Genomic DNA, 288,358 nt, shown 5'->3' with positions numbered 1-288,358 from the left:
GTACAAACAATGACATTGAGAAAAGCTCAGTGAGGATCAAGTATGAGTGGGAGTGGAGATTGAGAATCTTTGTTTACTAAGATCTTAGTGATCCTCTGAACTTTGCCTATGTCTATAACTAAACTGAATTTTCACTTGTCTTCATAGTGTGTATGTGTGTGTGTGTGTGTGTGTGTGTGTGTGTGTGTGTGTAGAAAGGGAGAGAAAGAATACTCTGAGGTGATAGAGACTATATAGCAGATAATGCATGCACAAAATAAGCCAACCAATAGTATTTTGGGATGTTTTGCTTCTGAAGAGATATGAAGAAAGACATTACTTATGTTTGATTATATAGGTTGCCTGGATGCTAAAAATGTTACTTGAACACTGAAAAATACAGAGGAAAATCAAGTAAAGCAAGTACATCTTCTCTACAAAATGTACTTTGTTTTATAATCTAGGATTGGTAAGTTTCTTTACTTGCAAAAACTTTGACCAAGCACAGATTATTCAGTTCAGTATTAAGCTAGGGCTCACAAAACATCATTGATAAAGATGTGGCTAAGACCTATATGCAGATAGAGTACTCAGTAATTTTGTGATTGAGGGGAGAGAGGAACATTCTGCAAATTAACGACTTAGAAAGTCTGTTTAGGTAATGTTGTAAAAGAAAATTCACTTTTTTATATTTAGGTTTAAATGTAGAAATAATCTAAGTGACTTCCTGATGTCAAACTGGACAAAATATGTGGAATAAAAACAAAACTAAAAAACAACAAATTTTAATTTACTAATGGACACTAATGGCTTTGAATAAGGCTAGCCTTTTCATTGATAATAAATGATTAACATCAACCAGCAAAATTGTGATTAATGTATTTGATCATTATTCTTTTCTGCTCTAGACATTAGGTCATCATTGGTCTGGCTGTGACACATACTCTTCATGCCTTTGTCATTGGTCTCTGTCTTTTGAGGATGATGCCATTGAGGAAGATTATCGTATATGTGTGCACTTGTAGCTGCAAAGTCAGGTAGGTCTTCAGCTGTTTTTTTCCATATTATTGAGTGACCACCTTTCAATTTTGGGTAAAAATTTCTGCTTTGGAGTTTGTTGCAGTTCCTACTTGGTCCAATTCAACTGTCCTAAACCTCTTAATTTTATATTACAGAGGTTTAGTTATTATTGTACCTTACACCACTTTTCAGCTATGGAATGATACTGACATATAGGTCTTAGAATATTGTCTTCTCTCAGTCTGCTGCCCACACCACAGTGCTTCGGTCTAGTGAGAATTGCAATTATGGTGCATGAACTGCTGTACATCATGTAACTCACAAGTTCCCTCCTTACACTGACTGCAAACAACTCAAAGTCCATTTCCCACTAGTGTTTAAATTTTTTTTTTAACGTTTATTTATTTTTGGGACAGAGAGAGACAGAGCATGAACGGGGGAGGGGCAGAGAGAGAGGGAGACACAGAATCAGAAACAGGCTCCAGGCTCTGAGCCATCAGCCCAGAGCCCGACGCGGGGCTCGAACTCACGGACCGCGAGATCGTGACCTGGCTGAAGTCGGACGCTTAACCGACTGCGCCACCCAGGCGCCCCTCCCACTAGTGTTTAATACTTCATGGTAGTCCTTTCTGAAATGAAGTGGGAGTAGTAACTAAACAATTTGGTAATATTGGTGGTAAGAGTAAGCCATGAGCTTTGTGTCCTTCATGTTTTGTGGTCTTTGTGTCCTTCAGATTTTCTGACCGTTGCTGAGCTCTTAAATATCTTCTATCCTAATAAACAAATGAGGAAAATGTGGCTTCTTACAGCTGTTGTAATTTATCTAGTTTGGAAACATTCTATTGTAAGTTTGCAGTTTGACCATAGGCCAATGATTGTGTACCTACTCAGGTGCTAGGCTACTTGGGAAAGTCACGAGATGGTTGATATCTCTTATTTGTAGTTATAGGTTCAGTGATGTATTTTCATTTATTTATTTATTTATTTATTTTAAAAATTTTTTTAAACATTTATTTATTTTTGAGACAGAGAGAGACAGAGCATGAACGGGGGAGGGGCAGAGAGAGAGGGAGACACAGAATCAGAAGCAGGCTCCAGGCTCCGAGCCATCAGCCCAGAGCCTGATGCAGGGCTCAAACTCACGGACCGCGTGATCGTGACCTGAGCCGAAGATGGACGCTCAACTGACTGAGCCACCCAGGCGCCCCTCAGTGATGTATTTTCTGTTGTTTCCTCTTCACCATTCTGATCCTTCTTGCATCATTGTCTTTTACCTTGGAAGTAGCATGTGTTTATTTCCCTGCAAAAACTCTATGTCCTGACATTCCTGGTGGGTTTGCTCTCACTAACTCAGCCAGGAAAAGATTTGTGGATAAAGGGAGTGCCAAAGGGTTAAGTTCTCTTATTGAACTATAATTCTTGCCACAGAAATGCATCAGATTTGAGAGCACATCCTGTGTCTGACTCTCTTGCCCATAGATGGTAGTGGCCATTGTTTGCTCAAAAGAGACTTTCTGAGCAATTGTACAGGTAATTCTAGAGGTGCCTAAATGCTGGTCACTTTTTGGTATGTGCATTGAGTCTCATGTATGGTGGAGACCAGGATTATCAAAGATTGACCCATGACACTATGAAAAATGTCACCAAAAGCTCATTATATTTTATTGGGAAATAGGAAATCCAGTGATCCCAAGACCTTTTCTTTTCTTTTCTTTTCTTTTCTTTTCTTTTCTTTTCTTTTCTTTTCTTTTCTTTTCAATATGAAATTTACTGTCAAATTGGTTTCCATACAACACCCAGTGCTCATCCCAAAAGGTGCCCTCCTCAATACCCATCACCCACCCTCCCCTCCCTCCCCCACCCCCCATCAACCCTCAGTTTGTTCTCAGTTTTTAAGAGTCTCTTATGCTTTGGTCCCTCCCTCTCTAACCTCTTTTTTTTTTCCTTCCCCTCCCCCATGGACTTCTGTTAAGTTTCTCAGGATCCACATGAGAGTGAAACCATATGGTATCTGTCTTTCTCTGTATGACTTATTTCACTTAGCATCACACTCTCCAGTTCCATCCACGTTGCTACAAAAGGCCATATTTCATTTTTTCTCATTGCCACGTAGTATTCCATTGTGTATATAAACCACAATTTCTTGATCCATTCATCAGTTGATGGACATTTAGGCTCTTTCCATAATTTGGCTATTGTTGAGAGTGCTGCTATAAACATTGGGGTACAAGTGCCCTGTGTATCAGTACTCCTGTATCCCTTGGGTAAATTCCTAGCAGTGCTATTGCTGGGTCATAGGGTAGGTCTATTTTTAATTTTCTGAGGAACCTCCACACTGTTTTCCAGAGTGGCCGCACCAGTTTGCATTCCCACCAACAGTGCAAGAGGGTTCCCATTTCTCCACATCCTCGCCAGCATCTATGGTCTCCTGATTTGCTCATTTTGGCCACTCTGACTGGCGTGAGGTGATATCTGAGTGTGGTTTTGATTTGTATTTCCCTGATGAGGAACGACGTTGACCATCTTTTCATGTGCCTGTTGGCCATCTGGATGTCTTCTTTAGAGAAGTGTCTATTCATGTTTTCTGCCCATTTCTTCACTGGATTATTTGTTTTTTGGGTGTGGAGTTTGGTGAGCTCTTTATAGATTTTGGATACTAGCCCTTTATCCGATATGTCATGTGCAAATATCTTTTTCCATTCTGTTCGTTGCCTTTTAGTTTTGTTGATTATTTCCTTTGCTGTGCAGAAGTTTTTTTTATCTTCATGAGGTCCCAATAGTTTATTTTTGCTTTTAATTCCCTTGCCTTTGGGGTTGTGTCAAGTAAGAAATTGCTGTGGCTGAGGTCAAAGAGGTTGTGGCCTGCTTTCTCCTCTAGACTTTTGATGGTTTCTTGTCTCACATTCAGGTCCTTTATCCATTTTGAGTTTATTTTTGTGTATTGTGTAAGAAAATGGTCTAGTTTAATTCTTCTCCATGTTGCCGTCCAATTCTCCCAGTACCATTTGTTAAAGAGACTGTCTTTTTTCCATTGGATACTCTTTCCTGCTTTGCAAGAAATTAGTTAGCCATACATTTGTGGGTTCAATTCTGGGTTCTCTCTTCTATTTTATCAGTCTATGTGCCTGTTTTTGTGCCAATACCATGCTGTGTTGATGATTATAGCTTTGTAGTAGAAGCTAAAGTCTGGGATTGTGATGCCTCCTGCTTTGGTTTTCTTCTTCAAAATTACTTTGGCCATTCAGGGCCTTTTGTGGTTCCATACAAATTTTAGGATTGCTTGTTCTAGCTTTGAGAAGAATGCTGTTGCAATTTTGATTGGGATTGCATTGAATGTGTAGATAGCTTTGGGTAGTATTGACATTTTAACAATATTTATTCTTCCAATCCATGAGCACAGAATGTTTTTCTGTTTCTTTACATCTTCTTCAATTTCCTTCATAAGCTTTCTATAGTTTCAGCATACAGATCTTGTACATCTTTGGTTAGATTTATTCCTAGGTATTTTATGCTTCTTGGTGCAATTGTGAATGGGATCAGTTTCTTTATTTGTCTTTCTGTTACTTCATTGTTAGTGTATAAGAATGCAACCGATTTCTGTACATTGATTTTGTATCCTGCAAATTTGCTGAATTCATGTATCAGTTCTAGCAGACTTTTGGTGGAGTCTATCAGATTTTCCATGTATAATACAATGTCGTCTGCAAAAAGTGAAAGCTTAACTTCATCTTTGTCAATTTTGATGCCTTTGATTTCTTGTTGTTGTCTGATTGCTGATGCTAGAACATCCAACACTATGTCAAACAACAGCAGTGAGAGTGGACATCCCTGTCGTGTTCCTGATCTCAGGGAGAAATCTCTCAGTTTTTCCCCATTGAGGATGATATTAGCTGTGGGATTTTGATAAATGGCTTTGATGATGTATAAGTATGTTCCTTCTATCCTACTTTCTTGAGGGTTTTTATTAAGAGAGGATGCTGAATTTTTTCAGATGCTTTTTCTGTATCGATTGACAGGATCATATGGTTCTTTTCTTTTATTAATGTGATGTATCACATTGATTGATTTGCGAATGTTGAACCAGCCCTGCAGCCCAGGAATGAATCCCACTTGATCATGGTGTATAATTCTATTTATATGCTGTTGAATTTGATTTGCTAGTATCTTATTGAGAATTTTTGCATCCATATTCATCAGGGGAATTGGCCTGTAGTTCTCTTTTTTTTACTGGGTCTCTGTCTGGTTTAGGAGTGAAAGTAATGCTGGCTTCATAGAATGAGTCTGGAAGTTTTCCTTCCCTTTCTATTATTTTTTGGAATAGCTTGAGAAGGATAGGTATTATCTCTGCTTTAAATGTCTGGTAGAATTCCCCAGGGAAGCCATCTGGTCCTGGACTCTTATTTGTTGCGAGACTTTTGATAACTGATTCAATTTCTTCACTGGTTATGGGTCTGTTCAAGTTTTCTATTTCTTCCTGTTTGAGTTTTGGAAGTGTCTGGATGGTTAGGAATTTGTCCATTTATTCCAGGTTGTACAGTTTGTTGGCATATAATTTTTCATAGTATTCCCTGATAATTGTTTGTATTTCTGAGGGATTGGTTATAATAATCCCATTGTCATTCATGATTTTATCTATTTGGGTCCTCTCCCTTTTCTTTTTGAGAAGCCTGGCTAGTGGTTTATCAATTTTGTTTATTTTTTCAAAAAACCAACTCTTGGTTTCATTGATCTGCTCTACAGTTTTTTTTTTGTTTTTAGATTCTATATTGTTTATTTCTGCTCTGATCTTTATTATTTCTCTTCTGCTGCGTTTGGGGTGTCTTTGCTGTTCTGCTTCTATTTCCTTTAGGTGTGCTGTTAGATTTTGTATTTGGGATTTTTTTCTTGTTTCTTGAGACAGGCCTGGATTGCAATGTATTTTCCTCTCAGGACTGCCTTCGCTGCATCCCAAAGCATTTGTATTGTTATATTTTCATTTTCGTTTGTTTCCATATATTTTTTAATTTCTTCTCTAATTGCCTGGTTGACCCACTCATTCTTTAGTAGGGTGTTCTTTAACCTCCATGCTTTTGGAGGTTTTCCAGACATTTTCCTGTGGTTGATTTCAAGCTTCATGGCATTGTAGTCTGAAAGTAGTCATGGTATGATCTCATTTCTTTTATACTTTTGTAGTGCTGTTTTGTGACCCAGTATGTGATCTATCTTGGAGAATGTTCCATGTGCACTTGAGAAGAAAGTGTATTCTGCTGCTTTGGGATGCAGAGTTCTAAATATATCTGTCAAGTCCATCTGATCCAATGTATCATTCAGGGCCCTTGTTTCTTTATTGATCCTGTGTCTAGATGATCTATCCATTGTTGTAAGTGGGGTATTAAAGTCCCCTGCAGTTACCGCATTCTTTTCAATAAGGTTGCTTATGTTTGTGAGTAATTGTTTTATATATTTGGGGGCTCCCGTATTCGGCACATAGACATTTATAATTGTTAGTTCTTCTTGATGGATAGACCCTGTGATTATTATATAATGCCTTTCTTCGTCTCTTATTACAGCCTTTAATTTAAAGTCTAGTTTGTCTGATATAAGTATGGTTACTCCAGCTTTCTTTTGAGTTCCAGTTGCATGATAGATAGTTCTCTATCCCCTCACTTTCAATCTGAAGGTGTCCTCAGGTCTAAAATGAGTCTCTTGTAGACAGCAAATAGATGGGTCTTGTTTTTTTATCCATTCTGATACCCTATGTCTTTTGGTTGGTGCATTTAGTCCATTTACGTCCAGTGTTATTATAGAAAGTTATGGGTTTAGAGTCATTGTGATGTCTGTAGGTTTCATGCTTGTACTGGTGTCTCTGTGTAGTGATGTCTCTGGTTTTTGTCTCACAGGATTCCCCTTAGGATCTCTTGTAGGGCTGGTTTAGTGGTGACGAATTCCTTCAGTTTTTGTTTGTTCGGGAAGATCTTTATCTTTCCTTCTATTCTGAATGACAGACTTGCTGGATAAAGGATTCTCGGCTGCATATTCTTTCTGTTCATCATATTGAAGATTTCCTGCCATTCCTTTCTGGCCTGACCAATTTCAGTAGATAGATCCGTCACTAGTCTTATCAGTTTCCCTTTATATGTTAGAGTGTGTTTATACCTAGCTGCTTTCAGAATTTTCTCTTTATCATTGTATGTTACCAGTTTCACTATGATATGTCGTGCAGGAGATCGATTCAAGTTATGTCTGAAGGGAGTTCTCTGTGCCTCTTGGGTTTCAATGCCTTTTTCCTTCCCCAGATAAAGGAAGTTCTCAGCTAAGATTTCTTCAAGTACATCTTCAGCCCCTTTCTCTCTCTTTTCCTCCTCTGGAATCCCTATTATACGGATATTATTGCGTTTCATCACATCACTTAGTTCTCTAATTCTCCCCTCATAATCATGGATTTTTTTATCTCTCTTTTTCTCAGATTCCTCTTTTTCCCATAATTTTATCTTCTAATTTACCTGTTCTCTCCTCTGCCTCTTCAATCCGAGCTGTGGTCGCCTCCATTTTATTTTGCACCTCATGGCATTTTTTAGCTCCTCCTGACTGTTTCTTAGTCCCTTCACCTCTGTAGCAATAGATTCTCTGCTGTCCTCTATACTTTTTTCAAGCCCAGTGATTAATTTTATGACTATTATTTTAAATTCATGTTTCGTTAAATTGCTTAAATCATTTTTGATCAATTCGTTAGCTGTCGCTACTTCCTGGAGTTTCTTTTGAGGAGAATTCTTCCGTTTCGTCATTTTGGATAGTCCCTGGAGTGGTGTGGAACTGCAGGGCTCTTCCCCTGTGCTGTCTGGAGTAACTTGTGTTGGTGGCCGGGGCCACAGTCAGACCTGATGTCTGCCCCCAGCCCACTGCTGGGGCCACAGTCAGACTGGTATGTACCTTATCTTCCCCTCTCCCAGGGGCAGGACTCACTGTGGAGTGGTGTGGCCCCTGTCTGGGCTACTTGCACACTGCCAGGCTTGTGGTGCTGCTTCTTGGGATCTGGTGTATTAGCCAGGGTGGATCTGCAAGGTGTATAGGGGAGGGAGGGGCAGGCTCAGCTCGCTTTGCTTTCAGTGTTCTGCTGCAGGAGGGGCCCTGTGGCACCAGGAGAGAGGCAGACCCATCGGAGGGATGGATCCACAGAAGCACAGCATTGGGTGTTTGCGCAGTGCAAGCAAGTTCAGTGACTGGAACTGGTTCCCTTTGGGATTTTGGCTTGGGGATGGGCGAGGGAGATGGTGCTGACCAGTGTCTTTGTTCCCCGCCGAGCTGAGCTCTGTCTTCTGGCACTCAACAAGTCTTCCTCCCGTTGTTCTCTTGCCCTCCCACTCTCTGAGCAGGGCTGTTGACTTTTAACATTCCAGATGTTTAGTCTGGCTGGCTGTCAGAACTCACTCCATCTGACCCCTCCGCTTTTGCACATCAAACTTGGCAGCTCTGCCTTGCTGGGCAGGCTGCCCCTCCACTGCCCCAGCTCCCTCCCGCCAGTCCGTGTAGCATGCACCGCTTCTCCGCCCTCCCTACCCTCTTCCGTGGGCCTCTTGTCTATGCTTGGCTCCAGAGAGTCTGTTCTGCTAGTCTTCTGGCAGTTTTCTGGGTTAGTTAGGCAGATGTAGGTGGAATCTATGTGATCAGCAGGACGCGGTGAGCCCAGAATCCTCCTATACCACCATCTTCCTCCTATCAATTTGCAAAATCAAGACAACTTGTTTTCAACTACAGGAGACCAAATGCACATGCTGCTCCAAGGGAACATGAAAGTTTCTGAAAATACTGTTTGTTTGCTTTAATCTGTTTAATTAAAGTTTTTGCAAGAACTGCTTGGAATAGCCTTCTTGATCTGGTATTTCCAGGAAGAGTTTAAAGAAAGTTTAATTTCTTCATGTGTTAGTAATTTCTCCCTACCTCTTCTATTATTGTGTCTTCATTCTTCTCCAGACTTACTTGGTTCTGACCTACTTTCATCTCACTTAACAAGGCAGACCTCTCCCTTCCTCATTCCTGCATTGAATCAAAACTGTTATTACTTTAGCTTAAATACCATATAAAAAAGATGTCTCTATTTGGTATTTCTAATGTTTGTTGCTAACTTCTAGCTGAAGATCTGGCAGGTTAATCTGACTCAGTTTGTCCCATCTGAACTCCATTTCCCCCTCCTCAGGGAATGAATAACATCTATGGATTTATGTCAATCCAATCCAGAGGCCTCTATTTTGGTCTCTTCCTTTTCCTCAACTCCCATTTCTGGTTCATCACCAATTTATGTTGATTTTACATGTTTTGACAACATATTAACCCTCTAGTTCAGCATGTGAGTTCTTGCCCTTGTTACCCCTTGTCTAAATTACCAAAATGGCCCCTTAGTTTAGTTTTCTGCCTATAGTCCTTTTTTTTCAATTCATCCTTCAGACTATTTTCTGGATCAAAATGTCAAATTTGTGTCACAAGTCAAATTTGATCATGTATATCCTTTGTTTAAACTTAGCGGCTCACTTTAGTGCTCCCTGAATCTGAGGATAAGTTTCAGCCCCTTACCATGCTACATAGGATTCTTCACAATCCAGCTCTTGACTGCTCTGGGGCATCATAGTCTACCCTCCCCACCAGGCATGTTTTGCTCTAACCTGCTGCTTCCCTTGTGTTTCCCTTAAAGCATTGCATTTTCTGTGGGCCTTTGCACACATTGTTCTCTCTACTTGAAAGGACTTTTTTTCTACTTGTTCTTATCGTAACTCTAGACTCAAATATCACCTTTTGTAGGAAATATTTCCTTTCTGCTTTCACTTTTACACTAAATGTGCAGACTGTCTTTCTTTTGTGTTTTTACTTTATATTTTACAGCCCACTGTTTTGTAACCATATATATTCTTGACGTAGAACTGTGAACTCAGTGAGGATAAGAACTATGTGTTGGTTTCTCTCTCTTCTTGGATACTGGTTTATTGCCTCAATTCCTATTTTGTTCTCAATATGTGCTTATTAAGAGAGTAAATTAAAGAACAAATGAATTGCAAATTCTCTTTTGAATGAATTTTATTAATTTGAAAAAAAGTGTCGGTTTCACTATCTATACACAGCCAGTTTATAGAATAACTTTCTCCCAGAATGTTGTAGAAAGATTCAGAGTTTATATTCTCTCTCTGTCCTACAATAGACTTTAAAGGAAACAGGGTTGTCTTAGAGAAGAATCAGTGTTCTAACTCTGGGTTCAGGTGTTGTTGTCTGTTTGTAGTTTGGACTCACACCTGTGTGTTACTGCCCCATCAACCAGTCACATTTCCTAACTCCACACCACAGGATAATGGCATAGCCATGCAAATAGGAACCAAGTACATCTTAAATGCATCCTCTTCCACTGGTACTTTTTTGGTGTTTGATCATAGACATTTGTCAGAATATGAGAAGACACAGCTGGATTTTCCCAAGTGCCTGGGCATAAGAGCAGCTGGTCCAGACACAGCTGGGAAAGGTGGTTGTTCAATCAGTAATATTCCCATTATTTTCCTAAGAGGTCACCTGCTGTACCAACCCAGGTCATCACCCTTTAAAATATATTTCCCCCAGAAGTAGATTCTTCATCAACACCTTGGCTGTGACTATAGTTGGTTATTTTTTTTCCAGAATCTTAGCCCCTTTGAGCTGGTGAGACATGGAGTAATGCTGAGAGAAAGTGAGAAAATAAGGATAACTTTAATGTTGATGGTTTAAGCAAATGGTTGGTATGATTGAGGGATGTATTTAGGGGAAGAATCAATAGTTCCATTTTGGATTAAGTGAGAGCTAAGTATATGCAAGGGGAAATGTGGATTAGGTAGCTAAATATATTGATTTGCAACTAAAAGGAAAAGCCAAATGAAGGATATACAGTTATTATAAGATTAGATGTTATTATTTATGGGGACTAAGTAGATAGAAAATAAAAGGATCCACATAAGATAGAGGAAGCAGAACCAACAAGGAGAACTGAAAAGTAGCCAGTGAGGCAGGAAGAAACTATTATAATTAAGTCAGTCTCTGTACTGATCCTAAAGACATTACCTGGAAATTCCATTAAAGATGATATTATTGTATATTATTGAATATTTTGTGTTAATTCTTATAAAGTTAATTGATAATTTTTCCCTGAAATCTAGAACTGTTAATGAAAGATCATGTTGTAATTAAATATTTTTGGCCAGCTCAATAAATATCTAACCTACAAAAGTGTTAGTAATCCTACAGAAACCCAGGTATGCAAACTCTAGACCCTCAAAGATCAAATAGAATCAGTTTAATGATCTAGCAATTTATCAATTTCATTTAGTTGATAAAAATAAAACACATATCTCAATTATTATTGTCAGAAAAAAATCAGTCAAGATATGATGTTTATGTAAAATAGAAGTAAATGCTAAGTGTAATCACTTGGCCTAGAATGATTGATCATTTCTTTTTCTGAGATGAGCAACTATGAAAGATACATCTTCTGATCTTCTGGTTCAATCATTTATTATTCAGTGTTTCTATCTGCTCATCATGTGCCAGCTGGGGATTCAGTAATAAACAAGATGGGTAGGGCCCCTCCCCCCCTTCCTCCAACTTATATCAAGTTAGGGGTGGCGGTGGATGATATTGAGGCTATAAATAAGTTAATAGTCATAAAAGTTTATTTAATAAAACAAGTTAAGAAATAAATGAATACATTAATTTCAGATTGTGAAAAATACTATGAATAAACCAAAAAAAGTGATATGAAGGAGTGCTGTGGTTACGACTCTAGATTGGGTGTACCAGAAAGGCCTGGCTGAGGAGGTAACGGAATATCTGTGGTTTGTCTGTTGGCTGATCCCAATCTTCCTTTCATCTCTAGGCCCTACCAAAGGGCTGAGAGTTAGCAACGCATGGTTGGCGTTAGCCTCAGAGATGCAGTAGGCTCAACCTAACATTCATTAAGTGTCAATTTAAGAATCTGAAACTGAAATGCTTCTGCTTTAGGCTGTATTAATATATTCTTATCTCAAAAATGGTTATATCAAAGTAATCCGATTAAAGAAGCAATGTTTGCTGTACCGAATGATAACTGGGTAGAGAGGTTCTTGGGGAACTCAATGATGAAAGTCAGAGACTCACACCAAGAAAGTAGAAGAAATAAAAACAATCACAATCCCCATCAAAATGTTCCCTATGCTTCTGAAAATGTTGGAAGTGGATTATGTAGTTTGTAGTGTTTTGGTGAAAAAAAGGAAAAGGTAAAAAACAATGAGTTGTGTTCTTTGACTTTCCCAAATAAAGAAGTTCCAGATTGCAGCCAAAGTAACCTGAGCTGTAGCTAACGTGGAGATGAAAGAGTGAAGATTGACCTGGAGCACTTGCCAAAAGAGTTTTCTTTTTTTCTTTTCTTTTTTTTAATTTTTTTTAACATTTTATTTCTTTTTGAGACAGAGAGAGACAGTGCATGAATGGGGGAGGGGCAGAGAGAGAGGGAGACACAGAATCAGAAACAGGCTCCAGGCTCTGAGCCATCAGCCCAGAGCCCGATGCGGGGCTCAAACTCACAGACCGCGAGATTGTGACCTGAGCTGAAGTCGGACACTTAACCGACTGAGCCACCCAGGCGCCCCTCAAAAGAGTTTTCTTGGCAAACGGCAAGCTTTGGTGTTTCAGTAGGGTCTCAAAATGTTGCATTGTGCTTCACAGAATAAACTGCAGCCCTAGGTCTCAGGAAATAATCTAGGAAAAGGAATAAAGCATAAATTGCTCTGGGTTAGGTCAATGGGCTTTATGGTTTTAACAATCTTGAATGACTATGCGTAGCCTCCACACTCAAAGCTCAATGTTTGACACCATTTTACACTGGTTTCAATAAATGAAAACCACATCATATTGTTACATTTGCATATTTTTAGATATCTTGGATGGCGATAAATAGGGACCTCTATCAACCAGGTATAGGTTAGTGCATTCGTGATAAATGACATAAATGAGACAACTACACATGGCTCTGCAATCAGTCTATTTGTTCCTGGATAGCAGGGGCTGTGCCACTTAGTTCTGTATGTAGAGAAATCTCTCATACAGTGGTGATTGTTAGTATTTAAAGTGGAAAATAGAGAGCTATTTGGACAGGAGGACTTCTGCCTATAAAAATGTGGTAGATGCAAGGAGGGATGACAACTTGAAGGGAGCTGTGTTAGTATTTAATTTGCTGTATCTTCATAACATGGCCCATTGTAGATGCTTAAAAAAAATTGAATGAATGGATTAGGGGTTTTAACTTGAGAAGCTATGATTATTGTCTTCAAATGCCTGATGGATTTGTCTGTGGGATATAAATTGGACTTGTATGTATTGCTAGGGGCTTAATCCACAACAGTGAGTGGGATTTACATATGAGATTCAGTTAAAAATAAGAAGTGCTATAATGTCACTTCTGACTTAGTCGTATCTTCCACTAAATTCAGAGCTCCTGTGAGAGATTTCTTGTCCGCTGCTGTGCTTCTAGCCCCTAGCACAGTGCCAGATAGTAGAAATTTAATACATTTGTGAGTAATGCATAAATGAATGATGAACAGAACTTTTCATGCTACAGTAGTGATCTCCCCATTATTAGAGGTGTTGCATATTGCCTAAGTACCTACATATCGTGAGCAATAGCAAAGATTCCAGAAAAGGTGGTGAACTAGATAATACAAAATGATTATTCTAATTATGGAATTAGAATTAGAATTAGAGTCAGTGCTCTCTAGAAACACAAAGCCAATAGGAGATATTATATATATATAATTTCATATATATATATGTGAGATCTCATATATATCTCATAAAGTGTGTGTGTGTGTGTGTGTGTGTGTGTGTGTGTGTGTGTATGTATAAGATTTATTCTAGGAATTGGCTCATGTGGTTATGGAAGCTGAAAAGTCTCACAATCTGCCTTTTGTAAGCTGGAGAATGAGGAAATCTGGTGGTATAATTCAATCTGAATCCAAAGGCCTGAGAGCCAGGAACTTTGGATGTCTTAGGGCAGAAGAGAGGAGAGAATTCACCCTTCCTTGGCATTTTTGTTCTATTTGGTCCCCCAATGGATTGGGTGATGCTCAGCCATGGTGAGGGAGGATCTTCTTTACTCTGTCTACTGATTCAAATGCTAACCTCTTCTGGAAATTGCCTCGCAGACACACCCAAAAGTAATGTTTTACCTGCTATCTGGGCATTCCTTAGCCCAATCAAGCTGACATTTAATAAACTGTCACAGAATCCTTAAAGGAATCTTCCTAGGATTCACTTAAATTCTTTTAAATTGGAGTATGTGTTTTGCTTATACATAATAGTCCCTCCACATAATTTTTAAAGAAATGTTCTTCCCCTAAGTGTAAAGCAGTTTATGAGGAGGAAGAAACCATATATGGTTCCTTGGTATGCAGTGAAAAAGAGAGCTGGGTGCTCCCTCCTGGGACTAGGGGGAATAAATATTATGTCTTTAAGAAATCAAGTGACTCTCCCCCTGCCCCCCACATAGTTCTTTGTCCCTGTTACTTGGATTTCAGAAGTTGCATGTGTCCCAGGCCAGCGTTAGATGGGTCTCATTCATTCCTGAGAGGGTAGCAAAATAAAAACTTTGTCCCTAAATGTTGGCTGATTGTGGAGCTTCTGCATCGAATTCAAGCCAGACCATCATCCCTAGACCTCATGCTGTCAGATGTTCCTTAAGTGTTGTCCTTAAGAGCCATCCATTGCTTTGGCGTATTTTTGTGCGTGTGTGTGTGTGTGCACACATGCTGCTTCTCGCGGGCAGAGTAACAGAGCCATGAGAGCAATCATGGTGATGATGTCTTTGCTATTTGCTCAAGCCTCCTTCTTTTAAGGCAAAATCACATTAACTGGAGTTTCTTTTTCTTGTGGAAATATTCTGCTACTGGAGTTCAGTGCTAAAGCAGTATAGTGTTGCTTGTTTCCTTAGCAAAGCTGCTTTGCTCTTAAAATAGCACCTTGCTGAGGTTTTTAAATCAGCCTGGAATCATGGGGTGCCATTTCGATGTTTGTTCATGCTGTCTTACATCTCTAAGTTGATGGGCACAAATGCGTATGTACTGTTTTTATTTATCCTTAATTTAAAAATTTCCTTGGCTATTAGGCCAAATTGGAATAACAATTTTCAGTCAACAGTGAGCACAGAATACTAAAATATCTTCAAAAAGAAAAATACATAAAGCATGGCATGGGTGAAATTTTGTATTTTGCCCTAAAGAACCTTCGTGACTAAATTTCACAAGATCTCTCAGAAGGGAAAAGAGAAAGGGTAAAGAAATAATAATAGCAGATGTATAGGTAGCACTTTATTTCATTCAACCTTTACCCTTTGAAGATTTTTCAGAATAGAATTAAATTATTATTTGCGAGGAGGGGAAACTGAGTTAACACTGTGGCCAAGTGACTTACGTAAGGTCAAACTGTAAATTAGTTTTCAGGCCTTGAGCAGTGGCTCTGGTATTTTGGCTTTTGGAAAATTTTCAGGATTCTGTGGAAGCTTTTGTAGAGGGGAAAGTTCCCCTTCTAGGTTCCTTGGATGGCCTAATAATTAAAGTGATGTAACAGATTAACAGGAGAAAAACAAATTTTAATTGTGAACATAAGGAGCTCATGGAAATATGAGGCTTTCCCAAAGTGACCAAAGCAGGCAGCTTTTATATCTTTTAAACAAAGAAACAATCATTTGTGAAGAATTAATAAAGGTGTTTGGGCTTGGGTAGCAAATAAGTGAAGAAATAACAAAGTTTGTTTATACAGCCCTCTCTGCCCTGGATTCCCTGTCTCTGGCACTAACGAGGCCTTCTACCTTCCAGATACAGGGATGGTAGCCTTCACATGGAGAATTTGTTTCCTGCTTTCAGGAGAACAGAGGAGGGTCAGAGTGTTTAATTCAAAAGAATCAATATGCAGGGTACCTGGGGGGCTTAGTAAGTCGAGCGTCCAACTCTTGATTTCGGCTCAGGTCATGATCCCAGGGTTGTGGGAACCAACCCTGCATTCAGCTCTGTGCTGAACCTGGAGCCTGCTTAAGATTCTCTCTCTCTCCCCCTCTGCCCCTCTCTTGCTGCTCATTCTCTCTCTCTGTTTCTCTGAAATAAATCGTCATCATCATCATCATCAATATGTAAAAGTGGCCTACCTAAACCTCATCACTGTGGATCTTCTCTCTGGAACATATTAGTGTGAGTGTGTGTGTGTGTGTGTGTGTGTGTGTGTGTGTGTGTGTATGGGAGACTGAGAGGAGTTACCTGCGATTAGAGAAGTTTTTCTCATTGACTTCAGATGATTTCTAGGCCCCTCATGTCCATCTGTGGACTCTGAAAAGAACTTTTCATCACTGGAGGGTCATGTCCCATTCTCCTGACAATCAGGTTAATAACACATTATTAAAAGGACTAGTCAAGGAGGGTATTAAAAATCAGGTATTGTGTATAGGTTTTGAAAGCCATTTCAAAATAAATTGTAACCACCATCCTATGAACAGTTAGCACAGTTATGTGTTTTTTTCTACAACATTTTAACATAAGTCTGGAATGAGAACTAAAACCTTCCATATGCTGACATCTTGGGGGTGGCGTTCCTGGATACAGGTTGGTGGCCAGCCTATAAAATAGATGATACCTGGATAGATTCTGTCCCTGCAAATGCATATTTATCTTGTAATTTTTCCTTTAAAATATCATTTGGGGCCATTAATGGTATTAGTGTCTAAATGATTGCCACAAAATCACAGACGTATTGGAAAGACTCTGCCTTTTACTATGTGGATCTCTACCTACTCTTTGTCAGGTCCCATCTCATCTGAGTGAAGGATAGGATGTTTTTGTTGAAGGAAAAATATAATTAAACACAAGGAGACAAGAATAAATTAAATGAAATTTATCTAATAAAATTAAGACAATTTCATATTCCTTGTTTTACTTTATCCTGTATTGTTCAGACTTTCTGCAATAGACTTGTATTACATTTAATATTGAAGATGCATATAAAAAAAGAAAGATCCATATATTAATCTGTTATTTTACTTTGCCTATCTGCAGCATCCAACTTTTGTTCTTTATGTTATTCTCCAGTTTTTATAATATTATTATATTATTCTCAAGTTTTTTTCTAATATGGGCTTTATCATCCTCAGTTAGATTGTAGATTCCTTGAGGACAAGAACTATAGAAAAATTCTTGGCATGCCACTTCATGTTTTCTCCTTGTGTTTAGTTATTATTTTAACACTGTAAAACTACTATGTATCAATTAAAAATGCAAATATCTCATGTAAATATTTTGGCTGAAAAATGTATTTGTATATTTGCACGTAAAACTTATTCTGTAACTTTGGACTATTTTCAGAGGGTGACTCTCATAATTAACATTATGGAGTCTGTCTTTGGACACTTTTGAAGATTGGATTCATATTTCCTAATGGCTTCCCTATTACACAATAAACTCTCAACACAAATATAGGAGTGCTCGCTGAATTTTTCTAGTCTTTGGTTATCTCCATTAAAAAAATTATGGCTAGTGTGATAAATCAAAATAGTACCTCATGATTGTTTTGACTAATATTTTTGAAGGTTAGGAACACTTTTCTATATACTTAATTTGCTAGCACATTTCCTCTTGTGAACTTTTTTCAAGTTTGGTGTCTATTTAGTTTGGCCTTGGGTATTGTTTATCTGCTTCTGCTAGTTTTTATATAAAAACATTTTGGCCCTTTGATGTACTTCCTAGAGTTACTTGTGTTCAATTAGATAAAATAGGACTTTAAATTTTACTTAGCAAAATATATGCAGTTTCCTCTCTTGATTTCCTACCTAGTTCATGTTGATTCTTATACTTTTCAAGGACAAGTCTGTGTTTACTCAAGGATGTTCAGATGGAAAGCACAATTTATAGTCAGGAAATAAAATAAAACATTAATTGCCTAGAATAAATGGCAAGTGTGTAGGTTATGGAAGTGATTCATATGTGTTTCACATTCCCCAGGACCAACAAAACATCCTTTTTTTCCCCGCTCTAGTGAGTTGAAGTCATGTCAGTTGAGACTTTATGGAAAATATGTATTTTCCTATATTACTTTTTAAAGGTAAGGAAATCTAGTGAGTATTGACTTTTTGTCAGGAACTGTGCTGAAGACTTATATAGACAATATCGTTTAATCATTTTAGCAGTCCTATAAGGTTAGTCTTATTTCCATTTTACAGATGAGGAAACTGAGGCATGAAATGCTTAGATAAATTATATACAAACAGACACAATTTGTAAGGAGAGCCAGGATTGAATCTCAGATATTCTGCCTTCAAATTCTAGTATTAGACACTTTGCAAAACTGCCTTCTGGATGCTCCCAGATACTATGTGCTCTAGTACTACCTATTTTCTCACATCACTCATTTAAATCATGTCTGGTCGTTGTAAGCCCTTAAGTTCCAACACCTATTGTAGCTTTGCCACCGCTGTGTTTTCAAAGAACAGGATAATGTTTGGGGTGGTGAATGGTGGCCCTGTTCACTACCAGGGGACTTACCTGATGACATTTTCCTCCATTTTTCTTTTTTTTTTTTTAGTTTATTTACTTTTAGAAAAAGAGAGAAGGAGAGAAGCAGAGGGAGAGAGAGAGAGAGAGAGAGAGAGAGAGAGAGAGAGAGAGAATGAACCCCAAACAGGCTCCACACTGTCAGTGCAGGGCCTGATGCAGGACTTGATTTCACCAACTGCAAGATCATGACCTGAGTGGAAATCAATAGTTGAACGCTTACTGACTGAGCCACCAAGGTGATCCCTCCCTTTGTTTCTAAAAAAGAAGATTGTCCTTAGCTTGGAGGAGGTGAGTTTCCTAGTTTTGCAGACTCAAAGATGAAGCACCAACAATAGTGACTTTCCCAAAGTGGTGAAAAGATGCACAAAGTAGCTATTGGAATGTTTCAGGAAATGTGAGCATATGTCAAACTGATGGAACAGGGGACTACAAATAAGAATATTATGGTCTTCTGGATCTTCTAGTTCATGCAGTTTGCATGTTACATTTACTGAGAGATCCTGATGACTGATTACTATTTGACTGAGAAAGATAAAGCCTAAGAATGTGGTCTGTAACCGATTTTTAACAGATGCTTTCTAATTTCCTCCATTGAAGCAGCATTTCCTGAATCTCGAGCACATAGTTGCCCTAGAAAATTCAATGATGAGCACTGGTGGTTGGACCACTGGAATGCCAAGCCCTTTATCCTAACCCCAGCTCCAGGGTCTTGGTTATGGTTCAGATTTAAAGTTTTTCTGAGAAACAGGGATCTATTCAGAGGGTGAGTCCAAGGTGGTCAGGTTCTTATCTTTAGTCAGTGAGTTTCTTGGAGGAGCTTACCTCTCTGGACCACATCCTCATCTGTTTTGTGTATCTGTGGTCAATAAGAATAGCATACTTCAGGGTAATTATGTATTAATTCCAAATGCATAGTACAAATGTTGATCTCTCTGCCATAATTAACTTTTCTCTAAGACCCTGGACTTGGCTAGGCATCTATCAAGCTACCTTAGACTCTGAAAATATTGTGTGTTAGTCTCAAACCAGTGGAAGCAAGTGGGGAAACTCTCCACTGACCCAATGACCAAGTTGTTATTAATCACTTAAAGCTCCCAGTACACTGTAAACTCACAGACTATTGCTACAATGAGGTGTGGGAGTGGATATTGGAATCAGGTAGATTTTATTGTATTTGACCTCTGACACTGGGGTAATAAGACTAAATAATGAACATTAATGAGTCTCAGTTCCCTCATCTGTATACAGGAAAATGGTACATAATTCACAGGACTTCAGTGAAGGTTTGAGGGAATTGTACATCTAGCACTCTTAGTACAGTTCTTGGAATATAGGAAGCCCTCAATAATGGTGGCTATTACATCATCATCATCACATCGTTGTCATCATCATCATCATCATCATCAGTCTCACCACCAACCCCCAACTTACAACCTCTGCTGACTCAATAGAAGAAGATCAGGCAGGAGATTTTGCACCAACCAAGTATTCTGTGCCAATTAACTGATGTGTTAGGTGGAAAAAGCCACTTGATAGGAAGGGATGGGGGTGGGGAAAAATTTGACAATCACAGTAAAAGACCTTTCATTACATTGGTCTCATTTTCTGTTCTCTTTGAGAGTTTTTTCATAGAATTGTACATGGTGAGGTCTGACAGTAAAATAAATGTCAATCCCTGAGGGTGCAGGATGTTGACAATTATTGATAATCACTACATAGGAGAGACCTTTCTATTCTCAGAGAGATATTACTTCTCTTACACCTGATTTTCCAGCTCCATGCATTTATTTACTAAATCAATTTGGAACTTTTATTTTAGAAGCAACAGAAAACTTGACCAAAATTATCTTGGGCAGGGGAAGAATTTCTCTGGTGTAAGTAACTGGAAAGTTCAGAACTGGCTACTTCCATGTAGGCTTCATATTCAGGCTCAGCAATGTCTTCTGGACCATTTCTTCATCTCCTGAATCTTGACTCTATGTTAGCTTTAGTTCCAGGATCCATAGCAAACAGCAGCCTGAAGCTTATATGTTCTCAAGCTCAAGGTCATTGCTAAAGCGGATGTCTCCTTTTTAGTCACTAAAACAGAAGTCGTGGATTAAACCAATTCCTAAACCAATCACAGTGGATAGTAAAATTGGGGTGATAGGTCTAGGTTACATGTACCAATAATATCAAGTTCATTCAAAGAACATGGATTAGAGTGGTGCTTCTTCAAAAGCAAATCAGGGCTAGGGGTCAGGTCTGGCCAGTTCCACTAGTGCTCGGCAGAGACTGAGGGAGAAAGAGAGAAAGAGAGGGGAGTAGAAGGAAGATTTAGGGAAAAGGAATTGGGGAGCCTTTCTGCACCACAGAGTTACTTCAGTGAACAAGTCAAAGCACACCTGGCTGAAGGTCCAAACCACCACTATGAGTAGTGAGATAAAGTAACCAGAGACACAACAGAGAGCACACAACACACTCCAAAAACACTGCCTGACATGCCAGGCCGTGGACAGTGTATGACCTCTTTTTAATATAGTATTACTCACAGGTGCAGGGTGCATAACACATAAAACACATAAAATAAAACTAGCCATTATGATGAAATGGAAGATTTCTCCTCAAAAGAAATTCCAGGAAGAAATGAAAGTCAGAGAATTCCTCAAAAAAGATATAAATAATATATCAGAACAATAATTTAGAAAAATAGTCATAAGACTAATAGCTAGGCTTGAAAAAAGCATAGAAGACGACAGAGAATATATTGCTGCAGAGACCAAAAACCTAAGAAATCATCATGACAAAGTAAGAAATGTTGTAAATGAGATGTAAAATAAACTAGATGCAATGACAGCAAGGATGGAAGAAGCAGACGGGGGAGTAAGTGAAATAGACGAAAGAATTATGGAAGATGATGAAGCTGAGAAAAAGAAAGCTGAAAATACTTTACCACAAGGGGAGAATTAGAGACCTGAGTGATTCAATGAAATGTAATGTATCGTATCATAGGAGTTCCAGAAAAAGGAAAGAGAGAGAGGAAAAAAAGGGTCAGAAGGTTTATTTGAACAAATTATAGCTGAGAACTTCTCTAACCTGGGGAAGAAAGCAGACATCCAAATCCAGGAGGCACAGAGAACTCCCTTCAGAATCAACAAGAACATGTCAAGACCATGACATATAATAGTGAAACTGGCAAAATACAAAGATAAAGAGAGACTTCTGAAAGCAGCTGGGGACAAATACACTTTAACCTACAAGGGTAGATACATAAGAATAGTAGCAGACCTGTCCACTGAAACTTGGGAGGCCAGAAGGGAGTGGCAGGATATATTCAATGTGCTGAGTAGGAAAAATATGCAGCCAAAAATCCTTTATCCAGCAAGGTTGTTATTCAGAATAGAAGGGGAGATAAGGCTTTCCCATAGAAACAAAAAGATAAAGGAATTCATGACCACTAACCCAGCCTTGCAGGAGATCTTAAGGAGGACTCTGTGCGTGGAAAGCAACAAAAACTACAAAGGATCAGAGACAACACCACAAACACGAAACCTACAGATAACACGATGACGCTAAAACCATATCTTCCAATAAATCTGAATATAAATGAGCTAACTACCTCAATCAAAAGACATAGGGTATCAGAATGGATAATAAAGAAGATCCATCTATATGCTGTCTATAAGAGATTCATTTTAGACTTAGGAAACATGCAGACTGAAGGTGAGAGAATGGAGAACCATCTATCATGCTATTGGAGATCAAAAGAAAGCTGGAGTACACATACTCATACCAGACAAACTTAGACTTTAAACTAATGACTGTAACACGAGATGAAGATGGGCATTATATCATAATTAAGGGGTCTATCCATCAAGAAGAGCTAACAATTGTAAATGTTTCTGGCCTCATCTTGGAGGCACACAAATATATAAACCAATTAATAACAAACATAAGAAAACTTATTGATAATAATACTGTAATTGTAGGTAACTTTAATACTCAGAGCAATGTACAGATCATCTAGGCAGAAAATCAATAAAGAAAAAATGGCCTTGAATGATAGGACCACATGGACTTGACAGATATATTCAGAACCTTTCATCTAAAAGCAGAAGAATACACATTCTTCTTGAGTACACTTGGAACATTCCCCAAAATACATCACATACTAGGTCACAAAACAGCCTTAAACAAATATAAAAGGATTGAGATCATACCATACATATTTTCAGATCACAACACTATGAAACTTGAAATAAACCACAAGAAAAAAATTGGAAAGCCTCCAAAAGCATGGAGGATAAAGAACACCCTACTAAAGAATGAATGAGTCAACCAGGAAATTAAAGAAGAAATTTAAAAATATATTAAAGCAAATGAAAATGAAAACATGACAGTCCAAACCCTTTGGGATTCAGCAAAGGCAGTCCTAAGAAGAAAATACATTGCAATCAAGGTCTATCTCAAGAAGCAAGAAAAATCCCAAATACAGAAACCTAATCTCACACCTAAAGGAACTACAAGCAGAGCAACAAAGAAACTCCAAAGCCAGAAGAAGAATAGAAATAATAAATATTAGAGCAGAAATAAACAATATAGAATCCAAAAAAAAACCCAGAACTGATCAATGAATCTAAGAGTTGTTTTTTTGAAAGAATAAACAAAATTGATAAATTCCTAGCCAGACTTCCCAAAGAGAAAAGAGAAAGAACCCAAATAAATAAAATCATGAATGAAAGAGGAGAGGACACAACCAACCACAGAAATACAAACAATTATTAGAGAATACTAAAAAATTATATGTCAATAAAATGGACAATCTAGAAGAAATGGACAAATTCCTGGACACCCACACACTATCAAAACTCCAACGGGAAGAAATCGAAAATATGAACAGACCCATAATCAGCAAAGAATTGAATCAGTTATCAAAAATCTCCCGATAAATAAGAGTCCTGGGTCAAATAAGAGACCCCTGGCTTCCCAGGGGAATTCTACCAGACATTAAAGCAGAATTAATACCTATTCTTCTCAAGCTGTTCCAAAAAATAGAAATGGAAAGCTCCTGGACTCATTCTACAAAGGCACAATTACCTTGATACCCAAACCAGACAAGGACCCCACTAAAAAGGAAAATTACAGGTCAGTATCCCTGATGAACATGGTTGATGCAAAAATTCTCAGCTTGTTACCAGCACATCAAATTCAATAGTATATTAAAATAATTATTCACCATAATCAAGTGATATTCATTCCTGGGCTGCAGGGCTGGTTCAATATCCACATCAATCAGTGTGATACATCATATTAATAGAAGAAAGGAGAAGTACCATATGATCTTGTCAATAGATGCAGAAAAAGCATTTAACATAATATAGCATTCTTTCTTAATAAAAACCCTCAAGAAAGTTGGGATAGAAGGAGCATACCTTAACATCATAAAAGCCATATATGAAATTCCCACAGCTAATATCATCCTCAATGGGGAAAAACTGAGAGCTTTCCCCCTGAGGTTGGGAACACAACAGGGATGTCCACTCTTACCGCTGTTGTTTAACATAACGTTGGAAGTCTTAGCCTCAGCAATCAGACAACAAAATGAAATAAAAGGCATCCAAATTGGCAAGGAAGTCAAATTTCCACTTTTCGCAGATGACACGATTCTCTATGTGGAAAACCCAAAAGACTCCACCAAAAAACTGCTAAAACAGATACATGAATTCAATACAGTCACAGGATATCAAATCAATGTACAGAAATTGGTTTCATTTCTATAGACCAATAATGAAGCAACAGAAAGAGGTATCAAGGAATCAGTCCCATTTACAATTACACCAAGAACCATAAAATACCTAGAATAAACCTAACCAAAGAGGTAAAAAATATGTATGCTAAAAACTATAGAAAACTTACGAAAGAAATTGAAGAAGACACAAAGAAATGGAAAAACATTCCATGCTCATGGATTAGAAGAACAAATATTGTTAAAATGTAGATGCTACCCAAAGAAATCTACACATTCAATGCAATCCCAATCAAAATAGCACCAGCATTCTTCTCAGAGCTAGAAGAAACAATCCTAAAATTTGTAGGGAATGAAAAAAGACCCCGAATAGCCAAAGTAATGTTGAAAAAGAAAACCAAAGCAGGAGGCATCACAATCCTGGACTACATAGCCTGTACTACAAAGTCATAAACATCAAGACAATATGGAATTGGCATAAAAACAGACACATAGACCAATGGAATAGTATAGAGAGCCCAGAACTGGACCCACAAATGTATGGCCAACTAATCTTTGACCAAAAAGGGAAGACTATCCAATGGAAAAAAGTCTCTTTAGAAAATGGTACTGGGAGAACTGGACATGCAGAAGAATGAAACTGGACCACTTTCTTACACCATACGCAAAAATAAACTCAAAATAAATGAAAGATATAAATGTGAGATAGGAAACCATCAAAATCCTAAAGGAGAAAATAGGCAACAACCTCTTTGACCTCAGCCACAGCAACTTCTTACTCAACACATCTCCGAAGGCAAGGGAAATAAAAGCAAAAATGAACTGTTGGGACCCCATCAAGATACAAAGCTTTGGCATAGCAAAGGAAACAATCAACAAAACTAAAAGGCAACCAATGAGATGGGAGAGGAAATTTGCAAATGACATACCAGATAAAGGTTTAGTATCCAAAATCTATAAAGAATTTAACAGATTCAACACCCAAAACAAATAATCCAGTGAAGAAATGGGCAGAAGACATGAATAGACACTTTTCCAAAGAAGACATCCATATGGCCAGCAGACACATGAAAAGATACTTAACATCACTCATCACCAAAGAAATACAAATCAAAACCACATTGAGATACCACCTCACACCGGTCAGAGTGGTTAAAATTAACAACTAAGGAAACAACAGATGTTGGTGAAGATGTGGAGAAAGAGACCTTTCTTGAGCTGTTGATAGGAATGTAAACTGGAGCAACTGTCCTGGAAAACTGTGGAGATTCCTCAAAAGTTAAAAATAAAATTGCCCTACAACCCAGCAATAGCACTACTAGGAATTTATCCAAAGGATACAGGAGTGCTGATTCATAGGGGCTCATATACCCCAATGTTTATAACAGCACTATCAACAATAGCCAAATTATGGAAAGAGCCCAAATGTCCATCAACTGATGAATGGATAAAGAAGGTGATATGTGTATATATACACGCATATATGTGTGTAGTGTGTGTGTATATACACACACATATGCACAATGGAGTATTACTCAGCAATTAAAAAGAGTGAAATCTTGCCATTTGCAACAATGTAGATGGAACTGTAGGCTATTATGGTAAGTGAAATAAGTTGGTCAGAGAAAGATCTCATATGTTCTCACTCCTGTGTGGAAGATGAGAAACTTAAAAGAAGACAGTGGGGGAAGGGAAGGAAAAAAATAGTTACAAACAGACAGGGAGGGAGGCAAACCATAGGAGACTCTTAAATACAAGAGAACAAACTGAGAGTTGATGGGGGGGGGGCAAAGGGGAGGGGAAAATGGGTGATGGGCTTTGAGGCAGGCACTTGTTGATGAGCATCAGGTGTTGTATATAAGCAGTGAATCACAGGAATCCACTCCTGAAGCCAAGAGCACACTGTGTACTCATGTGTTAACTAACTTGATAATAAGTCATATTTTAAAAAATCAGGGCTGTTTTTCCAGGAAGACGGTGATTATATACCACCCAGGAGAAATAAGATCACTCATGTTCTTTATTTTCTGTGGAGAAGCTTCCTTCACCATCTGTATGTATTGAGTCTAACCATGCCTTCCTTTCCCATCTAAAATGTCACTTCCTCTATGACATATATCTTAATTCAAGTTTCATTATCCTGGTGAATTAGCTCTCTGACTCAATATAATACAAATGGCACTTGTGGTTTTATTTTATTTTTTATTTTCATTTATTTTATTTTTTATTTTTTTATTTGTTAAAAATTTTTTAATGTTTTTATTTATTTTTGAGACAGAGACAGAGCACGAGCAAGGGAAGGGCAGAGAGAGAGGCAGACACAGAATCCGAAGCAGGTTCCAGGCTCTGAGCTGTCAGCACAGAGCCTGACGTGTGGCTCAAACTCACGAAGTGTGAGATCATGTCCTGAGCTGAAGTCAGACACTTAACTGACTGAGCCACCCAGGCTCCTGGCACTTGCGGTTTTTATGTGGATTTTATTATAATATGCTTTTTTCTAGACCCATTTGAACATTTGTCTTAACTAACTAAAAACTCACGAAAGGCAGAGAATCTGTCTCATCATTAGAGAATCCCTTGAAGCAACCAATACTGTGACCTACATGTGGGAGATATAATATAAACACTTTATGAATTAGATATCAACCAGAATTCTATGTTTCTAAAATAATAATTGTATTTCAGTTGGAAAACTAAAGAAAAAAAACCCCAAAACCCTGAGCTTTTATTCCATTTCTTTGGGGGAAACATGGTTCTAGATTTTAACGTGAAATATTGTGAAGCCTGGTCTCAGAAACTGGTCTCAGAAGCCCGGTCTCAACTTCTAAATTGAATTTAGAAGTCTGAGGTCATGTGATAGGTAAATGAAGAGTATCTCTTCAATTATAGAGCAGAAGCTATTCCATGTAACTGCCTTCCTAATTACCATCTTAACACAGTGATTATTTTTATGTGAACCAAATAGTTTCTTAAGTCAAGAAGCAAATGAAATGTTGGGGAGAGACATCTGCTTGAATGAAATAATATTTCTTTGTGAATGTTTGGGATCCTTTGAGTTTCTATGTGATTCATAAACATGGGGATAATTGGAAATGATATTCTGGCCAACAGGTTTGTTTACCACAGACAATACAATAACAACAACAAAACAGGTCTAATATCCCCACTTGAAATCTTATTTTTTTTTTGCATTATAAATTAATCCACAGTGGAATCAATCTTTTATAATAGAGATGAGAAGATGAGGTTGAACTATTATTTCACTTCCAGTTTTAATTTGTGATTTATTTCCTGGGAGTAAAATATAGTTCTGAATTGTGAACTTTCTATTGCTTTTGTAAATTGAATTTGATTAATATATTATAAATTGATATGCATTAAATGTGCTCTAACATAATCTCTTTATTTTGTGGTGGGAATAAAATCATTCATTAAATATTATTGAGTATGTACTATGTGCTAAGCATTGAACAGGATACAAAGACGGGAAATTTTCTTTCTATAGAACATACAGTTTTATTAGGAAAATTAAATTTACATATAATGCATGATAGAAAATACACACAAAGAGGGGTACCTGGGTGGCCCAGTTGGTTAAGCATCCAACTCTTGATCTTAGCTCAGGTCATGATCTCATGGTACGTGAGTTCGAGCCTCACATTGGGCTCTGCACTGACAATGCAGAGCCTGCTTGGGATTCTCTCTCTCCCTCTCCCTCTCCCTCTCCCTCTCCCTCTCCCTCTCCCTCTCCCTCTCCCTCTCCCTCTCCCTCTGTCATCTCCTGCTCGCTCTCTTTTATTTATTATTTTTAAATAATAAAAAAAATAAACACAAGGAAATACATGAAAAGAGAGACTTCAAGAGATGCAATGCTTATATATAGCTATAGGCTAAAAAAAGGCCTCCCTGAAGCAAAGGGTTTAGTTAGGCTTTGAAGGTAAGATTTGAGACAGGATAATAATAGCTGATATTTACTGAGTAATCAGGTACCTTTCTAAGTACCAATTTTTTTTTAAACTGCCACAGTCACTTCATGAGTTTGGTGCTATTATTATCCCTATAAAATAGATAAGCAAATAGAGGCACAGAGACAAAGTAACTTGATGAAGAACATACAGCTACTAAGTGGCAGAACCAGGGTATGAGTGCTTGCAGCCTGACTTCAGTTTTTAATCACTCTACTATGGGAAATTACAAGTATGAGTAATAATATGAGTGTAATAGCAGGGACAAGAGAATATGAGGTGGATGTGGAAAAGAACACAGGGCTGAGTCTGCCTATAACAAAGTACCCATTGGGAAATGTGTTGAGAAAGAACACTAGAAATGACAATTAGGGCAAATCACTAAAGGCTATATAAACTACGAATTTTGGGCTTTACTCAGTAAGTAATTAAAAGCTATGGACAGGGTTTGAGCCAGTCTTTGATTGGTCTCCCTGAGCAAGGCCTAAGACAAGGATTTGAGCCAAGAAGTTAATTTGGTTAAGTGATCCCAGGAAATATTCATATGCTGAAGTTAAAAAGTAAAGAAAAGGAAGCCAATGTGTTGTATTATTGTGCGTGTATATGATATATACCAGAAAGTTGTGAGTTCCACTTTAACCCAGAGAGTTCCAAACACTAATTATGCCCAGATAGAAATATAGAACAAAGAATATGTAGTGAGCACACATTAAAGAGAAGCCAGGACTGAAAATACAGGTTTGAACATAATCTGTCTGAAAGAAGTACTCCTGCTTTCTTATGAACTAACCCAAGATATTTTTCTCTCAGAAAGTGTAGAAATGTCTCAATTTGCAAGTCTTAACCTTTGCTCCTGACTGGTTTTAAATGAATAAGGTGTATATACCATAACAAAGTGGGTATAACTCATGAATGCAAGATTGGTTAAACCTCCAAAAGTCAGTTAATGTAACACGCAGTTTGATAGAATAAAAAAACAAAATCAAATTATCATTTCAATAGATGCATGAGCGACATTTGGCAAACTACAATATTCTTTCATAATAAAAAGTCAACAGCACAGCCAGTTTCCACTGTGACATGTAAAGAGGTTGCAAGTTGTCCTTGCCACCCTCATAAAAGGAAAAGTAGTTGAACAAATTGAAATATGATGACTTCTCTTAGCTCTTCCAGAGAATTAAGGTTACAGAATAGACTGCCACCCCCAAAACTGGAGAGACAGGTAGATACATAGAATAAAGGATACAGATTAGCTAGGTTGCCTGAAGCAGAAGATGCTAGAACCAGTAACTGGTAGGAAAACTTAGGTGTTAACTTTGATGCACTGCTGGAGGCTATATATGGACTACCTTGAAAGTTAAAATTCCCTGGGGACCAGTCAAAGGAGGGGGCAGGTATTCATGTGTTTTTACTTCCAGGAGCCCTACTAGGTTCTCACAGTGAGGATGGGAGAAAAAATGACCTTGAATTTGCACAGGCAAATGGGAAAGTAACCATTTTTGAGATATACCCAAGTGAAAGGAACAGATTTAAAGTAAGCCCAGAGTGTGTCCTGTATAAAAATGACCACCCAGCAAGGCAAAATACTTCACCAGAGCCTTATCTGACTTGGAAGATAAATTACATCAGGAAGAGGGCCCTCAACAGAATGTGACCAGGCTGGCACCTTGATCTTGGACTGCTCAGCCTCTAGAACTTTGAGAAATAAATTTCTAAGTTACCCAGCCTATGGTATTTTGTTCTAGTATCCCAAACAGATGAAAAATATATCAATTAAAGGTATGTGTATATATATATATATATATATATATATATATATACACACACACACACATATATATATATGTTAAGACTTGCAAATTGGGACATGTGTATATATATTTTATATATATATATATATATAATAAAAGAATAAGTATACATAAAAAGAATATATAAAAAATAATAAGATCCAAGTCTATGTTGTCTACAAGGACACCATTTTAAATATAAATAAATATAAATACACAGATAAAAAAGAAAGAGATGGGAAAAGGTATACTATGTTATTACTAATCAAAAGAAAACTGGAGCAAAGATAGACTTCAGAATAAGAAATATTATCAGGATAAAGACAATCATTATATAATGATAAAAAGGGTTGATTGCTCAATTCTTACATTGAGCACCTAAAAAAAAGCCCGTAACAACAGTTTGTCAATATACATGAGATGAAACCTGATGGAAAGACAAGAAAGAATAGACTAAGCCTCTATTGTCATTGGGGACTTCAACACCCCTTTACTGTAATTGACAGAGCAGGGAGAGAGAGAATCACCAATGATATAGTTGAATTGATTACACCCATCAATTAACTGGATCTAGTGGACATTTATAGAAATATATAGAAATTCAACATCAGAATACTTATTGTTCTCAAGCTTACATGATCATCCTCCAAGATAGATCCCATTCTGGGCCATAAAGCATATCCATTTCTTCTGGAATGTGCAGTTTCTTACCATATACTTCTTCATAGTATTCTCTTATAATCCTTTGTGTTTCTGTGGTGTCAGTTGTTACTTTTCCTCTCTCATTTTTTATTTTTTTTATTTGGGTCCTTTCTCTATTTTTCTTGATAAATCTGGCTAAAGGCTTGTCAATTTTGTTTATTTTATAAGATTTATTCTTGGGGAACCTGGGTGGCACTTATTAAGCGTCTGACTCTTGGTTTCAGCTTGGGCCATGATCTCACAGTTCATGGGTTGGAGCCCCACATCCGGCTCTGTGCTGACAGCATGGAACCTGCTTGGGATTCTATCTCTCTCTCTCTCTCTCTCTCTCTCTCTCTCTCTCTCTCTCTGCCTATCCCTCACTCACTCTCCAAATAAATAAACTTAAAAAAATAAAAAAATATATGTTTGTAAGATTCTTTCTAAGAATTGGCCCATGTGGTTATAGAGGCCAAAAAGTCCCACAGTCTGCCTTTTGCAAGTGGAGAACTAGGAAGTCTAGTGGTGTAATTCAGTCTGATCCAAAGGGCTGAGAACCAGGAACTCTGGATGTTTATGGGCAGAAGAGAAGAGAGAATTGACCCTCTCTTGGAATTTTTGTTCTATTTGGTTCCCTAATAGATTGGGTGATGCCCAGCCATTGAGAGGGAGGATCTTTTTTACTCTGTCTATTGATTCCAATGCTAATCTCTTCTGGAAATAGCCTCAAAGACACACCCAGAAATAATGCTATAACAGTTATCTAGGCATCCCTTAGCTTAATCATTTAAGAATAAATGGTACTAATTCCCTACAATCTCTTAGAGAAAATAGAAGCAGAAGGAATATTTTCTAGTTCATTCTATGAGGCTAGTATTAAACTAATACCAGAACCATGTAAAGACATCACAAAGAAGAAAGCCTATTCACAACTATCTATTGTGGACATAGATGAAAAAATCCTCAAAATATTAGCAAATTGAATACAGCACATATAAGAAAGCTCATCTGCAATGATACAAATGTTTAGAGTCTTAATGGAGGGTGGAGGTTGCATACATATGCAGATTTTCCCAAAGTAATCAAACTATACACTTAACACACACACACATGACTTTATCTAATTTATACTGTAATTTCAAAGAGTGTACAATTCAAAGAGACTTGACAATTGCATATACCCATGTATTTACAACTATGTATGTTTATTTGTTACTGGTTATTGGATACATTTTCTTACTTCTTGACATGGCTATTAATTTTGTATTACTTGATGTGCTTATTGGATTTCACCATTTATACATGTAAAAACATGTATGCAAATTATTGGGAGTCTGAATTTTCTTCTCTCTTTCTCTTTTTTTATGAAAGTTGAGTTTTGTTCCAGAATATAGTTATTTTCTTATGGATATGCTGATCCTCTCATGGCTTGATTTTAAATCTTGTTAGGACAAGTCTACAGAATTCCTTATTTCAGGGGTAGAGATGCTGTGGTCTTTTTGGTGTACTCAGTTGACCAGCCTCGAGAGTTCATCAAGGTCATTCCATGCTGGCAAAACTACTACATTTTCTACCTTATTCTTCCATCTTCTTCCATCTACATTCATCTTGTAGCTCCCTGGCTGCTTTCTCTGCCAATCTTCAAAGCTTCAATCTACACACACAGCTTAGCATATGATCAAAGATGTAATGGGACATCTTGAAATTTTGGAAGATCCTTTTTTTAGTGCAACTTTCCTCTCTTTAGTACTTTGTCCCACATATTCCAGTTACCTCAGTATCACAATTTCTGTCTCCTTATTTCAGCAAGGCTGTCATGTTCTGCCTGAATTTTTAATTCTCTGACTCATGCCAGTCTGGAAAGTACTCTGAATCAGAAAGCTTGAGGAATTGAGGGTTCTATCTCATGTGTTTCCCTCTGTCAGAGAGGACACTTCTGTGCTACATGTAGTTTAGTGTCTAAAGACAGTTGTCTCAGATATTTTGTCCAGTTTTACAGTTTTTTGTAGTGGAAGGCTAGTCTAGAGCAAGTTTCTCCATGATAAGCAGAAGCAGACATCATTATAATTATACTTAATTGCTTTTAATGGCAGATGGCTATTTCTACCTTCACTTTTGAATAATGTAATCAGGGAAATTTAATCTTAAGTTGTTACTTGCAACACTAATTTTTTCACCCTCTTTAGGGATTATCATCAGGATGATGGATTAGATTATCAATCCACCTATTATATATAATATCCTTCATTGTCTGTAACACATGAATAAGAAGAAACTTCAATATTATTGATGTGATAAAGTAAAAATGATTAACAAGGAAAGAAAGTTGATCAGATTCATGACTTGTGAATGGATTGGAAAGAGCAATAATATATTAGATTAAAAATTTATTACAAGATTAATCAATTTCTATGGATAGTTTTGACATAGGAAATTAGTATTAATTATGATGACTGTTTTTAACTACCATGGATACTGAAGAAAATAGAAAGTAGATGATGTGAAACAAAAAGATAATTTATTTTTCAGTTATAGATGAAATATTGAGTATGGAAATATGCACATCATATAGTTTATGATCCATTTTAGAGATATTAGTATAAAAATAAATACGTTATCTCATTAAGGCAGTGATGGAGAATTCTTCTGCCAACAACAAGTGCTCATGTTTACTCACGCATGACATGTATGCCTTAAACATAACCATGAGAGAGGATAATGGTTACCCAAGGAAGCATGGTCACAGAAGAGGGCAGTGTTGTCATTTTGATAGGTCTTATTAATAGTTTGTAAATTCCCTTACTAGGTAGGCATTCTTAGAAATCTGTGTGTGAGGGGCGCCTGGGTGGCTCTGTCAGTTGAGCGTCTGACTTCGGCTCAGGTCATGATCTTGCAGTTTGTGAGTTCGACCCCCGTGTGGGGCTCTGTGCTGACAATTCAGAGCATGGAGCCTGCTTTGGATTCTGTGTCTCCCCGTCTCTCAGCCCCTCCCCTGCTCATGTTCTGTCTCCCTTTGTCTCTCAATAATAAATAAATGTTAAAAAAAAAAGAAATCTGTGTGTGTCTCCTGGCAACAAATGTGTGCTTGAAACTACATTCAGGATATAAAAAATTAATAAAGAAAAGACTGTATAAAAATTAGAGCAGATACATGGCTGGACATTTCAGAGAAGCAAGTGTTATGCTACTTATTAGTTTCTCCCCATAAATAAAATGAATAATATCAAACTCAGAAGGTTTATATGAGGTTTATTTATTTATTTTAATGTTTATTTTTGAGAGAGAGAGAGGGGCAGAGAGAGAGGGAGACATAGAATCTGAAGCAGGCTCCAGGCTCCAAGCTGTCAGCACAGAGCCTGATGTGGGGTTTGAAGTTACAAACTGTGAGATCATAACCTGAGCCAAAGTCGGACACTTTACTGACCGAACCACCCAAGTGCCCCATGTGAGATTTAAATTATCCCATATAAAAATGCATCTTGTAAATTATCTTGCACATAGCCATAATTTAATAAATGTTAATTAAATGAACAATTACATACAGGTACTATTATTGTCTTCATGTTGCAGATGTGAAAATGTTGCCCATACAATAAGTAACTTGATGAAGTGCTCACAATTAGGAAGTGATAAATCTGGGATTCTAACATAGGACACCTTACTCCAAAAGTTCATCTGGGCTTAAATTAAAAATATTCAAATAGTATATAGTATGGAATCATAAATGTCAATACTATGAAGCCATCAAGTAAGGACCATTTGACTTTTTCCTTTCTTCTCCATTTATCCAGGAGCACTGAACAAATGGTAAACTATTTCATTTTCAGTAACAAGTAACTTAAGGTGCACTATATGGAAGAAGCTTTGTAAGCACTGTGCAGGAACCAAAACATAATAAAAGACTATTCTTCACAGGAAAAGACTTTGAAAGAGCTTTATCCTAGCCTAGACGGAGGGAATTCTTACCACTTAAGATACCCCCAGGCTTCCTATCTTAGCTAAAGAGGAAGAAGACATAATCAACAATGGTCAGATCTTCAAGAAAACATGTTAGGAACATGGCAAGGACTGGAAAGGAAATAGGGGGCAGGAAGGAGGTTTTTATTTCTGCAGGAACACTTGGGAAGGTAACAGCCCAGAGATAAAGGTCAAATAAGAGACTGGGATTTCATTGCAAGGTTATAAAGCACCACTCATACTCCAGATCTAACCACCACACCAGCAGGGCTCTGATGCAGAAACAATGGATAATAAAAGAGAGAGTCACAAGGCATACACTCTCTCTGGGAAGCAGCACTTAAAGAAGCCCAAGGTCAAGAGAGAGATGGCAATAAGGACACTTAGAAGCTACAACAAATATTAAAAACACCCAGTTTCTAACCAGCCTCACATACATCTTTACACTAAAGTCATACTTATTTCACTTCCTGTTAACTAATATAATGTCTGGGTTTTAAGAAGACATCATCCAGGGCATGACAAAAAGCAAAACAAGAAAAAAAAAACACTGATTAAAGAATGAAAACAACAATCAGAACCAGACTAAGCTGACACAGATGTAATTATTAGAGAGGGAATGTAAAATAACTGTGATTAATATGTTACATCTCTAATGGAAAAGTAGGCAACATAAAAGAACAGATGAGTAATGTAAGTAGAAATCTAGAATCTGTACAAAAGAATAAAAGGGAAATGCTAGAAGTCAAAATAGTATAATGAGAATGAAGAATGCCATTGATGGTGTCATCAGTAGATAGGACAGGGCTGAGGAGAGAATCAGTAATCTTGAAGTTAGGGCCATGAAAACTCTCGAGACTAGAAGAAGAAAAAAACTGAAAAAAAAAATCAGAACAGACTATCTGAAAACTTTGGACAACATCAAAAGGTGTTTTATATACATAATTAAAATGCCAGAAGAAGAAAGGAGAACTGAACACTAGTATTTGAAGCAATAGTGGCCAAGAACTTTCCAAAATTATGACATGCTTCAAGCTACAGTTCTGGAAAGCTCATAGAATAAAAAAAAATGGACACATACATATATTGTAGTCTATAGAAAACCAAAAATAAAGGGAAAAATCTGGAAAGAAGCCACTTGTAGAGAAATCACCTCACCAATGGATGTAAGAATTCCAGTGTACTGCTCATCAGAAACAATGCAAAAAAAATGAGAGCAAAGAGAAATATTTAGAGGGTTGAAAGGAGTGGAGGAAAAAGCATTTCAATATAGAATTCTATATCCAGTGAAATAAACTGAAAGATAAAGATTTTCACAAACAAACAAAAACAGAAGAGGTTTATAGCCAAAAGACATGCCCTGCAAGAAATGTCAAAAGTTCTTCAGTCAGAAAAAAGATGATATAGGTAAAAAAAATCTTGGATATACGTAAAGAAACGAAGAGCATCAAAAAAGGGATAAATTTAGGTTAAAAATGGTTTATTTTTCTTCTTGTTAATTAAAATAGTTATCCAAAAGATAGTTATGTAGTTATCTAAAATGTAACTGTCTAAAGCAGTGCTAGTAATAATGTATTGGATACTTGTATTAAGTGGTTAAGTGACATGAATGACTTGTCACTCAGAATGGGACGTAGGAAGTGGGAACACTCTGCTATAGGCTACCTACACTGGTGTGAGATGGTATAACGTTGTTTGAAGATGGACTTGGAATAGATAAAAGGTACACAATATATTAAAGGTAGTCATTACTTTTTAAAAAAGAAATGTACTTGTTAGCTAAGAACATAAAAGTGTATACTGGACTTGAATAATTTTAATAACTGGGTGTTGGTTGATAGGAGCCAGGTTTCTTATTATTGGAGTATGAAGTTACCAGTAAGCACAGGAAGTAGGCTAAAATGATACATGTGGCAATGGATCAGAATTGGAGGTACAGAATGAACTCAAATGTAGCTTAATATAGATATAGATGCATGTAGAAATATTTATATGTGCATGTACGGGGGTTAGAATCACACGTTTCCATGCTGTGTCAGCTGAGAGAACACAGAAGCAAGACACCTTAGCAACAAGTACACCTAACACCCAGATCTTAGTTTCTAATGCTCTTCTCCAAAGCAGGAACCAGAACTCCTAGTCTGGTTCTAGGACTGGGCAGGAAATATAAAGATGAGTCTGGGGCATCTTTTAGTTCTGGAAAGCAAAACAAAACCAAAACCCAAAACTAACCCTCCCCAAACCTCACAAAACCCAAAAATACTCAAAAATTTTTTTTTGATGAGAAAATGTCAAGGGACACAGGAACTAATTGAGAGTTCCCAATGGCCAAAACTGAAATAAATTTGAGCAACAAATAACTGAATTTGTATTGAATTATAACTTAAGGTACATAATAAATAAGTAAATAGGTAAATATTGTATACTATATCTGTATCTATATATCTATATATTTATCTGTATCTATATCATCTATATTTATGTAATCTATATATCATCATATATCTATATCTATATCTATATCTATATCTATATCTATATCTATCTATATCATCTATATCTATTTATATATCTATACTAAACCAGGGGGAATAAATAAAATCTCCCATGAAGAATTCTAAATAATTTATGCAGATACTCTGTCCTCAAGGAGATAAAGCGTATCTCTCCATTCCTTAAATATAGAGTAAACATACTGTAGAGAACGTGAAAATACAGTATGGAAAAGGGGGAAAAGAATATAGTAGAGAAATCTACAAACACTATCTCAGCCAGGTGATCAGTATTAACATCAAAGTATATGTCCATAGTGTGTACCTACTAAATCATTTGATGAAAATGGCAATCACTTTTATGATCTCCCCCTCCCCCAAACACATAACCATTGTACAATCAAGAAAAACATCAGATAACCTCAATAGAAAGACATGTTACATAATATCTCACTAGTATTCCTCAAAGTGTCAAGGTCATCAAAAAGGACAAGGAAAGTCTGAGAAACTATTATAGCCAATTGGAGCAGAGGGAGCCCCAACTACAGAATATAATGTGGTATCCTGGATCCCGGAAGGCAAAATAGTAGGTATCCCCAACTATTATTTTATTGTTGTCAATTTCTTCCTTGATGTCTGTTAGTAGTTGCTTTATATATTTGTGTGCTTCCATGTTGAGTGCATACATATTTATAATATAAAACCAGTACAGAGCTTAAAGTGCAAAAACAGTAAAATCAATTGGACCTATAAAAATCAGTCAAGGGATTCACAAAATAAAAGAACCTGAAGTATGATATCATATACATAAAATTTGGAGAGGGGAGTAAAAATTCAGTACTTTTAGAATGGGTTCAGTCTTATATGACTATCAACTAAAAATAGACTGCTATATGCATAAGATACTATATATGACCCTAATGGTAACCACAAATCAAAAACCTATAATAGATATAGAAAAAATAAAAAGGAACCCAAGCATATCACTAAAGAAAGCCATCAAATCACAAGGGGAGGGATTAAGAGAAGAAAGGAACAGAAAACTAAAAACACAACCCCAAAAAACAACCCCTCCTACCAAATCCAAAACCAAAAATATCTCTGTGAAACAAGTGACAAAATGACTCTAAGTACAAATATATCAGTAATTACTTTGAATGTAAATAGACTTAATGCTCCAGTCAAAAGCCATAGAGTGACTGAATGGATAGAAAATCAAGACTCATCTATATGCTGCCTACAAAGAGACTCACTTCAGACTTAAAGACACATGAAGATTGAAAGTGAAGGGATGGAAAAGCATTTACCATGCAAATGGAAGTGAAAAGAAAGCTGGAGTAGCAATGCTTATATCCAACAAAATAGACTTTAAAATAGACTGTAATGAAACAAAGAAGGACACTACATAATGATAAAGGGAAGAATCCAGGAAGAGGATATAACCATTGTCAAATCTTCATAGCAGGAGAAACCAGGTGTAGTGGAATATATGGGGACTTCCTGTACTATCTTTGCAACTTTTCTGTGACTGTAACACTAATATAAAATAAATTTTTCAAAAGGAAACCCACACAATAGAATATATTTGTGAAATACATGTCTGTGAACATCCAGATTATATAGAAACCACTTATGAATCAATCTTTTTCTGGTATGAATCAATTTTTAAGAAGCAGACAGTTTGATGGAGAAATGGACATAAAGATTTGAACTGATACTTCATGAAAGATCAATTATCAATAAATATATAAAATGGTTTTATTAGTCATTAGGGAGATATAATTATAGTGAAGTTCTATATACTCACATACTCCGCACAAAGAAGAAGATGAAAAAGGCTAAAGACTGACAATAATAAGTACTGAAGAGAATTTGAAGCAATCAGAAATCTCAGCATTGTTGGCCCAGTATATATATGTGTGTGTGTGTGTGTGTGTGTGTGTGTGTGTATCTCTATGTGTATATATGTATATGTATGTGTGTGTGTGTACTTATGCAACACATATACATATTCTGTGCATATAGTGCATAATTCAGTAAATATATACACACAATAGAAAAGACATGTACTAGAATATTTGTAGCAGCACTACCTGTAGTCACCTAAAACTTGAGGGTACTGAAATTATTATCAACAGTAAAATGGACTAAGGTATCATACATTCAAATACCAACACTGAGACTGGAGCATTTATAACTTCATGTTGCAATGTGGATGAATATTACAAACATAATGTTGAACAACATAAGTTAAAAATAAAAGTATAAATGCTGTACTACTTTATGAAGTACAAAAATAGGCCAAAAAAAAAAATCACTGGTGTTAGATGTCAAGGAAATGATTTTCCTTGAACATGTGGTAGCTGGAGGGATGTAGGAAGAGAGACATACACGTGTGTATGTGTATACATATGCCAATATATACATATTCAAAATATGTTAAATATAGATATGAAAACATTACAGAATAATTTAAAGAATACCTACAACAATCAAAAAGCAGTGCCAAAAAACAAAGCATAAAAACCACAGTAAAAAAAGAAAAAAAACCCCGAGAATTATGTAATGATTGTAAGGGGAATATCAAAGAAGAATCACTATATCAGATCTATGTTTAGGGAATGTATTATTATGAGGTGTGAAGTTACACAGTGAGTTTCCTGAGTACTGCGGCCAAAAGTGAAGTGGTGTGTGTGTGTGTGTGTGTGTGTGTGTGTGTGTGTGTATGTGTGCGTGCATATATATATGACAAGAAAACGTTAAGACCGTTTTGATATATTATATTTTAAACCCGTTTTGAACTCATGTAAATATGACACTTGAGTCTCTATGTCAGAGACATTGGAGAGCCTAATATGTAATATAAAATACTTTTCCTACATTTTTTTCTTTTTAAAGAATGCTTGGAGAATAGACAATACTTCCTTGGATACACACATGAAGACCTGTAGTTAGGAGCCTTCATGGTGGGACCTTGTATTGTGTAGCCCCTGCCCAATCTGGGACTGATAATTTGTTATTTCTTTAACACTAGCAAAGCACCACACCCTAGTTGTGACCACTAGCACCCTAGTTGTGACTTTCTAACCAGTTCTGTGCAGTGAAGAAACACTGAGAAAGGAGACACGCCAGTTGGTCCTGTATATAAATGACAACATTTTTTTCTCAAATCATGATTATATAGTTTCCCTGCTTCTTGGAAAACAAAGCTTGTTTTATACTGATTTAATTTAATTGACACAAAAAAGAGAAATACCAAAACCTGTGATATGTGTTCAGTGTTTTATTTTACAGTTTTTCTTCTGCTCCTTTCTTTCTCTTTAAAGCCCATTATTTATTCATTGTCTTCAGGCCTCTGAGCAGGTGACTGACAAGGGCAATGACTGCAAGAAAGAACATTGCTTGAGCAGGAGAAAAACTCAAGGAGTACTGGATGCTTTTGTCATGGATACAGACAGCCAGTGAGAGATTGGGATGTCACTCCAGTCAAATAGCAACAGGAAAGGAGATTTCATGTTTGTAATTGGAGAGGGGGAACTGGAGGGACTTGGAGGTGATCTTAGTTGTGAATGAGGAGCTGAGGAAGTGGAATCAGAGGAAATCTACATTTGCATTAAAACTGTTAACAAAAGCCTCCTTCCCCTCCTGGAAACAGAGCCTGACTCAGATCCCCATGGCATTTTAGGATGCCTAAACTCGGGCTGTTCCATCACAGCAGCTGGGCTTGCCATGTGCATGTAAATGCCTGACTAAATTGTTCAGAAAGCCCATCACTATTCCTAATGGGTGGGAGCACTCCTGAGGGAGGCAGAGAGCAGAGAGAGTATTGTACCTTGTGGAGTGAACATAATCCATAGTCAGAAACTGTCTCTAAGGCAAAGGGCAGGTGAATAGGAAACTTTAGGGGTGGGTGTTAAAGGGTTCAGAGGCAGTTAACAAATGTGAATGGAATTCAGCTTCTCACTTATCCAGCTTCCCTCATGAGTCCTTGGTGTCCTTCCCCAAAATACTTTTTAACTCCATTTCAGAATGACCTTGCTCAAATTATAATTTTGAGGATTATAAGCTTGTCATTGCACACCTATAGCAATTTCTCTCTCCCTACCACTGTGAATAAATTGGAGCAGGACACCCCTTGAGAATGTATAGTAACTACTCTGTAAATTCAGACTGCACCACCTCTGGAAGCAAGCACATGCCTTCTTTGCTGTGTTTGGACCCTTCCTGGTCTTTAGTCCCACCTCCTCCATGGTGACCCTGGGCCATCTCAATTCGGAAGATGGTTTCTATTATCACATGTATTTTAGCTTGCCTTGGATTGTTATCATCATACAGATATTGATATATTTTGTGTGCATATTTTTCTATGCTTATTGAATTCTATGTACAGTAAAACTTTGGTTTTCAAGCATAATTCGTTCTGGAAACATGCTTGTAATCCAAAGCACTTGTATATCAAAATGAATTTCCTGATAAGAAATAATGGAAACTCAGATGATTTGTTCCACAACCCCAAAATATTCATATAAAAATGACTACAATAGTGTAATATAATACAAAATAATAAAGAAAATATACACTATAAAGAAAAATAAATTATCCTGCACTTACCTTTGTAAACCTTTGTGGCTGGTAAGAAGGAGACAAGAGAGAGGAGGGTTATTATGTAGGACAACTGTCACTGGCCCTCATGGAATCACTGCTATCTTTTAGCTCAATGGAATCTTTTTCTTTTCATCCAACTTTAACAAGGAACTATCCAATGACCTAGAATGAAGCAAAGCATTTCTAAGCTTACTTGGGTATGGAAAAGCAAAGGACTGTCCATAAGTGCTTTGAAGTGACAGAAATACACTAGTGCCAGTGTGGGCACCTTCCAGTGTTCTGAAAAATCACTGATTTCTGCCAAATACTGCAGCCTGAGACCGAAGATCCAAGCATGGGAGGTGATCACCCACAATCCCACAGCAAGAGTGAAAGAACCATTGGCACAGTTGTGATAATGTGATATTCAGTGTCATGTTCTACTATTATTGCAAGACATTGCTCATTTATCAAGTTAAAATTTATTAGAAATGTTTGCTTGTCTTATAGAACACACGCAGAACAAGTTACTCACAATCCAAGGTTTTACTGTATTGCATTTCTATTTTATTATGTTTCTGCAAGTTTCCTAATATGTGCCAAATCAGATGTCTGCCCCTCTGTTCTCCAAGAGAAGCATCTGAGCCTCTCACATTCAAAGCCCAGCCTCGCAATGGCCACCTCTGTGACCTTTTTAAGAGCAGTTCCTTAGATCACTGTAGCATGTGGATCTCATGGATGGGACCCCTGTTGATTTGCAAAGCTTGGTGATTTGGGGCTCATTTCTCAGGTCTTAAAAATTAGATGTGTGTGAAGTGGGGTTCAAAGCCTTTGATCCTCAATGTTTCCAGGTCCAGAAAGATGAATTGGAGTTTTTGAGGGGAATAAACAGGGATGAATGTTGTATAAAGACCAATATTTGCAAAGGAAATGGAGTTGTGAAGAGATCTAGAACCAGCGAGAAGGGCTGTATGTCTAGAGCATAGGACAAAAAGTCAGAGTCATTTGCAAAGCAGGCTCAAGAGGTATATATGGCCTCTCTGTGGAGTAATATCTGTGTCAAGTCTGGGGTTAATTCTCTATAATCCTGTTTATCAGAGGAGCGATACAATCCATGTTTTATAATGGAATTTTAAAAATGAACTATAAGAGCCACTGCTTATTATGTTCCTCTTATATATCTAAGTCTATAGTAGGTGCTTTATGGATGTCATAAAGTTAAGAGACTAGAATACCTACTAAAGTAGAGAACATCGCTCTCATTCTACTGATGATGGATCTGAGGGCAAGAGAAGGTAAGTAACTCACTAATGGCCACAAAACATCTAGGATTTTTACTCTGGATCAATTCTGTAACTCCCTATGATGTTGCTGGTAAAGAGAAGGAGGGGACACACATACACAGCACAGATATTGGAAGCTGGGAGACCTATCATAAGAGAAAGAAATCATAGACTATTTTATTAGATTATTAAAGATGTTGTGAGGGCCTGAACTAAGGCAGAATCAGTGGGCTTGGTGAGAAAGATGGAATTTGAGGGATGTTTCTAAAGTTGGCGTATTCTTTCCTTTTCCTAATGCACCAACATTAAGTTATAGAGTGTCCTTTTTTTAAAAATGTTTATTTATTTTGAGAGAGCGAGAGAGAGAGAGAGAGAGAGAGAGAGAGAGAGAGAGAGAGAGAATATGAGATCAAGCAAGCAGGGGAGGGGCAGAGAAAGAGGGAAAGAGAGAATCCCAAGAAAGCTTCACTCTGTCAGTGCAGAGCCCAATATGAGGCTCAATCTCACGAACTGTGAGATCTTGATCTGAGTCGAGATCAAGAGTCAACACTCAACTGACTGAACCACTCAGGCACCCCAGTTACAGAGCATTCTTTAAGTAATCACATCAGATAACACCATTTTCCTTCTGTCTCTTATATATAATTAAGAAAAAAAAACAATAGAAAAATAAGTGCTTGCCAAATTTTCCAGCTTCCTTTCCTTCATCCCAGGAGTATCAGTCTTTCTCAAATTCTTCCTGTGTGATGAGTTCTTTCTGCTCATGCTTTTTATTGTCTGGATTTTACACACTTTCAATTTGCTAATTTATCCTATGCTCTCAGCTTAAATGTCATTTCTTCAGACAGGTCTTTTTTGGTCACACTTTCTTTTTTTTTTTTTAATTTTTTTTTCAACTTTTTTATTTATTTTTGGGACAGAGAGAGACAGAGCATGAGCAGGGGAGGGGCAGAGAGAGAGGGAGACACAGAATCGGAAACAGGCTCCAGGCTCTGAGCCATCAGCCCAGAGCCTGATGCGGGGCTCGAACTCACAGACCGTGAGATCGTGTTGGTCACACTTTCTAATGATAAAATCTGGTCACAATGAAAATAGGCCAACTTGAATAGCAGTGAAATACCTATCAGTAGGAGTATTTATGGAGGATCTATCAAATATTTATTGGAAATTATATGGGCTACAGCAAAAGAGAATCACAAAGGGCTTAAGTATATGTCTCGATATAAGAACATCCTCACCGAGGGAGTGAAGTTTTGGCTGAAGGTTGAGAAAAAGTGAGTTTTATAAAAGTAGGGGAGGGTTTGGTGGTGAGGAAAAGAGCATTCAGGGAAGACAAAGTGTGCAAAGGATCAGGTGTGCAGGAAATGTGACACACAGAAGGAACCAGAAGGTTCCAGAAGGAAGAGCAGTGTAGCTGGACCATACACAGGGCAGCAAGGGTAAGGGTGGACTGGCAGACAGGATTATTGTGCAGAAAAGGGCCTTTCTGCCTATGCTGAGAGGTCCCTTATTGCCTCAGGATTTAGAAGCGCAACTGACCTTCATCTTGAGGTGCAGCAGTCAACCTGCTTTCTCTTGAGAAAACTCCGAGTTCCGCCGTGATCTGTGGTCCCGGCCAGTTCATCAGCCAGTAGGTTACCATCCCCACCCATCTTGGTTAGAAAATTCAAACAAGTCTCTGCCAAAGTCTGAATATGAAATGTATTAAATCAGAATGTGTCTGAGGAAAAGGGCAGAGTGGTGCTGATAAATCTTCCTGCACTCCCCACCTGAAAGAACATTTCCAACCCTGTCCTGTCAAATGCTCTGTTTAGTGAATATTGTTCTTGGCTGAAGGAAAGGCCTGGGGAGTGTGTGGAAGTTGGCGCTTTTAATATAGAATTTTTCATGTTCCTTATAAAAATGTCATGGGTTGATTCAAAAATATTTTTATTGGCACCTGAATTGGTGAGTCTGCAAAAGGCTCTATACAAGTTGATTCTTTAGGACATGCCAATTTTCCTCCAGGACAGAACAAATAAAACTCTCAGATCTGCATCTGGAGAAGCTTCCTCTCAGAGCTCTTTGCAAACACATTATGAGACAACTAAAATTGCCCTGGTTTGCCAAAGAATAGCCCATTTTACTTTTTTTTTCTATCATGACTTTAAAAATATTAGTTTCAAATAGTTTATAAGTTTTACCTTGTAATCATTTTTGGTTTAGGGTAACAGAGGCCTCACACCAATCTTTATCCCCAAATAATCTACTTTTATATTTCCTGAGCTGAGGCATTAACCGGGTTCTCTTAGCAAATAACAAGAACCCAGATTAACAATTAACCCAGATTAACTCTTAACAATATAGGGGTGCCCGGGTGGCTCAGTTGGTTGAGCATCTGACTTCAGCTCAGGTCACGATCTCACAGTTTGTGAGTTCAACCCCTGCATTAGGCTCTGTGCTGACAGCTCAGATTCTGTGTCTCCCTTTCTCTCTGCCTCTTCCCTGCTCTCTCTCTCTCTCTCTCTGTCAACAATAAATAAATAAATAAATAAATAAATAAATAAATAAATAAATAAAACCAATGTGACCTTGCTTCTTTGACAAGAGGTGAAGAAAGTAGTGATCTGTCAACTTAGTCTGTAACCTTGGGAAGAAACCAATATGAAGCTACTCCAATCACATCGTTCAGACTTCCCCACAAGGTCAAAGCTTTCTCTAGCACTCCAACGGACGTTATTTTGAAGCTGAACACAGTTTTCCCTGTGGAGGAACGGGTGAGACATGCTGGGCTGTGTCAATGAGGAGAGACTCCATGGTGTCAGAGGTCAGTTTATGGTAGTCACAGACTGGTTATCTGGGGTTGAACACATGCACAAATACGTTAATCAAGTTCCTACAGATAATTAGTGCTGCCTCACTTAATTCATGCCTTTCCCAGGCAAACTCTGAAGGTCAGCACTGTGCAGTTTGCAAAAGATTTTCGAATAATCTTTTTTCCTCCTGAGGAAGAACAGATCAATTACTATTTGTTGAGCATCTTCTATGCATCTGAAACTGTGCTGATTACCATAGATTAATTATTTTATTAAATATTTCAAACAACTTTAAAACATGGGAATTATTATCACCTCTATTTTGCATGTGTGGAAATTAAGGCTTAAAGACAGTGTGGGATAAAGCTGATATAAAGCTCCATTAAGAATGCCCACAGAACCTAAGCTTTCAACACACCCATGGAGAGGTGGATGATAAATGGAGAGATAGCAGGGACTTTCCCTGAGGAGGACTAAGTCTAAACCACGGCCTCCCACTTATTCATGTGCCCAAGAGTGATCTTTTTGAGGTTCGGTTTTCTTATCTATTACAGGAAGATAATAATAATACTTTGATGACAATTAAATAAATAAACTAAATTGACTGAATGTGCCTGACACATTGCCTGGTATCAGGAAGGTGACTTTTCCTTGCTTCTGAATTTTAGCATCATCTTTTTTTTTTTTTTTTTAATTTTTTTTTTCAACGTTTATTTATTTTTGGGACAGAGAGAGACAGAGCATGAACGGGGGAGGGGCAGAGAGAGAGGGAGACACAGAATCTGAAACAGGCTCCAGGCTCCGAGCCATCAGCCCAGAGCCTGACGCGGGGCTCGAACTCCCGGACCGCGAGATCGTGACCTGGCTGAAGTCGGAGGCTTAACCGACTGCGCCACCCAGGCGCCCCTTTTAGCATCATCTTAAAAGCAGACAATGAGCCACAATTTTAGTTCACTTAAAGATATTTTGCTTCGGGGCGCCTGGGTGGCGCAGTCGGTTAAGCGTCCGACTTCAGCCAGGTCACGATCTCGCGGTCCGGGAGTTCGAGCCCCGCGTCAGGCTCTGGGCTGATGGCTCGGAGCCTGGAGCCTGTTTCAGATTCTGTGTCTCCCTCTCTCTCTGCCCCTCCCCCGTTCATGCTCTGTCTCTCTCTGTCCCAAAAATAAATAAACGTTGAAAAAAAAATTTAAAAAAAAAGATATTTTGCCTCACTAGAAAGCTTTTTTTGTAAGTGGTTCGCCATTCCTACCCTTGATGTATTTGAATAATTATATCCATGAAGACACAGAAAAAGTGAAGGCATAGCCCATTGGGCATGGGATCAGACCCATATATCTGATAATCATAGATATCAAGAAGGAATTCCCAGAAGGCTTCAATTGATAGATGATGCTTATTTCTTTAACTGTGTAATATGTGTACTGATGTTCATTGTATATGCTGATACACCCACCATATCTGAACTCTCATAATAACAAAGTTTTTTTTAATGTTTATTTACTTATTTTGAAAGAGAGAGCATGTGAGTGGGGCATGGGCAGAGGAGGGGGTGGTGAACGAGCAAGGGGAGAGGGGCAGAGGGAGAGAGAATCTCAAGCAAGCTGCATGCAGTTAGCACAGAGCCTGATGTGGGGCTCCGTGTCACAAACAGTAAGATCATGACCTGAGCCAAGATCAAGAATCAGACACTTAACTGAACCACCCAGGTGCCCCAACAAACAAAAATTTAATGCTAACAAAGAGAGCCCCCTCTATGCCTCCAGTTTTCAAACTGAACACTTAATTGGTATTTCCTGTTGTTATTTTTCTTCCAAAGAGCCTGCTCAGAGGCAGATAGTCTCTCAGCCTTAGGCTGATCTGTCTCTGGACCATTGTACTTATGAGTTAATTTAATATGGTTTCTTATTAAATCACTCTCCGGTTATTTCCTGTGTGATTCTTATGTATCCAGCCAGAATGTATGCCAGAGAACAAATACCATATCTCAGTCTTTTTTTTTTTCAACGTTTATTTATTTTTGGGACAGAGAGAGACAGAGCATGAACAGGGGAGGGGCAGAGAGAGAGGGAGACACAGAATCCGAAACAGGCTCCAGGCTCTGAGCCATCAGCCCAGAGCCCGAAGCGGGGCTCGAACTCACGGACCGTGAGATCGTGACCTGGCTGAAGTTGGACACTTAACTGACTGCGCCACCCAGGCGCCCCAATATCTCAGTCTTTTTTAAGTTACACATGATATGAAGCATACTTGAGAGCAACCAAGATGGAAAGTTCGATGAGGGCAAGGAATCTATTTGTCTTTTCTTATTGGATCTTTAACGCTTAGGATAACATCTGGTACATAGGAGGTGCTCGTGGTACATTTGCACATTAACTGACCTGATTGATTTTTATGCAGTAAGATTTTAAAAGCTTTCATAATTAAGGATAGTTTATTCTTGTCAAGGATTATCATTCCTTAAGTTTCAACATTTAACACTGATGTTAATTAAGCTTAGGAAAAAAGCAGCAGATGTAAGGAATAGCTAAAGCCTATGAAATAGTATTATTGGGATGCCTGGGTGGCTCAGTTGGTTACGCATCAGACTCTTGATTTCAGCTCAGGTCATAATCTCATGGCTCCTGGGTTTGAGCCCTGCATGGGGCTCTGCACTGGCAGTGTGGAGCCTGCTTGGGATTCTCTCTCTCCCTCTCTCTCACTCTCTTTTACTCTCTCTCTCTCCCTCTCTCTGCCCCTGCCCTACTCACATGCATGCATGCTCTCTCTCTCCCTCCCCCTCTTTCTCTCAAAATAAATAAATAAAAAATAACAGCATTATCAACTGCAATAATAACAATAAAAATTAGTTACACTAATCATGTGCCAGATACTGCACTTACTGTTTTATATATTATTTCACTCAGTCTTCGTGAACTGATATTTATTAAATGCTCATTTATGGGTGAGAAAATGAGGCACAGGGAAGTAAGTAACTTGCTTGAAGACCCAAGTCAGTTTCCAAGCTGGGTGTTGAGGCTGGTGATCCAGTGCCTGGGCCACCTTCTACCCACTGTGCATAGTTATGATTCCAGATCTCCAGATCCTATCTCAAGAGTGTGCAAATTATTATCTTTCAAAGTAAGAGATGAATAGCCTAAGAGGCTTCATGTCGAGGACTTGTTTTCTTTCCTCTAGTGCTTGCTCCAAATGGTGTAAACTGATAAATTCCGTATCTTCTTCTGGCAGCATGGTGAAATAGTAGTGTTGTATGGTGGTTAGAGCAAGGACCCTTAAAAGCTTTGCTTTCCTGTTTTATGAGTGGTAATGAGTGTATTTATATTCTAGAGCTGTATACTGCTTGGCAACACAAAGGCTAATATATGAAGGTAAACTATTATTATTTTATAATAACAATAATAATTACCATAAAAGTAGCATGAGCACTCTGTGTTCCTGTCATGAAGTGAATAGAGAGCAATGAGTGTGATTTAGAAATATATGCTGAATAATTTAGAAGGTCTTTGATCATTAGTTTCCCCTTAAATTTGTGTAATCCTTCCACAACTGTCAAATCAAAATTATGTGGTTATAATGACCACATTTTCTAAGCAAAAAACAAAAAAAAAAGGATCATATGATCTGATGAAAGATTTTGTTCTCATGTATAAACACACACACACACAGAGGCTTGGCAACACAATGATAGATTTCATTGTACTTTTACTGAACAAGACTAATTGAGAAGAATAAAACTCTCTACGACTGTCACTGCCTTGTAAATCCAAGATGCGTAACCACCACATCTACAGTGCAGAGTGTCGCTAGGGAGATGCCTCTTTCTGTATTCAAAGCTATCAAAGGCCTACTTTGTACAAGATGTATTCTTCTTTTGCCCAACAGCTTAACCATTTCTTCTAGTGAATGTTTTATTAGCCAACCATGTTGCTGCTTGATTATCTTTCTAGATTGATTGTTCCAAATTGTTCTCGTTTTCTCAGTTCTTGGAGAATTTCTTTTCTGTGGGCATATTCCCCCACCCTGTCTTTCCCACTTTATGTTACACAGCATGGTATTGAATTTTGGTTTTGTTTTATTTTTTTATCTTTCCATTCCTTTTCCTTCCATTCCTTCTCCTACTCTTTCCTTCATGAACAATTAAGTTCAACAGACATGATATTGGGCAGGATAAGGTAAGGGCCTGTGTTGGAAAGAAAGGAAAGCCACGCTGCCCGGCACAGGCATCAGGGGTAAAGCAGGGTAAGGAGGGTGTACATGCAGGGTGGGTGTGGGAGGAGCCCACACTGGCATTTGTGATATCAAATGGGTGAAAGATAAAGGGCTTCCCTGGTGGGTGTGGCCCAGCCACACTGGGTAAGGTGGTGACAGGAAGTTGTGAAAGGCTGGTTGTGTACAGGGTGATTGATGAAAAAAAATAAGGATAATGCGAGTCTTGCTTCTCACTGTCAGAAGGTAGATAAAATATATATTAGAAAAAGAAAACTGAAAGGAATCTTTTCAGTGCTGGCAGATTGGAATTTGAAATATCAGTATGACTTCATGGAAGTGTGCATGTGTGGGTGTCTCTGTCCATTGAGAGGGTCTGAGAACGGCAAGATACCAATAAAAATGAGCACTCTTTATGCCCAGAACTTGTTCTCTGAATAAATTATCCGCTAGTAGGAACCAGGGATATCTCTTTGTGCCAGAAATAAAGTAAAAAAAAAATGCTCAAAGAATGAGGGGTGCATATCAAGAAGACACAAAAGCCAGTTGGGAGGGGCTCTCTGTGCCAAAATGAACAATAATTTGAGTATCAAGGTAAGTATATAATGCTAGTAACAAATTGCAAAAAATAGGAAACCATGAATCCAACTGTGTACAAATAAATGAACAAATAATTTTGAAGAGAAAAGGGATCTTTTCATAGTTTCAAAGACCCTCTTCACAAACAAAATACTTGAAAAAAATGAGAGTTAACTTCACAATGGAGAAGCGTCCTCAATCAACATCATCATTTGTAATAATAAAGTGAACATTATCAGTAATGGGATAGATTAAAATAATTCAGATGACTAAAGAAGAAAAGGGAACGAAACATGCCTCTAGTCTAATTGTGTGGTAACAGCAGACAAACCCAGGAAGGACTTACTATAGAATAGCTGGCCTGCAGTCTTCAAAAGTATCAAAGTTATGAAGTCTAGAGGCACCTGGGTGGCTCAGTCGGTTGAGCGTCTGACTTCAGCTCAGGTCATGATCTCACGGTTCATGAGTTTGAGCCCCATGTCAGGCTCTGTGCTGATGTCTCAGAGCCTGGAGCATGCGTCAGATTCTGTCTCTCTCTCACTCTCTCTTTTTCTCAAAAATAAATAAACATTAAGAAATTTTAAAAAATAGTTATGAAGTCTAGAGAAAACTAAAGAAATATTCCAAAGCTGAAAAAGACATAACAATGAAATACAACATATGATTCTGCACAGGATCTTTGTGCTATAAAGCCATTTCACTTGGTATCTGGGTATTGTATCAGTGTTACTTTCTGGTTTTAATGGTGATCATTGTGTTGTGGTTATGTAGGAGAATGTCCTTGTTTAAAGGACTAACACAAAACTGTTGTAGGGACATCAGGTCAGCAACTCACTCTGAAGTCGTTCAGGAAGAAAAAGTTCTTTGGCAGTTCTTTTTATAGCTACAGAAAGTATTTTGAAGTGGCTAATGGTTCTTTTATAGACCATAGTCTATTAACAGGCTCCTCTTTCTTTCCCTCTGTCTGTCTGTCTTTGAAGTTGGGCAAACAGGCAAATCTCTGTTCAGCTTTGCCCCTTTTAAGTTCTATAATTTAAATAAGAATACAGTCTTTCCAAACATCAATATTTTAACCTGTAAATTGAGGGTAATAGTGGATGAAAGGGATTAGCAGAGCATCTGGCCCACATTAGTCACTCAATTAAAAGTTAGGTGTATCACTATTGTTATTGTTGTTCAAGTATTTTTGTATCAAACTAAATAGATCTATCTTATTCTTTTAAACAATTTTTAATTATTCAATTATTTTGGTTGTCTTCTACATGTGTTTTTATTGTATATGTTTATAAATTATTATTTTTTTTTTTAATTTTTTTTTCAACGTTTATTTATTTTTGGGACAGAGAGAGACAGAGCATGAGCGGGCGAGGGGCAGAGAGAGAGGGAGACACAGAATCGGAAACAGGCTCCAGGCTCTGAGCCATCAGCCCAGAGCCCGACGCTGGGCTCGAACTCACGGACCGCGAGATCGTGACCTGGCTGAAGTCGGACGCTTAACCGACTGCGCCACCCAGGCGCCCCTGTTTATAAATTATTTTTGACCTGCTTTAGATTATTTTCAAAGTTGTTGCTATTGTGTTCAGCATTACAATGGACATCTCTGGGTCCATATCTTTGTTCACTTGCTCACTTCTCTCCTTAGGGTTTAATCATAGAATAAACTGCAATCTCTGGATGAAAGACATGCTAGTCTATTTAAAAGAGGAGTTAGCAAAGTTTTTCTGTAATGATACAGATATTTTCAGCTTTTCATGCCATATAGTCTTTGTCACAACTATTCAGCTTTGTCACTGTAGCAAAAAAAGCAGTCATGAACAAATGAGTCTTATGTAGTCCTATAAGTCTTTATTTACAAAAACAGTGAGCCAAGATTGTTGTTGTTGTTACTAAAACTATGAAAGAAATGGTTCTAGTATTTTTAGTTGTGAAATACTGAAAATCGGGAGGAAATCAACTTTCAATTTACAATAACCTGACTCTGGGAATTATCCAGCATAATTTAATAATATCTAGAAATTACCCAGTGGCTGTAGACGGAAATATGTTTGCTCTTGTCTGGCAGCTGTGACTCCTGTCATCAGAGGTCCACTGTTCAGTATCATTCCTGACCACACTGACACTCAGGCAAGGAAGAGCTTAGAAAAACATTACAGTGGTGTTTCACTCTCTAATGTAACAGAGTAATCAGCTTATAATGGATTTTACGCATCATTTTAAAGTGGAATAAGAGAGCATGTGGGACATGATGTAGTGCTAGTGTGGATTTTCAAAAAGGAAGGGGCTATGCATTTAGTAGCCTTATGAAATGGCAGAGATTAAAGTCTTTAGTTTCTCCAAGGTTAAATCTTGCTACAAGTCTTTCTCTGATACTTTCTTGTATACTTCTATGAGCCATTTGGTAATTACTTGGCTCTTTCTATCTTACGATGGTTTGCATTTCCCCTAGTTGATATTTAGGTTTTCTGGGAGTCTGGGCACTTTTCTGATCTCAGGATGCTGGTTATGGAGGATGAATCTAAGCAGCAATTATCTGATACAGCCTGGACTGACAGTGCTTTTGGGCAGAAGGACGAAGATTGCTGATAAGGGGACTCCTCAGGACAGATCGCCCTGAGTTAACATTCCCCTAGCACACAATGTATTGTGGAGAGTGGAGGTTCCAAGAACTAAGGAGAGTTGCACTTCAGTGAAAAAAAAATGGAAACTGTGTTCAGAATATTCATTCTGGAGCTAGGCTGAAGATGTCAATATGATAGTGTCACAATTAATTATATAAAAGCAAAAACAATACTTATATAGGACCTGCTATTCATCAAGCACTGTTTTGAGCTCTTTATATGTATTAACTCATTTAATACCTTCAACACCCTATGAGATATATGCCTTTATAATACTCCTTTGACAGTTACACAGCCTCAGGGCAACGACTGCTCAAAGTTACTTACATAGACTGTAAAAATAAAAATGGCAGCACTGGTGTTGAAACCCAGGGGATCTGGCTACAGAATCAAATTGTTATACTGACTTACATGATGTAATATGATGTGAATTAGAAGGGCCTTAAATTCCCACAGGATCCCCAAGAGTCACATCTCCTGAAAATAGGGTTCTGGCATAGCTAATGACTAACTTTTGGAAGCACCATATGTGTCAGCTTCCAACACCATGCTATAGGGTCTACGTTTTACTGAGTTGATACTCACATGCAAGTTTGTCTCCAAAACCCAAAATCTGAACTATCCTGTGCAGTTTCAGAGATAAAATAATGGGAAGAACACTGGGTTGGAATAAAGATATCTAAACTTTAGACTCAACTTCTGTCCTATCATTGGGAGGCACTGGTAAGTCATTGCTTCTCTGGGCCTAAGTTTATTCCTATATGAATAAACATTTATCTTAATTACTCTTCTTTCTATTAAACATGATATTATATGGTCCTGTGATTTTTTTATGTCAAAATATACATGAGTAACTTTTCAAATTCTAAATTATCCCAAGATATATTTCAATCTCCAGAATTTAGTGTAAACAAAGAAAAGAAATTTGTTTATTTATTTGCTTACTTATTTTAATGTTTATTCTTGAGAGAGAGAAAGAGAGACAGAGTGTTGAGTGGGGGAGGGTCAGAGAGAGAGGGAGACACAGAATCCAAAGCAGGCTCCAGGCTCTGAGCTGTCAGCACAGAGCCCTGTGTGGGGCTTGAACTCACTAACCACGAGATCATGATCTGAGCCAAAGTTGGCTGCTTAACTGACTGAGCCACCCAGGCACCCCATAAAGAAGAGAAATGTAGGTAAACAGTACCTTCCTTCTTTGTAATACAACACTAAAATCTAAAATATATAATACCTACTTTTGAAAAATAAGCTAGTGCTCATCGTCAGTAGAAATCATGTTGATTTCCTGAGGCCTTGTTTTTAACATCCATACTCTGGCTATGTGAATGCTAGTGCTCAAAGCCTCTGGTTTTGGATGCTCCACATGTCACATACATAGTGTAAGACCACAGGGGTTCAGAACTCTCTTGTGAAAAGCTGCTATGCAAATCCAGAACTGTATTTCAAGACATCCTTCAATGCTGAACTTCCTGTCTACTTAATCAGGGCATTATCAATGATAAATGGCAAGTGAGTGGACTATCACGTTACTGTTTGCTCTGCATTTTGCAGGATCCCACTAATCACGTCCTCTGGCTTTCTCAGGGTCATCTCCAATTTCTAGTTAAGTGTGATATTGTGTCACAGAAAAGCTTTCATGGGGATATTTCTAGGTCTACCTCATTTAGAATTCTCTTTCTGTTCTTGAGTGCCCTCACTTCCCCAATACACATACCTCTGTAATATGTCTAGGACTCTTTCTACAGATTGTTGAAACCTGAAAAGTAATGTTCATTCCTTGTACCATTTAAACTGAAACAGTTTCTTGAACTTTTTCTCTCTTTTCTCATTATTATGTGTTTCAAAAACAGTTGATTGACACCCAGTTCTTCTTTGCTAAAATTCCATGATACAAAGGCTGAAAATGTCAGAATACACTTGCTTTCATAGGATTCCTTGGTTTTAGGACACAAACATATGACTTAATCCATGGGATGGGTCCTGAGGGAAAATATACAATTGGGGGTGGGGTGGGAAGGTCTCTAGAAAAGAGATACATGTGGAGATTTTCTACATCTTCCTTCAGACATGCTTAGGTGAATATACGATGCATGGAAGAGTGGCAGCCATCCTGTGATCATGAGGGCATATGCTTGGGGACTAAGGCCAACATACTAAAGATGCTAAGTAGTAAGATGGAAAAACCTGGGTCATAAATGATGTTATTATTCTTCCTAATTAACCAAATCTGGGACTCTCTGGATTTTTTAGTTGAAATGCTGAAAGCACTGATCTTAAGATACCTTTAATTAATTGTTCTATGAATTTCAGCTAAAAGCTTTTTGATACATTATGCAAATCAAAATACCTACTTGCAAATTTTTTATAATCCCTTTGTCTGATGTAACATACTTTATTTCATGATTCTGGCAGAAGTGTTATTTCAGAAGGACACTAGATGGCAATATATGCTCCATAATTTATGGTGGGGGAAGGGAATTTAAATTTAAAATTGAACTGTCAAAAGCACACAAAGTTGACTAAATGTGAAAACATTAGTTTTGATTATTCTGTAACCTGTAAGAATTATTCTTTTAATTAAGTAGAAATAAAGACAAGGCACATATTTGAGTGCTGGATCATTAGACAAGTAACTAATGCCCTACCCAGGTTTGGGGAACAAAGAATACCCTATCTTAGAACACTTTGTGTGACATGCAAACCTCACTTATCCCCTGTGATTTATGTCAGAGAGGCTACTATGTCCATGCACAATGGTGATTCAGGAATTCCATGTGTAAGATAGATATGTCTTAGTAGATATGTCTTAGTCTGGGAAGTGTTACTTTTTCTTTTGGGTCTAGAGAGAAATTATTTAAGAAATACTAACCACATGTCCAAATTTGCAGCCTAAGCTTTTGCCCAAATATCATCCTTTAAATAACTTATTTTTATTTCCTAGAGATAGTCTTAATGATTGAAGTTGTATTCATTCTTGACAGGAATTTGCATGTGAGTTTACCTCTGTGCCTTAATAGAATGCTGTTATATAAAACATATCTTCCTCCAGGTAAGTTTATGTATGGTATCAGCTGCTGCTTCAGGCATCTGATACTTATACATGGTGTATCACATGTCACACATTATTATTGTAAGATATTTTTGTATGTGTCGAGTGGATACTATCTATGTATTTATATCCTGAATTTGCTTCATAAACCCACCACCCTCTGGGCCATCTTTGGATTTCCTATAGTTGCAGTCAATCTTTTCAGACACATAGCTGTATGTCAGTAGAATGATAACTTTTTGAATCCAATCGGTGACTTATTTCAGTCAACATATATATTTATAAGAACATAGAGTAGGGAACAGAAATTAGTCGATGGATTATTTGCTATTGTGTCCTAGTGTCTGGGCTGCTATTTTTGGTGACAGCTCTTGCTTAATTTCTTTCACTGGCACATCATAGTCCAGTTGAAAAACAAACAACTTGTTTTAAAGTGTCTTTCTTCATAATTAATGAGGAATTAATTTGATTTTAGTCTTATGACAAGTAAAAACTAGAGGATCTTTATCTTGAATACTTTTAGAATAATAATGTTTTAAGTCATGGAATAAGTGTGTCTTTATATAAATATTTTAGAGGAAGATGTGCAACTGGTTTTCATTACTATTATTCTTCCCTGTGATGCAAAAATAAAACAAAGTTTTTTTTTTCCCCCAAAATAATATAGTCTCATTCTCTCACTAAAAGATGGTGGGAAATCAAAACCAGATACTAGAATTACTTGTCAGTTTAAATGTCTTACCCAGGAAGATTTTGAAAGGCAAAGTGTCAGTATAAGACATTTTATTTGAGTGTATTCCTAAAAAGATCAGTCTTCAATGAAGGCATATTTATATTTTTTATCAGTAATTGAATAATTGGACTCATTTCTTTTTTGTAATGTTTATTTATTTATTTTGAGAGAGATAGAGAGTGTGTGTGCATGCACGAGCAGGGGAAGGACAGAAAGAGAGAGAATCCCAAGCAGGTCCTGTGCTGTCAGTACAGAGCCAGAATCAGGGCTCAATCTCAGGGACTGTGAGATCATGACCTGAGCTGAAATCAAGTGTTGGAATCTCAATCAACTGAGCCACTAGGCGCCCTTGGACTCATTTCTGAGTGTGATATTACCGAAGGGTTTCTTCCATAGGAAATTGTTTCAAAACATTCAATTCAATGAATATTCAATAGAATGGATCTCTCCATACCCATATCAATGACAGAATTGAAGTCAAATAACATTTCTCACAAGGGGATAAACATAGCTAACATTTTGTAAGAGCCTACCGAATAGGTGACAGGAGCTTAGAGTGAATTATGTCTAACCATCACAACATTTTAAGATAACTGTTTTTCCCCAGTTTGCAGGGGTAAAAATGTAGTCCATAGAAGTTAAGTAACTTACTGATAATGAACTTTGTCTTTATTCTACACAGACAATTTAATAATTATGCAATTTTCTAAATACAATGCAGATACACAGACACATGAACACACAAATAGTCCAAGAAAGATTGCAGGGTTGGGCTCATTATAAGTTATTGATTTTCTAATTAGTTTTGATGAAGAAATATGATTCTCCAATCCATAGTAGACCAATAATCTATGTTTGGAGAAATAGTGTATATTCAACATTGCCTAAAACATAGCAGATGTTGAGTAAACATTTAGAAGAAGACGGAATGAATACAATGGTATTTCATTAAGCTTTTATTTGTGGCAATGTAAAACATTTATTAATACTATTTAAAGCCATGTGTCAGTATTTTGAGATAATATTAAAAATGTGGTTTATAGAGATGCTTCAATCTGATAGTATAGGCAGGAAGAAATAATCTTGAATTTTCTAATTCCAGCAGAAAATTAAAATTATTCCCAAAGACATGTTTAACTTCAGATGTGATTAGCAAATAAAACTCACCATGAAATCCTTTAAAACAAGTCATTACTCTATGTCTAAGAAAGAATGCGTGTGAAGAGACTATAATTCTTTCCAGTCCTTAAGTCTCTTTTTCAAATATTTATTTTACAAAACTACAGTAAGAAAAAAAAAACCCTATTCAATGGAGCAATGCTTATGTTCCAAAATTAGATTTTTAAAGTTTCTAAATCTCTCCAGGTAGAAAATAATTTGGAATTAAATTATCCAAGACACCATGGTTTTATTAATACTAATAAAATAAAGGAAGAGATTCCTTGAGAAATAGTCAAAATCAACTATATTCAGCAATAATTACTTAATACCTTCTATATAATAAATCAAATTAGTTGTACTTTGGAAAAATAGGAAGCAAATAATGAAGCATCTGTTTCAGACTGATTCTCAAGTCAGACACATTTCTGCCTCACTGAAAAAAAAATAGGGCAGGAAAATATTCAGCTCATTTTTGATAAAATATTAATCTAATGCCTCTTTATGAAATTGTTAATATTTGTTACAGAAAGTTAATTTTTGTGATTTCTTTATGCAGCAGTGTGGTTGAGGAATAAAATTACCTCATTTCAGAATGAAGTTATTTGTATTAGACCTTCGTTCATTCACACGAAAGGTTTATATTTCATTTTAAGACTAACTGGATTTTTATATGAAATATGTGCAAAATTATTTTCTTTTATTTATTTATTTTTCAACGTTTATTTATTTTTGGGACAGAGAGAGACAGAGCATGAACGGAGGAGGGTCAGAGAGAGAGGGAGACACAGAATCGGAAACAGGCTCCAGGCTCTGAGCCATCAGCCCAGAGCCTGACGCGGGGCTCGAACTCACGGACCGCGAGATCGTGACCTGGCTGAAGTCGGACGCTTAACCGACTGTGCCACCCAGGCGCCCCTGTGCAAAATTATTTTAAAGAGCCAACGTGGTTTCCATTTTTGTTGTACTTACCAAGATCTCTGTTTTCCTTGCTGGGTGGATCAAAAAAACACAACAACAACAACAACAACAACAACAACAACAAACTAATGTTTTATTCCTTTTGCATCATCTTTAATAACTTTCTTCAACATAAACCGTATTTAACGGATGCAAGGACTAGAGGTGAAGTCCTTACAAAGTGGCAGAGCCTTACCAGGTGGGGTGAGCCTTCATGTCTGGCAGGAGACAAGCCCCCTGCTCTCTGCTTTGGGAAACTAACACTTGTCCTCTCTGCCAGATTCTGGGTTCTTCTTGGTCCCCAGTTAGGAGAATCTCACTGAAATTCTTGATTGTACTCCTTATTCTTGATCATTTCCCCCTTTGAGTATGCCCTTTGAGTATAGTGCCCTTGAGAAGTGTGTATACATATCTTGGGATCTCCCCACATAAGGAGTTTGGATTTTTACTTCTAAGATCCTGATAGACTCTTGTAAAGAAGCCATTTGTATGCTTTATCAAATTAAACTTGTATCCAAAAGGCCTTGTAATGGGGGAGGATATCTACTCAGAAAAGCATGAAGGATTGACCATTGAAAGCTGATTCGTGAATGCCCCACATAAGATTATCCTCTTTCTTGAGGAATCTTCCTTTTCTCATCCTTGCCATAAGGTGAGGATTCTTTTCCTGACCAGCCTCTAAGGTTGGATTTTGATTTTATTGCAAGATGTGGCAGAATCCTTATACTTCTGAGTTTCTTTTAGAGATGGGACCAGTACAGCACTAATAAGCCAACCCACAAAAAAATAAAGAACAAAAAAGGGAGTTGCACTTTTATTAAAACAGAATTTAAAAAAAAATTAGGGGTGGGCACCTCATAGATCTGGGGAGGTAGCTGGATGGCCTGGGGCATCCCCATCATACATAGGCCCTGATGGAATTCCAGAAAGCCCCAGGCAGGAGGTTCAGAGTGAGTGAGGAGAGCAGCCTTGGGCTCTCTCAATTCAGTCTTGGCTCCCTGGCCTTGTCTCCCATCTCAGGGTGGTTTGTATGCAATGCTGTTGCCACAGACTTAAGCCGATTTCTTTTTAATTAAAACCAATTAACAGCTCTGTTTTGCATAAGAGAAAAATCACCTTACTGCCAGAGGTGAGTTATAATACTTAAAAAAATTTTTTTTAATGTTTCTATTTATTTTTGAAGTGGAGAGAGAGAGACAGAGCATGAGCAGGGGAGGAGCAGAGAGAGAGGGAGACACAGAAATCGAAGCAGGCTCCAGGCTCTGAGTTGTCAACACAGAGCCCGATGTAGGGCTTGAACCCACAAACTGTGAGATCATGACCTGAGTCGAAGCTGGACGCTCAACCAACTGAGCCACCCAGGTGGCCCTTTTTCAGAGAGTAAGTTATAATACTTTAAAGGTTAGGTTAGGAATCACTTTGGTTGCAAGGAACAGAAATCTTCCTTGTTCCTTATGTGGTTTAAAACATTTAAAATATTCTTTTTATTAAATAAAAAAGATTCCAGATGTCAGCAGTGCAAAATTGGCATCTTAGTGATACTGTCAAAGATCTTTCTCCGTGTCGTCTCTGTTATTCTTAGTGTCCTGGGATTTTATCGTCATGGCTGTCATCTCCTGGTTCCCAAAGGCTGTTGTGTTTCTGGTCCTCACATTTACATTCCAGAAGGAAGGAAGAGGAAGAGGAAGAGGCAGAAAGAATAAGTCTGTGTTATGTCCCATTAGCAAGAACAGTGTCCTAACTCTCCCCTCACCCAATCTACTAAGAAAGCTGGAGATGTGCATTTTTATTTCTTATACCTTTTATTTTAGAGGTAGTGGACAGAGAAGTGGGGAATAAATGGTGGATCTCTTACTCCAAGATATATACCAGAGAGAGAGAGAGAGAGAGAGAGAGAGAGAGAGAGAGAGAGATGTGTGAATACTCCTCAGCTCATTTTTGACATGTTGCTAACATAAGTCAGCAATGTGTCCTTTGATAGTTCCATAAAGCTGGGGACTTTCATCCCTTTTAAGATCTAATAAATTTCCTTGTGAAATTTTGGAGAGAACTTTCATTAAGAATCTCATATTTTCTCCAAATTGTACTCAGTTATCAAGGCCTCTGCAAACACATACTTATGAAATCACTCATGTAAAAGAATTCCAAAAAACTTACATTTTTGTTTTCTTGTTATCTTTCTATATGGTTCATTCTTATGATTTTTCATCCAAAGTCCAATTCAGTCAATTTCGTGAAAATCATCACAGTGACCTATTTCCTCTCTTGTGCTGTTTCTCTTATGGAATTTTTGCTATCTGTCTTTGTATGTCTGTCTCATGCTATGCTATCTCACGTGAGCATTTCTAAGCTCCCAGTATCCCACCCTAGGCAGCAAAACATGTATTCACTTGAGAGTGACTCAAACATCTGGATTATTTAGAGGGGAGCTCCCCATTGTTGATTAAATTTTCTTGCTGGGAAGGCTTTCTCTCATGGGGAAGATGTGGGATATTACAGTTGCCAGCTTAAACGTTAATTTTGGTGCAGTGTCAGGAATTAATCCATCCTCTGAATTAGCTGAAATGTCCTCCTCTCCATGTAAGTCTGTGGCCACCTCCTACTCTCTCATTCTCCTTCCAGTTCTCTGTTCTCTGCCTTTGTGGGTGGGCTTTATTGAGTGAATCATACTGATTGCTGTCTCTTCAATTTGAATATCAATGAATAGCAGAGGGTACTGCGAAGACAGTAGCAGTTTCTTCCACTGGTTTGGGTCCTTGGGGTTTCAGACCTCTTCTCTGTCCAAGATACAGTGGTATAAACATATTCTAGAATTTAACAAAAACCTGAGAACCAGGAGGAAAATTCTCTCCAAGTCAACTAAATGAGAATATAAAAACAACCCAGAATCTGTAAGGCCAAGGACTATCTTTTGTGTGAATTAAACAGCCAAAAGTGATGAGCAAATGCAGTTTTGGAGAAGGAAGTTTTTATTACAAAAGGTTTGAATCAGTTCTTAAGCACCAGGACAAGAGGCCACTAGTCAGAAATGTATGTGCACATTATACCCACAATGACAGAGGATCAAGTTAACTCTGTACCAGCTGTCAGCTGTTCCTGCCCTGCCCACAGACTCTTCTGTCACCCCCACTTACTGTTGCAGCCTCAGTCCTCCTCTTTCACAGCTTCCAATGTAGCTGTGAGTATCACACAGAGAGTTGGGACACAGAGACTTTTCCTTCTAGGAAGGAGCAGCCTTATTCATGCCAGCACAGGCTCATGGGGTTAAGACCATAAAGGCTGCAGGCAGTCTACTAAGGATGTCTCCAAGAATATAGAAGATGGGTTGTAAATAGCACAGAGACTGGGGCTATTGGAGGCAGCAGAAAGTGATTAGAAAGACAAAGGATTTGGCATCAGGTGGCCAAGAGGCAAGCAGCTTCAGATTCTCCCACTGCCTGCTGAGTGATTGGGCAAGTGACCTAAACACTCTCTGGGTTTTCTGATATCTTTCCAAAAATTATATGGAGGAAATAATATCTCCTGCAGGATTTCTAAGAGGATCTAATGATTTAAGAAAATGTATGCAAAGTATCTAGTAGGTAGTACATGATTACAAAATGGTAACAATTGTTATAAAATATCCAAACTTGGTACAAGAAGTTCATGATTTGGATGTATACATAAATAATGGGGTCAGCCAGACAGGTGTGAGTTTCATGTCTGTTTCCTCGCTCCACATAAAGATTTTTCCTTACTAAGTGGAGAAATCAGTTGCTTGGCAAATGCATGCTGGAGATTCATTCTTATTCCTGCTGTGAAAGGTGATAATGTGAAGACTTTCTACAAACTCCATCATTTTTGGAGTGTGTGATTAATTATTCAGTAAGTAATATTTTCATTGATGAAGTATGCATGTTATTTCCTTTATCTCATTTTTTTCTCATAAATTTAATTGTTGGGTTAATTATAATCACTTTATAATTACTGTACTTTGGCATTAATTATATCACATCACACCATTAATATTATTCAGCATAAAACTAATCAAATCATGAGCACACATAGCCCAGGGGGCTTACCTGTAATACTTTCTTTGTTCTGTTTTCTTCCTCCCTCCCTTCCTTCCTTCTTTTCTTTCTTTAACATATTTGAAAAGTCTTCTCAATTACTTAGTTGCTTTTCAGTGCCATTTTTTCAGAAGCATGCCACATCCACAAATATCTCATGGAGCTTTATTTCCTATACACAACCTTCTCCTCTCACCTACCAGCAACCTGGACACATTATTCATTTAGTCTCTTCAGCTAGAGAGGTGTTGATGTTGTTAAGATGTTCCCTGGGGCTGGATGCTTGCAACAAAATGCAATTCTTCAGGTCTGTCATTCCACATACAAATTTCACTACGTCTAAATTTTTTTTTTTTTTTCAAAACTTTGTTTTTGTATGGGTCTGGCTTCTGCCAGAGGAGCGTTATGTACGGAAATCTATCACTGTTCTTTGAGGTAGGCAACACATTAAATCATTTATGAGATAATTTCTGTCAAAACCTTCTATTTTTCAATTTGTAATTCTTTTTGAATATGTAAAAAATATTTAAACCCTAGAATGAAAAAAAACAGACCATAGAGTCAGCATGCGTCTCATTTTCCCTTTTATGTATGTGTGAGTGTGTGTGTTAAAAATTAAAATGCTTACAACAAAATACGGGAAATCTTTCTCCACTGCTTCTTACTCCCCAGTTCCTGTCTCCCCTGAGGTACTCTCTTTTCATTTAATTGTGTATTTATACATTTATCTCTAGATTTCTAACTATGTATTTATAATAATTAAAAAATACTTTACCAAATTTTTACAGTATCCTTTGATATAATAATAAAGATAGAACGTTCTTATAGAGTACCTCATCCTCACTTAGATTTCCTATTCTCCCAATGGATTTATCCCAGATACTGTTGGGTAAATATTCACTCTATACATTATTATGACTATGAATATATCGTTCATTATAGATACAGAATTGTATTTTCTTATGGAACTTTTTGTTTTCCCTTCACTAATATCTGTTATTTTGATCAGTTTTATAAATTTTAATATGCCTATATTTCATTCCATTACATCTATCAAATGCCTATTGAGCAAAATTTTTCCCCCAAACACTCAAACATATATAATATTTAATCTGTTTTCTATTCTTTAAAAAAAAAAAAAGTTTCCTTGGTGCTCTCTTTTTAGGAGCTTAAATTCACCTATTGTAATCTGGACTGGTTGATTTTTAGGTTTGTTTCACAACCAGTGTTCCTTGGATTCTCTTTCTTTCTTTTATTGATAAACTTCCTTTATTTTGGGTGGATAATAGCTCTTCAGTAGATTCCTGAGAAATGATGTCTTAGAACAAACCACCAAGTCCCTGTAGCACTGGAATGTCTGCTTTCAAGGTTGATTGAAAGCTAAGCCGTGTGATAATTCTAAGCTAAAAATAATTTTCTTTCAAATGGTATGTTGAATACAACTGTGGATTCTTTGCTAATCCTTTTATTCAGGGAGGCAGTGTAATTACTCTCTCCTTGAATCTGGACTAGACTTAGTGACTCACCTGACAAATAGAGTTGGCAAAAACTATTTTATAAATTCCGGAGCTAGGTCATTAAAAACTTTGTGGCTTCCACCTAGTCCTCTTGAAAAACTCGCTCTAGGGAAGGAGTGCCTTGAGAACACCATGGAAGGAAGAAATTCAAGCAAGTTAGCCATATGAAGAGGCTGACTGGAAAGAGATCCCAGACATTGAATGAAGAAGCCGTTTTGAAGATTTCAAATTAGTAGATGTTACCGGAGAAATAAAAGAAAACAAACAATTCATCCGACAACAAAAACCGAGGTCCTACACCTATGACCCTAGTTAACCTATCTCAGCTATTTTTAGGTATTTGAGCCCCCTGGCTAAGGCCTCAGTTATCTGGGGAAGAGAAGGACCACCACCGCTGTGCCCTGCCATAAGTGTAGTCATAATTAAATGGCTATTACTTTAAAAAAAATGTTCATGTTTATTTTTGAGAGAGAGGGAGAGAGCACGAGTGGAGGAAGGGCAGAGAGAGAGAGAGAGAGAGAGAGAGAGAGAGAGCAAGCGAGCAGAGGATCCAAAGCAGGCTCTGTGCTCACAGCAGAGGGTATAATGCAGCACTTGAACCCAGGAATGGGAGATTATAACCAGAGCGGAAGCCAGATGCTTAATGGACTGAGCCACTCAGGGGCCCCAAAAGGCTCTTTCTTCATGCCACTAAATTTTAGTTTAAATTTAGTTTAAATTTAAATTTTAGAGGTTAATTATTCAGCAGTTGATTGAAAACATATCTCTGGCTTTATGCTGTGATTGAAAAGGCTGATACCATTCTGAGTTCCTACCCCATTGGCCTCTCTGAAAGCGTTTAGGGATTTCTGATTTTTCTAAAATTCTGAAATTGTACCAAGATGCACATTGGTTTTCTCATCCTATTCATAGAGCTCAGTACTTGGTGGACTCTCAAACTGAAAACAGATGATTTTTGTCCTTCATTCTATTGATATGATGAATCACAATTTACTTTTATATATTGAATCATCCCTGCATCCAAGAGATAAATCCCCATTGGTTGTGGTGAATAATTCCCTTAATGTGCTATTGAATTTGCCTTGCTGGCATTTTGTTGAGGATTTTTGCATCTATGTTCATCAGGGATATTGACCTACAGTTATTTTTTCTTTTGGTATCTCTGTCTGGCTTTGGTATCAGAGTAATTCTGATCTCATGAAATGTATGTGGGAGTGGTCCCTACTCTTCAACTTTTTTTCAAGAGTATGAGAAAATTTGGAATTAATTTTTTGAATGACATATTGCAAAGCTATAGTAATCAAAACAGTATAGTGCTGGCATAAAAACAGACACATTGATCAATAGAACAAAATCAAGATCCTAGAAAAAATAAGCAGACACATACATGGTCAACTAATATTTCACAAAGGAGCCAAGAATAGTCAATAACCAAAGTATAGTTTTTATGGCAGTTCTGGGAAAATTGAGTATTCACATGCATAATAATGAAGTTGGAGCCCTATCTCATGCCACTCACAAAAATTAATTCAAAATGCATTAAGGACTTAAATGTAATACCTGAAACCATAAAACTTCTAGAAGAAAACATAGGAAAGTAAAATTCTTTGACATTAGTCTTGGCAGTGATTTTGTGGATATAACACCAAAAGCACAAGAAACAAAGTAAACAGACACGTTGGCTGTGGCCACACAAGTGTGGCTACATTAAACCAAGGAAACAAGAGTGAAAAGGTGACCTATGGAATGGGAGAAAACATTTGTATACGATTTACCTGATAAGGGGTGGATTTTTAAAATAATGAGAAACCCCTATAACTCAAAAACTAATACAAAACAAATTAATAGCAAATTTGTAGCAAAATAAAACAAACCAGCAACAATTTAAAAATGGGCTAAAGACTTGAATATACTTTTCTCCAAAGAAGATTTTAAAATGGCTAACAGGTAGATAAAAAGATGCTCAACATCACTAATCATCAGGGAAATGCAAATCAGAACCCCAATGAAATATCACCTCAAACATGGTAGAATGGCTTTTATCAAAAATACAAAAGTGTTGAGAAGGTTGTGGAAAAATTGGAACCATTGTACACGGTTGGTGAGAATGCAAAATGCAGCTGCTATAAAAAATAGAATGGAGGGTCCTCAAAAAATTTAAAATAAAATGACCATATAATCCAGTAATCCACTCCTGGTTATCTGTCCAAAAGAATTAAAATCTGGATCTCAAAGAGATATGACTACTCCCATGTCCATTGTAACACTACTCACAAAGACCAAGATGTGGAAGGAAGCAACCTAAATTTTCATTGACAGATGAATAGATAAAGAAAATGTGATACATACATGGAATGGAATGTTATCTAGCCTTCAAAAAGTAGGGAATCCTGCAGTATGTGACAACATAGATGAATCTGGAGAACATTATACTAAGTGAAATAAGCCAGTCACAGAAGGAAAAATTATGCATGATTCTACTTATATGAAGTATCTAACATAGTCAAATTGGTAGAAACAAAAATAGAATGGTGGTTTGCAGGGGCTACAAGGAGGGAGAATGAGGAGTTGCTAATCAATGTGCATAACATTTCAATTATGCAAATGAATTAGTTCTAGAAATCTGACATACACTATTGTGTTTATAGTTAACAATACTATATTGGACATTTAAAAATCTATTAAAAGGGTAAATCTCATGCTGTGTTTTTACCAAAATAAACAAACAAAAAGTAAATAAATAAACTGAAACCAAATTGTAACCAGATGTTGGTCATTTCAAAGAAATACTCTAATCAGTGTTGATCTCTAATTATCATTTTAAATCAGAAATCTGCATTTTTTTTTCATCCCACTATGTCCATTAGAAAAACAAAATCATTCAAACCTAACTTCCTTGCTAGCTTTTCTGCAGATATTGTTTGGTGTGGTCATAATGGTCACCAAATGGTCATCATCCTATGCTAAACTCGTTGGCATCTTTATATCTTGGCTCAGTGCTGTTCCATTTTTACCTTTGTCTGCCTGATCCAAATACTATTTAGTCAATAAGGTCCAACTCAAGCCTCATGTCCTGAGGAGGGCTTCTATCTTTAGTCTTATCTCTTTTTCTCATTTCCTAAAAGCTAGTGTTTCATATTTATCACTGTTCTTTGTGTCCAAGTAAGTGGTTCCTGATCAGTGCCACTGCTTAGAAATCCAATTCAGCCAAATATATAATTTAAATTCACTAAGAGTCACATAAAAGAAATAGGTGAAAATAATTGTATTCATGTATGTTATTTAATGAAGTATATATAAAAATATATTGGCAACCTGTGATCAATATCAAAATATTAATGAGGCATTTTACATTCTTTTTTGGTATGAAGTCTTCATAATACAATATGTATTTTGTATCTAAAGAACCTCTTATGATGTGTTCTACATAGTGCTCTTTTGAGTTATTGATAATTTGTTTTAAGTAACTGTAGTTGGATACCATTGGAGCTTGTAGTGATGAGTTTTGTTATGTTTGGATGTTTCAATCTTGGTTCTCTTGAGTTTTCTTTGCTAGGTAATTACAGCTCAAGAATTGCAAACTCTTTAGTACATAGTGGTGCGTGCATTATGTCAGATTTGTTAATTTCATCTTTAAAACTACATTATGACATTGTTGCTTAATACTTAATACTTGGCATGATGTTGAGAACATTTTGGGTATTTGAAAATACTTGGTTTCCTCTTTCTCTCCTCTCTCTCTCCCTCTCTCATTTCCCTTTCCATCTCACTGTCTCATTATTTTCACTTTGTTGCAAAAAAGCATTTCAAATTACTTAAAGAGCATAACATAAAATGATGTCAATGCTGTTGATAACTATAGTAATAATAGTATCTTATAACTTACTTTAGAACTTTAAGTTTATAAATAATGTATTGTTTATCAAGGTGCTTGCAGTTGAAGTGCTCAGTGGTGGTTATTTCTTCTCCAGGAAAAACAGTACCAATTGCTTCAAACTTTCTCTAGGAATATTTTTATAAACAGTCCAAACTAAAGGAGGTGTTTTTGTGAATTACTAGAAAATATATATAATATTATGCTCCTACATGCTTATGGTGATTGTAATACATTTAGCCCCAGTGTAAAACTCTAATTGATTTTGACATTCTCACTGAGCTGCAATGTTTGTTATTGTTCCTTCAGAACAACATGGGTGCTATCAAATATACCTAAATGTAAGGAAGACATTTATTTCTACTGGGTTTTTTGAGCCAGATAAAACTTTGTGATTCGATTTTAACTTTTAACCACATTTTAACTTAAATGTACTTCTAAGCATAACTTTAAAGTATCTTTCAACTAAGTAACTAAAATTTTTTAATTTTTAAAGTAATGCACATTATAAAAATGCATCCAAAATGCTCTTGGACAGGATCATATAATGTTCTACTTATATAATTTTAAATTCATTTAATTGCACTTTAATTTATGGGGTTTTAGAGTATTTAGGTACAAGATATTACCAATTGTCAAGGTCTCATTTTCAAGACCTTTAATAGAGAACTGTGGAAGCAAAATACATTTACAAAATGTAGAGAATTTCAGTAAGCTATATAACGAAGAGCCATGGATACCATCTGCTTAAGGCTGAAAAAGAAGCTGATGTAATCAGTTGTAAGTAATTGGGAGTGTGGGGTAGGGAAAAGGAGGGAATGCTAATCTGTGCTCTGTGCATTGGAGGGTTTCTGACAAGATAAAATATCAGCTTCCTAATATTGATATTCTTGTCAAATGATCCTCTCCAATTACTTTATTTTGAAGGATACATTGTGTGCTAGTTAAGGGGAAGAAAATTTTGTTGTTGTTATGAGAGAATAAAAGTAATCAAATACATTATTAATCATATACAGATAGAAAGATAGATTGATAGATATAGTCATAGATATAGACATAGACATATTATGTCAAGAGCAGAATTGACTGTTTTCCTCCCAAAGACCATGCAGAGTAAAGATGTGATGAACACTGCAAGAGAAACAACTATCTGATCAGATCCCTGTCTTAGGTGCCTCAGTGAGACTTATTCAGTGTTTATAATGACTAGTTGGAAAGGCAACAAGAAAATTAAATGCTGGAAAGTGCATGATAACAAATGGGAATTGACCTGGAATGACTATGGAGCCCAGGTTAGGCCTAGAAAGGAAGCAAGTAAACATAATGAGATTAATAATGACACTCAAAACTTAAGTACTTATGTGCAGATGGTAGTCTCAATATTTATGCCATTTACTTCATCTTCCCTGAAGGATAGGTAGGGCCTATTTATATTATGCTCATTTTACAAATGAGAAAACTGATGCACAGAGATGTTATATGACTTTCTTAAACTACATACCTGATATGTTGCAAAGTTAAGGTTTGAACTCAGGTGGTCTGATGGCAGACTTTAAACTTGTAACCTTCTATGCTGTTGGATTATGTGCTGGGTTATAAGTAAATTGTGACTGATTAAAGCTCTACAATACAAATTAGCCAATAATTTATATTTAATTCAAAGCTATTTCTGTATATCAAGTTCATTGACCTGCATTCTGACACAGATTTCTACTTATTACCTCTATAGTGAAGAAGAAAACAAGAGTTGAATTAACTCCTACTTGTATGAAGGTGTCAGCATAGATATCAGTTATCTAGAATAGTGTTTCTCAAATTCCCTCAGCACGAAGCTTACTGCTTGGATCCTTGGTTAGAATGCATATTTTGGAGACCTGGCTTCAGAAGTTCTGATTTAGGAAGGCTATGTTATAGCCCTACAACTGACATTCTTAATGAGAAATCCAGGGAATTCATATATAGTTTAGAAAAATTCTTTTATTGGATGTTCTTCTCAGCACCAAGATTTCTTAGGTGGTCCACATATTATCCTCAACGAACCTCACACTTAACTTATTAACACTTTCCACACTCTCTGGTCATTGCTCATTTGCTCCTCATTGTCTCCTAGACTATGAGATGTAAGGGCAAGGATTGCATTACTCTAAAGCTGTATGTCTAATACCTGCCACTTAACCTTCTCCCCAGTAGGGTCTTAATAGCTATGTATTAAAAAAGAGTAAACACTGCAGGATATGTAGAATGAATGAGTGAATGAATAATTATGAGATGGTCTTAGAGTATGCAAAGTGATAAATCATTTTCATATGACTGGGTTTAGTATGCCTAATTGTCTCACTTAGCTGCATATATGTAGACAAAAAGTAAAATGTTTATTTCAGTGACCCATTCTGCACAAAAAAACTGTCCCAACCCTTATTAGCTTATTTTTCTCTTCTCTGTCTGCTGATATTGTCCAAATTTAGCCTTCTTTTCAAATTCAATTCCTGTATTTTTATTCCCTTTTGTAGAGTTTCTCAGAAACATGCTCATGAACGAAACCATGGCACTCACTGAAAATGGATATACTTCTTTGGCAATTTCTTCAGAAGAGTCGAGTTTCCAGAATATGATATTTGCATATTGTCCCTCTTGGATAGGAGACAGAACCTTGGACTTTCACATTAATATTTTCTGCTCTAACATAGACCTTCATCAACGATGGGCCTACATCATTCATTTTAACAAGTATTTAATGATATGCTGGCATGATGTTAAATGCTAGAGAAAGTCAACTTAGTATGTGCATTTCCTTTCCATTTTTATAGCATTTTCCCACACATTATCCAATTTTATTCTTGAAATAATCATTTGAGCTAGAGAGAACACTTGGCATTATTCTATTTTTTTTTCAAAAACATTAAGCCTCAGAAGTAGAGTGATTGCCCAAGGTTAAACACCTGCCTAGTGACTCAGTTGGGACTGGAACCCATTTCATAAAATTGGAGAGAGAATACAATCCAGATTCTCTCTCAGAGAGCTCGTTCAATTAAATCAACAAACATTACTGAGCCAATCCCCAGTGGTGGATAGTGAGCTAGGAACTGGGAATTCAAAGATAAATAAGAAATTCTACTTTCCCTCAAGTAACTCATAGATTATTACAGGAAATAGACTTATAAACAAATGCATTAAAATCAACATAGTAAGTGATATTATAAAGGTATGAACTGAATGCAGATTGCAGAGGAAGAAAAAAACTTGCTCAAGGCAAGCAGAGAAAGCCTTTTCTTTTAAGTTCAGTTACGAACATGAGAAAGATAATTTAGATATGGGTGCTTGTGGCATGGAGGATGTTTAAATGCTTCCAGGAAGAAGGAATAGCATGGCAAAGGCAAAGCCTTATAAAAGACTCAGCTTGTTTATGGCAGGTGTTGGTTCCTAAACTGGACCCCTACATGGAGGGCAAGGAGAGATGGAAGAAAGAGGGACACCACTCCAGAAGCAGGTTTTATATGCAAGGAAACTTACATATGAAGCTTGTCCTGGGTGGCTGCAAGATGAGTGGATCTCCATACCTGCCTGCTAGCATCTTAAAGTTCAGCTAGAGACCTGAACTGGATTCAGTCATATATACTATCCAGATCTCAACAACACATTACTGTCTCACGGCTGCATCCTTGAAAACAGTCCCCACTGTGGGAATAGTGAGCAGAGTGTACCTTGCAAGGACAAGAGAGGAAGTGAGGAGCTTCCCTTTGGTCAGGTCCAGGTCTTAACATTAACCAGTGGTCATACCCTCTTGATAACCACCTCCAATAGCAAATGAGATGTTCAGTGCAACTGGACCAGGTTCAGACAAGACAGGATTTCAGAGAAGGTAAATATGTTGGCATTCCTTTCAACCAATATAAGTTTTCTTTATTTAATAGGATTCACTGATAATCTTTTAAGAGAATGGCTAAGAGGACACTTAGGGGATTGCTTGGTCTCTATTACTCTTCACAGTTTGTTTGAACATTCTGATCTCAGCACAACAAAATCTTGAGAAGCAGGTTTAGCCATCACGTTTTATAACTCAGCTTGACCTTTGGAAGTCTTACCAACCCAAATAGTTCCACAAAATACTCTTGTGAACCACATGTGGTACTCCTCTTTCTTATATTTGAAATATATTTTTGTGCTACTTATAGATTGGCATTCTGGGAACTTCTCAGCTGGTCTATCAAAGAATCCTCCCTGGAGAGCTAGCTGGAGAAGATGGTACAGAGAAGGTGCCTGTGGCCTTGAATGGCAGCTTGAAATGTCTGTGCTTACATTCTTTAGGCACTGGAAACAAGATAATGCAGGAGACTGTGAAGACCAGTTTTTAATTTTGAAGAAGCTGCTTCTGGAGGGGATGCCACCTTACTAGTTAGGCAGATTAGAAGAAAGAGTCACTGGAATTGGAAAGACCAGGGAGAGGCATATTGGGGGAATATAAAACACCAGGACATGCTTGGGTGCCGTCACAATATCTTAGCAAGAAACACCTGAATTTACAGACATTTTGAGCTGCAATCAACTGCATTTAATGATTAACTTACTGTAAGGAATAAGGGAGGAGCAGTGGATTGAGGCATCCTCCAAGGTTTCTAACCATAGGGAGTGTTTTGCCTATGGTATGTGATCAACACTAGAACAAAAATAAAAGAGTGAATTAAGGGAGATGTGAATCTGGTAGGGAGCATAATGCGTTCTCTTGTGGACATACTAGGTTTGAAGAGCCCCTACGATATGGATGTGAATGTATTTGTTATGTAGATTCGGCTTTAGGTTCAGCCTCTCTTATAAAATGTTGACGTTTTAAAATGAAGTCATTTCTGGAATTGCCCACTAGAGGTTACCCATATGATTCAGAGTAGGGAAGATGCTTGGATTTGACAATTTAAATATATCTGTCCACATTTGGGAAGTTGTTATGTGTACATGAAGAGGGGCAGAGAAAGGGAGACAGAGAATCCCAACACGGGGCTCAATCCCATGACCGTGAGATCATGACCTGAGCCGAAATCAAGAGTCAGATGCTTAACTGACTGAACTACCCAGGTGCCCCTGACTAGTCTTCAGGGAAGAAATTCATTTATAAGTGATCCAAAGTATAATGCATAAAACTAGCTACAAAAGTTCAAGTTAATTAACCTAAGGACACATGGCTGAGACTGAGGTGATGGCAGGCTGTCCCTGTGTGCACAGCTGCAGAAAGTTAACACTGTCTAGGCAGCAGTTGGAAAGTTATAGCCCATCAGCTAAGAATCACTTTTACATTTATGAGGAATTTGGGGAAAAAGATTATGTAAGACCATATGTGGCCACAAAATGTAAAATATTTACTATCTTGCCCTTCACAGAAAATGTTTGCTGACTCTTGATCTAGAAACATGGTCTCTTGATTTAAATGAGTGAATGGATGTATAACTGAGTTTTTTTGTTTGTTTTGGTGTTATTATTTGCTTTCTTCCCCAAGTCATTACTGATATTTGGTGTTTGGCTTTTTGCTTCAGTTTGAGCACTTTTAGTAATAGAAAATCCTGTTTTGTAAGACCTCATTTATATTTTGACATAGTCTCTGTCTCTGTCTCTGTCTCTCTGTCTCTCATGTGTGCTCATACAGCTGATCCTTGAACAACATGGGTTTGAACTGAGCAGGTACACTTCCATCCAGATTTTTTTTTAATTACTACATTGGAAAAGGTTTTGGCAATTTGCAACAATTTGAAAAACTTGCAGGCAAATGCAATACCCTAGAAATGTTGAAATAATTAAGAAAGAAATGTTGAAAAAATTAAGAAAGAGCTATGAGTACTGGGGATTATATGTAAGTAATGAATCACTGGGTTCTACTCCTGAAACCAAAACGACACTGTATGTTAACTTGAATTTAAATAAATAAATTTAAAATAAAAAAAAATAAAAATAAAAAATAAAGTAATTAGGACATGGTGCTGTAAACATTTCTAGTACATTTGAAATAAGAGTGCGTAAACCTTTTCAACTTGTCTTTCTTTGACAATGTGTCAAAACTTATGTCCTGAGACATAGTGGCTTGATTTTAGTAAAATAACATGTATTGTTGGCATGTGGTCTAAAGCACACACAATTTTGTACTGATTATGTTGCTAACCCTTTCCTCTTCAGCATGGGAAAATGCAGAGGAGAAAGATAGACTTAGAATATCGGCAAGCAGGGAGTCTATCAGAAGGGCCATGACAAAGCCAGAGGAGCCAGGCTGGGCAAGAACGAAGTATCTAGGATAATGATATATAACCCACGTGGTACAGAGTGAAGGCTGCCTGGATGTTTACAAGTGAGGACTAAAGTGCAATATTTCAGGAACATCTTAAGATGTGAAAATCACCAAGTTGGTGTTAGGCTCAAACAGGACAATGCTCACAGGAGCATTTCAAATACTGTGAGGCATGATATATATGTAACACAGAAATAGCTTCTCATCCCCCAGGGCATGAGGAATCAGAAAACCTTCATTCAAGACCTATCTGTCTTTTCTCCACTGTACAACCTTATGTAAGTCTTGTTTCTTCTGAAGAACTGTTTCTTTTCCTGCAAAATTGAATTATTCATCAGACTAATTAAAACTCATTGAAAAAACAAAAGTGTATGCCATGAATGCACAAAATATGTATCAATACTAGTCTATTTGATCATTTACTACCGTAAAATATACAGAAATCATTTATAAAAATTAATCAAAATTTATCAGAACTTATGTGCACAAATACAAACTGTACATTGTCTTTTCACGTTTGATGTCTAGTGTTAGTAATACATATAATGTCCACAGATTTTGTATCATAGAAGTCAATATTGATATAGGTACTGAGAGAGATGATTTATCTTGTAAACAAACTGTGCTATCAATAAATGTAGTAGAGTAAATATATTTCCCTTCTCTTTATGAGTTTTAAAGTAATATTTTCTTTTCTCTGGCTTACTGTATTGTAAAAATATAGTATATAATACATACATACAAAATATGCATTAATTGGCACTTCGTGTTACCAATATGGTCTCCAGTTAACAGTAGGCTATTAGTAGTTAAGTTTCTTGGGAGTTCAAAGTTACATGTGGATATTTGATTGGGCGGGAGGACAGTGCCCCTAACCCCCAAACCCCTGCACTGTTTAGGGTTCAACTGTGTAAGGTCAAATATACATGTACATGTATATTTGTTTGTTTTTGTTTTCCTTAAAGTGAGGTAAATTCACTTTTCTGAGGCTACCACACATTGGGTCTTCTAACTCCTAGTAACTGAGTAAGGCCACATGACTGACAGCTCTATGCCATTTTAGGGATGCTAAATCTACTCTCTGTAAATTCTCTACTCTAGACAAATTTATTGAAAATTTTAAAATTCACTGTATTTTATCATTGTTTTTTGCCTAGGACAGGGTTTCCAAAGCCCTTCCCCAGTTTGATTTTTTTTTTTTTTTAACTGCAGAATATTTTAGTGTTACCATGGTCCGTCCTCCCTAAAATGTGGTGACAGTCCTGAATTCAGTGCTTTTGAGGTAGCCTGACCTGTCCAGGGCATGTTTTCCTGACTGATGGCTTTGGAAGGAGAATGTGATGTGGTCAGTAAGAGACTATACTTTGGGGTGCCTGGGTGGCTCAGTCGGTTAAACGTCCGACTTTGGCTCAGGTCATGATTTCACAGTCTGTGAGTATGAGCCTTGCTCCGGGCTCTGTGCTGACAGCTCAGAGCCTGGAGCCTGCTTCAGATTCTGTGTTTCCCTCTCTCTCTGCCCCTCCCCTGCTCATGCTCTGTCTCTCTCTGTCTCAAAAATAAATAAAAACATTAAAAAAATTTTTTTAAAAAGAGACTAGACTTCAAAATTAGGGAATTGGGAAGATCTGAGTTTGATTCCTATCTGCACACTTACCAATTTTACCTATAAATTTGGAATAACGTATCTTCTCAAGGTTGGTGATGAGTATACATATGATATTTTTGAATTCTGACTAATACAGTGCTTTACACAAAGGATTTATTCAAGTAATGGCACGCGCTGGCAATGAAGATGCTGGTGAGGCTGAAGTTGGAAATGGCTAAATGTGTGTTGATTAGACCACCATCTCTTAGTAATCTTAGATCAATGAAGAACCAGGCCTTTTCTTCAAATTCCTCTCAAATTTGCACACCTATAGCATAGACTTGTATTTCATTTCTTTATTACTACCTAAAATATAGTAATTTTCTGTGTATAGCTTTTAAATTCTTTTCGTTTTTTGTTTTTTTTTTTTTTGTTTTTGTTTTTTTTTTTGATTTGATATTAGTTCACTCTCCATTATGCTCACTGTGGGGATAAGATATAAATCATCAATTTTGGCCTGAGGTTCTTCCTGAGACCATGACCTGGCAGTGTGACCACTGATGGTAAGGCTCATTTTGATGATACAAAGTGCATGATCACAGGGTATGATTATTTGGATCATCATTCCTGCAAGCTTTAGTAACTTCAGGTAACTTGCTGGTACCTAATTATATCTTTAGCTGTTCCCCATAAGACAGTCAAGAAAATATTCATATATTCTTGCTTCAGTACATAAAACAAATACCTGGAAGACCAGAAAGTAATCTCCTATTCCATAGTATATTCTGGTGTTATTTATTAGTTGTTCTAATTTTGAGATTTTGAGATATTGTTAATGCTGGGGGCGTTTTCTGGATTTGTTAAGGTGACTTTTAATTCCTCATAGGTCATAGTGAAGACCTTGAAAAAACTGGGTAAACATTCTCTAGCTTTAGGCATAAGATTCGGGTGCTAGACCTATAAATAATCTTATATGTCACTTATTTTCCTAATTTTCAACCTTGTAAGCAGCTAGTTTAAAAGAAATTTCTAGGGCAAATTTCCCAACATGTAAAGTGTACAAAAGCCAACTTTGCTGGGTAAGGATTACATTTTTATTATAGGCCCTCTATTTACTAAATGTGTGAAATTCAAAAGTTACTAAATTTCTCTGTTCTTTATATTTTTAATCAGAACTTGAGAATGATAATTCCTGCCTTCCGTACCTCAAAAATCAAAGAAGTTAGTTTACATAAAAACTATAATTTAAAAAATATTATATACCACACACATATAAAAGTTTTGCTACATCAAAAGAGAAACACTTATGGTTGTACATGATGAAGTAAAAAATGGATAGTTTAAACGATATACGTTTTAAAAATGAGAAGAAAATATTTGAGATAGTTTGTACAGAAATCATTTTCTATTCATTCCTATATTAACCAAATGAATAGTAAATACTGTTTAATTAGGTTATATTAATCGTATTATCCAAGTCATAAAAGTGAATGGGCTAACACTAGATATTGCCATACATCATGGATGACACATTTGCTGGTTGAAAAATTGGAGGTGACCATTTGGAAGGTTGGGCTCATGAGGATTTGGAAACTTCCTTATTTCCCTAACAGGAAGGTGTTTTGTGCTAGATTAGACTTTGTATAAAAGGCTACAGTTTTTTGCTCTTCTTTAGTTTCAGAGTCTAATTCTCCACTCTTTAACTATGGGGTGGCTTGTGACTCGATTTGGCCAATAGAATGAAGTGAAAGTAATTTTGCTCTGAGTTATGAGCCTAGACTTCAAGAGGCTTTGTGTGATTCTGCCTCTTCTTTAAGAACTTTCACCACTACCATCGCTTGAACAAGTCCATGCTATCCTGGAGAAATGAGAGGCCATCAAATGCAAAGAGAAGCTATTCCTGGTCAGCCGTTAGTTCAGTTGGCCCTGAGCCAACTCTGGTGCTGCCTGCAAATGTATGAGAAGACTCTGCCTAAACAGGTGAGCGCAGCTCAGACCAGCAGAACTACCCAGCTCACCTGCACACTTGTAAACTAGGAAACGCTTCAAGCCACTGAGTTTGGGGGTGTTTTGTTACATAGCAATATTAATTGTTACAATTAGTGATGTCTGCAATAGGTAGAAGATAGTACTGATTTTCCATCACTAGTATAGTTGTCTTCACTTCTTGGAACACCACCCCTCCCCCACCCTGCCACTTTCCTCTTTTCCAAGTTTACCATTATAGTTTCGTAGTGCTGGGATTCATGGCATTTCTTAGGAGAGTTGGGATCCATTATCCCTAAAATTGTAGGGTAACAATGCTCAGACTTTATGTTAGTACAGTATGTGTCTGTGTTTTCTGAGCCTCACAGGCTGGAATTCTGACCATCTGTCAGCTTGTTAATTCCCTTTCCTTTATAATGTCCTACTATTAGGGAAATCATACACGAACAGAATCCATTGGGCCCCATATAACTTGTGGACTGACAAATCTAATCTTACATCATTGAAAATGCCCCTTACTTCTCTCTGGTATATTTTGAATATGAATCCAAATGCTCTGTTGGAGAAATAGAGAAGGGTCTTAATAAATAATCACTTAAAAAAACAGGACCATGGGTGGAGCTCATTAAGAAAGTGTAGATAACTTCCTCTGCTGGTTCTTCATTTGAATATTTTCAAACCTGTCTCATCTGCTTGGCAAATAGCTGATGGTGCCACTAAGAGAAGGAACAAGAGGGACATGAGCAACGCCACAGGCTCCCATTGGGTGGATGAGGAAATGAACTCTTGAAGCCCAGAGGCAGTGTTGCATGTCCTAATGCAGTGTGGCGTTTCTGATTTCTTATATGTGGTTTCTGCCCATAGCAATGGCCCTACTCATACCAACGAAGACATAATGACAACAGCCGCTTGATCTCTAAATCTTGCCTCTATAATTACAGTGGCTTATGAAAGTTTTTGCCTCAAGTCTAGATTTGGAATTCTCAGAAAATAGTCCGTTTCGTTTCTAAAACAGGCTAAATGAGTGATTGGAGTAGATTAAAAAAAATCACTTTCTGCATGATATTTTGTAGATTAATGATTACATTGAACAATTCTGATGATAGGGAAATTATTTCCACTGTAACTTAAAGAACTAAAACTGCTGTATTTTAAATTAAAGGGGCCTAAAATTTGTCAGGCTTATCAAAAGTGCATGAGCAATAGAGAGGTACAAGTTTATAACCCATTATGGAGCATGTTAATTTCTTAACATGAATAATTTTTCTGCTTCATTACTGTTGGAGTGATCCTTGTGGAAAACAGTAATTTTGGAAAAAAAATAAATATGAGACTGAATAATAGCTTTCTAGGGAAATGCTGAGATTTCTCCACTTGATTAACTTGTTGCAAATTAATTTTATTTCATTAATATTGCCCCCTCTGTAGCCTCTGTATCCTAAACTAGGAACACAATCCACTTTGTTTAGTAATTAAATCTAGATTTGAACTAAATCCAGTGAAAATGTCAGCCAAGGCTGTAAGAATAGTGCATAAATTGTTTAATAAAGTTAGAAAAGCAGTGACAAAAAGGTAATATTAAGCTGAAAAAGAAAAGACAACTCAAATTATGCAAGTAAAACTATCATCTTGGTCACGTGGAAGATAAGAAATTTACATGCTGAATTTGTGAGACTTGGAAAGATGCTTTTCATTCAGAATGTTACAAATTCCAGTTGGCTTCATCTTGCTCCCTATGAAAAATTAGGAGAGAGAAACGAACTAAGGAAGGAAACTAGTTTTCAGGTATATTTTTTTTATTCAGAGGCTGTAAAACTGTATACAAAGGATAGGGCTTGCCTGGTTAGTAAGATAAAGGATAGGGCTTGCCTGGTTAGTAAGTAGGGCTTGCCTGGTTTCCTACCTTTAGTCTTTACAGGAAGTAAAAGATTTTTCAAATGAAATGAGGCTGGGGGCAAAGTGCAAATCAAGGGTATAGCTGTAACAGCCTTCGTTAAGTTCTTTGCAAAGTTTAAGATGATCTCCTAGTAATCCCCCTTAGACAAAGGGGCTTCTAAATTCCCTAAGAGCATTATAAGGCAGCAGCCCAGCACAACCAATGTAATGAGAGAGTCCGGTCTCCCTGTCTCTCAGCCTTCCCACATATTTCCTTTAATATATATATGGTTTTGTTTTGTTTTGTATGCCTAATCCCATTTTATATTCTGTTTCCCCCAGAACCTTATTTAAGTTAAGTAGAAAGAAATGTTCTGTGTCTCAAGAGTTGCAGTTAAAGATCTAGAGTTCTGTCTCAACAGTTCAGGTGGCTCTGGCTCTAGCATGTGACTAACTCTAAATCAATCACTGTGGTCAGGGCTATGTGCCATTCTCCTTGGTCATTCCTTAGTGACATTTTAATGCCTCATATTCAGGTGGGATTAATCCCTTCCCACCACAACAACATGTTAAGAAAATAGTGGGGAATTAATTTACCTAGGAAAATAAGGGGCTATAAACAGAAGGGGGAATAAATACACTGAAGGCAAAACATTAACTGTGTACTCCCTCCTCAAATTCCTTTCCAGCCTCTTTTCCAGACTGGCAGCTCATGAGATGTATTCTTCTCCTATCATGGTGTCAGCCCCCAAGTAACACACACAGTCCTTCCACTTGGCTTCTCACTTCACTTCCTACCTCCCTTCCTGGGCAAACACACATCTCTTTACAAACACTCCATTAGTTTTGATGTTTGTCTCGATGCTCTGGTGTGTTTGAAGGGTTTCTCTAAGGTCTGCTGACATTTTCTGATTGCTTACTATGCATGGTTTCTGTTTTCCTCCTGGGCCATCATTCTTAGAAAGGCATCCACTTCATCAATATCCTTTAACACTGTTTGGATTTGTGGGTGTGCATTCAAGCAGGAAAGGAGGCCTACTGAGGTGAACAGACTCACACTGATGTGTTTTGTCAAGTACCAGGGACATTTCTGGGTAAACACAGGAGCAGACTTAGGCAGGCAGGCTGGTCCTTTCATCAGGGGACTAATAGGACAGAACTTGCGGGTAATGGAGGAAATGCTCAGGTGACAAGGAAGGCACATGTTGCTGAATATGTGTAGGTTAGACTCTTACATTTTATCTTTCTGGCAGAACATCAAGTCTTGAATACTTTTATCTGAGGATGAGAAACTGTCGCTACCACTCCAACTTGGGTCATAGGAAATGGTGGCATTCAGTGTGTATTCCACAGCTTGCCACCTGCTCATTGAGAATACTCTCAGATCCCCTTGATTGGTCCAGGCATTTCTGGCCAGGTTCATATTTTAGGAATGGCAGGACTCTGTCTCCAAGGTGCCAACATAGATGTAAGTTTCCATGGCTGGTACACAGTCCTGAGAGTGTAGTGGTGAATTTAAATTCCTGGATAGCTCTAGGCTGTCACAGAGTCACCTTTGTAACAGTTGCCATTTGATCACAGTGTGTATTGTAGAAGAAAGCATATATGATGTGCTACAAAGAAAGATCACCTGTTTTTCTCTTCAGACTTTCACAAACTCCATCTATTATCCTTGTATGATCCTTGCTGGAATTATCAATTACACTGTTGTTGACAGAATGTTGATTTTCTAATACTATTGTTCTTTGTGCTCTTAAAAGTTGGTATTCTTTGTAGCATGAATTTGACTTTGGAAAGTAAATGTTTTAAACACATATCATGAAATATTAATGTAATCACTGATATAAGTATCCCATGAATATTTGTCACATGTCATAAGTAACCAAGAAAAACCATGTATTCTATGGACATGTGGCCAATGTGTGCAGCTGTGCTTCTCATTCTTTGGACAGGACACAGACCCACTAGAATTCTTACTGCCTACTCACATGGTCATTTTCCACCCTCTTTCTACCAACAGTGATTCCACTTATGGCCTGATGGTGCTAACTGTATTAAATTCATGTCTTAAAGCATATGTCACAGTGTTTGGGGAGTATGGTATGCTGTTGTGTAGTTTTGATGTTTTATAGCTCAAAGAATACTGGGCAAGGAGTCTTGGTCATAGATGCTGCCAACCAGACTGTGACCTTTAATTTCCATGCATACTAAATGAAGATGTTTGACTTTGCCTCCTTTAGTCCTAACATTGGTTGGTTCTGGAATTCTGTGCCTCCACAACTTCTCGTGGAAGTTGGAAGATGGATTCTAGAGGAGTTTTTATAAAGCCTTCACCATTTCAAGATATTAAAGAGCATTTTTAAAAGTTTCTAAGCCTCTCAAAAAAATTAAAAAAAATTTTTTTTTAATGTTTATTTATTTTTGAGACAGAGAGAGACAGAGCATGAATGGGGGAGGGTCAGAGAGAGAGGGAGACACAGAATCCGAAGCAGGCTCCAGGCGTCAGCACAGAGCCCGACGCGGGGCTCAAACTCACGGACCATGAGATCATGACCTGAGCCGAAGTCGGACACTTAACCGACTGAGCCACCCAGGCGCCCCTCAAAAAATTTTTTTAAAGGATAAGCCATACCATAGATAAAAAATCTAGTATCATCATCTTGAACATTATTATTGCTATCACAATTACCATAACCATCAACATCTACATCATCCCCGACATTTATTCAGTGGATTTTATGTTTCAGGCATGACGCTGAAGACATTATATGCATTTTCTCATGTGATCTTACGATAAGAGGTATTAGCATTATCTAATTTCCAGATGAGAAAAATTAAATTGAAAGAGAGTTTGCCTAAGGATGTACAAGTAGGAAATGATGGATCCCAGTTCCCAAACTCTGTTTAGTTTGCCTCCAAAGTGTATATCCTCCACCACTATTCTGGATTCACTCCCATTGGACACAATTAATGAGATAAATTACTGGATTCTTTATAAAACCATTATCAAATTAAGCAGTAGAGCAAAGATGTATTTTCCCATTTTATACACGGGTCCCCTATACCCATGCATATCCACCACATACATGAATGACCATCCTTAAATTTTACCTCTATCCAATGAAAACAGGCCCCAAATTTGTCCGTAATAAGGTTGCCAAAACCAGGGCATTCAACTTCAAAATGTTTCCCTTTAGTGCTCATTTGTTTTAATCCTCTCTTATTAAGTGCCCCGTTTTTCATTTCTATGTTAGACATATTTTCTAAATTATTCCCATGTATTTCCAGGATTGAATATTCCAGTGACCCATTACATTTTAGAAGTATTTTGCCACAGGAAAAGACAAATAAAAGATCCAAAATATACAGTCATTTCTGTGCTGATATCCTTAATTAGAAAACAAATAATGGAGCAAGGAACATTTGCTAATTTTTTTCTCCTACTAAATTTTTGACAATAGAAGCAGTTGCTTTTATTTCTTTGTTGCATGCCTTTACCAAATGGTGAGTTTGTCATTCCTCTACAGCACTACTCATTGAGAAAGAAGGCAATTCTCATTGTATCACCCAGGAATCTCAGACTCCCTTTTCACTCCAACCTGCCTTTTGAGTGGACTTGTAAGGGTTTCCACAGGCCAGAAGCAGAGGGAGGACTGCTAAGCAGAATTTTCATATGTTCTGCTACTTTTGTATGTTTATTTAATGTGCTTCCAAACATTTCCCTGTGATCTTGAGTTGTACATTTAAACATTAAAACCTTTACCTTTATACTCATTGTAAGGAGGGAAATTTTGGAAGTGAATATTTATGGTAGCAGTCATTTTAACATGTCATTGTGAGGAAAATGGCAAAGAAGTAGAATCTGAATGTGGGATTGATTATTCATATACCCATATTAAGTGACTATTGGCTTGTCATATTCTGTGTCTGGCATCATAAGCTCGTAGTGGTGAGAACCAAAAGAAACTAATATATATATATATATATATATATATATATATAATATTCTCTATCTATCTGTTTATCCATCTGTATGGATAACCTTCATTGTCAAAAGTTTAGGAGAAGAAAAAAATCAGCAAATATTCCTTGCTCTACTATTTGTTCACTTGAGTATATTTTCCTCATGACAGGCCTTTGAGGTTGGATTAATTATCCCCATATTACAGATGACTATGCAGAACAATGTATACAATGCATGCAATCCTCGTTGGATAGTGAGTAGAGGATAGAGGCAGTGCACTGGATTAGACACCTTCCCTTCAGGTATTTCTCCTACCATATTTGGGAAATCAAGACGACACTTATGAAAGGTCAAGAACACATGGTATCTTATTATTACTCATAAACCTGGATCATTCAGACTGAAATATAGAAAAAAAGATTAGTGAAAGGAGGTGTTTATTGTAGGGTTGGCCAGGGACAGTATCTGAAGTAAAGATAGTAAGGTGAGATGAGAAAATAACCCACATTGTGAATTTTCCAATTATACCCATTGAATTAGTAAGATGAGATTGGAAATAAAGGGGTTGGTCTGGGAAGATATAGATTCTTAATGTGTAACATATGTAAGTTTTTTTGAGACCTCATCTTAACTATTTCTCCCATATAAATGCTACGTGTTTGTATTATTATCCCGATTTTACAGATAGCCAGACTATACTATAGACACAAAGCGTACATAATCTTTAAGTGTCCAATTTCCATGTACATATTTCACTGTCCAAGCAGGGGATTCAGAGGCAGGTGTTACAAAGGAGATACATAATAATTTTGTTAAACCTCTGCATATAGCCTTACCTGACAGCATTATCCCAGTTGGTTTGTTTGCTTGTTTTAGCTTAAGGGCCTGAGGACTCCATTTAAATTAGATTTTGGTCACTGTAAACAAGACAGTCCTGATTTTAGTGTGGAAAAATGGAAGGGATAAAGTTAGACTTCAGTACAGTTCAGGGTCCCTCTAGCATAGGATCTGAGAAAATTATTTAGGGCAAATTTATTTTTCTCTTTCTTTGGTACAAAGACTCTCCTTACCAAATCATGACCACATTAATATAACTGAGAAGTTTTCTTTTTTTTCTGCCTTCATGAAAGGGGATTTGCAAATTTCTAACTAAACTGGGCAAAAGTAAAGCAGAAAAAGACTGACATTTATTATGAAACATCTAAGATGATTGCTGTCCCACTTAGACTGATTTAGAGTTATTCAAGCGTTAGAAGCTGGGAAGAGATGTGTTCTTCCCTACCCAAACACCATTTATTTTATTTGCACTGGCTGCTTTCCAGAGAACTGTTGCCCTTCCCCTCTCTCATGTCCTTTTTCTCCCCTTTATCAATTAGTCAATTATTCAGTATGTCTTTCTGACTCCCTTTTACATCCCTTTCCTGTTATTTTTCATCTTAAGAAGATAAACCTTCAGAGAGAAAAACCTCTAACCTTGCAATAACCCCATGATGGATGAGTCTGCCAATTATCTTCTTAAAGGAATATTATGCAGGTTTTATGTATCACCTGAATGCTACATTCTCAATCCTTTATCCCATACCCAAAGAGAAAGTGGTAGGTTTCCTGCCTTCACACCTTAAACAGGGATTGCCTTTCCTCTTTCTCTATAATTTTTGATGATCCTAAATTAAAAAAGTTTGAAGTAACAGGGCAAAGGGAGGTAAATTGTGGTTCATAATGAGAATGATCCTTTATCACTCCCAACAGATCTCAAGATCCCCGTGTAGGCAGTAATGAAATAAAGAATTCAGGAGTCGTAAATACACACACACACACACACACACACACACACACACACACACACAAATATGCTTTCTAGTACCTGCTCATTATTATTGCTAGCCTGGGACTGTGCTCAGCATGACTACATGAGCATTCTTGCAAGCAATTGTTTTGGAAATCACCGAAAGGGATTAGATGGAGTGAAAGACAGGAGCAAGAGAGAGGGATTCCTGTTGATAAGCAAACCTCCCCTCCTGTGTCCTTAAAATTATAAAGAGGTTGGAAGAAGCCACTGCAGCCATTGAAGGGTAGCAGAGTGGATCCACAAAAGGAGCTTCAGACAGTGAAATTAGTCAAATCAGTTCATAGTCTGGAGAAGAATACAAATGAGGAAACGACTCAAGCTAAGGGGTTTATGGACAATAACATGGTGGGCAGCTGTCCTTAATGACTCCTGAGGTGGGAGTAAGATATGCCAAGAAACAATTGCACCTGGAACAAGTTAGATTAAGCAGCAGGGAAAACCTGAGCAGTGAATAGGAAGGGCTTTACAATAGGTGATATAAGACAGATTTGGAAGCTTCATATCTCAAGATCTGGAAAAGAGAGATTTGTTTTCACCTAGAATGAGAAGTTCTGCAATGTCCTCACAAGACTTCATTTTTCATCAGACACAAGGATTTGAGATAAGTGTTTTTTGATAAAGGCATATAGAGAAATAGGTAATATTCTCCTTCTGCTTTTGACTCTATGTCTTAGAAGAATAGAAGAGGGGGAGGGGGAGAGGAAATACAAAGTATGAGAATTGGGGTACTTGGGTGGCTCAGTTGGTTGAGCTTCCAATTCTTGATTTTGGCTTGAGTCAAGATCCCAGGGTCATGGGACTGAGCCCTGCATCGGGCTCTGCTCTGAGGGTGGGTCCTGCTTAAGATTCTCTCACTCTGCCTTCTCTCCCACTTATGCTCGCTCGCTCTCTCTCTGTCTCTCAAATAAAAAAAAAATGAACAGGGGGGTGTGATAAGCAGGACTGTCATGAGTGAGAGTAAACTTTGAGCTATATTGAAAACCATCACTGTATACCATGTCATGAGGAAATCTTGTTAAACTTCAAATTCTGATTTAGTAGTTTTGATTTGGAGCTGATATTCTCTGACTCTATCAAGATTACAGGTGATGCAAATACTGCTGCTTTGAGAACCATACTTAGAATAGCCAAGATAAGACAACAGGTGTGTATCCAGGTGAAATTTAGGTTGAGTAAACATCAACAAGCTTGGAGGCGAAACAGAGAAAGACACTGCAAAGTGGAAAAGTATAACCTGGATAAGAGTGTAGTGAAGCTGAGGAGTTGGTATTTCCTACAAGTTTGTCTGTCATACTCCTTAAAGTCAGGAGTGTGGCTGAGAGTGGAAGATTCCGTCCTAGTTACATGAGTCTCTGCTTTGGCAGTGGTTGTCAGCATCAGCTTATTCTCCCTCTCTTTTCTCACCTCTCAGCTTTGTTAAATACATGTGGGGTGAGGTGACTGTTTTGGAAGAGTAAATGCTACCCTGAGTAGAGTCTTAGAAAAGGTATAGTCCAGGTGTGTTTTCTCCTGCCTTTCAGGATGATAATAGAACCTTCTAGGACTCATTCCATACATTCATTTCACACCTGAAAATATTCTGTTTTTGATTTGGAGTCCTTTGTTTTCATAGAAGGACACACTGAGAGAATGTTCACTTTTACATACTCTTCAAATAAAGGATCTGATGCTAAGAACTTAGGAACATTTCCAGTTACCTCAATATAAATTCTATACTGATTCATTTTTTTTTCTTCCTGTAATTTTTCCACATGTAAGGTTAATTGACCTTCCCATAAGTGAGAGCAGAGGTGCAGTAATATTTCACCACATGTTACAAGACACTGTCAGCTGTTATTCCCTGTATTTTCTGCACACCCCCCCCCCCCGCTACTTTTGGAGGCTAAGTGGTGCTTTCATATTTACAGTAGTACCTGCGTTAATCTGAATATTTTATTATTAAAGTTCCATATTGGCAAATTTATGAAAAGTGTTAATTTATGTTCTTGTAAATCACCATGCTGGAGTAATGAAGGACAAGTGTTCAGGATAAGGAATGGGCTTTGCAGATGTTAAAAAGAACATCAGTCACTGTTGTCCTCTTTATGACACGATAGCCCCCTCACATGATTTAACTCCACACTGAAACTGCAGTCAGAATGATATCATTAGGCACTATTTCCAGGAAAGGAATGACGAGTGAGTTTCATCTCATGTACTGACTGGAATCATTTATTAAGTGGCTATTCAGAGCATGTGTTAAAAATGACCCTGAGACCTGAATAGACTCAATTAGAAAATGCTTGATTTAGTTAGTGCTGACCATCATACACACAGGAGAGAAAAATGACAATATATGACCCATAAAATTTCCCAACTAAATATTTAAAACTAGACCAAGCTTGAAAAATTATGTCCATACAAAAACCTGTGCTGTTATAGCAGCTTTATTCATAATGACCAAAACTTGGAAGCAGCTATTTTGTCCTTCAGTAGTTGAATGGATAAACAAACCATGGTACCTTCAGATAATGGAATATTATTCAGTACTGAAGAGATTTGAGCTATCAACCTGTGAAAAGACAAGTGAAAGAAGCCAATCTGAAAAAGCCGTATGATTCTAACTATGTGATATTCTGGAAAAGATAAAACCATGGAGACAGTAAAAAGATAAGTGCTTCCTGGGGAAGTGGGGCAGGGGGGATAAAGAGAGAACAAAGCATTTTGGGGGCAGTGGATATACTCTGTATGATATTATAATGATAGATATATGTCATTATACATTTGTGCAAACACATATGACATACAACACCAAGAATGAAGCCTAAACTATGGACTTTGGGTGATTAGGATGCATCAATCTAGGTTTATCATTGGTAAAAAAAAAAGTACCATTCTGATAATTGGTTGATAATTGGGAAGATATGGTAAATATGAAACTCCTTCTCAGTTTTGTCATAAACCTAAAATGCTCTAAAAATTGAAGTCTTGCAAAAAAGAAAATAGAGACCAAAGAGCAAACGAGGTTTTAAAACCTATGATAGAAATCAGATACCATAAAGCCTGGATACTGGGAAAGTTTCACTGTTCCATACTGACATTAAATAATGAAGAACACAGTTGGGACATATTTTCATTGGCCTCTGCAAATCTTTGATCATGGGAATAACACTCCATGTTTACTAACCACTTACTATGTGCCAGACCTTCTTCCTCTCAATCCCCACTGGAGTCATGGATGGGTACTATACATATCCTGGCTTATTCTCCCCAACAATCCTTTGGAGGAACTGTGATTGTTCATAAAACCCTTAGGAGCATTATTGAACTATCAGAATGGTGAGTATTAGATGCATAAACACCAAGTTACCATGTAGTGCTAAGTATTCATCATTGCTACATGTTGAAATTTAGCTTTTGGAAAACGGAGCAGGAGGGGAAAAAAGTTACAGACTTTCTCTGTTTTTTTCTTTTTTTCATTACCCATAATTGAGACCTTCAAATAAAAATGCTGAAATAAAGGATCCTATTATAGAAAATCTGTAGATAATGGAATGCCTTGTGTATGTTCCTTTATGTGAAGATACCTTCACTGCAGGTAAATATTATATAGAACTCATTTGTGTTTCTCATTTATTAGGAATCTCATTTTCCTTCTGCCATTATTTATTCTTATTTTAAGAGCTCAAAATAGTATATGAAAATTAAAACAATAGTGGTGTTGAGAGAGGAGGACTTCCACTGTCAGCACTTCCCCACCAAGGAAATATTATCTACAGAATATGGGTCATGTTGATTTATTTATATTAAATTTTGCTTTACAAGACCCCCTTCTTTATGCTGACACTTGTGGTAAAATTATAAGTCCACTTTCAATCTATTCCTTGAAAACTGCTACACAGATGGTCAGTGGTTCACATAAGGTAGCCTAAGGTCATGTAAACAAATCTTCAAATTCAGACATTATTATAGCCAGGTCATCTTGGAAATAAAGCCAGAATGTGAATAATAACCGAGTGCTTCTACACATCTTCACAGGAGTCCTGTTTGGAAAGGTATGAATGTGGCTTCTATCCCCCATGAGTGTGCTTGGCTAGAGTAGTATAGCTGCTTCATCTAAGACAGTGAGGTTCAAAGATGAAGCATTGGATGGAAGGAAACTGAGTCATTTCCAGTCAATCTTTTTTTTTTATAGAATCAAGAAGTTTTTATATAAAATAAGTGGTGATGAGGAAGATTTCTGAATTCCCAGATATAAAGCGTCTAAAGTCTCTAGCTGTAATCATTACTGCAAAAATAATAAAATATAATGGACATGATAGAGGGGCAGGAATAAGGGCTTCAGAGTCACAAAGACTTGCTCAAATCCTGCACCACCAGTTCTCAGCTGTGTGAGATTAGACATGCTAATAGTTGTTGCTGAAACTGTTGTCTCATCTTTGAAATGAAGAACTAAGGGAATGCCCATAGCTGATCTTATGAGGTGGGCTTGGTGCCACTATGCAGATGGGACACTAGAGATTGGATCTCATCAACTACAGTGTGGGCAAATATTGATCTATTTATGCAATGACTAATTGTTTCTTCTGGCAGCAAATTGGGATGATGTAGAATCTGGGTAAGACAAAGGAGGCTTGCATTAAAGAATATGAATAGTTGATGTTAACATTCAAGATTATGCCTTCATCAATAAATTCTTTTGATTCTAAATTCACAAACCAGATCCCATCACCTCTGAATCTTTTACTTAGATGTAAGCAGGTATAATTTGTTGCTATATTCTGATAGCCATTAAATTAGCATTTTTAAATATGCTTTTTTCTGAGACAGTGTGTGGAGTGATGAAAAGGAAGGCTCATTGCTTTTTGTAGTCTTGAATCTAATACCTTTTAGGTGTGTGATCTGGGACAAGTTCATTTCTCTAAGCCTTAGTTGCTTCACCTAAAATGGAGATAAGAATCCTGTTCTTATCATCTGGTTCAGTATGTGAGACACTGTGAGCATTTTATGAAGTGATTTCTCCTTGTTCTGGAAACACTACCTGCAGATCATCTTCTTCCATTTCTTTCATGCCATGGGTCACCATCTTCCCTGTAGTCTCCTGTGCCTTATTAGATTCTACAGACCTTGAAGATGGGGAAGTGCCTTATTCATTGCATTTTAACAGTGCTTGTCATATAATAAGTGCTCGAAATGGCTTCAAGTGACGGAGGGAGGAAAAAAGGAAGTTAAGGAGAACATAATTGTTGATTCAATCATTAATCTAGACAATTCATATATCTTAAAAAGTGCCATGAAAGTGTCAAGTATTGTTATGATGCTTAGCCAGAGATATAGTGAACTCCTGACTTCCACTCTTCTCACTGAAAGCATTTTGTTTTTACGACTATTATCAGTTTTTTGCTCTTCCTCTGGCTTTCTCTAGGTGATATGACCTCTTCATACAACTTCTCTCTGGGTATGTGGTTTCTGTCAGGGCTGTGGAGGGGATTTTATCAGTAATAAGGAAAGAAAAAAACACTCAGGTGTGCTTTGGAGAGAACACATACTTGGGAGAGATGGCATCCTCTTTTGTAGTGCTGCCTTCTATACTTTGCTCTTTGTAGAGCAGTGTTTGTAGAACAGTGTTTTGTCTGTTTGCTTTCTTGCTTGCTTCTTTTCTTTAGAATTTGGCCATAACACAACTTAATTTGGATCTTAAAATCAACTCCTCTGAAATACACAAAACCAAAAAAGAAAAAAAAAAACCACAAAAAACAAACACTAAATTTTTCCTTAAGCCTGACATTTCCAGACCTAACTTCTGTAAGCCCACAACATGACCAGTTATCTCCTTAGAGTTTACAGATTCAGTGAATCCCTATCAAAGTCCCATTCTTCACAATAACAGAAAAAAAAATCCTAAAATTCATATGGAACACAAAAGAAGCCAAATAGCCAATCTTAAGAAAGGAGGACAAAGCTGAAGGCATCACACTACTTGATTTCAATGTATATTACAAAGCTACATTAATCAGAATAGTATGGTATTGGCATGAAAACAAAAAACCCAAAATTGACAGCAGAACTGAGTAAAGAGTCCAGGAGTAAATCCATCTAGTTACGGTCAATAGGTCTTTGATAAGGGTAGTCTCTTCAATAAATGATGTTGGGAAAACTGAGTACTTATATGCAAAAGAATAAAACTGGACCCTTATCTCCATCTGTATATAAAAATCAACTCAAAATAGATTAAATTAATACTTGAAACTGTAAGACTACTAGAAGAAAACAGAGAAACATCTTCATCATACTGATCTTGACAAGAATTTTTGGTTCTGACACCAAAATCACAGGCAGCAAAAGCAAAAAATAGACAAACCAAAAAACTTCTGCACAACAAAGGAAACCACTAACAAAATGAAAAGCGAACTTGTAGAATGGAAGACAATATTTGCATCGTTCTCCTTATTTATATAAAGGTAGGCCAAGGTCTGAAATTCTAATACAAGGGTTTTTTTTCCTGTTTCCTAAGAATTTAATCAATTCAGACTTGACTATTCATAATTTCAAAAACCCTTTAGCACTTCTTGCCTTGAAGTCTTTGCTCATTCTCTCCCTCTGTGACAGGAAATCATTTCCCACCACTTAATTCCTATTGTATACATACTCAAACCTTTCCCATTCTTTGAGGCCTATCTCAAATTCTACTTCTTCACACACACACTTACATATATACATACACACATATGCATACACAAATGCACTTCATTGAAAAGATCTTTCTGCTATTTTTAGCCAGATGATTCATTCAACAAATACATATTAAATCTCAATACAATAAGGACATTATGCCAGATACTAGGGAAGTGGCTTTGAACAAAGAAACCATTTCTTCTTATTTGCATCTCTTCTGATCTCCCCCATTTTCATCTACAATTGTTAGTATTTTATTATTTTAAACTCTTTCTTATATTTATGTACACAAAGTGCAGCAAAAAGACCATGAATTTTGAAGTCAGCAGACCTGGGATTAAAACAGAACTCTACCACTAATAATCCGTGTCCTTGAAAAAATTATTCAACCTGTCTAAACCTCAGCTCTTGCGTTATGAAATATAGAGACAAGGATACTTTTATCATGATTCACCTATCATGATAGACATTATATTTAAAAAAAATTGTATTCCATAGCTGGTCATGTTAAATAGTCAGTGAGCCACAAATATTGTTTTCACTGTATTCCTGCTAGCCTTCTTAGTCCTTGAGGGCAGCGCTGCCCTGTAGCATTCAGCAGAGTGATAAACAAATATTGGGAACAAAATGAATAAAAAGAATGAATATTGATGGGTATACTCTAGGGAGGAGTGACATAGTTATAGGCACTTTCAATCAAAAAGCAGGTTGGGAAGCAAGTAGGGGGATGGGGAGAGAGCATCACTAAATGTTTGTGAAATGGGCTTGGCAGGATGGGGGGGGGGAATTTATTATACAGAAATTGAGAGTTTGGTTCTGATTTCACTGTTTATAAATAACCAATCCTATCTACTGTATCCTTAGAACTGGCTCTGGCATGACTTCTTAGTTCTTTGGTGGGAGGGAAAGGTTATGTACATTTCAGAACCAAGACCAAAACCATATTGCCTTCCATAACACACCATATCAGTATAACGGTTTCAGGAGCCCATGCTATTCTCACCAGGATCTCACTGCTCTGATGGAGAGAGTTCTGTATGGCACCGTTATGGGAAGGTTCATTTTTATCCTCAAATTAATGATATGTCCCAAAGGTTGGATATTTTATCTTGAGGTTCTCTAATTATTCAGCTTCCTCCTTCCCTAGAATTAATTCTTGGCCAGGGGATACTGATGTTTTTAACAGCTAAATTCTTCTTGTGGTCATGGATATTATACTGACTAAAAACTAATTTCAGACCAAGAAAACACAAAAGAAAATAGGATAGTAGTCTTAAAGTACTTAAAGTACTAAAGAACAGATAGGTCATGGGTTGGAACTAAACTAATTGGGTTCCTGAACAGAATACTGATGTTTTTAACAGCTAAATTCTTCTTGTGGTCATGGATATTATACTGACTAAAAACTAATTTCAGACCAAGAAAACACAAAAGAAAATAGGATAGTAGTCTTAAAGTACTTAAAGTACTAAAGAACAGATAGGTCATGGGTTGGAACTAAACTAATTGGGTTCCTGAACAGAATCATCTTCCAGGGGCTCCAGTGACCTTTCATTTTAGTGAGAATTTGTTAAGATGAAAGATTTCTATAAGCTACAGTCACTCAAGCACAAAACAGAATTGTTAAAATGTCTAAATTAGAGATATTTCAGTAAGTCTGACAGAGGATGGAGTGCCAAGAAAATACACTGGTTTTAGAATCCATTAGTATTATTTTGGCTTTCTCCATTCCCACCAAAGCTCAGGAAAAGTAGCTTTACTTGCGTCTTATGAATTGTGTAAACTGAGGTGCATGGTGGTTATAATTTGTGTCTTCAATCAGTTTCTGGATTAAAACTCACAACTCCTAAACCCCACTCCAGAACTTCTACCCATTAGCCAAGTCATTAATAAATGCTAGTGTTATCTTATTTACTTTTATCATGTATAACACTTAAAATGTCTATGCTCTCATTCTTCCAGTAAATATTCTGCTTACCTCCTGTATTGGACAAGGTCAATTACGAACATTTGAAATAGAGTTCTTATCTTTCAGGTTGAAGAGTTAAGATATGTACATAGAAAATCAAAATTAACATTATATGTGTCAAATTTATTTTTAAAAAATATGTGCTTCAAAATTATCATTGGTGATGTTGTGAGAAGACTTCCTCAAGGAAATGATGATGAAGGGCATTGATATAAATGTCTGGGACTTAGACACTCAATGAATACTTGTTGACTCAAGTATTCCTTAGTAAAAAGGACCCTGAATTACAGGTCAAATGGCCTTTTGGCTTTATCACTGGTCATGTGATGAAGAAACATTTAAATAACCTCCCTGGGACTATTTTTCTCTGTTAATGGGGACATAATATCCACCTCATAGGATTTTTATGAACATCTCTTCTCACTTGAAAAATCTTCCTGGACAGGGGTGCCTGGGTGGCTCAGTCAGTTAAGTGTTTGACTCTTTATTTCAGCTCAGGTCATGATCTCGTGATTGTGAGATTGAGCCCCACCTCAGGCTCCGTGTGATATTGAGCCTCATGTGGGGCTCCACAAGATTCTCTCTCTCCCCTCCTCTCTCTGCCCCTCTGCCCCCACTTATGTTATCTCTCTCTCAAAAAAAAAATCTTCCTGAACAAATATATCTACATGCTTGGCTTCTACTTCCACCTATATGCTCAGAAGTTTGACACCTGAATCTTCAACAGTATCAGTCTTGCAATTCTGGTCTGACACCTACTTAACATCCAGAGACGTTTTAACACTGAAACAAAAAGGGAGAGAAAAAAAAAATTCTTGTTCCACTCCACAGTCCTCCTATTGTTCTTATAGTCTTCACTGCAGTGAAGAGTGAGTTCGCTATCTCAAAACTTTATTCTTAGAATACTTAACCCTCAAATAGCTAAAGAAAACATCATGAAAATAAAACACAAATTCATTCCAGCAAGCTAAGGATGATTAAGTCTATTGTGTCTCTTGCAGGGGTATTGTTATCACCACGGATATATAAATACCTCCTTTTATTTGTATAATCTAGAACATTCTATATAGTTTCAAAGGAATTGATATCTATACATTTCAGGCCTCAGTAAAAGGTGATGGAAAGACAGTGGGAGGTATTTTTTAATTAGAGACGCTGTCTGGCTTCATTTACTTATCACTAATCAGTTGAACCAGCAACTCTTCTCAAAAATAATTTAGGCTGGCCCACGTACCTCCTACAGTCAGCACTTACTAGATGTTTAGTAAAATTAAAACAAGAGATATATAAATGAATGAATAATTGAATGAGCACCTTGCATGCAGTGAATCCCAAAAGGCTCATGCGGAGTTGGAATAGCAGCCTCCTCAACCATAAAACTCCGGGATGTTACCTTGATACCATAGACTGAGGATATGTGCATTTGGCACTTGACTCAGGAGCCTGAAAATAAATTTCCTATAAACTCTAGACCATTGATACCTTTCATTTATGAATCTGAAAACATTAGTAGGGAGACCTAGCTCTACAGGTCTTTGAAATCATGAAACAAACCCTTCAAAGTTAGGGTACAGAATTTTGAGGGATAGTGTAAGTTTGAACTTTATTTTTAATAAAACCAAACAACACGTGTTTAGCCTTTTTTCTGGGTTTGAAGACCCTTCATAAAGCCTTAGGTCTTGAATTGCTAATCCTTGTATCCTGACAATAATGACATGAAATATTTGGACAATGGGCTGTGGGCTTTTCTAAATTTGCTTTGCCCTGTAATAATCTCTCTACTTTGAGATACCTCACGTCAAAGAGAATTCATAGCTGGATTCTAACACTACCCTCCTATGTGGAATAATTAGACCTTTAGACTTTTACTCACTGTTGAATTGAGAACGTATATGTTTATATGTAGTAGTGTTTATTTACATAAAATGTTACACATTATGTATAAAACTTAACATGCATATATACCTTACACATGTATACATAACATATATACATGTATATAACATAAATGTATGTGTGTACATATGCGTGACAGCATGGCTTCGGAGTTTTTGCTCTAGAAGTTGTTTCAAGGATCACTGAGCTAGAGGTTTCTGCAGAGTTTCTTCTGCTATTGTATGTGTGTGCTACTTTGTTTGCTTGTGTGCTTGTGTTTGTTTGGCAGCCTGACCCTGAGCTGATTTAGCTTTGTCATGCATAGTAGCAGTTGTGGCAGAGCTCAGCTTACCAAAGGGCACTGGGACAGTTTAGACTCATGGGTGAGTGGTTGCCAATCTTTGATCATCTCACAAGAAAGGAAATCTTAAATCTACCTAACTTGGCACTTGTTTTCAGGAAAGCCAACACTAACTCAATCTTGTTTTTCAGTTTATTAACCATGTGCAGCTTTTGCTGGTGATGAATTAGAGCCAGTAAGTCATGAATTTGTGATAATAGCAGCCTGCCCTGCACTCTGGAAAATGCCAGAAGTAGAATGAAAATGTTATGCAAAATCCCTAAGAGGCTCATTCTGAAAAAGCCAGTTAACAGGCTATGGAGAAGAGACTCTTTCTAGCAAAAGGAGGGAACAATTGTAGACAACATATACTAATCTTATTTTACAAGGAAATGGTTACATGCAACTAGAGGAAAATCCTTATAGGGAGTGACACCACATTCTTAGGAAAGGGTATGAATCAAGAATGATGTTCATCTGAAACACATGTTTGGAACTGATTCAATTTACTCCAAATCCTTTGAAATGTTAGAAAGGATATTGAGAAAATCCATAAGCATTCTTGAATATAACAAGATAACCTTTAATGAATGGGCAACTATGAAGAATCCTAGGCAGATGGAAAGTGAAATGGAATGAACTGAAAAAGGGAACCGCAACTGTGATGTGCACATCAGAGCCCTACTGCGGGAGAGGGTGGGAACCTTCTCTAGGAGTCCTCCATGCCTAGCATTCTACCTCCTTGATAGATATGGAAATTGAGGCCCAATCTAAGTAGCTTGCCTAAGTTATTTTCAGAGAGAAATTTCAAACCCCCAGATGTCTCACTCTCAAGCCTTGGAGTTAATTGTTGTTATAGGTTGCCTTCTCTTTAGCATTTCTTATTGATTTCTGACACCAGTTCTATGACTTTTCTCCTATTTTACAGATAAGGGAAGAGTGTGTGGAGCTTGGGTTAGTTTTTCCAGTGGAACTGGACTAAGAGTCTGTTCTTAAAACCTACTCTTTCTTCATCTTCCTCCCCATAATATTAGTAAAGAGCCAGATAAAGATTCCAGGCCTCCTAAATCTACCCTCTCCATTTTTTTAATTGGGGAAGTTAATCTCCATTCTGTATTAACTCATTATGACGGATGTGTGCCTGATTTTGTTACGTAGCAGCTTTATTTTACTGGTAGAAGAAAGAATGTTATAGTTGTAAGCATCCATTTGTATCCTGATTTGATATACTAGGTTTCGTCCCTGGCCATTGGGTTCACATACATGAAGCCTGATCTGACATAGCTTGACATGAAAAAAATCAATCTGAAGTATAACGGTTATAATTCTGTAGGTAACACTGAAGATTTAGAAAATGGGTTTCATATATTTAATTTTAGAGGGTAAAATAATGGCTGAATGACAGGAGAATCAGCACCTAACGTTCAGAGATCCAAAAGTCTTATGGTACGGAGGTCCCTTAATTAAAGAAGCCTAGGATATGCAAAGCAAAGCTGCAAAGCTAATGAATTAGTGGGTAATTATAAATTTCTAAAAAGATCTGATTTACAATGGAGTTAAATTAGGTGGCTCTTTAAGTAGCAACTTTAAGATTTTAAGTATTAGTTTATAGTCCATGGTCAAAAAAAGGATCTAAAGGAGATTTAAAAGCTAACTTGTTGTGTGTTTGAAAGTTGAGAGAGTAGATATTGAAAACTCTCATCACACAGGAAAAAAAAACTTTTGTAACTATGAATGGGGACAGATGTTAACAAGATTTATTGTGACCATTTCATAATGTATACAAATATTAAATCATTATGTTGTACACCTGAAACTAATATAATGTTATATGTCAGTTAAACATCAATAATAATAAAAACCTTAACGATGCCCATGTATTTGCAAAAGAGTTTGCAAACCAGTGACCATAGAGTAACATAGTCCCACAAACATTTCGTTTGGCCCACACAACTGTGGAACCATCATGTTTTAAATTTAAATTAGGTGTCAATATTTAACAGTTGGATTTTTCACATAAACATTGAGATTTCTGGCATTTGTTGAAAAATCAAGATCAGGCAAAAAAGGGCAGGATTTCCCCAGAGCAGCCATCAGATGGAGGTCCATAACAGCTGCCCATTACCTCTCCAGTTTGACATAATCCTCACAATCATAAATTATGTTGATAGTTATGTACCCTTGATGCCAGGTGGTGAGAATGTCACTTTATCTCTGTGTTTGCCCTCCTATAGCCCCAGCTTAATCATGAGAAAAATGGGGCACCTGAGTAGCTCAGTTGGTTAAGCATCTGACTCTCAGTTTCTGCTCAGGTCACAATCTCAGGGTTGTGGGATTGAGTGCTCTGTGCTGGCCCTGGAGCCTGCTAAAATTCTCTCTTTGCCTCTGCCCCTCTCCTCTGTGCTTGTGTTCTCTCTCTCAAAAATAAAAAAAATCATGAGAAAAACATCAGAGAAACCCCCGTTGAGCATTCTACAAAACACTGGCCAGTAGTTCTCAAAATTATCAAGCCTATCATAAACAAGAAAAGTCTGAGACAATGTTGTAGGAGGCATGGTAAATAAATGTAGAAGGGTATTATTGATGGGATCATGGAACAGAAAAATGACACTAGTGAAAACTAAGAAAATCCAAACAAAATGTGTACTTTTCTCAGCTTTACTGAGGTATAATTGACAGATAAACTAGTAACATATTTAAATTGTACATCGTGATGATTTGATTTATGTACCCATTGTGAAAGGATTCCTCCTTTGAGTGCTTTGCATCTGAGTTACTCATGTTAATACTTAATTGTTTTATCTTGCTTCACACTTCAAGTTCTTCTTATACCCAAGGCCTTAGTCAACACTCATATCAAGAGGCTAGGAATGATAATCTGAATTCTCCATGGTCTTCAGTGTTATTCTACACCTGTTGCTAGAGTTAATCAAATCCTTACTTCATCACTGCAACCATTTTTCAAGCTTTTGCTTATATCTTCCCATTGATTTCTTAATGCTCAATTTCAGTGTGTACCACTTGTTTAAAAGGAAGACTCTTGGGTTCCAAACCAAGAGACATGGTTCAACTGATCTTGGATGAATTTAGAAATATCTTTGTGATTCCAAAGAGAGTTAAATACCAAACTCTGAGAAATGCTTCCAAAGATCCTTCAACCTCTTCTATTTATAGAATGTTAAGGCACCAGAAAATACTCTCAAAAAAATGCCTATATCTCTACACCTCCAGCCTTAATTTTCAGTGGCCATGCAGCACCCAAATATCTGCTATATGACACAGAATCAAAATAGAGAAAGGAGAAACAGAGGCTAATAAAAATATTAAATCTGCAGAAGCTTGGCTGCCTGATTTTGGAGACAGGTGATTGGTCTACATTTTTGGAACAAGTGAATTTTTCAACTTGAAGTGTCAGTAGTGGCAAAACTACTAATAATACCCACTGAGGTATACAGTCATTTGTTGAAGAATTTTATTGGATTTCGGAAATGACATCAGCTGTGGTCCCAGTAAATGAATTATTGATTTATTTAGCAAATTATTCCATTTTTAATCCCTTACTGTTGGAACACATTAGTCATAAAATATGCAGTCCCAACCAGAATCCAAGCTGAGTATGTGAGTGAGTCACCAAGTTATGGGGTGCATCTCACATTTCCCATATGAGAAGATTTGGGGCAGAGAGCTTGGATTAGGGAAGGATTTTGATGCAATTCAGTGGGACAAGTAGTGTTTGGTCATGAGTCAATAGTCATCAGCAGTGCAGTGAGATGTTCACTTTGAGAAACCTTAGAAACTAGGAATTAATGAGACACATGGGACAGAGTGCCTGTAGCGGTTTTATATATACAATGTAAGGAGCTTCACATTAGATGTTGAGAGGTCTAGGGTTCTAGTGCTTAAGTGAAAAATTTTAGTGGCAAATATTTATTAAGGACTTGCCATATCCCAGGAGCTAAGCTAACAGTCTTATTCATTATCTAATTTAATATTTTCTGAAATACTGTCAGACGGATATTATCTCATCTTTATGTTATAGACATAAGATCCCAAGTCTCAAAAACATAAAATGACTTGCCCGTGTTAATAGCTAGTCAACAGCAAAATGGGAGTTTTCAACCAGAAAATTTTACTCCAACAATGCTATACTATTACACTTTCGTCACCGTCTCCTGGCCTGTGTTAGGGGACTTAGGTATATTTCATACAAACAAAAAATACATATACGGTAAAACCTTGGTTCACGAACATAACTAGTTCCAGAAACTTGCTTGTAATTCAAAGCACTTGTATATCAAAGCAAATTTCCCCATAAGAAATAATGGAAACTCAGATGATGCATTCCACAACCCAAAAATATTCATAAAAATTATTATAATACTGTAATATAATATAAGATAATAAAGAAAATACAAAATAGAAAGAAAAATAAATTATGCTAAGTGAAATAAGTCAGGGAAAGACAGATATCATATAATTTCACTCGTGGAATTTGAGAAACTTAACAGAAAATTATAGAGGAAGGGAGGGAAAAATAAGATAAAAACAGAGAGGGAGGCAAATTATAAGAGACTCTTAAATAGAAAACAAACTGACAGTTGATGGGGGTGGGGTAAAAGGGTGATGGGCATTAAGGAGAGCACTTGTTGGGATGAGCACTGTGTGTTATATGTACGAGATGAATCACTGGGTTCTACTCCTGAAGCCAAGACTACACTCCGTGGTAACTAACTTGAGAATAATTAAAAAAAAGAAAAAGAAACAAATTAACCTGCACTTATCTTTGAAAACCTTCATGGTTGGTTTGAGGGAGACAAGACAGAGGAGGGTTATTGTGTAGGACCACTTTCACTATCACTAATCACAAGTAACTGTCACTATCACAAATCACTGCTATAGGCTCAATGGAATCTTCTTTTTTTTTTCTGTGCAACTTTAATAAGGAATCTATCCAACGACATTTGCTTTTGCCTCCTTTTGAGGATTTCGCAGAAATGTGACATCGCATTGGCATTAAACAGATTCATCGCTTGCACTGCTACAGCCTTATTTGAGTGGTGTTTCCTACAAATTTTTGCACTGTTTACCACTCTTTACACATCTCCCTAATCTCATTTGAAGTGAGGGATTCCTTTGCCTTTTTCTCCTCCTCCTATGCAGACTCTTCTCCATACCCTCTTACTGTTGCAATATTCTTAGGCCAGGTGTGGGCACTTTCCAATGTTCTGAAAAATCACTGATTTCTGCCAAACACCATGACCTGAGACTGAGCATCCAAGATGGGAGATGATCATCCACAATCCCACAGTGAGAGAGAGAGAAGAACCAACCCTTGGCTCAGTTGTGATCATGTGACATTCAGCATCATGTACTAATACTGAAAGACATCACTCATTTATCAAGTTAATTTTTATTAGAAATGTTAGCTGATCAGGGCGCCTGGGTAACTCAGTCAGTTGAGTATCCAATTTGGGCTTAGGTCACAATCTCACATTTTGTGAGTTCAAACCCCATGTCAGGCTCTGTGCTGACAGCTTGGCGCCTGCTTCGGATCTGTGTCTGCTTCTCTCTCTCTGCCCCACCCCCACCTGTGTGCATTCTCTCTCTCTCTCTCTCTCTCTTTCTCTCTCTCTCTCTCTCTCTCTCTCTCTCTCTCTCTCAAAAATAAATAAACATTTAAAAAAGTGTTTTCTTGTCTTGTGGAACACTCGCAGAACAAGTTACTCACAATCCAAGGTTTTACTGTCTATGTTTATGCCTGTCCTTTTCAATTTGATAGTAAATATGAATTTTAAAATATAAGAAAGTGCTTGTAAAAATATATAATACTATCCCATGGGAGGGCATAGCAAACTTAAGTGTCTACAAAGGCCAGGCAGGAAATATAAGCCTACTAAAGGAAGGCCTAGCCCATCGTTACTACCTAGGGATGCAGACCCAAAATTATAAGATATATACTTTTTCAGAAAAACCCATGAATCTTTAGTCCAGTGGATATTTTCTAACTATTAAATATAGGCTTAAATTAAAACAACAACAGCAAAAATAGAACTATGTCCACGAAGGTCAACAAAACATGCCTAGAGGCTTCTGACTTGAGACATCTGTACCATATGAGCAGGAATTTGTTTTTGTTTTTGTTTTTGTTTTCAGAAACAGTTACTGTCCTAGAGAACAAAGATATATACTGATGATACTAACTTTGGTAAGGCATATGACCTCCTAGGGCTTTAATTGCCTCAACTATGAACTCTTTTCCAGTGCTCTCTATACCTACTCCTGCCTCTCTAAAATCTCAGATGTTCATAATAAAACTCATAGTATTGAATTTGAGCTGTTCATAAAATGGTTGAGATGTAAAACACGTCAATTAAAAAAAAGAAAGACTTGAGGATCCTACTGTAGAAGATGACAGACAAGTCCAAATGGGCTCTTATATGCATTTTTGGTATTCTTTTCCCAAGTGAAGGAGAGACTAGATTAAATAAATGCAAAATTCCAAAGGTGGTCCAGCAGTCAGAGCATAGGAATATGTGGGTAGCTGGAACTCTAGTGGTAGAATGTACTTGGAAAGGACTAGGTAAACATGAATTTGGGAACTGAGGAATGGCAATTTGGTGAGCTATATACTAGACTAGAGGAGAGAAGGCTTGGGGGGGACAACTGTGATTTTAAATAGATCAATGACTATCAGTCACTAAGAAGGGTTGATTTTTTTTTTTCCTTCATGACTCTAGAGGTTTGAATTTTCATCAGTGAATGAGAGATGCTGGAGAGAAATCTTGCTGGGGAGAAATAACCACTTCTTTTTTTTTTTTTTGGTGTTTATTTTTGAGATAGAGACACAATGTGAGTGTGAGAAGGGCAGAGAGAGAGGGAGATACAGAATCTGAAGCAGGCTCCAGGCTCCAAGCTGTCAGCACAGAGTCCTATGTGGGGCTAGAACTCACAAACTGTGAGATCATGACCTGAGCTGAAGTCGGATGTTTAACCCACTGAGCCACCCAGGCACCCCTTAAAGCTGTTTATATAGACAGAGAAGCTTCAAGAGGTGTTTTGAGTTCACTATTTTAAGTATTTGAACAGAAAGATTACAGTGGGGAGCCTGGGTGGCTCAGACGGCTGAGCGTCCAACTTTGGCTCAGGTCATGATCTCACACATTCGTGGGTTCGAGCCCTGCATCAGGCTCTGTGCTGACAGTTCAGAGCCTGGAGCCTGCTTTGGATTCTGTGTCTCCCTCTCTCTCTGCCCCTCCCCTGATCACACTCTGTCTCTCTAAAAATAACATAAAATGTTTAAAAAGGTAAAAACAAAACAAAAGTTATAGAAGCATGTGGCAGCAATATTGCAAAAAAGGACACAAGCAATGCCATTTAGGGTTGGAGGAATGAGACAGTGGCTTGCAAGATTGACTACCCATCAAACTCACCCGGAAGGATTGTTTGGCATGGGGTAAGCACAGTGTCTAGTTCATTTTGTATGAGTTATACACATGAATGGAATGAAAAACATGTATTTCTTATCAAGCAGATCCAGGTGATTCTGTTGAAACCACCTGTCTGCAGAAACACTGGAATAGGCCTCCTTAAGCCTCTTATATCCCCAGGATTATCAGTAAAAGAAGAAAAACATGCTCATGAACATCTACTGAGCAAATGCTTTGTTCCAGATACAAGCTATTGGCATTATCTTTATTTCATTGAATGCTGACTCATCCCTAGTCTTTCGTAGATGATAAAAGTGAGGCTTCAAAAATTTAAATAAATGGTAACCATGAGGTTAAGGGGTAAGTGAAGGAGTAGAAATTTGAATTTGTAGGTTTACTCTAAAACCTCTGCCATAGAATCTGCTTTTGGAGACAAGGATCCTGCAAGGCATTGACAGGGCGTGGGGGTGATACTCTCAGGAAGAGACTAATATCTTTGCTAGGTATTCAAGCACTGGAATCTGTAATGTCCTCTCCCTCAAACAGAAAAAAGTTGTGGCTGCCTATTACCCCCCTGCCACTGAGGTGGCATCTATGAGGATATGAGTAAATTAAATCAAGGGGCAAGGGCAAAGAGAAGATGAAGTGAGGCATCAAAAAAGTACTATTTTCCAAACAGAATGCTATTTGTCTATTAATGCTGTAGGCTGACTGCCCACACTTAATGAATGCTGTCCTTAGAGCCACACAGAACTCTGTAATGAATATGAAAAAACAAACCTAATAATACAAATGTAAGCAAAATGGCCTGTTTCAAAGGGAAGTGGGGGCATGCCCTGCAGTGTTCAACATTTTAATTTTCAATATCTTCACAGCTGCAGCAAGGCAGAGTAGTATCTATGTGATAAGCAGAGAATTTTGTTCACTCCTTAATTTATTCTTTTCTTTAGGGTAGGACAAGGTGAATGTGAAGGAATTTTTTTTGGTGACAGGGAGACCAAATTTTGCTAAACTGAAATGGTCTCCAGGTTATAAAAGTTGGCCTTGGCCTTGACTCTTTTTATTTATTCTCAACAAATCAATGTTCAATCTTGTTGCTTCCAGCTCTTTTAACAGAGATGCTTGAAGATGGCATGAGAAATGGCTGGTGATGCATATAATATGTTGCAGAATTACAAATAATTGAGGCAGGTTCAATACACACACACAGAACGCATTCATATTGACTAAAGAACTATGAATGTATTATACATGATTAAATAAAGTATTAAATTTAAGGGTAATGATCTTTCTAGTAAGAACATTGGGGTCATTGTGTTATTCAATCCTGCTATTTGATTGTTGCTGATTAGGAGACTTGCAATTCAGGGTGTTATCAACAAGGAAATCCTATGGCCTCTAAGACATAACATGATATTCCTTTCATTATTAAGGTCTTGGGATATATTGATGTCTTCTTTATGGTGCAAAATAGGTGTTAGCTCTCCAGACAGATTGACAAAAATCTCTGCTAATAAATATAATATACAAGAGAAGAGAGCAAGGAGACAGGGAGACCAATTAGGAGATTGTTACTCCAGGATGGGAGTATAAAAGGGATACATAACTTTGGGGCTTAATTCAGGGACAAAATTTCTGCCTGTCATCATGTAAGACACATAATGTGCTCTCAATAAATATTTACTAAACTGAAATCTGGTGACTAGATACAGGAGAAGGTACAACTAATTTTAAGTGGAAAGCCAACATGTTCATGAAAGACGATCCAGGAGGGGTGGGGATTTGAGAATTCATGACAGCCTGTGATTTTATTTTGACTGAATGACTTTGTCAACAGTTATAAATGTTGCAAATTTTATATTAAAAACATGAAAGAAGGTAAAGAGTGCCAAATTGTGAGGTGTCAGCATTGCAACAAAAAGATTATTTCCACATGGAACAAATACAGATTTTAAGATTTGGCCCTCCAGTTGGCTCTTAGGTACATGGAAATGATACTTGGAGCCACTCTGGCTTAGTGGTCTTTATTTACATAGGTCACAGTTGCTTCTAAGAAAGAATTCATCTCACAGTGCACTAAGGTGAAGGAAGGGCTTTCTGTCCTGGAAGAGAAAGACCTAGAAATCAGAGTTGGACACCATATACAGGCATCTTAAAATCAGGGGTCAATTTTACTGTGATTAATAATGTCTATCAGTAGAGTGAGCATTTCATTCTGTCAAGTCTTCATTGAAATGTTGCCTACTAACATAATTATCATTCCTTAAAAAGGAGTCTCAAATTTTCCAAATGTATGGACTCAAAATGTTACCCAAGGATAGATTTACATAGAGATGGCTAAAATGTTTAGTTTGTGTCTTATTTATTTGAAGTCCTTCATCTTATGAATTCTAATGTTTTTAACAAGAAAATACAGACAAATTGATATATCTGGTTACCAAGGCTTTAATGCTTCTTTATCTTCTTTTAAATAGCTTTACCTTAAAGTCACTTAAAATTTTCAAGTCTGAAAGTATAATCATACCTCAGTGATAGATACGATTGTTGTAGGTTACTATATATGTTTCTCAGCATGGTCTTTAGCCTTCAGCCTTCCACCTAACAGAAACTAATGATTAGATACTGATCAGTGATAAGACTATTTAATGAATGGTGATGAGAAGACACAGTTTAGCTTTTACTAGTCCAAATTGGCCTCATTGAAAATTACATGAATGTTTTCTTTGTACTTAGCTTCTGTATTCCAAAAAAAGTCTAACAGTTCCTTGTTCTCAAATACTTGATTGAAATCAAGCACTTCTACCATTGGTAAACCTCACTATGACACATTACAAAACACAAATACAACACAACATGGAATGATGAGTAATTGGGAGTTTACTGAATTTACATTACAACTGGCTTTCCTTTCTAAATGTTTTCATTGCATTAAAATAATATTTGGAAGCTCATGAATCAATGAATATGGCAATTTGGAATTTGTTTCTAGAGTATCTTATTCTTTTAGAGTGTAGGATCATCACAATATCTTAACAGTGGTGATACGTGTTTTGATAAATAGCAGTTCAGTTATCTCTGCCCATAAAGTGAAAGGTTTTACAAAAGTCAAGTGTTATATATTACCCACATCCTGTGAATCAAACAACATGGGAAAGAGAATTGTTCTGGAAGTGGTTTAAATCAGATTCAAAAGAAAAGAAAAGAAAAGGTAGAAAAAGGATAGGATATAAGAGTCAAAATGAAACTGACAGTTAAAATCTGAATATCACACATGATCACAAAAATTGTGCTAGTAACTGCCAAGGAATCCTTAGCAACCCAAGGAGGAATGCCATTGTCTAGATGCAAAAGTGAAGATTTATGACCTTTGGTGGGACAAATAATTTTGCTGAGAATCTAGAAAAATTATCTATAATCTATCTATCTATCTATCTTCTTTCTTTCTTTCTTTCTTTCTTTCTTTCTTTCTTTCTTTCTTTCTTTCTTTCTTTCTTTCTTTTTTCTTCCTATCTATCTATCTATCTATCTATCTATCTATCTATCATGTATCTATAACTGTATGAATTTTTGTGTGTTTATTTTTGAACCTTTCATGTGTTGATTCTTTTTTTAATGTTGTATTTATTTTTGAGAGAGAGAGAGAGAGAGAGAGAGAGAGAGAGAGGCAGGCAGAGAGAGAGGGAGACACAGAATCTGAAGCAGGCTCCAGGTTCTGAGTTGTCAGCACAGCCAACTATTGAGATCATGACCTGAGCCAAAGTTAGATGTTCAACTGACTGAGCCACCCAGGTGCCCCTCTTATGTGTTGATTTTTTAATTTTATCATATTCTGAGAAAAACATTAAAAGAAGGGAAACAAATCTCCTCTACAGTGGAAACTGAACTTAAAACTGAAAAAGTTGCCTCTGGGCTAAGAATATTATATTCTTAATTTTGGAAGTAATAATCTTTCTTGAAAGAGAAACGTGGCCGAGCTAATGAGAGACTGCTTTGAAATTCCAGATGGGAAAATCATAATATGTCTCATAATCAGATCTGTTGCTCTTGGAAAGTGGAAACATTGGCAGATTCATTAAAATGAGGCCTTCAATTTTCCAAAGAGGATAACCTCTCATATTCACCTAAAATACGGGCTTCTCAGTGGCAGTTTTTTTCCACAATAAATGATCAGTTAGCATATTTGAAGAAAAGTGCTACATAGAAATCTTTGAGGGAAAATGAGTTTATAACTACATGAAGAGGCTAGAATCAAAATCATCTGTTCTTGTTATGAGCCAAGGTTTGGCTGTATCTCAGTTATTTAGATCCAGGATCCTGGTAGGATGCCTGAATTACCAGATCTTCATGTTCGTCAGAATTCAGCTGGCTGGCAAAATACTTCTTCCAGTCACTGATGTAGAAGACAACTGAGTGAACAACCTTCACTGAGCCAAGAACTCTTCATCCTTGACAGCCTTTTCCACTAGGACTATTCATTCTCCTCTCTAGGAAAGCTGGGCCTGGTGTTTCCAAAATTCACAAAAGGAATCTTGTGCACTGAACATCTTCAGTGGATCAAATGCTGGCACTAGTGATTCAAAAGTGAATTAGGTCCAGTGCCTGCCCCCAAGGTGCTTGCAGTGTTTTGAGGAAAGGCAAAGAGATAAACTATTATCAAGTTATTGGTAAGAATTACCAATATATACCCAGGTTATAAATGGAACAAAGTAGAGGAAAAATGAGGTGGAATGTGGCCAGGGCAGTCATAGAAAATGTTCTTTGAGAATGAATGGTTTGCATTTTGAAAAACAAATATGTGTTTGTAAGAAAGTAGAAACTCAGAGGAGGGTCAGTGATGGACACGATATTCAGACCCACTCTGTTTACAGAGTGTCTGCTCTTTACCAAGGCTCATATATGAAAACAGAAGGGAGAAGAACCTAGTAAAGGTGACAAATAATTACTTTTTTACATTTCTATATTTGGTATATAAAGGAAAATGGGGCTAGCATATGATCCAGCAATTCCACACCTTAGATTATGTCCAAAGGAAACAAAAACACTGACCTGAAAGAGTGTCTGCACCCCCATATTGATAACAGCATTATTTATAATAGCCAGGACATGGGAACAACATAAGTGTCCATTGATGGATAAAGAAGTTGTGAATATTATTCAGCCATAAAGAATGATTAAATCCTACCATTGTGACATCATGGATGGAGGAAGCTTGAAGGCATTATGCTAAGTAAAATATGTCAGAGGGAGAAAGACAAATAATGTATTTATCTCAGCTGTGTTGGAAATCTAAAACAAACATACCCAGAACTCAGAAAAAGAGATCAGACTTACAGTTACTAAAGGCAGAAGATGGAGGGAGGAGGACTTCCAGGAAGGCAGTCAAAAGATATAAACTTTCAGTTGTAAGAAAAATAAGTACTAGGGATGTAGTGTACAACATGATGACTATAGCTAACACTGCTGTAGGACATAGAAAAGTTTTTAAGAGATAAATCCTAAGAGCTTTTATCACAAGGATTTTTTTTTCTTCTTTTTTCTTTTTGTCTTTCTTTACTTTTTACTAAATCTGTATTAGAAGATGGATGTTACCTGAACCTGTTGTGGTATTCATTCTACAATATATGTCAATCAAACCATCATGCTATATACCTTAAACTCATACAGTGATGTATGTGAATTGTTCCCTGATAAAACTGGGGGGAAAATGAAGTAAAGAAAAATAAGAGGATAATAATTAAATTGGAGAGGTAGAAGGGACTAAATCAGGTAACATCTTCCAAGTCATACCACAGAGTATGGATTTCTCCTGGATAGAATGAAATGGCATTGAATAGTTTTCAGTAGTGTATTCCACTGGGGTCACCTGGGGTTCGGTTAGATGATTTTACTACTTATGGATGAGCTGGCTCATCTGAGTGGGACCGACTGGCTTTTGGCTGATTTAAGCTAACCTCGGCTGGAAAAACAGTATCCTAACTGCTTCTATGCTTCTTATTCTTTAGCAGCAGACATAGTCTTATTACAAAGGCAAAGATATGAGGGCACAAGCGGAATCCACAAGTGCTTTTACAAGAGTCTACGTGTATAACATTTGCTAGTGCTGTCCAAAGCAAGTCATATAAATGAACGCAGAATTGAAAAGCAAGAGACCATACCTTACTTCTTGATGGAGAAATACAGTAACAACAGGGTAAATAAATGAAGTAAATAAATAAATGAGGTAAATAAATGAGGGCAGCAATGCCATAGAGAAGTCATAATTTTCCAAAGTGAACATATCAATTTATACTCCTTCCAGTATGGTTTAAGAGTAATAGTTACTCTACATTCTTATTAACACTTGGGGAGTATGTAGATATTTTGCATTGTAATTTTCTTTGCATTTGCCTAATGATTAATGAATCTGAGCACATTTTTATTGCTTTACTGACAATTTGTATATCTTTTATGAAGTTAAATGCATATGTGTGTATATGTGTATACATATGTATATACACACATATACACACACACACAATTTTTCTCTGTTTGGTTGAGGATTTTGACCATTTTTCTCCACTGGGTTGTGTGTTTTTGTATTTACAGGGCTGGGTATATATTTTATTTATAGATTTATAGGGCTGGATATAAGTTGATATGCCCATAAATATATATTTATGAAATACGCACACACACACACACATGTGCACACCTTCCTCAGTTCTTTCTCTGGGTTGATGTTTCATTCTCTTACTGGCAACTTCAGTGACAGAAGTACTGAATAAATGCATTCTGCAGCAACAGGCACTGTTTATTATTTTACTCAGCCCTGTGCTAGGAGATGCATGTGACCCTGAATGGAAAAGAACATTCTTTCCTATAAAGATTTTGTGGTATAGGTTACAGGTCAAACATAATACTTCTGAGAGGAAGCAAGATAAAAAATTGAGCTACCAGGGCATTTAAAGTCCTAATTTAGAATCCTGGCTAGACGTAGACTAGCTGTTCAAGTTTGTATAATTTATTAATCCTCCCTGAGTTTCAAAGTCCTTGAAGATGGCATTTTCTTTATATGTCAGACCTAGAACTATGTCAAGCAAAAGGGATAGTTCACTGTTAAAGTCCTGTCCTAGATTGAGGGGGAAATCTATCTTAAAAATTCTAGAGTGGTAGAGTAGTATTATCTATATTATTTTTTAATAGTAAAGAAAGAATAGAAACATACCTAAAGCTATTTGGAACTAGGCTTCATGTGTTTATCTGCTACTACAATTCCCCAAGAGGTGACATCTAAACTGCCCAAGTGTCCTGAATTTTTTGATGTACATCTATACATCTATTCCATTTTGCAGAGCAGGAAGAGAAAAACCTCTAGGGGAATAATATTAACAATTTCACAGGGGCCCTGGGTGGCTCAGTCGGTTAAGCGTCTGACTTCGGCTCAGGTCATGATCTCACAGTTCATGGGTTTGAGCCCTGCATCAGGCTCTGTGCTGACAGCTCAGAGCCTGGAGCCTGTTTCAGATTCTGTGTCTCCCTCTCTCTCTGACCCTCCCCCACTCGCACTCTGTCTCCCTCTGTCTCAAAAATACACATTAAAAATACATATTTTTAAAGAATTTCACACAATGGTAATCTATCAGGACAGGCCAGTCCACATCAAGGAAAATGGAATATGAGAAGAATTATTTTGGAAGTGACTTCAGAAGATAAGTTGCTGTGCACAGAGGAGAAAGTTTGAAACCAAGAGCTCCTAGGAAGATGAATATTGTAAATATATGCACAGGCATCTCACCCTCAGGTATTAGGTTTTCCTCCAAGGCTGATTTTAAAGTCATTTTGAATGACATTTTTATTCAATCTGTAATGCATTGATTGCAGCGAGTAGATCTCATAGAGAGAAAAGCCTTCCTGCGGTGACATAAAGTTCTTTCATTCACATCTCTGAGCTATTTAAAGGAAATTATCCATGGGATTATATACTGAATTTAAAACTGCTCTAATTTTTGTTGTTGTTGTCATTAGTATATTTTTAAGCAGTGTAATAGTTGGAATAAAATATATTTGAAGAGGTATGCAATACCTTTTATATCATTTAAATTGGTACTTCAGAGAAATTTGCCTCTTCATTTATATGGTAGACTGTATAATAATCCCCCAAAGATGCCCATGTTCTAATTGCTGGAACCTGTGAACATGTTACCATACATATGATAGGGACTTTGTGGATATATGTAAGCTAAGGATTTTGAGATGGAGACATTCTCTTGTATTACCCAGCGGGCTCAGTGTAGTCATAAGGGTCTTTATAAGTGGGAGGCAGCAGATAGGAGAGAAGAGAAGGCAGTGGGAGAATGCAAGCAGATATAGGAGTGAGGAGGCTATATACTAAGGAATGCCAGCAGCCTCTAGAAGCTGGAAGACACAAGGAAAGAGTTCTCCCCTGGAGCGTGTAAAAGGAACCAGTCCTGAAAACACCTTAGTCCTATAAAAAGCTCTTTTCAGAGTCTGACTTCCAGAACTATAGTAGAATAAATGTATGCTGTTTTAAGCCATTATATTTTGGTACTTTGTTACCAGGACTATGAAACTAATAACAATATTTGAAAAAGTTTCATGGATGAGATAAAGAACAGAGTCAGTTCTTTCTTACTTTTACCAAAATCTGTAATCCCCCAACCTAAATCCTCCAGTGGAGATAGCAACCAGCTCTAATGGGTGAGTATTTGAGCCACAGCTTTGTGCAAGCAGAGCACAGTGAGAGAGAAAAGGGCCCCAACCCCTATGCTAAAAGTGACTGGTCCCCTGAATATGTCAGGGAACTCCATAAGGAAATTAAGTTATGCTGCAGATAGTAAATATAAGTTGTTACTCAGAATGGACCAATTAAACTCTGAATAATGGAACTCTGAATATGAGGTGTTCCTGTTAAAATGAAAGCACATGACCTTCCAGTTCTGAGAATGATGGAGTGATGGTTATCAGAATTAACCTCCCACCATAAGTAAATATGATACTGTATATAATAGATGAAGAATTTTCTTTCAGGAATTGGACCAAAAAAAAAAAGCCCAGAGATGTGATCTTTGAATGAAGAGAAACACATGAGGTGAATTCCACACTTGTATAAGCTGTGTGGTAGGGGGATTCACCAAATATGGAGAGGTGAAGCCCAAACACAGAGTAGTGGTCTTAATGAGCAGAGGAAACAAAGATAAGAGATGAGGACTTGGATATTGCTTCCACTTTACAGGGAAGAGAGTTGGAGCAGAGAGAGTTGTACAGAGAAGTAGCCCAAAAGCCTGTGTCAGCCTTCCCTTGCATCTCTGACTGAATACTAAGCTTCACATGCATAAGACAAGATCCTATGAGGCACAATAGGGAAGAGCTTATCAGAATGGTGTACTTATTACCAAGGATGAGCTTACATTGACACATCAGTCAACCGAAGTCTAGAGCCTACCTTAGAATTCACTCTTGATATTCTATATTCTGTGGGTTTAGGTATATGTATAATGACTTACACGTATCATTATAATATTTTACAGAGTACTTTTACTACCCTAAAAATCCTCTGTGCTCTCCCTATTCATTTCTCGCCTCTTCCCATTCCCTTGCCAGCAAAGTCATCTTTTTATTGTCTCCAGTTTTGCCTTTTCCAAAATGCCATATATAGTTGGAATCATACAGTATGCAGCCTTTTAAATTTTTTTCACTTAATATGCATTTAAGATTACTCCATGTTTTTTAATAGCTTGATTGCTCATTTCTTTACAGCACTGATTAATAATCCATTGTCTGGATGTACCAGTTAATTTGGACATTAATCTCCTAAAGGACATGTGTACCTTTAGTAAAAAAAAAAAAATTCAATAGTATATTTTTCCAATATAATACATTAATAATGAATTTTTGTGTTTAGCATTTCTTAATATTAGTGAAATATAGTATTTAATATATTTGCCTGTGCATATGTTTTGGATATTAATCTATTATAATATGTATTTTTTCTTATTGATTATAGGAGCTCTTTAAATCTTTAGCATAGTGACTCTTTCCTCTCATTTCAGGTATTTTCATTTGATTTTTTTATCACTTGTGTTGGTAAAAGGTATCGTTTCTGTTTATGTACTTATTTTAGGGGTAGAGAATAATAGAATTATTCTTTCTAAAATCAATATTTGCAACATGAAAATTCAAACTTCTCTTCCCATACCACTGCCTCATTACAGAATTAATTCCCATAGAATAGAATTGGGGTTTGATTGTTTTTACCCTTCAATCAGGCATATGTGTTTCACAATTTAAAGATCTTGCTGCCCAACATTTAAAGAGGTTGATGTTCTTGCATGCCAAGCAGTAAATCTACAGAAAACTGCCCATAAAGTCTCTTTCAAGGTGCTTAGTGAGATAGGCTTTGGAGAAATAGAAAATTTGACCTATATTGATTCTATGTCCTCTGAGAAATAGGCAGTGTGGGTTTGATTAATGAGCATTTCCCACCTCATTTATGTCCAAAATCCTTGAAATTGACATCTGAAAATTCTTGTACATTGTTCCAAAGTAAATTATGTTGAGTGCCTTCTCTGGTTGTGATATCTCTTTGCCTCCTATGACCAAGTGCTGTATTCTTAGCCACGCAGAAAATAGTCAGTTTGGGAAAAAAGCAGAAGGAACAAAAACAAATGAAAACACAAAACTAACATATGATAAATGTGCTCTGATTCTTAGACCGTGACTATATTTAAATATCTTTGAGATTATTTTTCTTTGACCTCCCAAATGATTTTTTTGTTTTTATATTTAAAATAGAGTAACAGTATCAGTATGAGTTAACTAATAGGAGAGTGTGGATTTTGTGTCATTATTTTAAGATTAAAGTTACATGCTCTATTTCATGATTTTCAACATCCACACTGATATCTAGAATTATAGAATCTTAGAAATGTAAGAGATCTTATAGATATGTTAGTAGTGTGGTTTCTATACAAGGGTATGCATTAAAATCACCTTGGAATATTCTTTTTTTTCCCAAAATACAAATATCAGGCTTATAGCCTAGAATAGGGATTGATAAACTTTTCTGTAAAGGGTCAGTTATTAAATATTTGAGGTTTGGAGGCCATGAAATCTCTGTATCAATGACTTATCTCTGGTATTTCTAGCCCCAAGCAGCCATAGATAATACTTAAACATATGGGCATGGCTGTGTTCTGATTAAGCTTTATTTATAAAAATAAATGATGGTCTAGATTTGGTATAGGGCTGTATTTTTCCACTCTCTGCTACATAAAGTCAATTGGATATGACAGTGACTTACATAGCTAATAGGAAAACAAAATCATTTATCTTCAGATGATTGCCAAAAACAAAGTCTCTATGATGCATCATCCACAAGATCTTGAATAAATTTTAAAAAATAGACATTAAAAAACCCAGAAAATATCAGCCACAGTGAAGAAGAAGATTACAGTTGAAATTAGAAAAGCCTTTAAAATAACTTTTATAAGTGAGTTAAAAGTACACTGGAAATGAGTGGATAGATTAATATATTAAGAGTTTAGGAGAGATAATGAAACTGTGGAATTAAAGAACACAATAGATAAAATGAATAATAAACATGAAGACTAGACAATGGGGAACATAGAAAAAGGAAGACACAAAAGAAAAATAAGAAAATTAAGAGTATCAGTGACTTGTGGTTCAGTATCAAACGATTATATTTTTGAAACTGGAATCAAAGAAATATGGAAAAAGAAAATGGGGCAAAATTAAGTGATGCAACATTGGTTTACATTTGTTCCCCCTCACATTTCACCAAAAACAGTAACTCTGAGATCCAAGAAGTCTAGTGGAACCCAAGCAGGATTAATGAACAAATGAACAAACAAAAATCTATCAAGGTACATTTTAGTCAACTGTTGAATGCTGAAGATAGAGAAAAACAATTTTAAAAGCAGAAAAAGAATTAATCATATATTACATAGAAATAAAAATAAAAATTCCAGTAATTTCTCATTAGAAACTGAAGGCTAAGAGACAACAGAATGACCTAATTAAAGTACTAAGTGAGGGAAAAAAACATCCCTGCCGACATGGAATTTTATACCTTGAATGCTTTATATAGCAAAATCTAACCTGAAAAGATAAGGAAACACATATGATTATGTTTGAGTTCAAACTTCAAATGAGAGGGTTTACCAAGTGGGTGTTGGGTGAAAGGAAGGAGATGATTCTTTTTTTTTCTTTGAAAAAAATTATAACCTTTTATTTTTTATTTAAAAAATTATTGAATAAATTTGATGTGTAATATTGTATAAACTTAAGTTATACAACATATGACTTTGATGTATTTACATATTATAATATGATTGCTTATGTAATGATATTTATTACATTACATAATCATAATACGATACCATTGTCTATATTCATTCCATTGTGTATTAGATCTGTATGGCTTATTTCCTACTCATTACATGTTTTTATTTTTGAACACCATTACTGTGATCCCCTCCCCTCCGTCCCCTGGTAACCACTGTTTTATTCTCTGTTTTTTACAGCTTCAACATTTTTAAATTCCACACATTAGTAATATCATACACTGATCTTTCTCTGTCTGACTTACCTTGCTTAGAATAGTGTGTTCAAGTTCCATTCATGCTGTCACAAATGGGAACATATCTTTCTTTCTTATGGCTGAATAATAATTCCATTGTGTATATGTACCATATCTTTTTTACCCATTTATCTGTTGGTGGGCCTTTGGGTTGTTTCTATGTCTTGGCTATTGTGCATAAGGCTACAGTAAACATGGGGGTGCATATATCTCATTGAAATCCTGCTTTGAGTTCCTTTGGGTTTATACCCAAAAGTCGAATTTCCAGGTCATATGGTAGATTTATTTTTAATTTTATTGTTTTCCATATTATTTCCATATTATTTTCCATATTATTTTCCACAGTGGTTGGATCAGTTCACATTCCCACCAACAATGTATAAGGATTCCATTTTCACTACATTCACACCAGCATCTCCTCCTCCTTCTTCTCCTTTGTGAATAATGCATTTATCTTTTATTTTTTATTGATTTATAGTTGACACACAATGTTACATTAGCTTCAAGTGCACAACATAGTGATTCAACAAATCTAAACCTTATGGTATGCTCATAAGTGTCGCTACCATCTGTCACCATACAATGTTATAATAATACCATTGACTATATTCTCCATGCTTACTTTTTATCCATGACTTATTCATTCCATAACTGGAAGCAATGCCCCATCACCCATTTTGTCCATCCCTCCACCCACCTCCCTCTGGCAACCATGAGTTTTCTCTCTGTATTTATAGGTATGTTTCTGCTTTTTTGTTGTTTGTTTGTTTGTTTTTAGATTCCTCATAAGTGAAATCTTATGGCATTTGTCTTTCTGACTTTTTTCACTCTCTAAGTCATTCATGTTGCTGCAAATGTCCAGATCACATATTTTCTCATGGCTGATTAATATTTTATTGTAACATATATCACATTTTCTTTATTCATTTACCTATACATGGATACTTGCGTTACTCCCATATCTTGGCTATTGTAAATAATACTGCAATAAATGTAAATAAAACATACAAATTTTTGAATTAATGTTTTTGTTTTCTTTGGGCAAATATCTACCAGTGGAATTAATGAATCATATGGCATTTCTATTTTTAATTTTTTGAAGAATCTCAGTACTGTTTCTCATAGTGGCTATACCAATTTACATTTGCACCAACAGTGTATGATGATTCCTTTTTCTATACATCTTCACTAACACTTGATATTTCTTGTCTTTTGATGCTAGACATTCTTACAGGGGTAAGATCATATCTCACTGTGGTTTTATTTGTATTTCCCCGATGATTAGTGATGTTGAGTATATTTTCATGTGTTTGTTGGATATCAGTATGTCTTTTTTGTGAAAATGTCTTTTCAGGTCCTCTACCCATTTTTAAATTGTTGTTGTTGGGTTGTGTGTATGTGTGTGTGTGTGTGTTAAGTTGTATAAATTCTTTATATATTTTGGATATTAACCTGTTATTGGTTATATTATTTGAAAATATCTTCTCTCATTTAGTATGTTGCTTTCTCATTTTGTTGATGGCTTCTTTTGCTGTGCAAAAACTTTATGTTTTGGTATAATCCTAATAGATTATTTTTGCTTTCGTTCCCCTTGCCCAAGGAGACATATTCAGAAAAATGTTGCCAAGGTCAATTCCAAAGAGATCACTGCCTATGTTTTCTTCTAGAGTTTTTATGTATTTATTTGTTTGTTTGTTTAAATTTCAGGTCTCACATCTAGGTTGTTAATCCATTTTGAGTTTATTTTTGTGTATGGTGTAAGAAAGCAGTCCAGTTTCATTCTTTTGCATGGCACTGTCCAGTTTTCCCAGAACCATTTGTTGAAGAGACTATCTTTCCCCTTTGTATACTCTTGCCTCCTTTGTCATGTATTAAGTATAGACTTATTTCTGGGCTATTTATTCCATGTTATTGATCTGTGTCTATTTTTGTGCCAGTATCATATTGTTTTATTATAGCTTTATAGTATACTTTGATATCTGGGATTGTGATACCTCCAGATTTGTTCTTTCTTTCTCAGTATTGCTTTGGCTATTCAAGGTCTTTGTGGTTCCACACAAATTTTAGAATTATTGTCCTAGTTCTGTGGAAAATGCTATTGGTATTTTGATAAGAATTGTAGATTGCTTTGGGTAGTATGGACATTTTAATAATACCAAATTCTTCCAACCCATGAACATGGAATATCTTTCCATTTGTTTGTGTCATCTTCCATCTCTTTCACAATTTTTTATAGTTTTCAGAGTACAGGGCCAACCACCTTTGTTGAATTTATTCCTATGTATTTTATTCTTTTGGTGCGATTGTAAATGGAATTGTTTTCTTTTTGTTTTTTCATTTTAATTCCAGTGTAATTAACATACAGTGTTACATTTTTGACATTTTAACTACTATGTGTCTTGGTATGGAACTCCTTGGGTTGATTTTGTTGGGGGATCTCTGGATCTCCTGGATCTGGATTTCTGTTTCCTTTCCCAGATTCAGGAAGCTTCAGGTGTTATTTAATCAAATAAATTCTCTGCCCCCTTTCCTCTCTTAACCTTCCGGGAACCCTGTATTGCAAATTATTTTGCTCGATTGTGTGGCTAAGTTCACTTAATCTGTTTTTATTTTTTATTAGTTGTCGTTATCTCTCATGTTCACCTTGATTGCCTTCCATTACTCTGTCTTTCAGGTCACAGATTTGTTTTTCTATCTCTTCTAGTTTACTACTATTCCTGCTAGTATGTTTTTAATTTCAGTTATTGAGTTATTCATCTCTGATTGGTCCTTTTTTTTTTTTAATTTTTTTTTCAACGTTTATTTATTTTTGGGACAGAGAGAGACAGAGCATGAACAGAGAGAGAGGGAGACACAGAATTGGAAACAGGCTCCAGGCTCTGAGCCATCAGCCCAGAGCCTGACGTGGGGCTCGAACTCACGGACCGCGAGATCGTGACCTGGCTGAAGTCGGACGCTTAACCGACTGCGCCACCCAGGCGCCCCTGATTGGTCCTTTTTTAATGTTCTTTGTTGAGGGTCTCACTGAGGGCCTCCATTCTTAAGTCTAGTGAGTATCTTTATGACCATTACTTTAAATTCTTTATCAGACAAGTTATTTATCTCCATTTTACTTAACTCTCTTGCTGTGATTTTGTCCTGTTATTTCATTTGAGATATATTCCTCTGTCTCCTCATTTTGTCCTACTCTCTATGTCTGTAGACGCATAGACATATATGATCCTGTGTGTTAGGAAAGTCAGCCATGCCATCTGCTCTTGAAAGTAGTGGTCTTATGAAGAAGAGATCCTATAGTGCCCTGCAGTGCAAAGTCCCCTCTTCACCAGGACCTGGCACTTCAGGGGTACTTCCTATGTGTATTGTGTTTGCCTTACTGCTGTGGTTGAGCCGTGTTTGCCTTCATTCTAGTCATCTACAATGGTTCTCTTTCCTTGTTATGGACAGGGTTTTTTTCCCTGTGTTGTTATTGGGCCAGTACAGGGCTGCCCTGGGCTTGAATTAGGTCAGACCAGGCCTTTTCCAGAGCTGCAATAGCACTGAACTGCAGGGTGCTCTCCCTGTGTTGCCCCTGAGAAGCTTTTATTGGTGGGTAGAACCTAAAGCCAGATTAGATGTCTGCCCCCAACCCACTTCTGGGGCCACAGTTGGACTGGTGTATGTGGTTATCTTCTCTCCTTTCAACAGGTGTCTCTTTGGAGTGTTGCTTGCCCCTATTGGGGCTGCTTGCACACTGCTAGGGTTGTGGCATTGGTTTGGATGGACTCCTGACAAGGGCATGTTGCACAGCAGGGATCCATAGGAGAATGGGAGAATTCAGGGGTGGGACACATGATGCCAGCAAGGTGTACACTAGTCTGCTGTGGGGTGGGACCTGGAGCTGCTTTAGAAAACTCTTGCCACTGATATAGAGGGGCTGAGTCTGCAGGAGAGTGAGGGTTGGGGATAAGGGGCAATTGCAGTGCTAGCAATATCCATGCGGGTCTGTTGTGGGAGGCGACCTGCAACCACCAAGGAAAACTCTTGTGGAGGTGGCTGGGTTGGAGGGATCAGATTTGCAGAAGTTCATGGAGGCAGGGCTGACTCTTAGCAAGCATGGTAGAGAGCAGTCAGGCTTTGGTGAACTAGTGTCAGGGTATCTAGGCTGGGGAGAAGGGGAGGAAAATGTACCCACCAGCTCTTTTTTTTCTTGGAGAAATCTGAAAATCCCTGCTCCTCCAACGTAGACTCTGAGATTAGGAAATAAATCTTCCTGTGTGACCCAGGAATTTTTCAAACTGCTTCTCCTCCGGTATATCTCAGTGGGGCTGTTCGTTGTGCTACCTCTTTGATGGCACAGACTCAGTTTCCTCTTGTCCTCCAGCTCTCCTAGAGTTGAGCACACTTATTTTTAAAGTCTAGGTATTAAGTCCTGCTGATTATAAGAACTCAAGAAGTTAGGTCCCTCTGATTTTCAAAGCCAAATATTATGGGGATTTATCTTCCCAGTATGGGTTCCTCATGCCTGTGGTGTCTGGTGTGGAGTTTGTTCTTCTCCCCACTGCACTCACAGCATCCCTCCTTCCTGTGGCAGTACTCCGGGTCAGTTTAGCTCCTGACCATGCCCTGCCTTTCCTACCCCTTTGATGTGGCCTCTTCTCTACATTTACTTGTGCAGAGCCTGTTCTGCCAGTCTTTGGGTTGTGATCTGTGTTATTTACACTGATGTGAGTGTTACCTAATTGTATCCATGGAACAAGGATTGTGCCTATTCTGCCATCTGCCCCAGAAGACTGGAATTGTTTTCTTAGTTTCTCTTTCTGCTTTGATGTTAGTATATAGTGATGAACAAATTTCTGTATATTAATTTTGTATGCTGCAGTTTTACTGAATTCTTTTATTCTAATAGGTGTTAGTGGTGTCTTTAGCGCTTTCTTTGTACAATATCATGTCATCTGTAAACAGTGATGATTTTGCTTTTCCTTACCAATTTGGAACACTTTAATCCTTTTTTCTTATCTGATTATTGTGGCTAGAACTTGGAGTACTATATTAATAGAAATAGCAAGAGTGGACATCCTGGTCTTGTTCTTGATACTAGAGGAAAAGATCTCAGTTTTTCACTATTAAATATAACCTTAGCTGTGGGTTTGTCATATAAGCCTTTATTATGTTAAGCTACACTCCCTCTACACATACTTTGTTGAGGGATTTTTGTCATGAACAAATGTCAAATTTCATTAAATGCTTTTTCTGCATCTATTGAGATGATCCTATGATTTTTACTTTCAGTTTGTTGTGTGGTGTTTCGTGCTGATTGATTTGTGAATGTTGAACCACCCTTGCTTGCATCTCTGGAATAAATCCCACTTGATCATGGTGAATGATCCTTTTAATGTATTGTGGAGTATAGTTTGCTAATATTTTTTTGGTTTTTATGACTGTTCATCGAATCTGTTCTTTTAGCTTTTATGTTACAATTAGAGTTTAATATACTGTTCTAAAAAAGAGTTATGGTGTTCTAATTCTATTTATCACTTTAATCAGAATTTTGCATGCTTTTGTCTTTTCAACACGAAAAGCTCTTTTTCACATTTCTTGTAAGGCAAGTCTAGTAGTGGTGAACTCCCTCAGCTTTTGTTTGGGAAAGCCTTTATTTCTCCTTCATATCTGAAGGATAACTTGGCTAGACAGTATATTCTTGGATGACAATTTTCTCCTTTCAATAGTTTGAATGTGTCATTCCATTTTCTTCTGACTAACAGAATTTCTGTAGAGAAATCTGCTTATAGTTTAATGGGGATAACTTTGTATGTTACTGCCTCTCCCCCCAGCTCCTTTCAAAGTTCTTCTTTATTGTTGACTTTCAGCATCTTTAACATAACATAATGTGTCTTGGAGAAGGTCCTTATGCATTAAGATAATAAGGTATTATATCATCTTTGTGAACGTGTATATCCAGTTCCTTCCCTAGGGGAGGGGAGTTCTCAGCTATTATTTCTTTAAATATGCTCTATGCTCCCTTTTCCTTTTTGCCTCTTTCTGAGATACCCACTCTTTTTATGTTGGCTTTTTATTAAAGTCAGATAGTTCTCATAGAGTTTCTTAACTTAAAAAAAAAAAGAACTTAGTTCTTTGTTCTTTTCCACCTGAGTCATTTTTATATTACTATCTTTGAACTCACTAACTCTCTCTTTCATGTTATCTGCTCTGTTTCTGATGCATTATTCATCTCATTTATTGAGATTTCAGTTCCAAGATTTTTTTTTAGAATTTCAATCTTTTCAATAAAGTACTACTTTTGTTTATTAATTTTATTCCTGAGGTAATCATATTATCCTTCTGAATTTTATTGTAGCTTGTTGAATTTCTTCCTAATGACTGTTCTAAATTCTTTATCAGCTACCTTGCTATATCCTATGCCTTTGGATTTGGTTGCTGGAAAACTGTCATTTTCTTTTTGTGATACTGTATTACTGTGATTTTTCATGTTTGATAAAAAGTGCCTCTGCCACAGCATTTGAAGTAGTGAACATCTTTCTTTTTTAGACAAGGCTTTGTTTAATTTAATTCTAACCATTTGACAGACTGGAAGTTAGGGACCTTTCCTTTGTTTTCCAAGAGGTGGTATTATGGCATAAGTTTGTGGTTTCCTCTCAGTGGCTCTTACATCCTGCTAAGGTTGGGAGCAAGCATTACCAAAAAAAAAAAAAAACAAAAAAAAACCAAAAAAAAACAAAAAAAACCCCAAAAAACCACAAACCAAAAAAATAAAAATAAAAAAAACAGAAAACCAAAAAACAAAGAAAAAACCAAAAACAAAGGGTGGCAGCACAATAGGGGGAGGTGTATACCTAGCCCTTGGAATTTGGGTATGCCCATAGCCTAGTAGGAGAATCCTCAAGTCAGGGCTCCCAGAAGTCTGTGGATTGTCCTCTTGCCTCCTGGGGCAGACAGCAGGAGGTACTTCCCTTTATGTTTTTTGTCTGCCCACTTCCTTCCTCCTGTCCCCAAGTCATCGTGGTCTCTCCTTAGAGAGAGCAACTGGTCTCTCCAGCTGTATCACTTGTGGCCAGGAAATCACCCACTCACTGCTTTCACCCTCCACCTCCTCTGCCAGAAAAGCTGTGCTTACCTGCTGCTGTACCTGTTATCACTTTCTTTTCCTTCGCAGAACCACAGGCTCTGTTGCCACTTCCCTTGCTCTGCTGCTTCCTCCAAAGCCCAGACCACCCACTTTCGAGTGTGCAATTATGAACAGATCTTTTGGCTATCCTGGTATGTTGTGCAGAGGTGCTCTTTTTGCCTTTTTCAGTTATGGATATTCAATTCGTTATAAATCAAAGAAGAGAGAAAAAAGGAACCACTCATGCCACCGTGATGCTGACATTACCTGTGTAAGACTGGGAGGAAGGCATTCTTCAAAGAGCAGACAACTTAAGCACAGCCATCACAGCATTAAATAGAAGTGCATGTGATACTAACTGCATTAAGGAGGAGTGACTTGTTCTAATACCATACAAGAATTCCGTGGCAGAGCTTGTTTTCAAATTCAACATTCTTTCCATATCTCCATTGCTGGTTTTAAGTATCCAGGTTCTGTCTAACACACTGCTTCAAGCTTCTTAAGTGAAATGCTTCCTGAATTAATTGGCCTCCTCGTAGATGCTTAGAGCAAATTATCATCTTCATTTTATATTTACAGGCACAGTTTTTGTATGTTTGTTTGTTTTGCTTTTTGGTTGGGGGGGCATTTATCCACACTGGCAAATTAAAACAATTAGAATCATAGTAATAACACCACTTGAGTAATCAAATTCAAATGAAAAGTAAATGTACCAATTTAGGCTGGACGTGAGCTATTATAATCTACATTTATGTTTAATGCCCTCTGTCTTTCCCTGGATACCATGATGGACTGAGCTCTGTAAATTAGTTGTTTGGGAAAATTTTCTTCCAAACATCCCCATCCCTATATTGGAAATGATAGAATATCCACTTGATGTAAATTGATTATAAACAAATTATGCTAGGCTTCAGGTAATGCAGGATACGCAATTATAATTGTGTATTCAAACTATTATTATTGGCAGGGCTTTGTTGGATTAGTTTGGTAGTTGTGAAATAGACTTTAAAAAGGATTTAACAAAGCAAGTCTGTCCTTTTGTAAACTTCTTGTAGTCTTATTGAATATTACAGTATATTGCCAATTGTGGATATTTTGGCTGCTCTATAAATTCACCAAGATGCATTGATGATATATTTGCATATCGAAGACATTGCTTTTATCTACATTGTATATTTACTTGAGGTAGTTTGGGACTGATGAACAGAGTGTGACTTGCTGTAGGTAGAGCTCTCCCAGGTTACTCTGTAGGTATCATCAGTTTTGGAGACCAGCCTACCCTTCCTCAAACAGTAATTGACTAGAATGTATAATCATACTTCTTATGGTCAAACCAGGGATGGCACCTGGTTCTGTGACAATGTATACCAATAAATGGGACTCAACACCTCCTTTGTAAGATTCATTGTTCTGAAAATAATAAGTACAACCTTTTCACATTTGTTTTCCACTCAAGACCTAATAGATATTTCAAAATAAATATACTGCAGTAACTAACTTCCTATCCAACCACTTTACATAATGAAGATATACAACTTGAAGCTATTAGAAAAATAATTTTGTAAAGTGAAGAATTTGTATGTTGAATTTATTTGTATCCAATTGCTAACAAGTATTGAGATGGCCTTAGCTAAAGTATGAACCTTTGAGCTAAAAGTGTGTTCCCTGATATAACCTCTGGGTGGAAAGGATGGACTAATCTAAATTTCCTGCCCTATAGATTCTTGACATAAAATAACTAGGTGAATCTATATATTGTCCACAAATGTGTTCTCAGATTCTCTACTTAGCTTTAAGCAACTTCTTTTTCCCTGTCTGTAAACTAACAGGGATGAAATAATAATTGAAGGTAGAGCATTTGGCATTTAATTTTTCTAGAAGATCCTCCGGAATAAAAATATCTTTGTCCCTGGCTAGAGGATAATTAATCATTGAAATTAACCCCTAAGTCTGTAGTCAACAGAAATGGAAACAGGAAATAATGATTATTATCAACGAATGTTATTATATACCTGGTACCAAGCTCAGCATAAACTTATTTGGTTTTCATGATAGCCCTATTGCATAGTTATTACTATTATTCCAATTGTACAGATGAAGACTCTGAAGCTTATACATGTATTCTAGAACTCTCTTGCTTAAGAAAGTGATGGGTGCAAGAATGTCAAGTTCAAAATCCATACTCTAAACCAGGGATCGGCAAATTAGATCAAGGGCAAAATCTGGTCCACTATCTGTTTTTGTATGACCTGTGAGCTATTTTTAAATGTTCGAACAAAATCAAAGAAGAATAATATTTCCTGATCCATTAAAATTATACCTAATTCAAATGTAAATATTTAGAATAAAATGTGGTTGCATTACAGCAATGGTCATTATGTAATGTCCATATCTGTTTTTCTGCTATAATGGCGGAGTTGAGTTGTTTTAACAGAGATTGTAAGTGGTGCTCCCATCATTTTTTTTTATATTATTATTGAAGTATAGTTGATGCGTGATGTTACATTAGTTTCAGGTGTACAACATAGTGATTCAGTAACTCTTTATGTTATGTTATGCTCACTAGTCATGATCCATAACCATACAACACTATTATCATATCATCGATTGCATTCCCTGTGTTCTGTCTTTCATCCTCAATCCTCTCGTCACTTTACACTGCCGCTTGGCACACTACAGTTCGGAGTGAGGCAGTTATAACTTGACAATATTTTGGTGCCTCATACATTACACTCAAATGTGGCATACTACATCAAGATATTTTATTTACATTTTATTACTAGTGCATAATCACAATGTCAAAATAACAAGAAAAAGAAGAAAAAATAATGTGGCTTAAAGGCATACTAGAGTGAGGATTATTTTGGTATTGAATTAGATGTCAAAGTATTGTGTTTACTATGCAATGATATTATAGCTATTTTAAAAGAATACAAAATACACTGGCATACCCAAACTAAGTACTCACCACAGTATCTCTACTGACAGTAAAGCAATGTTTAGAAAAATTAGAACATTTAAAGCAGAATACCTCATATAGCAGAATTTCTTCAAAAAAATTTTAAAAATGACATGGCAACTAAGGTGTCTGAGTGAATCATTTGTTAGGCAAGCAAACAATACATTTTACTAGCGGCAAGTTAATTAAATCATGTTTGATTGAAACAGCAAAGGAAAGGTGTCCAGAGGGAACAAAATTGTTAAAAACTATTTGGCTTTCTGTGAAAGAAAAAACTAAACAGTGGAGTTAAGGAGCAATGTCAGTAGTCAATTAAAAATAACCTGGATGATTTTGAGTTTTTCTTGACTCTCAATGAGTTAAAATAATTTATTTTTTCAGGGGCTCAGTACTGAGTCTGAAGTGATTGAAGAATTAGACTTTATTCTTGAAGCATAGCCTACATGGAATAAATATAGGCGAGACTATTTTCAAAGTTGAAAAGACATTAATTTATTAAAACCTGAGGTAGAATCTACTATGATATGTTAACTGATTATGGTAAAAGTATGAATGAAGCATAACAAAGATTATTTGGGGCAGATTTACAAAGCTCACATAAATATACATTATTTAAAGTTTATGTTTATTACTATTCATCAGCATGTTCCTTGTGGAAAATATTTTAATCTATTCTGTGGTATTGAATCAGTAGTGTCAGTGGCAAACTTTGTCTGCTCTAGTGGTCTTAAACATTGTTATTCTGTGAATTTTTGTCAGAAATACAAGATGGATATCCCAACATACTTTACCTTACAGCAGGTTGATGGTTTACCACTGGTGACATTTTATTGTAAAATTTGATGTCAGGTCCAAAATTCACTGTTTTCTGAATGAGGACTGCCCTCCACCATTATTATTATAAACTGACTTTAGTAAATAGTTTCTTTGAGGCTTGATATTTATTAGTGATTTCAACCTACAATTTCAAGACAAAACAGAGCTGACATGTGAAATTTATATTGGCTTACAGTCATTTTCATTAAAAAACTAATGTTGTTTGAAGCACAAGTAATGTCAATCCCTTATTACCTTCCCAGACTGAAAAGAGTTAAAAACAAAAAGTAAAGTCAGGGGGCGCCTGGGTGGCTCAGTTGGTTAAGCGTCCGACTTCGGCTCAGGTCATGATCTCACGGTGTGTGAGTTCGAGCCCCGTGTCAGGCTCTGTGCTAACAGCTCTGAACCAGGAGCCTGCTTCGGATTCTGTATCTCTCTCTCTCTCTCTCTGACCCTCCCCTGTTCATGCTCTGTCTCTCTCTGTCTCAAAAATAAATAAATAAATAAACACTTAAAAAATTTTTTTGAAAAAAAAAAAGTAAAGTCACTATTCTCACACAAATTTTCAGTGCTCAATTCTCAAATTTTCAGACTTAAACTCTAGTGTGTTTTGGACCTCAATTCATGTGTAAAAATGATTTTCATATTTCAAAATCAATTTATGAAATTGAGTACCTTCTATCTAATCTTCAATGAGAAATGATTAAATTGAAATATTATACATGCTACACGGCAGGTGTCAAGAGGAGAATCTCATAGAATTCTATAAATGATTTCTAATCAAAAGGTGTACTAATTGAAAATTATATGGAGATGATATCACTGTGATGGCATAATGGGAAACCCCAGCTTATGTCCCCCAACAGAGACAATGATTACACAGATATCCATAAATAAAAACAGCTCTGGAGTCCTGGAGAGTCAGTCTGGAGAGCTCAGTATTCCACTTAAGAAACCTTAGCAACACAGTGGAATAAAAAATTGAGAATAATCAAACAAAACCTGAATAAAGAACAGATTTGTCTGCATCACTTTATCCCATAAGATAGCACTGCTCAGCACCAAGTGGGAATGATGTACCTTGAAAGAATTCCTCCTGCTCGAAAACGAATAGTTGAGTGAGAAACCAGCTTCCGCAATATTTCAGGGCACCAAACAAAGGACCTCCTTTACTTTCACTCCACCAGAGACTGGCAGAGCTGAGATATATAGAGATGGCTAAGACTAAACGGCTTTATTGATGAGTTCTACAAAATGTTTTAAGGGACATTAACAGCAACCCTCATAAGGTCTTCAAAAGTTGAAGAGAACATTTTCCCCAATATATTTTAGGAGGCCAGTATTACCCTAATAAACAGACAAAGGTGTTATATAACAATAAAATTACAGACCAATATCCCTTCAAAATATAAACTCAAAAATCTTCAACAAAATATGAACAAACTAAAATCCAGCAAAATATACGAAGGATTATAAACTATAGCCAAATGACAGTACAGCAAAGGTACTTCAAAAATTAAACAATACGATAGACTGTATTCAAAAATAAAAGACAAAAATCACATGATTATCTCAATTGATACAGGTAAAGTATTTGACAAAATCAAACCCCTATCCATGTTAAAAAAAAAAAGCTCAACAAATTGAAATAGAAGGAAACTCCCTCATGCTAATGAAAGGTATTCATGAAAAATCCATGGCCAACATTTTACTTAATAATGAATGATTGAAAGCTTTCCTTCTAAGATCAGAAAGAAGACCAGAATGTCCACTCTTGTTCCTTATATTCAACGTGACACTGAAGGTGTTAGGGGGATCAACTAGCAAGAATAATAAATGAAATATATCATATTGTAAAATAAAAAGTAAAAATGCTCTCTATTCACAGGTGAAATCATCTTGTTTATATGAAACAAGATGTGTTAAAAAATTCACACATAACTTTTAAAACTAATAAACAACTTCATAAAGATTGAAGGATACAAGATAAATATACAAACACCAATTTTATTTCTACACACTAACAAGGATTATTCCAAAAATACTAAAATACATTCATTATAGCATCAAAAAGAAGAAAATATTTAGAAATAAATTTAATAACTTTGTTAGACTTGTATACTGAAAACCACAAAACATAATTGAAATAAATTCAAGAAGATCTGAGTAAATGGAGAAACATATGATGTTCATGAATTGGAAAATTTAAAATAGTACCATTCCCAATATCAATCTATAAATTCAACACATTTATATCATAATCCCAGTTTCTTTTTTTTCTTTTTATGAACAAATTGACAAAATGATCCTATAATTCATATATAACTTCAGTGGAACCAGGATATATACAACCATCTTGGGAAAAAAAAAAGCAACATTGAAGGACTAATATTTCCTATTTAAAAAAAATACTGAAAAACATCAGTGATTAAGGCTGTGTGGTATTGACATAAGTATAAACACATAGATCAATGGAATCAAATTTTGAATTCATAAATAAACCTTTGCATTTAAGGTCAACTTATTTTTGACTAAGGTGCCCATGTAACTTAATGGAGGAAAGACTGGGTTTTTCAACAAATGGTAGTGAGATAACTGGATTTCTACATGCAAAATGAAAAATTGGACCTCAACTTCATGCGCCACACACACAAATTCAAAGTACATTAAAAGTGTTATTACTAAAAGTATAAAATATGGGCATTAGAATTTATGACCATGGCTTTGGCAAAGGCTGCTTATATGTGAGACCAAAATGCCCAAGCAACAACAACAAACAATTGTATTTCATCAAAATTAAATGATGTGTGTTTCAAATGATTTTATCAAGAAAATGAACAAAAAAAACATAATGGGATAAAATATTTACAAATAACACATTTGTAAGGGAGAAGTATCTAGAATATATAAAGAACTTGTACCACTTTACAATAAAAAGACTACCCAATTTAAAAAAATGGGCAAATTATTTGAATAGATTTTTCTCCAGAGAAGTTATCCAAATAATCAATAAGCATATAAAGGATGCTGAACATCCTTAATCATTAGGGAAATGCATAATAAAACCATTAGGTATCACTTCACACCCACTGGCATGGCTATAACAACAACAACAACAACAAAAAGATGGATAATAACAAATCTAAGGCAGGAAGTGAAGAAATTGGGACCCAAATATATTTGGGGTAATAATGTAAAATAGAGCAGCCATTTTGAAAATTGGTTTGGAATTTTCTCAAAGAGATAAACATAAGATGACCATATTTCTTTGAAGTTCTACTCCTGAGTATGTAATAAAAATAAAAAAATTAAAACAAATGTCCACACAAAAGCTTTTACACAAGTATTCATAGAAGCATTATTCATAATAGCCAAAAAGTAGAAACAACCCAAATGTCAAATTGATGAATAGATGAATAAAATGTGAATGACAATACAATGGAATTTTGTTCAGTCATAAAAAATAATGAATTACTGATACATGCTAAAACATGGATGAACTTGAATACATTAAACTAAGTGAAAGAAGCTAGACAAAAAAGGCCATATATTTTATAATTCTATTCATTTGAAATACCCAAAATAGGTAATACCATAAAGGCAGACAGTAGATTAGTGGTTACCTGAGGTTGGGAGCGAAGGGAAGAATGACTGCTAATTCACAAGAGGTTTTTTTATGGAGTGATAAAAATATCCTGGAATTACATATTGTTGACATTTGCATAAGTTTGTGAAAACACTAAAAACCACTGAATTTTACATTTAAAAAAGATGAAAATTTGTGGGATAGAAATTATATCTCAAAAATACCTTAACCTATTTTGTGGGGATTAAGTTTAGGAATTCCCTGAGTTTACATCGATGGGTTAGATGGGTCAACAAGGCCTAAAGAATTAGAAAGCCACAGGATGAACATACCCAAGTTTGGGTAAACAAGATTAGGTAAACAGGGCAAAAGCCCCCAGTATAGGACAAAGGTATAGGAATAGGAAATCTCTGGATGAAAACATCCAAGATTAGGTAAATAAGATTAGGTATTCAGAGTGGAAGCATCCTCCAATTTAGTACAATGGCAGAAAGCTGCTTTCCCTGAAAGGAAGGACAAAAACAGGTAAACAGGGCAATAGACACAAGGCTAAGTTGCCCAGAGCAGAGCTAATTAGCAAAAGAAAGGTGCCTTGTTGACCCTGAAGTAGCATGCTCTTTCTTGTGCCCTAGGCCAGTTTAGGTAAACAGAGGTGGCGCCTCATGTCTGTTGTAAAAAACCTTCCTTCCAGCACCAGAATTTTGTTTTGTATTGATCCAAACCCCTAACACCACATATCTTCAAAACCCCCTTTCCTCCACACCCATGAGTTAATATTCACAGTTTCCTTGTCTCTTTGTGCATGTCCATCATGCTTGTAAGCCTTCTGATCCTAATAAAAATGGAGTCAGGACCCTTACTTGAGGATCTTGTCTCCTCCTGGACATTAGCCTCTCTTGCATTTCAATCCTGCATCCGCTCTCTTCCTGGACAAGAGAGAACTCCAGGCCCACAGTCTATGACACTATTTGGTATTAAGCATGACTTAAAGTGAGCACAGGATAGGAGACTTCTCTTTGTAAATTACTAAAGCTATTTATGTCTGTTTTTTTTGTTCTAATGATGTGACTCTAAGGATACTGATGTCTCTGTCATTTCTCTGAAGTGGTTCTTTTTTCTTGTGACTTCACTATCATGATTTTTCCTTTTATTTTTCTATCATTGCAATACTGTCAATAAAGTTAATTTTTAGGAGATCAATTCTAATCAATTCTATAGAATGTTTAGAAATTTATTAGTGAAATTCTATTCTGGATATTTTACTAGAAAGGAGCGATAAAACATTGAACAAACAAACATACTTTTTGCTGCCATTGAGTTTTCAGTCTAGATAAGGATAGACAGACATTTAAGTCAGTAAGCAAAACTAGTGGAATGTTTTTCTACACCATACCATAAAGGATTGAAACCAGCAGAACTGCATAGATAATCTTGACTACAGACTAATGATAATACATTTTCCTTTATCTTATTATATGACTTCCAGTCACTATATTCATTTGAGATGTCAATTTCTAAAGAAACGGGATATTTAAAATCAATATTCAGTTCATCCTTGCCAGTCAATCAGTCGTATTATATTTTGGACCTTCTCTCTTCAGAGATCTAATTTGTGGTAAAAATAATGAAAAAATGGAGATGTTCAAATAGCTTAACTCAGTTAAAAGTATGATACAAATACTGGTGGTTAGTAAATTTATTTAGCTATAGTTTAGAGATCTAGAGTTGTCCTGGTGGGCAGATCCATTGTCATTTGGGACAGCTTTACTTAGTTTCCAGATTCTGCCAGGATTACAGATGAACATTGTTAGAACATCACTTCTACTCCAAAACACGTTACATATATCATATATATCATATGATACATAATATATATGTACATATGTGTATGTACATATAATATGTCTTTTATAAATATATAATTTATTTATATATATCCAGATATCTAGAGAGGGAGACAAAGAGAATGCATTTTTTTATTAAAGTATAATTAACATTTGATGTCATATTAGTTTCAGGTATATGACAAAATGATTAAGGAATTCTATGTATTACTCATGGCTCACCATAGTAAGTATATTCATCATCTGTCACTGAACAACATTATTAAAATATTATTGACTGTATTCCCTATGCTGTACTTTTTATGTCCATGACTTATTTATTTTGTTACTGGAAGTCTATACTTTTTAATCCCCTTCTATTTTAGCATCCTCCCCCACCCCCTCACCCCATTTCCCCTCCTGTAATCACTAGGTTGTTCTCTGTAATTTAGAGTCTGTTTTGTTTTTTATCCCACATATAACTGATATCATATGGTATTTGTCTTTGTCTGACTTATTTTACTCAGATCCATCCATGCTGTTGCAAATGGCATGATCTCATTCTCTTTTTTGGCTGAGAAAAACACCATTACACATATATACCATATCTTCTTTATCCACTCACCCATGGATGGACACCTGGGTGGCTTCCATATCTTGGCTATTGTAAACAATGCCACAATAAACATAAGGATGCATGTATATTTTCAAATATACATGGAATATACATGGAATTAGTAGATCATATGGTATTTTATTTTTAATTTTTTGAGGAACCTCCATACTGTTTCCACAGTAGCTGCACCAATTTGCATTGCCACCAAAAGTGTCTGAGGGTTTCTTTTCCTCCACATTCTTACCAACACTTATTTCTTGTCTTTTGGATGCTAGCCATTATGACAGGTATGAGGTAAAATCTCATTATGATATTTTTAAATTTTTAAAAATGTTTTTATTTATTTTTGAGACAGAGACAGAGCATGAGCAGGGGAGGGGCAGAGAGAGAGGGAGATGCAGAATCTGAAACAGGCTCCAGGCTCTGAGCTGTCAGCACAGAGCCTGATGCAGGGCTCAAACTCACAGCCTGCGAGATCATGACCTGAGCTGAAGTTGGACGCTTAACCGACTAAGCCACCCAGGCGCCTCTCATTATGATTTTGATCTCTATTTCCCTGATGATTAGTGATGTTGAGCATCTATTCATTTATCTGTTGGGCATCTGTAAATATTCATTAGAAAGATGTCTATCCAGGTCCTCTGCCCATTTTTTAATTGTTTTGTTAGTTATTTTGCTGTTGAGCTGTATAAGTTCTTTATAAATTTTGAATATGAACTCCTTATCAGATATTTCATTTACAGATATGTTCTCTCATTTAGTAGGTTTCTGTTTTGTTTTGTCAGTGATTTCTTTCATTATGCAAAAGCTTTTTGTTTTGATATAGACCCACTAATTTATTTTTGCTTTTGTTATCCTTGCCTGAGAACACACATCTAGAAAAATGTTGCTAAGGCTCATGTCAAAGAGATTACTCTCTTTGTTTTCTTCTAGGAGTGTTTTTGTTTTTTTGTTTTTTAAGCCTCACATTTAGGTCTTTAATCCATTTTTAGTTTATTTTTGTATATGGTATAAAGAAGTGATCCAGATTCACTCTTTTGCATGTAGCTGTCCAGTTTTCTCAGAAACATTTGTTTCCCCATTGTATATTCTTGCCTCCTTTGTTGTAGATTAATTGACCATATAAGCATGGGTTTATTTCTGAGCTTTCGATTCTGTTCCATCGATCTATGTGTTTGTTTTTGTGCCAGTACCAAACTGTTTTGATCACTACAGTTTTGTGGTATGTCTTGAACTCTGGGATTGTAAAATTTCCAGCTTTTCTCTTCTTTCTCAAATTTGCTTTGGCTATTTGGGGTCTTTTTGGATTCTATACAAATTTTAGTATTATTTGTTCTAGTTCTGTGAAGCATACTGTTGAGATTTTGATAGGAATGGCATTGAATCTGTAGTTTTCTTTCGGTAGTATGGAAATTTTAATAATATGGATTGGATTCTTTCAATCCGTGAGCATGGACTATCTTTCCATTTGCTTGTGGTGTCTTCAATTTCTATCACTAGTGTTTTATATTTTTTGGAATACATGTCTTTCAAAGAATGCAATTTTTGATCCTAACCAAATAGTATAATGCTTGCATAAAATGAGTATGGGAATGGGCCATTTCCTTTACATGTAAGGTATTTTAATGAAATAAGATCTCAATATTTCATACTAAAATCTAATTTCATACAATTATAGAGTTATGTGATATTCTCATATATGCTAAAGTGTGAATAAGAACCTTATCAAATTTGTGCATTTAACTCTAACTGCAGAGTTTACAAAACAAATATTTGGACCATCATTTATTTTGGGGTACTATTAAAAAAATTTTTTTAATGTTTATTTATTTTTGAAGGAGAGGGAGAGACAGAGTGTGAGTGAGGGAGGGGAGGAATAGAGGGAGACACAGAACCTGAAGCAGGCTCCAGGCTCTGAGCCGGCAGCACAGAGCCCAACATGGGGCTTGAACTCACAAGCTATGAGATCATGACCTGAACTGAAGTCAGACACTTAACTGACTGAGCCACCCAGGCACCCCTATTTATGAGTTCTATCAAGTACCAAGGGTATTCTCATTAAGACTCTTAGCCTATTATTTTTAATTACTTCCTAGTTAAATGCAGTAAAGTATTTCCTGAGGAAGTAGTTTAATTTTTTTTCTAGATTCACCATACTAATTAATCCAAATAAAACTTACTAATGAATTCAACGTTTATTTATTTTTTTGGGGGGACAGAAAGAGACAGAGCATGAACAGGGGAGGGGCAGAGAGAGAGGGAGACACAGAATTGGAAACAGGCTCCAGACTCTGAGCCATCAGCCCAGAGCCGGACACGGGGCTCGAACTCACAGAGTGCGAGATCGTGACCTGGCTGAAGTCGGATGCTTAACCGACTGCGCCACCCAGGCGCCCCTTACTAATGAATTCAGATGGAACTTGTAGAGGCAGCTTTTAAGCAACTAACTTGAAGAATGGAAACCTGGGTAAGGTAGAAGGGCCCACAGTGACTTCTTACCACCTGGCTGAATACAAACAGACCTCTTAGGTGACCCACCTCAAAATATCCATAAGCCCTAGCTGACCAATGGGTTACTTACACCTGGACACAAGTACCAAAAAAGGAAAATCCCATATGTTCCCATACCTCCTCACCTTCCCCCTTAACTCCAGTGCCCCACCACTGCCTCCTTGCAAACAGTCTCTCCTTTGCTGTCCTGTCTGCCACTCCTTTGCAGTGTATTCAATAAACTTCTATCTCCTTTGTTCTGCCTTGAGTGAATTCTTTCACTACCTGTTTTGCCAGCCTACACTTGATCTGGGATATCCCACAGAACTGAGTGTCCTTTCTCATAATTGGAATGTAACACAATCTTCATGGTCCATTTTTTTTTTTAACAAAAAGTCTTCCTAAACCTTCCCTAAACCTAAAATTGAACCCTAGTCCTTCAGTTGGTGTTAACATCGCAGCAAATAGTCTTTTCTAAGGCTCTCATTTTATCATAGTCTTAATAACTCTTCTATCAAGAAGTAACCTTGGGGCGCCTGGGTGGCTTAGTCGGTTGAGCATCTGACTGCAGCTCAGGTCATGATCTCACTGCTTGTGAGTTTGAGCCCCGTGTCAGGCTCTGTGTTGACAGCTCAGAGCCTGGAGCCTGCTTCAGATTCTGTGTATGTCTCTCTCTCTGCCCCTACCCTGCTCACACCCTGTATCTCTTTCTCTCAAAAATAAATAAACATTAAAAAATTAAAAAAAAATGTAGTAACCTTAAAAATGTTTGAACAGAAACTATTTTGGAGGAATGTGCTAGGGGTATGAGGCTTCTTCCTTGATGTGTTCCAAGATACTTCTGGAATAAATGGAGGCATGGAGATTAAGTAAATCTCCTAAGTATGCACAACAAAGAAGGAGAGAATCAGAATATCTGACTGGCTCAGTCAGAATCTAGAGGTGAAGTTTTTTAACTTCTAAATAGTGTATTCTTGATAATAGGGTGTGGAGAACATTTTTATTTTTTAAAATTCTGTTAATTGTCCCCACCATTAGAGAGAGTTCTGGTACCCATTAACAAAGATATCTTCAGTGAAATCAGTGCATAATTCCATTTCCCATTATTTATTGAGAGGAATAAATAAAAACTTCCCAAACATTCACACAATTCCAATAATTTCAATAAAGAAAAAAATGTGTGCAGAGTGAAGAAAATGGCTCTCTTAGACTATATAGCCATTTCTAGCTGGATTGCTTTTTAATATAGTTATTTTTTAAATAGCCTTTTACATTTACAAAAGTCCTTCTTTCAGAGCAATTACGTGGCTCAGTCAGTTAAGCGTCCAACTCTTGATTTTGACTCAGGTCATGATCCCAGGGTTGTGGGATTGAGCCCCATGTCAGTTTCTGTACTGAGCATCAATCCTACTTAAGATTGTCTCTCTCTCACCCTCTGCCCCTCTCCCCTGCTTATGTTCTCTATGTATAGAAAAAATAAATTAAAAAAATTTTTTAAACAGGTCTTCTTTCTCCTTGAAGACAAAACTAAAAAATTTTAAAATATTATTTATTTATTTATTTATTTATTTATTTATTTATTTATTTATTTATTTATTTTAAGGAAAGAGTATGGCTCAATACTTCACACCTATCCTTTTTTTTTTTTTTGTAGCATGGATAAGTATTTTATTTTATTTTTTAAAGTTTTTTAATGCTTTTTAAAAAATTTTTTTTAATATATGGAATTTATTGTCAAATTGGTTTCCATACAACACCCAGTGCTCATCCAAAAGATGCCCTCTTCAATACCCATCACCTACCCTCCCCTCCCTCCCACCCCCTATCAACCCTCAGTTTGTTCTCAGTTTTTTAAGAGTCTCTTATGCTTTGGCTCTCTCCCACTCTAACCTCTTTTTTTTTTCCTTCCCCTCCTACATGGGTTTCTGTTAAGTTTCTCAGGATCCACATTGGTATCTGTCTTTCTCTGTATGGCTTATTTCACTTAGCATCACACTCTCCAGTTCCATTCACGTTGCTACAAAGGGCCATATTTCATTCTTTCTCATTGCCACGTAGTATTCCATTGTGTATATAAACCACAATTTCTTTATCCATTCATCAGTTGATGGACATTTAGGTTCTTTCCATAATTTGGCTATTGTTGAGAGTGCTGTGATAAACATTAGGGTACAAGTTCCCCTATGCATCAGGCCTCCTGTATCCCTTGGGTAAATTCCTAGCAGTGCTATTGCTGGGTCATAAGGTAGGTCTATTTTTAATTTTCTGAGGAACCTCCACACTGTTTTCCAGAGTAGCTGCACCAGTTTGCATTCCCACCAACAGTGCAAGAGGGTTCCCATTTCTCCACATCCTCTCCAGCATCTATAGTCTCCTGATTTGTTCATTTTGGCCACTCTGACTGGCATGAGGTGATATGAGTGTGGTTTTGATTTGTATTTCCCTGATGAGGAATGGCGTTGACCATCTTTTCATGTGCCTGTTGGCCATCCGGATGTCTTCTTTAGAGAAGTGTCTATTCATGTTTTCTGCCCATTTCTTCACTGGGTTATTTGTTTTTCGGGTGTGGAGTTTGGTGAGCTCTTTATAGATTTTGGATACTAGCCCTTTGTCCGATATGTCATTTGCAAATATCTTTTCCCATTCTGTTGGTTGCCTTTTAGTTTTGTTGGTTGTTTCCTTTGCTGTGCAGAAGCTTTTTATCTTCATAAAGTCCCAGTAATTCACTTTTGCTTTTAATTCCCTTGCCTTTGGGGATGTGTCAAGTAAGAAATTGCTACGACTGAGGTCAGAGAGGTCTTTTCCTGCTTTCTCCTCTAGTTTTCATGGTTTCCTGTCTCACATTCAGGTCATTTATCCATTTTGAGTTTGTTTTTGTGAATGGTGTGAGAAAGTGGTCTAGTTTCAACCTTCTGCATGTTGCTGTCCAGTTCTCCCAGCACCATTTGTTAAAGAGACTGTCTTTTTTCCATTGGATATTCTTTCCTGCTTTGTCAAAGACTAGTTGGCCATACTTTTGTGGGTCTAGTTCTGGGGTTTCTATTCTATTCAATTTGTCCATGTGTCTGTTTTTGTGCCAATACCATGCTGTCTTGATGATGACAGCTTTGTAGTAGAGGCTAAAGTCTGGGATTGTGATGCCTCCTGCTTTGGTCTTCTTCAAAATTACTTTGGCTATTCAGGGCCTTTTGTGGTTCCATATGAATTTTAGGATTGCTTGTTCTAGTTTCAAGAAGAATGCTGGTGCAATTTTGATTGGGATTGCATTGAATATGTAGATGGCTTTGGGTAGGATTGACATTTTAACAATATTTATTTTTCCTACCCATGAGCACAGAATGTTTTTCCATTTCTTTATATCTTCTTCAATTTCCTTCATAAGCTTTCTATAGTTTTCAGCATACAGATCTTGTACATCTTTGGTTAGATTTATTCCTAGGTATTTTATGCTTCTTGGTGCAATTGTGAATGGGATCAGTTTCTTTATTTGTCTTTCTGTTGCTTCATTATTAGTGTATAAGAATGCAACTGATTTCTGTACATTGATTTTGTATCCTGTGACTTTGCTGAATTCATGTATCAGTTCTAGTAGACTTTTGGTGGAGTCTGTCGGATTTTCCATATATAATATCATGTCATCTGCAAAAAGTGAAAGCTTGACTTCATCTTTGCCAATTTCGATACCTTTGATTTCCTTTGGTTGTCTGATTGCTGATGCTAGAGTTTCCAACACTATATTAAACAACAGCGGTGAGAGTGGACATCCCTGTCGTGTTCCTGATCTCAGGAGAAAAGCCTTCAGTTTTTCCCCATTGAGGATGATGTTAGCTGTGGGCTTTTCATAAGTGGCTTTGATGATGTTTAAGTATGTTCCTTCTATCCCGACTTTCTCGAGGGTTTTTTTAAGAAAGGATGCTGAATTTTGTCAAATGCTTTTTCTGCATCGATTGACAGGCTCATATGGTTCTTATCTTTTCTTTTATTAATGTGATGTATGATGTTCATTGATTTGCAAATGTTGAACCAGCCCTGCATCCCAGGAATGAATCCCACTTGATCATGGTGAGTAATTCTTTTATATGCTGTTGAATTCAATTTGCTAGTATCTTATTGATAATTTTTGCATCCATATTCATTAGGGATATTGGCCTGTAGTTCTCTTTTTTTTACTGGGTCTCTGTCTGGTTTAGGAGTGAAAGCAATGCTGGCTTCATAGAATGAGTCTGGAAGTTTTCCTTCCCTTTCAATTTTTTGGAATAGCTTGAGAAGGATAGGTATTATCTCTGCTTTAAATGTCTGGGAGAATTCCCCAGGGAAGCCATCTGGTCCTGGACTCTTATTTGTTGGGGGATTTTTGATGACTGATTCAATTTCTTCACTGGTTATGGGTCTGTTCAAGCTTTCTATTTCCTCCTGTTTGAGTTTTGGAAGAGTGTGGGTGTTTAGGAATTTGTCTATTTCTTCCAGGTTGTCCAGTTTGTTGGCATGTAATTTTTCATAATATTCCCTGATAATTGCTTGTATTTCTGAGGGATTGGTTGTAATAATTCCATTTTCATTCATGATTTTATGTATTTGGGTCATCTCCCTTTTCTTTTTGAGAAGCCTGGCTAGAGGTTTGTGAATTTTGTTTATTTTTTCAAAAAACCAACTCTTGGTTTCATTGATCTGCTCTACAGTTTTTTTTTAGATTCTATATTGTTTATTTCTGCTCTGATCTTTATTATTTCTCATCTTCTGCTGGGTTTAGGGTGTCTTTGTCGCTCTGCTTCTATTTCCTTTAGGTGTGCTGTTAGATTTTGTATTTGGGATTTTTCTTGTTTCTTGAGATAGGCCTGGATTGCAATGTCTTTTCCTCTCAGGACTGCCTTCGCTGAATCCCAAAGCGTTTGGATTGTTGTATTTTCATTTTTATTTGTTTCCATATATTTTTTAATTTCTTCTCTAATTGCCTGATTGACCCATTCATTCTTTAGTAGGGTGTTCTTTAACCTCCATGCTTTTGGAGGTTTTCCAGACTTTTTCCTGTGGTTGATTTCAAGCTTCATAGCATTGTGGTCTGAAAGTATGCATGGTATGATCTCAATTCTTGTATACTTATGAAGGGCTGTTTTGTGACCCAGTATGTGATCTATCTTGGAGAATGTTCCATGTGCACTCGAGAAGAAAGTATATTCTGTTGCTTTGGGATGCAGAGTTCTAAATGTATCTGTCAAGTCCATTTGATCCAATGTATCATTCAGGGCCCTTGTTTCTTGATTGACCATGTGTCTAGATGATCTATCCATTGTTGTAAGTGGGGTATTAAAGTCCTCTGCAATTACCACATTCTTGTCAATTAGGTTACTTATGTTTGTAATTGTTTTATATATTTGGGGGCTCCTGTATTCGGCACATAGACATTTATAATTGTTAGTTCTTCTTGATGGATAGACCCTGTAATTATTATGTACTGCCCTTCTTCATCTCTTGTTACAACCTTTAAGTTAAGGTCTAGTTTGTCTGATATAAGTATGGCTGCTCCATCTTTCATTTGACTTCCAGTAGCATGATAAATAGTTCTCCATCCTCTCACTTTCAATCTGAAAGTGTCCTCAGGTCTAAAATGAGTCTCTTGTAGACAGCAAATAGATGGGTCTTGTTTTTTTATCCATTTTGATACCTTATGTCTTTTGCTTGGTACATTTAGTCCATTTATGTTCAGTGTTATTATAAAAAGATATGGGTTTAGAGTCATTGTGATGTCTGTAGGTTTCATGCTTGTAGTGATGTCTCTGGTACTTTGTCTCACAGGATACCCCTTAGGATCTCTTGTAGGGCTGGTTTAGTGGTGACGAATTCCTTCAGTTTTTGTTTGTTTGGGAAGACCTTTATCTCTCCTATTCTAAATGACAGATTTGCTGGATAGAGGATTCTCGGCTGCATATTTTTTCTGTTCATCACATTGAAGATTTCCTGCCATTCCTTTCTGGCCTGCCAATTATCAGTAGATAGATCCGTCACTAGTCTTATTGGTCTCTCTTTATATGTTAGAGCACGTTTATCCCTAGCTGCTTTCAGAATTTTCTCTTTATCCTTGTATTTTGCCATTTTCACTACGATATGTCGTGCAGAAGATTGATTCAAGTTATGTCTGAAGGGAGTTCTCTGTGCCTCTTGGATTTCAATGCCTTTTTCCTTCCCCAGATCAGGGAAGTTCTCAGCTATGATTTCTTCAAGTACACCTTCAGCATCTTTCCCTCTCTCTTCCTCCTCTGGAATACCAATTATGCATATATTATTTCTCTTCAGTGCATCACTTATTTCTCTAATTTTCCCCTCATACTCCTGGATTTTTTTTATCTCTCTTTTTCTCAGCTTCTTCTTTTTCCATAATTTCATCTTCTAATTCACCTATTCTCTCCTCTGCCTCTTCAATCCGAGCTGTGGTCTTCTCCAATTTATTTTGCAGCTCATTAATAGCATTTTTTAGCTCCTCCTGGCTGTTCCTTAGTCCCTTGATCTCTGTAGCAATAGATTCTCTGCTGTCCTTTGTACTGTTTTCAAGCCCAGTGATTAATTTTATGACTGTTATTCTAAATTCACTTTCTGTTATATTGTTTAAATCATTTTTGATCAGTTCGTTAGCTGTCATTATTTCCTGGAGGTTTTTTTGAGGGGAATTCTTCCGTTTCGTCATTTTGGATAGTCCCTGGTGTGGTGCGGGACTATGGGGGCACTTCCCTTGTGCTGTCTTGAATAACTTGCGCTGGTGGGCGGGGCCGCAGTTAGACCTGATGTCTGCCCCCAGCCCACCTATGAGGCCATAGTCATACTGGTATGTACCTTCTCTTCCCCTCTCCTAGGGACGGGATTCACTGTGGGGTGGTGTGGCCCATCTGGGCTACTTGCACACTGCCAGGCTTGTGGTGCTGGGGATCTGGCGTATTAGCTGGGGTGGATTTGCAAAGTACACAGGAGTGGGTGGGGCAGGCTCAGCTTGCTTTTCCTTCAGAGATCCACTTCGGGAGGGGCCTTGAGGCACCCAAAGGGAGTCAGACCCGCTGGAGGGATGGATCCACAGAAGCACAGCATTTTGGTGTTTGCATGGTGCAAGCAAGTTCCCTGGAAGGAATTGGTTCCCTTTGGGATTTTGGCTGGGGGATGGGCGAGGGAGATGGCACAGTTGAGGGAGATGGTGCTGGCGAGCGCCTTTGTTCTCCGCCAAGCTGCGCTCTGTCGTCCGGGGCTCAACAACTCTCCCTCCCGTTGTCCTCCAGCCTTCCCGCTCTCCGAGCAGAGTTGTTAACTTATAACCTTCCAGATGTTAAGTCCCGCTTGCTGTCAGAACACACTCCATCAGGCTCTCTGCTTTTACCAGCCAGAATTGGGGGCTCTGCTTTGCCGGTGGGCTGCCCCTCTGCCCCGGCTCTGTCCCCCCAGTCCATGTAGTGCGCACTGCCTCTCCGCCCTTCCTACCCTCTTCCGTGGGCCTCTCGTCTATGCTTGGCTCTGGAGAATCCATTCTGCTGTCTTCTGGCGGTTTTCTGGGTTATTTAGGCAGGTGTGGTGGAATCTAAGTGATCAGCAGGACATGGTGAGCCCAGCATCCTCCTACACCACCATCTTCCCACCGATCAACCCCACACCTACCTTTTTATAAGAGAAGTGTCCTGGGGCACCTGAGTGCCCTGGGAGCTTAACAGTTGGCGGTTAAGCCTCTAACTTCAGTTCAGGTCATGATTTTGCAGTTTGTGGGTTCGAGCCCTGCATTGTTCTCTGTGCTGACAGGTCAGAGCCTGGCTCCTGCTAAGCAATCTGCAACTCCCTCTCTCTCTGTCCCCTCCCCCATTCATGCTCTGTCTCTATCTCTCAAAAAATAAATCAGTGTTAAAAAAAATTATAAGAGAAATGTCCTGAGACAGGTGTGGTAACCACTATCTCTGTATATGACAAAAGTTCTTTGCTTGAAAACTTCAGACAGGATCCTGAACCCTCACCTAGGTCCACTTCTGTACTTTCTTATAAAACTGAGTGTTAATAAGAACACTGCTAAGTCAGTTTAACTAGAACCATCTTCCCTCAATGTCTAATTACCCTCAGTATCTAATCAGGTTCCTCATTCTCCACCATCTCCCAGCTGATGTCCTATCATCCTGATTTATCTTCAGCACGAATCCTGTTTCATTGCTTTAGCCAGAAGCCTCTTTACCCTTGTGTTTCCTCTCAAGTAATTTTCTATCTACTGACCCCTGCCCCAACCCTACTCTTGGGCTGTAAATTCCCACTTTCTTGTGTCATATTTGGAGTTGAGCCCAATCTCTCTTCCCACTGCAGCAGTGGTGATCCCTATACCCATCACAATTATCCTTACCATGTTTAACAATTAATGAATTTTTAAAATCACATATCAAAGTTCAGTTCTGGGAATTACAACAATGCTCTTTCTTGCTTGCAAGAAAGAGAGAAGTGAGCACTGTGGAAGTGTAAGCAAGGAGTACCCAACTCTGTAGGCAAAGCCCCAGGGGATGCTGCAGCTCTAACAACTTGTGTCTTTTATGGGTCTCTTCAGTGGAAAAGGATATCAGAGAAACTGAGAAGGGGAAGAAAAACTGACCATTAAGAAATCAGGGATACATTTTACATATCATAACTCAAAATTTTGAAAATACTAAACAAATGATAATTCCAGTAGTATTGGGCAATGTACACATGACACATCCTCCCCCCAGAACTAATTAAAAATATTGACCAATTTCCAAAAAATGCAGCTACTTCCAAAAAACTATAATATTCTGGAAATAGTAATAATTCTCAACAACCTTCAGAGAGAGATGACCTAAGCCATAAAAAAGAAATACATCTCACAATATTATTTTTTTAACATGGAAGGTATAGGAGGAATTGGATGAAAGAAAACCAGTTTATAGGCTCAATTTTTTTTATTTCTTTGAGAAATAAGATAAATGAGACCCAGATATGTGAAAATTCTGAAGAATGCATTTTTCTATCTTATTAAGAATCTTATTAGAAAGCAAAAACCAAAAAAAAAAAAAACAAAGAAAAAAGCCAGATAAAAATGTAATTGAGTTTGCTGAGCCACTGTAGGAATTTTGGACTTGCAAATAAGTCATTTGCCAATAAAAAATTATATGTGAAACAAAAACCTAGTATATTACTATTTAATAATTCAAGTGAGAGAATATTGTGCATGTAACATCATTGTTCATCCCACACCCACCCGGAATACTGAATCATTCACTTTAAAGATTCTTTAAAGAAATTTTCCTATTTTGATTTCTGTGTTAGCAGTGATCACCAATCCAGTAGCAAAACACATTTTGCAACATATTTTAGCCTCTTATGATAATTCCAGCAGTCAAACAGTAGATGTCACTTAAAAACAGGAATAATTAGAGTAAAGCACTCTAGCAAACAGCTCCTAACTTGTTGAAGGTGGAATCTCTTTTCTTTAAGTATTTAGAGCAAATATTTTCTTTTCTCTAATGCCATTAATGATCAAAATTATTGTCATCTCCTTTTTTATCAAATGCCTTAATTAGGGGTGCCTGGGTTTCTCAGTTGGTTGGGTGTCTGACTTCAGCTTAGGTCATGATCTCACTTTTCATGGGTTCGAGCCCTGCATCGGGCTCTGTGTTGCTGTCTCAGAGCCTGGAGCCTACTTTGGATTCTGTTTCCCTCTCTCTCTGCCCCTCCCCTGCTCTCTCTCTCTCTCTCTCTCTCTCTCTCTCTCTCTCTCAAAAATAAATAAACATTAACATGCCTTAGATGAAATAATGTACACTTATAAGAATTGTGGAATTGGTGGCAGAGCATTTTTGTTCAATTTTTGCACATGAAATAGTAAAGGGATATGCTATCTAGATAAGGAGAAAAATGGAATATGGGAGTGGAGAGTGAATAGTTTTAAACCTCTCTCCTCACCTTAGGCTGTAATCTGGAACATTTCAAATGAAACCGTGTTCACGTGACACAATTTTATAATGCCATCTTAATTCCCGTTGAACCCTACATTTGCATAGAGTTGTGGAATTTTCAAAAATGATGATGCACATCCACCTTATAGGAACAAAGGGAATATATATGTGGCGTAGAGTAATTAGGAAACTTGCAAAGGTTACACTGCAAGTCAATGGCAAGAACCAGGACTGAATTCACTGTTTACTCATTAACTTCTTTTGAATAAGCATTTCATAGTCTCATAGTACATCATTTTAAAGATAATTTAGTGCAGCCTATAACTCCACAGATGTAAAAACTAATGTCTGTATAAAAGATAACAGGCCTGCAGCTACAAGAAAAGACTAGATCAAATTGGAGTCTAGATTCATTACCTCACATTGCTCTTGTGAATGTACTTTTTAACTTTGCAAATGATTTTGAAATTAAATTGTCAGTGTTTTCTACCACAACTGCATTTGTGTACATGTGAACTGGCTATGGAACAGGTTTCTGTGCACAGAACTGACTTAGCTCTGTTTCTCTAGATGGCTTGGAATTGAAGCAAATTTCTTAAGTGTGAATGCATGTAAAAGCCATATGTTGATGAAGTGCAACTGACATCATCAAGCACAACTTTATTTTTCTTTTTCATGATCTTTTAAAGATACATTCAAGTCAGGGTGATCTTCCTCTGCTGTTGGATGAAAACTCTTCCAGACCAAATGTCTTGTACATTCACTTTTTTTTTTTACAAAAGAATATTCTACATCTACTTGAAGTCACTAAGTCTCATTTCAGAAATCAGAATGCCTGATACAAAATATTAATTAAAACTCTGAATTTTACTTACTATTAAAACCTCTTCTCCTTCAGTAAGAACTTCATTGAGAATGGAAGCCTCTAGTAGGAAGGGGGGCATGATCAGCTTCTTGTTTAATTATTTATCTGTGCTTTTCTACCCCTACCTCACCTGCTGGGCACATTCTGACATCTTCAGGGTCCAGGAAGGCTGAGAGTAAAGTAGTAAAGGCAAGTGAAAACTTTTATTTAAATGGTACAATAGCAAGCTGTTTTTATGCTCTGTGGGAATCAAAGATGTTTAAAATGGATCCCTTCCTCCCTCCCTCCTTTCTTTTCTCTCTCTCTTTCTTTCTTTCTTTCTTTCTTTCTTTCTTTCTTTCTTTCTTTCTTTTCTTTTCTTTTCTTTCTTTCTTTCTTTTTCTCCTTCCTTCCTTCCTTCCTTCCTTCCTTCCTTCCTTCTTTTCCTTCCTTCCTCCCTCCCTTCCTCCCTCCCTCCCTCCCTCCCTCCCTCCCTCCTTCCCTCCCTTCCTTCCTTCCTTCCTTCCTTCCTTCCTTCCTTCCTTCCTTCCTTTTTCTCTTTCTTTTTCTTTCATAGTGCTGTCATTGTATAGTTTATACTTTGTTTGTTTGTTTTCCAGCTACAGTTCAGGTGACCTGGGCAAGCAGATGCATTATCTTCTACTGGGATTTGTACAGCCCTTATGGTGAGTCAATTGTACAACACCCATTATAGACCCAGGCTGGTTCTTCTCCTTTCCGAAGGTCTCCATATACCTGCAGGAAATACCTACATATCCCTTGTTTTGACCAAATCTTAGAGGTAGCCAGGTTCATTACAGAGTACCAGCGCTCTGTTATATGCCCCACAAAGTAGCACTCTCTTTCTTTCTGTGGTGAAAGTCACACTAGCCACAGAGGGGTCATAACTGCTGGGTAGATCCAGGGTTATGTCTTACACTAGAAATGAGATAACACAATTAGGACTCCTGAGCCTTCCTTCAAGGTGGTGGGCAAATCAGAGCCTAAGAATAGCTCTTTCTAAAGAAAAATTCTTTTCAAATAATTCTTACAAAATGGTCTCTTCTTTCCAGTTGCCAATCCCTTTTTATGTATTTTATCTAGCTAAGGAATCCAAAAGTTGTAGAATTGATTTTACAGAATTGTCTTTTTTTTTTTTGAGTACAGTTGGAACACCTTTTAACTTCTGCATATGATGGTTTAAAACCTTGCTTTAGAAATTCTCATGTCTTATATATTGGTGTGTGGTTGAAATTCATTTTGAATATATTGCAATGTGTGATTTATAGTCAAGGCTATGGGTATTTGAGAATTAGAGAAACCATTCCTGCAGCAAAATAGGTGTTTATTAGATGTTGAGATAATAAATAGATGGAAAAAAAAACAAATTTAGGCATGTTTTTGGTTAACATCATTTGTGAGTTGCAGTGAAGATCTTATCTCCAATCAGCACTGGGTTTGGAGATGATCAGGAGAAGGAATATATTTACAAAATCTTATATATGGATTTATCTTTCTAAACTTGCACAATTATAATTCTCTAACCAGATTGTCTCCTCTAAACCAAACTAAAATTTTAGATATTTATGGTTGCACTTTAAAGTTTTCAAAATAAAATTAAAAAAAAAAAACAAACCATTATTTCCTTTAACTTGGAAAGTCTTCATATTAATATGCATTTTCCATACTATCTACCATCTACTATCTAGGGGCGCCTGTGTGGCTCATTAAGTTATGTCCGACTTCCGCTCAGGTCATGGTCTCAGGGCTTGTGAGTGTGAGGCTGTGTCAGGCTCTGTGCTGACAGTTCAGAATCTGGAACCTGCACCGGATTCTGTTTCTCCCTCTCTCTCTGCCCCTCCTCCCTCCCCACCTTTTAAAAATAAACATTAAAATTGTTTTTGATAAAAAATTACAAATACAGTTTATACATCATTACATTTACAATCTTATCTCCCCCATCATGTTTTCTTTTTCCTGCATTAAGCTCTTCTAGAGTCAAGCGAAGAGCTCCAGTGACAGTGATGAGCAAGGATATTTTGTGCTTTGTCAATTCAAATAAATCCCAAGCTAGTAAATGACAAGCTATGTTGTTAGCAAGGATTAACAACCAGTGATGTCTGAAAACAGGACCTGTGTATACACAATCACAAGTAGTGCTGATAGTATTTTAAAGAATATATTTTTTAGGGGCGCCTGGGTGGCTTGGTTGGTTAAGCATCCGACTTCGGCTCAGGTCATGATCTCACGGTCCGTGAGTTCGAGCCCCGCGTGGGACTCTGTGCTGACAGCTCAGAGCCTGGAGCCTGTTTCAGATTCTGTGTCTCCCTCTCTCTCTGCTCCTCCCCTGTTCATGCTCTGTCTCTCTCTGTCTCAAAAATAAATAAACGTTAAAAAAATTTTAAAAAAAGAATATATTTTTTAAAATCCATCTTTCCTTTGACATGGTTTGAGTGCATCCAATATCTTTATTCTTCCTGGTTTTCTATCATTGGTTCTATTTGAAACTGACCTGAAATGCAAGACACTTTCTCTGCCTGATACCCACTGGGAACCAAGTATTTTGTTAATTACTATAAAAACATTGTTCTAATTATAGGACATGTTTTGTGTGCAAGTAAAGCCAAATTGTTCATTAGGTATAGAACACCTTTAAGGAGAAGGACAGCAAAATGAGGATGATGTTACTTAATGCTCACACACTAGGATTACATGATCGGTGACCATGTTATTTACTTGATTACTGTCCTTTCAACATAATAGTAACTTGAAATGGAAAACACATTTTTTCCGTTCAAGTACCTTGTACAATCAAATTTGTTTGTACAAAATAACAAAAAAATGACCCAAAGTGCTTATGAGAGGGTTGGAAATAATAATTTCCCAGTAGTTGTTATCTGATCATAGGGCAGCATGTATTGTGGGAAAGGCTGCCTGAGTTCCAGTGCAGCCTCTTCTATTAGGTGGCTGTGTGGCTAGGGCAATTCCTAACTTAATACCACTGGAGTGTCATTATTAGTTAAACAGTAGTACTTAACAGTATTATTATTCCTTGCATATTGTACTTGTCTCAGGTAGTTTTTCTAAAAATGAATGATATAATGCATGTAGAACATATAGCAAGTTTCTGGCACAAAGCAAACATTTGATAAATACTAGGTGATAATATTTTTTTGTAGGTTGTGCTGCTGTTCGTGTATCAGTCAGTCAGCCATTATTTAGTAACCATACCAGATGCCAAGAGAAGCACTGGAATCAGAGCAGTTTGGCAAGCAGTCATAGTCTCTGTTTTTAACAGCTTTCCATCAGTACGGAAGATAGACAAAACACAGAATCAAATGAACTGATTTCAAAGCTTAATACATTTTATAAGTAAATAATGAAGGGATGAAATAAGAAAAGAAATGGTAAGGGATCTAGATTAACTAAGATGTTAGAAATGGAATCACCAAGAAAGGAGCAGTTACTATTACCAATGATCTGTTTAAGGGATGAGAGATGTGTGAAGAATGTGAGGAAAAGCATCCAAGCAGGTGAATAACATGTGCAAATGCAATGAGAAGGGAACATGCTTAGAATGTTAAAAACATCATCATCATCATCATCATCATCATCAACAACAACAACAACAACAAAACCTGATAGACAAAGGTAGGTAGAGCACATTGTGAGGGGAGGGGGCATCATGTCCTGAAGAAATAGTCAGGATTCAGCTCACTGAAGATACATACCATCGGCCATTGTAAGGATTTTTGGATTTAATTGTGCGGAATGGGAACCCATCTGAAAGGTTTTAAGCAAAGGTTTTAAGCAAAGCATGACATAATTTACATTTAAAATATCTCTTGTGCTGCTTTATGGACAAATATCTCCAAACATTTTTCATCCTAATCAGTTAGTGAAGGAGGCAGGGACTTGACCTTGGTAGTTTTTCTCACAACCAGGTGTTTAACTATTGTTCAATGTTGCTTGTGCTTCTATAACTGTTATTGTCTACACCCTCTCGTAAGTACTTTGGGCATCTGTAGTTACTTTGCACAAACAAATGTAATTGTACAGACTATTTAATGGGAAAATGTACCTGCCATTTCAATTTTCTATTGTGTTGAAAAGAAAAAACATGTTTACTACTCATGTAACTCTATGATGTAGACATTAGGCAACACCATTTTCCCTTTGCTGCTCTTCCTCTGATGGGCTGTCCTATTCTTAATTGGGCTTCATCTTGCACTGAATCATATATGTATTGTAATTACAACAATATATTTATAGTTGACAAAATATTTGGTTCCTAATTGGTATCAGGAGGAGAAAATACCTTGCATTTCAAGTCAGTTTCAAATAGAACTGGTGATAGACAACTAAGGAGAAGAGATACTGCATACGCTCAAACCATGTCAAAGGAATGACGGATTTTTTTTTTTTAAGAATAGCCTTTAAAACACTATCAGCACTACCTGTGATTGTATAGACACAGACCCTTTTTTAGACATCACTGGATGTTAATCCTTGCTAACAACATAGCTTGTCATTTACTAGCTCCGGGTTTATTTGAATTGATAAAGCACAAAATGTTCTTACTCATCACTGTCACTGTAGCTCTTTGCTTGATTCCAGAATAGCTTAACACTGGAAACAGAAAAATGATGACAGGGAAAGAAGATTACAAATGTAATGATCTATAAACTGTATTTGCAGTTTTTCATCAATAATGATGGTATCAAACGGATGGCTTCAAAAGAAAAAAAAAACACTTTGTAATCAATTGGCAAGTAACATGGCAAATATATATTCATAAGAAGACATTTCAAGTTAAAGAAAAAGATTTTTTACATTTTATTTTGAAAACTGTAAAGAGCAGGGGCACCTGGGTGACTCAGTCGGTTAAGTGTCTGACTTTGGCTCAGGTCCTGATCTCACAGTTTGTGAGTTCAAGCCCCACTTGGGGCTCTGTGTTGACAGCTCAGATTCTGTGTCTGCTCTGAATTCTGTGTCTCCTTCTCCCTCTGACTCTACCCTGCTTGCGATCTCTCTCTCTCTCTCTCTCTCAAAAATAAATAAACATTAAAAATTTTTAAGAAAAAAAACTGTAAAGAGCAACCATAAATGATAAAAACCTGGGGCGCCTGGGTGGCACAGTGGGTTAAGCGTCCGACTTCAGCCAGGTCACGATCTCGCGGTCTGTGAGTTCGAGCCCTGCGTCGGGCTCTGGGCTGATGGCTCAGAACCTGGAGCCTGTTTCTGATTCTGTGTCTCCCTCTCTCTCTGCCCCTCCCCCGTTCATGCTCTGTCTCTCTCTGTCCCAAAAATAAATAAACGTTGAAAAAGAAATTATGACTGAGCAACTCCTATATATAATTTGGGAGATATATTTCCTCTCCCAATCATCTCTAGTCCAAATGCTACATTGGGAGTTTGGGTCTTTCATTCTTTTTTTAAATTGTATATATACACAGGTCATCAAATGAGATAAGTAATTAAATGTTAATAAAACTATATTTCTACTTTTGTTATACAAATGTAAGTATACCTAACATTTCTATTATATTTATCCTATATCCATTATCCTGTGGTGCTGCTGAATTAATGTGACCCACGTTGAAGACAGCTATAGTATTAAAGAGCCTGGAGCACAGTCATGGTGGAGACAGGAAGTGGACGAGTGTGGCTACTGTGAGTGTCCAGGTGAAAACTGAGGACAGCTTCAACTAGGGTGGTGGCAATTCTGAGGTTAAAAAGGCAATGATGTTAAGATATATTTTTCTCATACATAATGTAGAGATTTAATGTAGGAATTACAGGACTATAGCCACTTTTTTTTTTATTTTGGCTCATAGCATCAATGGTTTTCCCATTCAATGCTTACTCATTTTAATTCTAGCAATGAAGTCTACTGAGGGAATTTAGTAGGCTACTAGACTAAAAACACCTCTAATTTGACTTGCTCACTTTACTATATGATTGACCAAAAGGAATTGATGTGGAGAATTTGTTATATTTTCAATTTGCTTATTGGCATGGATCAGTGGGATGTAGAGATGTATAAAATTAAATGTAATGACTTCCAAAAATTGAAGCTAATGTAATCTATATCTTATTAATCCTGTCCTCAAATGAATAACTAACACAAAGCATTAAAATAATCTCTAGGTCTAAGTACATTGACATCAAACTGATCTCAGACATCCCCTCTTTAAGAAATGATTGAGGCCAGTGTGCTTGGGAAGGTGGGAGGTCTAATCATTATGGAGAGACAAAAATTCAGTTATATTTTCACCAAGTTTCTGCAGAAAATGTTTTAGATTATATGAACAATTGGGTTCATGTGAGATTAATAATAATCTAGGATTAGATAATTAAGTGAATTCACTCAAAATCAGCTTTGTCCCTTAGCCTTCCATCCACTGATTTCTTCTCTTTCTTCTTGTCATTCTTGGTCCTATGTTAATATTTAATTTTTATAATGTTTATTTATTTGTTTTGAGAGAGACAGAGATAGGCAGAGAGAGAGAGAGAATCCCAAACAGGCCCTGATGTGGGGCTTAACCCCACCAAACTGTGAGATCATGACCTGAGCCAAAATCAAGAGTCAGATGCTCAACTGACTGAGCCACCCAGGCACCCCTATATTTAAATATTTAAATATTTAAATATTAACATTAAATATATGTTAATATAAATATATGTTAATATTTAAAATTTTTCCTATCCTCCAGGAATTCCCAACTCACTTATTCAGACTAAGAAAGAGTTTAGCAAAAATGGGAAGAACCTTAAGCCAATGATGCTGGAAACCTCTAAAGACCATCAGAGAGGAGAGGGAAATGGCTGTCCTGGGCTTCCACAGAGGGACTTTGTTAATCCTGCTGGAGAGATAGGAAAATACTCTTGTTTCTCTTTCCTATCTAGAGGCCACAGCTAGTCCAGAGATAACACATTTGTATTAGGGTTCAAACTTAGGTTTCAAAAATAAGCCAATAATCAAGGATAGCAAACATGCTTATGAACTTCCCAGGGTCTTTTTTTTTTTTTAAATGTTTATTTATTTATTTTGAGAGAGAGAGTGAGCACAAGCAGGGAAGGGGCAGAGAGAGGGAGAAAGAGAATCTCAAGCAGGCTGGACACTGTCAGCACAGAGCCAGATGCCCATGAACGAGATCATGACCTGAGCCACAACCAAGAGTCGGATGCTTAATGGATTGAGCCACCCAGGCACTGCCCTGCCGCCCCCCACCCCCGGACCCCTTCATTTCTTAGGCTCTTTTGAAGATAGAGGGACACTTCCTCCCTTCCGCCAATTATCAAAGACCAAGATGCCTCCTCTCCTTGTATCTGCAGCAGTTTGGGGGAAGGATTGTTGAATAAAGATTGTGGTAAAGATTTACAAAGCAATTAAATATATCACTTTTCTATTAGTGCTGCATACCAGCTTTAAACTTAGTGGCTTAGAACAACAACACTCATTTAGTTGTTCAGGAATCTGCCCTTTGGGGAGAGCCCAGCAGGGTCAGCTCTTCTGCTTGTCACAGCATTAGCTGGGGAAGATTCACTGGGGGTTCAGCATCCCCATTTGAGATAGCCTGATTGCTATCAAGGGCACGTGAGGTACTACTGGCTGTCAGATGGAGCTAGGTTCTGAGGGCCTCTGTTCCTCTTCCTTATGGCATAGTGGCTGAGCTCCAAAGCATGTGTCAGAAGAGAACCAGACAGAATGTGTATCATCTTCTATCTAACCTCAAGAGTAATGTCACTGGTGTTGTAGCCACAGTCTGCCCAGATTAAGAGAATGGAATGTCAAAGTCATACGATAGGTAGAGCTAGTGGGATGGGTGAAATTGTTGCAGCCATTTCCTGAAAATACCATTTTTTATAACTAATTTTTCTTAGATACCACCTAAAAGTTATCATGTTTGATGATACACAATTTTTTTATCTTCGGGATGTTACATGAGAGAGACAGGTATTAGGTTTTCTGTGAGGTTACCATGTTAGGTATTACAAAAAACAACAACAAAGTTCTGTTAGAAACTGGAAGGAGTATTATTTGTGGTAACTGTTTTGTACTTTTCTGCATCACTCTTTACTGATTACATGGAGATATATCAGGATTCCAAAAACTCTAAAGACATTAGAAGGGATTTCAGTTTGCTAAAGCCACGTGGGCGCGCGTGCCACACACACACACACACACACACACACACACACACACACACACAGGACCTTAGGTTACCTTTCCCCCACCACCTTGCACACACAAACCCTACTGCTGCTTTGCATTTCTGGGACGTCCTCTGGGCTAGAACACTTACACTGTGCTCTGGGTCAGGGCACGGTGTCAATTCCCAAAACCCAAGAGCAGAAAGGGAGCCATCCCTACCTCCACACACCCCCAGCATGCACACTAATGGTTTGGACAGAGTTCCTGGAGCCCTGGAGACTGGCTTCTGGCGGGCACAGGCGGCAGCAAAGAGAGAAGAGGAGGGGCGAGGTGAAGTGAGGTGGGTGTGGGGCCAGTACAGGCAGAGACGGAAAGAGAGGGCCACTGGGGGGGGGGGGGGCTCGGGGGTGGCGCCCGCAACCCGCGCACAGCCAGGGTGGCAGCCCCTCTGCCTGCCTGTGACTTCCGTCCACCTCCAACCACACCTGGTAGTGGCTCCTCCACCTCAAGCGGCTGCCGGCTGCCGCCTGCCGCAGAACTGACTTCGCCGAACCCCCTTCAGTTGGAACAGACTCGGGGGCCGTTTGCGTCCTCCCCTACCACCGGTCAGGGGAGATCGCTGCACCGGCACTCAGGTTTGGGACCTCCCTCCGGTTTAACGTCGGAAAAAGCTGGGAAAGTTTGGGGCTCGCGGCACCAGCTCTCCGGGCCGGCTCGCGGCTCGCGTTCCTCTGCGCTCGGGAGCTGGCGGATCTGTGGCCTCCGCCCACCCGGCGCCCAGTGGCTCTGGGTGGGACTCCGGGACGGCGGTGGGATTTCAGCTTGCGGAGGCCAGGCAGGGCTCCCCCACGCCCCTGCGTCGCCCAGGGCGCCCTCTATCGGGAGCGAGTGGAGAGGGGGAAGGGCGTGGGAGCCCAGGTTTAGTGCCCTGCACCGAGGAAGCGAGGCAAGGACAAAGCCATCAGTCTCCGGATGGAGGAGCTCATGCGGAACCAGCCACACATTTGCTCCGAGACTCAGCACCGGAGCAAACCGTGGTCCGCTGGTCTGGTTAAAACAAAATTTTTCATAAAGTGGGGCACCTGGGTGGCTCAAGCAGTGGAGCCTCCAACTTCCAATCGGGTCAGGATCTCACAGTTCCTGGGTTGGAGCTACACCCCTCTCTCCCCCCTCCCTCCCCTTCGAATTCTTTGTCTCCCTGTCTCTGTGCCCCTCCACTACCCACACTCTTGTCTCTCTCGCAAAAGTAAATGATTTGAAAAAAATGTGCAGAGCGAATAGAGAAAGGGTGATGGGGCTGGGGGCCAAGAGATGAAGGGTGAAAAGGGTTAAAGCCAGCGGAGGAGCGGAGTGGGGGTGAGGTGACAACTGCATTTGGGAGACGCTGTGAACTAAACCTTCATCCATGTTTCTTAGAAATGATAAAGTCTGCTGAAAAAACTGCCTTCATCCCCATTTCAGCCTCCTCTTCTTCAATCCAAGTATCCAGAAAACTTCTATGCAAAGCAAATCTATTTCCAGACTATTTCCTCAGAAAAGCACAGGTTATACAGCCTGGTACGTTTCTCTGTGTTTTCTGTTGTAATTGCCAGAACTTTTTTCAGAAAAGTGTTACTTTAGCTTTCTATTAAAAGTTGTGCACGTTTTATAATAATAATCTACTCATTTCTGTTTCTTTGGTACAGAGGTATATATCACATTAAGGCAAATCATGATAATGTATTTAGTATGATATCATCCACAGGATTTACCCTACAATTCAACCTTTTTGTCAGAAGTTATGATTTTATATCATTCCCAGGAGTGGTTTAATCAAATAATTGAATCAGAAAGCCTTTCCATTCAGGTTTGAGACACTTTGCCTTCACTTCCTAACTTAATTACCATATCTTTCATATCCTAACCCTGAAAATTAATCCTCTAATTTGAACTTGAATCTTCTTATACTAATTAAATAACTTCCCTGCTGCTTTAAGTAATTAATCAAAGTTCTGTATTTAAGCAGAAAATTTAAGTTTTTGAAACATACAAGTCTTGATAAGCAAAGATTCAAAGAACTTTGGACTTGAGTTATTTCTGCCATTTATTGCTTTCTAAGTTTCCAAGTGGAAAATACACCTTACCCCTTTGACTTCTGTATTTGTTCATATCTTGAAAGAAAGATCTTGGAAAGGAAGAGGAGAGAGCATATCAAAAATCAGAAACTCCAGTTAAGAAATGACACAAAATACCATCATCCAGTCCCATAAAGAATACTTCCATCACCCTAAAATTTCATCTGTGCTGCTACTTTATAGTCAGTTCTTGCCCCTTCCCTTGACAATTGATAGCCACTGATCACCTTTCTATGTCATGATTTTGCCTCTTCCATAATGCCACATAAATGCAGTCATGCAACATATAGTCTCTTAGGTATGGCTTCTTTCACTCAGGAAAATGCTTTTTACATCCATATATGTTTTTGCATGAATTCGTAGCTCATCACTTTTTATTGCTGAGTATTGTTTCATTGTATGGATGTACTGTAATTTGTTTAAACATTACCCTGTGCTAGGACATCTTGGTAATTTCCAGGTTTTATAACTAAACCTGTTATAAACTCTCTTCAGGGTGTTGTTACAGAAGTGGTAAAGTTTTTGTTGGGTCTAGAAGGTTGAATTGCAGCTCACCAAGTAGAAATGTTAAATGAGACATTTGGAAGTTGGAAAAATAATGAAGAAAAAGAAAAGAAAAACTTTCAGCCTACAATCAACCATCCAGTTTTAGGGGAGGCTTTCTGAGTCTCAGGGTTTTTTTTGTTTTTTGTTTTTTTTTTTGTTTTGTTTTGTTTTTTATTTTGTTTTGTTTTGTTTTTAAACACACAAAGGACATTGCAGGAATCAAGAAAGATACTGCAGGTAAAACATCCCACATGTAGTTCAGTGCTGTACTGTGTTGGCCATCATCAGAACTGCAGCTGGATTCAATGGTACTTTTTGAGCACACCCAGTATGCCAACCACCGTGTTGGTAGTAGTAGTCAGATGACCCGGACACCCAATTCCTGGATCTAAGCCCAGTATTTTGTGGATCCAGATCTGAAAAAGGAGAAACACAGAAGGCGTGGTATGAACATAGCACACAGATGTAACAGCAGCCTCCATTGTGTGTGGTGGGCTAGTCAATGCATGGAGATAGGTGAAGAACATATATAGATGTCAATCCTTAGAGTTAGTGCAGGGTACTGGGAAAATCATAAATTTGGGGGCCAAAGATAAAAAGTTCAATTTTATTATTCACATAGCTTATAAATAAATCAATAGTCTTGGGCAAGTCATTTCACTTCTTGGACCCTTCAGGATTTGCAATTCTTAATCAATGTATAAAAATTATTTGACACATTCACTCACTCACTAACATATTCATTCAACAAATATTAACATTATTTAATTCCGCAGATCAGATAGGACAGGAGCTAAAACCAGAAGTACGTGAAATAAATAATTAACTTTGGATGATGATAAATTATGTATATTTAATTAAATAGGGCAGTTTGGTACAGAGTGACAGAAGAGGAACCATTAGATTGGGTTGTTGAGGAAATACTTTCTAAGAAGGGGATATTTCAGCTCAAATGTGAATGATGGAAAGGAGTCGGCTATGCTCAGGGGATTGTCGTATGAACATAACAAATGATCTTCTGTTTTTGCCCAGAAAAGTAAGTATCAAATCATTAGGTTGGGAAGATTATTTTATTTTTGGGAGACATCATAATTATCTAAGGACTTTGTTAATATGCAGATCCCAGAGCTGCAACTCCCACTTGCCCTCTTAGTCTATTACAGACTGAAGGTCTAATTTCCAACTTGGGCAAAACAATCCAAGTGCAGCTGTCTTTCCAACTCATTATCCCATTTGGACTACAAAGAACCAGCAGATGCATGGCTATACTTCCAGCAGCCTAGTTCAGGGAAAAGCTGACAGTATCCTAAGGTTTTGAAAGGTAGAACCAGAAAGATGCCCTGAACTTATTCTGACTGTTGACCATAAGTCAGGCCCTTCCAACAGCAGCCGTTTCTTCTTTGCGGGCCTAAAAAGACTAATTCTAGGAAAATACCATGGATCACTATTGATTGGATACTTAAAATAATCCCATCTGCTAGGAACCTGCCTTGTGTCAAGAATGTTGCAATTAATGTCATCAATTTAATCAAAAGGACCTGATTTGTATAATCCTTGTTAGATGTTATCAGATTGACACTTTAACTGATTGGGTCAATTTACATTACTGCCAGCACTGACTCAGGGTATCTGATCAGTGGTCTCCCCTTATGCATTGGAGATACGTTCCAAGATTATTAGTGGATGCCTGAAACCACAGTACAGAACACTATATTATTGTGCTTTTTCCCCCTATACATACATATATATCTATAATAATGTTTAATTTATAAATTAGGCACAGTAAGAGAATAACAACAATAATAGGAAAATAGAAGAATTATAGCCATACACTTTAGTTAAAATTATGTGAATGTGGTCTCTCTCAAAATATCTTCTTGTACTGTCCTCACCCTTCTTTGTCTTGTGATGATGTGAGATGATAAAATGCCTGCATAAAAAGATGAAGTGTGGTGAATGATGTAGTGTTAGGCTACTATTGACTTTTGGATGATACGTCAGAAAGACCATTTACTCTGGACCGTGGTGGACTTCAGGTAACTGAAATTGTGGAAAGCAAAACCATGGATAAGGAGGGAGTGCTTAACCCCCCAATTATATACCCAATGAATAAAAGGTTTTCAATTAATTTTTTTGCTGGAAAGGACTAATGCTTATTTTACCTGCATACTTCCGTTTAATATCCAGTTTTGTTTTCCCCCTCCAAATAGCTTAATAAATTCTGGAAATACTGTACCAGTTGTCTTTTCTTAGGCTCGGTTCTGCCCTCTCTCTGTCTCAGTAACTGGCTGTAGAATTGTATCTACAAATCTTTAGTGACTGTGACATGAAAAACTGTAAAGCTGACTTCCAAGAAGGCAGGTGCAAGTGGGAAGTGGTCCCTATACTGGGGGCTTTTTCTGGGCTGTGAGATAGACTGTCCCTAAGGATTTACACTCTGAGCCCCCTTCTCTTTGTTGCTCTTCTCTTCTTACTTGGATAACTATGGGAGGTGATGTTACCTCAGCATTCGGAGCAGGCTCCCAAGGGTAAACAGCCCCTGAGAATTTGCAGCTGAAGATTGAGACTGCCTACAGAGAATAAAGAGGATTCAGTACCTCCCTTTGCTTTGGGGATAGTAGGCAGTTACAGGTTATCTGCCCTTATATCAATCAACCTTAGCTTTCTGCGAGAAGGAGGGGAAGTAAGTTTTTCATTAAATATAAAATTACAAAAAGAAATACAGTGATGTGTAAGAACTCCCCTTTCAAAAGTATCCAGCATGAAGTTTAATGTGTTTTTAGTAATTTTACATCATTTTCTTTAAAAAATGAAATTATATATATATATATGGCATATTAGAAAACAATATAATGGACGCTAGTGTACTCAAGAACCTATCTTTGTCAAAACTTAACATTTTGTCATATTTCAATTTTTTCTCTGCTCATTCAAAAATATACAATCATAATTAAGTTGGTTGATTTTTGTAACAAAACACAATTATACTTTCCGTATTGTTTTACACTTGTGCTTTTTATCCAGAATAACTCATTTTTTTTTCAAGCTAGCATGTGTAAGATGATGTTTCTCAACCTAGAATACACATTATAATTATTTGAAGAGCTTTAGAAACAATACCCACACCTGCACTCACACCTGTAGAGATTCTGATTCAGTTACTCTGGGGGTGGTTAAAAGTCCCCAGATTAATCAGATAGGCAGCTGGCCTGGCAACTATTAATGTGGATGTGCCTCCTTTATTATTTTTTTTAACTGTTGGGTGTGCCATAGGTTGTGTTTTCACAACTTGTTAATGGATATTTAGGTTAGGTTCAGTTTAACAGCATCTGGCTTAGTTATGTTTTCTCCCAAATATACTGAATCCTTATGTGGCTGTCTCTGACTGATTGGAAAGGCACTCCTGAAATTGTGGAACACAGAACCTGGACCTAATTTGCCTCAGCTCAAAGCTAGCTTTAGTAATAAGAAACCATGGCAAGTGATGTGTGCTTAGATCTGACCCCAGAAAAGGCAGGTAATGACCCAAGGCAGGTGCATCTACTCAGGGCCAATCTCCAGGTTAATTTACGGCAGGCTGACACTCCTGCATTTGTGCTTATTTAAGCTCATTACCACTGCACCCAGACTGCTTTGGTAGCTCTGTTGGCTGTTTGACTTGAGGGATAAACATCACTGGTTTTCCTGCCTCATGGATTAAATGTTTGGTTGCCTGCTCTACTGCTGAGGCATCTCCTGGAAAGTTCCTGGGGAAACAAAACATGGGACAAATAAATATTAGATCCTTCGCTGTGCTCCTGGATACAAGGTTAGAGGAAATACTGGGTTTTACCATTCAGTCTCACAAAACTTGACATTGCATGTACATGTGGACTAATGTGTTCCTCAAAAGTTTTGTCTATGCTATAAAAACAAGCCAAACCTCTGACATAAATGCAAGCAAAGGGAATTAAATTTAAATTTAAGGGAATTGAATTTTTATCTCGACTTTTGGTTTCTAGGAGAGGCTAGTTCCTGTAAATGAGAATTTATTTGAAAAGAAATCGTGGTTGCATAAAGACAGGGCTGGGAATGGTGTCTTTTCAGTGTTGCTTTCTCCCCACTGTGTCCAGGGTCTCCCCTTTGCTGAGACTCTAGTTTTAAATTCCAACCTGAGCTTCTTTTGAAGACGAAGCAATCCTAAGTAAAATGGTCATAATTGCTGGCAAAATATAATGTATTTGAGGCAAAACTTACCCTTCACAATCCTTGGCAGGGCCTGAATCTGCCTAACTTTATTTTTTCACATGTATTTACTCAGTGACTAAGTACCAGGTACTGTGTTGGAGGGTGGGTCATCAGTGAACAAAGCTAGTATCCTGTCGTCTTTCACCGAGTGAGCAGTTTCATGGAAAAGCACATGGAAACCTCACAGTCGGAATATAATTCAGGAAAAAATTTTCCCTTTTCTGTTTTTACTCTCCCTTCTACCTGCTCCTTGGGTTTCTCCCAATTCCTTCATTCCTTTCTCTGATCCCCCAGGGAAGAAGAGCATCTGGGGCCCCTGCAGATGAAGTTTCTGTGGGAAAATGGCGCAATGCATCCCCTTCTGTAGCTGGGTGAGAAAGTCTCACAGCCCGCAAGAAAGAAATTAAGTTGTGCTGAGCAGCACAGCAAGGCCAAGGGGATGAATGGGAGAGGGTGGATTGAGCTAAGAACCAGGCTGGGAAGGTGCCTGTGCAGAGTAGGTGTGGGAGGGTACCAGATTCAAATATGTGAACTCATAAGCCATAGATGGGATTTTAGAAAAAGTGTGTTTTTAGAGCCGTAATTCATACTGAAGAAATGCAAGTCGTACAAACTGTCCCTTGGATATCGTGAGCACTTGGCTCAGTTTATGAGCTGAGGCTGAAGAAACTTAGACAAGTTTACAAATGAGTCACTCCACAGAGAGTGTTTCGGTCATAATAGATTTTTAAATTGTTGTAACAGCGCAGATCGTTCCGTCTGAAACCTCCCCTTGAGGCATTATCAGAGTCAGACCTGAGGATTAAAAGGGCCATGTAATGACCCTCGAGGTGCTGGGTTGGTGCACAGCAGGAATCAATAAGTTTTTTTCTGTAATGTGCCGGTTAATATTTGAGGTTCTGTGGACCATAAGGTCTCCATCATAGTTACTCAACTCTGTTGTAGCTCAGAAGAAGGTTTGGTTTGGGTGTGACTCTGTTCCAATAAAGTTTTATTGACAAATAGAGGTTAAGGGCCAGATCTTCCCTAGGGCTGTAGTTAGCCCTCCCCTGCCTTAGTGGAGGAGCACAGATAATGGGAGGCAAGAGATACAGGTGTTGATCCCAACTTGGCCCTCTCTTTGAGACGTGACCTTGGGCAAATCCCATTATGTCTCAGTGGGTACTGTCTTCTCAGGGGAAAATAATGAAAGCTATTTCATATGTCTGGGTGGTGGTGAGAATGATGAAATTACAACAATGGAAATCCTTTAAGGAACTTTAAAAGCTTCATGTGGTCTTAAGGAGGTGGAATTTTATTGTCCAACTTTGGCACTAAACAGTAAGATTTTGTGGGGCACCTGGGTGGCTCAGTCTGTTAAGCCTGGGACTCAATCTTGGCCTAGGTCTTGATCACACGCTCATTAAATTGAGCCTTGCATCGGGCTCTTCATTGACAGAGTGGAGCTTGCTTGGGATTCTCTTTCTCCCTCTCTCTGCTCCTCTCTTTTTCTCTCAAAATACATAAATAAAATGTTAATTAAAAAAACCAACCCTGTCCTTAAAAAAAATAAACAAAAGAGTAATATTTTGTACTGAATGGGAATGACTGCTCACAAGCTTTGTGACCCCTTAAGTCAGAAGCTTCTTCACTTTCATGTCCCTACTGTCACAGTTTTAGCTCCAGATACATCAGCTCTTCCCTAAAGCCCCACAGCCAAATCATAAACTCTCCTGCCACAGAAATGGGAGAATTCACATTTGTGGACCCTGTAGCTCCCACGTGTTTCCCCCTCCCTTCTGAAGCCCATTTGTCCTGTCGACATGAGCAGGCATTTTATATACTCTGATTGCAGTTGTTAGTGCGGAGTGGTTAAACTGTATTTAGAGATAACCGGTAAGAGAACAGTTGACAGGGGAGCTTTTAAAAGATCACATTTCTTTCATGTTTAATGCTTTCCTAGCTCTTAGGGAGCAGCCATGGGTCCATTATGCCTTGGAGAGCAAGCCTGGAAGCAACTACTTCTCCCTCAGCAAGCATTGTCTTTTTAAAAAAGGAGTCCTGTGTTCCTGGGGAGCAGGAGCTGCTTTTGAAAGGGTTCATGATCCCTTAAGTCCCTGCTCTATCACTGGGTTCCTGGGTTGGGGAGGGGGAGGTGAATACAGTTCGCTCTTGAACAACATGGAGGCTAGGGGTGCCAACCCTCTGTACAGTTGAAAAGCCGTGAGTAACTTTTGACACTCCCCCAAACATAACTACGAACAGCCTGTTGTTGACCAGAAACCTCACAAATAACATAAACAGTCAATTAACACACATTTTGTATGTGCTATGCATTACATATTGTATTCTTATCTAAATAAAATGTTAAGAAAATCAGAAGACAAAATACATTTACAGTACTTTATTGATATAGTAAGTTTACATCATCTGCTTACAAGATGAATTGTCGGTACCTACATCAATATTGTCTTATATGATGCAAAACACGTAAATCTTATGGCTCACTAACACTAGATTAAAAATGAAAAGATAATGTGAAAAATAAATTCATATTTATAGGTGTAATGATTCATGCATTGATAACAAAGCAGCAATATGATTGCTCTACAGTAACCTGGTGAAATCAATAGTTACTTCCTAGTAGCCTCGCCTATACAGTAATGAATGAATCGTAATAAAAATTTTATGGCATACAATATTAATCATATTCACAGGCTAGTATTGGAAACATGTATTTAGAAAAACCCACTTGTTAATAGGCTAATGTGCAGTTTCTCCACAGTAATGCTGTACGGTAATGTAATTCTTTGAAAGCAAAGTTATAAAGCAGCAAGAAAACTAACATTAATTTTATATTAAATACCACTCTGTATCAGTGTGCTTGGGTGGCTCAGTCGGTTAAGTGTCCAACTTTGGCTCAGGTTATGATCTCATGGTTCATGGGTTGGAGCCCCCCATCAGGCTCCATGCTGACCGTTCAGAGCCTGGAGCCTGCTTCGGATTCTGTGTCTGCCTCTCTCTCTGCTCCTTCCCTGCTCGCTCCCTCGCTGTCTTTTTTTCTCTCAAAATAGATAGACATTAAAAAAAAATCACTCGGTATCTATTTAAGGATAGGCTGTCCACTTCTATGTAAGTCTTGCACAAGACGTTCTACACCGTCAACACTTAGGTGATGATGGCGGCACAAGCATCACACACGGTTTTTGTGTACAGCTCTTGGATTTTCACAAGAAGACCCACATACGCCTAGAGGACAGATACATTTATTAATTGTACAGCATGAAGGTTATTTACTATTCATTAAGTGGAAATGGATCATCATAAAAGTCTTTATCTTTGTTGTCTTCCTGTCATGTGGGCAGAGGAGGGGGAGGGGTTGGTCTTGTCTCAGGTGGCAGAGACTGAAAAAGGGGAAGGGGAGGCAGGTGCACTCAGTGAAAATTTATGGAGATACATCCTGATTTCTGTCTGCCTTTTTTGGCTTTTCATCTGTCTAAATGTTTTTACCCAGTACCAATCCTTCTTTCGCTGTTTGCTGTAGTTTCAGTGCTCAGATCCTAGAAGGGCCCACGTCCTTAAAGAAGTCAAAATCAGTCTTGGATAACTGGATCCCTTCTACCAGATTGTCTGTCAGTTTGTTTTCTTGCATTGCTTCTTTGTCTTCTTCCTCATCATCTGGCACTATTCAGAAGCACTCATTTCCAAGGTGTCTTCAATTAATTTTTAAGATGTGGTATGTATTAGTTCTTGAATTTCTCCAAGATCCATATCTTGAAATTCTCTACTGTCCACTTTTCTTTGCCATATCCACAATCTTTTATGATCTCCTTGACTGGCTCTGCCCTAAATCCTATGAAGTCAAGTCGAACATCTTACACAGTTTTCTTCAGTGCAAATTTATGGTTTCAGACTTGATGGAATTCGTGGCTTTTTCTATGTCAACGATGGCATTTTCAATGGTGTAATCCTTCTAGACTTACATGATGTTCTCTGTGTTCTCTTCCATAACATTGACAGACCTTTACATAGAGTACTGTGTTTAATGACCCTTAAAGGTCCTTGTGACCACCTGATCTAGAGGCTGAATTAGAGATGTGTTTGGGAGCAAGCAGACTACTTTAGTGTTGAATTCGTGGGGTCATGGGTGACCAAGGGTATTGTCCAATATCAAAAGAAATTTAAAAGGCAGTCCTGTATTGGTGAGGTATTTTCTGACTTCAGGGACAAAGCATTGATGGAGCCAGCGCAGAAAAAGTTCTTGTTGTCCAGGCTTTCTTTTTGTACAACCAAAAGACGGTCAGCTGATGTTTATTGTTTCCCTTCAAAGTTGAGTTAGCAGCTTTATAGATAAGGGCAGTCCTGATCATAAACCTGACTGCCTTTGCATAAAACAATAGAGTTAGCCTATCCCTTCCTGGCTTAAATGCTGGTACTTACTTCTCTTCCTTACTTAAAATTGTTTCTTGTGCCATTTCCCTCCACCCACAGAATAGGGCACATTTGTCTGCATTAAAAACCTGTTCAGGCAGATATCCTTTCTGCTGATGGTTTTCTTAATGGCATCTGGGAACTTGTCTTCTAACTCTTGGCCAACAGGAGCTGCTTCTAAAACAAAACAAAACAACAAAACCAGGAGCTGCTTCTGATATCTTGATTTTTTTTTAAAGTTTATTTATTTATTGTGACAGACCAAGAGAGCGTGAGTGGGGGAAGGGCAGAGAGAGGGAGAGAATCCCCAGCAGGCTCTGTACTGTTAGCTCAGAGTTGAATTTGGGCCTCGCGGCTCGATCTCACAAACCATGAGGTCATGACCCAAGCTGAAACCAAGAGTCAGACACTTAACCAACTGAGTCACCCAGGTTCCCCTGATATCTTGAACTTTTTAAGCCAAACCTCTGTCTAAAATTATCAAACCATCTTTTGCTGGTATTAAATGCTCCAGCTTTATTTAGATCCCTCGCCTTGCTTTTGCTTAAAGTTGTCATCTAATGAATTTTTTTATCCTCTAATTGCGTTAGTCTATAGCTATGTCTTCTAGCAATCCTGCACCCACATAAAAGCTGCTTTTTCAATAGGAGATGAAAAGGTATTTCACAAAAAGTGCAAGATGTTCATGCCTGCTGGTATAGCTGCAGTGATAGCTTCACAAATTTCCTTTTCTTCTTCCTTCCAGCCCCCCCTCCCCCCCCCATTCACTTATCTTGAAATGACAGGCAACCTCAGCTGCAGACGTCAATCAATGGTACATATCAAGAGATTCCACTTTTTCTTGTAATGTCATGACTTTCCTCTTCTTCTTGGGAGCACTTCCAGAATCACTAATAGCACTTTGTATGGGTCTCATGGCATTATTCAGGGTTTGCGGTATTTTGCACTAAACATGATGAAAAATACGCGAGAACCATGAGAGATCACTTTTTAAGGCTGTATGCAATTTACTAGAGAGACAAACGGCTCACGTGGAGATGATTAGTGTCACGTGGAGTTTGAAGGGGACGCTCAACAGCACTTGAGCTCACTGCTGTAGCGCCGGGAGGTGGCTACGAGATTATTGCAGTAGGACGGTATGTCCTACAGTTAATCTTAGGCAGTTGTAATTTAACACTGCGTCTTTACATTTGTTCACATTTCTCTTGGTTGCAAATGGTGCCGTGTATGGTCTACGTATGAGTACGTTTTGATAAATTTTAGCTTTTTATAATTTGTGTATAACTTATGGTAGTAAATAAGACGGACTAGTGTCTACATATATTTTATGCATTCATAACATACCAACTTTTTCTTAAATTTTTTGATAGGTCTAGGCTACACAATTCATCTGCAAGTTTTTTCAAATTGTCGCAAATCTCCGAAAACTTTTCTAACGCATTTATTCAAAAATAACACTGCAAGTAAGGGGACTCACATAGTTCAAACCTGTGTCGTTCAAGGGTCTGCTTATATATTGCTAGAATATGGGGAAGGAGCTGCTGTTTACTAGTTGGGGACTTAAGGCAGACCTTGTACTCTGTGAGACTCCTAGTTCAGAAGGAGATGTTTGGAAATGTAAGATTATTTCCAACTCTTCATGTTCCTTGGACTCTCATCTGGCCACAACGGAAAAAGAATGAAGACTTCATCTGTACTTTCTGCCAGAGATTGATCCCATTTCAAGGCCCCTGTGTGAAGGTGAACAGAAAGGGAAGCTGATGTTATCAACTTCGCAATACAGGGAACTCTGATGTACTCTTGAAGTTCTGATAGTAGCTTTATTCACTCCTCATCTCTTGGCTGGAGTCCTGAATTGAAACAGGGTTGTTGGGATCAACAAAGCCCTTGCTGCTCTGAGAAATCGAGAGGTCCTGAACCAGGCTAGAAAAATCAAGCATTCAGGTAGTACCTGCCCCACAGTGAGTGTTAGGTAAATATTTGCTGATGGGGCGGGGAAGAATAATCCTCCCGCTTCTCATCTCTGTGGGCAGACACCAAACCACATGGCCTAAAGTCCACCAGGGGGCCATTTGTTGCTTATTGACATCCTAGTCAGAGAGTGCCATAGTCCCCTGCATTTTGTTTATGTATTCTTTCTTTAATTTATTCCTTCATTCTGAATTTATGGAGTATTTATTGTTTCAGTGCAGATGATTCAGTAATACACAAGATGGCTATAGTGCTTACCCTCATGGAATTTATATTCTACCTATGTGGCTTTACCTATCTGGACTTTACAAATTATGGCAAGCTCACACCAAGGTGTTTCTTCCTGTGCTGTGAAAGATTACCATTATATTTTATCACTGGGGGTAGATAACAAGTGGCATTTCTTCTTCCATAAAATGGGCATGATGATGTCTGTTTTACACAACCCACCAGATTAATGTGGGATAAAAGTACCATTTGATAAACCTAATCAAAAGTGTCATGTAAACATAGGCATCATTCTCCTATCTGCATTTAATTATTACTCATTTCAAATGAACATTCCTTGACAGTCTCCATTCCATATACCACATCCATCCATGATTTAATTTTTTTAATTTTTTCAACGTTTACTTATTTTTGAGACAGAGACAGAGCATGAACGGGGGAGGGTCATAGAGAGAGGGAGACACAGAATTGGTTCCAGGTGCTGAGCTGTCAGCACAGAGCCTGACGCGGGGCTGGAACTCAGGGACTGTGAGATCATGACCAGAGCCAAAGTCGGAAGCTCAACCGACTGAGCCACCCAGGTGCCCCGATTTTAAAACACCCTTACAGGCAATGCCAGTGTCTCATTCTCCTGCTGTATCCTCCACAGTAAATAACACTGTGATGCACATAATCAATTGAGAATGCAGAAAGGAAGAAGAGAAAAGACCATCCCACCCAGGTTCTATCACATGTAGCGCTCACTCTCTTGATGGAACTTAGCGCTATTCACTCTTCAGTCTCCCATGTTCCTGCTGCTTCTCGTCTTTTTCACTGGGTTCTACAAAGCTGTGTTATGTGTTTTCTTCTAGACTTTTCCTCACTTTATTCCCTGCTCTTGATTTCCAGTTCCAGCCATAGTCCCTATTGCTGCAGGGGCTAGTTCATTGTGTGAACATGATGAATTTTAGTCAACAAAACACCTTTCCCCACTTGAGTATAGAGAGCTTTCCTGAAGCTAAATGAATCAGATTCAACTTACAAAAACTCCTGAGATCATGAGCTTTGTGATTATGCCTAATTAGTCAGTCAATGCATATTTTAACAAAAAATGCTCTGATACTATTCTACTTTGTGTCTTTTTCCCACCCTCCAACTTAACAAAACACTATAGCCATTTTATAGTGTCACTAAGTCACATTTTATGCAATATTGGAAAAACAACAACAAGGGCATCTGGGTGGCTCAGTGGGTTGAATGTCTGACTCTTGCTTTTGGCTCAGGTCATGATCTCCTGTTCATGGGATCAAGCCCCACATCCAGCTCTGTAAGAACAGCAGAGCTGGCTTGGGATTCTCTCTCTCCCTCTTTCTCTCCCCCTCTCACATGCTGTCTCTCTCAAAATAAATACACTTAAAAACAAAAACAAAACACAACAAAAACAATAATATACCCAAACTAATACTGTACTTGTGGGTTTGTGGATTCTATAATTGACTATTTTAAATTAAGCTGTAATGACAAATTTTAGTGTTATATCATTGATTCTTGCCTAATATTTTTCTTAGGATAAAAATGATTAATTTGACTCACTGGATAAAAAGGTGTGCATATTTTATAGAACTTTATTTTAGGTGCTCCTTGCTGAATTATTTTTCAAGTATTCTGTTTTGAGTATTTATTTTTCTAACTTAATGGCTGTTTGATGTTTAATTAGGTCTCCATATGATAAAAAGTTCCTTTGTTTTTCTTTATTTTTTATTTTTTTAAATTTATTTTGAGAGCGAGAGAGAGAAAGTGAGGGAGAGGCAGAGAGAGGGGGGTGAGAGAGAGAGAATCTTAAGCAGGCTCCATGTTGCCAGTGCAGAGCCTGACTTGGCACTCACACTCATGAGCTGTGAGAGCATGCCCTGAGCCAAACCCCAAGTCCAACACTTAACCAACTGAGCCACCCAAGTGCCCCTCTTTTTGTTATTTTTTAAGTTCCTGAAGAAGTGTTCTACCAGACATGGTCCAAATCAAGTGAAGAAATTTGAAGCAAAACATAGAAACGGCTTCCAAGTTTGTCACATTGATAAGAGTTTTAATCAAGTGTGAATGTATCCAGATAAGAGCCCTTATCTTGCCACTGATGTTTGTCCAAACAAGCATATTTTGTTTGAACCTCATTAGACTCACCAGTTGGAATGGAATTCTTTCTCCCATTTTTGAAAATCAGGACAACATAATTGTATATAGTATGTATGACTTTTAAAAATCAAATTAGGTTTGCTTATTCTATTCTAAATATCTCCCAAGGACAGGAGGAAGTTGGTAGTGGTGGTGGTTGCAGTGAATAACTTGAAGTCCTAGTCTTAGCCTTTAAATTAGGTTTTTATAATGTCCACTTTCCAGAAATATGACAGAGTACCTATAATATATGATATGTTATAATATAAATTATATACAGTCACTGTGTATATAGTGTTCCTCTTTCTGAATCCTCTTTTGACCCATGTAGTTCAACAGTCTTGGATAGAAAGGAAAATTGGATATAATTAGTTTTAAAGAACCTATTCCATGATGACTTCTGGTAACTACACAATTTTTCAGTTGTCCTCCCTTGCTTCTCCTGTTTCCTTCCTCTCTCCCTCCTGTGCTTTCCTGATTCTTCCCCCAACTCCTTTCTACCCTTCTACTTTTCCTCCTTCCCTTCCTTCTTAAGAGTTTGCATACTTCAGCTTAGGAATTCATAATGGACCTTCACACAAATTTGGAACAATCTGGGTCCATGCTTTTGTAATGAGAGGACCTGAGAAAACATCTTGTTATTGTTTGTAAGTTCGTTTATTTTGAGAGAGAGAGCATGTGTGTGAGTGAGGGAGGGGCAGAGAGAGAGAGAGAGAGAGAGAGAGAGAGAGAGAGGATCACAAGCAGGCTCCTTGCTGTCAGCGCAGAGCCCAAGAGGACTCTATCTCATGAACCTGACCATGAGATCATGACCTGAGCTGAAACAAAGAGGCAGATGCTTAACTGACTGAGCCACCCAGGCACCCCAACAACATTTGTTTCTACTCACATACCACTGTTACTAGATTTTCCTGGGGTTAAATAGTAGCATCAAAGTCCTATGATATTCCTTAGAGCTGGAAGGGATGATAAAATACTTAATTTTAGGCTTTTTATTGATGATGAACTCTGAGGGATAAGTTGTGTCTTAGGGAAAATTTTTCAGGTAAGTCAGTGGCAGACGCTAAAGTAAATTTTTAGTTCATTTGGTTTTAGTTGAAAGCGTTCTTTTTATTCTCAAGTTGCTGTTACTTGAGTGAAATAATAATTCATTATCCCCTATTTCTTTCAGAGGTATACTTTTTCCCCTTCCTCATTTTATTCCCACATTCTCTCCCCCATGCACCTCCACCTCTGCAATCATCTCTAGAAGCTCAGAAGAGTTGAAAAGTAGAAAAGTGTTGGTTTCTGGGTTACATCATTGTCACTCACTGCTCTTGTTAGTGACTTCTGCTCTTCGAGGCTAATGCACAAAGTGTAGAGCCTCTTCAGCCTTGGCACACAATGTGCCAAACCGAGATCCACTTTTGTTTTCCTGACTATATAGAAAGCAATGGTTTTCGGGCACCTGGGTGGCTCAGTCAGTTAAGTGTCTGACTTTGGCTCAGGTCATGATCTCCTGGTTTGTGGATTTGAGCCCCACATCGGGCTCACTGCATCAGCACAGAGCCCACTTCGGATCCCTTCTTTCTGCACCTCCCCTGCTCCTGCGCTCGCTTGCTCTCTCTCAAATATAAATAAATATTAAAAAACTTAAAAAAAAAAAAAAGAGAAAGCCAATGGTTTTATTGACATTCCTCCCCATTAAAAAGAACAATAGTATTTTTTTCTCTTAGAAAATCTACAGTTTATGACCAGTTCTTTTTCATTGTGAATCATAGCGGGAAATTTTATCCTCTCCTGTTCGCATTTGAAAAGAGAAGATACTGAGACTTGGAGTGGTTAAATCACCCACTAAGCTCTCACTTTAAGTGGGCAGAAACCCAAACCTAAGGCTACCAGGAAATTTTAAATTTTAATTACTAAACTATATTACTTTTCTATGGGTTGAAGTTGTTTAGATGGTGATTGGTCATTAACATATTTACTGTTAAATTATCGCATTTACAGATACTGATTGAGCCAGAATAGATAACATTAGTTCTACTGGTCAGACTCTGCTCTAGACATGGTGAAAGCCAAGAAGATAAATACTTGTCAAATTTTATGTTCCAAGAGGGTGTATTTTCTCTGGTACAGAAGATGAAATTAAAAAAAAAAAAACACAAAACAACTCTATAGTGAGGCAAATGATAAATAATATAAGAAAAGAATATATAAGATGCTATGAAACTCTAAGGTACTGAGGGATTTCTTTTGAGTAGTATGAACTTTTATAGTTAGTATGAATTCGAACAATAAATCTACAAGACAATGGTGAAACTAAGTCTAAAAAAGTCTGTAAGAGCCTTGGGGAGACATATTCTGTCTAAAACATTACCATTAAATGTGGAACACTTTATTTACTATAAAAGCTAATTATTAGATGTGTTAAGATGTTCATACAGATAAAATGAGAAGGTGTACTGGGAGATGAGGAGGAGTTATAAAACTTGTAAAGAATTCACTTCAGGTCAGTGATTTACTAACAGATAAACTTGAATTAGCAATGGCAGTATCAAAGCCCTGGTGACATTTTGAGGAAACTTTAAAACTTGTTCCTATACCTGTTTTTGTTTTTTTGTTTTTACCTTTTTAATGTTCATTTTTGAGAGAGAGAGAGAGAGAGAGAGAGAGAGAGAGAGAGAGAACTAGCACAAGTGGGGGAGGGGCAGAGAGAGAGGGAGACACAGAATGTGAAACAGGCTCCAGGCTCTGAGCTGTCAGCACAGAGCCCGATGCAGGACTCAAACCCACAACTTGTGAGATCATGAACTGAGCTGAAGTTGGACGCTTAACTGACTGAGCCACCCAGGAGCCCTTCCTATAGCTGTTTTTAATGAGACCTGGAAATTAATATCTAGAAACTACAAACAGATGAATGGGGACACTGCAGATGTAACTAACATATGTTCTGATCCTGGGTTATTCCCCGGTACCTTCATAGAGGAAGGGGCTCTCTTTTATCAGGAGATATTTCTGATTTCCAGAAAATAACTGGCTGTTATTTAGAATCTGTAGCTTTTCAGGGTCAGAGCAAGAAGAGATTTTTACTTGATATTTTTGTCCTGTGAACATAACACACTGAAGACAAAACCATTACTTTACAATGTGGTAAGCCCCCCCCCCCCTTTTTTTAAATTTTAGACAAGGAGAGAGAGCTCCTGTGAGTGGGGGAGAGGGGCAAAGGGAGAGAGAGAGAGAGAAACTTTTAAAAATATTTTTGAAAGAGAGAATGAGAACAAAGGATGGGGGAGCAGCAAAGAGGGGGCAGAGAGAGAGAGAGAATCCCAAGCAGGCTCCATGCTGTCAGTGTGGATGCAGGGCTCAATCTCATGAACCATGTGACCTGAGCCAAAATCAAGAGTTGGACACTTAACCAACAGAGTCATCCTGGGGGCGGGGGGAGGGAAGGGAGGGAGAATCTTAAGCAGGCACCACACTCAGTGTGGAGCGCAAATATGGTGAAATTTTTGACAGTTATATTTGACTGGAATTTAGATTTAATTTTATAGTAATTCTTTTCCTAAGCCATGCCCCAAATAAGGGTTTGTAAATGCTAGTCAAGCCTGCTTTATGGTGGAGACATTAACATGAGGCAGCCTAATTGTATTGATGCTGCTCCCCCTCCAGTCCCACCCCTGCCTCCTTAATGCCCCTGACTTCCCCTTACCAACTTGTCAGTGAAAAGTCTGAAAAAGGGAAGTTATGTGAGTGAGTGTGATTTTACTAGCCAGTGTGCTCTCTGGAGGTTCTATCGGTGAGATAGCTAACGGTATGGACAGTGAGGTTAGACTGCATGGGTAGAAAACCAGTTCTGCCTCTTACTAGGGCCAATGCCCTACTGTTCTCTGAAGCAGTTAGGAGTGTATGTGACCTTGGAACCCACTCATCTTCCCCAAGCTCATGGCTGTGGAGTCCTGGTAGGCTTTCATTGGGTTAAGGCAGCACTTTGTGAGAATTGAATTCAAGAGAAATCTAAGTCAGGGTAGATAGTCAAATGCTGTGTTTGGTCATCTATGAACCAATGGATCTGACTGGTGGAATCTGTGGGGAAGACAGTATTGATCAGGAAGTTTCATCCATTGAGCACTGAGAACTGGTTTCTGTAATCCTCACCATTATTTTCCTTTCTAACAAGTTTGTACTAGGTTTCTCCCAGACTCTAGAGGCTCCAGCTATGTGAGTATTCTCAAATGGGCCCACATAGCCAAACACCAGGCTGAGGAAGACAATCATGTAAGATGAAGGAGAGAGCATTTCTGAGTAATTTCTAGATAAATCAGAATTGATCTCTACTTGAGGGACCTCAGGGAAGTAGAGGTTTCTAGAGGAGCTAGGTGTGTGTGTGTGTGTGTGTGTGTGTGTGTGTGTGTGTGTGTGTTTATTTATAGCATCCAAACACTAAAGTTCTTGCCTTCTAACCTAATTCCTGTAATGAATGTAGTAAAATGGTGCTAGGTCTTCTTGACAGCTAAAGAAAAAGAATTGGATCTGTGTTTGCAGGAAAAAAAAATTGAGTCATGAAGAACTCTGGTCTCAGAATATGCTGGAGTGTGCATCAAATTGTTTAAACAATACTGTGATTGGGTCCCCTCCCCTCCAGAGACATTGGATTAGGTGAGGCTTTCTGCATGGATTGTGTTGGAACCTTGAAAGTTTTTTTAAAGATATGTCTGATCTGCATACATTTCGATCTTGCTCTTCTCTAATCCAGCAAACGATGGCAGTGAGAAATCTTTCTGGGAAAATGGAGTTTGTATATCCAGATGAGAACTTACTTTGTGTTTATCAGCCTGCAGGTCATGAAGCTTGGGATTGATATTATTGAAAACTAGGAGAACATAAGAGTCCATCCATATCTTCCAGACTTTGGTTTACCTAGGGACTGACAATTCTAGAATAGTGAACAGTGAAGGTTAGGGAGTGTGGGTAAAAGGTATAAGGAGAGAGAGATTGCAATTCCACAACTTCTCTATTTCTATGACTTCTCTTTGTTTTAAACTATTTGCAGGTTAGATATTTGAGGCAAGAGTAAAGTTGCATAAAATGATTCAGTCATATAAAAACTATTCTCCACTCTTTGTAATCTTTCCAAGTGTCAGAAAACAGTATTTTCCATTAAACAGTATTTGACTAGTTCTACATTATAATTCTAGATGCCAGTAGCCTTATATTCTGCTTTGCCTTTGCATGTTTATACTCATGTTTCTGTTAGATATTTATTAAATGCAAGTTATATGATAGCTTTCTCATTTCTGACTTATACTTTGTTCAGAGAGAAATATCTCAAACAGTCGTGATGGACATCATGGTGAGCAGTAAGTAGGTATAATCAATAATATTAGACAATCTCTCCTAAGAAAATACCAAATACTCAACTAAAGACTTTAGAGTCTGAGTTAATCAGTAGAAGAGAGATGTACTCCAGAATGCATTCCAAGAGTGTTATGCAAAACAATTTATTCTGTAGATAAATTATAAATAAGTAAAATACATGGGAGAAATATTATATTAAGAGGTTTTGTTATAACTACAGGATTACCAAAAGCTTTAATATGGTAATGTGAATTAAAAATATTCTAATTTATTTCTGGGCCATCTTGCAGGCTGACTATTCTCCAAAACACATCTGAAATAGTTTGGATGTTTTTTGTTTTGTTTTGTTTTGTTGTTGTTACATTCAAATTCATAAGTTAAGTGGGGACCTATTACTCATCAATAGTGATTGCATCAGAGAGTGTCTTGAAATGCATCAAGAATAGTTTACTACCCAACAGTTACTCTTTGCTCTTTCTCCAACTTACTTGCTAACCAACCATGGCTTTTTAAGGGGATACGGTTATAACTGTGTTATATTCTGCCAAATACCAACTTTCCAAATTTCCCTTAGGTTTAGGAGTGTCCAAGTGACTCAATTCTAGACAAAGAGAAATGAAGAGACCACTGTTAGGAGGGTTCCAGGGAGTACTGTAATTTCTAACAGGAGCCAAATTTGAAGGGAGAACTCTTAGATGTCCTCTCTTTCTCCTCCTTTTTGCCTTGAATATCTTTGGCATGATGTGTGAAGCACCATCTTGGGAAGAAAGGAACAAGCCAACAAAAAGGTACAAGATAATGGGCGAGGATTGCATTGTTGAGGCACTGCAGTAATTTTGGAACCGCTTTCTTCCGAATGACTTGTTACATGAATGATGAATGTCTTTAAGTTTAAACAGCCATGTTTCAACTTTTCTGTGACTCGAAGCTGAAAACACTCTGACTGATACATAACTTTTGTCACTTATCTCTAACTTATTTCTTTAATTTCTCCTAAGATTTAAAGTTTTTCAAGGAAGCAAGTGTCTTTCTTTGCATATTTTCATAAGTGCCCAAGTTTGTTTCCACTTGGTTTCTCTTCTTATAGACTGGTCAACCAGTGAGGTTTTTTATAGGAGTTACTCCCTCCCACCCAATATGCCTCAAGGTGTTTGAGGTAAGTCTTAGTTTGACCTTCTAACAAGGAACACGCAAAAGAAAAAAAAAGATGGCATACACTATGTGTATAGCTAATTAACTGTAGCCCATATTCCCTTAATCATTGTAATTATACTGGGTTAAGTTGTAGGCATCCCTTTTGCATTTCAAATAGAATTTTAGTAGCAAAGACTAAGCTTGCCCAGAGCTTTTGAGGGACATATCCATTGAGTTGGTTGAAGTTTCTCTATTATTCTCTTTGCTGTTATGCTGTCTTACATAACAGCTGGACAGCCTGTTGGCAAGAGGGTTGACATACCTGGGTTGTGGTTTGCCTACGTCCTCAAGGAATCACTGCATAATGATGTATAATTAGGATTCAGGGAATGCAAACAGATATGCTGAAAAGCAATCACAGGCTACTTCGGGTCTTTTAATTTATGGCTTTTTGTGCATAGTGGCTAATACATTCCTTGTAGCCTCTTAACTAAAATTAACTAATACTCTTACTACCTCAAGCTGGCATAGGTTAGATTTTTCCCACTCAGTATACCTGGAAGGAACTTGGAGTAACCATATCTGTTCTATGGGAGTTTGACAAGTTGGGGAAAAAAAAAATAGAAGCATAGCCACAGGTGAATTTCATGTGCCAATCTACCTATTACCCAATGGTATACCTAGTGTTTTGGGCATCAGAATGCACATTTTTTTTAGCAGTCCCCTCCCTCTTCTAGGTGATAATTACTTATTAATTATTACATGAAATGAGCAATAATAATGGCCAAAATAGAAGGCAGAAAATGTTTTCTTTTATTGAATGCTACATGTATCATAACAGAAAAAAATACAGAAAGGCAAAAGGGAAAATAAGTGAATTAATACTTTTCTACCACATTAATGTATTTTTTAAAGTTTTTATTTAAATTCCAGTTAACTTACAGTGTAACATTAGCTTCAGGTGTACAATAAAGTGATTCAACACTTTCATCCAACACCTGTTTTGTTGTTATTGTTGTCGTTTAGTTTTTTTTTTTTTTTACTTTTTAAACTCACATCTATAAATGGATATGTGTTTAACATGGAGTAATAACATTACAGTTTATTTTTTCAAGCTTTGGCTTCTGCACATTTGTCAATGACTATTTTTGTTTGCATATTCTTGTTCTATAGTCTGTAATCCCATTTAGTATTTGGCTACCTTTTCTCATATTTAATCTGAGAAGCCTTTAATTTCAAAAAGTTTCTTGTACATGAAGTAACAAATATATAATTAGGAAAATTATTAAGCCTAAGGATAAGTTTGTCATAGATTAGTAAAATTTCAAACTACATACAAATAAAAGAATTGCATGTTTTTGGCTCTTTGAGATTTATTCCAGTAGCTTTAAAATATGTCTGCAGTTAAAAAGTCTCCACTAAAATGTCCTTACCTGGGGCGCCTGGGTGGCGCAGTCGGTTAAGCGTCCGTCTTCAGCCAGGTCACGATCTCACGGTCCGTGAGTTTGAGCCCCGCGTCAGGCTCTGGGCTGATGGCTCGGAGCCTGGAGCCTGTTTCCGATTCTGTGTCTCCCTCTCTCTCTGCCCCTCCCCCGTTCATGCTCTGTCTCTCTCTGTCCCAAAAATAAAATAAAACGTTGAAAAAAAAATTAAAAAAAAAAAAATAAAATGTCCTTACCAGAAAATTCCTAAGTTTATTTTTGATAATTTATGTAATTTCTCTTTTTGCAAATATCTATAGAAAATGACTAATAAACATTGGGGGTAAGTAGTCAATGCATACCAATGTTGCTCATTTGAGGTGTTTTTTTGTTTGTTTGTTGTTGTTGTTGTTGTTGTTGTTGTTTGCCTAGTGTGAATGATTACTACTTAGGACCTTTTAAATCATTGCCAAGATCTTGGTTCACAAATGCAGGAGCTTTGCAGGTAAAATCTGAAACAGGTCCCTGTATATGGAGGGCAGGGAGAGGCCAAAGAAAAAGGCAGGCTGCTCCAGGTTGCTAAGTGGCAGTTTTAACAAGGCTTTTACATACAAGGCTTGTCCTGGGCAGCTGAAAAATGTGTATATTTCCATGCCTTTTGGCCAAAAATTTAAAAAGATAATTTAGAGGGCTGAACTGGGTTCAGGTCCATATAACACATTGCATCCTTAAAAATGGCTCCCACTGTGGGGAGGAGCCTCTGATGGCAAAATCTGGCATTTGCTTATCTTCATTTCCACATCTGGAAATCCTGCTGTGGTAGGGTCCCCTCCCTAAGGAATGTGATGAGGGGGAAAAGAAAAAAGAAAAAACAAGATAAGGGAAGGCAATCTGACTGTGCAGATACTTGACATTCGTCATGACTCTATATCTGTAAGTGACATCCCTCATGACCCTGTAACATGAGACCACCCAGTCAGACTGTATGTCTATATATTATCATGTATGGGAGACAGAGAAGTAGAAAATGTATAAAAGGCTACACCTCACTGTGCTGAAGGCTCAGTTTTTCAGGTATGAACCCAACTGAGCCCATGCCAGCGCAAATCTGCTTTCTGGATAGGAGGCCTCAGTGTCCTGTCCCTCTATGTGAGAACCCTGCTACACTGCACTCTTGTTCCTCAAAGTTGATTTTCCAATAGTAAGTCACAGTCTGTTCTTCTTCCTTTATTTTTATCTTATTTATTATTGCAGATAGCTACATGTGGAAATACATTTGGTGGTAGTGGGGGAGTGTATGGATTGTAAAAATGAGCAAAACTGTGGGTCAGATAAAAACTGTAGAATACAAAAACAGTTTAGTAATTGGTGTTACTTCCAATCATGACCTTATTTAAATGATTAAATACTGGATGAACTTCAAAACTTTGGGTTTATTTCTAAGAAGATTATACATTTGTACGTGTGTGTGTGTGTTTGTGTTTGATTTTCTTCTTCTTAATAGAGATTTGATTTCATTGTAGGATATGCACATGTGCCATTTATTAGCTCCCACCAACACACAGATCCATCATTCTAATTTAAAAGCTAAAGTAGTTCTGCAGGCTAAATGCAATTTCTTTTTAGTGACTTGATTTGCATAACAATACCTGTAAACATTGACAGGTTACAAATTAGGAAAAGAAAGAAAAGGAACTGGAAGAGTCCTTGTTTCCCACAGGGGGAAGGAAATTATATTGAACTTTTTATCAATAAATTTGTTGTAGATCTGGAAAAATGGAATTTCTTGGGGTCAAATGGTCTAGCACAAGGTTCATGAGATCAGTAAGTCTGTATTTATGCTGCTAAATAAGTTTTGTTAAGATAGAAAGAGAGGAAACAACACAATTTACTAAAAAATGTAACGGATAGGGAAAAGTAGTTTTGGGTACAGGTTCTGGTTCCATCATTGACCAGCTCTGTGATAACACATCACTTTACATCTTTGAAAACCAGTTTCCTCAATATTGTATGAGACATCTAGCCTGGACAGAATTGAGTCTTTTCCAGATCAGCATTCTATAAAGTGTTCATCTTTCTTGTTGAAAAAGTCCCAAGCAAGGCAATTGCAACCTTCCTCATTAAGGCATCCCTCACCCTGTGGAGTCAATTAGCATCTTGGATATACCCAAGTAACTTAGGATATGAGATAAAAGGGCCTGGCATCATAAGGGAGAATTTAAAGTGGGCACAATCTATGTGTCTTCATCCATTGCTCTACTATCTTGTCCCTGGTATACAGAAAACAAGTGGTATATTAAGTGTACAGGGTCTGGAGTCCTATGATCTGAACTGGATTTCAGGATTCCTTACTTAAGTATTTATTGTCACACCTTGGGTATCTTATTTGGCCTCTTGGACTTAAGTTTTTTCACTGGTGAAAGAGGACCTACCTCATCAGGAAGTTGAGGATATCAACTGAGGCACACCATAGAAATAACAATCTTCTTCATGCTTTTCCATGGATACTTTGTAAGACCCATCTCTATAGCGATAACTGTGCTCATGACACAAAGCTTCCTTTTGATGCTCTGTGTTGGCTTCCATTGGAACAGCCTTGTGAGTTGCTCTTTCAGTTCAGACAGGTTGTTAAACAGTAATCCGTTTCTTTGTTCCACAAATATTTATTCACCCCTTAGTATGTCTCTATGAGTTTAATGAAGAACTGAACTGAAGAATGTTTATGTCTGTTTCCCTCTTGCCTAATCAAGAGTTTATTCCCTTGAGTTCATGTTAATGGGAGGCACAAATAGTCAGTGCCCTGGAGAGCTTCTCTAAGTGTGAAGAGTTGGAAATGAGAGAAGGACTATGTGGACACCACACAGGCTATCCATCTCCAATAGGGCTTCTGGGATGTTCACTGAAAAACAGGTGTAAGCTGATGATGTAAACATGGCTGAATTCTGGAGGAAAGCAGGCTTTTAATTTGTGCAAAAAGTATTTAAGGATGAAAGGAGCCCTGCCTTTCAGGGTTAAACATCAATTATTTTATTTCTTTTCTTCTCAACTTTTAGATCCTGTGTCCCTCCTATCCTTGGATTCCCATCTTTGAAGGCTATCAATTTTGTTCCATTTACTGTCCTCCTTCTTTTAATTACTATGTAAAGAATGCTCCAAAACATGCATTTAAATTTTTATGTAGTACTTACTTTATTATACTAATAAATCTTCTCTTTGTTTGCCAAAGGCCCATAGTGGATATGAAGAGTTTATATGTAAATTAAGTAAACATTCTGTCATTTTAATTATATAGAGCTCTATATAGGAGCAAACAAGTGCTGGATGAAAGAGAAGATAGGCTGGAGGGTTTTTGTTCTTCAGTTATTTCCACAGGTCATCCTAGGGCTGTTGACTCATGGGTTCCAGTCTGGTGGGGCTTCCACCCCCTCAGAAGGAAAAGAGGGGATCAGTCCTTTTCTACATGGGATTTATTATTTTTTTTTTACTTAAAAAACTTTTTGAGAGGGAGAATGCAACTGGAAGAGAGGCAGAGGGAGAGAGAGAATCTTAAGCAGGCTCCACACTCAGTGCAGAGGACAACGCGGGGCTTGATCCCATGACCCTGGGATCATGACCTGAGTGGAGACCAAGAGTCAGACACTCAACCAACTGAGCCACCCAGGTGGCCCCTCGTGGGATTTAAATACTCCTTCCTCTCCAACTGTGATAAAATTAAAAACACATATCATTGAAGCACATTAAAGTTTTCCGTAAAGAATTGTACCCTTTTCATTGGTATGGTGGTTCTCAAATCTAGCTTTATATTAAAATCAAGAGAGGGGCTTAAAACATTTCTGGTGTCTGGGCCTCATTCCAAAAAATAATGAATAATTAAAAACTGTTAGAAATAGAGTCTTAACATCAATATTTTTTAATGTTTATTATTTATTTTTTTGAGAGAGACAGAGCATGAGCATGGGAGGGACAGAGAGAGAGGGAGACACAGGATCCAAAGCAGGCTCCAGGCTCTGAGCTGTCAGCACAGAGCCCGATGTGGGGCTCAAACTCAGGAACTGTGAGATCATGACCTGAGCTGAAGTTGGACAGCCAAGGGACTGAGCCACCCAGGGGCCCCTTAACATCAATATGTTTTAAGAGCTGCCAGGTGATGTAGTTTTGCAGGTGAATACTAAACAAATTGCTTTCTGAGGAATATGCTTGATAACAGTAAGGAATAGTTTAGGAGTATTGGTGGACGTAGTAGAAATTTCTCAATCCTTCATTGTTGCGCAAAAACTCAGGCATATATATATATAGCTCAAAGATAGTTTCACTGGCAGATACACAAACATGCTTGGAGACACACACTTACAACCTCAGGTATATCTGAGGTATATGACATGCAGTCATATTCTAGAATGTTCACTGGCACAAGCATATAGCATTAAAACACACTTTAATGACATAGGTGCATAGACCCCCACACAAATGGAGATACAGCTATGCACAGATACAGGTATGTTAAGGTACAACACACACAAAGACTAATGTGAAACATAGACACGCATACTAACACTTACTTGTGTGGACACAGTTCTAAGCATGAAGACTTGCCCACAATAAAAACATTCAAAGATATACATACAGAATCATCCATACAGAGACCAAGAGAGACTAAATAGGAAGCCATAAACAGACACAAAGATAGAGAAACATTAAAAAATTGACCTTAGGGCCACCTGGATGGCTCAGTCGGTTAAGTGTCCAACTTTAGCTCAGGTCATGATTTTGCCATTCAGATTTAGAGCCCTGCATCAGGCTCTGTGCTGACAGCTCAGAGCCTGGAGCTTATTTCAGAGTCTGTGTCTCCCTCTCTCTCTGCCCTTCCCCCACATGCGCTGTGTCTCTCTCTCTCTCTGTATCTGAAAAATAAACATTAAAAAAATTAAAAATATTGACCTTAGAAGTTTTTTTCCTGTTTGCTTGGAACATCATTAGGGATTATCTACTGTTTCTCTATGGATATAATTGAGCCCAGCTCAGTGCAAGCCCCCAGATCGCTCACTTATATGGGTATTATGCAATGTAAGATGGCAACTGTAGCCTCAAAGGAGGAAACCATTCAACCTATCAATGGGAAAGGAAATTCTTTTTTTTTTTTAATGTTTATTTTTGAGAGAAAGAGAGAGTGTGAGTGGAGGAGGGGCAGAGAGAGAGGGAGACACAGAATACAAAGCAGGCTTCAGGCTCTGAGCTGTCAGCACAGACCCTGAAGTGGGGCTCCAACTCACAAATTGAGAGATTATGACCTGAGCCAAAGTCAGATGCTTAACCAACTGAGCTACTCAGGAGCCCCCAGAAAGGAAATTCTATTGAAAGTTTCCCCTTGAGTATGGAGTGCTGAGACATGTGAATAGCAGACCAAATGAGCTCTAAAAAAATCATAATAATATTTGAGTGGTATTACACATTTCCCCCTTCTCACACACCTTCAAACTTATTTTATTATACCTGCATTTATAGATAGCTTTACAGGTTGATCTCAATCTCATTTGATCCTCTGAGCAATCAACTGGATGGGTAGATTTATTATCTTCATGTTATACTGTGAAATTGGAATTGACATTATGATTACTCTTTCTTTATAAATGAAAGAAAAAGAGGTTCAGAAAGATTGCCCTACTCAGGGATATTCCAGGACAAGCCCAATTCCTACTTCAGGTCAATTTCAACTTGGCAATGAGATGTATAGATGTTGACCAGGTGAAAAGGGAGAAATATAGCTTAGATACTAAGGCCCAGCTCTGGAAATAAAACGGCAGTATGTATGTCTCAAACAGACTTAGCATCAAGTGCTTACCCCCCAGAAGACAACAGGGATTACATATTTGAGATATGTGCAACTGTTCTTTTAACCAAACACACAGATGCTGTTATAATAGATTCAGAACCCACTGCATCCTTGGGGTGCATGGGTGATTCAGTTGGTTAAGCATCTGACCCTTGATTTGGGCTCACATCATGATCTCAGGGTTTGGGAGATCAATCCCTACCTTGGACTCTGTGCTGACAGTGTGGAGCCTGCCTGGGATTCTCTCTCTCCCTCTCTCCCTGCCCCTCCCCCACCCAAATAAATAAACACTAAAAAAACAAAAAACCCACAGCATCGTGGCCTGTTGGGTGTTTAGATAATCAGGACTTGAGGGGAGGTTTCTGTCTATCTGTAGTTCACTTGTAAACATGTCTGTATGGAAACACAATGGATGGGAAGGCATTTGGTCACTTTGATATGCGCAATTATCTTTTAAACCTCTCCTCTATTTGGACTGTGGAGGCAGTCATGTGTTCAAAGGTGTGGTTATAAGATCTCCCACCAACCAGCATGCAACTGTGGATTTATTGTTCAGTTATCATGTGTTTTTCTTTGAGATTGTATCTATATTAGATACTAATGGAATCTCTATACATGAATGGTTTCAATTTTTATTTAGTAGACAAGTAGTGATAAGAAATTACAAAATGATTATATAAAGATAAATCAAAGATAGACCAAAGGGCAATGAGATGAATTCAGTATAGAAAAATTGTTTGGCTTTAAACAAATTGCTTTAAAATGAATCACTTTCCAACCTGTAAAGATAAATACTATTAAAATAAAAATGGATTCCTAACAATATTTATATTTGTATAATTTCAAAGGATTAGAAACTGGGGGCCCACATTTCCCCATCCAAAGACTGTTAGGAACTATTCCAGTCTCTCTGCTTTCTGTTGTCTTAATTCAGTTTCATTCACACGTTTGGGTGACCTTCCTGGTGCTATATGTCTATAGGTTTATAATATCTGATTAAGCAATAACTAAATCCCAGCCCAATGGTTGCTGCCTTAGGAGTCCAGAGAGGAGAAGGTCAGTGAGGGCTGGAACAGTCAGAGAGGAAGTCTCAAAAAAGAAGTGAGAATGAAGTTGTCTTGTAAGATAACAGAATTTAGACAAGGAGAGGGATACATGCAGGGTACTTGAGAGAAGTGTTCCTGGGGAGTAGCAGAAGAAAAGTGAATACAAGTTAAATTACAGGTGGATTAAAGTTCTACAAATGAAAATCAACCCCTAAAACTTTAAGAAGACAATGTAGGAGACTACCTTTATGATAGTAGGATGTGAAAAGACACTTTTTAAAACCAGACAGAAAACTCACAAGCCATAAAAAACTTGCTTGACCCTTTATAAATTAAAAAAAATTTGATCCAAACAAAAATTACAGACTTGGAATAATTACTTAAAATGAATAAAACTAGTGAATAATTATGTAAAGAATTTACAAAGCGTTTCTACAAATCAATGTGCAAAAAGCAAGTCAACAAATGGGATATAATTTAATGAAAATGCCATTCAAAAAAGAGGAAACACAAATAGTAAAGATATGAAAGCATGCTCACTTCTCAAACTATCAGAGTTATAGAAATTTAAATAACTGAAATATTCTGTAATAATTGTATTTGCAAAATGTTAAGCAGATGGCAACGATGTGGAAAAATAATTCTTATAGACTGCTGGTGGGAATGCAAATTGGTAAAATCCTTTTGATTGCAAGTTGGCAATATTTTGTAATGTTGAGTATTCATTATATACCTTTGAAGCAATTTTGTGTTTGGCCCGTTTATCCTAGGGAAACTCTTTCATATTTGTGCAAGGAACGATTTGGAAGAATATCCAATGTAGTGCTGCATGCAAAACCCAAAACAGTGTTCCTTGGCAAGAAGTATCTAAGTAATTGGTGGTATACATACTCAAGGGGAAAACTATATCATGGTGAAAATGAATAGACTACATATTTCAACTTAACCACATTTTAGAAGAAAAATAAGTTCTGAACGTTATATATCATGTGATACCATTTATGTCAAAAATGAAAACAAGCAAAATACAACAAACAAACAAACCAATAAAAGACCGGATGAACATTCTAGGGAGGAGGGAATATTTTGGACTAGAAATAGGCTGTGTGGCAGAAGGTAGGATTGTTGTCATCTGGCTCAGACTAGAGGTGCCTGGAGTAGGACTGCCTGTGAAATACCGGCTGTATTGCTGGACCTTTGAGAATCACTCTGCTTTCATTATCTGATCAAGCAGCCACTGTCCTCTTTTCAAAGCTGTTACCTGGGGGAAAATAGCTGTTATAGATTGATGTGTAAGACACCATTCATGTATGGTCACAAAACATTATCTGAAGGAAGATGAAAGTCTGCAGTGCGGTCAGGTCTGAAAGAAAAAGGAAAAGAAGAGTTACAAACCATTTTTCATTCTTCTTTCACCTGAGGGGAAGGTTCAGAAACTCACTCATTGAGATCATTCACTCAATCAAATAAATGTTACCTATCACTTCAATATTTTCAAGTGGGCTTCTAAACTGCTCTCTTTGCCCTTTGTACTGCCTGCAGTCTCTAGCTCCATACTAGATGAATCTCCTAACAGCATAGCTCTGAAAATTTATGTCCAGTCCTGTCTTCTGAGTAAAGGCCAGATTTTGCTTCCCCCAACATCTGGCTCCAGCTGCTCTTGCGGAGCTTATCACCTGCTCACTTCACAGATGCTCTCTGAGAGCCTGTGTTGTTCAGCCTTCTTTGTGAGCACTGGGGAGAGGAAGGACGAGGGCACTTTCCTCAGAGTGCTGTCGTTTCAGTGGGGGATACAGACTGATCCACAAGGAAGATGGTATGCGATATAAATGCTACACATTCAGGAAAACAAGGTAGGGTAGTCAGAGAAGACCTCTAGGAGAAGATGGTATCTGAGAGATGAGAAAGTATCAGCCATGCAAACATCAGTGACATAGCAGATTGACGTCTCTGTTTTTTTTTCTTGTACTCTGGCCTCACTGGCTTTGCCCAAAACATTCTATTCTTCTTGGTTGCTGTGCTTTGGCTTAGGCTATTTCCTCTTTGTAGGACATATCTCCTCTGATGTCCACCTGTGGGAACCCCTTACCTGTTTAGATTCCACCTCTTCCGAATGCCCTCTCTTCCAAATACCCTCTATCGGACCTCTCACAGTTTAAGTGTTCGTGCTGGGAAGTTCTCTCAGGACCCTTCTGATTACATGTGACAGAAGCTTAGTTGGAAATAAGAGGAATAAGCCCACGATAGTGAAATTTATTAATTTAGGGAACCATAGAATGAGCAGGGTAGTCGCAAGGATGTCCGTACATTGGGACTTGTCCAAAGGAGAAGTGCTTCTCTGGGTTGCATTTTCTGTTCTTAGTTCCTGGAAGCATCATCCCCAAAATGCTTTTTTGCCTCAGCAGCAGCAGAACCCTCCTGTGGCCGCAGCTGAATCCTGTTTACAGTTTTCTCAGCGCATATCTCCTCCATGCCTTCCATACCATCCTCTCACACTGACCCCCACATGCTCCTAGACACCAGCTGCCTGACAGCCTGTTCAAAAAGTCTAGGTCCTGGGTCCTCCTCATCACTCTTTCTAGTTGAGTGACTTCAGCACTCAATGGCAAGCAGCCTCTCTTCCGAGGTCTGGGTCCCAGTCCCATGATGCACCTCTCTCAAGGAAGTCCATTTCAGCCCTCTTCTTTGAATTTATAGGGTGTCACATCATGCCGATTTAAAAACCTATTTCTATTAGCTTTCTGTGTTTCCACATTTTCTTCAAAAGGCTTTGTATTATTATTGAGGAAAGAAATGAAAATAAAACAGGTGCTCATAGATACCAAGGAACTTTCACAAGGTTCAAATTGTTATGAGTTTTTCAAATGAGATTTAAGCCCAGGTCTCTTCCTTCCCAGCCCTATAACTATCCTCTCAATGTCATGCTTTCTTCCTGTAGGAAGAACTGGAATCACATCTGCCTTAGTTAATAGCTCTTACTTTCTACATAGTCTTTGCCTTTAAATGTTCAAGCTTTCTGTCTTGTTCACCCAGATTAAGTTCACTCATTCAGTGGTCCTTAGGGAAGGCATGGTGACTAACGTGTGCCTCAGGGGAAGTATGCATGTTCCTCTTCTCTTGGCCTTGAGAGAGCACAGGATCCCGCCCTTTAGGTGGGGGTTACCTCTTTGGACTTTCTGGGTGCACTTGGCTCATATCATAACTGGCTAATTGGCTTGTGTTTTTGTTTTTGTTGTGCCGGATTCTTCAGTAGCTACCAGTCTCCTCCTGAGATGTTGCTTCCCCATTTGCTTCATTTTCTTGCTGGTTTGGCCTTGTTCAACCATCAGCCTTACACATACATCTCTAAATAGACCTAGCCTTCCAGTGATGATTTTACTGAACTCTTTTTCAGATAATTAAAAAAAAATTTTTAATGTTTATTTGTTTTGAGAGACAGAGAACGCACAAGCAGGGGAGGGGCAGAGAGAAAGAGAGGGAAACACAGAATCTGAAGCAGGCTCCAGGCTCTGAGCTGTCAGCACAGAGCCTGATACGGGGCTTGAACTCTCGAGCCATGAGATCATGACCTGAACAAAAGTCAGACCCTCAACCGACTGAACCACCCACGTGCCCCTTTTTCAGGTACTTTTAAACACAGTTTGCAAGGCCAAAGTTTAGATGAAAGGCTAATCAGCACTGAACCAAAAAGTAAAAGGTCAGCAAGTTGTTATCACTAAAAAAAAAAAAAAAAAAAAAAAAAAAAAAAAAAAAAAAGGAAAAAGAAAAAAATCAGCTATTGAACCTCTGTTAACTACTTTATTATCAGATGCTAATAGATTTGACAAAGGTGCAGTTTTCCATTAGTTTAATTGGATAAATACGGAGATTAAATTTTCTCCTCTGTTTAGGTCACCTCAGGCTGTCATTTCAGACATCTTTTTTTTTTTTTAATTGAAATGCCCATGGACTCAAAGGAACTTGTTTAAGAAGACAAGACAAATATAGAAGTCAATGACTACCAGCCATCAGAGCATCTTCATTAGTCTCTCTCCTGGGGGCAAATTTTCTAGCTATGTCTTTGATTTGAAAAGTAGTGGCCTTATATAGAAGATGTCCTATGACACCCAGTGATACAGTCCTTTCCAGTCACAAGAAACAGGTGTTCCAGGGACTCCTGGGTGGTTCAGTCAGTTAAGCTGTGCTGACAGCTCAGACCCTGGAGACTGCTTCAGATTCTGTCTCCCTCTCTCTCTGCCACTCCCCCACTCGCGTTCTGTCTCTCTGTATCAAAAATGAATAAACATTTTTTTAAAATGAAAAACAAAGAAACAGGTGTCCCAGAGACATCCCCTGTGTGAGCTGTGTGTGCCCTTCTCTTGTGGCTGGGCCATGAGTGCTCTGAGCTTTCTGAGAGGCGGGGCCGGGCCTCAGCCTGGCTGTCTGCAATGACTGGCTGTGACTGCTGCACGTGCCTAGGTGACAGAGCTTGCCCTGGTGTGACTGAATGAGAGGGCTAGCTGTAGCTACTGCAGGTATACAGGTAGGTGGGGCTAGCTCCCCCAATTCCCGGGGCAGGAGTTTTTCTGGAGGGGCACCAGTCTTGGCTGTGGCTGCTTGACAGGTTTGGTGCCACAGTAGCTCCTCTGGGGTGTGCTGGTCCTGCCTGACGTTGCCTGTCAGGTGTGGTGAGGCAGGAGCCATTCGGAGGAGTGCCTGCCAGGGCAAATCCACAAAGGAACCCCTGGGTGGAGCAAGTGGTGCTAGCAACATGGGTGGGGGGTGTTGGAACTGGCTGGCACCAGTGTCTTACTAGCTAGGTTGAAAGCGGGCAAGCAAAATGGCACTGGCTTAGATCTCCATTTCCAGAGAAAGCTCCTACAGATCCCTGTCCCTCCAGCACGCTTCCTAAAATTAGTTAATAAATCTTCATGTATACCCCAGGTGCTGTTCAAACTTCTGCTTTGGGTCTTAGGCTGAGTGGGAAAGCACTCTGGCCCTTTAAGAGCAGAGACTACATTTCCTTTAGCCTTCTGGCTCCCCCAGAGGTAAGCTCCACTGATTTTCAAAACTCAAGCCAAGCCCTGCCAATTTGCAAAGCCAGGCATTGTGGGGACCCATATTCCTGGTGCAGGTCCCCAGGATCATAGTTGCCTAATTTGGGGCTTGATCCCCTCCCTTCTCCCTTCTCATGCCAATGACATCTCTCTTGCTGTGGGCTGCTGTTGCACTGTGGGAGGTGGGGAGGGTTGTTCCCTACCATGTCTCTTCCCTCCTGCCCTGTGGAAGATCTGGTCCATCAGTCTCAGGACATTTTCAGAGTGAGTTGCATTATGTGTTGATGTCACCCCTGTGTCTGTGGGAGGTGAGCTCAGGATCTTCCTTCTCTCTCTCCCCAGAAATTCACTCTTAAAGTGCAGGCCAATAGGCCAGGCCCTCTATGTCAAGCCTTGCTGTCTATTATGTACATTCATTCACTTTATTTCTTTGTGAGAGATAGAGTAGGGGATAGGGGCAGAGGGAGAGAGAGAGAGAATCCCAAGCAGGCTCCACCCTCAGAAGAGCCCAATGTGGGACTCTGTCCCATGACCCTGGGATTATGACCTGAGCCCAGATCAAGAATTGGATGCTCAACTGTCTGAGCCACCCAGGTGCCCCTATTATGTACTTGTAAATAAAATTTTGTTGCCTTAAGAAATGTTTTATCTGGGGACTTTTAAGAATATAATCTCTTTGTGTATTAAAACACAGTTTTTATTTTTCAAAAACTCTAGGGGCAAAACTTTTTTTTTTTTGAGTTAGTACAAAAAGGGAGGTTGTCTTATAAATCAGATTCTCCGCAGGACTAAGTGAGTTGAAAGGTCAGCCTTCATTATAGGGTAAGGTCCAACATGTCTGGACTAAGCTGCATTGATTCCCTATACAAGTGCTAGTTTGAGTGACTGACATTTGTTTGTGATGAGTAAAGCAATCAAAACACACAAAAAATACAGCCCAAGATTGTAGTATACCATATTATCTCTGCAAGTACCTCTAGGAAATGGAAATCAGACTTACCTGATTTCCTGCTGGGTTTCAGTCTTTAAAGACAATATGCTAGGCCAAAGTCTGGTATTTATTTTTCTGATCAATTTGGGTTAAATGTCCAAAAAATAAGAAATAAACTGTTGTTCTGGATTTATAATTTCTACCTCTACTGAGCATTTACTGTGTTCTAGGCACACTTGAGGACATCCAAGTCCTGTAGGTAGAATGGAAAGGTGGGCATAGCATTGTCCTTTTTAAAATGTAAGGTTTTAGAGTTAGAATACTTGGGTTGGAATCCTGGTTCTGCCACTTTACGTAATAACCTTATTTGATCCGTCATCCCAAATAAACCAATGAGTAGGTAATATTATCCCTATCTTCCAAATGAGGAAACTGAGACTTAGAAAGCTTGTGTAATTGGTCAAATTTGCACAGTCTGCAAGGTTTAGTGGTGGAATTGAACCTGTGTCTGAGTGTAAAGCCTAGCCTGTCAGTCATGGTACTATATACCCACAGTGATTGATGATTGGTCCTTTGTCTCTATCATCTATGCACATTACTGCTTGATAAAATGATAATTCCGCCAGGGACCCTGGGTGGGTCAGTCTGTTAAGGGTCGGACTCTTGATTTTGGCACAGGTCATGACTTCACGGTTTGAGAGATGGAGCCCATGTCAGGCTCTGTGTTGGCAGTGTGCAGCCTGCTTGGGATCCTCTCTCTCCTCTTTCTGCCCCTCCCCATCTCATGCTCTCTCTCTCTCTCTCTCTCAAAATAAATATTTTTTTAATTAAAAAAATTATATAATTCTGCCCAAAAATTCCAGTAAGCAAAATTGAGAATTACAAAGATTCCTTCAAGGGAGTTTAAAAAACTATTGAGTATTGAATTTAAATAATTTCAATTTCCAAAAGACTTAAATCATACCAACAGTTCTTTCAATTATTATAAACTTGTTTATTTGGATTCTTCTACACATCAGCTAACATTCTAGTGCAATTTTCTAATGATTTAAACTTAAATAAAACTACTATTGTTGTCTTGGCTGCTGTTTTATTATCTCCAGAATTCCCCTGCATGTCCACTTTCACAGTTCTACGCTATCCTTCAAACACTCTAATTTTTTGCTGTACCAAGTTGGATGTGCACTGATACAGATCTTCCTTATATAATTACTTTTGTTTCTTAAACAAGCCAGTTTTCTTAATATGTTTATTAAGTTAACATTAATATTATCTCAAGGAGAACCTGGCTATGCTTCCAACTTTTATACCAACATCAAATTTTAATTCATTTTCAAATTGAGTGCTGCACTCTGCTCTTTGAAATTAGATACTAGTTACTATTTTTTTTTCTTGCTCATTTATTTGAAATTGTCCTTTTCTCATGTCAGAGCCTATGAAGGCATGTGTATTTCATTAATGATTCTGGAACAAAGCAGTAGTATTGCAAATTATGATAGTTCAATATTTGGCAAAGATGCAACATACTGGGGGTGTTATTAACTTGACAGTAATTTAAGATGTCTGTTGCTGCCTTCAGATAAAAATGTGCTGTTTTAACAGATTTATGAAATGAGATAAATAAATCCTTTTAAAGGTTCTTTCCAACCTAGAGATTCAATACAATCACAATTCTAGGAACAAGAAAATGGATATATCTTTTTAGAATGTTGGACGAAATCTTTTATAATTTAGAACTATTTAAGGGGAAATAAGTTCATTGAAAAGTTCGTTTCATCTTTTATCATTTAACAATGGTGGGATTTTGGTCCCATTTTATAGATGAGGTGGTGAGGTTTAGAGTGGTTAAGTGAGCATCCAATGTGGATTAAAGGGAGAACTGCAAGCCCATATGTGCAAAAACTTACCCTAAAAAAAGAGGGGATGAAAGTTGGAAAAATGGAAAGAGTGGTCTGAGCAGAGGATTGTGAGATAACAAGGATGATTAAGTATTTTGGGCTCCAATCATTACATATTTCAAAGATCAATCTTGCGACTGCACAGTATATATATCAGAAAGTGCAAGAGTTGGAGCCTGTTTAGAAGGCTTTGGGAGTTGCCAAAGCAACATGATGGTGGTAAGAATTTGGAAGCTGGTAAAGTGGGAAGATGATGGTTTTGAGAGAGAATGTGTAAATAAAATGATACAACTAATTTATGGCTGTATGGGGATGATGGGGAATGCTGATGAAGAATGTATTGGCATGATTCCCGGGTAATAGACTTGCACTGTTGGGGTGGGGGGAGACGTCAACATTCGTTGAGATGGGTAACACTAGGAGGGACCCTAATGTTTAGAAAGAGATTGCCAGTTTGTTTTAGGTCATGTATTATGAATGCCTTTGAGCTATCTGGAATAAGTAGTTAGATACACAGACTTGGAATTCAGAGAAGTTATTTGGAGAGAGACTTAAGTGAGAGAGGAAAAGTCAAGTATTATTTATTGCAGTGATTCTCAACAAAACTTTGCTCAATTTCAATCAAAAGCCCTTCACTCAATGTGTTTTAGACCATGCATATCAGAATCACTTGGATAATAGTGCACTAAGAAACATGCAAGACTGAGGTTTAAATCCTATCTCTCTCATCTCCTAGTATAACTTTTAGAATTTAATTTAATCTTCCTGTGTCTAGGTTTTCTCATCTGTAAAATATTGGAGATAATAGTTAAGTTTTGATGTTTCTGTACAGGGAAAATTAGTAATTCATGCAGTACTCCCAGAAAAATGCTTACTACATCTAAAATGCCTAATAAAGTTTAGCTAAAATTATTAGCTGGGGGTTGGTTAAATGGAGCTAGGATATGCATGCTCACTAAGTTTGGGAATCATTGAGTTCCATGGTAGGTATCCATTTATCAACTAGTTTGTGACCTTGCTTGGAGATGAATACTGGATTTGAATTAAGTGGTTCTGGTTAGAGTGCGTCTCTAACTAGAGGTGTGATCTGAGGGAATTTGTTTTTTTTAATACGAATTTCTGGTTCCCACCAGACCTCTTAAAGTGTGACCTATGAATCAAGAGCCACAGGAATATGTGTTTGAAAATAAACTTCCTACATACTTAGTGATAGGCTGACCCAGAGCCTAATTTATAAACAATGACTTTACATGAACTCTTGAGGTTCCTTTTGCATTGTAGTATCTAGATGGCCGAGAGACTGTGTGTTTCCCCCCTGGTAGAGTAAGTAAGTTTTGCTGACAATAAGCTTGGCAAGCCCCTTTGCTTCTAAATATGGCCATAGGATTAGATCTTGCGATTGGAGTGTGAGTGGAAGAAATAGAACTTCTGGGATAGAGCTGGGAAGTAATAGCTATTCATATCCAATATTATATTTCCTGCCCTGCTGACCAGGTGCAGAGGATAATGAGGATCTGAGAGATACTGGAGGCAAAAGATGGAAGGAAATTGAATCTTTAAACAACCATGTTCAGAAGAATGCTTACCAATGTAAAATATCACATTAGGCTGTATAAGGTTAAAAAGATAAGTTTCTATTTCATTAAATCATAGAAATAATGAGGCATCTTTGTTAAAAAATTTTCTGTTACTGTCAACCTTCAACATGAGGCTTTTCCCCACCTGTGAGTCTGCAATGGTTAAATTTTGTGTCATCTTGGCTAGACGGTTGTGCCAGTTGTTTGGTCAAACTGTCTAGATATTGCTATGAATATATGTTATAGATGTGATTAACATCTACAATCCGTTGGCTTTTAGTAAGATTACATTTGGTAACGTAGACCAGCTTTATCCAATCAGTTGAAGGCCTTAAGAGCAAAACATTTTCTGGAAAAGGAATTATGCCTCAGGACTGTAACATAGAAATCCTGCCAGAATTTCCAGTCTGCTGGCCTGACCTGTAAATTTCAGAACTGTTAGCTCTCACAATGTATGTATATGTATATAAATGTATATCTATGGATGGATAGATCAGATGGATAGATGGATAGCCTATTGGTTCTGTATTATCCAGGGTTCTCCAGAGACCGTCTGTAGCTTCAGAAGATGCAGGATGAAATGTGCCTCTGTCATAAACATGAACCTGTAATTCATATACTATATGTTAAGGATTGTGCTAGGCCCCAAGGATAAAAAAGAATAAAACCCTTGATGTTTTGGTGCTTAGAGCATAGCTCAATTATGAATAAATGTTAAAATTTTAGTTGTTGCTGGTTTTACATTTCATATGGCTCAAATATTAGTCATTTTTAAATGTGCATTTTATAGAGCCACTTGAATATTCCATAGTGCTTCTTAATATTGGTGCCTTTAGATTTGGTATCACTCCTCTTCCTTTTTAGTTTAGAAGGGTCTTAGTAGTTACTTTTTCTTAATTTTCATTTATTTATTTATTTATTTTTATTTTTATTTTTATTTTTTTTGAGACAGAGCACGAGTGGGGAAGGGGCAGAGACAGGGGTGGGGCACAGAGGATCCAAAGTGGGCTCCACCCTGACAGCCCTGATGTGGGGCTCAAACTCATGAACCATGAGACCATGACCTCAGCTGAAGTTGGATACTCAATCAACTGAGCCACTCAGGCATCCCTATTTTTATTATTTTTTTTAATTTGAGTATAGTTGACATACAATATTACATTAGTTTCAGGTATTCAATTTAGTGTTTTACAAGTTTATACATTATGCTATGTTTACCACAAGTATAGCTACCATCTGTCCCATTATATTGCTATTACAAGGTCATTGACAGTATTCTTTAGGCTCTGCTTTTTATTCCCATGAATAACTCATTCCATAACTGGAGGTCTGTATCTCCCTCTCCACTTCACCCATTTTTCCTAACCCTCCAACCCCTCCCCTCTAGCAATCATCAATTTGTTCCCTGTATTTATAGTAGTGATTCTGCTTTTTGTTTACTACTTTTTAAAGATTGCACATAGGAGTGGAATCATGGTATTTGTCTTTCTCAGTCTGACTTATTTCACTTAGCATTATACTGTCTGGGTCCTTCCATGTTGTCTCAGATGGTATGATCTGATCCTTTTCTATGACTGTATAGTATTCCGTAGTATACATATATCACACTTCCTTATGCATTTGTCTATTGATGGTTACTTGTGCTGCTTACATCTATTGGCTATTGTGAATAATGCTACAATAAACAGGGGTGCATACATCTTTTTAAGCTAATGTTTTCTATTTCTGTTGGCAAATATTCAACAGTGGAGTTATTGGGGCATATATCTGTACTTTTAATTTTTTGAGGAGCCTCCACACTGTTTTCTACAGTGACTGCCCCAATTTACATTCCTAACAGTACATGAGGGTTCCTTTTCCTCCATTTTCACGAACAGGTGTTTTTTCTTGTCTTTTCTAAATGTTTATATTTGAGACAGAGAGAGAGAGAGAGAGTGCAAGAGCACACAGAGAAGGGGCAGAGGGAGAGGGAGACACAGAATCTGAAGCAGGCTCTAGGCTCTGATCTGTCAGCACAGAGCCTGATGTGAGCCTCAAACCCATAAACTGTGAGATCATGATCAGAGTTGAAGTTGGATGCTCAACTGACTGAACCACCCAGGTGCCCCTCTTGTCTTTTTTTTTTTTAATTGTATTTATTTATTTTGAGAGAGATAATGACAGCGTGAGTGGGGGAGAGGCAGAGAGAGATGGTGAGCAAGAGAATCCCAAGCAGGTTCCATGCTGCCAGCTGCAGAGCCCAACACAGGGCTGGAACTCACAAATCATGAGATCATAACCTGCACGGAAAAAAAGAGTCCATTGCTTAACTAACTGAGCCACTCAGGCACCCTATTTCTTGTCTTTTTTATTTTAGCCATTCTACTAGGTGCGAGGTCATGTCTCTTTGTGGTTTTAATTTTCATTTCCCTGATAATTAGTGATGTGGAGTATATTTTTTCTGAGTTTTTATTAAGTTTTTATTTTAATTACGGTATAGTTAGCATATAGTGAGTGTTGATCATGTTTTCATGTGCCTGTTGGCCATATATATGTTTTCTTTGGAAAAATGTCTATTCACATTTTCTGCCATTTTTTTGAATTGTATTTGGTTTCTCTTGGGGATTGAGTTGTAGAAGTTCTTTACGTATTTTAGATCCTAATGCCTTATTGAATATATCATTTGGAAATATCTTCTCCCATTCAGTGGGTTGTCTTTTTGTTTTCTTGATGGTTTCCTTTGCTGTACAAAAGCTTTTTATTTTGATGCAGTGTTAATTGTTTATTTTTGCTTTTGTTTCCCTTGCCTGAGGAGACCTATCTAGAAAAAATGTTGCTATGGCTGATGTCAGAGAAATTGTGAGCTTTGTGTATATTCTGTCGTCATTTGTCATAGATTAATTGGCCATATAATTGTGGATTTATTTGGGGACTCTCTGTTCTATTGATCTATGTGTTTATTTTTGTACCAGTACCATGCTGTTGTGATTACTACAACTTTGTAGTATTTATTGAAATCTAGAATTGTGGTACTTCCAGGTTTGTTCTTCTTTGTCAAGATTGCTTTGGCTATTCAAGGTCTTCTGTGGTTTGATGCAAATTTTAAAGTTATTTGTTCTAGTTTTGTGAAAAAGAATATTGGTATTTTGATAGGGATTACATTGAATCTGTAGGTTGCTCTGGGGAATATGGAAACATTGACAGTATTAATTCTTCCAATCCATGAGCATGGGATATCTTTCTATTTGTGTCATCTTCAGTTCCTTTCATTAGTGTTGTATTGTTTTCCAAGCCCAGGTCTTTCAGCTCTTTGGTTAAGCTTTGTCCAGGTATTTTATAATTTTTTGTTCAATTGTAAAGTGTGTGTGTGTGTGTGTGTGTGTGTGTGTGTGTTTAAATATATCCTTCTGGGACTTTGTTGTTAGTATAGTTTTTCTTTGGGAAGGAAATGGATCTCTGTTTTGTAGCTCCATATACAGCCAATTACTGGGCTTTATAAAATGCAGTAATGCACTCTAAATCATTTAAAATTAAAAAAAAACCCAGGCAGATAATATAAACATAAATATTCATACATTATTTTAAATGCATTAAATTTACATAGCAATGAAAGTTGAAATTTTTGAAATGCTAGTTTCTCTTCATGCTAATGGCTTAATTTCAATCATGTTTTATGGATGAGGTCCCTTGACAAAAGGGCCTACATTTTTTCATCTGGCTGAGAACATGTGATTCCTATCTTCATACAGACCACACAGGATTAAATTACAAGCTAGCTTCAAGAAGACCTGAAGAGATGGGTTGCAGAGAGCCTGGGGCATAGGGATTAGAATTACTGAAGTTAATTCACTTGATTTGAGAAACTTCTAATCAATTTTTCTTCTTTTAGAAGAAAGGTTATAAATGGAAGTTTTAATTCTTGAGGTTGCATGCCTTGTGCCACCTTGTGATCCTCTCCATCTCAGCTGTTCTTTGAAAAAGATGATAACCTCTTGGCCCAGAAGTTTATCACCCAAGCTTGTGGGTGCACACATGCATATGCACATATACCCCTTTTGGCAAGGGTTTTTCACTCCTGTATCATGTGCAACCTCACTCAGTTCACTTCTGAATTACTTGCATTTGGGATTGGATAACAGGCACTACAATCTTCTTTTGTAATCATGTTATTTAGCACAGCCAGTTTATTGGACTACTTTGATCCTTCAGAGAATAATTAATATCAATAATGTGCCCCCCAAAAACTGAAATTTAACCTCCAACCTCCCATTCACAATAATTTTCCATTCTACTTTTTGCTTTTCCTAAAGCCTTTCCTACCCCATTTTTGTGAGTTTGACCAGTAACTTGACCTTTATGAACATTAGTTTATTCAACTACTAAAAATGCCAATGTAAATCCTGTAGTCATTAAATGAGAAGACAGTCTTTCTGTAGCTCTGTCATATCTGCTGCTTTACCTGTCACTATTACTTAATTCTGGGGAGGGCTATCTATAGGTATTTGTTGTCTTATAAAGTGACATTTACAGTGGGACCAGTTCAAACTCACACAATAGATTAAGAGAAAATTTAGGGAGGTTGGATTATGGAAGAGGGAATTAATGAAATAAAAAAGGTGTCAATAAACAAGTCCTATGCAAGACAGTGACCAGAGGATTGATTACTCTAGGAGTACTGAAAATATGGCTCACGGACCATAAATTGCACCTCAGGTGATTCCTAACCTTTCAGATTCCTTGTTCTCACTTATGGCACCCAGAATCAAAACCTGGGGTGAGGGGGGCTAGATTTGGAGTTCAACTTTTTTTTGACAGGCTCTGAGAGTAATCCTGAAAGACACAGATTTGAGAACCACTGGCCTATGATAGATCTATCACTTTGGTTCTTTTGAAGCTAATACAAATACGCGATAATTCAGCTGCTACCTGTCATGAATTTTTACTTTAGAAATAGTGATTGGATAATCTTCATCCCCATCCCCTTCACTTCTCCCACATCCACAAGTGCACTTGGATAGGATGAACAGGGTTAGCTCTGGCTTCCCCCCCGCCCCCCGAAAGACTTGGGATAGTGGAAAACACAACTTTGTTATAAAAGCAGGTATTCCTTAAACTACTTTGAATATTTTTGGCAAATAGGCTATGGCTTATAAACAAAGTAGATAAACCTCAAAATTGAGTATATTTTAGAAGCCTCAGGCTTTTGATTCTCTGATCCATGGGCATCCTGCTTGAGTCTTTTTGATCAATGCTACATTATTGATTTTTTTAATTGGATAGGAATCATGCAACAAATATGTCTATAAATTGAAACCCAACTCCTCAGAGTCAGGGATAAGATATTTTGCAAAACCAAAAAGACTTGCTTATTTTTTGTTGTTTCTTCTGTGTACTGAAGATGAGAGGAAAAGTCTCAATTTTCCCACTGACTCTATATGTGATTTTGTAGTTAGGTGTTTACACACACAGTTATCACATACACAAGCACACTCTTCCTATGCAGAATCTTATGTACTATTGTGGGAAAGAAAAACTTGTGGCAGGACTATCGTGCTTGGTTTTGTAAAATAATAGGTGAAACTCTGGTGGTATCCCTCACTAAACTCTTACGCTTTTCTTTCATTTTTTCTTTTATTTCTCTCTGTGTTTCTTTCCTTGATGAAGATAGAAGAGATTTTTTTTTCTTCACATTTGGACAGAGACTTATTTAAATCAATAGAAGTGCTATGTCTGAAAAATAGAATGGATGCATAGTTTGGTTGACTCTTTGCTTCTCTCTCTTTTTTTTTTTTTTTACATCTCTCTGATTCTAAAGTCTATTGTTTTTTTTGAGAATTTACTGTGTGTCAGACCCAGAGTAAATACATACGTGTCCTTTGATCTCACAACAGCCCAGTGAGGTATGTATATGTGAATATGGAGAGGCTGAATGAATTGCTCAATTCTCCCAGCTACAACAGCAAAAGCAAATTCTTTCATTCATTCATCTTCCAGACATTTATAGAACACTTATTATATATATTCCATTATTTTATGTACTGGGGATATAGTAGTGAACAAAACAGAAACACATTCTATCTTCTGGGAGTCTACACCCTAGTGGGGAATAACAATGTTTTTTTTCGATAAAACAAGATATATATGGTAAAGAGTTGTAGAGGGAGTAACAAGATAAAGAGATAAAGAGTGGTAGAGTGGACCTATTATTCTAGATGTAGTGGTCAAGGAAAGTCTGTGCATCTGACTTGTTTCACATGAGGTAAGGGAGTAAACCATGGGGACATTTGGAGAGTGAAATTTATCAACACAGCATATAGTATCCTCTAGGAACTGGCCCTAGCCCTCTCTGAAGTCCCACACCCTTCCTCTCTCCCTTGAAGCTCCAACCCAGCTTGACTATCTCTTGTTCTTCAATGAGTTCTGTGCTTCCCAATTCAGAGTTTTTATTCCTGTTCTTCCCACTTTGTTCTGCTTGAATATCACCCACCCAAATTCTTTGGGTTATATCTTATTGTGATATTTTCCTATTGCTGGACATGTCTTCAAATATTTACCATAATCAGAATAGAAAAGATGCAAGTAGGACTCCTCACTGGCATGGCAGACTGGAAGAGCGGTAGGGGCATGATGTGAGTTGCTCAGGATATATTACTGATATTTGTAGACATGTTCTACTCAGTACTTGCTTATACATTTATACTGATCTTACTTTAGTGGAAGAAATGTAGTACTTGTTTATGACAGTCTCTAAATCTACAACCAAAGCATTGCCCCATTATGTCAGACTATGGTTCACTCGTTTTTGTGTTTGTGTGTTCATGTGTTTTATGTTTGGTCAGGGCTGATTTATGAGAAAATGTGTACCTTTAAAAATATCAGGGTTCTGCCCAGTTATTTGCAATTTCTCAGATCTGTATAGATAGATCAATTGCTTTCACATTTATTATTTAAAACTTTATTGAATCAGGTAATGATTTTGACTATCACCTCTCAGTTGATATTTCTTTGGCTGAAGTGGTATTTTTACTGCTCCTCTTTGCACTAAATCTCTCTTGGTCTTGTGATTAGAATCTTGGGAACATCTTTTTCAATCTCGTAAGCAGGAAAGAGCACTAGAATGTAACTCAGGAGACAGGTTCTCTGTTTCCCTATTCCCAACTTGCTAGGTAACTTTGGGAGAAATCCATATGTTTTTGAACCCTAAGTTTTTAATCTGAATAGTAGGATAATAAATCTGACCTATGTAACTCAAAGAGGTATTATGATGCTATATTAGACTAATAATTGTGAATTATGACTTCATTATTTTGTAGACTTCAGTGCTATTCCTTATTAACTTTAATTCTTCTAACATTATTATTATTATTATTATTATTATTATTATTATTATTATTGGTATCATTGTTAATATCATCACTAAAGTAAAATGTCCATAATAAAAACAAACCAAATAGTACCAAAAGCTCTGTGATGAAAAATTCCCACTCCACTGAACCCTAGCTATAATCTCATTCCCTGGATATAACCAATTTTAGTAATTTCTTTTATTTTTCTATGTTTACATCACAATGTTTCAATAATACTTCTATATCCTTGTCTTGATTTTTTTTACCTTATTCATTTAATTTATAGTCTATACTTATATCCCTTTTTAAAAATACCACTTTTCTCTCTAAATCAAACCAAAAAAACTGAGTCTGAAGAAAATAGACATTTTCTTTCTAAGATCCAGGTATCCTGTCCAGGAACAGCATCGCTATGAGGTCAAAGGGCAGTCTGCTGCTCTTTGTGGGTTCCCTGAAAGAATGTTTTCATTGGGCTGTTTATCCTATTGTGGGGAAAAAAAAAAGAAACAAGAAATGTGCAGGACATTTTGACAAAATACATCCCCAAATTACAAGAAATGTGCTATCCTACATAGTCACAATTTAATGGTTTTGGAGCACTAGTGAGTTTGCATCTTTTTTGACTTAATTTTTTTATGTACCTTTACTTACCAATGTTAACATGCATAATTGGACTTGAACTTTTGCAACTGTCAAAATAAATGAGATCAAACACAAATTTCATTATCTTTTTCATTGCCTCTGGGTTTGTTTAACAAACCAATTATTCATAAAATGAGGCATTTCACTTTTTGCTTTAGGGTTGTGGATACAGACAGCATAAATCAGTGCCTTATTCTCACCTGGAATTGCATAGGAAGAGGGTCCCCCAAGAGGATTAGAAGTATTTGAGGGGAAAAAGACATTTCCCATAAGAAGAAATGAAAGCATGGCTTAAATTACACAGGAAAAGATACAGGGGAAATTAATGATCAGTGTGGAGAAAGTGTGATATCCCTGTTTGCTGAAGATTATAAAGCATAAAGAAATAAATATTTCATCTGGGTGAAGTGAAAAAAAATACTCGAGGCACAGAATTTAATTCACAAGAGAAATGGTTAGCAAAAACAGCTCCCTCGGATTAAAAGAGTAAGATAAACTAATAGTTAAAGGATAAATTAGCTGGTATAAAATTTGCCCCTTCAGCTACCTGTCAAAAAAACCTGCTTTTGTAATAAGGATTTAATTTCTCTAGGATTTTCTAAAGAATGTTGATGACAATGTTATACAGAAGAGGAAGCATATAGTATGAAAAACAGTGCTCTTACTTGAAGAGTTTTTATTGGTTTCAGTGTGCTTTGATACTTGCTCCCCAGTTTGAATTTCATGACACATCCATCAAATAGGCAGATATTGGTGTCCATATGCTGTAGATGAGTAAAAACAGCTTACAGACTGAATGAGTTGTCCATAGTGACAAATGAATCAGCAGCTAAGCCTAGAATCCATTTTTTTTAATTTCTAATCTCTATGCTATTTTGACAAGAAATAAAGTTCTAACTGGAACTAGAAAAACATAGATTCATATTTTCTTTTTTTTCCCCTTCACCAATCCTTTATCCTTCTTAAAATTTACTTTAAGTTTCATTTCTCCAAGAAGTTCTTTATCAATTCCCTTACTTGATCATTATATTTTTTGTGACTGATGAGAAGATTCTGGGTCACCTTGTTATCCTATATTGGTTATCTAGTTTGGTCTTCTTCTTCTTCCTTCTTTCTTCCCTATAGGTTGTAAGCACTACTAAAACAGGAATGGGGAAGGCAATGTAACTTAGGTATTTAGACCTTGGGTATATAATTGAATCAGACCAAAATCAAATATCATTTTGGCACTTTACATAGATGACTTTCAATAACTTATATAAATACTAAGCTTCATGTTCTCATCTATAAAATGATACCTACCTATAACTGGCATTAGATTTTTAAAATCCCCCATCCAGTACTCATTTCCAGTGGGGCTGTCAATCATGAAGCTCCACTTTATGGCCTTTAAGGTTGAGTACAGGACCTGGACTGGCCTATAAGGGAGCTTCGTTCTTTTGCCGATGGTAATTAGTTAATGGATAGATATATGACCCAATCAATGTCAATAGAGACACTATCTTGGAACTTCCCTGCTTGAAAATGCAATGGGGATTCTCCTTGATAGCTATAAGTATCCACCGTCTCTGCCATATGGAGGAATCTGTTCTTAGTGTGACAGAATAGTCAAAACATAAAGAGAAGTGGGTAAAGAAGAGTAGGCACTGTGTGTGTGTGTGTGTGTGTGTGTGTGTGTGTGTGTATAGTGCCTGATCCATTTTCACCCACACGTTTCAGAGCCTTGAAATGTTAAAATCTCTTAATTACCTATTTTGATTTTATTTCACTTAATTTAGTTAGAATTGTACTTTTGTTTGAACTCGACTAGAGTTGTAGGAATGTGGTGGAAATTGAATGAAGTAGCATGTAAAGCACTCTCTGTAATGGCTGACACATGGTAAGCATGCAGTTGATGTTAGCTAAAAAGATAACTGTAAAATCATTGATAATGTGGATAACTTTTTTGTTTTGTTTTGTTCCTGAAAAACTTCCAGGGCAGCATCCTATATGTAGGAGGTTCTCACTCAGTGATGTTTGAATGACTTGCTTCCTTTCCTTTGTAGGCAATTAGACAAATGATGAGTTAGAATAGAACTTTATTTCACATGCATAATGACCTTTTATATTTTGTCAAACATAACTATCTCTGATTTCTTCTGTTTCAATTCATTCTTAAAATGGACAATTTATTTTTTAAATGTTTGTTTTGAGAGAGGGGGAGTGGAATGGGCAGAGAGAGAGAAGAAGAGAGAGAATCCCCAGCAGGCTCTACATTGTCAGTGCAGAGCCCAACACAGGGCTTGATCCCATGAACCGGAAGATCATGACCTGAACCAAAATCCAGAGTCAGACACTCAAATGACTGAGCCACTCAGATACCCCACAATGGGCAATTTAATATATCAAAGTCACAGGACACTAGATTAATACAAAAAGCCAACTACTTCCCTATATAAAAATAATGAACATTTTGGAACTTGAAATAAATAACCTTTAAAACAGTACTAAAAATAAAGCAGTACTTAAATATAACTCTAACAAAATATGTACAGAATCATTATGCAGAAACTGTAAAACTTTGATAAAGATGGTTGATCTAGGGGCGCCTGGGTGGCTCAGTTGGTTGAGCCTCTGACTTCAGCTCAGGTCGTGATCTCACGGTCTATGGGTTTGATCCCCACATCAGGCTCTGTGGTGACAGCTCAGAGATGGAGCCTGCTTTGGATTCTGTGTGTCCCTCTCTCTCTCAGCCCCTCCCCCGCCTCTTCCTCTCTCTGTCTCTTTCCTTCAAAAAATAAATACACATTAAAAAAAGATGTAAATAAATAGGGAGGTATTCCATGTTCATGGATTTAAAGACTCAATATTTTTAGGATATTAATTGTTCCAAATTAGACCTATGGAGTTCATATAATGGCAATAAAAATGCCAGCATTCTAGTTTGTCGATAGAAGCAAACTGATTCTAATGCTTATAGGATAGACGAAAGGCTTAAAATAGCCAACAAAATACCGGAAAATAAAAAGTTTGATGACACATGCTACCCAATTTCATGATTTTTATCATACAGTAATAAGAATTAAGAAAGCATATTAGTTACAGAATAGACATACGATCAATGGAACAGAAATGAGAACCCCCAAATAGAGCCACAAATCTGGTCCACTGATCTTTGACAATAAGGTAAAGACAATTTCATGGGGAAAAGATTCAAGTTTCATTACAGAAATGCCTGATCCTAGGATTATGGCAGGAAATATGCAAAATAAGGCTGGAGCATCTTACAGTGCCAGAAAGTAATGGAGCACTTAAAAACAAAAACAAAAGCATAATGATGAGAATATGTTAAAGGGACACAGAGCCAAATGAAAGAGCTTCCAGAGGCCAAAGTTGGGACAATTTGAACAACAAAACAAATGAAGCTGTGTTGGATTAGAACCCAAAATATGAAGTAAATATCTGATTCTATAATGATATAAATGATTCAATGAGTGAAATGAATGGATTAATAAATAGTTGAAGGAGAATAGGCAAATTTCCTATGCTGATTAGTTCCCAATTATTTGCGTGGATGTTCTACCTTGAAGGAGATGAAGCATACCTCTCAATTACTGAAGTGTAAGCTGTTGAGTAGTGACTTCTTTTTAAAGAGTGCAATACAGGGGCGCCTGGGTGGCGCAGTCGGTTAGGCGTCTGACTTCAGCCAGGTCACGATCTCGCGGTCTGTGAGTTCGAGCCCCGCATCAGGCTCTGGGCTGATGGCTCGGAGCCTGGAGCCTGTTTCCGATTCTGTGTCTCCCTCTCTCTCTGCCCCTCCCCCGTTCATGCTCTGTCTCTCTCTGTCCCAAAAATAAATAAAAACGTTGGAAAAAAAAATTAAAAAAAAAAAGAAATAAAGAGTGCAATACAGAAAAGTAAGGGGATAAACTTAACAATGAAGAAATCTAATACAACCTTGGCTAAGGGATAAGAGTCAACATCAAAAGTGATAATTTATGTAGATAGTATATGTGCCCTTAATATGAGGTAATGAATATGGCACCTTACTACTGTTGTCTTCCCCTCAGTAACCCCAGTCTAATCATGAGACATAGATTAGACAATGTCAATAGAGGGACATTCAATAGAATACCTTATCAGTACTGTTCAAAACTATCAAGGTCAAAAAAACAAGGCAATTCTAAAAATTCTGCCACAGATCCTGAGGCAACCTAACAACTAAATGTAATGGTAAATAATGGTAACAACTAAATGTATATAGTGTCTTGGTTGGGATTCTGGAGCAGTAAAAGGACATTAGATAAAAACCATGGAAATCTTAATAAAATGTGGACGTTAGTTAAGAATAATGTATTAATACTGGCTTACTGTGACACAGAGATCATACTAATATAATATGTTAATGATAGGTGGAACTGTAGGATATATGGAAATTTTCTGTAATGTCATTACAGGTTTCTTTTTTTGTAAATCTAAAACTATTTTAAAAAGTAAAATTTATTTAAAAAAATTCTAAAACTTAAAAAGCAGCCATAAGATTTCAATAGTCACTTCACCAAAGGAAATATACAGATGACAATCATATGAAAAGATGCTGAACATCATAACTCATTAGGGAATTCAAATTAAAACCACTGACATACCATTACACACTCATTAGAATAAATAAAAGTAACCAGCAAAGTCAAGTGTTGATAGAGATGCAGAACAACTGAACATACTATCCAAAGCAACTCACATTCAATGCAATCGCAATCAAAATTGCACTGGCTTTCTTCTCAGAGCTAGAACAAACAATCTAATCCACTTGTATGGAACCACAAAAGACCCTGAATAGCCAAAGTAATGTTGAAAAAGAAAACCAAAGTGGGAGGCATCACAATCCCAGACTTCACCCTCTACTAGGAAGCTGTAATCATTAAGACAGTATGGTATTGGCACAAAAACAGACACATAGACCAATGGAATAGAATAGAGAACCCAGAAATGGACCCACAAATATATGGCCAACTAATTTTTGACAAAGCAAGAAAGAGTATCCAATGGAAAAAAGTGTCTCTTTAGCAAATGTTGCTAGGAGAACTGGACAGCAACATGCAGAAGAATGAATCTGGACCACTTTCTTACACCATACACAAAATTAACTCAAAATGGATGAAAGACCTAAATGTGAGACAGGAAACCATCAAAACCCTAGAGGAGAAGGCAGGGGACACCCTCTTTAACCTCAGCCACAGCAATTTCTTGCTCAATGAGTCTCCTTCCAAAGACAAGGGAATTAAAAGCAAACAAAAATGAACTACTGGGACCTCATCAAGATAAAAAGCTTCTGCACTACAAAGGAAACAATCAACAAAACTAAAAGGCAGCCAACAGTATGAGTATGACATCAGATAAAGGGTTAGTATCCATAATCTATAAAGAACTTACCGAATTCAACACCCAAAAAACAATCCAGTGAAGAAATGGGCAGAAGACATGAATAGACACTTTTCCAAAGACATCCAGATGGCCAACAGACACATGAAAATATGCTCAACATCACTCATAATCAAGGAAATACAAATCAAAACCACATTAAGATTCCACCTTACACCAGTCAAAGTGGTTAAAATCAACAACTCAGAAAACAACAGATGCTGGGGAGGATGTGGAGAAACAGGAACCCACTTGACCTGCTGGTGGGAATGCAAACTGGTGCAGCCACTTTGGAAAACAGTGTGGAGATTCCTCAAAATTAAAAATAGAATTATCCTACAAACCAGCAATAGCATTACTAGGAATTTATCTAAAGGATACAGGAGTGCCGATTCATAGGGGCACACGTTCCCCAATGTTTATAGCAGTGCTATCAGCAATAACCAAATTTTGGAAAGAGCCCAAATGTCTATCAGCTGATGAATGGATAAAGAAGATGTGGTTTACATATACAATGGAATACTACTTGGCAATGAGAAATAATGAAATCTTGCCATTTGCAACAATGTGGATGGAACTTGAGGGTTTTATGCTAAGTGAAATAAGTCCGTCAAAGAGAGACAGATAGCATATATTATGAGTCATATATGGAATTTGAGAAACTTAACAGAAGGCCATGGGGGGAGGGAAGGGGAAAAATAGTTTCAAACAGAGAAGAAGGCAAACCATAAGAAACTCTTAAATACAGAGAACAAACTCAGGGTTGATGGGGGGAGTGGCAGTAAAGAGGGAAAAATGGATGATGGGTATTGAGGAGGGCACTTGTTGGGATGAGCACTGGGTGTTCTATGTAAGCAATGAATCATGGGAATCTACCTCCAAAGCCAAGAGCACACTGTATACACTGTATGTTAGCTAACTTGACAGTAAATTATACTAAAAAAAAGAAAGAAAGAAAGAAAAGAAAGAAAGAAAGAAGAAAGAAAGAAAGAAAGATAGCTTGTGGTTTTTTTTTAAATGTAGACACACCTGTAACCTAAGAGTCACATTCTTAGATAGTTACATAAGATAAATGAAAAATGATTCACACAAAGGCTCATTGAATTTTCATAGCAATTTATTCTTAATATCAAAGAATTGGAAACAATTCAAATGCTCATAAACTGATAAATAAGAAATTAGTGGCACAGTGACAATAAAATCCTACTCAACAAGGAAAAGCTACTGTTACAAGATGGATGAATTTGAAAAGAATTTTGGTGAGCATGAAAAGCCAGGCACTAAAGATTAAATACTGTACAATTTTATTGATAAATTCTAAAAAAGAACACAAGTTTAATATTAGAAAATACATGAATGATGCCAGGGATTGGGATTGAAGTGAGGAGATTCCATGCAAAAGGACATAGGGGCTCCTAGGTGGCTCAGTTGGTTAAGCATCTGACTTCTGCTCAGGTCATGATCTTGGTTTGTGTTGGGCTCTGTGCTGACAGCTCAGAGTCTGGGGCCTGCTTCAGATTCTGTGTCTCCCTGTCTCTCTGCCCCTCCCCATTCATGCTCTGTTTTACACTCTCAAAAATAAACAAACATTAAAGAAAATTAAAAAATACATAAATGCAAAAGGACATACGGAAATCTTTGGAATTGATAAAGATAGTCAATATCGTGATCATGATGGGGATTATATAACTAGATGTTTGTCAAGCCTCATCAATTGTATACTTAAGATTTGTGTGTTTTATTATATGTGAATTATACCTAAATAAACCTGATCTTAAACAAAAATAAAAGTAAAGACACATAAAAGACTGTATGTGATTGTTTAAAGCAGGTTTATTTGTAATAACAAAACCTGTAAGCATGAATGTCCTTCAAAAGGTGCATGCTTAAATAAATTATAGGATATCTATACAATAGAATACTATCGAGCAATAAAAATGATTATTGGGACATGTAAAAACCTACATGGATCTCAAAAACATGCCTAATGAAAAAAAGTCTGTCTCAAAAGGTTTCATATTGTATGATGACATATCTATCATATTTAGGAATGACAAATCTATAGAGATGAAGAAGAGATTAGTACTTGCCAGAAAACAAGACAGGAGTAGGGGGACAGGTAGAGCTAACATGTAGCAAATAACACAAATGTCTTTGTGATGTTGAAGTTCTGTGTCGTGATTGTGGTGATGGTTACATGGATCTATTCTTGGGAGAAAATTGTATAGAACCATGCATGCACACCAATGCATACCAATAAATGCGTCTCAAAAAAAAATTGGGTTAGATCTATAGCTTAGTTAACAATATTGTGTCAATATCAATTTCCTGTTTTTGATATATTACAGTTATATAAGATTTCACCCTTGAGAAAATCTGGGAAGGAGTGTGTACTATTTTTGCAGATGCCTGGTCTATAATTACCCAAAAGTAGAATGTTAGAAGGAAACTTACTATAGCATTAATTTGTGTTTATTAAGTTTTTAATAATATAACATGTTATAACCCTAATATAAATTTTGATACCGTTATCACACAATGCACAAGTGTTTTATGTTATAATTGATTATAAAACCGTTCAATGGTTTATCTTCAAGTTGTATTTTAAACATTTACTCAGAGTAATAGTTATGAATTTGATTTTCATGGAGATCTAATATGTAATCACATATAACATCAAAAAAGATTTGGAAAATTATTGGAATTTTGCTATTTGCAATTGATTAATACTTTGAAAAGACAGCTGAACTATATCTTGATCTATGTTTTCTTAAAATTAGTAGACTTTTATTTTATTAAGTATATTTTGTGGTAGAGAGAGAGAGGGAGAGAGAGAGAGAGAGAGAGAATGAATGAGTGAATGAATATGAATATCCCAAGCAGGCTCTGAACCCAATATGCAGCTTAAACCCATGAACCATGAGATCATGACCTGAGCTGAAAACAAGAGTCAGATGTTTAACTGACTGAACCATCTAGGTGTCCCTAGACTTTATTTTTTAGAGTAGTTTTAGGTTTACAGAAAAATTAAGCAGAAAGTAGAGTTCTTAATGTACACTGTCCCCTCCCAGTTTTCTCTATTTTTAACGTCTTGCATTAGTTTCATACATTTGTAAAAAACAATGAACCAATATTGATATATTAGTGCAAAATGATGCTCATAGTTTATATTAAGGTTTGTCTCATGTTGTACAGTTGTATGGGTTTTAAAAATGCCATTATAGTATTTTAAAGAGTAGTTCACTGATCTAAATACACTCTGTACTCAACCTATTCATCTGTCACTCCCTTCCCCTACACTCTGGCAACCTTTATTATTTTTAAGTGTTTATTAATTTTTTGAGAGAGAGATACAAAGAGAGGGAGAGAAAATGAGAGAGAGCATGAGCAGAGGAGGGGCAGAGAGAGAGAATTCCACGCAGGTTCCACACTGTCAGGGCAGAGCCCAATGTGGGGCTTGAATTCATGGACTGTGAGATCAAGACCTGAGCTGAAGTCAAGAGTTGGACTCAACTGCCACCTAGGCACCCTGGCAAACTCTTCTCTTGTCACTTCTCTAGAGTTTTGCCTTTTCTGAAATCATGTAGTTGAAATCATACAGCATGAACTCTTAGACTGGCTTCCTTCACCTAGCTATACGCATTTAAATTTCCTCTATTCTTCTTATAGCTTGCTAGTTAACTTTTTATATAACTATATAATATTTTTGGTAGAGATATACCATAGTTTATCCATTTACCTATTAAAGGGCATCTTGGTTGCTTCCAAGTTTTCTTTTTTATTTTTTTAGGGGCGCCTGGGTGGCTCAGTTGGGTAAGTGTCCGACTTTGGCTCAGGTCATGATCTCACAGCTGTGGGTTCGAGGCCTGCGTCGGCCTCTGTGGTGACAGCTTGGAGCCTGGAGCCTGCTTCGGATTCTGTGTCTCCCTTTCTCTCTGCCCCTCCCCTGCTCATGCTCTGTCTCTCTCCCTCAAAAATAGAGATTAAAAAAAATGAAAAAAATTTTTAATGTTTGTTTATTTGAGAGAGACAGAGACAGAGCATGAGCAGGGGAGGGGCAGAGAGAGAGGGAGACACAGAATCTGAAGCAGGTTCCAGGCTCTGAGTGGTCAGCACAGAGCCTGATGCGAGGCTCGAACTCACAAACCACGAGCTCATGAGCTGAGCCAAGTCGGACATTTAACCAACTGAACCAATCAGGCACCCTGGTTGCTTCCAAATTTTGATAATTATGAGTAAAGCTGCTATTAACATTAATGTGAAGTTTTTTTTTTATTTTATATATATATTTTTTCAACATTTATTTATTTTTGGGACAGAGAGAGACAGAGCATGAACGGGGGAGGGGCAGAGAGAGAGGGAGACACAGAATCGGAAACAGGCTCCAGGCTCCGAGCCATCAGCCCAGAGCCTGACGCGGGCTCGAACTCACGGACCGCGAGATCGTGACCTGGCTGAAGTCGGACGCTTAACCGACTGCGCCACCCAGGCGCCCCATGTGAAGGTTTTTGTGTGCACATAAATTTTCAATTCATTTGGTTGTGAAAATACTATGGAGGGTGATTGCTGGATTGCAGGATAAAACTTGTTAGCTTTGTCTTCCAAACTGCCTATATACCATTTTCAATACCACTCACACGTAATGAGAAGGCTCATTGTTCTATATCCTGGCCAAATTTGGTGTTATTCATGTTTGCATTTTAGCCCACTCTAATATATGTGTTACAGCATCTTATTGTTGTTTTAATATCACATATGATTCTGAGAAAGTTTTAGTATGCATATTTGCCATCTTTATATCTTTCATGTACCCAGTCAGATCTTCTGCCCATTTTTAAATTGGATTATTTGCTTTCTTATTGTTGTATTATAAAAGGTCTTTGTATATTTTGGATATATGTCCTTTAATAGTGTCCTTTGCAGGTTCAAGTTTTAAGTTTTAATGAAGTCCATCTTAACTTTTTATTTTCCCATAGATTGTGCTTTGGTGTTTTTTCTTTTTCTTTTTTAGTGTTTATTTATTTTTTGAGAGAGAGAGACAGAGACAGAGACAGAGTGTGAGTGGGGGAGGGTCAGAGAGAGAGGGAGACACAGAATCCAAAGCGGGCTCCAGGCTCAGAGCCATCAGCACAGAACCCGATGTGGGGCTTGAACTCACAAAGGGTGAGAACAGACCTGAGCTGAAGTCAGCCGCTTAACCAACTGAGCCACCTAGGCGCCCCTAGTGTTTTTCTTTTTAATTTGATCATTACATAGGAAAAATTTTTAGGAATGGTACTACTAGACAAAAGTTGTGAATCCTAAATACAACCATTTAAATTGATAAGGAATCTTCCCACAGATTTTAGACTTTAATGGGGGTCATATGAAGAGAGCAAGACCTGCATTATTTTCTTCATTTAAAAGAAAATGAACCCGAGGAAATTTAAGTGATTTACACAAGGATGCGGGCATTCAGTGGCAGAGCCAGGTCCAGAACAAATATCTTCATGTCCTGATACTGACACACTAATTCAGGAAAAATAAGGAGATCTTTTTTTGTTTTCTTATTTTATTTCACTTGCATGTGATTATTGATTACTTTCTAATTTTTATAGTATTTCTAAATTTAATTACACAGTTTTTGAGGGAAGATATCAAAGGAGGAGAAAGTAGAAATTTATTCACCATTTTTGAGAATGACAACGTATATTGATAAAACAATTAGAAATGAAAATAATATGGCTAGTATGTGAAGTACTTCTGCTTACAATAGGCGTGATGGTAGTGTGAATTAATTTCTTAAATAATTTTTATTATTTTTTTTATTAAAAATTTTTTTTTAACGTTTATTTATTTTTGAGACAGAGAGAGACACAGCATGAACGGAGGTGGGTCAGAGAGAGGGAGACACAGAATCTGAAACAGGTTCCAGGCCCTGAGCTGTCAGCACAGAGCCCGACGTGGGGCTGGAACTCACAGATCATGAAATCATGACCTGAGCTGAAGTCGATGGCTTCACCGACTGAGCCACCCAGGCGCCCCTTATATAATTTTTAAATAAGCTGCTACAATAATTCTCAATTTTCAAATAAATGAGTTTTAAAAATGTCAAAATGCTAGTAAGATTAATACCATACAGTAATTATCAGATTCGACATTTAAAACGGTGCTCTCATCCCTAACCACCATATATCTCTGTCTTCCTATTGATTTAAAGTAGGGCAAATAGCTATGGGATAGTCTGAGATTATCAGTAACAGATTCTGAGTGGTGGGTTTCAATTTTTATTCATTTTCACAAAATAAGCGGATAGAATTTTGAGACTAATATTTTGTTGAGTTTCTCCAACAAATCTGTGGTTCTATGTCATGGGCCATTGTTTAAAAATCCATATTGTTGAATGAAATCTTTCCATTTACAGCGACATGGATGGAGCTAGAGTGTGTTGTGCAAAGTGAAACAAGTCAGATGGAGACAAATACATATGATTTCACATGTGTGTGGAATTTAATAAACAAAACAGATGAACATAGGGGAATGGGTTAAAAAAAGGAAGAAAACCATAAGACTCGTAATTATAGAGAACAAACCAAGGGTTGATGAAGGGGAGGTGGATGGGGGATGGGCTGAAAGGGTGATGGGTATTAAGGAGGGCACTTGTGATGAGCACTGGGTGTTACATGTAAGTGGTGAATCATACAGCATGAGCACTGGGTGTTATATGTAAATGATGAATTCTATTCCTGGAACCAATATTACACTACACATTAACTAACTAGAATTTAAGTAAAAACTTGAAACAAACAAAAAAACATGTTTTTATTGAAGAGCATGGTGTTCTGTAGGCGTAAATGGGATGGCCCCACCTTCTTTTTCAAATATGTATGAAAATGGATGATGAGCCTCTTTCAGCTGTGAACCAGTATGTGACCCACTGTGTCTGATGATAATTTTTATTATGTTAGTAACTTACTATTTTAATAGTAATTTCTAGGCAGATCTCACTTTCTTTCTTTATCAAAAATGGTCTTGTTAATATTATTGTGCTAACATGCCATCCATTAGAGCTCTAGTTATTCAGGGGAGAGGTTTTAAAAAAATAGTACTTTCTCTTTGCTCTGTTACAGATGACTTCATAATTGGTTTATTGTTTTTGCAGATGTTGTAAAGAAAACTTAAGGGCGCAAGCCAACAAGACGTCAAAAAGGTAACAAAAGTGCGCTTTTTCATTGAGTATCCATTATGTAAAAAAATATATATTCTATATCAACTGCAGGTATGGTAGACTATGAGTCAAGCATATTGTGTGTGTGTGTAAACTGCAAGCCAATTATTTGGGATAAAACTGGATCATTTTGCTTTTTGGGGGGGTAGTCTTTGGCAATAAATTTAGTAATAGGCACAGGTAAGTTTTTTGTTACTTCATTTTCAGAAAATTAATGTAATTACATTTTCTTGTATTTTTATACTATCTCATGGTTTTAAAGTTGTTTGGCTATTTTCCTGGGAAGAAAATCAGGCAGGTACTATTATCTTTAGAACCATGTTGAGGAAGCTGAAGTTTGGAAAGGTAAAGTGATTTATTATAAGGTCATTCATCTCTCCAATGGACAATAGATTTGGCCTTCTGACTCCTCATCTGATCTTCTACATATTATTCTGATACCACAGAATATCCTGGACACATGATCGCTGATACAGTTGCAGGTAAAAAATGTTCCACTTCTTTAGAACACCCAAGTCCGTAGTTATTCAAAAGATTATTCTAGTGTGTATTTATTTTTACTTTTTTAGTTCTTTTTTAAAATTTGGCACCAACATATTTTGTTTTCATGAAAGGAAGCAAGGAAAGTTTTCACCAGAACACTTTTAATTTTAGAATTTGAGAAGGACCCTAGAGGCCAGGAAATTCAACAACCCATCCCAGCTAAAAATGTTTCATCCACATTTCTGGAAAATGTAGTTCTGTAAAATGAATTTTCTGTCTTTTACACAAATTTTTTAAAGATGAGGTGATAAATTTTCATTTTTAAAATTTTTGAGTTTAAGACATCTTATTAAAGGGAGTATTTATTTCCCTCCACTTCTAATGGTTCTCAAGTTTGCCAAGTACATGCGCTGTTTGTATGGATCTGTTCGTTGTGTGGCAGAACAGTTTATTTAACAGGTCTAATATTTCACTTTGACTCCATAATCTTCCCATGAACCTTTAGCTATCGATATTACCATCTTATCTCTACTAGATATTTTTTTTCCTAAAAATATGTTCACCCTCTAATCAATTACCATGTAAAAAGTGTCCAGATTTCTCATCAAGCTGGTCATTTTAAGTTTTCACTAAACTTGAAATTCTTCAAGATCATCAATCCATAACTATTCTAAAAAATTTTGCTAGTAGCCAAGGATACTTATGGTGGGGAGGGATAGAACTTATTTAGGGGAACCATTTAGGGAATGAGAGATAAGGGATTCCTATTTCAGCATGTTCTTAGTTCTGCTGTTTTGTACAATAGAAGAAATGGTAAAATTGTGATGGAGATGTAAAGTAAATGTAAGGAGAATGGAAACTCTGCTCTTTCTCAAATTATTAAATAGAAGGCTTTAATCAGTAATGGAATTTATTGTACTGAGAAGGCACACATTTCATGGTTAGTTAATAACATAACAAATTGAAATATTGTATTTAGGAAAAAATTATATAGCTAATTAAACTCTTATAGGGAAACAGACACAATAATACTACACCATAATTGCCTTCTTAGGGCCACAAGAGCCCAGCAGGAGTCCAACCAAGTATAACTGAGGAAAAAACTCAGGTTGAACTGTTTGTGCCCACTTCTGCCTAAGTGACCTCCTGACCCTGATCATAATATACAGATAAAAATTATAAGAAATTGGGGCGCCTGGGTGGCGCAGTCGGTTAAGCGTCCGACTTCAGCCAGGTCACGATCTCGCGGTCCGGGAGTTCGAGCCCCGCGTCAGGCTCTGGGCTGATGGCTCGGAGCCTGGAGCCTGTTTCCGATTCTGTGTCTCCCTCTCTCTCTGCCCCTCCCCTGTTCATGCTCTGCCTCTCTGTCCCAAAAATAAATAAACAAAAAAAAAAAAAAGAAAAAAAATTATAAGAAATGTAGCAAACCATACTTAGGAGTACGTCAGCATGAAGACCAACTCGCTTCACTTTGGGTTAAAGTCCAGGGTAGAAAGTTGGCCTGTTTAGTCAATACATAAAGATAAGATCACAAGGGGAAATTTTTGGATTATGAAGAAGAGTTATACCGAGCACATGGGCTAGTGACCTTTCTAGGGTGTTAAAGATCTATTGAAACCCATTCTGACATTAGTACATAAAACAGTATTTCAGCCTAATGCCATGGCTGCATGAAAGGAAATTCATGAGGGAGCATCTATTTTAATGTGAAGATCTGTGGCTAGAAAAGGTGACTGGGGCACCCGAGTGGCTCAGTTGTTTAAGTGTTGGACTCTGGATTTCGGCTCAGGTCATGATCTCATGGTTCATGAGTTCAAGCCCTGTGTTGAGCTCTGTGTTGACAGTGCAGAGCCTGCTTGGGATTCTCCCTCTCTCTCGTTCTCTCTCTCTAAAAATAAATAAATAAATTCATTCTTTGAATTTAGATACTGATGGAAAGCATCTGACTGCTGTAATTTAGTTCAAAATAGATTTGGGACACTAATAATTATCCACACTCTTGAGAAGAGGATTTGGAATATATTCTCATCAGTTTTTCTGATTATAAGCAGGATCAATGATTTATTGTAAAAAAATATGAAAAATACAGAAGACAAATATAGAGAATGATATATATATATATATATATATATATATATATATATATATATGTAACTGAACAAAATCCCCAGCATTTTTTTTTTATTTTCTGTAGACCTTTCCATTGTTTTCTCTATGCATACATGTGTGTATTTTATCTGGAGCTCTATTTTATAAAATTGGTTTTCTATGGTGTTCACTCTTTCATAAACTGATTTCCCACTTAACACTTCATTCAGTTTGGGTGTTATTTTAATATTATTCCACGTCTCAATTTTTAAGGGCTGTATTTCACCATTTCCATGTACTGTAACTTATTTTTCCAATACCCTCTTAGTCAAGTTTTTTCTCTATTATAAGTATTTAATGTTTATTAATATTGTGTTTATAATATATCTTCCAGACAAATTCCACTTTGTAGACATATTAGTGTAAATGGCATAACTTCTTTAGGCTTTTTAATACATATTGTCTGTTCCTATACCTCATAGCTAAGACTAGGTGCTAATATTTAAAAATAAAATAAATTGGAAATTTTATAAGCTAAAATGGTATTTGATGCTTTAATAATCTGTGCCTTTACTAGAGCAACTAAATATCGCTGATATAAAAATTCCTCTGAGGCTTGATACTGGCAGATAAAGTCCTGGAGCAGGGACTGGAGAGTTGGATTCAAATGAAAGCTCTGACACTGGCTTGCTATACATTTTGCCCATTTCTTTACCCCTCGCCCTTAGTTTTCTCATTTGGAGAATGGAGGAAAGAGTAATCCCCACCACTTGTATTTCATAAAGATGCTATGAAAATAAATGAGGTCATCATCCAAATCCCTTTTGAGATTTTTATCTGCCTGGAAAAGGTCTATAGGAGGTTTAATACCCTTATTGGATTATGTATGGAAAAAATAGAAGATTCATGTTTTGATGTATTTAAAATCTATGAGTCTGTCTTTAGAAGTAGTTTGTGGTTTAGAGGTAGGTGCTAAAAGTTTTGCTTATAAACTACGAAATATAAATTATAATTTTCTCTATGATGTAAATGACCATACTCAAGAGAGTTTAATTTATGGTAGGTCAAAATGCAGTAAATAGTCATGTTTTGGCTCAAAAGTATGGATGTTTGATTTGATGGTATGTAATATTTGCTTTGAATGTCTTGGAAGAAAGCCCTAATTTTTAAGGCAATGTGCCATCACCTCTGAAATGCCACATTTATTGTTAATTTCAGATTAACTTCCAGCATCTGTCTGAATTCTCCTATTAATTTTATAGGTATCCAGGAATGCAACTGAAATTGATATTAGCCTAAACAAAATATAAATTGTTGAGTAAATCAATGGATAAAAAAATTATAATTTCTTTCAGAACACATAATAAAACCAAATATGACTGGCCTTTAACTTTTATCACTGCACTAGAATGTTTACATTTGTTTAGTTGAACTTCAAAGTTTTGAAGCATCGCAGGACATCTCTCTCATTCTAACCTGCATATTGAGACAGATAAAGGCAATAAAGGAAACCAAAACTACCTCTAGTCTTTAGGTTACTAATATCTAGTCCAGTGTACAAGATTTTGCCCCTTGGCAGGGCGCCTGGGTGGCTCAGTTGGCTGAGTGTCTGATTTCGGCTCAGGTCATGATCTCTCAGTTTGTGAGTTCGGGCCGCATTGGGCTCTGTGCTGACACCTTGGAGCCTGGAGCCTGCTTTGGATTCTGTGTCTCCTTCTCTCTCTGTCCCTCTCCCACTTGTGCTCTCTTTGTGTCTATCAAAAATAAATAAATGTAAAAAAAAAAAGATTTTTGCCCTTTGGAGAAAAGCTGATTAATTTTTTAAAGTACTTTTTTTTAAAGTTTATTTATTTATTTTGAGAGAGAGAGAGAGAAAGCACAAGCAGGGGAAGGGCAGAGAGAGAGGGAAAAGAGAGAATCCCAAGCAGGCCCCATGCTGGCAGTGCAGAGCCCTACATGGGGCTCAATCTCATGACTGTGAGATCATGACCTGAGCCAAAATCAAGAGCCAGACACTTAACCGACTGAACCACCTAGATGCCCCAAAAGCTGATTAGTTTTTATTCCAAGGGAATAGTGAAACAAGTTCATGATGGTGTATGCATGAGAATATTTCATTCATTAGAGTTCATAATACCAGAAAATTGGAAATAGCATAATTTGTTCTAAGTATGAGATTTACTAAAGAAAATGGACTTCTGAAGAACTAATTTTAAGGATGTCACCAAGACGGTAACATAGTAAGATGCTGAGTTTCTATACACTAACAATGAACTATCTAAAAAATTTTAAGAAAATAATCCTTCTTGCAATACTTTAAAAATACTTAGTAACAGATTTAATCAAAGAAGTGAAAGATTTATACACTGAAAACTAGAAAATCAATGAAAGAAGTTGAAGACTTATCTTGAAAAATGTGGCTCAGTCAGTTGAGTGTCCAACTTTGGCTCAGGTCATGATCTCAGTTTGTGAGTTGGATGCCCCTGTCAGGGTCTGTGCTGACAGATGGGAGCCTGGAGCCTGCTTCAGATTCTGTGTCTCCCTCTCTCTCTCTCTGCCTCTCCCTCACTCATGCTCTGCCTCTGTCTCTCTCTCTGTCTGTCTCTCTCAAAAAATAAACAGTAAAAAAAATTAAAAAAGAAAGAAAAATGTTGTTATGGCCAATGTTAAAGAAATTTTGCCTATGTTCTCAGTTTTTATGGTTACAGGTATCATGTTTAGGTATTTAATACACTTTGAGTTTATTTTTGTGAATGGTGTAAGAAAGTGGTCTAGTTTCATTCTTTTTATGTGGCTGTCTAGTTTTCCTAGCACCATTTATTGAAGAAATTGTCTTGTCTCCTTTGTCATAGATTAATTTACCATATTAGCATTACTTTATTTCTGGGATCTCTTTTCTGTTCTATTGATCTATGTGTCTGTTTTTGTGCCAGTACCATACTGTTTTGATTACTACAGCTTTATAGTATATCTTGAAATTTGGGATTGTGATACCTCCAGCTTTCTTCTTAAGATTGCTTTGGAAATTAATGGTCTTTAAAATCTCCTTGGTTAAGTTTATTGCTAGGCATTTTATTCTTTTTGGTGCAATTGTAAATGGAATTGTTTTCCTTATTTCTTTTTCTGCTACATTGTTATTAGTATGTGGGAACACAACCAATTTCTGGGTATTAATTTTGTATCTTGCAACTTTACTCAATTCATTTATTACAATAGATTTTTGTGGAATCTTTAGGGTTTTCTATGTATAGTATCATGTCATGTGCAAATAGTGACAATTTAACTCCTTCCTTATTAAAATGGATGATTTTCTTTTTCTTATCTGGTCCTGAGGCTAGAACTTACAGTACTATGTTGTTGAATAAAAGTGGCAATATTAGACATGCTTGTCAAGTTCCTGATAGTATAGAAAACGCTCTGTTGTTCACCATCGAATATGTTAGCTGTGCGTTTTTCATATATGGCCTTTATTATGTTGAAGTATGTTTCCTCTAAACCCACTTTGTTCAGAGTTTTTATTGCGAATGGATGTTGAACTTTGTAAAATGTTTTTTCTGTACCTATTAATTATATGAGTTTTATCCTTTGTTTTGTTGATGTAGTGTATCACATTGATTGATTTATGAATAAGGAACCATCCTTGATCCCTGGAATAAGTCCTGCTTGATCATGATTAATTATCCTTTTAATGCATTGTTGAATGTGATTTGCTAATAGGTTTTTAAAATGTTTATTTATTTTGAGAGAGAGAGCATGAGTGAGCAGGAGAGGGGCAGAGAGAGAGGGAGAGAGAGAGAGAGTCCCAAGCAGGCTCTGAGCTGTCAGAGCAGAGCCTAACCTGGGACTTGATCTCATGCACCATGAGATCATGACCTGAGCCAAAAATTAAGAGTTGGATGCTTAACTGACTCAGCCATCCAGGAGCCCTTGCTAATATTTTATAAAAGATTTTAGCATCTATACTCATCAGGGATATTGCCCTGTAGTTTTATGTGTGTGTGTGTGTGTGTGTGTGTGTGTGTGTGTGTGTGTGTGCATGGTATCTTTATCTGGGTAATGCTGGCCTCATGGAATGAATTTGGAAGCTTTTCATCCTCTTTTTTCTATCTTGGAATAGTTTGAGGATATTATTCAGCCATGAAAAAGGATGAGATTTTATCATTTGCAACAACATGGATGGACCTACCAGGTTTTATTATGCTAATAAAAAATAAGTGAGACAGATAAATACTATATGATTTCGCTTATATGTGATATCCAAAAATAAATAAATAAAACAAATGAATAAGCAGACAGAAAGCAAAATCAAACCTATACATACAGAGAATAAACTGATGGTTGCCAGGGATTGGTGGATGGAGGGATATTGTCAACTATACTCAAGTAATAATTAAAAAAATGAAGTCATAAATAAATGAAAAGGTGTTCCGTGTGTGATTTGGAAGAATTATTTTTGTTCAAATGTCGATACTACCCAAAGCTACCTATAGACTCAATGCAAACCCTATTAAAATCCCAATGACATTTTTCACAGATGTAGTAAAACTATTCCTAAAATTTAAATTTGTCTGTAAATGACTCTGAATAGCCAAAGAAATCTTGAGAAAGTATAACAAAGCTGGAGGCATTATACTTCCTGATTTCAAACTAAATTACAAAGCTATAATAAAACAGTATGATATTGGCACAAAAATCCACACATAGATCAATACAACAGAACAGAGAGACCAGAAATAAACTCATGCATATATTTGCCCATTAATTCACTTAAAGGAGCCAAGAATATACAATGGGAAAGGATGCTTTCTTCAATAAATGGTGTTGGATTTTATTTTATAAATACACTACAGTACCGTAAATGTATTTTCTCTTTAAGTTTTTTTCAGACCTTTTAAAAAAATTTATTTACTTAGAAAGAGAAAAAGCACCAGTGGTAACGGGGTAGAGAGAGAGGAAGAGAGAGTCTCTAGTAGGCTCCGTGCTGTCTGTTTACAGCTGGATGTGGGCCTCGATCTCATGAACTGGGAGATAATGACCTGAGCTGAAATCCAGACTCTGAAGCATAACCAACTGAGCTACCCCTGTGCCCCTATATTTTCTCTTAAGATTTTCTGAAAAGCTTTTTTTTCTTATTTAAGAATACAATGTGTGTATGTATGAAAAGCACACAAAATATGTATTAATCAACTGTTATTGGTAACACTTCCAGTTAAGAGAAAGTTCTTAGTAGTTACGTTTTAGGAGACTCAAAAGCTATATGCAGATGTTTGACCACACAGGGATTGGTACCTCTACCCCCCCCCCCACCTTGCTCAAGGGTCAGTTGCACTTGGTTCTATATGCCTGCTGCTTAGGGATGGTTTATTTATACTGTTTACAAATAAAAGGATCTTCCTTGATAATACCATCTCTTCTCTTACTTACATTAGAAGAAACAGTCTTCAAGCAATAGAATGTTTCCAGGAACTGAGTTTTTCTGTAAAAATATTGTGCTACCAGTGATTTCTTTATTTATATCTATACAGCATAGTTAAACTGTATAAAAATGGAATGAAATTGCAGGGTATTAAGACATTCAAAATTATACAACTAAAGAATGATAATTCAAACTTTAAAAATTATTACTGCTTAAAGCTGACATTTTTGGAATTCATGGGACATGGTTTGCTTTTCTATCACTTGTTCCACAATTTCTGCCAGTTTAGTCAATCTGCTTTATGCATGACTTCTCAACATGCCAACTGAAGCTTTGTGGAGTATCTTTTAAAAATTTGCATTCTCATTATACTTCCAAAGCTCCTATGTGACATCAATCAACTTCTCATCTTTTTTTTTTTCCAGCAAGTAGGAAAATAAAATGAACATCACATCTTAGAGATTTTCCATGGCGAAGTTTGAGTCTTTGACTCCATTCTCACTATTGTAGATGGAAATTTTGCCCCTTGGCTTAGGGAACTTAACTTCCTCTTTTTTGAATGGGACTGTTCAGAGTGCAGGGGTTTGAGGCTGACTGATTCTGAGGCAACTATCCCACATGAGCCTGATGGATTTTCACAATTGCAGCTTTTTCCATCATCAGTTGGGCACAGAGCAACTTGTTGTCCAGAGCCTCAGCTGAGTTGTTCCCAGTCTGTTCCCTACTCCCTTGACAGTGAACCTCATTTAGTGTGTCAAGATGGTAATCATAATGCTAGACCCTTCTGATGGTTTCTCTGCATCTCCAGTGCCCGAAGTGCTACATAATGAAGTGTGAATTGGAGTGTTGTCATGTCACCTTGGTCCATTCAGGCAAATCCAAAGACATAAACTTTACTGGGGTATCCATAGAATTATCCTTCAAAATCCTTCAGATTCTTCGGTGTGAGGTCTCTGTGTGTGATGCTTAATGCATGACTGTGCCATAGAGTCACAGCTGTTTGATATTTGTCTGATTTGCTTCTCAATAATGTTCTGGTGCTGGCTGACACTGTGATAGCAATCCTTTCCATCTTGCCCATTACATTTGAGTCAAGCCTCAGGGCTGGATTCATAAGGAAAATGTATACTGTTAACAAACACTTCAATAATATGAACTACATTAGGGCATGTGGCATGCTTGGTATATGGTTATATATCCTTTCTGGCTTTTAAGTGATCAAGAAGAATTTTCAATGTATGAGAATTCTTGGCTGGATTTTTTTTTTCACACAGACCTAAATTAGATCACTAAATCCAGATCTTAGCTTGATCACAATATGTAGTATTCCTCAAAATGTTAGTTTCCTTGATGACTTTTTCCATCTAACACCTTTATGATGTGCCCTTGGGATCTCATCCTCAAGAACAGAGATGATACATTTTTTTTAACTTTTGTCTTAAAATTCTTTTTATATTCCTTGAAATAGTTATAACAAATCATTACTTGTACACACAGTAAAGTGCTTTAAAACAATATAGAAATTTAGACATGATGGGCTTCTTCAACTTTATAAAGTGTTTGGTTGAATAATCCATCTGGTCTTTTTCAGGTCAGGATATCTTTTCCCTTATGTATTAGTTTCATAATCTTTAATTTGTAATTTTGCATAGGTAAGTAGAACCACAAAGTTGTCATTTTCTTCCTTTCTTTCTTCCCTCCTTTACACTGTTTATTTCTTATAGTTATTAAACATAGGGGTGTGTGACAATGTCTAAATTTGTAGCAAACATACTACATAGAGAATAATAGAGCTTGAAATTTGCTTCTTTTATAAATGAATTTTATATTGATGTCTTTAACTGATAAAATTATCAGATTTAACGGTATTTATGATATTAAAAAAATTTAAGTTCATTTCTTTATTTTGAGAGAGAGAGAGAGAGGGAGAAGGAGAGAGAGAGAATGAGAAAGAATGAGCAGGGGAGGGGAGAGAAAGAGGGGGAGAGAGAGAATCTCACGCATGCCCTGCTGTCAGGAAAGAGTGCAACATGAGGATCGAACCCATGAATCGTGAGATCATGACCTTAGCTGATATCAAGAGTCATATGCTTAACCAACTAAGCTGCCCAGGAGACCTGATATTTATCACATTTTAAATACAGGAACGGTATGAGAGTGATCATGCTCCTCAGGAAACAAGAATTGCTTAACAAGTGAAATAAGACATAAATATTAGTATTACTTTTCAGAATATTTTCTGTTGATTTTTGTTGAATAAAAGTGTCAAATTTAAAGAAACACTGCATCTGCCAATGAAAGGAATAATAAAATATTTGTTTTAATGGACTTACAAGAATCACTGTGTGTGTGTATGGCCCATCTATTACTGAATGGGTGCAAGAAACTTTGGTGGAAAATTGGTTTCCCTTTACTAACCATTACTGAGTATAATGTGCTCAGCAGTGTGCTTAATTGGCTCAAATGCATTAACAATTTTTTCTCTCCCCCCCCCCAGCTTTATTGATATAATTGACATATAACATTCTATAAAGTTAATGCATACAATATAATGATTATCACAATAGGTTTATTTAACATACCCATCACCTCACATAATCAGAACTCCTTTTCTTTTCTTTTTTTTTGATGAGAACTTTTAACATCTATGATCCTAACAACTTTCAAATGTATGACAGACTATTATGCACTCTGTTTACCATGTTGTACGTTACACCCCCAGAACTTAATATCACTTTTTTCAATTGAGAAAAATGACAAATGGTAAAAGGCAAATAAAATAATTTTATAATTCAATGAGTTCTGATAAATGTTTATACATATAACCTCCACTCAATCAAGATATAGAAAATGTCCCTCACCCTAGAAAGTTCTCGCAAACCCTTCCAGTCATTCCCCATACCACAAGCAAAGTGTTCTGATTACTCTCACTTTGTATTACTTTCTCATAATTCATACAAATGGAATGATGGTGTTCATAATATTTCATCAAGAATAATGTTTTCCAAGGTTCACCCTTATTATAGAATTTGTTGCTTACTTCTTTTTTAGCTGCTACATATCTCATGAAATAAATATACTACAGTTTATTTAACAACTCGCTTGCTGATATATGTTTCGTTACAGGTTTTGGCCACTATAAATAAAGGTACCATAGCACTATTCCACATTTCTTTTTTGTGAACATACAGTTTCACTTTTCTTATGTAAACATTTAGGAATGGTAATAAAAGGATATAGGGTAGAAACATATTTTACCTCTAAGAAACAACCCAGCTTAAAAAGCCAAGTTGTTCCATAGCTTCAATGATATTTGGAATTGTTCTTTAAAAAAAAAAGCAAAAACAACAACAACAAAACAACTTTAGCCACTCTAGTTTGTATGAACTTGTATTGAACTCAGGTAGTGAGTAGTATTCCCTGGATGAATATTGATCTTGGATTTGTTATTTAAGTCATTTTCTTCATTTGTACAATGTGTTTAAAATGTCATGCCTTACAATGTTGTAAGGATTCAATGAGATACATATGTACAACCAGTGTCTGATACCTAGTAAGAGGTTAATAAATCATAGACTGAAGAATGGCTCTTCAGACTCAGCTGTGGCTCTGTGACCTCTTCCTTTTATTTCCCATGGTTAAGGGTTTTCTCATGCTTAGTCTACCCAGAAAAACACTGATTTCTTTCTGTGCCATTTGTAGCTTGAAAGTATAAGGAATACCCTTCGAGGGGCACCTGAGTGGTTCAGTCAGTTAAGCATTTTATTACTGATTTCGGCTCAGGTCATGATCTCACCGTTTGTGGGTTTGAGCCCCGCTTGGGGCTCTGCACTCACAATGCAGAGCATGCCTGGGATTCTCTCTCTCCCTCTCTCCCTGCCCCTTCCTCCCCCTCTCTCTCAAAATAAATAAATAAATAAATAAAAGAAATACCTTTTGAAAAAAGCATGATATTACACTGTGTACCAGGGCTGCTCCTCTGTTTTATTGCTTATTTGATATTTACTTTTTTTTTTGAGTGAGAAGGCAGCTTATTAGTATACAGTGTTTAATACAGTATATTCATGCAGTCCAGAATGCTAAATAAGTTTTTATTAACAATTATTTTTAGTTATAAAATTTCTATTTTTATATTTTTTGATTAATTAATTAATTATTGGGAGAGGGAGAGAGAAAGAGTGCAGGCACACAAGTAAGGGAGGAGCAGAGAGTGAGACAGAGTATCTGAAGCAGGCTCAGAGCTGACAGCAGAAAGCCTGATATGGGGCTGGAACTCACGTACCACAAGATCATAACCTGAGTGGAAGTCAGATGCTTAGCCGACTGAGCCACCCAGGTGCCCTTTTTAAAAAAAAAATAATTTTATTTATTTAGTTATAAACACTTAAACTTCTTTTTTTAATTTTATTTTTTAAATTTGCATCCAAATCAGTTGGCATATAGTGTGACAGCGATTTCAGTAGATTCCTTAGTGACCCTCACCCATTTAACCCATCCCTCTTCCCACAACCCCTCCAGTAACCCTCTGTTCTCCATATTTAAGAGTCTCTTATGTTTTTCCTCCTCCCTGTTTTTATATTATTTTTGCTTCCCTTCCCTTATGTTTATCTGTTCTGTATCTTAAATTCCTCATATGAGTGAAGTCATATGATATTCATGTTTCTCTGACTAATTTCACTTAGCATAATACCCTCTAGTTCCATCCACGTAGTTGCAAATGGCAAGATTTCCTTCTTTTTGATTGCCGAGTAATACTCCATTGTATATATAATACTGCATTTTCTTTATCCATTCATCCATCAATGGATATTTGGGCTCTTTCCATATTTTGGCTAGTTTTGATAGTGCTGCTATAAACATTGGGGTGCATGTGTCCCTTCAAAACAGCATACCTGTATCCCTTGGATAAATACGTAGTAGTGCAATTGCTGGGTCGTAGGCTAGTTCTATTTTTAATTTTTTGAGGAACCTCCATACTGTTTTCCAGAACGGCTGCACCAGCTTGCATTTCCACCAGCAGTGCAAAAGAGATCCTCTTTCTCCACATCCTCGCCAACATCTGTTGTTGCCTGAGTTGGTAATGTTAGCCATTCTGACAGGTGAGAAGTGGTATCTCATTGTGGTTTTGATTTGTATTTCCCTGATGATGAGTGATGTTGAGCATTTTTTCATGTGTCAGTTGGCCATCTGGATGTCTTCTTTGGAGAAGTGTCTATATATGTCTTTTGCCCATTTCTTCAAAGGATTATTTGGTTTTGGGGGGTTGAGTTTGATCAGTTCTTTATAGATTTTGGATACTAACCCTTTATCTGATAGGTCATTTGCAAATATATTCTCCCATTCTTTCAGTTGCCTTTTAGTTTTGCTGATTGTTTCCTTCGCTGTGCAGAAGCTTTTTATTTTAATGAGGTCCCAATAGTTCATTTTTGCTTTTGTTTCCCTTGCCTCCAGAGACTTGTTGAGTAAGAAGTTGCTGTGGCCAACATCAAAGAGGTTTTTGCCTGCTTTCTCCTCGAGGATTTTGATGGATTCCTGTATTACATTGAGGTCTTTCATCCATTTTGAGTTTATTTTTGTGTATGGTGTAAGAGAGGGGTCCAGGTTCATTCTTCTGCATGTCACTGTCCAGTTTTCCCAGCACCACTTGCTGAAGAGACTGTCTTTATTCCATTGGATATTCTTTCCTCCTTTGTCAAAAATTAGTTGGCCATATGTTTGTGGGTCTATTTCTGGGTTCTCTATTCTGTTCCATTGATCTAAGTGTCTGTTTTTGTAGCATGATACTTACTTTAGAAAATTCAGTTGAGTTGAGAGAGCTTACTTGGACAACATTATCAATGTTTCTGTTATGAAGAATTTTTTTTCCACCAAGCAACTTTTATTCAAGTGTTTCTGAAAGTAAGTTAGTGTAGTGTTTCTATGTCTCCACTGCACTTAATCTATCCTGTTATTTTGCATCCTGAAATATGCTATAGGCTGCATATTTCATTACCTTTGTATTTCATTATCTGTGATCACTGCTTTGGCCATTGTAACACCATAGTTTTTTAAAACTTTGTTTCAGATTTGGCGGCTTTGTGTGTTACAAATTTAGAAATCAAGCTCTTTCTCCTTGAGTCTAAATGAAGATTCCAGTGAATCTTTCATTAGGGCAAGGCTTCCTCTCCGACATTGCTGTAGCTAGAAATAGACAGGTGATAGGGAGAGAAGCAATTAGGAGATGGGGAGAGAAGCCATTAGGAGAGAGGAAAATGCAATGATGGACAAAGCCAGAGGGGTAACTGTTGTTAAAGGGGCCACAGAGATGACAATGGAAGAACTGGAGAATAGGACAGAAAGAGCTTTCTGATGGTCTAAAGTGAATACAAGCAAAAGGGCAGAGAATAATTGTTTAGTGACAGTATGTAGAAGAGAGTGGATACCTTTGTAATTATATACTGGAATCTCCTTGTCATGGCGCAGTACTATTTGGAGCAGGATTCAAGTCAGAGTGGGTCCATCTGGCATCAAAGGAAATGAAAGAGAGAGTGGTAATAGTATATGGACTACAGTGCAGTATTGTGATTACAAGTCTGCTCCTAGAGTCACGGGTTCTGCTATTTTCCTACTGTGTGACTTGAAGGCAAATTATCTCTGAGAGTCTTGGTTTCCTTTTGAATATCGAGGGTAATATTAATTTCTGCCAGTAGAGTTTTTCTGCTTAATGGAGATAATGCATGTAAGTCAGTTAGTATGTGGCTTGGAATGTAATAATTGTTAGATACATCTTACCACTGAAATTAATATATATTTGAGGATCTATTCTACTCCCTAGATTCTAAAAAGCTCTTTTCATGCATTATACTATTTAATTCTCTATTTTATTCTTTGGTTAGAAACTAAGAAGCTTGTGTGACTCCAAAGTTTGGTTTGAATGTCTTCTCACCATATTCCAGTTTGCATCAAATAGAAAAACAAAGCTTTATTACAAATTTTATAACTAGAGTCCTGACTATTTTATGAATGGCAGCATGTTATCAATTTAGGTGAGAAATCTGAAGAAGAGAAAAGGAACAAGGATGAGAGGGTACTGTGAGGTGTGTGTGTGTGTGTGTGTGTGTGTGTGTGTGTGTATGTATGCCTATACATGTATGTGTGTGTATATATATACATATATTTAAAAATATATATTTAAGTAGAACAGTCTCTAGATGCCATAAAATGCCATTCTAATTGCAGGAAGAGGAAGCTCTCCAAACTGGTTTATTGATGAAGGGTCCAATGTTCAGTTATTATTCAAGTGTCCTTTGTCTTAATACAAATGAGAAATCAAAGGCACCCAGGAGATCATTTCAGCCTTGCATTTAGACTTATCTATGTCATTCAGAAAAAAAAAGTTGGTTTTCTCTGTGAATATCTACAGTAATGAAAACATTTATTACTTAAAATAAGTGTGGCTTCTGATCCATTTCAGATATATGAAGTCACAAGATATTCGCAATGATAGCATGTCAGATAAACTTCAAAAATGTGGATTTTTAAAAACCCACCAGAGCAACAAGTATGTAAAAAAACTGAATGAAAGTAAAGCTGTAATAGGATAAACCTGTTCTAGAGAAAAGAAACCTATAGCTATTTTTCATCCTGGGGACATAGCAGACAGCATGATCCCGAAATAAAGGGTGTTAAGGAGAATCCATCCAAATATGTAATGTTTATACACATTTTTAAATTTTAAACTTTAACAATAACCTTTTATCTTTAGAATAGTTTTAGAGTTACTGAAAATACACAAATAGTCCAGAGTTTCTTTAAACCCCTCAACCTGTTTCTTTAACCTATTGTACTTTCTATGTTATGTTGATCACAACAAAGGAAACAACTTTTTTCGGATTACAAGATTTTCCTAAAATTTCTATTCCATGGCCTCATCCAGAATAATACATTATGTCTAGTTTTCCTTTCTCCTTAGCCTCCTCTTGACTGTGACAGTTTCTCAGACTTTCTTGGTTTTGATGACCTTGAGATTTTCAGGAGTATTTACAAAATATGTTGTAAAATGCCTCTTAATTTGGGTTTGATGTTTTTCCCTTGGTTTAGCCAAGGTTACAGGTTCCTGGGAGAAAGACCATAGAGGTGAAGTATTATTCTTAACACATCGTATCAAGAGTATATTTTATCAACATTACTTATCACTGATGATGCTGACCTTGATCACTTGGCTGAGACAAGTGTGTGCCAGGTTTCTCCAATATAAAGTACACTTCTTGATGCTTTACTTTTTTGGAAGCAGATCACCAAGTGCAGCCCTCATTAATCCTAGCATGTTTTGTGGAGTTAAGAATCAACTACTGGGTAGGAAAGAATCTATATAAATTGGGAAATCTGCAAGTGAAATTTGCCTCTTCTCTCCCATTCATTTACTTACTTATTTATTTATATCAATATGGATTCATGGATATTTAGTTTACACTTACATAATTTAGTACTATGTGATATACTTTGGTGCTCATATTGTTGCAGCTGTGGGGTTCTTTTGCCCATCCATTGGATGTACTTTCAGATAGGCAACTATAATCCTTTGACGTGCTCTCATCATTTTGTTTCTGATCAGTTCTTTACTTTCTGGCATTATAATGTTTTTAACATTTTATTTTGAAATATTTTTAGATGTTTGGGAAAAATTGCAAAGATAGTATAGAATTCTCTCGTGCCTTTCATTGAGGTTTCTGTTTTGTTAGCATTTACATAGCCATGGTACATTGATCAAAACTAAGACATTGACATTGGTATTCAGATTTCCCTAGTTTTTCCATGGATGCTTTTCTTCTTTTCCAGGATTCAAACTAGTATATCCCATTGTATTTAGTGTGCATGTCCCCTTATCTTCTCCATTTGGTGAAAATTTACCTGTTATTTCTTGTCTTTTATAGTTTCAATACTGTGGAAGATTAGTGGTCAGTATTTTGTAGCTTGGATTCAGCTTGTCTAATATTTATTTACTCGTGATTAGACTTAGGTTATAGGTACGGGGAAAGAAGACCACAGAAGTGAAGTTGCCTTCTCATTATATCATATCAGGGAATATATACTTAATACTGGTGATGTGTTAACTTTTGTCACATGGCTAAGATTTTCTTAATGTGCCCTATTGTTAGAAGTGAGTTACAGATTATGTGGACACTCATCAAGAGGGGAACTAAGCTCCATATCCTGAAGGTAGAAATAACAAATAACAACCACCACAAAATTTAAGTTTGGAGAGAGATTGCTGCTCTTCTGTTTTCCTGCCATTTCAACATTGAGACCCACTGAAGCCTCTCACCCATAGCTTCTGGTGACATCTTCAATACCTTCAGAAACTTTGGCATGTGTTAAATATAGTGGTAAGTTTCCTCTGAACAATGAATTGAGTTCATTCATTCACCCATTCAGTTGGGTGGTGTCCCTGGTATTTGTCAGATCAGTGGAATATTTTACCTGGTATTTAATCTTCTCTCTCTGTTTTAACAAGGTCTATTCTTCTTATTCTTACAAGTGGTTCTATTTTTCTGTTTTGTTATATATTTATTTATGTATTTGTTATATATGTATATATAATATATAATATAATATATATATTTAGTATAGTTGACACACAATGTTAAACTAAATTTCAGGCGTACAACATAAAGATTCACTTTCTATACATAACACTATGTTCACCAGAAATGTAGCTACCGTCTGTCACCATACAGGGCTATTATGATATCACTGACTATAGTGCCAAAGCTAAGCTGTGTCTTACTCATTCCATAACTGGAAGCCTGTATCTCCCACTACCAATGAGGTCTTTTCTTGATCTCCATCCTAAAGAAGTTTGTTCATGAGAGAAATAATAACATAGAAAGAATTCACAATGCTTTGGAATCTTTCTCTGTTTAATTGAATCAAAATTACTCTAAAGTTGTACTACAATTGTCATTACAATATCCCTCTCCCTCTATTGTCCCTTTCCCTTGTCCATCTCCTTTTATAATTCTGTCTGCATTGACATTTGCTGACTCTGTTCTCCATGTAGCCTATGAGTGGGTGTGGATAAACAGCTTTACCTTTCACAGCAATCACTTTAAGAATGTGTCTTGTCACAAATGACTTTCTAATAGTCCATTTAAGTGTGGATCTTTGAACTTACAACTATAGTTTCTGCCCATTAATATAAATATCATGATAGAAAAATATAATGATTATAAAAGACTCTGATGGTGAACAGTCTTTGAGGAAAAAAAGAAAACCATTTTGGGTTGATATTAAACTTTGGCATCAGCATAAAAATGCTTTCCTGCATAAAGGTGACACTTTATTTCATTTAAAGCTCCACATTAGGGTGTTGAATATTTAAAACACAGGTCCCATACTAGAACAAAATTTCACTGATAGCAAATTAGAGTTAATAGGTTAATGATGTGTTTAATGTTTACTGGTCAGTTGTAAAATGATTTTTTTTTCATTTGCTCTGCCATTCTGTATTGGCTTGGTTTAGAAGCCAATCCAATAAAAGACTTTTGTTTGACATCATCTGCTTTTATTTATTATTTATTTATTTATTTATTTATTTATTTATTTATTTATTTATTTATTTATTTTGGTGAAATATAAGCCCTGAATGGATAGAACCCTACATCCCTGCAGGCACTAGAAGGTTTTGATAGCTCTTCCTTTGTGAAAATTCTTTTTATAAGCTTCTTTTTCTTTGTCCCTTCAGAGACTGTAAAACCTTTCCTGTGTGAGTTTGCAGGCAAGACTTAGGGGCGATATCCAATTGTACCATCACCTGTGAATGCTTGTTATGCTTGGCCAAGCTTCCAATTATGTGTCTCCATCCAATATTTTGATGGGGGCCCTAATATGACATGATGTTAGTCGCCTCACCTGCCTCAAGGAATGACTTCTGATCTTTGAATGTGTAACAAAAAGTACCTTTTGGTAACATTTAGGCATGGTAGTCCCCAAATTTTGAAGAGAGTAGACTTGAAAAGCTCCGTCTCTAAACCTCAATTACATGCTCTGAATCGTTAAGGACTTTCATGTGTGAAAGTGAGTACTTTTTAATCTTCCAAGCTTTAGTGAAATTGAGGCCATGAATTGGATTCTGATTCATAAAATGAAAGTTCAAAAACTCTTTCAGTAAATGCAATAAAGTGGTATAATGAAATAGCTTAACAGCTTTCTGTTTTTCCTTTTTTCCTTTGCATGGCTTCCCTTAGCTCGAGACTGGCTGCTGTGTTTCACAGGCAGCACACTTTTGAGAAGCAGTGTGTACTAGGGGTTAATAGTGGAAACTCTTGCGATAGGTGGCATCAGTTCAAATTTTGTTTCTGGAGCTACTTAGCTGCGTAACGTGGGATCAGCCTTAAGCTCTCTGCACATAAGGGTCTTTATCTGCAAAGTAGGGATAATGAGGGTTGTTGTGAGTATTAAATGAGTTAATATCAGTAAGTCTTAGAACAGGAGCTGACACAAAGTGCTGTTTACATATGAATATTATTAGAGAAACATTTGCCAGTAGTAGTTTCCTGCCACAATAATACGTAGTGGACATCTGATGTTTTGTCTGCCTGGCATCCCTTCCTTTGTCTATTGGGTATTATTGGCTCAGTTTGGAGGCCAATCTAATAAAAGCCTCTTAGCTGACATCATGAGTTTTTAAAATTTGCATCTGAAGATCGGCTCTCCTCTACTCTGTGTCTTGTTTAGGCTGTCATTTGAGGTGTGCTGCCCATCCCCAGCCCTGAGAATTGTCACTTTAAATGGAATCACACTTTTAGTCCCATTTTAAAAATCAATACATTCAGGTTCCTGCATTTTAGGAATAGAACCCTTAACTACTATCACTTTCCTGATTTAAGCTTTAGATTTAAAATACTGTGACATGGTCTCTACTTTCAAATGCAGATCATTTTTAAATGTGACAAATAAACTTTCAGTTGGCAACAGTTCTGGTACTAAAAATTATGGTGACTTCTTATGTTGATGTAACCTGCTCAGTATTGAGTGCTTCTTCTATGAAGAACTTTCTAAGAAGGCTGTGATTGGGGCACCTGGGTGGCTCAGTGGGTTGAGTGTCTGACTTCAGCTCAGGTCATGATCTCATGGTTCATGAGTTTGAGCCCCGCATTGGGCTCTGTACTGACAGTTCAGAGCCTAGAGTGTGCTTCGGATTCTGTGTCTCCCTCTCTCTCTGACCCTCCCCTGCTCACACTGTCTCTCTCTCTCTCTCAAAAATAAATAAACATTTAAAAAATGAAAAAAAAGAAGGGTGTGATTATCATTTACCCTTTATATCTACAACCTGTGACAGCAGATTTTTAAAAGGGCTTGATGCAAATTATGATATTATAACTTTTCTCAACATTTAAAGAAGGATAACAAATGTATATGCTTATATACTAATTCTGTTCAGAAAAATAGGTCCAAAAAATGTACGGTATTCATTAGATTTTAGCTGAATGGAGAAATTCCTTATACAGTTGACCCTTGAGCAACATGGAGATTAAGGACACTGACCCCCACAGTGTCAAACATCCATCAATAACTTTTGGCTTCCCTAAAACTTATCTGCTAACAGCCTACTGTTGACCAGAAGCCTTACCAATAACATAAATAGTTGATTAATGCATATTGTTATGTTATATGGATTATATACTATTATTTTGATAATACTCTAAAGAAAAGAAAATTAAAAGAAAGAAAATACATATACAGTGTTGGAGTGTATTTACTCAAAGAAAAATCCAGGTATAAATGGACCTATATTGTTCAACCCTGTATTTTTCAAGGGTCAACTGTAATATCAAGTATATAGTAAGAAAATAAACCATTAATATATATAAAGTTTAAATGGTTCTGTATTTCTAAATTGCCAGAAAAAAATAAACTTTATACATTTGAAAAACAAAAAATCAAAAAACATCTGAGGTTTCCAGACTCTATCCTGGGAAACTGAACCTTGGGCAGGTTGATACAGAAATAGTCAGAGTTGATGCATTTCAAGATTAGTGTCCCAAAGTGTCTATATCTTGTTGTCCCGGTTGCCTGTATCCCCACGGTTGTCCTGTCTCTGTCCTATTCTTTCCTTAGAACCCCACCCTTCTCTCTATACATATGTCTCATAAACGGCAATTTAGGGACATCTGCTGTTACTTGAGCATGCTTCCTAAAAGTCTCAAATTCTACCTTCCAAAGAAGATCCTTGTAGAAGAGGGATTCAAGACCAAGCAGGGAACATGAACATGAGAAACCACTACAAGTTTTAGTACCAAAACTGTTGCTAACTTGCATGAAGTTTGTTGATCATGTTTTATACTGGCACAGAATTTTTGATGTAATGATTAAATTAATTTAATGATTAAATTTAATAACTATCTGAGTGTGCCTTCCAACCATATATTGGGTCTCTTGAGATGAATATTGTGTTGTATTTCAAAAGACAGTACCCTAAAGATGCATGAGAGCTCTTTATACATAGGGACAATAGAAATCTGCTTGGACTATTTGTAGGATATGAACCTAAACTCTAACGTATTTTCAATTATTCCAGTTTAATTTTCCCTCCTATTTGAATTAAATTATTTCATTTCTCAATCTTCTACACTTAATTTTTTTCCTGAGTTCAATGAGCACTAGAGTATAGATAATGTTTTTTCTAATAACTGTATGCAGAAGGGAATGAAGGCAGTGATGAGTGAAGATCTTCACTATATTATCTATGACAATCTCACTGAAGAGGGGATCAATATTTGATACTGGGAAATATGTATATGAATATGTGTATGTGTGTGATTTATTTAACATTTAGCATATTATATGCTCCACTAGTCTTTATCAAATGCTTCATGTGTGGTAATCACTGTTTGGTTCAATGATAAAAATGTTAATGACACAATTCTTGCCATCAGGAACTTTCAATCTCTTGGGAGAGATATGTATCTGATATGCTGCCCAATACAATAGACTTTAGATCAAAAAATTTTTGATATGGGATTCTCAGTGGTAGTCAGCCTTAACTAGTTTTGATGCTATATATCAACTTTCCCTCCCTTTCCTTAAAAATCTCCTTATTTTTAATAAAAGTACTGAAGTATTCATTTTGATCCATCACGTAAGTCATCCAAGTATTTCTAATAACTCTCTCCTCTGAACTGTAATATTGATTCATATAGGATTTGCTTTATCTAAATTGTTTATACTCAGAATATTAAAGTAAAGCTATTTAAAATAGGAATTCCTGCCCATGGAATATGTTATCTAAGATACTAAAGGTATAGTGCAGAAGGTCTCTGCTATTTCTATACTTATGCTCAGATCTTTCTTCTCATTTCTCTGCTTTGCTTCTCTGTGTCTGCCACGGTGTTGTGGTTAGGGGTCACCATGCATAGTTGGTAATATTCACTTGAATTGTGGGAAAATGGTAGGATGAAACTAGAAGGCATCTTTGGAACTGAGGGATTATTTTCAGGAGATGGCAGAAGCAACTATCAAATGACATAAAAAATCACAAAAGATGCATTGGTCATGGGTGGCATTTATGGAGAAATACTGAAAGATGTTGTATGAGGCTTTGAGATTTTGCTGCATTATTTTCTGAGCTTTGGTTTTGCTGTGATATAATTACTAATGAATAAATCTGAAAAATTTGGTAAGACTTATAACAGTGAATCCCAGCACTAGCTGATGTCACACCTTGAAGACATAATTTAAAACATGGCAAGTATTCAGCCATTCTCCTCTGAAAGAGAAGTGATTTTCTCCACAGTTTTCACACCTGAAAATCAGAGGAGAGGTACAGGTGGCTATAATTCCAAGGCATCTTCAGCACCATCTAGATAGCCCAAATAGTTCACTTTGAAGTTTCCTTCATCTTCACTTTCTTTTCGTCATTTCCTTGAAATAATGTTCATCTCGAGGAGCCAAGGCCTTGGAAATAGTTGTACAACTTCAGATATCCACCTACAAATAGTGAGTCAATTCTATTCTTTGCTCAGTGTACCGAAATGATTTCTTTCCATCCTTAAAGGAAGATGAACGTGTTCAAGGACTAGTCATTATTGCCATTATGAAATAGATATTCAAGCTAAAAATAATGGGGAAGGTGAACTTTGAGAGAATTTCAAATGAAAGTGGGCAAAGCCCTGAAGCAAAAGCTGAAGGGAGCAATACAATAATGTCACTAGGTCTAGATCAAGTGGCCTAGTGACAAATCAAGTGACAAATAATGGGTTGTTTTACCCTTGAACTCACTTCTAGGATCCTATGATGATGGAAAGAAAGAGGCTTGGCAAATGAGCTCCAAATGCATCCACACCTTAAAAGTAATTTCATAACTGCTTCTAATCTGGCCATCAAAAAGTGTAACCCCCAGATTGGTTTCACCATCTACTTAGAGAACTTCCAACTATTATGAGGAGTATTTTCTGCATATTTGCCCCTACTGCATCATGTCAGGATGTTGTACTCCTCTTGGAAGTCCAAGTTGTAGTCTGCACATTTCCTTAATTAAAAATATAATTCTGCCTTTTATTTACATGCTGAAAATAAAAGAATCTTATCAAAAACAGTTGTTTATAATTAAGGTCTAATATGCAAATTTTTTTAGGGAACAAGAAAATAATACAGCAATAAATTTCCTTTCATTATGTAGTCAATAAAAGGCATCCACATTGGCAAGGAAGTAGTCAAACTTTCACTCTTCACAGGTGACATGGCATTCTACATTGAAAACCCAAAAGATTTCATGATACATGAATTTAGAAAAGTTGCAGGATATAAAATCAATGTACAGAAATTGGTTACATTTCTATACACCAATAATGAAGCAGCAGAAAAGATATTAAGGAATTGATCCCATTTACAGCTGCACCAAAACCATAAGATACTTAGGAATAAACCTAACCAAGAGGTAAATGATCTGCATGCTGAAAACTGTAGAAATCTTATGAAAGAAATTGAAGAAGACACAAAGAAATGGAGAAATATTTCATGCTCATAGAATGGAAGAACAAATATTGTTAAAATGTCAATACTAACCAAAGCAATCTATGCATTCAATGCATTCCCTATCAAAATAACATCAACATTCTTTACAGAACTAGAACAAAGAATCCTAAAATTTGTATGCAACCAGAAAAGACCCTGAATAACCAAAGTAATGTTGAAAAAGAAAATCAGAGTTGCGGCAAGATGGCGGCTTAGGAGGACGCTGGGCTCACCGCACGTCCTGCTGATCACTTAGATTCCATCTACACCTGCCTAAATAACCCAGAAAACCGCCAGAGGATTAGCAGAATGGAGTTGCCGGAGCCAAACGCAGACGAGAGGCCCACGGAAGAGGGTAGGAAGGGCTGCGAGGCGGTGCGCGCTCCACGGACTGGCGGGAGGGAGCCGGGGCGAAGGGGCGGCTCGCCGGCCAAGCAGAGCCCCCGAGTCTGGCTTGCAAAAGCGGAGGGGCCTGACGGACTGTGTTCCCACAACAAGCGCGACTTAGCGTCTGGGAGGTCAAAGTGAATAGCTCTGCTCGGAAAGCGGGAAGGCTGGAGGACAAAGGGAGGGAGAGCTGCTGAGCCCCCTGACAACAGAGCTCAGTTTGGTGGGGAACAAAGGCGCTCGCTAGCGCCATCTCCCCCGCCCATCCCCCAGCCAAAATCCCAAAGGGAACTGGTTCCTGCCAGGGAACTTGCTCGCTCCGCGCAAACACCCAACTCTGCGCTTCTGCGGAGCCAAACCTCCGGCAGCGGATCTGACTCCCTCCCACTGCCACAGGGCCCCTCCTGAAGTGGATCACCTAAGGAGAAGCGATCTAAGCCTGCCCCTCCTGCCCCCGAGCACCTTGCCTACCCACCCCAGCTAATACGCCAGATCCCCAGCATCACAAGCCTGGCAGGGTGCAAGTAGCCCAGACGAGCCACACCACCCCACAGTGAATCCCGCCCCTAGGAGAGGGGAAGAGAAGGCACACACCAGTCTGACTGTGGCCCCAGCGGTGGGCTGGGGGCAGACATCAGGTCTGACTGCGGCCCCGCCCACCAACTCCAGCTATACACCACAGCACAGGGGAAGTGCCCTGCAGGTCCTCACCACGCCAGGGACTATCCAAAATGACCAAGTGGAAGAATTCCCCTCAGAAGAATCTCCAGGAAATAACAACAGCTAATGAGCTGATCAAAAAGGATTTAAATAATATAACAGAAAGTGAATTTAGAATAATAGTCATAAAATTAATCGCTGGGCTTGAAAACAGTATACAGGACAGCAGAGAATCTCTTGCTACAGAGATCAAGGGACTAAGGAACAGTCACGAGGAGCTGAAAAACGCTTTAAACGAAATGCATAAAAAAATGGAAACCACCACAGCTCGGCTTGAAGAGGCAGAGGAGAGAATAGGTGAACTAGAAGATAAAGTTATGGAAAAAGAGGAAGCTGAGAAAAAGAGAGATAAAAAAATCCAGGAGTATGAGGGGAAAATTAGAGAATTAAGCGATACACTAAAAAGAAATAATATACGCATAATTGGTATCCCAGAGGAGGAAGAGAGAGGGAAAGGTGCTGAAGGGGTACTTGAAGAAATCATAGCTGAGAACTTCCCTGAACTGGGGAAGGAAAAAGGCATTGAAATCCAAGAGGCACAGAGAACTCCCTTCAGACGTAACTTGAATCGATCTTCTGCACGACATATCATAGTGAAACTGGCAAAATACAAGGATAAAGAGAAAATTCTGAAAGCAGCAAGGGGTAAACGTGCCCTCACATATAAAGGGAGACCTATAAGACTCGTGACTGATCTCTCTTTTGAAACTTGGCAGGCCAGAAAGAATTGGCACGAGATTTTCAGGGTGCTAGACAGAAAAAATATGCAGCCAAGAATCCTTTATCCAGCAAGTCTGTCATTTAGAATAGAAGGAGAGATAAAGGTCTTCCCAAACAAACAAAAACTGAAGGAATTCGTCACCACTAAACCAGCCCTACAAGAGATCCTAAGGGGGACCCTGTGAGACAAAGTCCCAGAGACATCACTATAAGCATAAAACATACAGACATCACAATGACTCTAAACCCATATCTTTCTATAATAACACTGAATGTAAATGGATTAAATGTGCCAACCAAAAGACATAGGGTATCAGAATGGATAAAAAAACAAGACCCATCTATTTGCTGTCTACAAGAGACTCATTTTAGACCTGAGGACACCTTTCGATTGAGAGTGAGGGGATGGAGAACTATTTATCATGCGACTGGAAGCCAAAAGAAAGCTGGAGTAGCCATACTTATATCAGACAAACTAGACTTTAAATTAAAGGCTGTAACAAGAGATGAAGAAGGACATTATATAATAGTTACAGGGTCTATCCATCAGGAAGAGCTAACAATTATAAATGTCTATGCACCGAATACCGGAGCCCCCAAATATATAAAACAATTACTCATAAACATAAGCAACCTTATTGATAAGAATGTGGTAATTGCAGGGGACTTTAACACCCCACTTACAGAAATGGATAGATCATCTAGGCACACGGTCAATAAAGAAACAAGGGCCCTGAATGAGACATTGGATGAGATGGACTTGACAGATATATTTAGAACTCTGCATCCCAAAGCAACAGAATATACTTTCTTCTCGAGTGCACATGGAACATTCTCCAAGATAGATCATATACTGGGTCACAAAACAGCCCTTCATAAGTTTACAAGAATTGAAATTATACCATGCTTACTTTCAGACCACAATGCTATGAAGCTTGAAATCAACCACAGAAAAAAGTCTGGAAAACCTCCAAAAGCATGGAGGTTAAAGAACACCCTACTAACGAATGAGTGGGTCAACCAGGCAATTAGAGAAGAAATTAAAAAATATATGGAAACAAACGAAAATGAAAATACAACAATCCAAACGCTTTGGGACGCAGCAAAGGCAGTCCTGAGAGGAAAATACATTGCAATCCAGGCCTATCTCAAGAAACAAGAAAAATCCCAAATACAAAATCTAACAGCACACCTAAAGGAACTAGAAGCAGAACAGCAAAGGCAGCCTAAGCCCAGCAGAAGAAGAGAAATAATAAAGATCAGAGCAGAAATAAACAATATAGAATCTAAAAAAACTGTAGAGCAGATCAACGAAACCAAGAGTTGGTTTTTTGAAAAAATAAACAAAATTGACAAACCTCTAGCCAGGCTTCTCAAAAAGAAAAGGGAGATGACCCAAATAGATAAAATCATGAATGAAAATGGAATTATTACAACCAATCCCTCAGAGATACAAACAATTATCAGGGAATACTATGAAAACTTATATGCCAACAAATTGGACAACCTGGAAGAAATGGACAAATTCCTGAACACCCACACTCTTCCAAAACTCAATCAGGAGGAAATAGAAAGCTTGAACAGACCCATAACCAGTGAAGAAATTGAATCAGTTATCAAAAATCTCCCAACAAATAAGAGTCCAGGACCAGATGGCTTCCCAGGGGAGTTCTACCAGACATTTAAAGCAGAGATAATACCTATCCTTCTCAAGCTATTCCAAGAAATAGAAAGGGAAGGAAAACTTCCAGACTCATTCTATGAAGCCAGTATTACTTTGATTCCTAAACCAGACAGAGACCCAGTAAAAAAAGAGAACTATAGGCCAATATCCCTGATGAATATGGATGCAAAAATTCTCAATAAGGTACTAGCAAATCGAATTCAACGGCATATAAAAAGAATTATTCACCATGATCAAGTGGGATTCATTCCTGGGATGCAGGGCTGGTTCAACATTCGCAAATCAATCAACGTGATACATCACATTAACAAAAAAAAAAGAGAAGAACCATATGATCCTGTCAATCGATGCAGAAAAGGCCTTCGACAAAATCCAGCACCCTTTCTTAATAAAAACCCTTGAGAAAGTCGGGATAGAAGGAACATACTTAAAGATCATAAAAGCCATTTATGAAAAGCCCACAGCTAACATCATCCTCAACGGGGAAAAACTGAGAGCTTTTTCCCTGAGATCAGGAACACGACAAGGATGCCCACTCTCACCGCTGCTGTTTAACATAGTGCTGGAAGTTCTAGCATCAGCAATCAGACAACAAAAGGAAATCAAAGGCATCAAAATTGGCAAAGATGAAGTCAAGCTTTCGCTTTTTGCAGATGACATGATATTATACATGGAAAATCCGATAGACTCCACCAAAAGTCTGCTAGAACTGATACAGGAATTCAGCAAAGTTGCAGGATACAAAATCAATGTACAGAAATCAGTTGCATTCTTATACACTAACAATGAAGCAACAGAAAGACAAATAAAGAAACTGATCCCATTCACAATTGCACCAAGAAGCATAAAATACCTAGGAATAAATCTAACCAAAGATGTAAAGGATCTGTATGCTGAAAACTATAGAAAGCTTATGAAGGAAATTGAAGAAGATTTAAAGAAATGGAAAGACATTCCCTGCTCATGGATTGGAAAAATAAATATTGTCAAAATGTCAATACTACCCAAAGCTATCTACACATTCAATGCAATCCCAATCAAAATTGCACCAGCATTCTTCTCGAAACTAGAACAAGCCATCCTAAAATTCATATGGAACCACAAAAGGCCCCGAATAGCCCAAGGAATTTTGAAGAAGAAGACCAAAGCAGGAGGCATCACAATCCCAGACTTTAGCCTCTACTACAAAGCTGTCATCATCAAGACAGCATGGTATTGGCACCAAAACAGACACATAGACCAATGGAATAGAATAGAAACCCCAGAACTAGACCCACAAACGTATGGCCAACTCATCTTTGACAAAGCAGGAAAGAACATCCAATGGAAAAAAGACAGCCTCTTTAACAAATGGTGCTGGGAGAACTGGACAGCAACATGCAGAAGGTTGAAACTAGACCACTTTCTCACACCATTCACAAAAATAAACTCAAAATGGATAAAGGACCTAAATGTGAGACAGGAAACCATCAAAACCTTAGAGGAGAAAGCAGGAAAAGACCTCTCTGACCTCAGCCGTAGCAATCTCTTACTCGACACATCCCCAAGGCAAGGGAATTAAAAGCAAAAGTGAATTACTGGGACCTTATGAAGATAAAAAGCTTCTGCACAGCCAAGGAAACAACCAACAAAACTAAAAGGCAACCAACGGAATGGGAAAAGATATTCGCAAATGACATATCGGACAAAGGGCTAGTATCCAAAATCTATAAAGAGCTCACCAAACTCCACACCCGAAAAACAAATAACGCAGTGAAGAAATGGGCAGAAAACATGAATAGATACTTCTCTAAAGAAGACATCCGGATGGCCAACAGGCACATAAAATTGGCTTTTAAAAACTTCCATTCTGTTTGCCATTTCTCTTAGGACTATATATGAGAAAATAAAATACCATTAGAAGAGAAAAAAAAAAAAAGAAAAAGAAAATCAAAGCTGGAGGCATCACAGTTCTGGACTTCAGGCTGTATTACAAAGCTGTAATCATCAAGACAGTATAGTATTGGCAGAAAACAGATACATAGACCCGTGGAATAGATTAGAGAACCCAGAAATGGACCCACAAATATATGGCCAATTAATCTTCGACAAAGCCGGAAAGCCTATCCAATGGAAAAAAGACAGTCTCTACCAAATGGTGCTGGGAGAACTGGAAAGAAGCATGCAGAAGAATGAAACTGGACCATTTTCTTACACCATACACAAAAATAAATTCAAAATGCATGAGAGACTTAAAAGTGAGACAGGAAACCATCAAAATCCTACAGGAAAATATAGGCAGGAACCTCTCTGACCTAGGCCACAGCAAATTCTTACTTAACATGGCTCTGAAAGCAAGGGAAACAAAAACAAAAATGAACTGTTAGGATCTCGTCAAGATGAAAATCTTCTTAAAAGAAACAATCAACAAAACTGAAAGGCAAACGACAGAATGGTAGAACATATTTGCAAAGGACATATCAGATAAAGGGTTAGTATCTAAAATCTATAAGGAACTTACCAAATTCAACACCCAAAAAACCAAATAATTCAGTGAAGAAATGGGAAGAACACATGAATAGACACTTTTCCAAAGAAGACATCCAGATGGCTAACAGACACATGAAAAGATGTTCAACATCACTCATCATCAGGGAAATACAAATCAAAACCAGAATGAGATACCACCTCACGCCGGTCAGAGTGGCTAAAATCACAACTCAGGAAACAACAGATGTTGGTGAAGATGCAGAGAAAGGGGAACACTTTTGCACTGCGGTGGGAATGCACAGTGGTGCAGCCACTCTGGAAAACAGTACGGAGTTTCCTCAAAAAATTAAAAACAGAACTACCCTAAGACCCAGCAATTGCACTACTAGGTTATTTTTCCAAATGATGCAAAAATGCTGCTTCAAAGGGGCTCAGGTACTCCAAAGTTTGTAGCAGCACTATCAACAATAGCCAAAGTATGGAAAGAGCCCAAATGTCCATCGACTGAGGAATGGATAAAGAAGATGTGGTACATATATATAGAATGGAATATTACTTGGCAATCCATAAGAATGGAATCTTGCCATTTGCAACAACATGGATGGAACTAGAGGGTATTATGCTAAGCAAAATAAGTCAGAGAAAGACAGATATCCTATGATTTCACTCATATGTGGACTTTGAGAAACTCAATAGAACATAGGAGAAAGGAAGGAATAATAAGATACAAACACAGAGGGAGCCCCTCCTGTGCGTGTGCTGTCTCTCTTTCAAAAATAAAAATTTTTAAAATGTAAAAAAAAGAAAAAACAAACACAGATGGAGGCAAACTGTAAGAGACTCTTAAATCAGAGAACAAACTGAAGGTTTCTGGAGGGGTGTTGGGTGAGGAAATGGGTTAAATGGGTGATGGGCATTAAGGAGGGCAGTTTCCAGGATGAACACTGGGTGTGATATGTAAGAGATGAATCACTGGGTTCTATTCTGAAAGCCAAGACTACACTCTATGTTAACCAACTTGAAGTTAAATAAAACAAACAAAAAAAGAAACATCAATAGCAGGAGTTGATAAACTTAACATAAAGAATAGATGTCCCCTCAAATGAAATTGTAAAATCCAATTCTACCTGTAAGTTTTACAGAAGGGTTGGAAGATAGCATAGTTCTGCAGCAGAGGCATAGACAGTGCATTCACTGAGACATCAGTGACCATTTGGAGTCCTATCGAGAGCATTGTTATTTTCTTCTTGGCAACATCTTATGCTATTTTTCTCTAATTTATTCTATATAATTTTTTTTCTGTAACATCAGAGAGTTAAAAAAAATTCCTAGCCAAGCTAAATGAATGGTCTATTAGACTTTTGTTTTTTAATAGTTTTATTGAGATACAATTCACCTATCATAGAGTTCACCATATTAAAATGCACATTTTAGTTATATTTACTATATTCATAGAGTTGTGTCTTCACTATCACTATCTAATTTTATAACACTTTCCTCACTCCAAGAAAGAAACATTAAAAAAAACTCTAACCCATTAAAGAAACTTTCCATTTCCCCCATCCACTATCCTTTACAAATATTCACCTACTTTCTGTCTCTTTGTGTTTGTCTTTACTGGAAACTTCATATACATAGAATCATAAAGTGTATGGTCTTTTGTAACTGATTATTTTCAGTGTTAAACGTATACCTACCTTGTATCATATATTAGTTTGTTTCCCCTTTTTATTTCTAAATAATATTCTATTATAAAGATAAACCATATTTTGTTTATTCATCAGTTGGTGGACATTTGGGTTGTTTACCCTTTTTGGCTATTATGAATGATTCTGTTATGAATATTTGTGCATAGATGTTTTTAAGGTAAATATGTTTTTATTTCTTTTAGAAATGTAACTAGGAGTAGACTCGCTAAATTAAATGCAAACTCTAAGAGGGAGGGAGGCAAACTATAAGAGACTCTTAAATACAGAGAGCAAACTGAGGGTAGATGGGGGGGTGGGGGAAAGGGAAAATGGGTGATGGGCATTGAGGAGGGCACTTGTTGGGATGAGCACCGGGTGTTGTATGTAAGCGATGAACCACGGGAATCTACCCCAAAAACCAAGAGCACACTGTATACACTATATGTTAGCCAACTTGACAATAAATTGTATTAAAAAATGCAAACTCTGCACATAACATTTTGAGGTACTGTTAAAGAGTGTTCCAAAGTGGTTGCGCTATTTTAAAATCCCACCAGCAATGTATGAGGCATATGTGTGTATGTATGTATGCACGTATTTATTTATGCATTTTTATGAGGGTTTTAACTAATCCATATTCTGGCAGTACTTGTTATTGGTGTTTTTAATTTTAGTAATCCTAGTGAGTGTGAAATATTTTATTATTATGATTTTCATTTATATTTTCTTAATGGTTAACAATGTTGAGCATCTTTTATGTGACTATTGATTATTTGTATATCTTATTTGGAGGAATGACTAGCTATTTTGTCCATTGTTAAATTCATTGTTTTGTTAATTATGAATTGTAAGGCTTTTCTGTATATTTTGAATTTAAGTCCCTTATCAAATACATGATTGTAAATATTTTCTCCCATTTTGTGGGTGGATACACAAACTTTTTAAGTTTGGTGAAGTTCAATTTACCTATGTTTTCTTTTGTCACTTGCTTTCAATATTCTTCCTTTGTCTTTGTACAGTTTGTTTATAATGTATGTACATGTGGATCTCCTTGAGTTTATCCTACTTGTAGTTTGCTAAACTTGTTGAAGATGTGGACTAATGTTTTTTTTTTAATCAAAGTTCAGAAATTTTTACTCATTATTTATCCAAATATTCTTCTTTCCCATTGTGTCTCTCCTCTCCTAGGGCTCCCATTGACTATGTTGGTATACTTGATGTCTTTGCACAGGTATTTGAGGCTGTTTTCATTTTTCTCACTCTATTCCTTGGACTGCGTGATCTCAACTGACTTGTCTTCAACCTTGTTTCTTTTCTTGTACCAAATCAAAGCTGCCATAGATTCCTAATGGTGAATTTTTAATTTTAGTTATTGTGTTATAAAATCCAAAATTTCTATTTTCTTCATTTAAAAACAATTTCTTTTTATTTACCTTGTCTATTTTGTAAGACTTGGTTCAAATATATTATGTACATAGACATGATTTACTTTAGTTCTTTAAATATATTTATAATAGCCAATTCAAAGCCTTTTTTTCTAATTTAAAGTTCAGTATCTGGGTTTCCTCAGCCACAGTTTCTATTGACTTCTTTTATCCCTGCTGTGTTGTCATTACACTTTTCTGTTTATTTACATGTCTTGTAATTTTCTTTTGAAACTGGACATTTTAAGTTATATAATGTGGCAATAGTGGATATCAGACCCTCCCCCTTCAGAATTGGCTATTGCTTCTTTTGCTTCGATTTTTGCTAATTTTTTGCTTGGGGTATTTCATGGATTAGTGACATAAAGTATGTATTTCCTTCTGTGTGTTATTGCTTAAGCCTCTGATCAGTATCCTTAGTAGTCAGCTAATTGTTGGAAAGAAAATCCCTTGAATTACTTAAACAGGAATTCTTTTAACGTTTCTCAAGTGCTTGTGTGCAATGTCAGGACATGCCTTCACTGCTCCAGCAATTTATAATGCTGTCTTAGCCTTAACCCCCTGCTTGTGCAGAGCCTCAACTCAGAAAGAAATGAGAGATAGGGCTTTCTCAGTTTATCCCAGTTATGTGCATACCTCAACCCACGCATGTGGCCTTCAAGATTGCAAGAAACGTGGAGAAGCTTTTAAAATATCCTATTAACATCTGATTTCCCATATCTTTAAGTTTTTTGACAAATCAATTATTTGGCCCAACTTATATCACCATGTAAAGCAGCTATGATGTTAAAATTCAGTCTTTTTTTTTTTAATTACAATTCTGGCTATAGGCCTTTTTTCACTGAGTGAGCTCTGAGCAATGTCAAATAATGAAAAATCTTATGAATGGAGCTCTTTCAGTGCAAGAGGGTTCCTTTTCCTATACATCCTCACCAATACCTGTTGTTTCTTGTGTTGTTGATTTTAGCCATTTTGACAGATGTGAGGTAATATGTCATTGTAGTTTTGATTTGCATTACCCTGATGGTAAGTGATGTTGAGCATCTTTTCATGTGTGTGTTGGTCATTTGTATGTTTTCTTTGGAGAAATATCTTTTCATGTCTGACGTCCATTTTTAATTGCATTATTTGGTTTTCTAGTGTTGAGTTTTAGAAGTTCTTTATATTTTTTGGATACTAACCTTTGATCAGATATGCCATTTGCAAATATCTTCTCCCATCCCATAGGTTGAGTTTTAATATTTTTGATTATTTCCTTCACTGTGCAGAACTTTTTTTTTTTTTGATGTAGTATAGTTTATGTTTGCTTTTGTTTCCCTTATTTCAGGAGACATATCTTGAAAGAAGTTCCTACAGCCAATGTCAAAGAAGTTACTGCCTGTGTTCTCTTCTAGGATTTTTATAGTTTTAAGTCTCACATTTAAGTCCTTAATCCATTTTGAATAGATTTTTGTGTGTGGTGTAAGAAAGTGGTCCGATTTCATTCATTTTGCATGTAGCTTTCAACTCTCCCAACACCAGTTGTAAAAGAGACCTTTTCCTCATTTGATATTCTTTTCTGCTTTGCTGAAGATTAATTGACCATATAATAGTGGGTTCTTGACTGCCTTGGGTAGTATAGGCATTTTAACAATATTTGTTCTTTCAATCTATGAGCATGGAATGTCTTTCCATTTCTTTGCATCATCTTCAATTTATTTCTTCAGTGTTTTGTAGTTTGCAGAGTACAATCTTTTTCTTTGGTTAGGTTTATTCCTAGGTATCTTCTTATATTTGGTACGATTGTAAATGGGATTATTTTCTTAATTTCTCTTTCTGCTACTTCATTATTGGTGTATATAAGTGCAACAGAGTTCTGTATGTTGATTTTGCATCTTGTCACTTGACTGAATTCATTTTTCAGTTCTTGCAGTTTTTTGGTGGAATTTTTTGGGTTTCCTATATATATATGTATATATATACATACATACACATACACATATATATAGTATCATGTCATCTGCAAATAGTGAAATTTTACTTCTTTCTTACTAATTTGGATGCATTTTATTTCTTTTTTGTTATCTGATTAGTATGGTTAAGACTTCTAGTACTATGTTGAATAAAAGCAGTGAAAGTGGACATTCTTGTCTTGTTCCTGACATTAAGAGAAAGCTCTCAGTTTTTCCCCATTAAGGAGATATTAGCTGTGAGTTTTTCATACATGGCCTTTATTATGTTGAGGTATGTTTCCCCTAAACCTACTTTGTTCAGGGTTTTTTTTTTTATCATGAATGGATGTTGTACTTTGTCAAATGCTTTTTCTGCATCTATTAAAATGATTATATGGCTCTTATCCTTTCTTTTATTGATGAGATATATCAGGTTGATTGATTTGTAAATTATTGAACTACCAGGAACTATAATTTGTAAATTATTGCAACCCAGGAATAAATCCCACTTGATCAGGGTGAATGATTTTTTAGTGTATTCTGTGTGTGTGTGTGTCTATTTGAAAGATATATTTATCTGCTTGCTTTTGTTTACATAGGAGTAAGTCCTTTTATTTTTATATTTGACCTCTTATTTACATGGGCTTTTTAAGACTGCATAGAAGAGATATAGCTATCCCACACTTTGCTTATGATTTTAAGGATAAGCAACAATGTAGAAGAGCAATATATATCATTTCTCTATCCAGGGAAGTTGGATTACAGTCCTCCCCAAACTGAAATAATAGTAAGAGTGAGCACTTATTGACAATTTATTTTGATTTAAACATTTACATGCTTGAAAATAATAATCTTTCTCAACATCTTAAATAAGTAAGTGCTATGATAGTTTTCATTTAACAATAGGGAAATTGAGGCTAAAAGAGTATATATAATTTCCCAAAGATTACACAGGTGTTAAGAGGTATGCATTCTATACTCTACCATTAACTACTTTTGCCTTTTTGTGGAAGTATAGCTGGCTGTTTCTCATTTTGAATAAAACCAAATCCTTACCTGAGTATTAGACACTGCTTTTTAAGCAAGTGTTTATACTTTTCTTTTTTATTTTTTTAAAATTTTTTAAGTTGTTAAATTCCAGTTGGTTAACATAAAGAGTAATACTACATTCAGTAGAATTTTGTGATTCATCACTTAGACGGAACATGCAGTGCTCATCACATCAAACGCCCTCCTTAATACCCATCACCTATTTAACCAATCCCCCCACTGACCTCCCCATCAGTAAACCTCAGTTTGTTCTCTACAGTTAAGAGTCTGCTTGATGGTATGCCTCTTTTCTCCCCACGTTCATCTGTTTTGTTTTCTAAATTCCATAAAATTCATAAAAATATGAGTGAAATTATATGGTATTTGTCTTTCTCTGACTTATTTTGCTTAGCATTTTACTTTCTAGCTCCATCCATATTGTTGCAAGTGGCAAGATTTCATTTTTTATGGCTGAGTAATATTCCATTGCATATATACTCCACAACCTCTTTATCCATTCATCAGTCTATGGACAATTGGACTTTTTCTATATTGTTAATGCTGCTATAAACATCGGGGGTGTGTGTCCCTTTGAATCAATATCTTTGTATCCTTTGGGTAAATATGTAGTTTGGGGTTAGGTTTATTCCTAGGTGTTTTATGGTTTTCGGTACATTGTAAATGGAATCAATTCCTTTATTTCTCTTTCTGGTGTATAGAAATGCAACTGATTTCTGTACATTGATTGTACTCTATTGGTGTATAGAAATGCAACTGATTTCTGTACATTTATTGTGTATCCTGAAACTTTATTGAATTTGTATTTCAGTTATAGCAATCGTTTGGTGGAGTCTTTCAGGTTTCTACATAGAGTATCATGTCATCTGTGAATAGTGAAAGTTTGACTTCTATCTTGCTGATTCGGATTCCTTTTATTTCTTTTGGTTGTATGATTGCTGAGGCTAAGACTTGTAGTACTATGTTAAATAACAGTGGTGAGAGAGGATATCCCTGTCTTTTTCCTGACTATAGAGGAAAAGCTCTAAGTTTTTCCCCATTGAGGATGTTATTAGCTGTGGATCTTGTGTATATGGACTTTATGATGTTGAGATATGTTCCCTCTATCCCTAGTTTGTTGAGACTTTTTATCAAGAATGGATGCTGTACTTCGTCAAATGCTTTTCTGTATCTATTGAGAGTATCATAATGTTCTTATCCTTTTATTAATGTGGTGTATCATGTTGATTGATTTGTGAATATTGAACCTCCCTTGCAGCCCATGAATAAATCTTAACTGATCATGGTGAATGATTCTTTTAATGTACTGCTGGATTTTATATACTAGTATTTTGTTAAGGACTTTTGCATCCATGTTGATCAGGGGTATTGGCCTGTAACGCTCTTTTTTAGTGCAGTATTTGGTTTTAGGATTGAGGTAATGCTGGCCTAATAGAATGAATTTGGCCTTTTTACTTCCATTTCTAGTTTTTGGAACAGTTTGAGAAGAGTAAGTATTAACTCTCCTTTGAATGTTTGGTAGAATTCCACTGGGAAGCCATTTGGTCCTGGACTTTTGTTTGTTAGAAGATTTTTTTTTTTAAATTTTTTTCAACGTTTTTTATTTATTTTTGGGACAGAGAGAGACAGAGCATGAACGGGGGAGGGGCAGAGAGAGAGGGAGGCACAGAATCAGAAACAGGCTCCAGGCTCCGAGCCATCAGTCCAGAGCCCGACGCGGGGCTCGAACTCACGGACCGCGAGATCATGACCTGGCTGAAGTCGGACGCTTAACCGACTGTGCCACCCAGGCGCCCCTGTTAGAAGATTTTTGATTACTCATTCAATTTATTCACTGGTTAATGGTCTGTTCAAGTTTTCTGTTTCTTCCTGTTTCAGTTTTGATAGTTTATGTTTCTAGGAATTTATCCATTTCTCCCATATTTCCCAATTTGATGGCATATTATTTTTCATAGTATTCTCTTATAATTATTGTATTTCTTTGGTGTTGGTTGTGATCTTTCCTCTTTCCTTCATGATTTTATTTATCTCAGTCTTTTTTCTTTTTGATAAGTCCAGCTAGGGGTTTATCAGTTTTATTCTTTCAAAGAACCATTTCCTGGTTTCATGGATCTGTTTTACTGTTATTTTTTTTTCTTTATGCACTTCCATATCATTTATTTCTGCTCTAATCTTTATTACTTCCCTTCTTCTACTGGGTTTAGGCTTTATTTGGTATTTTTCTAGTTCCTTTAGGTGTAAGGTTAGTTTGATTTTCTTGTTTCTTCATAAAGGCTTGTGTTGCTATCTACTTCCCTCTTATCAACACTTTGGTTGCATCCCAAAGGTTTTGGACCATTGTGTTTTCTTTATCATTTGTTTCCATGTTTTTTTTTTAAATTTCTTCTTTAATTTCCTGGTTGAGCCATTCATTCTGTAGTAGAATGTTCTTTAACCATCATGTATTTGTGGTCCTTCCAGATTTTTTTTTTTTATAGTTGACTTCAAGTTTTATAGCATTGTGGTCTGAAGACATGCATTGTATTATTTCAGTCTTTTTGTACATTTGAGGCCTGATTTGTGACCCAGTATGTGATCTATTTTGGAGATTATCCTATGTGTACTTGAATAGAATGTGTATTCTTTTGCTTTATGTTGAAACATTCTGAATATGGCTTTTAAGCCCATCTGGCCCAATATCTCCTTCAAAACCATTGTTTCCTTGTTGATTTTCTGCTTAGGTGATCTCTACATTGATGTAAGTGGGATGTTAACATCCCCTACTGTTATTATTATCAATAAGTTCCTTTATGTTTGTTATGTTTGTTATTAATTGATTTATATATTTGGGTGTTTTCAAGTTGGGGCATAAATATTTACAATCGTTAGATCTTCTTGGTGTATAGACCCATGTATTATGATATAGTGTGCTTCTTTTGTTACAGTCTTTGGTTTAAAATCTAGTCTGATATAAGTATGGCTACTCCAGCTCTCTTTTGATGTCCATTAGCATGATAAATTGTTCTCCATTCCCTCACTGTCAATCTGCTGATGTCTTTAGGTCCAAAAAGAGTCTCTTGTAGCATATAGATGAGTCTTATTATTATTATTATTTTCATCCATTCTAGTACCCAGTGTCTTTTGATTGGAGCATTTATTCCATTTGCATTCAGAGTGATTACTGATAGATAAGAGTTTAGTGCCATCGTGTTACCTGTTAGTTCATTATTTCTGGAGATTTTCTCTGTTCCTTTTTACTTTTTGTCACTTTTGGTACTTCTTTCCCACTCAAAGAGTACTTTAATATCTCTTGCAGAGCTGGTTTAGTGGTCAGGAACTTTTTAAACTTGTGTTTGTCTTGGAAACTCTATCTTTCCTTCTATTCTAACGACAGTCTTGCTAGATAGATACTCTTGGTGGCACATTTTTCCCATTCAGCACATTGAGTATATCATGCCACACCCTTCTTGCCAGCCAAGTTTCTGTGGAGAGATCTGCTGATAACTTTATTTGTTTTCTTTTGTAAGTTAGGGATTTATTTTCTCTTGCTTTAGGATTTTTTTCTTTATCTCTGTATTTTACAAATTTAACTATGATGTGTCTAGTTGTTGGCCTGATTTTGTTGATTTTGATGGGAGTTCTCTGTGCCTTCTGGATATAACTTCTCCAAATAAACCTTGTGCCCCCTTTTCTCTCTCTTCTTCTGTAACTCCTATGATATGAATGTTATTACACTTTATGGAGCTACTTAGTTCTCTAAGTCTATGTGATCCAATATTTTCCCCTCTTTTCAGCCTCATTATTTTCCATAAATATATCTTCTGTATCACTTATTTGATCCTCTGTTTCTTCCATCCTTGCAGTCTTTACTCCCAGTAGGTTTTGCATCTCATTTATAGCATTTTTTTTAATTTAAGTCTGACTAGCTTTGAGGTCTTTTATCTCTTTGGTAAGGGACTCTCCAGTGTCTTCTATGCTTTTCTCAAGCCCAGATAGTACCTTTATGATTGTTGTTTTAAATTCTGGTTCAAGTATAATCCTTACATATGTTTCAATTAGATCTCTGGCCATGACCTTTTTGTGTTCTTTTGTTTGGGATTAATTTCTCTGTTGTGGCATTTTGTCAAGAATTCTGTCTTCTTCTTTGTGTTAGGAAAGCCTACTATGTTTCTTGCTCCTGAGAGTAATGGCTTTATAAAGAAGAGGTCATATACTGTCCAGGGCCTGGCGCTTCAAATGTGTCTCATGTATGCTGTATGCACTCTGCTGCTATGTTTTGGTGACTCTTAATCTCAGGTCAGTCCTCTGCAGAATTTCTCCTCGCCTACAGTGGGGAGTGATTGGACCCTGGCAAGAATGTGGTGAGTTTTAACTAAGTGTGCTCTGGTCGGCTTGTGTAAGAGGCCAGATCCTATTTTTACTACAGCTGAAGCTCTGCAGAAGTCTATAGTCAGAGATATGGTGCGTTTGGAGGAGGTTTGTGCTGGTCTTCTGGGGGAGGGGCCCACTGTGCTGGTTCTCAGGCACGCTTGCCCAAGGAAAGGAGCACCTGCAGAGGGCAGGGGGGTGAGGCTTGGTATAAGTATTTTATACCACCACTGTTAGTTCTGTGCTGCTTACTGAAGTTAGTTTGTGCTGAGGGGTGGGAGAGACAAATAGCACCCACTAGCTTCTTTGTCCCTGGACAGGAGATGCCACCTCTCTCAGATGTACTCCAAGAAGGGGCATCTCTCCCACTGCATCCCAGGGGATCCTCAGATTATGCCACCTTCTCCCTGGGCTATCTGCCTTACTTCTCCACAGGAGCAGTGCAGCACTCAGTGGGCTCCGCACCTGCCATTCAGTGGACTTCTAAAACTCCATTCTTGGAACCCAGTGGTTGTAAAAATTCAAAAAATCTGCTCCTCTTTTTCACCCAGTCAATGGCTTTGGGGAAGTGTTTTCCTTGTGTGATCCCCTGTGTGCTCCTCTCTCTGTCTCCACAATGCATAATGTTCTCTGGGCTCTATTGCAGCCAAGCCTGTTGACCTTTAAAACTCTAGGCTTTAAACCCCACTGGTTGCCAGAAGTCACAAAGTTTGTCCCCTCTTGCTTTTCAAACCAATTGCTATAGGGACTCCTTTTCCCCATTTTTTTTTTTGCTCTCCTGTGTACCAGTCTGTTTCTAGCAACTGTAGCTCCCTCTCCACTTCAGTGACCACAATCTGTTTCTCTCCTCAACCATGTCTCTGTGTTTTCTACCTTCTTCGATGTGGCCTCTTCTCTACTTTGAGTTGTGGAGTTTATTCTGCCAGTCTTCACATCAATTTCTAGGGTATTTTTGGTGATTTGATACCCAGTTGTATTCACAGGATATAGTGAGTCTAGCGTCCTCCTATTCTGCCACCATCTTCTTATCTTCTTAACCTCCTCATAGTTTTCATATTTTTAAGGCTGCTTTTTTTTTAAGGCTACAGCAAAACTGAAAAGACATGATTGGGAATGGGGCCAATTCATATGCAACAAATTTGTTGTTTTCAGTCGAATTTAGCCTTTTATTAAAAAAATAAATGCTACTCAGATTCTTACAAGCATATATTAATTTTCATAATTCTCAAAAATATCATTTCAGAGATTTTGACCTAAGTTCTTATTGATTTTATGGAGCATCAGATTTTTCATAGGTTCTTATTCCACTATTTTGTAAGTATTTCCTGAAATATGAAATTTTGAGTTCCAGTATCACTTTGATGACTTGGGGCACCAAGTCAAAATCAAGAGGCCCAGAGTTCTCTTAGTCTACCTGATGACTTTTCTGAATCCTCGGGACAATAGACCACATCTAGTTAATTGTTTAGCTAAACACAGAAACATAACAAATTGCCTTAAGTATTATTACTGTTATTCTGACTCCCCTTATCTTTTGAGGACTGAGTAAATGTTAATCTTTTAGGGGCCCATAAGAAAATGGCAAATTATCATCGGGAAAAATATTGGTTAAGAATACTAGAGCAATTTATGGAAAAATTACAAATCCTCCGATTTCTACTCTGGGAAATAAATTTTAACTAGACCTACCACATTTCTTCCTTGGATAAATTTTGTTACACTAGAGAATGGGATTGCTAATGAGCTTTTGAGATAAATAATTCTATATTATAAAAGCATCCTACCCTTCATTAAAAACCCATCAAGGTCTAAGCTCCTGCTTTGGTAATTATACCCTAATATGTACTATTCATTATAGTAATAGTCCCTTCATTACCTTGGCTTATGAGTTCATGAATATCCATTGATATTACAGGGTTGACTCCCATTTAATTGTTGTATGCTTACATTACATAACACATTACATTCCAAGGTGTCACTAAGTATGGTGACATTTTTTTCATGAATCTCTTACCTGAAAGTGAGATGCAGCCTAGGATGAAGAATGGTAGAACTTTAACACGAGTTTGATTTTAATGATCACATGCTGAACAAATAAAATAGGAGCGGCAATGAATTATCATTGATACATGTGTCTCTGATACAGGTTGTTTTATAAGAAGCCTCCTTGAAGATCTTTACAACTTTGAGTAGAATAAAAAGGCAATAAAATGTATTTTCAAAGATAACATTAAAAAATTAAGTGGCTTCTTTATGTGTTCAATTTATATTGACTTATTTAGAACTTGCCAATCCTTGCTTTGTAAAAGTCAGTGTTGTTTAACATATGTGTCCGTGTTCCACAAACACATTGTAAATTTATTAAAGGACATCTCCAAGTTATTTAATGTTTGAATTTTTTCAAGAGTAATTAGAACATTTTATAGGCTCTAAGCTTGTTTCTTCACTAACTAGAACTTTAAGAAAACAATCATAAAGGGGCACCTTGGTAGCTCTGTTGGTTGAGCACCTGACCCAACTTCAGCTCAGGTCATGGTCTCATGGTTTGTGAATTTAAGTCCTACAACAGGCTCTGTGATGATAGCTTGGAGCCTGGAGCCTGCTTCAGATCCTGTGTCTAACTCTCTATCTCTGCCCCCTCCCTCACTCACACTCTGTCTCTGTCTCTGTCTCTCTCTCTCTCTCTCTCTCTCTTTCTCTGAGAAATAAATAAACCTTAAAAAATTTAATAAAAAACCATAAAAACAAACAGTAATTAGATAATTACAAATACATATTTTCTGCAACCTAGGTTCTGAATTAACTTGAAATTATGCTGAAATGCACCAAATGGCAATTTTTAATGGCTTAATCAGTATTACAGTTCACATTACTATTATATCTAGGGATCACAAAATTTAAATTGAATATTAACAAAATACTTTGTATACTCTTAGGAGTGTTAGCAAACATAAAAAAGATATATCCTACCTTCACCCATAACTATAGTCTTGACTAATTTCCCCATAGTAATAGTACATATTTCCTTAAAAGATCTCCAATGTGCATGACCACTCTCACCCAATGAGTAATAAATTAAAATTACATTTTTTAAAAATTTTTTTTCAACGTTTATTTATTTTTGGGACAGAGAGAGACAGAGCATGAACAGGGGAGGGGCAGAGAGAGAGGGAGACACAGAATCCGAAACAGGCTCCAGGCTCTGAGCCATCAGCCCAGAGCCCGATGTGGGGCTCGAACTCCCGGACCGCGAGATCGTGACCTGGCTGAAGTCGGACGCTTAACTGACTGCGCCACCCAGGCGCCCCTAAAATTATATTTAAAATGTGTCATGTAATTTGTTTTACACAATTTCACCCATGGTCTTGTACTCTTGGTTAAAGTAATCAGTACAGTACAATATAAACTAAAAAAGGGACTTTACAAATTGGGCTTCCGTTATATAAGACCTATTAGAGAAGGGGTGATTATGCTCACTATTTTGACAATTGTAAGCTCAATTTGATCTATTTTTGAAACTGGGAAGACTGAACAGCACCTCATAATATTAATGTTGTGGTCTCATCTATTAGGGCTCCCATACTCAATATTATTGAATTAACAATTTTTTTTTTCAATTAGTAGATACTTAGCAGTCATGTGCGGTTCACTGCCTATTTCAACAGCTTCTTAAGTTTCAGTTTGGCTTTGTTAAAGGGACACAGCATGCCTCTCACCAGCTATCCTGAGGCAGGCAGTTAAACTAGTACAGGGAAAATTAAAAACATAAAATATCCATAAAGTTAATAAAATACTTAGGTTCTGTTCTAGGCCACACGTTTTTGTTAGGGAGCATCTAAAAATTCCCCCCTTTCCCTTTGCCTGGATGGTTTTAGGTCTTCACTTCTGAGGGCTATGAAGATTCATTATTTGGTTTCAATTGTTGGCCTCACTGCTCACTGGGAAAATGGTGAAGTGAGAGGGTAAAGAAGGCTGTTGTAATTAGAGATTAACTAGGAAAATCCTCCATCTCTATCCATCAGTGCCTTCTAAATATCTATAAAGATTCAAGTCTTGTAATAGAAACATTTAGTTTCTAGTGGCAGAATAGTTCACAATGATTACTGTCTCTAAATCCTGCTCTGTGATCAATTTCTCTTCTGTGATCTACTGACCAATTTCCAAACAAGAATAAGTATTCTATTTGACACTTGCCACCAGAGAGCTGTATATCCAGTGCAGTAAAAACACAGAAAAGGAGAAAAAGGAGCATTTCCATAAGCATGATATTTGTGAGTCTTCATAGAGAAGATAGTTGAGCAACATCCTGAAGAATAAGTAGGAGTTTGTCTGATTTGGAAGCAAGAAATTTGGAGCATCAGAAGGGTATGAGAAAAGCACAGCTAATTGGTAAACAACTAATTTGATGTGTTTGGGCATCTGTTGGTGATATAGAAGGCCAGTGAGCAGTAAGCAGTTAGAAGTGGCATAAGGGAGGCAGAGGGGCAGTTAATAGAGCTTAAAATACCATGGTTGAGGTAGATTCTTAAAAAAATAAGAATCAATTGAAGCAATGAGTAAGGAGGGAGGGAGAAATGAGAAGAGTTGAGTATGGGACTATTCAATCTCAAGGTTAAAACTGATTTATAATTAAAATAGGGAGTCTCCGGGTGCCTGGGTGGCTCAGTCGGTTAAGCGTCCGACTTCGGCTCAGGTCATGATCTCGCAGTCTGTGAGTTCGAGCCCCGCGTCAGGCTCTGTGCTGATAGTTCAGAGCCTGGAGCCTGTTTCAGATTCTGTGTCTCCCTCTCTCTGACCCTCCCCCATTCATGCTGTGTCTCTCTCTGTCTCAAAAATAAATAAACGTTAAAAAAATTTAAAAAAAAATTAAAATAAAATAGGGAGTCTCTTAAAACCATGAATTCTAGGTCATGTTTTTGACATTTATATATTATATATAGTAGGAAAATTGATATCTGTTGAGGTTTCTTCCCCTTTATTATTGGGGAATAATAATGGTAACTCTACACAAGATTATGGTGAGTCCTTGATATAAAATATACAAAATAGCTATCTCAGTGTTTAGCGCAGAAGAGACAAATAGAATTTGGCACTTTAACTTGGTTTGCCAGTTGATTTTTTTCTAATAATAATAGGGATCTTTAAAAATATTTCTCCCAAGAGAAAGAATAAAGTACCTAAAACTTCAAAATGACTGTGATTGATTCTTACTTAGTTTCAGACTCATTTCATGGCCGCTGTGAACAGAGACATAGTATCTGCCTCTGCTGGAGGGATTTTTGCCATTTCACTTAGTATATCACTTGCTTTCTTTACTACCATCATGAAACTTAGAATGTAAGGTAATCTCATTAATACAGGCTACTTGATTTATTTATTTATTTTGGGGGGCTACTTGATTATTTTCATTATCTCTTGTTCTTTCCATAAATGAAATATTAACCAAAAAAAAAAAACAAGATAAAAATTGTGGGAGCCTGCCTACTGGAAGTGTGTGAAATTCCCTATGTTTTATGCTATCATCAATGTGTGGTCGAGGGAAACAGTGAGGGAAATATTCAAAGGCAAGCACATTTTTCTTAGAGTGGTGCAGATCTTAGGATAACACAGCTTTGTGCTTTTTCGTCAACAATTCTTTCCTGCTTATGAAAGATGTCAAATATCAAGGTGAAGTCCATTAAGAAAACATTATTTCCTAAAAGAAACTTTAATTTGTTTCTAATGCATGAGCATTGTCATACTTTATGAAGTGATTGCTATTATATTTTTGTCTTAGTCTAACAAAGCTTTATTTTTTACAACATATAAGTGAATTTGCAAATCACTCAATCAAGAATTTACTGAAACTGTATTTTTCCTTGTTTGTTTTCCCAGGATGAGTTGCTTAATTTTATAAAATGCTTGAAATAAAGCCCATAAATTTTATTTGCTTAGTAAACACAATTAATTAGATTACAAATTAGAAGAGCTTTTGCTTTGCACTTAAATCTATTGGCAAATTTAACATTTTGTAGAAATGGATGTCTCATTTGAGAAGAAAATTTTATAGTGACTTGAAGGAGAAAGTGGAAATTGTGGGGAAATTGTTAGGTGTTCAGTTGGTATGTAAGAAAGTTGATCCTGACTTTATAGACTGTGGCTCATAAGGGACAAGTAGTGTTAGCATTTTTCATAGTGAAGGTTTTTACTTTGTCATTTCCTATGGCTTATCCTTTAGACAGCTCTTAATCATCACTGTTGATAATTGATCTGTAGAATCTAAATTAGTGAATTAATTTGGACTCTATTAATCAGACTATGAAAATGTCCATTTCCTTATTTGGAATACTTATTACTTAGGATTTCTTATCAAAATTATACACATAATTTAGGACTCAGGAGAGTTTCCATGGAAGGAGAATCTCTTCTACCCAGTTGAGCATTTGATTCTGTGCTCAATCATTACTTGTACATACATGGGTGAATATTTGTCTTCTGAATTGAACAGAAAAATTACTAAAAGACAGATGGTGATGTCACTAGATGAATGAACTTAGCTTATATTAAAAGACTGGCATCCTTGAAAGTTTTAGAGGAAATATACTCTTTTCTGCTCTCCTTTTGACTAAGAGAGTACTCTGGTAAAATGATGACTGAGTTAAGAAATGTGGTGTAGGTAAAAAGTAATTGTTTCAAGCCTTGACCCATGAAACTTAACTAACCTAAGTACTTTCAAATTCATATTTAGAATAAAATAATAACAAGAGGGGCGCCTGGGTGGCGCAGTCGGTTGAGCGTCCGACTTCAGCCAGGTCACGATCTCGTGGTCCGTGAGTTCGAGCCCCGTGTCGGGCTCTGGGCTGATGGCTCAGAGCCTGGAGCCTGTTTCCGATTCTGTGTCTCCCTCTCTCTCTGCCCCTCCCCCGTTCATGCTCTGTCTCTCTCTGTCCCAAAAATAAAAATAAACGTTGAAAAAAAAATTTCTAAAAAAAAAATAATAACAAGAGATTAGCTATTTTATTATATAGTAGTGTAGTGTAGTGTGGTAAAGGGGAGAGACACAGCTTATCTCCCATGTTCTTTTTCCCTCCTCTCTTCTTTTTTCGTTAAAAGAAAAAAAAAAAGAAAGAAATGTGTTCAATAAATTTCTTGCCCTTTACCATTTCTACTTCCTGATTTCTACTGGATCTTCTCTCTCAGCCACATTGACCAGTAGTCCCTGTGTCTCCCCTGGCCACTGTTGAATTTATTCACACCAACTTAAATACCACGGGCTTCCATTTTAATTATGTGCTTGCTTTCACCTTGAGACAATTTATCCTGGCTGTACCCTAACTATGCTTTTACCTCTCTAAAATGAATCTTAGTTAACAACAGTATTATCTGCTCAGAAAGTGACTCTAGGAGTGCCTGGGTGGCTCAATCGGTTAAGTGTCCGACTTCAGCTCAGGTCATGATCTCACAGCTCATGAGTTCAAGCCCTGCGTCAGGCTCTGTGCTGACAGCTCGGACCCTGCTTCAGATTCTGTCTCCCTTTTTCTCTGCCTCTCCCCTATTCACTCACTCTCCTTCAAAATAAACAAACATTGAAAAAAAAAGTGACTCTAGGCTCTTCCCATAACCTCTGGCCAACAGAATTCTAAAATTTCTACTGATACTATTTCCTTCTAATATCTACCCCCTCCCTTTCTTTGTTCATACTGTAAATAACTTTGTGTGGCTCTTTATTAAGCCTTACATAGATGACTGAAATTCTCTCTAAATCATTTCCCTGCTGTCTCATACCCTTCAGTCAGTATAGCTCTTTACATTGCTGTAGAGTGATGTTTCCAAAATGTGAATAAAGTCACGTGACTCACTTATTTAAAATCTTTAAAAAAATCCTCATCTCCCATCAGAAGGTCTTACTTATTTATAAGTCAGCAAGTTCTGCATGCCCATACAGTCTCATTTCTTACAACTTGCCTACTGACACACTAAGCTTCAGCCATGCAGAGCTAAATGAAAATCCCTTAACTCAGACACTGACACCTGGGTATTTGAAGCCAGAGTTCCATTTGAATGAAAGTGCTACTGTTGCAGGATTTTTTTTTACACCTCAATACCCAGGGTTCCTTGTCAAGTCACTTCAAAGAATGAAGAGGTGGACACAAAATAAAATTAGCAGCAGGCAAAAGTTTATTGGAGTATATACTCAGAAAGTAAGAATAGTGTGAAAGCTCTCTTTGCAGAGAGGGGGCATTCAAAAGTGAATGCCTGTGGACTACAGGCAAGGGACTTTGTTTTATAGGGTTTTGGTTGGCCCCCTTTCCTTCTCATTTTGTTCATTTTTAAGTTCTACCCTTACTGGCTGGATACCTCTAGGTTCCAGGTTGTCCATTCCTGATTGGCTCATCTCCATCATGTGAGGAGTCAGACAATGGTCATACTGTCTCTTGGGTAATGTTAAGTTTTATGGTTTTCTTTTTTTAGTTAAGTATTTTCATTGTCAAATTCCTGAGGGGAACCTGAAGGGTTGTGTCAGTTGTGCAGTTGTGTAGGTTGTGTCAGTTGTGTAGGTTGTGTCAGTTACATTCTTAAGAGGAATCTTACTCCCCAGGGAGTTTGCTGTGGTCAGTCCCTCCCAGCATTATTCTAAAATATGTGTTTTTTCCCATCCAGGGACTTCAGGTCCTAACCTTTCCCTCTCTGACTATTTTATCCAATCTTTCCCTATTATACTACCCCAACCATCGTGAATACCACTATTTTATCATTTAGTCTATGTACTGTAATTGCAAATTTACTTTTCTACCACATTTCTCTGAAAATTTCCTCTAAATTCTTAAATATTCATTTTGTTAATAATTTTTTGAGGGTCACATTTTTTTGATAACTATTTTTATTTTATGTACTGCTTTCTGTGGGCTTTTTAAGAACTTTTTACCAGCAAGTAATGAAGATGGTCTGCCGTGTTTATTCTTTTATTATTATTATTTTTTACTGTTTATTTACTTTTGAGAGAAAGAGAGAGAGGGACAGAGGCATGAGCAGGGGAGGGGCAGAGATGGAGACACAGAATCCAAAGCAGGCTCCCGGCTCCAAGCTGTCAGAACAGAGCCCATCGTGGGGATTGAACTCACAACTGTGAGATCATGACCCAAGCTGAAGTCAGAAGCCCAACCGACTGAGCCACCCAGGTGCCCCCTGCTGTGTTTATTCTTAAAAGATTTATGGTTTTAGCCTTTAAATTTAGGTCTATAATGATGCAATTTTGGAGTAGTGGTGGGGGTCTAGAGCCGATGGCCAAGAAAAATTCTCGAGATATCTTCAGTGTATAAGGTTATTTTATTAAAGTATGGGGACAGGACCTTTGGACAGAAAGAGCTGCCCAGGTATTGTGAGGAGTGAATGATAATATACTTGGGAGTTGGAGGAGGTAAAGCCAAGGGGAAGCTTCAAAAAGGATTTTCATATGCTAAAGAAGACTCTTAGGATACTGGAGGCCTAGCTATTGTGAAGCTAAGGTTGTTTTTTTCTGGTAAAGCATTAACACTGCATAGGTAGGGAGTTCCTGGCGGAATGTCAAACTCTGACTGCCTCAAGTATTTGTCAATGGGCTGCAGGTTATAAGGAAATTGAATTTTATCTACATTTCCTTCTGCCTTTGTTTTCTACATCATATAATCCACCTCAAATTAATTTTTGTATAAGGCGTGAGGTAGTGGTCAAGGTTTTTTTTTTTTTTCCCATATGAATATCTAGTTATTTCACCACGATTTGTAGAAAGGATTTCTTTTCCCACTTGGTTATTTTACCTCAATGGGCATTTTGATGTCAGTCCTCCAAATTTGGTCTTATTTTCTCTAATTTTCTTTTTAAAAATGCTCATGGAGTTGTTTGTGTACTTCTCTAAACATTTTATAATTGATTTGTGAATTTCCACAAAATCCCCTGTAGAGACTATAATTGAATATACATTGAATAAATATAATAATATAATAATTGCCTTTTGAGATATATATTGCCCTCCTGAACACATACTTTTAGGTTGTATTTTGCTTGACTTCTTTCCACTGGACTCATAGGATCTTGCTTAATGATATTATCTTGTACTCCTACTTAGGTCATTCTGATTAATTCCCTGCATTTCTTATCTTTTTTAAATGCCAACCTAGTGAGCATTTCCTAAATTTTTTAACTGAAACTTTTTCTATTAATTGTATCTACTCCAGTGTTCCCAGTAGGAATTTTAACTTTTGAGGTCTCCATATTCCATCAGTTGCTATGGTTTTACCTTAACCATTTTCTCACATTTATACCTGTTCTTTCATCCCCAGTTAACCCACACGAGATGCATGATTTTCCTATCTCTCAACACCTTCCTCTTAATTTTAACTTTGAACTAACTTCCAGATCAATTTTCCTAAAGCAAAGCTCTCATTATGTCACCATCTTGAATAATGTTCTTTGATGGCTCCCCTTACTTGCCGGTGGAAGACACAATTTCCTGAGTTTCTTTTAAATTTTTTTTTAATTTTTCTTTTCTTTTCTTTTATTATTTTATTTTATTTTATTTACTTTACTTAAGAGAGGCACAGACAGAGATGGAGAGAGAGAATCCCAAGCAGGGCTTGATCTCAGGACCCTTAGATCATTACCTGAGCTGAAACCAAGAGTTTGACTAATGGACTGAGATACCCAGGCACCCCAAAATTCATGAGTTATAAGTTGCAAATAAACTTAACATGTATAATCTCATTTAATCATCATAGCAAATGTATTATTCTAAATTTATAGATGTGGAAATTGAGATTTAGAAATGCTAAGTGGTTTCCCAAAGTTAGAGACCTATTAAGGAACAGATATTCCCACCCACTCAAATGATGACATCACTATACTCTCTTTTAAGGCAAATCATAAAAAGACTGATGATGTTCACAGTAGAAAAAATATATGTACATATATATGTGGAAATATTTTTGTTCATGGTTATACTGTGAAATGTAACTGTAATTAGTAGCTAAAGAAAGACTTTTTTTTTTCTTTTTTGATTCATGAAAAAGAACTTGAAATTCAAATCCATTGCCTTTCTCTAGTCTCATGTCAACAAAAGAGGCTAGTTTAAATTAACAATGCAATAGGAGGGACAGCTAGCAACATAAATGTCGTTATAACTTAAAAATAATAAATTTATTGTTCTCCTGGCTGCTCTTCCGGTTAGCCTTTTTTTTCAATTTATTATATTTAAAAACAATTATAAATTATCAAGGAGTATATTTTCTCAATGATACATATTTTGTAGTAGTCAAAGTGGAAAGATTGACATTTTCCTTTTATGACCCTTAGTTCATTCTGAGATTAGTCAGACCTGAAAGAAGCAGGGAGTTGTTAAAAGATTATACGCTGACATATTTAGATAAAACCTATGCTGTGTCAATATAACATTAATGTAGTTGAGCTCCAAAGAAGCAAAATGAATTACTCCCTCAGAGTATGCCACCTCTAGAAGAGTCAGAGGTTTCTTTTGTTGTAAATAACAAGATAAATACAAATGAATAAAGTCAGCAGAGAAGAAAAAGATGTGAAATAGACTAACATTATGGTTTTTGAAAATGGATCTGTCCTTTGTAAGCAGAGACAATAGTCAAGTAGGAAAAGGACTCAAGAACAGAAATGAAAGCGATCGAGACCAGTGCTCTCTCAGACTATGATACTTTCTTCCCCACTAACAAAGAGAAAGGTCAGTCTTGAGACTTGAGATATAGGTGTAACTGTGCAATACAAACACCTTTGTCAGCATTTGTAAGTGATGATAAATGGAAAATAACCAGGTAGTAATGAAAGACAATAGGGTACAGTGCTTACTTCTGGGCACTGGTCATTGCATGGGTGGATTTGGAGTGGGTTACAAATGAGGAGCTGCAGAAAAAGAGAGTTTTCAGCTTCATCCACAAATGACTTTGAGTGACCAAGAGAGAAGGCATTAGCAAGTGTGTATATATTGCAGTACTAGACTTCTCGGCACCCCCGTGGAATTAGAAAGAACTGAAAAGAAGAAAATGTTACTCCAAAGAGTAGTATGTACCTAGTAACATCCATGCATAATACTGTTTTTCCTCCCATTGGAGGAAAATTGTAGGTCATTGGAATTTCTCAGACCAGTAATTTACAGATTCCTGACAGAATTGTTTCTTCTCTTCCATAGTTATGTACCAAGACAGGTTACTGCCATTACTATGAATGACTGTTACAACTTCTGTAGGACAAGGACAAGGCTGACGGGGAACTGAGAGCTGAAGATAAAAATGGTAGCAGAGTTTTTCTGTGTTTTTTTTCTCATAAAAGTTAGGTTCAATATTGTTACATTCCCCGGCCCAGCTTCTAAAATGGTGGTGGTGGTGGCATTTGGTCCAACCTAAATCCCTCTAAAACATCCTGATAATTCAATGCTGACCTAATGCTTGAATGCTTCCAATATAGAAAAATCATTATGGACTAGAGTAGTATGGTCATCTTTGACCTAGTCAATTTTGCCTTCAGGAAGAAATTTTAAAAAAGGCTTATATCAAACCAAAAATCATTTTCTGTGATTCCTGATTAATGGCTTAGGTCTAGCTAGACAGAGAGATGCTGTGTCCCCTCTCTAAACTTTCACTAATCTTTCAGCCTGTAGTCTAAAAATACCTACTTTCTTTAATTACATTTTTAATAATGTTTTTAAGGTTCTTTACTATGCTTGTGTTAATATGTATACTCTCTAGTATGTCTATTCTTCCAATACAGAAGCATAATGGCATAATAATTTATGCCATTTTAAGTTTCATGCTTCTTATGAAGTTTCTTATGACTATTTTAATCTCCATTAAAATTCTCTTTATTGAGCCCCAGATGTCTAGTGTAAGACCTATGTAACGTAAGCCTTGTGATTTATAAATATTCAGGGTAATTCTCGTTTCCATAAAATACAACAACTAACCAATTTCACTAGGTTTATATGATAGGAGTTTATTTTTCACTCATTCAAAATCCAGTGTGGAAGTTGCTGCTTGGGTGTTTCTTCTGGGAATCACTTCTCCATTTATTAACTAAGGAATCCTGGCATCTTCTCTGTTAACTAAATCCAGCTCCTTCACTGTCATCCTAACAACAGAGATTCCATGGCTATGACAAAAGGAGAATGGACAGAACAATAAGACATGGTTTGAAACTTGAAGCCAAGTTTGAAAGTGATAGATCATTTCCACCCATATTACACCGCCCAAAATTAGTCATATTGTCTCGCTTAGTCAGCAGTGCTCCACTGTAGTCTTCATGAGTAACCAGGAGGTAAATCAGATGGTTTGATGAATACTTAGCATTGTTGGTGCCACACATTGTCCCTTGTCTCTAAATATGTAACTCAGTTTTGGGAAGCAAGATGACCACAGAAAAGTGAATGAACAACAGAGAGTACTAACACTTGAGAAAATTTTCTGGAGAAAGAAGAATTTTAATTAGCCATTGAAAGATTAAAAAGTATTTTGATAGATGGTGGTAAGCATTCCCGGTGAAGTGTCTCACATTAGGCAAATGTGCAGAACAATGGAAGTGTAGGATTTTCTTGTTGGATAGTTAACTATCAGTGAATCCTTATCCTTACCCAGATTGACCTAGTGCTAAGCACAGCGCATGCTCATCTTTACTAAATAGCAATTAACACAGTAATTACCCTTTTCCAGAGGCCTCTTCAGAATTAGAATTAAGGTGTATTGATGTCTGGGAGTTGGCATTACATTTAGCTTAAGTACTTGCCATTTTAACATGTATCTTTCATCAAAATACAATACACACACATACACACACTTCACATACATACACTTCACATACACACACTTTAGATGAATTTAGTTACCTGACTTAACATAATTTTGGCAGGCAACCCCTTCCAAATACCTTTAAAAATCTCAACCTTCAATGTCATTGCACCCTCTTCTAAATCCTAATTGTTTCACAATAAGCTTATCTTATCCTATCGATTTTACACTCTTTGAAAATGGAGTTTTGGATATTTTAATGTGCTTATCACAGTGCAAAAAACTTAATTGTTAATGACTTGTTAGTGGTTCAAACAAGAGGCTGTTGTTATTCTTTGGATCTTTAAACTTGCTAGTATTGAAATCCTTTTCCTTCTCTTGGGCCTTTATACTGGAAGAACAACAAAAACACTGACTTTTGTCTATAAACCTTCTCATTCTTTTCATCTTTACTATTATACAGTAAAGGAGCAAAGAGCTAAGTTGAAGTGATTAGTGCCATAGTTCAGCCCTAGTCTCTCTAGTACATCTTCTGAGGGATGATGCAGACTGAACATTAGTAGATGCCTTATTCATACCACACCAGCAACAAATAAGCTAAATATTTTAAAACTGTAGTACTTTATTCATACATTACTCTGTGACATTTGATATCCTTGATTGACTTTAAGTTCTGTTACCATCCCTCTTTGCCCAAGCATTGGGCGAAGTATGATTGCTAATCTATATCTTGTCTTCCAAGCATGAAGCTTGAATAAGCAAAAAGAAAGCAATGACATAACACTTTAAAGCTAATTTCTGGCCAATCAAAGTGTTTTTAGAAGTATATTTTAATAAGTAATTTTAAATCTATGTTAAACTGCAGCTTAAATTGAATGATGGAGAAGAATGGATCAATCTAAATTACAAAATGATGCAACTAAACTGATTCCAAATTCTCTAACCCTAAATGTATCCTCCTCGATACTAAGAATAGTTCAGTTTGCTTCCTCTTCATTGTTACAGCGATGTATTGTTAAATATCTTGAGAAAATAGAACAAGTTCCAAGGAGCTCCCTATCTTAGGTTGAGTCACAGAGGTATCCCACAGGGAGAGCTTGTCCTCAGTTCTGGGGTCAGATTCTGATTAGCTGCTGTATGAAGTTGGGGGTCTATTTTCCCCTGCCCTAATGAGGAACAAAAATGGGAGTTCCAAGAATGAGATAAAGTGATCAAAATGTCAGCCTTGCCAATCCAAAGAACAACTATTATTCCAGACAGAAGAAGGTTATGAAAAGCCTGTGAAGAAATGGGCCCTTATGGGAATAAAGAGTTCTTTAAAAAGCTACATTTTTTCCATAAAACAAAAGGTTTTTATTTTTTAATTTTTTTAATGTTTATTTATTTTTGAGAGAGAGAGTGAGAGACAGAACATGAGTGGGGTAGGGGCAGAGAGAGAGGGAGACACAGAATCTGAAGCAGGTTCCAGGCCCGAAGCTGTCAGCACAGTGCCCCACATGGTGCTTGACCTCATGAACCATAAGATCATGACCTGAGCTGAAGTCGGAAGGTTAACCGACTGAGCCACCCAGGCACATGCAGAAAAGTTTTGAGATGGCTAGAGAAGTTTAGAGAAAGACTTGGCTTGAAACATTCCTAACAGTTTATTTATTTGTCTTACCCCACCTCACAGAGAACAGAAAAAATTCATGCAACCAATACATATGAAATCACGTCTTGAGGTCTCAATGACTTCTTACAGCTACTTTCCTCTTTTGCCTAAGCTCAGCAGCTCTATTCTTTAATCAAGTAAATCTCTTCAAAATGGTATGAACAGCACAGCAACATCACAAATGCAAGTCTTTGTCACTACTGTTTTCTTGGCAGTTGTTCCTGGGAGGTGGCAATACACTTATTAATTTCAGAATGTAGATGAGTAAAATCAATTCTTTTTTTTTAAATTTTTTTTTCACGCTTATTTATTTTTGAGATAGAGACAGAGCATGAACGGGGGAGGGGCAGAGAGAGAGGGAGACACAGAATCGGAAGTAGGCTCTAGGCTCTGAGCCATCAGCCCAGAGCCCGACGCGGGGCTCGAACTCACAGACCGCGAGATCGTGACCTGAGCTGAAGTAGGACGCTTAACCAACTGTGCCACCCAGGCGCCCCAAAATCAATTCTTTTAAGACCTAAACTCCTCTCTAAGCATATTGGGCCGAATAATGAATAATTGCCTTCAAATTCACCATCAGGAAAAAGATAGCCATGATAAATCTAGGAGAAATAGCTAAATAGAGAATAAAAGGAAGGAGGAATGAGTAAAGACATTTCCTAAGGTAATTAACCTGGTGAGGAAGTAGAGCATTTTTATTGCCTGGAGAAACTATAATAGGCCTGAAACTTGAAGCATCAAGAGTTAAAAGCTTATCAGGATGTCCAATTCATACAAATGGTCAATATTATTAGAATGATTGATCCAAGGAAGTCATGGTTTTACATGTGTTTGCATACTAAGTAACATTAATATAATCCACAAAATAAATTTGTGAGTAGGATGCTTTTAACATATCTATTTTACATATAAGGAAACCAAGTCTCAGAGGGCTGTGATAATTTGCTCAGTAACAAGTACACAGTTGATATTTGAACTCACAGTAGATTAATTGCTTATCTTATATATGGTGGTCAGAGAACAACACAGTGCAATTCTATAGGGAAAGTGGGGGGTCAGAGAAGCACAAAATACTAACATAGCTTATTGAGAAAATAAATAAAAGAAAGATGGTGGGATCAGAATATCTCCTAGCCTGTTGTCATTCCTCTGCTCCAACTACATTTTCTGCTCATCCAAGAAGTATAAGTTAAAATACAATTCACGGGAGATAAAACCTAGGTTTTCAACCTAGGTCTTTCATTCCTGTAACAGCTCAGATCTTGTTATCTACAGATTTTGCTCTCACACAGATATTTCTCTTATCCACTTTCTTTCCCAAACTTTTCTTATTTCCTCCATATATGAAAACTTATGTAGTCCACAGATTGTTCTATCTCTAAATCAGTCTGTCATTCACTGACTCTCATCTTCTTTCTGCTCATATCTGGAGAGCTCATTTTAGTTGTACAATTCTGCTTTTTTAGTGCATTTTTTCATCTTTTTTTTCTCTGATTAACACTTTGATGTCAAATTGTATTACTTTTAGCTGAAGTATAACACACATATTACAGGAAAGATTAAGTTTCAAGTAGTTCTTGAATATTTTTGAATATGAAAATATTCAAATATTCACCAAAAATTTAAAAGAGGAAATTAAAAAACAAAACACTGGATGTTGATTTAAATTTAGCACCTAAAATGAAGTTAGTGCATTTTAAGTCATCATTTCAAAGAGAGGAGATAGAAATTTATATTCACTTCCCTGTGTAAGATAACATATAACTCACTTCTTCAAGAACTGATGTGTCAAGGATAACATTTTAAAACATTCCACAAAGTATCTGGCATACATTCAGGTATACAGGCCCAGTAAAACTGTGTGGTAGAGTTTAGTTCAGAAGTTTCACAATTCAGATTAACGTGGCTCTAACAGTGAGATGAAATGTTTAGTTAACAGAAGAGGCAGCATGGTGAATTACAAGTCAGTAGTCAGTCACAGGCAGCAAAGTCTGTCATGGTTTTTAAAGGGTCATCTGTAGAATGCCTATTTGAAAATTACCTGTATGCTTTTAAAAATCAGAATCCACAGCCCCTTCTCAGACCAACCCTGTCATAGTATTCAGGATGAGTTTGTGAACAGCTGGATATGGGGGCTCAAAAGATGTTTCCTGGGTCTGTTTTCTCTCCCTCTCCACTTTTCAGTGTGAACTCATTTAGTATTTTCTCTGGGTTAACTATATCTGGAACACTTTACCCACAAATTGGCTGCCTGGCATGCCCAAGGCTATTTTCTCCTGGATTCACATCCAGCAGAAAAAAATGAGTCTGCTTCCTCCACAGCTCAAATAAAAGGCCCAACCTTTAAAAAATCCCTGCAGTGGGCAATGGGGAGCACTGCACCATCAATGACTAAATCACACTTTGTGATACAGAAGGATGATTTATAAAAGTTTGGAGAATGGATTTGGAAGAGGGAGAAAAGATTGGAAATTTGGAACTATTGAATTAACTAGGTGAGAAGCAAAAGGAGCCTGAATTGATAAGTAGAAATGAGAAAGAGGACAAAACTAGAGAGTCAAGAGACATTTCAGAGGTATAGTTGACACATGATTGAATGTATGTGTGGCAGTAGAAGGCACATTTCTAGATTCGGCATTGGGTGAGCAACAGGTGGATTTAACTTCAGGCATGAGTAGGTCCAACAGTTCAGATTATGTCATCAGACTTTGTCTCTTGCATCTCTTGGCTCTGTTTTCCATTTTCCTTCTAGGGGAGGCTCCTTATCCAATAGCAACCATAGCATTCTTGGAGATTAGACTCCTTAAAGTAATGATTCTGGTTTAAGTGTGTCATTCGGGTGAAATTATTTATGTTTATTATGTCAGTTCCCCAAAATGACTTTAACGTCATCTTTGAACAGAATGCTGTGTTGCAGGAAGGTATGGTTATAGCATACTCTTCATCAGCCTGTTTATATCATGTGCTCTCACTTATGATGGTTAAGGTAAGTGAGGCCATATGATTGATATATATACTAAAATTAAAAAGATTAGAGGGAGCTAAATTTACTAAACAGATTGCCAATTATGGAGCAAATTCAGTACAAATCCATTCCAGACTTTTTTTCTAATTGCCTTCTAGAGCCTGCTAAAGCAGGAGAACTAGAGCATAGGGATCAATGAATCACAAAAACGAATGGGAAGAAAAGAGATATAACCAAGTCTTCTCCAATGAAATATGGAAACCCAAAGGGGATGCTGCAGTTAGATGTCATGATAATCTTAGATATAAATATTTATGTAGGATAGCAGTCAGCTTTTTTTTTTTAAGAAAAGACACACATAGATAATCTTCATTAATGCGGGAAGAGCTATTTTAAAGTATGCTAAATATGGAGTCTTAAAAAAGGTCTTCTTAACAGGAAATTTGGATTTCAGTACTCTCAAGAATTAATTATGTCAAGACCCTGAAGAGAACTAGTAAACATAATCCAGTATCATTTCGAATATAACTCAAACTTAAGTAATAATCCTTCGGATTGGTTTCTTCAATAAGTTTATTTTCTGACAGAGGGTTTATGAGTGCTGATACCAGTTAAAATTCAGTACTAACATTTGTCAGGTTTTCACACCAAGTCACCTTGAGTGCATTTAGCTACTTTCTTATCCAATCCATGTAGAATGTGCTTCATTTTATGCTCCGGGCCGTGTTTCAACCATTTAAATAAAGTGGAAAGATTGGCTTCATCTTTGAAAACATCCTGCTTATGCTGAAGAAAGTCAGGAAAGACTATGTTAGGGCTACTTTCCTGAAGCATCAAGGTCTTCTCCTCCAGAAAAGTCAGTCATCAGGGAGATAAGAAACCAATTTGAATGATCAATGATGATCATGATAGTGACCATTAACATCTATCTATATTTTGCTCTACCAATTCAGGCTCTGTTAAGAGCTTTACATGTTTTACTTCTCATTCACAACAGCATTAAAAAACAAGTGTGACTATTATTACCATTTTATAGATAATGTGCTTAAGATATTGAGAATTTTTTTTTCATCTGTTTAACACATCTACCCACTTCCCTTCTGGTAACCATCAGTATGTTCTCTATAGTTCAGAGTCTGTTTTTGATTTGCCTTTCTTTTTTTTTACCTCCTTGGCTCTTTTGTTTCTTTTGATGTTTATTTTGGGGTGGGGGTGCAGAGAGAGAGAATCCCAAGCAGGCTCAGCACAGAGCCCAATGTGGGGCTCAGTCTCATGAACCATGAGATGATTACCTGAGCCAAAATCAAGAGTTGGACGCTTAACTGACTGCGCCACACAGGTGCCCCAACTTTTGTTTGCTAAATTCCACATAGTAGTGAAATCACAGGGTATTTGTCTTTCTCTGAATGACTTATTTTGCTTAGCATGATACTATTTAGTTTCATCCATGTCATTGCAAATGTCAATATTTCATTCTCCTTTATGGCCGAGTAATATTCCATGTATAGCCTCTTCTTTATCCATTCCTTAGTCAATGGACAGTTGGGCTGTTATCGTAATTTGGCTATTGTAGATTATGTTGATATAAACATCAGGGTGCATGTATCCCTTTGAATTAGGATTCTTATATTCTTTGGGTAAATACTTAGTAGTATAATTGCTGGATCATTGGGTAGTCCTTTTTTTTTTTTTAACTCTTTGAGGAACTTCTATACTGTTCAACAAAGTGGCTGCACCAGCAGGCAGTGTGCATTCCCAGCTACAGTTGAAGACTGTTCCCCTTTTTCCGCATCTCTGACAAACACCTATTGTTTCTTGTGTTGTTGATGTTAGCCATACTGACAGGTGTGTTTTGATTTGGATTTCCCTGATGATCAGTGACGATTAGCATCTTTTCTGTTATCATTCTTGATGTATTCTTAGGAGAAATGTTTGTTTATATCTTCCACCCATTTTTAATTGGATTATTTGGTTTATGATGTTGAGTTTTATAAGTTCTTTATATATTTTGGATACTCTTTATCAGATATTTCATTTGCAAATATCTTCTATCATTCTGTAAGATGCCTTTTAGTTTTGTTATTTCCTTTGCTGTGCAGAAGCTTTTTCTTTGATATAGTCCCAATAGTTAATTATTGCTTTTGTTTCCCTTGTCTAAGGAGAAATACATAGAAAGAAGTTTCTATAGCCAATGTCAAAGAAGTTGCTGTCTGTGTTCTTTTCTACGATTTTTATGGTTTCAGGTCTCACATTTAGGTCTTTGATCCATTTTGAATTTATTTTTGTGTGTAGGGTATGAAAGTTTCATTCTTTTGCATGTTGCTGTCCAGTTTTTCCAACACCATTTGTTGAAGAGACCTTTTTTTTTTTCATGGATATTATTTCCTGCTTTGTTAAAGATTGATTGACCATATAATGGGGGTTGATTTTTGGGTTTTCTATTCTGTTACATTGATCTAGGGAGACACTGAGAAATTTTTAAATGTAGCCTAAGTGAGCACATCCATACAGTATCAAGGGTAACAAAGATGTGCTGAGGTAAAAAGTCTGGTTTTGAAGTTGCAGCAATTGAAGTTTTCTGAGAGTTGAATAGCTGCAGCATGACTTGTAAATAACATATGTATTTGCCCCCAAAAGTAGTTTATATCCTCACAGGTGATCATTTCAAGATGGCCAACTGTTACAAATCCAAAAAGGGATCACATCCTGTATGGAAATGGAACTCTGCAGAATCCAGCCCCTATAACTCATAACTCTGTAGTTCAGAGATATTCATGAGTAACAAAGATGAAACATTTCAAATGTAAACTATAATCCTTATTAAATTCATTAACATGGTAGTGTTTATTGGAATTTGTATTATCTGATTAACGTGCCACCTACTTTCCAATTTTGCTAAGAATCTCTTAGAACCTCTCCCTATCCCTATATGTTCCATCTTTAATTCACACATTCAGTAACACTGTAGTAACTTCTTCATGTAGGGACAAAGGAAACTTAATTTTCTAGCTTTTGTATGAGCTTCCATTCCTCTGAAGCCACAGGATACACACCTCTGAGACATCATCCTTCAGGTGACATGTAGTTCAAAATTATATTTATTTCTGTAGTAATGCCTTTTAATCAAATCTGTGTAATGGCGCCTGGGTGGCACAGTCGGTTAAGCGTCCAACTTCAGCTCAGGTCACGATCTTGCGGTCCGTGAGTTCAAGCCCCGCGTCAGGCTCTGGGCTGATGGCTCAGAGCCTGGAGCCTGCTTCCAATTCCGTGTCTCCCTTCTCTCTCTGCCCCTCCCCCGTTCATGCTCTGTCTCTCTCTGTCTCAAAAATAAATGAACGTTAAAAAAAATTTAAAAAAAAATCTCTGTGTAATACCCTATATATTTAAATAAACTCAGGATATTGACATCTCCATAGACACTTTTAGTTGATATTTTTGTATTCTTGCCTTTTGTAAGTTTCATCACATGTTTCTTTTTTACATTTAAATTTAAGTGTACTATTTTATGTTTTAGCCATTTTATTTTGAGTTAATTGAATATTCACATTCATAAGTAAGAAATAATACAGAGATCTTAAGTACACCTGCCCAATTTTTCAAATGGTAACATCTTGCAAAACCATACTAGGATATTGACTTTGATACAGTGAAGGTACAGATATTTCCATCACCACAAGAGTCTGTCATATTGCTTTTTTATAACCACACCCACTTTCACCTTTTTCTTAAAACCTGTCAACCACTAATCTGTTTTCCATTTCTATAATTTTGTCATTTCAAGAATGTTATAAAAATAAAATCATACAGTATAGACATTTTGGTTACATTGGCATGTTTTTACTCATAATAATTCTCTGGAGATTATCCACATTATTATATTATCAATGGTGCATTCTTTTTTACTACCGAGTAAAAAGGAATGTGGTAAATAAATTAAAGTAAAAACGAACAAGAACAAGTAAAAACAAATGTGGTATTTTATTTTACAAATAAAATTGATTTGTTTTAAAAAGTCATTGGCTATTGAGTAGATAACGGATTACAATAAGCAAGAATGGAGGCAGAACGACCAAGGGGGAGGCCATAGCTGTCAACTCTTGACAAATTCCAGCCACCACAGTATGAGGATTCTTTATACTGGATCTGGTGGGCACAGGTGACCAACCAGGCTATGTGAGATGTCTCATCTCTCCTTATCCTATAGTAATTAACCACTATCTCTCATAATTTATGTTGGGCACTTACTTCCCTTGAGAAGAAAACCAGGAGTGAATCACCAAAATTTCCTGCTAGCAAACAGAACTTAAAATCAAAACATCTTATATTTAATTGCTGAAATTAATGTGAAAGACAACAAAATTTTTTGAAAAAATTTTCTGATATCAAAAACATGAAAAAGTCAGCTGGCTCTCATAAATTATGTATGTTATGTTATAAAATGAAATTAGACTTGAGATCTTTCCCCAGGAAGACTGGAGTCATTACCAGTCACAGAAAGTTATTTTTTTTCTTGAGCTCTAGGCAACCAACACTGTAATCTGTACTCTAGTCTCTTCTATATTACATGTGAGAAGAGTTAGGTCAATGTCTTACTGAAATAAGTTCTAGGAGAGACCATTTTTCCTGCCTGATACATGTCTTTTGTTAACAGTATTATGCTGGAATAATTTAATAGCTGTTAGTATGGAGATAATTCCACATCTATTTTCTGGTTGCAAGAAAATTGATGCCTACCATCTTTGGAAAATTATTCTCTGATATAATTCTGTTCTTCATGCCTGCTATGGAACTTTTAAACTATTTTAAAAAGTGTATTTTCAGCTACACTCATCAAGGGGTATGAAAGGTCTGTGTGTTAGAGTTACTTTGACCCTTCCTCCCATGGGATTTCTCATAATTCTTTATTGTGATTTTTCAGATGTCATCTCATGTGTGAAAAAAACTCTGAAGCAACTTAGGCAGCTTCTAGGATTCCATGTCGTGTTTTTATAGAGAAAAAGTCTTTCCTATACTTTCTTCTTCATGTCATCCCAAGGTCAAGGAAAGTAAAGCATGAACATTAATTGATGAATTAAATATTGAAAACTTAAATGACAGGCACAATGCTATGTTCCAGACAGACGGTGATGAACAAAACTGACTTATTTTTAAAAATCTCTCTTTTATTTTCTTATATTGTTTTCAGTCTGAGAGGAAGTTTTCAATATTTACCATTGGATATGATGCTTGTTCTAGAGCACTTTGTAGTTTCCCTTTATCATATGAAGGAAGTTTTCTGTATTCTTAATATTTTCATATAATTTTCACATTAATGAGTATTAAATTTCACCACATAATTTTTTTGTATTTTCTGTGATGGTCATACATTTTATATTTAGCTTTTTTAATATGGTTAAACTGGTTGATTTTTTCAAATGGGAAAACAATCTTAAATACCTGGAATAAAAACTACTTGATCATAATGTCATATGGCTTACTATTGATTGGTATTGTTTAATTTAGCATTTTTGCATGTGTATTTATGGAAGATACTGGTTTTCAATTTCCATTTTCATAACACTGAAGGATTTTTAGGTCAATAGTGTGTTGATTTCAAAGATCACTTAAGTATGCTTTTTCTATTCTATAAAGATTAAGTGTAAAATTATTTAAATATTGGTAAAAATTATCCTGTGAATCCATCTTGTCTAGGTATTTTTGGTTTTGCTGTTGTTGCTTTTATTGTTATTGCTGTTGATGTTTTAAGCTTTTTTAAAAAAATTATTTTGAGAAGGAGAAAGTAAAGAGAGGGTGCACAAATGGGAGAGAGACAGAGAGAATCTGAAGCAGGTTCTGCACTGTCAGCACAGAGCCCAACAAGGGGCTCAAACTCAGGAACCGTGGCATCACAACCTGAGCTGAAATCAAGAGTCAGACACTTAACTGAGTGAACCGCCCAGGTGCCCCTTAATTTTTAAAAAGTTTATTTATTTACTTTGAGAGGGAGAGAGAGAACAAGTTGGGGGGGCAGAGAGAGAGAGAGGATCAATGTTTTAAGTTTTTTAATAATAAATTTAAGTTCCTTCACAGAATTACTCCCTTTTTTAAAAAAATCTTCATTTGTCAATGTTGATAACTTTTGTTAAGAAATTTGGCTATTTTATATAGTGTCAACTGTATTTGCACAAGGCTTTTCATACTGTTGTGTATCTTCTCATTTACAGTATAATTTATGCTGATGTAGCCTTTTTATTCATTTGTTCTACATGCTTCTTACACTTTTTCCCATTATTTTTGCATTATTTTTATTTCTGTGTTTTAATTTGGAGATTTTATGTTAATCTAAGTTCAAGTTTACTTATCCTGTATTCTATTTTCTATAGAACCTAGCCAGTGGATTTTATTTTCCAATTGTTTTTTCAGTTCTAAAATTGTCATTTAATTCTTGGTGGATATTGATTCTCTATTGAAAACTGTCATCTTTTACCCATATGGTCTAATCATCCTGTATTTTCTTCAACATATTAATCATAGTTATTTTAATTTTTTTTCAAAGTTTATTTATTTTTGGGACAGAGAGAGAGCATGAACGAGGGAGGGTCAGAGAGAGAGGGAGACACAGAATCGGAAACAGACTCCAGGCTCTGAGCCATCAGCCCAGAGCCCGACGTGGGGCTCGAACTCACGGACCGTAAGATCGTGACCTGGCTGAAGTTGGATGCTTAACCGACTGCGCCACCCAGGCGCCCCAATCATAGTTATTTTAAATTCCTCATATGCTAATTCCAATATTTGAGTCATCTGTGAGTCTACTTCTATTGTGTTTTTCCTTCATTTTTATGTCACATGCTTTCTGCCTCTTTGCGTATTTAGTAATTTTTTTTTTAACTTAAGGCAGATATTATGAATAATAGAAGTGTAGCAGCTCCAGTGATGTTTCCCTTCAGAGATAGTCCCCCTCTCCTTTCTTTAGGTAAAATGAGGGTCAACTGTCCCTAATCAATGTGTGATATATTGCAACTGTACTAAGATTCAGCACATGTCTGGTCAGCGTTTCTTGTGTACATTCTTTCTATTGTTTGGGCTGATAACCTAACAAATATCCATCTTCTCATTCTTGAAAGACTGAAGGAGTTTGTTATGCTCTTCTAACTTTTTGACATTCACTCTTATTTTTCACACTCCTGTAGCTTCAACACTGGTAAATTATCCCAATGGCAATATTAGATGCATGTATGAAGTAGACATCTTTCTGGTAGTGAGAATTTTCCTATGAAGTTTTGTAAGATTACATGAGATTTTGATCTGCTTTTCATGTGGTCCTACAGTATTCCATGCACAGACCCACAATGGAGGAATGAGGAAACTGGTTGCTGACACAGATTTCTCAAGACTCTAGATTATCGCCTTAGGCACACATGACGACCAAAGATTTACTGGTTTCTCATTCACTCAGTATTATATATTTGCTTAGGCCAGACCTGATCCTCAGTCCAAGCACAGGAACAGCAAATGCTTTCAGGGAAGAAATCAGTATGAAATTTTCTGTTGTCTTTGAAAGGATCTCTCTGGAATTCCAATATTTAGTCTCTTTCCTTCATCATCATCTATTTTTTTTTCATTACGATTTTTATGTTACCCAGCTTATATTTTCTATACAATGAATGTTCAATGACTTCAGGGACCTCCTACACCTTTCCTAGAAGAAATGTTCTTTAGTTGGACCTTAAAGGCTGGTGTTTATCAGAGCTTAAATCATGACCTGTTTTATGTTCATTAATTTTTTCTGTTTTCTCATCTTCTTGAGACTCAAGATCATATTTCCAATCCAAACCCCTTTTCTAAGTTATAGATTATTACACAAAACTAATTACTTAGCCCATTGGATGTTACACAAAGACCTCAAATTTAAGTGCAGAACTGACCTCAATACCTCTCAAACATGCCTCAGACATTCTTCAACAGTCTGGTGAATGATCCCAAGCATTAGATTGTGTGAATTAGAATTATATGAGTTATCCTTGCTCTCTCTTTCTAGACAGTTTTCTGTATCTAGTGCACTGTAAATATAGATGATTTTACCATCTAAGTATGTTTTTAATCTATTCAGTTTACCATATCACTGTTATCACTCACCTCTTGAGTACAGAGTTGAGTAGCCTCTTCATTTCCTGCCTCCAATTCATTCTTGAGAGTGTTTTTTCCACAAAGCTAAATCTAACCTTGTCACTCTCTGCTTAAAAGTTTTTGTTGGGGCGCCTGGGTGGCGCAGTCAGTTAGGCGTCCGACTTCAGCCAGGTCACGATCTCGCGGTCCGTGAGTTCGAGCCCCGTGTCAGGCTCTGGGCTGATGGCTCAGAGCCTGGAGCCTGTTTCCGATTCTGTGTCTCCCTCTCTCTCTGCCCCTCCGCCGTTCATGCTCTGTCTCTCTCTGTCCCAAAAATAAATAAAAACGTTAAAAAAAAATTAAAAAAAAAGTTTTTGTTAACTTCCCATTTCTTATGAGTATGCCCAAAACCCTCAATAAGGCTTTTATATCCCCACCTATATATTCAGCTTCTTTTTGCAAGTCCCTCTCATTCATGGTCTATCTTCATCCACATTGGAACTATGAAGAGATTGGCATAATTATCCCAGAATATCTTGCAGTATATACCAGATATGATATTTCATAAATAAGTGTATGAGCCTCTAATTTATAGGTATCTTCAAAAATATTACAAAAATTTTTAAATACAAAACTATGAATATTCAATATTTTCTTAGTAGAATCAAATGCATACTTAGTCCCCTACCCACACCTTGTTTCAGAATCAAGATACTATCTCCATATGAAGAATCTTTTAATATAATGGTTCCCCATGCTCTTTTTGTCATTAATTTTAAAAGAAATCTAGTTTATTTGCCCCATAATGTGCTCTGCAGTCTGATATTGCTGAATTCATCCTCATGGTGTTGTTTAATATGTTACCATTTTTCCTATATTATCTTCTTCTTTAGGGGAAGTTTAGAAGCTTAGTTTTAGAGTCTTTTTCAGATTCACATTCAGTTTTTGGCAAGAAATATATTATAACTGGTCTTGTGTACTTCCATTGGGAGATACATAATATCCACTTGTTTCTATTTTTAGAAGCACAATATTTATTAATTATATGTGCCATTATTGCTTTAATACTAGTTTCACCCAGTAGATTAAAATTCAATATGTACATGAAACAATTCTTTATCATTTACCACTGTAACCCATGTAACTAGCATAGTATCAGACAAAATATTTTCAATATGTATTTAATTAAATAAAACAATATGGGGTGCCTGGGTGGCTCAGTGGGTTAAGCATCTAACTCCGGCTCGGGTCATGATCTCGTAGTTTGTGAGTCTGAGCCCGGGGTTGGGCTTTTTGCTGACAGCGCAGAGCCTGGAGCCTGCTTCAGGTTCTGTGTCTCCTTCTCAAAAATAAATTAAATATTAAAAAAAAAATTAAAAGATGTATCCTATAGTTTGCATTGTTTTATGTTTAGGATTCCAAACAGATCTTAGTGTTCTGCCTTAAGAACCCTGTGCCTATCACTTCCTTGGCTGTGTGTGAACTCCAGAACACTTGGCATATAATGTCATCTAATGTTTCTGTCCAAACTTCTTTACTAACAGAGGGCCAAATGCTAGAATGGCTTGTAGCAGCATAGGTCATATCCCTAGAATTTCCTGGCTTCCCATTAAAATTCTTGCCTGATAAATCTCAATACTGCCAGGAGAACTTACTTGATCTCACTTTCTTAGAAAAATTAATAAGAAGATCTTATGATTATGAATACTTTTTGTGTCTCTTTGAAATGTTCACATATCTCCTACAACTCTGGAGTGTCTCAGGGAACTCAGAGTCATTCCTTTGAAATAGAATCATCAGGAAGGATAAGGCCTGGGTCTTCCAGTCTCTGTGGGCAGATAGGATCCTAACATTAATAATTGCCAGTCAGCAGAATTACACATACAGTGGCCAACCCTTTGTAACTTCTCACTTAACTGACTCTCCTTGAGTCCCTGCTTGTCCCCCACTCTCTTCTTTTGTCTACCCCCCTTTAAAAGACCTAGTCACATCTGCACAAATCTATGAAGCTTAGCACTTTACTGCGTGAAATCTGTTTTTACCACTTCAACTAATGTCTGGCTGTGTTTATATTTGACATAGGCTAAAATTACATAATAATATATGTTGATGAAGTTCTGATATGGTTCCAAATTGATATAATTAACCTACTATTTCTTTTTTTTAATATAATTTATTGTTCAATTGGTTTCCATACAACACCCAGTGCTCAACCCAACAAGAGCCCTTCTCAATGCCCATCACCCACTTTCCCTTCTCCCCCATGCCCCATCAACCCTTAGTTTGTTCTCTGGATTTAAGAGTTTCTTATGTTAGCCTCATTAAATTTCATGTGCCACAGAGACCTATGAGTTAATGAGGTATCTTAAAACTTATAAACTGCTACAGTTTCATCTTTCTGAAGCTGGTTGTAGGGATAGGCTCAGTATGCTCCTTAGCATTTCTACCCACTCAAATTATATGGACCATCTTTTTATTTTTTAACTCTGTTTAATGCTTAGCTGACTACACATAAGTAGAGTGGTCCCTGAGAAAACCATTTTGGTTTAGAGTCAAGTAAGCTCAGTTAAATCTAATGGGATTTTTTTTTCACTTGATTCAACAACCACAGATTATTTCTATAAATGCAGATTTAAGTAGAGCTTGCATTGCTTTTTCTTTATTTTCTGTTACTTGAGTCACACACTGTAAACTTACACAAAAGTAATTCTTTACTAACCTCAAATTTGAAATAACATACTTTTCCTTCATTTTCTCAGCCTCCAATAAAAGGTTCAGATACAAAACCAGCCTAGTGCTGCCCAATTGTGGGGCAATGCCACATTAAGTTGATAAATCATTCAGGCAGAACTCATTTATCAAAAATACATTTACTTAAATCACAGTCACTTTGTGTATGGAGGTACCAGCTTGGTTGTCCAGCACTTACAAAATAATTCATCAAACCCAGATTTGTTTGAATATACCAAAAAGTAGCCTATAGTAAAATGAAATAAACTCTGTATTGCTGGGAATAATACATGGGGGAAATAATGGTTATAGCTCATAATCATCTCTTAAATACTGAGTTCAATGGTCCAATATTTCCTAGTTTATTTCATAACAAGTAAAATAAACATAATATTTTATTATATCTCTCGACTTAAAAGTCATTGGTATTGTCTACTACTGCCTACACCTCCTTCCTAGGACTTTCTTCTGCTCATGAACAAAAAATAATAATAATCTTATATGATGGTGACAAAACCTTTGGTTTTGATCCAAGTTATTACCTGAACTCCAATACCTAAGACTACTTTTTCCCTCTATCCAAGATGCTTTAGTATCTATAGGAAAAACAATTCTTGCAATTCATGAAGTATATACAAATCTCTGTTAAAATTTAAGAGCTTAGACATAACCTTATTGGAAATAATTAATAGTAATAGGAATAATTCTGCATTTGGACCTGTGGGATGTTTCTTTTTTCTATCCCCAGCAGATAGTGTCCCAACAAATAAAGGTGGACAGTTTTTAGGCACAGTGGTTAGGCAAGCAGGCTTCAGAGTTGGGCTGCTTCATCTAATATACCAACCTGCTCCCTTTTTAGCTGGGTGAACTTAACTTGGAAACTTTCTATGTCTGTTTCATTTAAAAACAGAGATTATATATAATCGGTCTATATTACCCAATAGTCATTCAAAGTTGCTATGTAGGTGTTAGGCAAGCTTAGGTAATGTTAAATGAGCTTAAAACATACAATAAAAAGTTATGTTATTTCAGCCTAGAACAGCCATAAGAATGCTTCCTGCAGCCTTCCCACTACAGGGAACATAACTGGACAAGGGCCAGCTGCTGCTCTCTGAGGTATAACCCTGTTTGTGCTGAGGCCACACTTCTCAGGGACTCCTTCAAGCCAATAATAGAATGCAGCAGTATAACAAGGCAAGCCGCTTCTATGAGATCCAAGACACCTCTGAATGCTGACCTTGGCTCAAGAACTCAGAAATGACCTTGCTGGACCTTCCTAGGTCAGTTCCATCTAGTCTTCTTCCTCCTTCACTCAGGAGCAGTGTCATAAGCCCAGGCTTCCCTGGCTTCCTCTCTATTTCTTCTTTTCCTCCTCCTCCTCTTCCTTCTCCTTCTCCTTCTTCTTGTCTCTGAAATACTTGCAGACTTATCATGGTCTAGGTATCTGCTATATAGAGAAGTGACATGTAGCCCTTACTCTACTATCCCCTCTCAGCTGCAGTTATTAGGTCTTTCTACCTCTAGATAATGCCTTACCTACTTCCTGAGACATTCTTGTCCAGGATAGGACATTTACCAGCCATTTCCCAGCACACCAAATTATAAGGTATAGGATGAGTCTTGGTGCCATAAGTCTGGAATTAGTTTTGCTTATTGTGTACTAGTTTTTAGACTATCAACCAGCTTAACTCCAGCTTCCTGCCATATGAGTTTGGTCTTCCTGCCATATCCTATTTTGGTGTCTTTATCCTGGACCTGGGTTTCCTATTGAAAACAAAGTCTAGCTCTGAGTCCTCGTGTACTTGGCTGATCCTTGACACGCTATGTAGCCCTTACCATTCCCTCCTTCTGCAGAGGTGAATTCTCTTCCTGAAAGTCTAGCCACAAACTAATGCTTTGTTGCAAATGGACTGATTATTCAGATCCAGGATACTTCCTCCCTGTTACTAATGAGTTCCTCCTGTTATTTCTAGATTAAATCTCTGTGAATATCAAAGCCAGACTAAATCTTGTCTGAGTTGGCCATATATGGGGAGTCAAAATATTAGCAATGACCAGAGGTCAGCCTTTTAGACTAGTTATTTTCTCTAGACCAGGCAAGACTTCCTCTTTTTTGTGTAGGGACAATTTGGTTGAGCCCCCAACATGCACCGGAGCTAGGCCCACATATAGTGATTAAATTAATGTAGAATATATATATATATATATATATATATATATATATATATATATAATTTTGAATTCTCTTCTTGTCAAAAAGGCTTTGGGGTGGGGGCAGACTAGGAAAGCTGGTGTCTATGAAACTCAGCTTTTGAGACTGAAACCAATATAAAAAATTTTGCCTACATCTTTTACTTTTTTTATTAACCAGAAGCTCCCTAGCAGTAAGATCAAATTGTCATGATTTAATTTTACTTTTTATAAAAGCTGTCAACACTCAAACCACATAGCAGGTTTGTGTGTTTTCTTTTCCTAATTTTCCTCTTATTTGCATAGAAAATATGTATAATTTGATAGCAAATTACTTATCATAATAAGCTTAGTTACATTTTTTATACTATCACAACTTTAAAAACAATCCCTTCTATTGTCTAAGTAATCTTAGGTAAGCAGGTGCTCCAGGATTAATTTTCTGCAATACTGACTTTTCTCTTTATATCTCCATCTCTCCATTTCTCTCATCTCTCTTCTACATAAATAGCATTTATTCCTATTAGAGACTTCAAGTACTATTTTTTCAGTGGTATCATCTCTGATCAGGAATCCATGGTGACAGTTAAAAAAAAAATCATTGGGTTCTACAGGAAGCCCAGGGCAAAGGAGTGTTTGCTTGCTGACCTCAGAGCCAGTGAGGCTTGTAAATAGGGTTGTTACACTGTACATTTCCCAGAGAAACCACTGGGATCTTCCTCTAAACAACTATCATAAAATCAAGAATTACAAAGTTCCTGGATATTAGAGAGGGAGGATAAATATTTTGAAAAATACTGTTTGACATAAGGGATGTCCTAACAAACCTTCCTATGAATACAGTTATTTCTTTTATTATAGGGATATTGACGAGCAACTTCTTTTTATGAAAACCAT

The sequence above is a fragment of the Prionailurus bengalensis genome, chromosome D2 (genome assembly GCF_016509475.1).
Source record: "Prionailurus bengalensis isolate Pbe53 chromosome D2, Fcat_Pben_1.1_paternal_pri, whole genome shotgun sequence".
NCBI lineage: Eukaryota > Metazoa > Chordata > Mammalia > Carnivora > Felidae > Prionailurus > Prionailurus bengalensis.
This window is presented reverse-complemented; position numbering follows the sequence as displayed.